This window comes from Tyto alba, unplaced genomic scaffold, assembly GCF_018691265.1.
Source record: "Tyto alba isolate M040663 unplaced genomic scaffold, T.alba_DEE_v4.0 Super-Scaffold_20000042, whole genome shotgun sequence".
Taxonomy (NCBI): domain Eukaryota; kingdom Metazoa; phylum Chordata; class Aves; order Strigiformes; family Tytonidae; genus Tyto; species Tyto alba.
The window spans coordinates 15159575-15425509 of NW_024881293.1; the positions used below are offsets into that span (position 1 = coordinate 15159575).

At 60.3% G+C, this 265935-nt stretch overlaps 19 protein-coding genes across 38 annotated transcripts; 7 read left to right on the forward strand and 12 right to left on the reverse strand.

Annotated features, from left to right (window-relative positions):
- Positions 1-15057: 15057 nt before the first annotated feature.
- NFIC (nuclear factor I C) lies at positions 15058-58530 on the forward strand. 4 transcript variants are annotated; one of them, XM_042795068.1, is made up of 11 exons: positions 15058-15430; positions 35930-36461; positions 48678-48749; positions 49296-49370; positions 49512-49635; positions 50016-50140; positions 51843-51971; positions 52102-52286; positions 54491-54650; positions 56277-56362; positions 58351-58530. In XM_042795068.1, the coding sequence occupies exons 1-11, from the start codon at positions 15428-15430 to the stop codon at positions 58366-58368; spliced, it is 1509 nt and encodes a 502-aa protein (XP_042651002.1). In that variant the 5' UTR covers positions 15058-15427; the 3' UTR covers positions 58369-58530. The 4 variants fall into 4 exon arrangements, with proteins under 4 accessions (XP_042651002.1, XP_042651004.1, XP_042651001.1 ...); XM_042795067.1 differs by lacking the exon at positions 15058-15430 and adding an exon at positions 17350-18106; XM_042795069.1 differs by lacking the exons at positions 15058-15430; positions 54491-54650 and adding an exon at positions 17350-18106.
- Positions 58531-64370: 5840 nt separating this feature from the next.
- On the reverse strand, positions 64371-69602 carry SMIM24 (small integral membrane protein 24). Of its 3 annotated transcripts, XM_042795079.1 has the most exons (5): positions 68593-69597; positions 66499-68454; positions 65940-66057; positions 65734-65772; positions 64371-65534 (listed from the first exon to the last, which is right to left on the reverse strand). In XM_042795079.1, exons 2-5 carry the CDS (start codon positions 66569-66571, stop codon positions 65456-65458), a joined length of 309 nt encoding a protein of 102 aa, XP_042651013.1. In that variant the 5' UTR covers positions 66572-68454; positions 68593-69597; the 3' UTR covers positions 64371-65455. The 3 variants fall into 3 exon arrangements, with proteins under 3 accessions (XP_042651013.1, XP_042651012.1, XP_032857942.2); XM_042795078.1 differs by having other exon boundaries at positions 65734-66057; positions 68593-69602; XM_033002051.2 differs by lacking the exons at positions 64371-65534; positions 65734-65772; positions 65940-66057 and having other exon boundaries at positions 68028-68454; positions 68593-69244.
- Positions 69603-71015: 1413 nt separating this feature from the next.
- Positions 71016-74667, reverse strand: DOHH (deoxyhypusine hydroxylase). Its single transcript, XM_042795085.1, has 5 exons — positions 74578-74667; positions 74036-74383; positions 73607-73683; positions 73148-73385; positions 71016-72169 (listed from the first exon to the last, which is right to left on the reverse strand). Exons 2-5 carry the CDS (start codon positions 74307-74309, stop codon positions 71853-71855), a joined length of 906 nt encoding a protein of 301 aa, XP_042651019.1. The 5' UTR covers positions 74310-74383; positions 74578-74667; the 3' UTR covers positions 71016-71852.
- Positions 74668-75526: 859 nt separating this feature from the next.
- Positions 75527-78821, reverse strand: LOC116965171 (protein ANTAGONIST OF LIKE HETEROCHROMATIN PROTEIN 1-like). 2 transcript variants are annotated; one of them, XM_042795075.1, is made up of 2 exons: positions 78270-78821; positions 75527-76904 (listed from the first exon to the last, which is right to left on the reverse strand). In XM_042795075.1, the coding sequence occupies exons 1-2, from the start codon at positions 78450-78452 to the stop codon at positions 75786-75788; spliced, it is 1302 nt and encodes a 433-aa protein (XP_042651009.1). In that variant the 5' UTR covers positions 78453-78821; the 3' UTR covers positions 75527-75785. The 2 variants fall into 2 exon arrangements, with proteins under 2 accessions (XP_042651009.1, XP_032863099.1); XM_033007208.2 differs by lacking the exon at positions 78270-78821 and adding an exon at positions 77046-77686.
- A 911-nt stretch (positions 78822-79732) lies between these two features.
- FZR1 (fizzy and cell division cycle 20 related 1) lies at positions 79733-99424 on the forward strand. Of its 2 annotated transcripts, none has more exons than XM_033007195.2 (14): positions 79733-79803; positions 88555-88697; positions 89774-89899; positions 90142-90205; positions 90622-90749; positions 91208-91290; positions 91710-91893; positions 92097-92162; positions 92642-92744; positions 93400-93584; positions 94449-94682; positions 94764-94868; positions 95713-95805; positions 96615-99424. In XM_033007195.2, exons 2-14 carry the CDS (start codon positions 88629-88631, stop codon positions 96654-96656), a joined length of 1482 nt encoding a protein of 493 aa, XP_032863086.1. In that variant the 5' UTR covers positions 79733-79803; positions 88555-88628; the 3' UTR covers positions 96657-99424. The 2 variants fall into 2 exon arrangements, with proteins under 2 accessions (XP_032863086.1, XP_032863085.1); XM_033007194.2 differs by having other exon boundaries at positions 79753-79803; positions 88552-88697.
- A 1382-nt stretch (positions 99425-100806) lies between these two features.
- On the reverse strand, positions 100807-106075 carry LOC122153670 (GRAM domain-containing protein 2A-like). The gene is made up of 12 exons (XM_042795082.1): positions 106051-106075; positions 103777-103905; positions 103521-103605; positions 103129-103302; positions 102931-103029; positions 102746-102817; positions 102572-102631; positions 102262-102325; positions 101879-101959; positions 101620-101701; positions 101256-101363; positions 100807-101175 (listed from the first exon to the last, which is right to left on the reverse strand). Exons 2-12 carry the CDS (start codon positions 103899-103901, stop codon positions 101160-101162), a joined length of 966 nt encoding a protein of 321 aa, XP_042651016.1. The 5' UTR covers positions 103902-103905; positions 106051-106075; the 3' UTR covers positions 100807-101159.
- A 786-nt stretch (positions 106076-106861) lies between these two features.
- MFSD12 (major facilitator superfamily domain containing 12) lies at positions 106862-122022 on the reverse strand. 3 transcript variants are annotated; one of them, XM_042795073.1, is made up of 10 exons: positions 117344-117642; positions 111685-111895; positions 110626-110749; positions 110181-110378; positions 109818-109910; positions 109625-109717; positions 108721-108891; positions 108343-108437; positions 107830-107960; positions 106862-107294 (listed from the first exon to the last, which is right to left on the reverse strand). In XM_042795073.1, the coding sequence occupies exons 1-10, from the start codon at positions 117597-117599 to the stop codon at positions 107209-107211; spliced, it is 1458 nt and encodes a 485-aa protein (XP_042651007.1). In that variant the 5' UTR covers positions 117600-117642; the 3' UTR covers positions 106862-107208. The 3 variants fall into 3 exon arrangements, with proteins under 3 accessions (XP_042651007.1, XP_042651008.1, XP_042651005.1); XM_042795074.1 differs by lacking the exons at positions 106862-107294; positions 117344-117642 and adding exons at positions 107301-107729; positions 120427-122022; XM_042795071.1 differs by lacking the exon at positions 106862-107294 and adding an exon at positions 107301-107729.
- On the forward strand, positions 119653-126022 carry HMG20B (high mobility group 20B). Of its 2 annotated transcripts, none has more exons than XM_042795083.1 (10): positions 119653-119702; positions 120166-120250; positions 122235-122340; positions 122617-122820; positions 123043-123163; positions 123259-123311; positions 123632-123707; positions 123983-124198; positions 124630-124762; positions 124920-126022. In XM_042795083.1, the coding sequence occupies exons 2-10, from the start codon at positions 120213-120215 to the stop codon at positions 124930-124932; spliced, it is 960 nt and encodes a 319-aa protein (XP_042651017.1). In that variant the 5' UTR covers positions 119653-119702; positions 120166-120212; the 3' UTR covers positions 124933-126022. The 2 variants fall into 2 exon arrangements, with proteins under 2 accessions (XP_042651017.1, XP_042651018.1); XM_042795084.1 differs by having other exon boundaries at positions 119680-119698; positions 120162-120250.
- A 110-nt stretch (positions 126023-126132) lies between these two features.
- Positions 126133-129167, forward strand: GIPC3 (GIPC PDZ domain containing family member 3). Its single transcript, XM_042795080.1, has 6 exons — positions 126133-126610; positions 127049-127234; positions 127565-127745; positions 128211-128323; positions 128580-128661; positions 128739-129167. The coding sequence occupies exons 1-6, from the start codon at positions 126353-126355 to the stop codon at positions 128888-128890; spliced, it is 972 nt and encodes a 323-aa protein (XP_042651014.1). The 5' UTR covers positions 126133-126352; the 3' UTR covers positions 128891-129167.
- A 4-nt stretch (positions 129168-129171) lies between these two features.
- Positions 129172-136499, reverse strand: TBXA2R (thromboxane A2 receptor). Of its 4 annotated transcripts, XM_042795076.1 has the most exons (4): positions 135804-135884; positions 134353-134537; positions 130157-131067; positions 129172-129698 (listed from the first exon to the last, which is right to left on the reverse strand). In XM_042795076.1, the coding sequence occupies exons 3-4, from the start codon at positions 130976-130978 to the stop codon at positions 129429-129431; spliced, it is 1092 nt and encodes a 363-aa protein (XP_042651010.1). In that variant the 5' UTR covers positions 130979-131067; positions 134353-134537; positions 135804-135884; the 3' UTR covers positions 129172-129428. The 4 variants fall into 4 exon arrangements, with proteins under 4 accessions (XP_042651010.1, XP_032863084.2, XP_032863083.2 ...); XM_033007193.2 differs by lacking the exons at positions 134353-134537; positions 135804-135884 and adding an exon at positions 136388-136499; XM_033007192.2 differs by lacking the exons at positions 134353-134537; positions 135804-135884 and adding an exon at positions 136279-136499.
- Positions 136500-139616: 3117 nt separating this feature from the next.
- CACTIN (cactin, spliceosome C complex subunit) lies at positions 139617-144956 on the reverse strand. Its single transcript, XM_032991297.2, has 10 exons — positions 144741-144956; positions 143832-144321; positions 143184-143279; positions 142555-142700; positions 142309-142471; positions 142060-142177; positions 141622-141814; positions 141173-141295; positions 140780-141048; positions 139617-140291 (listed from the first exon to the last, which is right to left on the reverse strand). The coding sequence occupies exons 1-10, from the start codon at positions 144908-144910 to the stop codon at positions 139801-139803; spliced, it is 2259 nt and encodes a 752-aa protein (XP_032847188.2). The 5' UTR covers positions 144911-144956; the 3' UTR covers positions 139617-139800.
- A 197-nt stretch (positions 144957-145153) lies between these two features.
- Positions 145154-195126, reverse strand: PIP5K1C (phosphatidylinositol-4-phosphate 5-kinase type 1 gamma). 4 transcript variants are annotated; one of them, XM_032991299.2, is made up of 20 exons: positions 194875-195126; positions 170706-170737; positions 168317-168403; positions 167884-168014; positions 167163-167280; positions 165068-165220; positions 162670-162969; positions 161952-162157; positions 160653-160736; positions 160071-160119; positions 158979-159063; positions 158474-158635; positions 158283-158312; positions 157339-157480; positions 157017-157049; positions 154476-154580; positions 154065-154197; positions 152238-152312; positions 149872-149955; positions 145154-149464 (listed from the first exon to the last, which is right to left on the reverse strand). In XM_032991299.2, the coding sequence occupies exons 1-20, from the start codon at positions 194972-194974 to the stop codon at positions 149462-149464; spliced, it is 2112 nt and encodes a 703-aa protein (XP_032847190.2). In that variant the 5' UTR covers positions 194975-195126; the 3' UTR covers positions 145154-149461. The 4 variants fall into 4 exon arrangements, with proteins under 4 accessions (XP_032847190.2, XP_032847192.2, XP_032847191.1 ...); XM_032991301.2 differs by lacking the exons at positions 152238-152312; positions 158283-158312 and having other exon boundaries at positions 157339-157477; XM_032991300.2 differs by lacking the exons at positions 149872-149955; positions 152238-152312; positions 194875-195126 and adding an exon at positions 176120-176477.
- Positions 195127-196091: 965 nt separating this feature from the next.
- Positions 196092-208638, forward strand: TJP3 (tight junction protein 3). Of its 3 annotated transcripts, none has more exons than XM_042794966.1 (21): positions 196093-196841; positions 197313-197412; positions 200872-201060; positions 201146-201270; positions 201476-201578; positions 201768-202221; positions 202530-202633; positions 203615-203777; positions 203867-203957; positions 204197-204261; positions 204434-204512; positions 204655-204811; positions 205201-205309; positions 205778-205997; positions 206324-206520; positions 206722-206817; positions 207126-207196; positions 207299-207610; positions 207714-207962; positions 208192-208235; positions 208333-208638. In XM_042794966.1, exons 1-21 carry the CDS (start codon positions 196624-196626, stop codon positions 208430-208432), a joined length of 3246 nt encoding a protein of 1081 aa, XP_042650900.1. In that variant the 5' UTR covers positions 196093-196623; the 3' UTR covers positions 208433-208638. The 3 variants fall into 3 exon arrangements, with proteins under 3 accessions (XP_042650902.1, XP_042650900.1, XP_042650901.1); XM_042794967.1 differs by having other exon boundaries at positions 196094-196841; positions 207738-207962; XM_042794968.1 differs by lacking the exons at positions 208192-208235; positions 208333-208638 and having other exon boundaries at positions 196092-196841; positions 207706-207898.
- Positions 208639-208848: 210 nt separating this feature from the next.
- APBA3 (amyloid beta precursor protein binding family A member 3) lies at positions 208849-215779 on the reverse strand. The gene is made up of 10 exons (XM_033002989.2): positions 214475-215779; positions 214013-214052; positions 213411-213556; positions 213179-213265; positions 212449-212607; positions 211934-212113; positions 211513-211725; positions 210859-210978; positions 209937-210077; positions 208849-209784 (listed from the first exon to the last, which is right to left on the reverse strand). The coding sequence occupies exons 1-10, from the start codon at positions 215603-215605 to the stop codon at positions 209713-209715; spliced, it is 2289 nt and encodes a 762-aa protein (XP_032858880.2). The 5' UTR covers positions 215606-215779; the 3' UTR covers positions 208849-209712.
- A 19-nt stretch (positions 215780-215798) lies between these two features.
- MRPL54 (mitochondrial ribosomal protein L54) lies at positions 215799-217064 on the forward strand. Its single transcript, XM_042794942.1, has 3 exons — positions 215799-215926; positions 216356-216512; positions 216811-217064. The coding sequence occupies exons 1-3, from the start codon at positions 215854-215856 to the stop codon at positions 216941-216943; spliced, it is 363 nt and encodes a 120-aa protein (XP_042650876.1). The 5' UTR covers positions 215799-215853; the 3' UTR covers positions 216944-217064.
- A 903-nt stretch (positions 217065-217967) lies between these two features.
- On the forward strand, positions 217968-225038 carry LOC116964191 (mucosa-associated lymphoid tissue lymphoma translocation protein 1-like). The gene is given in 18 exon segments (XM_042794274.1): positions 217968-218073; positions 218976-219138; positions 219346-219512; positions 219896-220026; positions 220130-220283; positions 220468-220691; positions 220693-220785; positions 220871-220967; positions 221141-221188; positions 221283-221318; positions 221600-221803; positions 221945-222122; positions 222418-222492; positions 222977-223104; positions 223174-223320; positions 223583-223740; positions 223840-223974; positions 224065-225038. Coding segments are annotated over 17 exon segments (2367 nt in total). The 5' UTR covers positions 217968-218073; positions 218976-219001; the 3' UTR covers positions 224320-225038.
- Positions 225039-226901: 1863 nt separating this feature from the next.
- Positions 226902-234582, reverse strand: RAX2 (retina and anterior neural fold homeobox 2). 2 transcript variants are annotated; one of them, XM_042794800.1, is made up of 4 exons: positions 234204-234580; positions 232734-232760; positions 229804-230054; positions 226902-227714 (listed from the first exon to the last, which is right to left on the reverse strand). In XM_042794800.1, exons 3-4 carry the CDS (start codon positions 230044-230046, stop codon positions 227271-227273), a joined length of 687 nt encoding a protein of 228 aa, XP_042650734.1. In that variant the 5' UTR covers positions 230047-230054; positions 232734-232760; positions 234204-234580; the 3' UTR covers positions 226902-227270. The 2 variants fall into 2 exon arrangements, with proteins under 2 accessions (XP_042650734.1, XP_042650735.1); XM_042794801.1 differs by lacking the exon at positions 232734-232760 and having other exon boundaries at positions 234204-234582.
- Positions 234583-238055: 3473 nt separating this feature from the next.
- LOC116963035 (complexin-3-like) lies at positions 238056-240597 on the reverse strand. The gene is made up of 3 exons (XM_042794802.1): positions 239674-240597; positions 238966-239053; positions 238056-238632 (listed from the first exon to the last, which is right to left on the reverse strand). The coding sequence occupies exons 1-3, from the start codon at positions 239826-239828 to the stop codon at positions 238408-238410; spliced, it is 468 nt and encodes a 155-aa protein (XP_042650736.1). The 5' UTR covers positions 239829-240597; the 3' UTR covers positions 238056-238407.
- A 99-nt stretch (positions 240598-240696) lies between these two features.
- MATK (megakaryocyte-associated tyrosine kinase) lies at positions 240697-250041 on the reverse strand. Its single transcript, XM_033003107.2, has 13 exons — positions 249854-250041; positions 245358-245414; positions 245027-245140; positions 244755-244870; positions 244200-244419; positions 243116-243209; positions 242950-243015; positions 242713-242812; positions 242537-242621; positions 242296-242369; positions 241991-242186; positions 241517-241603; positions 240697-241376 (listed from the first exon to the last, which is right to left on the reverse strand). The coding sequence occupies exons 2-13, from the start codon at positions 245364-245366 to the stop codon at positions 241194-241196; spliced, it is 1344 nt and encodes a 447-aa protein (XP_032858998.1). The 5' UTR covers positions 245367-245414; positions 249854-250041; the 3' UTR covers positions 240697-241193.
- Positions 250042-265935: the final 15894 nt, after the last annotated feature.

Below are 265935 nucleotides of genomic sequence, written 5' to 3' on the forward strand. Positions count from 1 at the left end.
GGGCCCCCACGTCCCCCTGGCATGGCAGTGGCACGCTGAGCCGTTGGGCTCCCACCCTGTCACCCTTCTCTCTCGAGGCTGACGCGGGGCGGGGGGGGGGGCTTGGGGAGCAGCTGAAGGGGTGCAGGGTGGGGGATGCTGGACCCCACCCCCCCTTCCCAGCGGCTGCCCCCTCCCCACAGCATCGCCTGCCCTCCCCCCCGCCATTACATAAAGGCACGATTACAGGAAATCAAGGGGCAAAATGTCTCACTCGAATTAATAACTGACTTCCTGCGGTTGCAGATTCACCTTCTGCGCTTGTTTATACCCCCGCCCCCCCGCCTGCTTCGGTTAATGCTCCCCGGCGCTGTTTGCCATTAACCAGCTCCAGCACCGCGGGGAGGGTGACGCTGGGGCCCGGTTACCCCAGTATAGCCCAGGCAGGGATGCGGTAGGAGCCCTGGCCCCATCCATCCTGCCCCAGCTCAGGCAGGAGTGGGGGACCTGGGGTCCTGTCCACTCTGCCACCGCCTGCCTGGCGCACTTGGCCATGGCACCCCAATCGGCTCCTGGGGGGGGGGACAGGGCTGGGGACACGGGGAGGGCTTCGAGCCAAGAGCAGTGGGGCATGGCCAAGGCTCCCTCCTGTCCTCACGCTGGGGACGTGATCCCTCCCCACCTCCCCGCACCCCGTCCGGATGGGGCCAGCCCAGTCCCTCCAGCCCAGCACAGTGACCTCCCCATCACCAGCGTCGCACCGTCCCCATCAGCAGCATGGCCCCCCCCCCCCCCCCCCCCCTCCCCGCAGCCTCCCAGTGCTCCCCGCGCTCCCGTTTTGTAAGTGGGAGCAGGGCCGGCTCGCCAGGAGCTGGGGCCGGGCGCCGGGGAGCCGGGGCCAAGCCATTGTGCTGCGCCGACGACTCGCGCGGGAGAGCTGGTGCTCCCGGATGAACCCGGCTGGCGCAGCCATTTCCTGGTGCGTTTCTTCTATATTCCGAAAAAAAAACCAAACAAAATAATTCTTAAACCAGTTAAGGTTGCTAAGAGACAACAATGTGCTTTACATGGTGCCTTATTGACAAAGCCCAGCTCTTAATAAGCTCAGAAATGAACGACAAGCGGCTTGGAAAGCCTACACTGCAGGGCCAGGAACGGAGCACGGCGGCTTCCGTCCTCCCCGCAAAATACCCTTAACTCTGCCCCTGGCCGCCCTGGGGAGAGGCCTTTCTCCCCAAGGCCAGCACTGGTACCCCGCTATCACCCCACCAGCCCCCCCGCCCCGGGGAGCTGCAGGCACCCGTGGGGTCCAGCCGTGCACCGCCGGCACCAACAGTGCTTTGGAGCCGCCTGCTTGGCACAGGTACAGCACCGAGCGCCGCCTCCGCGCCCGTCTGCCAAACACCCACCGGCCCGGGCGCAGCCGGAGACGCTGCCGGCATCCTCAGGAGGGGAACTGGAGCTGGCAGCGGTGCCGGCTGGCTCCGCGCTGCCCGTCCCCGGCGTGTTGGGTGCCGCGAGCCCAGCTACAGGAGATAAATCAGTCATCGGTGTAAAAGCAAAGCCGTTTCCGTGCGGGGCCAGACTTGGCGTCCGCGCCGTCGTCGGCAAAGCTGTGGCGGGGAGAAGGGTCAGACCGGGCTCTCTGGCGCGGGGCGCGAGGCGGGTGCTGAGCGCGCTGGGGCTTGGGCGAGGGCTCTGCCGGCGGCGTGTGCAGGCAGGAGCGGGCAGGGAGCGGGTGCCAGGCAGGGCGGGCAGCCAGCTGGCGTGGCGGGGCGGCCGCGGGGCCTGTGTGAGCGGCGGGCACCACCCCGAAGCCGGCCGGGGCGGGGGGGGGGAGGGATGGGGCAGGGGGGACAGGCCAAGGTCGTCCCCTCTGCCGCTCGCCCGCCTGTGCCACCCCCAGCCTGGCACTGTGGCGGGTGACCCCAGGGGGACCGCTCCTTCCCGGCCAGCGGCCTGGTTATCGGGGACCCCCGTGGGGACGGGGGCTGGCCGAGGTGAGGGGGGCGAGGCGTGGGCGGGAGGTGATGGAGGCAGTGAGGCTGGGATGCGGGGGCACAGCGCGAAGTTTCGGGGCGCGTTGGGCTGAGGCCGGGCACTCTCAGTGCTCCAGTGTCTGGCTCCACCGCCCCTCCTTTGCTGCAGCTCCCAGAGGAGCTCAGCACCCTCGTTTCTCCTCCGCCGGTGACGTGGGTGTTCCAGCCCCCGCAGTGGGGTGAACCAGGCCCCAAGCACCCCCATATCTCCCAGCTCCAGGCACCGGCTCGGTGCCCACAACGGTGTCAAACCCAGCCTCGGCCCCGGCAGGCTCCAGTCCCTGGGGAAAGGGGGTTCTGCGGTCTCCTGGCTGCTCCCGAAACAGTCCAGGAGGAAAAACCAGTGGAGGAGCACGTGTGTGAGGAAGAGGAGGACTGGGGGGTGGGGAGCACCCCGCTTACACAGGCCCCAGGCGCTGGGGCGCCCGTCAGCACCCGGAGCCTGGGAACGGCGATGCCTGAGTTGACTTTGGCTGGGGAGCGCGGCTCCTGCTCCCGCCTCGCCCTGCCAACGGCAGCTTCTCCCAGCACCAGCCCCCACGGCCTGGAGGGGGGCCAGCACCCCCCACTCCCCCCCCCCGTCAGCGCTGCCCCTCAGCATCCCTGGGCTCGGGGCAGGGGGGGTGACGGTGACGGTGGGAGGGGGGGATGCCACCCCACAGCATTTCAGGCCCGCCCAGAGCCCCCCCTCCCCCAGAGGGCTCGGGTACCACTTCTCCCAGTGCCGGGGGCAGGTGGGGGACGGGGCCGGATCCGCGCCTGCCTTGGCCACGTCCCCAGCTTTGCAGCTTAGCGCTCAAATCAGCTTGCGAGGTGCCGGCTGCTTAGCACCCAAATCCCTAGCCAGGGCTAAAAATAACACCCACACCCCCCCCCCCCCCCCAGGCTCGGCGGGTGGCAGCTGGCACCGCTCAGCACCACCTTGGCACCATCGCGGAGGGGCCCTGGAAATGCCACTGCCGGGGGGGTGGGGGGGGACACACGGGGACCGGGAGGCGGGAGCTGGCCCCATCACCCAGCTGGGTGTCCTCACCCGCCACGGGGTATCTCAAGGCTCGTGTCCCCAGGGAGAAGGGAGGCGGCAGAGGGGGGGACTTGGCCCATCAGTGCCACCAGTTCCTCCCACTGGCATGACTGGGAGCGGTGCCAGGCGCTGCCAGCCTCGCGAGCGGGGCTGGGAATTTTCACCCGCCGGCAGGATCTCTGCGGCAAACCCAGGAGAGCGTTTCAGGGGGGGGGTTCAATGTTCTTGTCCTCCCCCTGGGACACTGGTGCTGCTCTCACACCGTCCCTGACCACCCTCGTCCCTGGCACAGCCCCGGTGCCTGGCCCCACGGACCACACGCCCGTCCAGCTGTCCCTGCCTGTGATGAGTTTGTGCAGCCTCAGCCCCCCCGGGAAAGGTGTTTGGGGGGTACTGGCGCTGGGACCCCTTGGCCGTGGGGAGGAGCGGAGGGGTCACCGCTGCCGCGTCAGGGGCGGCACGCCGAACTCCGGAAGGCCCCGCCGATGTCCCCGCAGCCGCCGGGGCCATCGGCAAGAGCTGTCACCCGCCCTCACGGCGGGGCAGCACCGTCACACCTGGGGGGACGGGGACGACGTGTCCCCCGCCCCGCGTACGGCAGCGCCTGTGCCTGGCAGCTCCCGGCCGCCTCGGCCGCGCCGCGCCTGCCTGCAGCACGCTCAGAACATCGCCGGAGCCGTCACCGGTTTAAAAATAGCGTCTCAGCAGAGTGCAACCGCGTTCCCTAAAAGCCATGTGGTTCGAGTTAGAGGATTAATTGGAAATGCTTATTTTGATTTGCAAAGTGATTGGATTTTTCCAGGGCATTTTGAAAGGAAAAAAGTCTGAATTTAATTATCACTATTCCAAAAAGCACCATGGGACCGAGTGTTTGAGGCCGTCTCATGTTTGCTTCACACCCCTCTCCAAAATGCAGGCAGGCCGCGGGGGACGCGGCGGGGACGCGGTGGGGACGCGGCGGGGATGGCTCGCTGCGCCCCACGCCCGCTGCCAGCCAGTCCCCGGCGGCCGGCGGAGGGTGAGGGGCCGGGGCCGTGCGTCACACCCGCCAGTGCCCGTCCCGAGGGAGCAAACACCACCAGCACCCACCAGCCAGCCCACGACGAGCAGCACCGGGCACCCCGACACGGCTGGGGCAGGAGGAGAGCGCGGGGGGAACCACGTCAGTGCAGGCTGGGCACGGTTTTGGAAGGGTTTTCTTTCACCAAGTTGCTTTGTTTTTACCAAAATGGATTTTCAGCAGTAATTGCCTTTTTTTTTCTTTTTTCTTTTTTTTTTTTTTTTTTCAGGGAAAACATCATTTTCAATTACATTTCGCTGGGTTTCCATTGAAAAATGAAAAGCAAATGCTCTTGCATGCTGGCAAAACGTGGAAAAATGTCTAGGAATATTTTTGTCCAAATGAAAACAGTTTCAGTTCTTTTTCGAGATGGCTTTTTCCTGAAAAGAAACCACAGTTGCCTTCCCAGTTATTCTAGTCAGACTGGTTTCGAGACAGACTTCCCAGTTCAGAGGCTGGAGCTGGGTTTATGGTTCTACGGGGCAGGCGGAGCGGGGCTCCCCGCAGCCCCAACCCGGTGCCGCTGCGGCACCTTCCACCGCCACCAGAAAGATGGGGCAGGAGCTGGGTGAGCCCTGCCCAGCCCCGCACTGGGGTGCTGGCGGCTCTGGGGTGCACCAGGCCGGAGAGACCCAGCCCCATGGCCAGGGATGCTCCGTGCAGGGGGGCTGGGGCTGGCGGGACCCTCCCAGGGCTTTGGGGATGTGGCCCGAACCCCACATTTACGGCACAGCTGGGGGTCCGGGCGATGCACCGTGCCCCCCTAAGCCCTGCTCACATCTCAGGGTGGGACGTGGAGGCGGTGTGGGGGGTGCCCGGGGGCTCCTCCCTCAGCTTCCTCTCCTGCCGACCGGCTATTGGGGTGGGGAATTGTTGCCCCAGCCCCGCTTTTTGCCGTCGGTTCGATTTCCCCGGGCGTTTGTGCCCTTCACGCAGGAAAGGGCAGCCAGGGGCCGAGGGGAGGGAGCAGCCGGACCCGCTGGATCCAGGGCAGGGGCTGAGCCCGCGCGGAGGGCTGCGACGCGCGACGCAGCCTTGCGCGGTGCCTGACCGCAGCAAAGCACCCGCAGGGGCCTGCTCCCAGCCGAAGGAACCCTGACTTCAGGGTGCCTCCATCCTTCCAAAACACCCCTTCTTTGGAGGCTCTTTCTGCTTCCAAGACACTCCCCCCCCAGGCAGGTCTGGGCCTTGGAGCCAGGTCAGGATGGAGGGGGCACACGGATGCGGGACGGCCCCCGCGGCGAGGAGGCTGTGGCTGCAGGAGCCATCGGCTCTGCGGAGGAAGGGGAATACAAAAATCAGCGTTAAACATTATCACTGGGCTGAGATTTGGCTCGGCTTCCCGGCCCGTGACGCTGCCTTCCCCCTCCTTCCCGCTCCGGGCGTACGGCCAGGATGCCGGGGCAGGTGGGGAGCGCCAGCGTGGGCATGGCAGCGGGCGGCTGGGGGGCTCGTCTTGGTTCCGTGCTGCCCTTCCCTGCCTGCTCGCCCGGGCCGGGCACCTTCCCCGCTGCCCCGCTGCCTCCTGACCTCAGCGACGCTCCTGCAACGGCGCCTGCCCGCGCCGCACCCCCACATCCCCTGGGCAAAGCGTCGAGCCGGGAGCGGGGTGCGAGGCCCCGTGTTTCTGCGGCAGCAAACAGGAAGGGCACCTAAAAATATTGGTTTAAAACGACTGAGCGTCCAGCAGGAAAATCCTCTCCCTGGGCTTGGTCCGCTCCCGCTGCTGTTGATGGCGAAAAGGCAGCGTGGAGCCGTGCCTCAGTTTCCCCACTCGTAACGTGGCAGGAGGTGGTGATTACCCTGCGGCTCCGTGGGAATGGGACGGCAAGGACAGATCCTGCCTTCGGCCCCAGCAGGGAGCCCAGGGCAGGGACCACAGGGCCCCTGCTTAACCCCAAACCAGCTGGGGGATTGAGCTCAACCCCAAGGCAGCGCTTGGGGAGCGGCAGCCGAGAGGCTTCGGCCCTGCTCCTGCGAGAGGGAGCTGGGAGCTGCTGGGGAGGGAGCAGGAACGGCCCCGGCGCTGACAGCAGGCAGGAGGATGTTTGCTGGCACCGTCACGTGGCTCCCGCCACATATTTACACACCGGAGCAAGCCAGCCCCAGTGACAAACACGGTGCCACTTGGGTGAAAACAGCCCCTGCGAGGAGGTGCATCCACAGCCACTGTGGGAAGAGACCCAAGAAACAAAACAAAACAAAAAAAGGGAGAAAAGATGAGGGGGAAGCAAAAAAAAGGCAAAAAAAAAAAAAAAAAGAAAAAGAGGAAAAAAAAAAAACAAAACAAAACAAAAGAAAGCCAAGCAATTGCCTTAAAAAAATATTTTTTCCCCTCGCTTGCTGCAAAATGGGCTGGGAGAAATGCTGGGAGCCGAACGCCCTGCTTTCCGTGCTTCCTATTAAAAAAAAAAAAATAAAAAAAAAAAGCAACAACCAGCAGCCCAAAGCGGGGATACAAAGTCCACTTGTCACCCGGCGGTTGCACCCTCCCACCCTGCGGCGGCAGCTGGGTGCTCGCGCGGGGCTGCGGGCGCACAATAGCGGCTGTTGTTGCCGGGGCCGGGAGCTGGCTGGGATTCAGGGCCGGGCAGAGCATGTGCCGGCGGCCGAGGGCTGGCGTCACTGCTGGGAATTCTCCAGGCCCTGCTCTGAGCCCCCCATTTTGTGACAGAGGGGGGGGATCCGGCTGCTAAATCCCCCCTCCCTGGCACGGTGCGGGTTGGGGAAACTGAGGCACGGGGGTGCCTTCGCCTGGGCAAGGGGTTAAAGAGGACGGGCTTGTCCCGCCGCCGCCTGTGAAAACACCACCCCCAGCCCATCTTCCCGCAGTAATTTGGGGTTTACGAGCCGAGTCTAAGTCCAGGACTGTGAAACATCACCCCCCTGCCCCGCGCCCCTCGCCCAGGACTACCCCAGCAGAGAGTTACCCCCCACCCCAAGCCACCCCCAGCCCGCAGAGGGGTGCCCAGCCCCTGGCACCGTTCCTCGATGCCACGTGGCCGAACGGCACCCGCCGCCCCCCCTGGGGTGCTGCCGAAAGGCACCCCGAGGGCCCTTCCCCCGGGGCGATGCCCGCGCCCTGGGGTGGGGGGGGGGGTGTCACCAGGCCGGGCCGGCAGCACCCACGCGTCCCCCGGGTGCCACCGCACCTCCCGGCCAGGCTCTGGCAGGCAGCACAGCACCCCTCGGGTGCCACGCCGGCGCTGGGGACCCCCCTGCCCACCACCCCGGGGGGACGGCCGGGCCGGTGCTCTCCCATCCGCCGGTGCAGCTTGATGCCCTGTGCCAAACGTTTCGGGCAACCTGCCCCCCCTCCCGCCCGAGCCCCGGGGCCGGCGAGTGCAGCTGCAGGGGGGTGCTGCTGCCCCCGCGCCAGCGGCTCACACAACTGCCGCAACCACAAAAGCCATTTTTTTCCTCCCCGCTCGGCCGAGCTGCCCGGTCCCACTAATAAAAAAAATAATAAGGACATGGAAAATTCTATAATATCCCTTTCCAGCTTCTTGGATTTGGCTTTCGCTAATTCGAAGCAGACCCCGGAGGGGGGCGGGGGGAGTCAAATCAAACCAGAATCACGGCACGGAAAGCCAGTTTTCACAAAAAAACCCAAGCCAGCAACCCCAACATTTGAATGCAGCAGGGAAGAAAAAAAAAAAAAAAAGTTTAATGTGTGCTTAAAAACAAACGAGCAGTGGTATCATTTTTAATTAGGAGACTATTTTCAAAGCCCTTATTACTTACAGTACGCTCAGCATCCGAGTAATTTTCCTCTCTCGTAAAATCGTGGCAGGGGAAGGGGGAAAGCGAGCCCTTTGTGCGGCCGGAGAGCTTTGCGAGGCGAATATTCACGCCAATTTGTCTGCAGTAATTGGTTTAGCTATAGACGTAGGCTGGCAATTGATTATGTGAGTTGCTAAACTTTTCCCGGAGAAGGGACCCTTCGCCCCGATATCACTTTTGCATATGCCTCCAGCTCGCGTCGCTTCGGGACGCGTCCCTGTGCACCGGCGCAACTGGAAGCTCATGCTGGAAAACTAATATAATTCTCCGCCGTTCCCTTCAAACTTTCTTCTTGCAAATTCCAGCCCCGTTTTCTCCTCTGGCAAACAAAACCCTCAGAGAAACCATTTCCTACTGCGGCCAACGCCTGGCGCAAAGGGCTGCCGGAGGGGCCGGGGCCGGCGCTGGGCACCCGCTGCGGCACGGCGGGCGCGAGGGCCGTGCCAGGGCGAGCCCCCCCGCCTGGCCCCGGCGTCCCGCTGGAGCGACTGGGGCGATGGCGATTTTCCATCGCTGCCGCCGGGGCCGTTTCGCCCCCAGTATCGCTCCGGATCCCCCCCCCCCCCCCCCCGGACCCCGATATTCGGTGCAGCGAGAGGAGGGGGCCCAGGGCCCGGGCCGGCCTCCCCGCCGCGGCGAGGCGGAGGCGCCGGAGCCGGTGGCAGGAGCAGGTAGCTCGTTGCCTCCCCGCGCTTCTGTTTGCTTTGGCAACCGATTAAAATTCCCCTGTGATTCCTCCCCGCTCCCGCTCGGGCTCCAAAAACGCCACCGCCAGCCGCTTTCGTCCTCCCCAGGCAGCTCCCCCCCCCCCCCCCCCCCGGGGGGCAGGGGTGCCAGCCGGGGCGCAGAGCCCCGACGTGCTCACCGCACCCACCACCACTCACTTTCACTTTCCGCTCCCCAGAGCCGGGATGAGGCTTCCCTGCACCTTCACCATGTCCATCCCCCCCCCCCCCCCACTAATATTTGGGGTGATTTTTGTCCTCCCCGCTCCACTCGGGCGCTGCTCCCTTGGCACACGGGTGTTGGGGGCCCCCCCGCCCCCGGGCACGGCCGGGTGCAGCGCGCCAGTGCAGAGCCACACCACCGCGCCCAGGTGCTCCCGACGCCGAGCCCGGGCCCCGCTGCCGGGGCAGTGCGGTGGCTCGGGGGCCATGGCAGGAGCCCCCATCTGCCGGGTCCGTCTGCAGGGAGGGGAAAAAAAAAATAAACAAACCAAAGCTGGATGCAGTCGCGCTGAACAAAGAAACGGGGATGTATTTCTCCCCGTTCCTCCCGCTCCAGAAATTTCCCCAAATTCCCCGACACTTACATGACAAACCAGCCCAAGGAGAGTGGCCCGCACTTGATTTATTTCTTTTTGTGGGGGGGAAAAAAATAAAAAAAAAAAAAAAAAAAAATCAAGTGAGGAAATGTTTCTCAGTTGCATCTTAGGTTTGGTTGTTGGTTGGTTTATTTTAATGAGTGAAATTTTGGCATTTGCAAGAATTCCCCACACCTCCATCCACACGTGCCTGCAAAAACCCCGACGGGGCTTTGCTCTACCCAAGCCTGGGGGTCGGGGAGGGCAGCGGCACCGCGGCCCCACGGGTGGGTTTGAAGCTGTTTGGCAACAGCGAGGCCAGCACAGAGGGAAAAGGCAAAAAAAAAACTCTCTTTGATGTAAAGAAAGAAGTTTTAGGGTCAATTCAGGGGAGATTGGCCCCAGCGAGGTCGGGCCTCCCAGTGCAGAGTGGCACAGGAGCTGGGGAAAAGGCTGTAAAGGGGGTTTCTCACCGGCCACAGCTCTTTGAGGGCTGGTTTCCAAAAAATCAAGGGGTACGAAGTGATGTTTGAGCTGATGGAAAAAATATGGAGGGGGAAAAAAATGGGGATTCATATATTTTTTTTTTTTTACATCTAATCTTCATCCAAAAAACCCAAGAAAAGAGCCACAGCAAAAATCCTAAAACACCTTGAAATTCCTGCAGAATAATTCACAGAAATCTGCTAGCAATTTTTAAACTGAAATCTCCCCCCCCGCCCCAGCAGCAGCAGCAATTTCACCAGTTAAAAACCTGCTTTATAAAGAAAGAAAAAAGAAAAAAAAAAAAAAAAAGAATCTTTTTTCATTGCACATTTTGGCTTTGAATTGAGCCGGGCCAGACCTCTGCCTGTTTGGGACCCAGGCCAAGAGCCATATGCAGGAATAAAGTAAATAAATTCTGGTCAAAACCAGAATATTCTCCTTAAAAGTTACTTTAAAATCAAAGAAAGGCAGCAACAAAACTGTCCCAACATGGGTTATTTCCCTTTCTCTCCCTCTTCCCAGGGAGGGAGGCAGCTCGGCGGTGCCGGCAGTCCCAAGCGCTACACCCAGCAGAATGGGACCTTTGAAAAAACCCTGCAAAAAAATCCTAGAAATGAGCCCAAGAAAAAGGCTAATGAGGCTGGGGGGGGGATGTTTTCCCGTGGTGATGAGGGCGTTTACTCAGCCCTGCGCTGCTCCACGGGTACCTGCACCCCCTTGGCCGAGCCCGAAAGTTGGCACCGAGGCGTCTCAGCAGCACAAATCAACCACGAAATAAACGTTTAGAAATAAACCCCAGCTTTGGGGAGGGGGCAAGCGCGGCTGCCTCGGCTGCCGGGGCCATGCCGGGGGCTCAGGCGGTGGACGGCGGGTGCCCGTGGGGCTAGTACCGGCCAGGGGCTCTTGCCCACGGGCACGTGGCTGCGTGGGGGGCACGGGGGTGGCGGGGAACAGTCTCAGCCCATCGGCATGGGATTTCACCAGCTTCTTGCAGCAGCAGATTTCGGGGCGGGGGGGAAGCAAATTTCCACTTGTTCCCGGCACTGATTTTGTAGCTGAGTGGTCGGGAGCCTGCAAATGGGCTGGTGGATAAACCCGAGGACTGGAACAAAGGGCCTGATCCAGCTTCTCTGCGCCAAAATAGGAGCAACTCGGCCTCGACCCCCAGGGCTCGACACTTGTGAAAACCCATTAGGAGAAACAGAATTGGACCCCAAATCCCCTTGCTTTTTTTTTTTTTTTTTTTTTAAGTCAGCAGGGATGACCTGCACGGGAAAATTAAATTGGTTTTGGATTCCCCTCCTATCTCGGAACGCTGTTTACAGGCAGTCTGGAAACAAAACCAAAAAAAAAAAAAAAAAAAAAGATTATCGTATTTTTAGTGTTTTTCTGCCTGGGGTTTACACTAAGAATTGGTGTTGTGGCTGTGGGGAACTGGGGCTGGCCAAGATGAGTGGGGATGGGCCGGCAGTGGGGTCTGGTGGTGGCTCCCCAGCCCTGTGGCCAGCACAGCCCGCCTGCACCCCACTGCCCGCCTGCACCCCACAGCCCGCCTGCACCCCATTGCCTGCCTGCACCCCACTGCCCGCCTGCACCCCATTGCCTGCCTGCACCCCACAGCCCGCCTGCACCCCACAGCCCGCCTGCACCCCACAGCCTGCCTGCACCCCACTGCCCGCCTGCACCCCACAGCCCGCCTGCACCCCACAGCCTGCCTGCACCCCGCTGCCTGCACCCCACAGCCCACCTGCACCCCGCTGCCTGTACCCCACAGCCCGCCTGCACCCCACAGCCCGCCTGCACCCCACTGCCTGCCTGCACCCCACAGCCTGCACCCCACAGCCCACCTGCACCCCGCTGCCTGCACCCCACTGCCCGCCTGCACCCTACAGCCTGCCTGCACCCCACTGCCCGCCTGCACCCCACTGCCTGCTTGCACCCCACAGCCCGCCTGCACCCCACTGCCCGCCTGCACCCCACAGCCCGCCTGCACCCCATTGCCTGCCTGCACCCCGCTGCCTGCACCCCACAGCCCACCTGCACCCCACTGCCTGCCTGCACCCCACTGCCCGCCTGCACCCCACTGCCCGCCTGCACCCCACTGCCTGCCTGCACCCCGCTGCCTGCACCCCACAGCCCACCTGCACCCCACAGCCCGCCTGCACCCCACTGCCTGCCTGCACCCCACAGCCTGCCTGCACCCCACCTGCACCCCACTGCCTGCCTGCACCCCGCTGCCTGCCTGCACCCCACAGCCCGCCTGCACCCCACAGCCCGCCTGCACCCCCAGGGCTGAGGAAACCCCCACCTTTGGGGCTTGCCGGATCAGGGCCGTGGCCAGCCGGGATGCCTTTCGCTCTAGGGTACAGGTGCCACTTGCTGCACCAAGATTATTTCAGCCCCGGGTCACGGCTGTTACGGTTTGTGCAGGATCAGTCCCTGGGCCCCTTGCTGCGATGGGAGAAACAGGATTAATTTGGGGGGACATAGCGTGTGCCCACGGGCCGCTGGAAACCCACGGGGGTGTCTCAGAGACGAGGCTGGCAGCCCTTCCACCCTGGCCTTGAATCATCCAGGAAATACTTTCACAGCATTGCAAAAATAAATAAGGCAGAACCCCCTTCCCCACCGTCCCGCATCCCAGGCCTTTGCAGAAGTGAAAATAAAAACCCAGCCTTGCTTTTTCTTCCCCCACCCCCCCCCCCGGCCCCCTTTTTCCCCCCTGGCCGGCGCGGCGCTGGGCTCGGCAGCCTGGCACCGCCAGCCTGGCACTGCCGGGCAATCTCCCACGGCACCGGGATTGCAGCCGGTCCTCCGCGTCCTCCCCGAAGCGCGAGGAGCCGAGGAATCGCCGCGGCAGAATAAAGCGCTGGCAGGAGGGAGGGGAGCTGCCAAGGGGGCACCGACAACAGCTTTGGAAGCGGTTAAAAATTGGCAAATTCTTCCCTGGGTTTATTTTTGCGCCGTATCTCGCCCGGTGTCAGGCAGAAAATGAAAACTGTATTCTGCGAGCAAAGTTACCGCCGAGTTTACATTCCTCAAGGCTTATGGAGCTGGGACGAGGCGAGTGAACTGCTCATTTCAGCCAGGAGCCTTTTTTTCGGCTTTAAAACAGGGAAGTGGCTTTTTTTGGGGGGAAGCAGATGGCGATTAAAAAAAAAAAAAAAAAAAAAAAAGTTCTAGAGCTTGTAAATATAAAGAATTTTTTTTTTTTTGATAGAAAGCTGGAACAAAATTAGATCTCATTTCCATAAGGCCGATCGCCGTACTTCAGTGTCTGACAAACAACTTGAACGGCAGTAAAATATACCCTGTGAATGCACAAATTATGCCGTGTAACGTCCAGCATCGCGGTATGCGCACGGTGGGTTTAGCAGGCAAAGGGGATACAAGGATGGATAAAATAAACCCCTAGTGTATACAAAATCCCTGTTAAAATCGAGCTGATCCCTTGTAAAAATGATCAGGGCTCACTGAGTCCCCCCAAAAAAAAAATAAAAAAGAGGGAGAAAATTATGAAATAAAAACTAAGGGAATATCGGTGTAACTTGCTTTAATTTTATTTTAAAAAATACATAATAAATTATTTAGAGTATTATTTATCACGCTGAAATCATTTGAGTACAAGACAGACGGAGATTATGTTCCTGTTTGTTCAAGACTACAGAGCGTGCCTAAAAATACAGACGTACAGCGCACACTTCGCCCCTTAATAAACAGGAAAAAAAAAAAATCTAATTTTTGTCGCCTTCCTATAGAAAAATATGGTTATTTGAAAGGATTAAAAGCTTAAAGGATTACTCGATAACAAGGGTTAAAAATACAGGTCCAGACACAAAAGGGGTCGATAGAAATGAAGGGAAACGCTCTCCCCGAAGCACCCTCCTCCTCTCCGGGACCAAACCCAGCTCCCAGGTCGCTGCCAACTTTGCCAGTGTGACCGGGGAGCCAGGGGGGGCAAACCCCCAGCACCCCCCCCCCCCAGTGCTGGGGGTGCCGCGAAGGGGCCTGTGGCTTTAAGAGAGGCACCGGGGGGGCAGAGGGGGGAACCCGGGGGCGGGAAAGGGGTGCTGGGGGGGGGCACGGGGAGTGGGGGGCGGGGGGTGAGGGTGCTGAGGGGGCACAAGGGGAATAGGGGGGACAGGGATGGGGGGGGGCAGGGATGAAGGATGCTCTGGAGGGGCCCGGAACCCGTGGGGGAGGTGGGAGAGGGGGGGTGACCAGGGGACGCGGATGGGGGGTGTCCGTGGGGCGGGGATGGGGGTGTCTGCAGGCCGGGGACGGGGTTAGCGGGGGAACGTCCCCAGAATGGGGGGGGGGTGGGGTGGGGGGGTGCGCGTCCGTGGAGATGAGGGCGTGCGTGAGGTAGGGAGGGGGGGGGTCCGCGGGGCTCCGCGGCGCGGGCCCGGGGATGGGGGGGGAGAGGGGGGAGCGGGGGATGCCCGGGGGGCGGGGGCTGCACCCCGGGGCAGGGGCGGGCGGCCGGGCCCGGCGCTGCCCGCGGCTCCTCCCCGCTCTGCGGTAGCTCCGCACCGGGGCCGCGCCCCCCCCCTCCCTCCATCCATCCCCCCCCCCCCCCCCCTCCCTCCATCCCTCCCTCCCTCCATCCATCCATCCATCCATCCCTCCCTCCTCCTCCTCCTCCCCCCCCCCCCCCCGCGCCGGGCAGGGCCGGGGGGCGGCCCCGCGCCTCCCTCCGCAGCCAGCCGGGCCCGGGGGGGCCGCGCCGCAGCCCCCGCCACCCACCAGCACGATCCGGGGGCCGCCGTCGCGCTGCCGGGCGGGCGAGCGGGGCCGGAGCCTTCCGCCTCCTCCTCCTCCTCCTCCGCCTCCTCCGCCTCCTCCTCCCTCCCCGCCCCCGCACCGGGAGCGTCCCCTCCGCAGCGCCGCCGGTGCCCCGGGCGAGGGGAGGAGGCAGAGGAGGAGGAGGCGGAGGAGGAAGGAGGAGGAGGAGGAGGAGGCGGCGATGGGGCCGGGGCGCTGCGGGCTGCGAGGAGGAGCCGTGCCCGGCCGGAGTTGGGCTTCGCTGGGGGGGGGCGGGGGGCATGCCAGCTTTGCTTTTCCATAGGCGCAGCCCGGCCCTCCGCCGGCCCTCTCCCCGTTTTTTTTTAATTTTTTTAATTTAAAAAAAAAAAAAAAAAAAAAAAAGAGAGAGAGAGAAATTTGATTTTTTTTTTTTTTTTTTTCTCTCTCTCTCTCCCTTGCCTTCCAAAAATAACCATCGCCCCCCCTCTACCCCCAGTCCCCATCCCCCCCCCCCCGCCACCCCCGCGGCGCATGAGGCCGGGCTGGGCGCGGGCCCCGCCGCGCTCCCGCCGCTCCGCCGCCGCCGCCGCCGCCGACGCCTCCCGCCGCCGCCCCGGAACTCGCCGCCGGCGGCCGCGGGCCCGGCCCCTGTCCCGCGGCGCGGAGCCCGGCCCGGCCCGGCCCCCGCGGCGCTGAGGCCGGAGCATGGCCCCGGGCAGCGAGCCGGGGCCGGGGCGAGGGTGACCGCCCGCCGAGGACACTTTCCCGTTGCCGGTGGGGCGGGATTTTATTCTTCTTGGGGGGGTTTTTAATTTTTTCATTATTTGGGGGGCGGCGACGCTGCCTTTTTTTTTTTTTTTTTTTTTTTTTTTTTTTTTTTTTTTTCCTCCTCCTTCGGCTCGGTGGAAAACACACGTTTTAGAACAAAATACCAAAAAAAAAAAAACAACCACCCTGTTTGCTTTGCTTTTCGCAGCAACTTGGAAGCCCGTTAATTGCACTTGGCTATGGTAGGTCCCATGACACTTTCATTTTCTCTTCTACTTTCCTCTTCTCCCTCCCTCCCTCCCCCCCCCCCCGCCCTCCCCCACCCGTGTGCTTGTGTTTGCGTGTGCACCCACGAGCAAAAAGTTGGCTGCTGGGGAGGGGGGCGGCGGGGCCGGGGTGCTGCCGGCAGCGGAGTTTAATAGGGTGCCCGGGGTTGGGGGGGGGGGGGGGGCGCGGGGGCGGGAGGGGAGGGGGGTGCCGGGGTGGCGGAGGGAAGTTGCCGCCGTCTCTCCTCCCCCTGCCCACCCCTCCCCGCGGTATAAAGGGGGGCGGGGGGGGGGGGGGGCGGAGGCGGGAGCCGCCCGGCGGGGAGGTCGCGGCGCGGGGGGGGCCTCCGCAGCCCGCGGAGGGCTGGATGGAGCTGAAAATGGCCGCTAAAAAAAGGGGCGGAGAGGCTGCCAGCCGCACCGACTTGAACTTGGAAGTGACGCCCGGGAGGGTCGCGCTCCGGTCCGCGCTGCGCTGCGCGGGGCCGCCCTGCCCGCAGCCGGGGGGGGGGGGGGCAACGCAAAAAAAAAAAAAAAAAAAAAATTAAAAAAAAATCACCATCCTCGGTGTAAGCATAAAAACATTCCCCCGTCCCAGCCGTGCTGGGTTTTTCCTGCTGCGCCCTCCTGCAAGGCCACGGGGGGGGAAACGCGGCGCCGGGGCTCCCCCCCACCCACCCCCACCCCGAGTCCCCACTGGGGGGGCGAGCCGGGCCGGTGAAGTTTGCGTGGAACGGGGCTGGTACCGCCGCAGAGCCGCTGCATCCCGCGGGTGCGGGGATGCCGCTGGGGCTGGTTTTAATGCAGCGTGGGGGATAAACCCCAACCCAACCCCCCGGGTGGTGATGGTCCGGGGGGGGGGGGCCGGTAAAAGTTGAGAGTAAAAATCAGTTGTGCGGAGAGAGGGGCTGGCAGGGTGCCTTCCCTGGTAGAGCGGTGGAGAAAAGAGAAAAAAAAAAAAAAAAAGAGAAAAACAACAACAACAACAAAAAGCCTTTTTCTTCGTCGGGGAGAAGCTGGAGCCGCGGCCCCGCAGCCGGGAGCGGCCCCGCAGCGCCCGCCCGCCCCCGCCGGGCAGCGGTCCCTGCCTGCATTTCAGGTCACTGCAGGGAGCAATTAAAAAAAAAAAAAAAAAAAAAAAAGGCAAAAAAAAAAAACTAAAAAAAAAAAAATATGCGTGTCTGAAGGGAGGTGAGAGCGGGGCTAAATAAATCGCCAACCTCGGGAGGCTGCCGCCCGCCATCCTGCAGGGCTGAAACTCACTTTCACAATTAGGAGCCGGGGATTCCCTTTGTTTTTCTGTACGTGGCTCTCGCCCTCGCTCGCTCTCTAATTAGGTTTTATTAAAGCCTGCAGAATTGGTTGGTGGCGGTGGTGTTTCTGTAGTGAGAACTTGCGGTTTAGAGTTTGCCGGGCGCAGGGCTCCGCTTTTTTTCTTTCTCTCTTTGTGCGCTCGGGGCGGGGGGGACGCGGGGCTGCCCGTGGCTCCCCCCCCCCCCCCCCGCAGCACCGGGGAAGAGCGTTGAGATGCTGCCGGTCGTTAAAGAAGGGGAGGGGGGGAAGAGGGCGGAAAAATAAGCGTCTCTCCGCGGGCTGAGCGGGGATGCGGCGGGAGGGAGCGCGGGGCTGGCGGGGCGGCCCCCGCCCGTTACCGGGGCTGGGGAGTGGGGTGCGAGGGGCGTCCCCCCCCCCCCCCCCCCACGCCGGGACACCGTCTCTCGGGGCTGCTGCCCAGAAGTTGCACATGAATCTGCAGCGGTTTTTTTTTTTTTTTTTTTTTTCTTTTTCCTCTCCCCTCGCTGTATTGGCTCTGTTTATTCAAAAAAAAAAAAAACAAAAAAAAAAAAACAAAACACCACAAAACAACAAAAAAATGGGCGAGCTCGCCCGGCGCTGCCCGCGTTGCCCGGCCCGGGCTGCGCCGTCGGGGCACGGGGGGACTCGCCCCCCCCCGGGGGGGCCGTCCCGTCCCTCCCCCGCTCGCCCCTGCCCCGCAGCGCCTCGGCCCTGCGAGCCAAAGGGGGTTCCTACATCTTTAAATGGGATGTAATATTTTGGGATGGGCTTTTTTCATAACGTCACTTCATTCCTCGCTCCTTTTTTTTTTTTTTTTTCCTTTTTTTTTTTTTTTTTTTTTTTTTTCATTTTCTCATTCTTTCTTTTCACCCTCTCTCCGCTGCCCGTGTCTCGGATGGAGCCGCTTCCCCTCTAACTTCCCCGCTGCCCGCCGCCCCTGCCTTCAGGCTGGGTGCGGACCCCCCCGACCCCCCCCCCGACAAGAAGATGAGCCTTTTGCCTTTTTAAAACGCCCCCCCCCCCCCCCCAACAAATAACAACAACAAAAATTAAGCGCTTCATTTTCCAGGGGGTGAAATTTTGCTTTTTATTTTTCTTTTTTTTTTGGGAGGGTGGAAGTTGGACCCTTTTTATTTCCTCCTCGGCCCCCCCTCCCGCGGGGCCGCCCCCCCCTGCCCGGCCGCCCCCCCCCGGGCCCCGCAGAGCCGCTCCGGAGGAGAGAGAGAGAAAAAACGCCCGGACTGCTCCAGCCTCCGAAATGACTCAGTAACTTTTACGCCTCGAGTCTCAGCCCTGCAATTAGCCACTTTCCCAGCACGGCTCGGGATGTATTCGTCTCCTCTCTGCCTGACCCAGGTAACCGGCCCCCCCCGCGTCCCCCCAATTTGACCCCTTCGCCGCAACAGACTTTTACAGTTGCAGTGGAAAAAAAAAAAAAAAAAAAGGAAAAAAAAAAAAAAAAAAGGGAGAGAAAAATCAAACCCCCCCCCCCCTCGATAAAAATAATCATAACAGGGAAAGGGCGGGTTGGGGCCGGTGCAGGGCTGCTCTAAGGAGCCGCGTTTCCCTCTTGCTTCTTCCCCCCCCCCCCTCTTTTTTAGTTTTTTTTTTGGGTGTTTCTGGTGCTTTTGGGGGTTTTTCTGCCTCCGCTTTCACTTGGGGCGGGGGGGGGAAGGTTGCGTTGTGGTTTGGGTTTGGTTTTTTTTTTTTTTTCTGTGCCTGGAGGTGGGTGGTGCGGGGAAGCCACCGGCTTTGGGGCTGTGGGGGGACATGGTGGGGTGCGGGGGGTCCCTGGTTGGGTTCGGGGAGGCTGGGGGGGGTTTTGGCACTGCGGGTTTGGCCTCAACCGCGCCGCCTCTTGCGTAGCATGAAACTTTTTCCTTCCCCCCCCCCCCCCCCCAGCTTGGCTGCACATGGTGGGGTACAAGGAGGTGTGTGTGGGGGGGGGGCACAAGCTTTTACTTCAAAATCTTACGAGTTTGGGGCAATTTGCAACCGTCTGCACGATGCCGCGCTGGCGGGCAAGAGGGCGGCGGGGGTCGTGCCTGGCAGGATGTGGGGGGGCAGCCACCCCCGACCCCCCCGGTCTCCGGGCCGAGGGGCGGTGTAGGGGTGTCCGTGGGTAGGGGTGTCGAGGGGCAGCCCCGAGCTGTGCGCGTGGGGACGCCGGTGTCACTCCAGGCCACGCCGACGTGGCCCGATGGCACGCGGTGGGGTGGCCATGCCAAGGCCCGCGGTGCGGGCAAGGGGGCTGTCCCCAAAGTGTCCCCCCACCGCCGGTACAGCCGTGGGGGGGGGGGGAGACTTCGGGAGCCACCCCCCCCCCCGCCTCGCCCGTGCCATGACTTCTGCGGCTCTGCCTTTGCTCCGTCCTTATTGATCGCTGATATTTATTTAATTATTGAGCAGGAACCTTCCCCCCCCCCCCCAGCTCGTAACCTCTTCCCTGCTGGCAGCCGCTGCCTGCTCCAAATTCAGCCTCGTGCCGCACCCCGGCGAGGGCTCTGCTCTGCTTGGGGAGGGGGCTGCTGCTGGACCCCCAACCTGCCCGCGCCGGGGATTCTCCTGCCCAACCTCGGCCCTCGGCCGGAGCTGCGGGCAGGATCCGGCCCCACGGCAGCAGCTCGGCCTTGGCTGGCGCCAGGGGGCTCGGGGGGGTCCCCTGGCCGCACCGTGGCACCTGCGTGGTGCCGGAGGGGCAGCGCGGGGCCCGGCCTCCCCCGGCGGCTCTGCCAGGTGCCGAGCGGCGCGTGAGGCCGGTGGCGGTGCCGGCGCAGACACGGGCACTGACCCGGGCACGGGCAGGGGTGGGCAGCACGGGTGACCCTGGGGATGGGGCTGCCTCTCGCGCGGTTGGCTTGGCAAGGGTCACACCTCAATTTGTCTTTTTTTTTCTTTTCAATTCTCTTGTTCTTTTTTTTTTTTTTTCCTATTTTCTTACTCTTTTCTCATTCTTTTTTTTTTTTCTATTTTTTTTCTATTTTATTTCCCTTTTCCCTTTCCTTTTCTTTCCCTTTTCCCTTTCCTTTCTCCTTTCCCTTTTCCCTTTTCTTTCCTTTCCCTTTTCCCTTTCCTTTCCCTTTTCCCTTTTCTTTCCTTTCCTTTTTTCTTCTTCTCCTTTTCTTTTCTTTTCTTTTCTTTTCTTTTCTTTTCTTTTCTTTTCTTTTCTTTTCTTTTCTTTTCTTTCTTTTCTTTTCTTTTCTTTTCTTTTCTTTTCTTTTCTTTCTTTTCTTTTCTTTTCTTTTCTTTTCTTTTCTTTTCTTTTCTTTTCTTTTCTTTTCTTTTCTTTTCTTTTCTTTTCTTTCTTTTCTTTCTCTTTTCTTTTTATCTTTTTCTTTTTCTTTTTCTTTTTCTTTTTCTTTTTCTTTTTCTTTTTCTTTTTCTTTTTCTTTTTCTTTTTCTTTTTCTTTTCTTTTTCTTTTTCTTTTTTTTCTTTTTCTTTTTCTTTTTCTTTTTTTCTTTTTCTTCTTCTTTTTCTTTTCTTTCTTTTTCTTTTCTTTCTTTTTTCTTTTCTCCCCCTTTCCACCCCTCCTCTCCCACCCCAGCTCCATCCTTCCCGGGGGTCCCACCATCTCCCTACCATCCCAGCCTCCAGCTGACGCTGGGTTGGCCGAGCCTGTTGTTGCCAGCTAACAGCGCTGGTCTGATGTGGGAAGCCGTGCGGTCGCTGGCTGGCCGGCCCGGGGCTGGCAGAAGCTGTTCTGCTCACAGACCCGGGCTGTTCCCAGCGCTCGGCCCAGCCAGTGGGGGGGAGCTGGTTTTTCCTTCTGCGGATCCCAGCCTCCACCCTGCCGCCTTTGCGCGGGGAAGGCTCCGGTTTCCCCCCACTTGCCCCGGCGTAGCCTCAGCTCCCATCCAGCCCAGCTCGGATGGGATCAGACGTCGTCTGCACCTACCGGATCTGGCCCCCCGCCGCTCCCCCCGCCGCCAGCCCAGCCGTTCCCATCCCACCCGCGCAGTGGGGAGGCTCGCCTGGGCTCGGGAGCTGCGGATGGTGATGTGGATACATTGGAACGTGCGCGGGAGCCGCCCTGCCTCTGCCTTCGTGCATCTTCCCCCCCCGCTACCGCCACCACCAGCCCCTCGGGCCCCGCACGGCCACTCGGACCCCGGCTACCGCTCAGGCAGCCGCCCTGCCCGGCCGGAGCTGGTCCAAGCTGGGGCTTGGCAGCCCAGCGGCACCAAAATAGCCCTGGCAAAGGCATCGTCCATGACACGCTCCTGGCCAGGGCCTTGGCCGAGGTTCCTGTCAGGCGAGGAGGGTGACTTTGTGCCCTCCTCCGCTCCCTGTCCCTGCTTGGGGACTTCCCCCCGCTCCCCTGGCTCACCCCTGTCCCCCCTCGGGGACAGGCCGGGAAGTCAAGAGGGAACTGCCGGGATTAGCAGGGAAGCGGCACCGGCACCGCCGCCACGGACGAGGCCTCGCCCTGCCCGCGGGGAAGCGGGGGGGGGGGGGCTCTGGCTGCTGGGACTCCGAAATAACCCCAGCGCTAAAGCAACCACCCCTGGCCCTGCCCGTGTGTCCATCGGGAGCCGCTGCCGAGGAACTGGTGGTGTTTCCCGAGCCCCATCAGTTATCCCCAGCCCCCGCATCTGCAGTAGGGTTGGTGGGGAACGGGTTTGGGATGCTGCCGTAAAATCTGATGTACGGATTTTATGACCAGTGATTCTCCTGCAAACCTCTGGCTTGTCTCTGGCACCTGGCAGTCGCCCCGGCGCGCTCTGATACCCGTAGGTACCCGCAGGCTGGGAGCGAGGTGAGGTGGGAGCCGGCCTCAAAGGCAGCCAGAGCGGTGAGAGAGCCACGTGTCCCACCGGGGCGTTGCTGACACCGTCTCCCAGTCCCCAACAGCTCTGCTGGGGCCTGGGAGAGGGTCTCTGGCCAGACCTTGGCGGGACATCTGGCTCCCACCGCTTTGCTCAGATGCCTCCTTGGGGGCTGGGTTCGGTGCAGAGGTGATGCGCCCGCGTTGCCCGGCCGGCAGCCAGGCGTGAACCCCGGCGTGTGCCGCAGCCGATCCCGGGGGCACCGGCGAGCAGCCCGGCCCCGCTGGCCCGGCACGGAGCTCCGTACCGGCGAACCCCGTCAGCGCCCGGGGAAGCGGGCATGCCGCGGTGCCCGAGGGACGGAGCCGGGCTGCAGGAAGCATCGCGGCCACGTGGCCCCGTCGCAGCCGCGTCTCCCAGGTGCTGAGCGGGCATCTCGCCTCGCCCCGGCCGCTGCCGGTTGGTTCTGCACGTCACCCGGCTGCCACCGCGGGCTCGGGCACGCGGCCGTAGTGGGGAGCTGCCTGCCGGGCACGTTTCAGCGAGGCATCCTTTGGCAAGACTCCTTCCCAAAAGCGCCATGGCTTTTCGGCGAGGGAGGGGAGCGGTGGTGCTCGCCCCCTCCACCAGTAGCTCCAGCGAACTGGTTTCCAACCGGGAGCTCAGATCAGCTGCCAAAGGATGGGAGCAGCAAGCCGGGCACGGCGGGGGGAGAGAGGGAAGGTTGCAACACACTTTCAATTCTCCCATCTGCTGAGTATTGTTTGGGAAAAACAATGAGGCCGTTCTTTAAATGTAACCTTCGGGAGATCCTCGCTTTCCCCGCGAGGCGCCCGCCGCGCCGTGCCCGCCTGCCCCGGCCAGCCTTGCCCTGCCGCTTGCGCCGGCAGCGCTGCTGAGGACCCCGCTGCTTCTGCCCGATCTGATCTTAAATCCCGACCTGGGGAAAAAAATAGATGCTGTTTTAAGTGCGGTTTGTGAAGGCAGATCGGAGGGCTGGGAGGGGCGTGCGGGGTGGCGGGCAGGATGAGGCCTGCTGCGTGAGAGATGCCGTCGGGTGAGAGCCGAGCGGCTGGGTGGCCGGCGCTCGCGCTGCGCCACTCTCCACCGCATCACCTTGAACTCGGCTCGGGCCTCACACGGTAAATCAGCCGCCCTCCTCCAGCGCGCCGAGGCACCCGCCAATAATTCACCTTCCCGGGCAGCTCTGCCCCTGCCCGCGCTTCCCTCCATTCCGGGGCAGGGAGTGAACCCACCGCGTGCCCAGCGCTGCAAGCGTGCGCGCGCTTTTGCAGCTCGCTGAACAAAGCCCAGCTGCCAGGGCCCAGCTCGCTGCCCGGCTATCTTGAAGCGAGCGGGGGATAACTCCCTTTCGGTGCTTCTTTTATTCCGCCGAGCCCGGGCGGGCTGGGGTTGGATGCTGGGAGCCGTAGCCTGCGCCTGTTCCGACCCGGTGGTCTCTCCCCTCTTGCAGGGGTGGCTGCGGCATGACCGCTGCGGACGGGGCAGCGCCAGCGCCGGCGTGGCGAGGCTGGGTGGGCAGAGGAGCCGTGCTGGGGGCCAGCCGAGCCGGCTGCGCTCCCCTCGGCGAAGCACAGCGAAGAGTGTGAAAGGCGGCTCCCCCGGGAGCCCCAGGCAGCCCCCAGAGCAGAGCCGGGGAGCCCTGGGGGAAAACTGCCACGGTGGCAGCGAGAGATTCATCCTGGGCCGGGGCTGCACGTGGTGGGGAGAGCCTGGAGGTGGGTTTGGCACCCAGAAGGAAAGCGGGGGGGCAGGGTCCCTTGCCTTCGGGGGTGATGGAGGCAGGGCTCTCCGCGGCTGGCCGAGGATGGCCCTGAGGACAGGGACAGCTTGCCCTGCCTGCTTGCCAGTATTTCCTTGCCCGGTGCTGCCTGCGCCAGCCTTCCCCGTGCCTGGACCCTGGACGCTTCCCCGCAGCCCGAGGGTGCCCCTCGCCCACCCCTGACACCCCCGGTGTGGCTGCACCTGTCCTAGGGACAAGCCAAGCCCCGAGTGGCAGAGACGGGGACGGCGGCAGCGGTGGGGGAGCGTCCCCAGGGTCCCTTGCTGGAGGGGAAGAGGGAGGGCTGGGGGGGAGGTAAAATATCTCCCTGCGAGTCTGGCTCGCTGCCTGCCGCCCCCGGCCATGCTGTGGCTCTTCCTGCGCAAGGATGGCACCGAGCACCGCCGAGGGGGCCGAGCGCTCGCGGGAGGGGGCTGGGGGGGGGGGGGAACCATGCTTCCCCCCCCCCCTTCCCCAGTCCCTGCGCCCCAGCTGGGGGGTGCAGGGTGGGCTTCGGGGTGGCGGGGATGCGATGTGCTCCTCGGGGACCTGCAGGGCGGGGATTTCTCCTGCGGCACCTCGGGGTGTGCCGGGCAGGTCGGGGCAGGGTGGTGAAGGCGATGGGGGAGCGGCCAGGGCATCGATGGGTGCTCAGCCCTGCCGGGCCCACGCCACGGGGCAGCACCACTAGTGTCCCCACGGGTTGTCTGGGCGCTGCTGGTGGGGCTGAGCCCGAGAGGGGGCACAGCTCCACAGCGGGGCAGAGGCACCCAGTGCCAAACCCTCGTGGGTGTTGGGTACCGAAGCACCTTTGGAGGCTTTGGATGCACCAAATGGGCCCAGGCGCGAGCCTGACAGCTGGGCACCCTGAGAGGGTGTCACCCTCGGGGAGGGGACACGGACCCCCAGGATGTGCCAGTTGCAGGGTGGGGATGCACGGGGTCCCCACGGGCATCCTGGGGCCTGGCTCCCACCCGGGCGGGCGGCTGGGCTCGCCATCCGTCACGTCGGCCCTGGGCAGGCATCCCCCGTGGCCGCGCCACGCTGTGCCAGCTTGGCCGGGCCCCAACGCCCGGCGCTGGCCGCCAAAGCCCGGCGCTTCCCAAGTCCTGGAGAGGAGCTGGGAAAGGATCCCGCGGCCCAGGTGCGGCAGTGCTCACGCGCCGGGGGACCCGCAGGCCAGCCCCTGCCAAGGATTGATTTCTCGGTTAACTCGCCGCTGCTTTAAAAGCGCATTAATCCTCCCTTCCCCGGCCAGCAGCCAGCTCTAATCAGCATTTTGGGCAAAATCCCCAGGTCCAGGCTTCGGGCTGCCCGCCGCGGGCATCGCCCTCCCAGCCGCCATTCCAGGAGGGGCCACAGCACCCTTAGGCAGCTCTGCCTGGCATGGGAATGCCGGGATCCGGCCCTCCCGCTGCCCCCGCTTCCCCAGGAGTTTGTTCGGGTCCACGGTCAGGTGGATTTTTTTAAAAAACTGGGGGGTTTTATCTTGTTTTTTAGAAAGAAGGCTTTTGCTCTCCTTGCAAAGGGCCCCTGCATTCCCTTCGCGGGGAAACGGTATTTGACCGGCTGTTGTCCAAAAAAAACCCCCAACATGTTTCTGATCACGAAAAACCAAGAAATATTTTTGCTTTCAAAGGAAAGAAAAAAAAAAACCCAGAGAGAGAAATGTTGATTTTCCACCCAGACGTTTCCCCTTTCCCCGAACCAGCCCCGAAACGAGAGGCGCCACTGCTCCCTCCCCGCCCCGAATCGCCATCCTGGGGGCACGGTCCTGCTGGGGACATGGGGGATGCCACCCAGGGCGCGTGGGCACCGGCGACAAGGGTGGTGGCGGTGGCAAGCGCGTGCCCCGCTCTGCTCAGGCCCCCCCTTTGCCGGCTGCTCCCACCTTGCGGCAGGCACGGTGGGCTGCCGGGGAGGATGGAGAGCGCCGGTGACCTGCCAGCTCTCCCCGGGGAGCCACCCATCACGCTGTTTGCCGCAAAGCTCCCCGCTGCCTGCCCGCCGCGCCCCGGTGCAGCGGGCGACGAGGCTGCTTCATCCCACGGTCGCTTGGCGAGAGCTGGGATGGGCCAGATCCTGCACCCCCCCCTCCCGCCATCCTCTGGCTCCTGCCCGGCGATTGAGGAAAGCGAGACAGCGCGGGCTGTAATGTGACCCCCGCCACGCTGCGCTGCAAAATCTCCTTTAGTAACCTGTGCGCCAGGACAGGCGAGCGGCGCGGCGTGAATACCAATGAAGCGGCGCTGGCGAAAAGTGCAGAGTAAAGGGTTTTTGATGGAAATGGCATCGCCTGAGACCGGGAGCGAGCGCGAGCGCGTGCCCAGAGCCTGCGCCTGCTCGCCAGCTGATGCCGCGCGCGCGGGCGCGCCGGGGCACATGCGTGTGCGTGCACGTGTGGCCCGGGAGGTTGGGGGTCATGCGTGACGGTGGGGTGCCGGGGCCACGCTGCCCCAGCGAGGGCGGTGGGATGGGGGGGGGGGTGGTGGTCAGCGAGCGGAGGGGGCTGCAACGTGCTGGTGGAGGGGGCTGCAACGTGCTGGTGGAGGGGGCGCATGGCCGGGGCTGGGGGTGGGGGGCTGCCATGGGCAGCACCTCCCCGGGGGCCGAGGCACTTCCCGCGGCGCAGCAGGGCTCTGCCCGGCTGCAGGGAACCGCTCCTCTGCCCCAGCAAAGCGCTGCTGATCAAAGGCGCGGGCGGGGAGGGAGCGGGCCTGTGCGAGCAGCACCCCTGGCTGCGCGCCACCCCACCTTCCCGCTCCGCTCCCCCGGGAGTTTGTTAAACAAATTTCTCTAATTGCACAAGCCAAGGAGTTTGTTGGAGAAAAAAGCCGGGGAAATTCCCCTCCTCTGGGCCACCCCTTCCCCACTTCCCCCGGGGCAGCCGGCGGAGAGCAAGCGGGTCCCTCCCCGCGCCCCCCCCCCCCCCGCGGCTCTGCGGGAGGCTGCGACCCCACTGCCTGCGGGGCGCAGCTGCGGGGTGTCCTCAGGTCACCCCTGCGCACGTGGGGACGTCCCCCCCGCTCGACCTCCTCGGAGCCGGGTCACCCGTGTCCCCCTCTCATCCAGCCCCCGGGGTCGGACCCTGTCACCTAACACGGTGACACCCAGCGCCGCCGGCTGCCCTCGCCGGCTGGCGTTCTCCCTCGCTTGGCTGAGCCCCCCCCCCCCCCCCGTGGAAACGGCCTTTGCGAGCCGCCCACGGGCAGCCCCTGACACCAAATCCCATCGGATTAGCGAATGTATGGGATAAAAGCCCCGGCTTGGCGGCAGCTCTTTACCGGGTAGGGGCTGTGGCTGCAGCCCTGCCAAGAAGGGAGGATGCGCGGCCGGGCGCCTGCCCTGGCTCCCGCTGAGGTCATGGCTATAGATAGCCCGGGAGGGCGCAGGGCCGAGGGCAGGATCTGTGCACACCCTCGCCTGCTCCACCGGGAGCCCCGTGGACACCCACTGCCCCGTGGAGGGGGGGGGGGAGGCGCTGGTGGTGGGGGCCGGGTGGGCAGGGCCGGGCACCGGCCATCACCAGGTGACTGCGACCTGCAGGGACGCGCTGCTTTCGCTCGTGTTTCCCACCGGTTTTCCTTCCTCGGCTGCTCTCAAGGGAAAGCCAGGCTGGAGCATCCCCACCCCCAGGGTGCACCCATGGGTGCAAAACTGCTGGGTCGGGGAGCGCGGGGCCAGGGTTCGGCCCCCCCCCCCCCCCCCCCTCCAGCCACCTGGTCTGGGTGCCCAGGGTGCTCCCCCCAGCCCCCTGGGGCCCTGGAGTGCCGGGGTGTCTGGGGAAGGCATTGTTGATGAGGGCACTAAAAATAGAGTGGGACTGGGATCTTAATGGGACTTTGTGGGAAACCTGGAAACATTTTCTCATCCCTGTAAATGAGTCCAGATGCATTAGCGATGACTGCATCGCATCCTGAGGTACCGCCGGAGGGAACCGGGACGTGCTCACCAGCCTCCTCGCCTCGTGGTGGTGAACTGGTTGGTGCCGCTGTCCTGTGCGAGGACGGGGCCAGGAGCCGGCCAGAGCTCACCCAGTGCCACCGTGGTGAGGACCCTGCCCGCCCCACTGGCCCCCATCCCCGGGGGTTCTGTGCCTGGCACCCGTGGGTGCACAAGCGGGTGCTTGCGGCTCCACGTGCAGCAGGGAGCATGCAAGAGTGCGCGGGCTGGTAACGGCGCCGTGGCTCCCCCCCCCCTCCCCCCAAACCTTGGGGGTTTCTGAAGTCCCCCAGGGCGTGGGGCAGGCAGTGGAGGGGAGTTGAAGTGGCGTGGGGGTCCCCCCAGTCCCAGGGCCAGCGGTGCTGGCAGCACTGCACCCCCCTGGCACCCTGGTGCACCCCATTGTGGCATCGAGCTGGCAGGATCCAGCTTGGGGGGCGGGGGGGGGGGGGTTTCCTTCTGCTCTGCTGGCTGGGGTATTGGCTCCTGGAGCACCCAGCCCTGCTCAGGGACCTTGGACTCCCCTGGGGGATGGCTCAGGGCCAGCCTGGGCAAGTAGCCCAGGGCGGGTGGCTGCTGGACTCTGCATCACGAGGCAGGCTGGCACAGCCATCTCCACGGTATGGTGGTGTCACTTAGCGGTTACAGCGGCGGCCCAGGAGGCAGCGACAGTCCCACCCTGTGCCTCAGTTTACCTCCAGGTGGGGAACAGCACCCAGCATGGGAGAGGGGCGCTGGCCCCCTGCCCCAACCCTGGGTGCCGACTTGTCACACGGGGGGGGGGGGGACAAGGGTCCGGCCACAGCCACAGGCCTCCGCGCCGGGCACCGCCGGAGCCCAGTGTCCTGAAACAGAGTCCCTTTGTATGGGCTGGCCCCCGCTCCTGCCGCTTGGGAGGCGTCCAAAACCCTCCCGAAATAGGACCCGGCCGGGCTCAGCCTTTGAATCTCCCCAGGAAGGCTCTGCTAAGCTGCCGAAAGCAGATGAAACTTCCCCCCCCCTGTTAAAGCAATCTCATCCTTCAGCGCTCGGGGTGCAGGATCCAGCTACGCTCGGGGCAGTGCTGACCCTTTAGGGATGCCCTCACCTCCCTTTGCTCTCCCGGAGAGCCTGTCACCGCCCCGTGCCTCAGTTTCCCCATCCCTAGGTGGAGGGTCTTTGGCACGGTGTTCCCAACCCCTGGGGAGCCCGTGGGACGCGGGAGCAGAGGCCGAACTGCTGGCAGGTCTGTGGCGCAGCAAAGGTGACAGGGCTGCGGGGGGGGGGCCGTGAACTCTTCACCGCCTGGGCCCCGGGGGCGGCCGATCCTCCCACAAGGTCGCCGGCTCCTCGGCAAAAGGCCGGGGCTATTTTTAACCGGTGACTTGCTCCAGCCCATCAGGGATTGGATTTGCAGCAGGGTGAGCCCATCGCGGGGCTCCCCGTCATGCAGAGACACCCCCGGTACCATCCCCGCCCCCAGCGGGCACCCCCAGCAGGGAGTTGCGGACCCCTCTTTGCACCCCCCACCCCTTTAATGGTGCATGATGGGGAGGTGAATTAATCCCCCCTTGGAAAGACCAGGACGGAGCAGGCAGGGCTAAAAATATGTTGGGAGGGAAATAAACCCTCCTGCGTCAGGGGCTAAAGCTGGGCTCAGAGCCCCGGGCAGAGCCCGGAGGGGACTGGGGAGACCCTGCTGGGTCCCGGCTTCCTCCGTTCCGGGGGGGGGGGAGTGTTGCTGAGCCAGGGCTGCCGGCTGCCTGCCCTCCCCGGGGCGAGCGTGGTGCTGCCAGCCCCGTGGCGTCTCCTGCCTCAGTTTCCCTCTGTGCTCCTGGGGTTCCGAGCTGCCACCATCCCTGTGTCACGTCCCGGCAGGCTCCCAGGCTGGGACCCAGGGGTCTGGGGTGGGCAAACCGCTGGGTCTCGGGCACCGCTCCAGCCCTGCCACCCCCGTAGCCACGGTCCCCGCCATGTGCCAGGAGCGGGGCTGGGGGGAGCGGGCCACCCCCGGGGCCCCGCGTTGACGCAGGGCCGGGCGGAGGAGCTGGCAGCGCTGGGGCCTGTTGGCAAAGCTTTTTTTTTTTTCCAGTTCCATAAAACATTTCCCTTCCTTGGAGCCCCAGGGGGGTTTCAGCTGGGAAGCCACGTGGCCCCAGCGCTGCCGGCCACGGGATGCTTCCCGGGGCGGGGGGACGTCTCCTTGGCCGTGGGCCGGGTCCCCACCGCGCTCCCCCTCAGCCGCTTGCGGGGCTCTTCCCGGACCCCAGCAGCCGCCGTCGCATCCTGCCTCTCCTGCAGGCTGGCCTGGCGGGTGCCGTGCCTCAGTTTCCCAATCTTTGGAAAGGCAGCGCTGCACCCAGAGGGCAGGCGGGGTCACCCCAGGGAAGCAGCTGAGCCGTCGGCTCCTGCACCCTGAGGGGGCCAGGCAGAGACGGCACCTGGGGAAACTGAGGCACCTGGGGGACCTGCGGGAGCCTGCGGGAAGGCAGCGAGTGGCCCCGGGCGCTCCCACCGCCAGGTCTCCCTCCCCAGCTGCCTCCCGGCTCCTCCGCCCGCCGGTGCCGCTGGCCGTGCCGCTGCTGGGCACCGTCCCCGGCGCATCCCTACCCCTTCCCCGCACCCTGGGCACGCCGCTCCCCAGTTTGGGGTGTACCTAGCGAAAACAGGGACCAACAAGAGGGGAGGGTGCGGGCAGGCAGACCAGAGGCGGGGTGACGGGCACAGAGTCGGGGCATGTAGAAGCCCCCGCCTCCGGCTTCAGCCCACCCGGGCCACCCCCGGCTGCCAGCGGTGCCGCCTCCCCGGGGAGGGCTGTGCTGGCTGGCGCGGGCCCAGGCGGCGCTGGCACCTGAGCCCGGGGCTGCAAAGAGAGCTGCTTTTCTTCCTGCTGTTTTCCAAAGCAGCTGGCAGGTTCGCTGCCTGCTGCGGCCTCCCGTGACCCGCGGCGGCGGCCCCGGCGCGCTCCCCGTGCTCCCGCTCACAGCCGCACCGCCCGCGAGGGCGAGCGCCGGCATCGCCTTCCGCCCCGGCGTGTCGGTGCAGGCAGGTGGGCACCGGCCCGGCACGGGGTGCTCGCGGCACCCGCGGGGCTGCGGGGACCTGCCTGCTCCCAGATGGCTCCCAAATGGCTCGCAGGACCCAGCGGGGCGGTTTGGGGCAGCGCCGGGCACGGGGAGCCCGGGGCAGCTCGGTGAGGGGCGCGGGGCTAATGTGGTGAGCACAGGGTCCATCCGCTGCCTCCTGGTCTGATCCGGAGCGGGGCTGAGCATCAGGCAGTGGATGAAGGACGGGAGCCCCTTTCTGGCCTTGCATCCATCCTCGCCGACCCTCCCGACAGCGTGGCCGCAGCCGGAACGCGCTGTGGGTACGGTCCAGCCCATCTGCAGCCTTGAGCTGTGCACAGATGTGGGCTGGAGGATGCTGTTGGCTCTGGGAGGAAAAAAAAAAAAAAAAAAAAAAAAAGGGAAAAACCACTGGGGTCTGGAGAGAGGAGCTGTGGGGGGTTGCACCGTGTCCTGCCTTCACCTCCACCCGCGCCGGCGCTGCCCCGGGCACCGGGGCTCTGTGTAGCACAGGCTGCAGGAAGGGGTTTTGCAAGCGCGGCGCTGGGTCGTCCCCACCCTGGCTCAGCTGCCGGGAGCTGGAGGGGACGGTCACCGGGACGGCCTGTTCTGCCCCACGGGCAGCTCCGGCGCGGGGCCGGGTGCGCGCGGGCACAGCTCGTACCATCCCCGGATGCTCTCCCGGGAGCTTCGGCTGCCGCCGTGCCCCCTCCCGCTGCCCCCTGCGCGCCGTGCCTCGGTTTCCAACCCCCCCAGCGTGGCGGTGCCGCTCTCGAGTTGGGGAAACCTCGTTAGGACTTGCTGAGCCGGCCGGGAAGCCTGGCCGCGCCATGCGGGCGAGCAGCAAAAATTATGAATAAGCTCTTGTTAATAAATACTTTATGATGAATCCAAATAGATTTCCTCCTCTGGAGCAATTATTGTAAAATGGGCTCTAATATGGTGCAGGGCTGGCCCCGGGAAGGGCTGGGTGCTTTTCAGGGCCTAAGTGCCTCCTTCCATCCCCTCTAATGAGCACTTCCCAATCATTTGCATCTGTCTCGGCAACAGGTCTCATTACCAGGTTAACTTATTGCCGAGAGCCGCTTCAGCGAACAGTTAAGAAGCTGCTACCAGAGGCTTTGCTGGGGCTGCGTGAGAGCGTTTTGTCCGTGCTGAGGACACCTGCGGGCTCCAGCAAGGGGAAACTGAGGCTGGGGCGAGGAGCCGAGTCCCCGCTGTGCCCCTTTCGGGTACTGGGATTTCGGGATTTTCAGGATTACCTCAATCTCTCTAGCTGCGTCCCCCCCACCGCCACGCCAAGGCTTCCCGTGGCTCAGTGCCCAGTGCCAAACTTGCCAGCCCCTGCCCGGGCTCGCGCGGCCGCGGGGAGTGGGACCTGGCAGGAGCGGCGGCCGTGGGAGCCGGCAGCAGTTTGGAGGTGTGTGGCTGGCTGGCGGGGAGGCTGAGCGTCCTTTCATAAAATAAACTCTGTGTGGTCCCTGCAGGGCTGGGATGCGGCGAGGTCGCCCCGCATCGCCCGCTGCCGGCACTGGGGATGGCATCCTGCTCCTCCCTGGGGGCCGGGGCCGTGCCGGTGGGGAGCAGCACCAGCTGCTGAGGTTACTCCTGTCCCACTCCTCCTCCTTCTCCACTCCCCCCACCCCCCGCCCCCCGAAAACTGCTCGGGAATTTCCTGAGGACACGTATTATTTTCATCGGAAAATTCAGGCCGTTTCGCCGAGCCCAACCTGTTTGGACAAGGCGCTGGAATGGGGGACGCTCCGAGGCCTGGCCAGCCCATGCCACGGTGCCCGTGCCTGGTGCTGCACCCCTGTGTGGCACAGAGCATCCCCCGCTGTCCCCAGGGTGGAAGGCACTCCCCGCGCCCGAGCAGACGGCGCAGGGGACGGGCAGGAGCACCGGGAGAGGCAGCGCCTCGGCTGTGCCCCCCCCCGCCGCCAGCTCCCTGGCGCTGCTAAAACCCACGCTTGCCGGGGGGAGTTAATCCTGGCACAGCGTGCCAGGCTCCACGCAGAATATCGCTCCTTCCCCGCCCCACTCCATGGCGGGACTCGCACCGGGACAGAGCCGGGCTTGACCCATGCCTCGGTTTCCCCTCGCAGCACCTGGGGTGGAAAGCCAGCGCTCCACCAGTCCCTGGAAGCGGGGGGCGCGAGGGGGGGCCCTGTGCTGGGGCCGGCAGCACCCTGACGCAGGCATGCTCCTCCCCGGGTCGCGGGGCTTTACAAGCCCGGGCTGGATGAGGCCCAAGCACAGGCTCTGCTGCCAGATTCCCATCCGGAAATGCCCCGGGAGCAGCCTTGTCTGGGGTATTGCAGCACGTCTCTGCTTCCCAGCCCCATGAAGGAAAAACAGCAGGAGAAACACTTAACCAGCCCTTCGCTGGCGCTCGGAGCTGCCGGCTGGGGTAGCGAGGCCGGCAGGGATGGGGGCCGGGGACAGACGGGAGGCACATCCCTGCCTTTGCTTTCCGAAGCGGAGCTGGGTGTGAAGCTGGCCGGAGCCACGCCGGGGCGGTGGGCCCGGCTGAGGGGCTCACCAGCCGCACGGTGCCAGCAGCGCAGTGGGGCTGCGGGGCACAGGCACCCTCCCCGAGCCCTTCAGCTCGTCCCCTGGGCACCCAGCTGCAGCCGTCCCACCCCGACTGGCCGTCCCGGTGCCCCCCGGCTGCCCTCGCCTGGCCCCACTAAAGCGGCTTAACTCTGCGCGGCATCGGCGCCGGATAAGCTGAGCGGGAGGGAAAGTTGGCGAGGGGCTGATTGGCTTTCGGTGAAGCTCTCGTAATCCCCGGGTGTGTGTGTGGGGGGGGGGGCACGATGGCTTGGGGGGCACCGAGGGCTGTAGGGGCTTCTGCACACAGCGGGTTTGGGGAGGGGTCCCAGTCGTGGGTCCGGGTGGGATCTGAACACCCTCGGCACTGGGGGGGGGGGGGGGAGAGCAAAGCCCACAGCAAGCGGGCACTGAGCGTCCCCCTGGCCCACGCAGTGAGGGCGAGCAGCACCCAAGGGTGCTGCCTGTCCCAAAAGGGATAACCTGTTTCTTGCCTGACTGCCCTGCAGCAGTGCCCAGGGTGGCACTGCCCAGCAGGAGGGCACGGACAGGGACAATGGCGTGGTGTGTCCCGTCCCCCCCCCAGCCCCCCGCAAGCCCTGTGGCCAAGCTCTGCCGCCGGCTGCCTGGGGAGGGTGGCGGGGCCCCGGGGATGGCAGCAATTTGTAGGGCTCGTCTGAATAACCGGCCACCAAGGAAGATCAGCCGCCCACCGCCCCGGCCAAGTATTGTTTTTGGAACTTGCTGCTGCTTTTTTCGGCTCCTGTCTTACTTTTCTTTGACCTTCTTCCCTGATTTAAGACACATGCCCAGCCCTTGCCCAGCTGCACTGAATTAGCGGCTGCTGCTGGGGAGGGAACCAGACCCTGCGGCTGCATGGGGCCGCAGCCGCCCCGGGAGCAGCCACAGGGACAGGTCCCCCAGGCAGGGACGGGTTCCCCTGGCAGGACGAGTCCCCGGGGTCAGGATGGGTCCCTCAGCGGGGTTGGGTCCCCGCGGATGGGATGGGTTCCCCAGCAAAGGTGGGGTCCCCCTGTCCCTTGTGGAGAACGGGGGGACACCTGCGGGGTCACAGCTCTGGTGAAGCTGGGTCTGGATCAGGGGCTGTCAGCTCCTGGGGACCACAGGGGTGTGTGCCAGGGGTGACGGGTCTGTGCTGGCAAATAACTGGGTCTGTGCTTGGAGGCACTTTTAGGGGCTTAGTGGGGCTGGCTGGTGGTTATTGGGGTCTGTGCCAGGTTCAGGGGACGGTAGAGTCTGTGCCGAGATGTCTGTGCCAGGTCACAGTGGGATCTGTGCAGGGGACACTGGTCCAGGGGACACCAGGGGCTGTACGGGAGGACCTGTGCTGGATCTTAGCAGGGGTTGTGCTGGGGGAGCACGTTTGGGGTTTCGTAGGGGCTGGTTTGGGGTTCGTGGGGTCTGTGCTGGGGGAGCAGGTTCGGGGTTTCGTAGAGGCTGGTTTGGGGTTCGTGGGGTCTGTGCTGGGGGAGCAGGTTCGGGGTTTCGTAGAGGCTGGTTTGGGGTTCGTGGGGTCTGTGCTGGGGGAGCAGGTTCGGGGTTTCGTAGGGGCTGGTTTGGGGTTCGTGGGGTCTGTGCTGGGGGAGCAGGTTCGGGGTTTCATAGGGGCTGGTTTGGGGTTCGTGGGGTCTGTGCTGGGGGAGCAGGTTCGGGGTTTCATAGGGGCTGGTTTGGGGTTCGTGGGGTCTGTGCTGGACCTGGGGCCAAGCAGGACCTAGCGGGGTCCGTATGGGGCCGGTCCCTGCTCGAGCCTGGTTCAGGGGACACTGTTCCCTCCGAGCAGGGTCACTCTGGGACAGGTCTGATTCAGCCGGGAGTGGCATCGCTGCCCTGGGACGAGGGGGGCAGCCGCCGTCTCCGGAGCCGCTCGCCCCATCCCGCTGCCGGGGCTTTCCCGGCTCCTGCCCGCGGCCGCCTCGTGGGTCCCTCCCCGGTGCAGCGCCTGCCCTTGGCACCCTCCCCACCGGGAGGGTGACCCAAACCCGGGCACGACCCTGTGAACTGGGGCTGCGGCACGGTGGCAGCAGCTGCCACTAGCCACCCCGTGCCTGGCCCCGGCAGCCCGCGGTGGGACTCGAGCACCGAGCTGGGCTCCTTCCTCCTCCACATCGTCACCCGCCCTGAGGGACCCTGAGGGCCAAATCCTGCCCACGGGGACCAGCTTGTTGCCACCCTGGCCATGCACGGGGATGCTTGGCCCTCTCCCTGCACTTTTCCAAGCCATGCCACTCCCTGCTGGGACGGCTCCCGACACCTTTCCGTCCCACGGCAGGGTTGTGGCCACCCCCCAAGCCAGGAAACACTGATTTTCCAAACTGAGGGAAAAAAAAAAAAAAAAAAGGGATGTGGGAAGGAGGGGCCGTGGAGGGAGATGCGTTTTCCTTGTTTTCTTTTGGGGCTGGACTCGTCCAGCAGCGCTCGCCAAATGGAAAAAGGCAGTCAGAGCATGCCTTGTGCGCCGGGCCGGGCGCCAGCTGCTGGGCTGGCCGCAACTGGGGCAAACTGGGGGAGTTTCCCGCTGTCCGGAGGGAGTAGGGAGGTCCAAGGCACCCGCAGCCCATGCAGGAGCACCCGGGATGCTGGGGGTTTGGGGGAGCCCCCCCCCGTGGGTGCTGTGGTGTGGCAGTGCCTGGCACCGGCACGGCGGCTCCGGCGGGTGCGGTGTCAGGCGGGGTTTCTGCGGGGGTGGGGAGCAGCCCCTGGCACGCGTGGGTGCGAGGGGGAGAGGGTCCGGGAGCTGCCGAGGCGGCGTGACTTGCGCAAGTGACACCCCCGACTCTGGTGTGCCCTGGACACCCCCGGCAGGTTACTGGTCTGGGAGAATTGCAGCCGGTGAGGCTTATGGGGGGCGGCTGGGATGGGGGGGATCCCGGGGCATGGGGAGGGGTGCCGTGTCCCCAGTGGGCAACGTGCCTCTGGCGCAGCTCTTCCTCCTGGTCGTGGCAGGATGCCACCCGGAGGGGGTGTCCCCAGCAGGTCGCCGCGGGGTCCCCAGCCGTCACAGGTTGGTGGGGAGGGGGGGGGGGGGGGCTCGGCCAGGAGTGACCGCCTGTCCCTCTGCTCCCACAGGATGAGTTCCACCCCTTCATCGAGGCGCTGCTCCCCCACGTCCGGGCCTTCGCCTACACCTGGTTCAACCTGCAGGCCCGCAAGCGCAAGTACTTCAAGAAGCACGAGAAGAGGATGACGAAGGACGAGGAGAGGGCGGTGAAGGATGAGCTGCTGAGCGAGAAGCCGGAGGTGAAGCAGAAATGGGCCTCGCGCCTCCTGGCCAAGCTGCGCAAGGACATCCGGCCCGAGTGCCGCGAGGACTTCGTGCTCTCCATCACGGGCAAGAAGCCCTCGTGCTGCGTCCTCTCCAACCCCGACCAGAAGGGGAAGATGCGCCGCATCGACTGCCTGCGCCAGGCGGACAAGGTCTGGCGGCTGGACCTGGTCATGGTCATCCTCTTCAAAGGGATCCCGCTGGAGAGCACCGACGGCGAGCGCCTGGTCAAGTCGGGCCAGTGCACCAACCCCATCCTCTGCGTCCAGCCCCACCACATCAGCGTCTCCGTCAAGGAGCTCGACCTCTACCTGGCTTACTTCGTCCGCGAGAGAGGTGGGTGCTCGGCTGCCGGGGGGGCAGAGCCAGGGTGGGTCCCCACCAGAGCTGGTTCCTTCGGGGGGGGGGTTGTTCCAGCGTTCCCATCCCCACTGATGTCCGTTCCATCCCCGGCTCCAGCATGGGGACACCACTCAGGGACACGTTTCCCCTCGCAGATCCTGCAAAGAGGAGCCCGGTGTTCCCCTCTCTCCAAACTGGGTGCCCGGCCCCCTGCCCACGCAGCCCCTCTCCCCCAGCTGGGACAGATCCTGCCTGTCCCGGGAGGTGCGTGCCCGGGGGGAGAGGAGACGAGCGGTCCCTGAGGATGCTCCTGCCTCCGGGCATTCCCGGGGGGGGGGTGTCTTGGCGGGGGTTAACCCCACATCCCACGCCTGCCTGCCGTGACTGTGCCGGTGAGGAGCAGGTGGGCGGCGTGGGCAGGGAAGGGACAGCCTGTTCCCGGCGCGTCCGCCGAGGGCTGGAGCTGGGAGCGGTCCAGCAGTGCCAGTCTGCCGTGGGCTACAGTCCCAGCCCCTCACGGGGACAGGAGTGGCCGAGGCCGGCCGGGGAGGGGACAAACCCCAGCAGCTCCTTGTGGGGATGCTGCTCCCCTGCCCTTCGCCTGCCCGGGGGTCCCACAGACCCACTGGGAGAGCAAGGAGGGAGGGCCGGACCCACTCTCAAAGCCTCGATGAAAGGGGGAAACTGAGGCACAGCGGGCAGGGCAGATGGTGGTTTCCAGGCTCAGAGGATTAGGTCCCTAAGCTGTGGTCCTCACCACCGGCTCCTGCCACCTCCCTGCGTGTCAGGAAGGGGAAGCTCGTAGTAGCTTGGGATCTTATTTTATCCGGGCAGGTTTGCTGTCCCCATCTGGTGATGTGCTGGCACAGACACCCTCCTGGCAGCTGGGGTCCCCCCCCAGACCCCGACGTCCCCTGGCACCCTGAGACGGGTGAGGAGCCCAGGGAGATGCTGTGTGATCCCCGTGGGCCAAGGCAGGGCTTGGTTTCACCGGGCTGGTGCAGAGCCGGGGGGGGGGGCTGTGACGTGCAGCCCCGAGGGGTGGTCGAGGGGCTTGCAGCCCTCACCGTGGCCAGGCCAGCCTGCCTGGGCGTGCGGGGACCAGGACATCAGTAGCAACCCCCCTGCCCGTGCCCGCAGCATTGGGTGATGTCCCCTAGCTGTGCCCCCCAGCCCTGTGAGCCTGTCCCCATCAACACCACGGCGGGGGGAGTGTGGGGGTGGTGGCTGCTTGCCCAGCACTGGCCAGGGGCCCAGGCACAGATAGTGACACCACAGAGGGCACCGGCGCCGGCAATCCCAACAAAGCGGGTGCCAGCGCCACGAATCACGGTGGGTATGGGCAGCCGGAGGCTCCTCTGCCCCTGCTCGGCCAGCAGTGGGACATACTGGGTGTCACTGGGGAAACTGAGGCATGGTGGGCACGCAGCCCCCCCCTGCTCCCCAGGGAGACGCATGTCGTGGGGCAGGGTGCCGGCGGGGACTGCCAAGCCCTCGTGGCTTTGGGGAGAAGCAGGGCACAGCCTCCACCAGCAAATAGCCGGGGCCGGATCCTGCCCCCAGGGCCCAGGTGGGACCCCACGCGGGTGGGGGGGCACGGGCAGTCACGTTTTGGTGAGGGGGGGGGCGGGCATGCATGTGTGTGGTTGCACACACGTGTGCATCCAGGACCTGCCCGCCCGGCGGCTGCATCTCCCGGCGTGTGCACGTGCGTGGTGCCGGCGCCTTACACCAGTGCCCACGCGTGTGGGTCGCCCACCCAGGGGCAGGAGGGGGCCCGGCGGGGCCTGATGCTGCTGGTTCCCCGTGGTGCACTGGGAATGGGAACAGCGGGTGCTGAGCTGGGGATGGGAATGAATGGGAACGGGTTGGGGTGGGGGTGCCCTGTGCAGGATGGGGCGGCGAGTGCCGGGCAGGGTGCGGGGGTGTCGTGCTGGGCTGAGACGTGACCCTGCTGGCCTGAATCGGAACGGGGTGCTGGGCGTGACTGGGGTGCTGCATGCCGGGCTGGACTGGGGGGCACCCCGTGCTGGTTTGTGTGGAGGTACAATGTCAGGCTGGGCTGGGGGGGACACCACCGGGCTGGACTGGGAGCACCCCCATGCTGGCCCGGGAGCCTTATCGTGACCATGCTGACGGCAGGGAGCAGGACCCCCCCCCCCCGGCAGCAGTCACGGGGTCCCCTGCGCCTCTTGGCGTGCCACATTGGGGGGGTCCCTGTGCCGGCGGGTTCCCTGGCCACCACACAGCCGGTGGGTGTCCCCGGGGAGGTGGCTGCCCCTCTGCCACCACCCCCCCGCCCCCCCGCCAGCGACCTTGACCCCGGCGTCTGGGTCCCCAGCAGCCGCAGTCACCTGACTGTCTAATTGGGAACACAGTGGCTGTAAATACTCTCTGATAAGGCCTGGCAGCCTCTCACTTTCTCTGTTAAGGTCGCTCCGTGCCCTGGTTAAGGGGGACTGGGACAGGACAGCGGCACCGGCTGCGCCTGGGGTGGGACCCCCCCCCCCCCCCCCGGGGTGCTGCAGGGTGCTGGGCGCTGCGGGGCGGGCGTGGGGGGATGCTCAGCATTGCCTTGGCCTCGGCCCACAGCGGGCGCTTTCTGTGGGGCTGTGGCTGGAGAGGAGTTACCCAGCCCGCCCCGTCGGTGGGGAAACTGAGGCAGGGCGGGACGGTGGGGCCCTGCGCGGTGTGGCCAGGCCGGGCGATGGCACGGCTGGGGGTGTGCTGGGTGTCCCCACAGCCGCGCAGGCTCGCCGGCCTCCTCCCTGCCCAGCGTGCTGCCTGCTCCCTCCTGCCCGCTCCCACCCGCTCCCTCCGCACGCTTCCCCCCCCCCCCCTTGCACATCTCACCCCTCAGCCACCCCCCTGCTTCGGGGCTGGGGGGCGAGCAGAAGGATGCTGCGGGGGGGGGGGATCTTGCCTGCACGGAACCCCCCCTGGCCGGGCAGCTCCAGCTCCCTGCAGCCCCCCTGGCCCCCCGTTATCAGGCTGGAGCACGTGGGCTCTCGGCTCCCCCGCCTACGCCCGGCCCGTTTTGCTGGTGTCAGCACAATTTCCCAGCCACTGCTCTGGCAGTGCCGGGGAGGGGAGGTGGTGGAGGAGCCCCCCGGCCCTGATCTCCCTACTCAGGGTCAGGGGCAGCCTTGAGGGGGGGCTGGATTCCAACCCCTACCCCAGACCGATGCTGAGGGCCCGCTCTGCCTCTCAAATCTTTCTTGCCCCCCCATCCCTCTGCCTGGAACACCCGCCTGCTCTCTGTGCCCCCCCCGGGGTGCGCATGGGGAAACTGAGGCATGAGCGATGCTGGGCTGGGGGGAGGCCACATCCCAGCCCCTCTGGCCCCGGGGAGGGGGGCTGCCATGGGGTGCAGGGGAGCGCTGGGCACCTGGGTCCGCTCCCCAATGTTCGGCAGCGCAGCACCGGCCCCAGGAACCCCCTGCCCAGCACCCACAGCCCCGGGTACCCCCGTGGGCAGGGCGGACTGGTGTTCCGGTGCAGGATGGGTGCAGGGCTGGGTGCTGGATGTGAGCAGGGCTGGGTGCAGGGCTGGGCTGTGCACACCGCAGTGGGGGAGGGGATGGCGCTGCAGCCCAGAGCTGGGTGTGCAGCGGGGGGGGGGGGGGGGATGGGGGGGGGGGGTTGGTGGGGGGAGCTCGGAGGTCGCTGGTGAAAGTCAAAAGCATTGCAGTAAAATGGTAATCAATCTCCCCAGTCGATGGTGCCAGGACCTTCGAAGCATTACAGAGAGATTCCTCCCAGTAGCTCCTGACGGCAGCAGCCAGTCGGGGGGGGGGGCTACTGCCCCCCCTCCCTGCACCTTCACCTCGGTGCTCCCCACCTCTGTGGGCCCCCCGTCCCTGCACCCTCACCCTTGTGCCTCCATCCCTGCATCCCACATCCCTGGACCCCCATCCCGACACCCCCACCCCAGCAGCCCCTATCTCTGGACCCCCCCATCCTGGTACCCCCCCCATCCCTGGACCCCCCCTCCTCACGTCCCCATCCCTGCATCCCCATACTGGTACCCTCCCATCCCTGGACACTGTCCCCATCCCAGCCAGGCTCCAGGAGCCAGGGGGAGGCAGGGGAGCCCTTTGGGGTGCTGTGGGGCTGGGCAGGGACCCCACAGCCGATGTGCTGGGCAGGGCTGGGGAGTGTAGGGGCGGGGGGGGGGGGCGGGGGGCGAGGCTCTGCCCTGCAGTGAGCTTCCCCTGGCCGTGCCTGGCAGCTGAGCCCGGCTGTGCCCCCCCAGGGCCATGCAGGGTCAGAGCGGATGGGTGCCCAGGGCAAGCGGGCAGCGGGGCCCGGGGGTGGCATCCCCCCCCCCCCCCGGCACGCTGCCACGTGCAGCCGGCCACGCTGCTGCTGGCACACAGCACCCCGGGGCGGGGGGGGGGGGGCAGGCAGGGACCTCTGTGCCGTGCCAGCATCTGCGTCGCCCACCGCCTGGCAGCCCCTTATCTCCCCTCACCAGCCTCGCCGCTGGCTGCGGCGCGAGGCAGATGGCACCAATCTGCCAGGGAGCCCGTGCCAGGGCTCTCGTCCCGAGCGCGCTGGCCGGCCGTGCCAGGCCGGCCGTGCCAAACGTCTGCGCGGTCCCTCCAGATGGAGGAGCAGGCGTTTCCCCAGGCAGCGCCGCTCTGCCAGCCCCCGCGCAAATATTTATCGGCAGGGTTGCGAGGAGATTGATGGGGTGCACAATATTTGGGCTCTGCCATCCGCAGAGCCGGGCACCGGCGGGCAGGCAGGCCGGAGAACCGCCCCCCCCCCCCAGCACACAGATAAACACGTGCAAACCCTCCTCCCGCTCCGGGTATCTCTCCGCTCCCAACCCAGGAAAGCGGGGAGGCTGGCGTTGAGGGGAGCGGGACAGGCAGGGCCCAGGAGGAGAGATCCCCCGGGAACGGGCACGGGGGTACGAGACATCATGGAATCTACAGGGGCTGGTTTCCTGCCCCCAAGAGCTGTGTGCCGCAGGCGTGGGGTGGAAGGGGGCTCGCTGGGGTGCGGTACCCCAGCCATCCCTGTCCCCTGCGGTGTCACTGCCCGCGGGACCCGCTGTCCCTGTGCCCGGCCCGGCGGCGGCGGCCGGGGTGGTTTTGCCGTGCCTGAGCTCTCCGGATCGATGTGCCGGCGACCTTGGGGAGGTCAGGGCTTCCCCAGCTCTCCCGCAGTGCGCCGAGCCGGAGGCATGCCGGAGCCAGCCGGCTTCCCCGCAGTGCCCGGCTGGGTGGCAGGGGAGCAGCCCCAGCCCCGCCGCACCAGTGAAGCGAGTTGCCCCGTGCTCAGCCCCGCGGCCTTGGCCAGGCTGAGCGGTGTCTGCTGGGGACCTGGCACAGGGCGCCACGTCCTGTGGTGCCGGGCTGGGGGACAAGGGGCCGGAGCGGTTCCCGGCGCTGTTCGGCGCCCAATGAATAAAAGATGAGCGAGCTCCGTCTCGCGAGCACCTGCCGTCCCCCCCGCCTTCGCCACCCGCCGGCCCCCCTTGCTGGCAACCACTGTGCCCTCCCCGGGGCTGCAGTTGCCATCCTGGCCGGGCGCCCAGCTCCGTGCCGCGCTGGCAAGGGACAGCTGGGGCAGCAGATGCCCGCTGTGCTCCCTCCCGCCGGTGACAACGGGCATGGGGGGGGGGGGGGAACAGATGCCACCAAGCCCCCCCAGCGTGCCACTGTGCCCCCGAGCTGGGCTGGCACCACCAGCTGGGGGCCGGGGTCCCCTGGCACGCCGGCCTCCACGCTGGGGTCTCGGCAAGCTTGGGGGGGGGGGCTTGAGCCTGCCCCCCTCCAGCCCTGTGTGGCCTCTGAGCTTGGCCTCCGGGGTGGGAGATTCCCGCAGGGCACTGGGAGCGATGCCTGTGGGCAGTGTGGGGCTGGGGGGGGGCCGGGGGGGGGGCCGGGGGGGGCCATGGGACTCTGCAGAGGGGCTGGCTGAGCCGTGCCGTGGGCTGTGTGGTGCCGTGGGCTGTGCCGTGCCGTGGGCTGTGCCCGCTGTGGGCTGTGCGGTGCCGTGGGCTGTGCCATGCCGTGGGCTGTGCGGTGCCGTGGGCTGTGCGGTGCCGTGGGCTGTGCCCGCCGTGGGCTGTGCCCGCCGTGGGCTGTGCTGTGCCGTGGGCTGTGCTGGGCTGTGGGCTGTGCCCACCGTGGGCTGTGCCGTGCCGTGGGCTGTGCCGTGCCGTGGGCTGTGCCCGCTGTGGGCTGTGCGGTGCCGTGGGCTGTGCCCACCATGGGCTGTGCCGTGCCGTGGGCTGTGCTGTGCCGTGGGCTGTGCTGGGCTGTGGGCTGTGCCCACCGTGGGCTGTGCCGTGCCGTGGGCTGTGCCCTCCGTGGGCTGTGCCCACCGTGGGCTGTGCCGTGCTGTGGGCTGTGCGGTGCCGTGGGCTGTGCCCGCCGTGGGCTGTGCCCACCGTGGGCTGTGCGGTGCCGTGGGCTGTGCGGTGCCGTGGGTTGGGGGGCAGCGCGGCGTGGGCAGCCCCCAGCAGGACCAGGCCCCTGGGCAGGCCCGTGGGTCCGTCCTGGGCAGGCGGGGGCCGGGCCGGGGACCCTCTGGCTGCACCTGCAGAGCTGGGGTGTCCCCCCGCCTCCCCCATCTCCCTTCTCCTCCCTCCTGCCTTTTCTCCTGTCTTCCTCCTCCCTTCCTTCTGCTTTCCCTCCCTCCCTCCTCCCTGTTAGCTTTTCATCCTCTTCTTATTTTCATTTTCTTCTTTCTTTTGTTAGTTTCTTTCTCTTTTACTTTTTTCTTTTTCTTTTTTTTTCTTTTTCTTTTTTTTATTGTTTTTATTTTTTTCTTTTTCTTTTTCTCTTTTTATTTTTATTTCTTTTGCTTTTTGATTTTTTCTTTTATCTTTTTCCTTTTCTCTTTCCTTTTCCTTTTCCTTTTCCTTTTCCTTTTCCTTTTCCTTTTCCTTTTCCTTTTCCTTTTCCGTTTTCTTTTCCTTTTCCGTTTTCTTTTTTTCTTTTTCTTTTTCTTTTTCTTTTTCTTTTTCTTTTTCTTTTTCTTTTTCTTTTCTTTTTCTTTTTCTTTTTCTTTTTCTTTTTCTTTTTCTTTTTCTTTTTATTTTTATTTTTATTTTTATTTTTATTTTTATTTTTTTTTTTTTTCTTTTTCTTTTTCTCTTTTTCTTTTTCTTTTTCCTTTTCTTTTTCTTTTTCTTCTTTTCTTTCTTTCCCTTTCCCTCTCCCCTTCTCTCCGCTTTCATTTCTTCCTTCCTTTTTTCTTTCTTTCTCCCTCCCTTCCTCCCTTCCTTTCTCTCCTTTCTCCCATTCCCTCCCAGCAGCTGCACCCCAGGTGCCCCCCGGCCCCCCCCAGCCCAGGGCCCAGGGGCTGGGTGCCAGCACCCCGCCGGGGAGGAGGTCCCGGGGGGGCGGGGGGGCTCAGCCATCCCTTTGTCCATCCCACTCTTGCCCATCCCTTTGTTCGCTGCCATCTGTCCCCGCTCGCCTCCGCGGGCGCCGGCAGCCCTGGATGTGGCCCAGGCCTGGCAGGGCCGGGCGAGGGGGCGGCCGTGCTGCCCGCCTGGGGGGGTTCCCCCCGGCCGCCGCCATCTCTTCACGCCGGCCGGGGTCGGCCGAGGACAAACCCGCTCGCTCCCAGCGCGCCGGCGCTCGCTCGCAGGCGCCGGCCAACGTGCTCGCGCCTCCCCAGCCTCCGGCCCGGGCCAGCTGGCTGCAGCCGGTGAACGTGGCAGCGGGGCGCGTCCGTCCCCCCCCCGCCGCCTCAGGGGATGCCTCCGGCCAGGACCTCCCCGCGGTTTTTGCTCGGCTGGGGTAGGAGAAGCTGCTGCCCCCCACGGCATTGGCGGGCTGGCGGAGAGCGGGCTGAGACCCGGCAAACTCATCTCACCCCCGGTGGCACCGCAGCCCTCCGGGAGCGGCAGCGCGGGCTGAAGGGGGAGCGGGCCGCTGTAAAGAGCACGGCAGGGGGTCCAGTGCCCCCGGCGTGCCCGCCAGCCTGGCTGAGCCGGGATTTACCCGGCACACACGGTGCTTCGGGGGGGTATTACATAAAGGAGGTTACACAAGCGGGTCTGTTCCGGGTTTTATGTAAGGGCCACCCCAGCCCGCCCGGCAGTGGGACGGGCAATGCCGCTCGGACCAGTGGGGCCACTGTGGGGTGGGGGGGGCTGAGGGTTTGGCAAGGAGAAGCCCCCAAATCACACCTCCGCCCCTCACGGTCTCACCCACCCCAAGCCCTTGCAGTGGGGCTGCTGCTCCACAGCACTGGGGCTCCCTCGGGTCTCCAGGTGTCCCCCATGCCGACCAGGCTGTTCACTCTGGGCCCTAGTGATGCACGCTGCGGGGGAGAGCCAGCCGGAGGCACCAGGGGAGCTGGGTGGGTGCTGGGGCTGTGCCACCACTGGGAGCAGGGCAGGGGACAGTTCCCCAGGGGACTTAGCCCTGAGGTGGCCCCGGGGGAAACTGAGGCACAGGGGCAGGAACCTGCAGGCCGCAGCGCTGAGCCTTGTCCCATCTCCTGCCCTGCCGCTAGCAGAGCTGGGGGAGGAGGAGGAAAGCTGCTGCCCTCACCGGGGGGCCTGGGCCACACACGCCGGTGCCGGCGGCTCCACCAGCCCCCAGCGTCCTCCCGCCGCCGCGCCTGCGCCCCACGCTGCTGCCGGTAACACCGTGCCCTGTTACCGTCAGTGCTCAGGCACGGAGCCAGGGCTCTCCCGCAGCCGCGCCAGCCCCGAGGGGCACCCAGCCTACAGGGACACCCCCCCACACTACCACCACCCCCCCCCCCCAGCCTCCCACCTCCAAGGGCCAGCCCTGCTGCCCCGGGGTCGTTCCCACGCGCCGAGGCCACGGGCAGGGAGTCGCCGTGGGGCCAGGGGCACCCCGCCAGCCGGCGGGGCCGGGGGGGCCGGGGATCCGGGATTCAATGGGTGGCGTCGTTCCAGGCTGCCAGCGCGGCCGGGAGCCCAGGCAGCGCCCCCCCCCCCCCCCCCCCAACACCTCCCCGGGCACACACTTTGCTCTTTTTAAAAGCGATTCCATCGACCTGTTTGGGCACCGAGCGCTCTCCCCGCTCCGTGCCAGGGGGGACCCCGGCACTGAACCCTCTCCCCGCTCCGTGCCAGGGGGGACGCCGGCACTGAACCCTCTCCCCGCTCCGTGCCAGGGGGGACCCCGGCACTGAACCCTCTCCCCGCTCCGTGCCAGGGGGGACGCCGGCACTGAACCCTCTCCCCGCTCTGTGCCAGGGGGGACCCCGGCACTGAACCCTCTCCCCACTGGGGTCCCCCGCAATGTGGCAGCAGAGCCCCCCTCTCCTCCGTCCCCCATCCTGGCGTGGGGTGCAGAGGGTGCTGGATGCCCCCCCCCCCCCCATCAGCGAGCCCCCCAGGCTTCTTTCACCTTCCCGGTGCAGCTGAGCTGCCTTGTTGGGTGCCAGATTTGGTCTCCCCCCCCCCCCGGCCCCAAAACGTCCCTTGGGGGGCAGCGAGGCCGCGGCAGGAGCCGGGCGATCCCTTCGCCATTTTAGTGCGCGCCGGCCGGCCGCCGGCAGCCGTCACATGGCGGTGAGAGCAGAGTTTGGCCCGGCCGCGCCGCCGCGCCGGAGGAGGCAGCCAGAAATCTGCTGGCGAGCTCGCCCGGCCCAGCCGCGAGAATCCCCCGCAGCTGGGGGGGTACGGAGCCCATGGCCCCCGTCCCCACACCCGCACGCCTCCGTCAGCGGGGACACGAGGGGGCCGGGAGGGGACGGTTGCCAGCTGCCAAACCCCAGAGCTCGGGAAGGTCCCCGGTGCCCCTTGGGGTGCCATGGCTGGGACCGGGGTGCTTGGGTTGGGGGGAGGCGCCCCGGGGTGCCCCCCAGGGACAGGGGCGGGTGGGGTGGCCTTGCCAGGATGGTGCTGGCGGGGGTTGTGGGGGCGCAGGGACGCGGCGGGGCACCCCGGTGCACCCAGGGCGAGCGAACGACCCCGCGGGGTGAACAGGGGCCGGGCTGGGGGGGCTCGGGGGGGAGGGAGAAAAGGGCTGTGCCAGGCATCCTGGGGGAGCAAGGGTCCACACGGAGCATCTTGGGGGGGGGGGGGAAAGGCCCATGTGGGGCGTCTCGGGGTGAGCGGGGGCCATGCGGGGTCTCTCCGGGCGAGCAGCCCCGGGAGGTCCTGTGGGTCCAGCTGAGGGCTGGGAGGGCACGGCTTGGGGGGGCTTCCCGTCAGCTGAGCCCCCCCGGGAGCGGGCAGCGGGGAGCCATCCCTGGGGGCGAGCTGGGGGGGGGGGGGGAGCCGGGGACCCCCGAGGCAATGGCGGTGGGGGCTGTGGGGAGCCAGGCCGGGCTCGGGGTTGCAACCGCAAGACACCGCCCCGTGTGCCTTGGCCGGGCTCCACCGCTAACCGCTTCCAGAGCCACCGCGAGATTTGTTGTTCTAAGAGGCGAGGAGGGGCCGTGTCCGGCCGCGGGGTGCCCGCGGGCGCGCCGGGGGGGTCCCTGCCGCCCCTCGCCCCCTTCCCCGCCTCGCTTGTGCCCCGCTCGCGCCCACCGCCCGCTCCCACGCGGCTGGGCACGCGGCAGCTTTCAAAATGAAGGGGGGGGTGGAAATAGGGAAAAAAAAAAAAAAAAAAAAAAAAAAAAAAAGAGAGAAATGGAGAGAAAGCGGGGAATAAACCCCGGTGCCCATCGCCAGGGGAATTTCTGGTCCCTAAAATGGCTGCCTGGGGGCAGCCGGGCGGGCGGCGGCGGGATGCGGCGCTGGGGAGGGATGCCACGGGGCCGCCGGCGGGAAAGGGCGGCCAGGCCGGCGCGGGGAAAGCGTGGGGAGGAACGCCAGCGCGTGGGGAGGGAGACAAAATGGCTGCGGTTGGCGTCGAGTGGCCCGGGGGGTGGCGTGGGGGGGTGTCGGGGCGGCGCAGCCCCACTGCCCGCATGGCTCGGCCTGGCTGGCCAAAAATAACCGCCCCGGGAGCCGTGCGCGCGCGAGGGACCGGGGGGGAGGACACGGGGCGGGGGGGGGGGGGGGAATGGGGGAGAAAAGAAGGAAAGAAAGGGAAAAAGCCCCAAAGCCGCAGCAGGCGGGCTGGCAGCGGTGGCCGCTCTGTTTTGACGGTGTTGTTTGGATTGTCACAGCCCTTTCCCAGCATCAGCCAAAGCTGTGAAAGAGAGACGCCGAAGGCCGCGGGGTGGGAGGAGGAGGAGGATGGAGGGGCAGGAGGAAGGACGAGGAGAGGGGGGAAAACACACGGCAAAAAGTTTTTCAAGGGCTTCGGGAGCAGCAGCTGGGCGAGGGGCGTGCGGCCAAGAGGAGGGATGCTCCCGAGAGCGGGTGGGGCGCCGGGGAGGTGTGGGGAGCCGGGGGATGCGCCGGCCGTGCCGTGCCGTGCCGTGCCGTGCTGTGCCGTGCCATGCCGTGCCATGCCGTGCCGTGCCGTGCCGTGCCGTGCTGTGCCATGCCGTGCCGTGCCATGCCGTGCCGTGCCGTGCCGTGCCGTGCTGTGCCGTGCTGTGCCGTGCCATGCCGTGCCGTGCCGTGCTGTGCCGTGCCGTGCCGTGCCGTGCCATGCCGTGCCGTGCCGTGCCGTGCCATGCTGTGCCGTGCCGTGCCGTGCCGTGCCGTGCCGTGCTGTGCCGTGCTGTGCCAGGCCGTGCCGTGCCGTGCTGTGCCAGGCCGTGCCGTGCCGTGCCGGGGAGGGCCGGTGCTGCTGAGCTCAGCGTCTGAGCCGGGTTATTTTTAGCTCGGATGGAGCGGGGGCGGTGGGGGCTTCGGGGGGGGGGGGGGTGGGTCAGAGCAGGCGCTGCCTCGCAGCCCTGCTGCCCCCCCCCCGGGGGGAGCTCGGGGGCGGCAGGACGAGGCGCCGTGGGGCGGCAAGGGCGATGCCTGGGTGCGGTGACACTGCGCGGTGGGGCAGGGATGGGCCGCAGCAGCGGCTGGGGGGGGAGCGCGGCCAGGCGGCCGTCACCCTGCCTTGGGGCAGGTCAGGCACCACGGGGGGGGGGGGGGGTTGTTCCCCTCCTGCGCGGCAGCGTTGGGGCTGTCCCCGTCCCTGCCGCTGGCAGGGGCTCTCAGGGAGGGACATTTGGTGGCTCTTCCCCAGGATGTGCTGGCTCAGTTGTGGCCCTCCCGCGGCGGGAAGCCTCTGGCCAGACTGTGCCTCAGTTTCCCCCTGCCCGGCGGAGCGGTGAGGGAGGCTGCCGGGCCGTTAGCCGACAGGCGTCCCCGGCTTGTACCGGCGCGTGGTGGCTCACCCGGGTGTTTCTTCCCTCTTGCAGATGCAGAGCAGAGCAGCAGCCCCCGGACGGGCATCGGCTCAGACCAGGAGGACAGCAAACCCATCACGCTGGGTGAGCAGGGCAGGCAGGGCTCAGGGAAGGGCTCGAGGGACCCCAGAGCCCATCCCCAGGGTCCCTGCGGTGGAGGGAGCCCCCTCGACAGGCGGTTGTGCCCCCCTGCGCCGGCAGCTCCCACCAGCAGCCCCGGTGCCCCCCCCCCCTGCTCCAGCCCCAGTCAGCTGCTGCCTGGCACCTGCAGTGAGCTGGGCATGGCCTCAGCCTCATCCCACGGCCAGCAGAGCCCCACTGGGGCCGTGTCCCTCGGGGACAGCAGCTGCCACGGGGGTTCCACAGTGGGTTTGCAGCCCCCCTAACCCTGCCGCAGGGAAACTGAGGCACGGAGCAGCCCTGGGGTGCCCTCAGCAGAGGGGGACCGGTTGGGGTGGTCCCATGCTGGAGGAGGGGAGTGGAGCGAAGCCGGCCGAGGGGGGGGGGCAGGTGGCATTATGGGGGATGTGGGGATGTTGGGGCGCCCTCAAGCATTGCCACGGGACAGCGCGGGACAGGATGGGTGGTCCTGTCCTCCACTCCCAGCACTCCCTCCTCTCTCCCGTGCAGATTCAACAGACTTCCAGGAAAGCTTTGTCACCTCGGGGGTGTTCAGCGTCACCGAGCTCATCCAGGTGTCCCGAAGTGAGTGCCACCCCCACCGCCAGCTGCCCGGGGAACGGCAGCGTCCCAACAGCTCTGCCGCCCCGGCCGCGTGCTGGGGGTCCCCTCCCTGCCAGGCGGGGGCAATGCCGGGCCCCCCCTGACCCCCCTCTCTCCCTGCAGCACCGGTGGTGACGGGCACGGGGCCAAACTTCTCCCTGGGGGAGCTGCAGGGCCACCTGGCCTACGACCTGAACCCCTCCAGCACCGGCATGAGGAGGACGCTGCCCAGCACCTCCTCCAGCGGGTAGGTGATGCCGGGGTGATGCCGGGGTGATGCCGGGGTGATGCTGGGGCTGTGCCGGGGTGATGCTGGGGTGATGATGCTGGGGTGATGCCTGGGGTGATGCCTGGGGTGATGCTGGGGTGATGCCTGGGGCTGATGCCAGGGTGATGCTGGGGCTGTGCCAGGGTGATGCTGGGTGATGCTGGTGATGCTGGGGTGATGCTGGGGCTGTGCCAGGGTGATGCTGGGGATGATGCCGGGGTGATGCCGGGGTGATGCTGGGGTGATGCTGGGGCCAGCCAGAGCCCGGCCGTGGGCAGCTGGCCATCTCACCATGGGGAAAGCGGGGGACAGGCCGGATCCTGCTGTGGGCTGGTGCTGATCCCTTCTCTGCCCCCCAGGAGCAAACGGCACAAGTCGGGGTCCATGGAGGACGACATCGACACCAGCCCGGGGGGGGAGTACTACACCTCCTCCAACTCCCCCACCAGCAGCAGCCGCAACTGGACAGAAGACATGGAAGGGGGTAGGTGCCTCCATATAGGGGCCTCCCTATAGGTGCTCTCCTGCTGCTATAGGGCCCCCCGCCCCGCCAGCTCGCCCCTTCTCTACCAGCACCACTGTCAGACCTGCCCTGTGAAAGCCCAGGCGTTCTGTACGTGCCCTGGGGTTGCTGTAGGGCCCTCAGGTCAAAGCGTGAGCTGGCTGTAGGGGCTGTGGTGGTGCTGTAGGGCCCCCCACCAAGGCACAGGCTCTCCGTAGGTGCTATGGGGTTAGTACAGAGCCTGCCATTAAGTCACAGGCTTTATAGGTGCCGTGATGTTTCTATAGGAGTCCCCTGCTCGGGGCAAGGATCTGTAGATGCCATGGGGTTGGACAGGACGCCCTCTTTAAACACGGGCTCTCTGTAGGTGCCACAGTGTTGCTCTGGGGCTCCCTGATTTAGGCACAGGTTCTCCATAGGTGTCCAGGTGGTGCTGTAGCCACCCCCATTTAGGCACAGGCTCTTTGTGGGTGCTGCAGTGTTGCTACAGGGTACCCCCCCCCCCCCCATTTAGTCACAGGCTGTCTCTATAGGTGCTCTCTATAGGGCCAGCCCAGCACCCCAGCCCCACGCTGGCCTCTCCCAGCCCCACGGCAGCTGCTGGCACTACGGACAGCTTTCTTTCTTGCTTTGCGTTTTTTTTTTTCCCTTTCCTGTCTAGACAGCCCCAATTAGCTGTTCATTAAGAAAAGAGGGGGCTGGGCTAATTAAAGCGATGCTGCGGGGCTGGCACGGCGGCTCCCACGCCCCGGGGCGCCTTCACGAGGCTGCGGGCGAAGGAGCCGCTCCGCTTTCTCCCCCCCTTGGCTCTTATCCTGCCCCCCCCCACACCCCCAACCCAGGGCCGAATCCGCCCCGGCCCCCCAGCCCTGCCAGAGCCCGGGGGTGCCCAGCTGGGGGGCTGGAGGCACCGGATCCTGTCGGAAGGAGCCTTGAGGAGAGCAAGTCCTGCCCCCTGAACGGTGCCCCATGTGTGCCAGGGCCCGTGCCCCTCCCTGCCCCACCTCAGGCCCCGTGGAGGGGCAGGTGGGAGGGCAGGAGGGTCCCGGGGAGAGGCGCAGCCCCCTCCCCGAAGCATTGCCCGTGGGTGCGTGGGCAGGCATGGCGGGAGGGAGCCGTGCTAGGGCATCCCTGTCCCTGACTGGTGGCCTGACCCAGGGAAGGGATGGGGCAGAGGGGCTCAGCTGTGGTGGCGGGGGGGTTATGGCAATCCCGTACGGGATGTCCTGGGAAAATCCTCCTAACCTCCAGCTGAGAAGGGGCTAAACTCCTTACCTGGGCCAAACGGCCAGGGCTAAAGCCATGGTGGTGGGGGATTAATGTGCCCGTCACCCCCCCCCGCTTGGCCCTGCACCCCAGGGTGGCCCTCGGGTACCTGGGTGTCTGGTGCTGCAGGGGGATCCTGAACGCCGGGGCTGCAGGTCCCTGGAGGGGTCACCCCCTGAGCCAGCACCTTTCTGCCTCCCCGGGAGCTCCTTGTGCAGGCAGGATGTGGCCCTCAGCCCCAGGGCGCTAGGGGACCCACGCTCACAGCCACGCACCCTCCCCACACTCAGCCTGTCCCTAGGGTGCCCCTCACCCCAGGGACAAGAGTCCCCACCCTGGGCCGAGCTGGCAGCAGCCCCGGGACTTTGGGGTCCCGCAGTGGGTGCTGGGGTGTGACGCTGCGCCCCGCTTTCCCCAGGCATCTCTCCCACCGTGAAGAAGACAGAGATGGACAAGTCCCCCTTCAACAGCCCGTCACCCCAGGACTCCTCGCCCCGGCTGAGCAGCTTCACGCAGCACCACCGTCCCGTCATCGCGGTGCACAGCGGTGAGTGTCCTTGGCGGGGAAACCGAGGCACGGAGCGAGGCAGGCGAGCGGGTGGCGGGGCTGGGGCAGCGGCTACCATGCAGTGACACTGGTGGGTGTCCCCCCCCGCCCCCCCGGCTCTCCCCCACAGGTATCGCTCGAAGCCCGCACCCGTCGTCTGCGCTGCATTTCCCCACCACCTCCATCCTCCCCCAGACGGCCTCCACCTACTTCCCCCACACGGCCATTCGGTACCCGCCTCATCTCAACCCGCAGGACCCGCTGAAAGATCTCGTCTCGCTGGCCTGTGACCCGTCCAACCAGCAGCCCGGACCGGTAAGGATCCGGCCCCGTCCCTGCATCCCATCACCGACCTCGCCGTTGGGCGCCGGGGGCCGCTGCCGGAGGGGCGTCCCCTGGATCGTCTGCCGCCGCCACCGCCGCCGCATTTTGGGGGGGGGGGGGGGTGTGGGGGTGTGGGGGGAATCGGGGTGCAACGATGGCACCTGAGGGCCAGCCCCCGGCCTGGTAGGGTGTTCTTACCGCCGCGGTTGGGGCTGGGCGGCTCCGGCCGGTGCCTTGCGTTGGTTCGGGAGCGCCGCTGGGCCTGGCTGGTGTTGGGACCTCGTTTCTCTGGCGCTGGAGGTGCCGTCGCCTGGCTCAGCACGGGGTGCCACCTCGCAGGGGGGACGGGGTGATGGGTGCCGGGGCTGAGCCGTCAGCCGGGGCTGGGAGTGCCTGGTGGGAGGGGGGGTGTCCGGCAGGGGCTGTGTGACCGTCGCCAACGAGCCACCGTCTGCCACCGTGCCTGGGGGAGCGATGGGCTCTGCACAGCCCGTCCGCCTGCGCAGCCAGCTGGTGACCCGTCAGCCCCGCCACCGCGCCGTGTCCCCCCCAGCAGCACCCCCCCCGGGGGTGGCAGGGCCACACCGTGCTGCTGCGTGCCTTCCCTCACCCCAGCACCCCGCACCCCACCAGCACCCTGTGCGCCCCCACACACCCAGCATCCTGTACACCCAGCACCCCCTGCACGCAGCCACCCGTGCACCCCCCTACCCCACACACCCAGCACCCCGTGCACCCAGCCACCCGTGCACCCCCTACCCCACACACCCAGCACCCCGTGCACCCAGCCACCCGTGCACCCCATGCACCCAGCCACCCGTGCACCCCATACCCCACACACCCAGCACCCCGTGCACCCAGCCACCCGTGCACCCCATGCACCCAGACACCCGTGCACCCCCTACCCCACACACCCAGCACCCCATGCACCCAGACACCCGTGCACCCCTACCCCACACACCCAGCACCCCGTGCACCCAGCCACCCATGCACCCCATACCCCACACACCCAGCACCCCATGCACCCAGACACCCGTGCACCCCATACCCCACACACCCAGCACCCTGTGCACCCAGACACCCGTGCACCCCATGCACCCAGCCACCCATGCACCCCCTACCCCACACACCAGCACCCCATGCACCCAGACACCCGTGCACCTCCTACCCCACACACCCAGCACCCGTGCACCCAGCCACCCATGCACCCCCTACCCCACACACCCAGCACCCCATGCACCCTACACACCCAGCACCCCATGCACCCAGCCCCCCATTCACCCTACACACCCAGCACCCCGTGCACCCAGCCACCCGTGCACCCCATGCACCCAGCCACCCGTGCACCCCATACCCCACACACCCAGCACCCGTGCACCCAGACACCCGTGCACCCCCTACCCCACACACCCAGCACCCCGTGCACTGCCCCAGCCACCCATGCACCCCCTACCCCACACACCCAGCACCCCATGCACCCTACACACCCAGCACCCCATGCACCCAGCCCCCCATTCACCCTACACACCCAGTGCCCCATGCACCCAGCACCCCACACACCCACCCCCCCAGGCTCCCTTCGTGCCTGAAGCCAGGGGTCAGGGGTGGCTGCGTTCCTGCTCCCGTGTTCTCCTGTGCCCCTACTCTGCCCCCCGGATGCGGAGGGCCTCGGGGAGCCCCTCTGAGCTCTGCCCAGCACCCGCCTGCTGCCCCCCCCCCGATGAGGCCTGATGCCAGGGTGAGGGGCATGGCTGCTCTTCCCCCACCCGGCGGCTCGGTGCCGGGCTGGTGGAGGCCGGATTCAGAGCCGCCCCCCCGCCGCGCTGCGCACGGGGAGCTGGTACAGGACCCTTTGAAGGCCGGCGCCGCGCCGGGTGCCCCTTCCCCGCAGGTGGGCGCTTCAAAGGCCTCCCGCCGCCACGGAGAGGGGGGGCACAGCGCCCCAGCTCCGGCCTGCGCCGCTCCCCTGCCCCCAGCCCGCCTCGAAACCCCCCCCTGCACCGCCGTGATTTCCCTGTTGCCGGCGCCGACCGTTCAGGGCTGCTCTGAGACCCAACAAACTCGTGTCAGTGGCGAGGGATGCTCCGTGCCCGTGCCGGGCAGCACCGGGGGCTCACCGGGCCGGCTTTGCCGGTGCTGCGCGTGCTTCCTAATGGCTTGTGCTGTTTGTTTTTCTGTCTGTGTTATGTCCCCAGTTAAATGGAAGTGGTCAAGTGAAAGTGCCCAGCCACTACCTGCCCACGCAGATGCTGGCGCCGCCACCTCCCCCCGGCATGCCCCGCTTGGCCGTCTCTCCTGACACCAAATCCACCACGACAACTACCGAGGGAGGGACGACCTCACCGACATCACCCAGTAAGCACCCTGCGGCGCCCACCCCTCTCCCCGGCCCGGCCGGCCCCCTCTTCTTGCAGCCTCCCCTAAGGTCCCCCCCCATCTCGGTGCTGCTGGGGGGGTGTTGGCAGAGGTGGCCTCCCCGCAGCCGGGGAGAGGGCGGCAGCCGGCACACGATGAGTTTGCTGGGTCTCAGGCAGGTCGGAGCGGGCAGGGTTTGGGCAGGCGGCTGTTGTGTCCCCCGAGCCGGGGGGGGTCCCACGCTGGTCCCAGGGACCGGCCTGAACCCCGCGTCCCGCTGAGACGGCCAGGGGAGTGGAGCCGCAGCAGGGCTCCCCCAAGCCAATGCCCAAACCCCCCTCCCCGGCACAGGCAGGGCTTGCAGGGGAGGCTGACGCCTCTCCGTGCCTCAGTTTCCCCACCAGCCAGCGGTGGTGCTGCCGGAGCCGTGGGGACCAGCCGGCGTGGGTGTGGTGCTGGGGCTGGGGGCAGCGTGCCTGGCTGCGCTGCGCAGGGCTGCCGTCCTCTCACTGCCACAGGGGTCCCCGGCACTGGGGACCCCGGTCTGGTCAGGGGCCGTGAAGCGACGCGGGTGCAAAGAACTGCGTGTGGGCCCCCCCAGGGCCCTCGGTGGGAGGTGCCAGGGGACCTTCGTTAGCAGCAGTGGCTGACGAGCTCATCCCCCGCCCCGCTCCACCTCGGGAGGCTTTAGCGCCTTGTCCAGGAGGATTTTTGGTGAGGTGAGCCCCGGGGCCGCAGAGGGGGGACGCTGGTGTCCCCCCCAGGGTGGCATCGGGGTGCGTGCCGCAGTGTGGGACGCCGTGCCGTCACTGGAGCCTGTGAGGGGGTTGTCCTGGTCCCACTGTGCCCCTGGGACACCTCCCGGTACCCTGAGAGGCTGCCACAGCCCCACGGAGTCGAGCCCTGCCCGGGGGCGCCGTCCCCAGGGGGGGACAGGCCACTGCTGGGTGCTGCCAGCCGGCCGGCGGTTGTCGAGGTTGTGTGGCGTGAAGACATCAAAGCCCGGCCAGTCTGGACGGGAGAACTCGGCACGGCGTGGCCTGGCCGGTGACGGGGCCACGGAGAGAGACTGGGCAGTGCCAGTCCCGTCCCCCCCGGGCCCAGGAAGGATGCACGCAGGGGACACTGGCGCAGGGGCCAGCTGGCTCCAACCCGCTGGCAGCACCCTGCCTCCGACAGCGCTGAGCCGGGGAGCTCGGTGGGGCTGGGGGTCCCACTGCTGGACCCCCAGCTGCGGGGTGGAGGTGGCAGTGGGGGGACGTGGCCGAGTTGGAGCCGGTGGCTCCTGTCGCCCTCCCCCCCCCCCAGCAGCTCCGCTCAGGAAGCTGCAGCACCAGCACGGCAGGGGAGCACCCCCCCACACCCCACACACCCCCCCCCCCGTCTGCGCCAGCACCCCGGGGGTGCCTCGCCCCCCCCAGCCTCCCGGCACCACCTCGAGCACAGGATCTCTGGTCTCCACTCGCCTGCCGCCGGGGCACGGCCAGGGACGGTGCCCGACCGCCAGCTCCAGGTGCCTGGGACACATGTCCCGGCAGTGCCAGGGAGCGGGCCGGGCTTGGCCCCGGGGGGGACGATGGCGGTGCCACCAGCAGCCCCGTTAACGAGCTCTCGTTTGTTCCCCAGCCTACTCTGCACCAGGCACGCCCCCTGCGAACCGTTCCTTCGTGGGATTAGGACCAAGGGATCCTGGGAGTATCTATCAGGCACAGGTGAGAGCGGGGATGCTGCTGGGGGGACCCTCCTGCCCTCGCCCAGGGCACCACCGCTGTGGCACCGCCGTGGGCATCGCCACCGCGGGCGTGGCCGTCGAGGGTCTCGCCGTCGTGGGTATCGCTGCCACAGTGCTGCCGGCACGGGCGGTCCCCACACCACGGCATCACTGCCGTGGTACCGCTGCCGTGGCTGATGCCACGATGGGCGTCGCCGCCACGGCATCGCCGCCGTGGGCGTTGCCACCGCGGGCATCGCCGCCGTGGGTATTTGCTACCGGGAGCATCACCACGGCGGGCGCTGGCGCTGTGGCATCGCTGCCGCAGGCGGTGCCACCACGGGCAGTCGCTGCCGTGGGTATCACCACCACGGCATGGCTGTCCTGGCCTTGCGGCTGCGGGCGTCGCTGCCTTGACGTCGCCGCTGTGGCGTCACCGCCGTGGCAGCCCCACCGTGGACGTCACCACCCGCCTCCCTGTGCCGGGGCCTCGGGCGCTGCCGGTGGCTTGAGGGCCACCAAGGGTCCCCCAGGGCAGAGGAAGGTCACGCCTGGCACCCCACCCTCCTCTCACCAAGCTCTGGCTGTGCCCTGCCCGACACCACGGCCCAGCCGGGCTGCCCGGGTGCCCACAGCATCCCCAAAACGGGGGGCGCCGGGGCCGTGCGCCCCCTCTCCAGGTGGGCGTGGGCACCCTGCTCTTGCCCAACTGCGCCCGCCGGCACGTGGGACGTAGCGTGCGCCTTTCCAGGGGGCTTTTCTTTAGTCCTGGGTACTTTTTAACCAGTAGTTCGTGAGCTGGCACCAGCGCCGTGGACAATGCCGCAAGGCCGGTGCAGGGGTGCCAGCGCCTTGCCTCATTTGTGATATGAGTTGGTCGGCCTCAGCGGTCCCAGCAGGGGCAGCTGCCAGAGGCTGCAGCCCTGCCCGGCGGGTGACGCCGGTGCCAGGGCAGCGGGGTTGGTGTGTGGATGGCACCGTGCCGGGGGCACCCGGGGGTGCTGCTGGGGGCAGGTCCTCGGGGCACTGAGCCGTGCCGTGGGGCACCCAGAGGCGCTCTGCTTTGCCAGGGTGCAAGCACTGGGGGGCCATGAGCTGTGCTGTGGGGCACCCAAGGGTGCTGTGCTGTGCCAGGGTGTGAGCACTGAGGGACCGTGAGCTGGGACACCCAGGGGTGCTGTGCGGTGGCAGGGGGGTCCCAGCTCTGGACCGTAGCCCCGCGCCCTGCCTCAGTTTCCCATGTCCTGCGCGTGGGCAGAGCACAGTGGGGTGGGCACCCTGGAAAGGAGACATGGGGCAGTGCCAGCAGAGCCCCAGGGCAGCAGGGTGCCGGGGTCCCTGCGCCCCCCCAACCCCTCAGGGGTCACGGCTGCTTGTAGCCCCAGGAGCCCAGGGTCCCTGTCCCCGTGCGCCGGTGGCTGGTCACACTCTGGGAGCCCCCCCAGGGCTCAGGGATGCTCCGCACGGGGAAACTGAGGCAGGGGGAGATGAAGTGGTGTCTCATGTCCCTGGGAGGGGTAGCTGAGACCTGCTGCTCTCAGGTCATGTGTGGCAGGGCTGGGAAGGGTTAAGGGAAATGGCAGCCTCGAGCTGTCTCGTTGCCAACGGAAACCAGACATGAGGTAATCAGGGATGAACTTGAACTTGGGGCTGGGGGGGGGGGGGAGACAATAGGAGGGTGGCAGCGGGCCACCCCACGGGGTCCCCAGCCCTGCCACCCCCCTACCTGTCCCCAAGCGGGACCATTCCCGGGGGAGCGTCGCCTTCGCTGCGGAGGCGCGGAGGGACCGGCCACAAAGGGCAGCCCAGGAGCAGAGGGCTGACAAACTCAGTGCAGGAGTGGGGGGACGCCAGCCCTGTGGGGGGCAGCAGGGCGAGCTGAGCAGAGTGACGGCGTGGGGACAGCCGGGGGGGTGGGGGGGGTGGGGGGCACGGAGCAGCCCCATGGCACAGAGCGCTAACGCCAGCCTCTCTCTTCTCTCCCGGCAGTCCTGGTACCTGGGATAACCGCCGCCGTGCCGCCCCTTCGCCTCCCTTCTCCTCTGCTTTAGGCACCCCCAGAGGAACATCCCCGTCCCCAAGCACCAGGCCCAGCCTTGCGGTGACGACGGAGAGCGCGGACTCATGACGATGACGACGACGACAAGCAAAACCCACACCTGAAGGAAAGAGCGAGGGAAAGGAAGAAGGAAAAGGGTCAAACTTTTTTACAAAGGAAAAAAAAAAAAAAAAAAAATACAAACAAAACAACAACCCATCCCAGGACGACCTTCCCCCCTACCCCAGCGATGCGCCAGAAAACAAAGAAACAGAAAAAAAAAGAAAAAAAAACACTATTATTTGCCCCGTCAGCTGGCGCCGCGCCGAGACCTGACACAACTCGTGCCAGCGATGCCTCCCGAAGCAGCAGCGGGGCTGCGGCACCAGAGCCCTGCCGGCTGCTCGCTGGAGGGTCGGATATGCAAACGGCTCTTGACTCTCTCATTCTTGCCTCTCTGTGAGTAGAAAAGATCAACCCACCCCACCCCCCCCCCCGCCCCCGCCGCCCCTCCCGGCCCCACGCAGACTCTCAGGGGGCCCCGGGGCCGGGGGGGGTGGGGTGGGGGGGTGGGGTGGGGGGGCGGGGGGGCCGCCTCCTGCCGCCGGTTCCCGAGGGCTGCGGCCGCGCTCGCCGTCGGGGCGGTGTGATGCTCCGTGTCGTGGAAGAGGAGCCTTGGGGATGGGCGATGCCGCCACGCGGGGGAATGTGGTGACACGGTGGCACGGTGGCCCGCTCGGCTCGCCACGAGTGGGTGGCACGGGGTGGGGGGGGTGGGCTTGGGGCCACGGAGGGGACGGTTGTGGCGGCGGTGGCACCCCGATTGCTGCGGGGACACGGCGTGGGGACGCTCCCCCCGCCACCGTCGGGCCAGGGCACCGGTCGCCGTCTCTCTGCGATGCCTTCCTGACCCCCCCGGTGCGCACCGGCCCCAGCCCCACGCGTGTCCCTGCGTGTCCCTGCGTGTCCCTGCGCCGGGGAGCGGGGCGGGGGGGGGGGGGGGGGGAGGGGTGTCCGTGGGGCTGTGGTGTGGCGTGCGTCCGTGTGTCTGAGCTATGCATTCCTGTGGACAGGTACCAGGTGGATGGTGAGGAGAGGGTGCGCTCGTGTTGCACATTTTGTAGGAAATGCACTTTTAAGAGGGAATCGTCAAAAAAAAAAAAAAAAAAAAAAGAAAAAGAAGAAAAAAAAAAAAAACACAAAAAAGGAGGAGGAGGAAGAGGAGGAGGAAGAGGAGGAGGAGGAGGAGGAGGAAGAGGAGGAGACAGAGCCCTCGGCACTGGCTTGCCGGGACGGCTGGTTTGGGGTTTTGGTTGTTTTTTTTTTTTTTTTTTTTTTTTTTAAAAAAATACAAAAGGATGGAGAAAAGGAGCCCGAGTGAGGGCGAGGGCAGAGCCAGCCCCACGGAGCCCCTGGCCCCGCGTCAAGTGCCTCAACTGCAGCGGGGAGGGGTCCTGGGACCCCCGGGGGAGCCCCCGGCCGTCCCTGTCCCGCGCGATGGCAGCGTGGCCGGGAAGGGGACGCGGGGACGTGGCAGTGCCTTAGAGCAGAGGGACCTACGCGGCGGCCGAGGAGAGGAGGAGGAGGAGGAGGAGGAGGAGGAGGAGGAGGAAGATGACGAAGGCACCCGGCGTCGCCAGCGAGATGGTGGCGGCCACAGAAGAGCCTGGCCCCAGGCGTGTCCCCAGAGGGACCCCGGGCAGCCCACGGCCCAGGGGACACCCCACGGGGGATGACGGAGAGAAGCCACCGTGGGATGTCCGGCAGCAGGGGCTGTCACCGAGGTCACCGCTGCCACCCGCCTGGCCCCCTCCCCTGGCACCCCGAGCTGGCCCGTGGACCACCGGCCTCGCATCCCCCCCCCCCCCAGCGGCCCCCCCCCCGCTCCGCCACGCTTCCCACCCCCCCGGGACGGCACGGCGAGGCCGGATCCTGCCCGCCCGCAGCGCGGCACCGGGGAAAGGGCTGACGCAGGAAATCCCGGGAGACAAAAAAAATAATCAAAAAGGACAAGAAAAGGAGAAAACCCACAAAAAAAAAAAAAAAAAAAAAAAAGGAAAAAAAAAAACACACAACAAAAAAAGCGCTTGGCGGAGAGGGAAACCTGTTTTTTTTTAAAGATCTGAGAAAAGAAACACATGGAAAAAAAAAAAAAAAAAAGAAAAAAGACAAAAAAAAAGACAAATAAACTGCATGGTGCTTTAACAGGATCTGGTGACCTGGCTCAACCCAGCCGCGGATGGCTGATGCTGTGCATGGCAGACTGTATTAACCGGCTCTACCTTCCCCCTTCAGCAAAAGAGAAAAAAAAAAGAGGAAAAAAAAAAAAAAATTCTGTATAAAAGAAAAAAAAAGCCGTAAAAAAAAAAAAAACACCAGAAAAAAAAAAAATCCATGTTTTCCTAATTTGCACGAAATTTTATACCACATGATGTGCCTTGCCTTCGAAGACTAAGTATTACCGGACCCGATATCAGTGCGAGGGAGTCGCTGCATGCCCGGGGCTCCCGGGGGGCCGGGGGGGCCGGGGCGGCTGCCCCCCCCCCGCCTCCTGCATGGCTTCTTCTCGGCCGGAAAAAATCCCTTTTCTCTCTATTATTATTATTTTTTAACCAATTTTCCCCCTCGGAAACGTCTTCCAGTTGGTAATACTGATGCATCCTCTGCGCCAACACACCGGAATATGCAATAGCCGCTCGGCTGCACCGGCGAGGGGGGGTCCGGCCAGTGGGGTCCGGTGGGGGGGTCCGGCCACCCCTTCGCTTTCCCTCTCCTTTTTTCTTTCTTTTTTTTTTTTTTTTTCTTTTTTTTTTTTTTTTTTCTCCTTCCCTTTTAGGGTTTTAAAATTTTGTTTTCCTGCTTACAGCAACCAAAGGCAGCGAGGCGGGAGGTGGCAGGGACCCCCCCCCTCGGGTCAGAGTCCCCCCCCAGGCGTCCGGGTGCAGCAGGATGGATGAGGATGCGGTCGGGGTCCCCGTGGGGGGGGACCAGGGATGGAGACCCCCATGGCCGAGCCTTTACGAGGGGCCACAGCACCCCACCCGCCCCTCCTTGCGGGACGGACACCCCCCCACCCCCCCACCCCCTTTTTAATTGGTTTTCAATGGGACGCAGGGCCGGGAGAGCTGAGCCCAGCTGCTCTCGTGACAGGAATGGAACCGTGTGAATGTAGCTGTGCCCCCCCCCCCGCAGGGCTGGTGTCTGGGAGGGGTCAAAGCCCCCCCCCCCCCCCCCCTCCATCCTCATCGGCTTCTTCTCCGGGGGTCCGGCTGGTGCATCAGGGAACCGGCAAAGTCCCGGCAGGAGCTCCCCTCTCACCGTCACTTTGCCTGTTCCCTGCTGTGCCAACTGCCAAGTGGGGTTCTGACACCCCCCCAAAAAATCCAGAGTTTGCCTTAAAACCCAAACGTCCCGCCGGCCGGAGAGAGACGCCCCCCCCCCCCCCCCCCCCCCTCCCCGGTCCTCCTGAGGCTGAGGACTGACGCAGGTCGTGACACCGATGGGCGGGTGGCACCGCGCGTCACTGCTGCTTTGTAATGAAGAAACGTCGTCGTCAACATTTTTTTAAAGTTTTTTCTTTTTTTTTTTTTTTTTTCTGTGTCCAAAAGTATTAGTGGGGGATGGGGCGGGGGGGGGTGTCATGTCCCACGGGGGTCTCGCCCACCAGTGCGGTTTGTTGGGGGTCCCACAGGGCAGGGGAACATCCTTGGGAGACTCTTCGTTATGCAAGGTGCAGTATTGATTTCTGCAAGGACAATGCAATGCGGGGAGCGGGAGGTTAGTGTCCAGTTGGGGGAAAATTTAAAAAATAGAGCTAAAAAAAAAAAAAAAAGAGAGAAAATGGAAAAAAAAAAAATTAAAATAATTTAAAAAAAAAGGGTTTTAAGGCTAGAAAAGGATCAACTCAAAGCAAAAAAAAAAAAAAAAAAAAAAAATTTAAAAAAGCATTTCTCAGTGGTGACCAGAGTGACAGCCAGTGGAGGGCAGGAGGAGGGGGGGCACCCGGGGCAGCCCCCCCCAATCCAGCCCCCCTGGCGAGTTTGGGGTCTGGGGGGAGGTGAGGGGCGCTGGCGCCCCTCAGGCCTGGGCCCCCCCCCCGAGGAAGCCCCTGGAGCCCCCTGGCCCCATGAGGGCACTGGCTGGGGTACCCCCTGCCCCCCCACTTTTGCTGCCTTCACCCCCGGGGCCGGCAGCACGTCTGGCCGGGCTGTGGCCGCAGCCCCCCCAAAACCCGCCCTCGGCAAGAAAAGCACCTTAAAACATGTTAAAAAAAAGGCAAAAAATAATCAACTCGACGCCCCCCTCTCCCCCCCCCCCAGCCCCGAGGGCAGCAGCGGGGGGGGGTTGGGCCGCGGGTTTCCCCTGGGGGTCCGGGGAGCCCCCGCCGCCCTCCGTGTCTTTGCACTGCTCCCCCCAACACCCACCACCCTGGGGCCGCGTCCCCCCTGGCTCTGCCCAAAGGGAATATGCAAACCCCCCCCCAGACCCCTTCCTGGGGGGCACCGGCCGCGCGGGGACAGGGGGGACGACCACTAATTTTTATTCTTTTTTTATTTTTTTAATTGTTCTCCCTTTTTTGGTTTGTGGCTTTTGTTTTTTTGTTTTTTTTTTTTTTTTTTTCCAATCCCCCCGTGGCCTCTGGGCTCAGTGGCCACAGTTGGGGTGGGCGCAAAGTGGGGTAGGACCCCACCAGTGGGAATGCTCCGGGGGGGGCCCCCCCGACAGGATGGGGCCCTTTTGGGGGGGGGGGGGGGGGGTGTCCGCTCGACAATCACCACGCCCGGGGCTCCCGCGGGGTTATCATGCACTACAGTCTCTCCTAGAGGGTTTTTAGTCGGGCTCGTCAGCTTAAAAAAATTAATTAAAAATAGTCCTTGTGACCTATAAATAAAAAAAAAATTAACCTGTACATATATATATATCTCTCTCTCCACATATATATATATGGGGCTGCAGGGGCCGGAGGTGGGCACGGGTCCCTGCGGGCCGACACACAGTTAAGGTACTTTAAAGCGCAAAGGAATATATATATATATATAAACCCCTATATATATATATATGTCTTGTTTGTTGTTGTTTTGTTTGTTGGTTTTTTTTGTTTTTTTTTTTTTTGTTTTGTTTTTTTTTTTGTTTTTTTTTTGTACTATGAGTTTGGAATTGCTGCTTTCTGTCCCCCCGGGCTCCCGCCGCCGGCTGGGGCGGCAGCACCTGTGGGTGCCCCGCGCAGCGCCCGCAGGCAGGAGCGGAGGTGGAGACGGAGCTTGCGGGGGGGGGGGGGGGACGGGACGTGAGGGGAGGGGGGGGGGAAAGGGGGGAACCCCGCCCCCTGGGAAAAAGAGCGGCAAAAAGGAGAGAAACCGCCCCAAAAAGGCGTCGAGGCGGCAGCCGGCAGGACCACGACTCACACCCATACCAAAAATCCCGCCGCAGTGCCTCCGCGCCGCCGGCTGCCCTCACCCGCCTTTTCGGGGGGTCCCCCCGCCCCGCCCCGCCCCGCCCCGCCCCGCGGGGGGCTGGGGGGGTGCCCCCTCCTTCGCAGTTATATTTTACTAGTTAGCCGGATTCTCGCTTCTCGCTTGCCACAGCCGTTACACACCCGCCGAACGCACCAGGGCCGCGAGCCGGGGCCGGGCCCCCCCCCTCCTCCGGCTGGGCCCCCCCAAACCCCCCCCCCTGCCCCTGCATGACCCCCCCGAGCCCCCCGCTCGCCCCCCTGGTGCTTCACGATATTTGATTATACCATTGTACGCAGCCATTACCAATAGCCGCCGCTCCTGCCTACATACCAGTTACTGACCGTGACTATGGATTTTGGGGTTTTTTTTGGTTTTCTTTTTTTTTGTTTTGTTTCTTTTTTTTTTTATTTTGGTTTTTTTTTTTTTTTTGGTTGTTTCCCCCCCCCCTCCCCTATGCAAAAAAGAGAAAAAGAGACAAAAAAGAAGAAAAAAACAAAAAACTGACACACAAAAAAAGAGATAAAAAAGAGAAAAGGAAAAAAAAAAAAGACAAAAAAAAAAAATGTATAAAAATTAAACAAGCTATGCTTCAACTCCAGCCCGCCTCCGCCCTTCCTTCGCTGCCCCCGGGGGAAACTGAGGCATGGCGCCGTGCCTGGGGAGGAAAGGGGTGTCCCAGCTGGGGGGGGGCACTGGAGCAGAGCTGTGCTGGGCAGTGGGTGCCATCACCTCCGAGGGGGGACCCCCACCCATGGGTGCTCTGGGCCCAGATGAGGAGGGCGGCTGAGCCGGGAGCAGCGGCACCCTGGGGGGCACCCAGGGGGGCGGGGGGGCGGGGCCGGCGCAGGCACGGGGGGGGGGGGGGGGGGGGGGGACACGGACACGGGTGGGTGCAGCCATGGGCTCACGTGGGGACGTGGCGCTGGAGCAAGACCTTGGCTGCGTGACGTAGCCGCCTGATGCACATGACATCATCGTCCTCACCTGTGTGACATCAGCGGCCGGGACGTGGGGCAGGTCCGGGGGTGTTTGGGGGGGGGGGGCACCGGCCCTCGGTCGTGCCAAAGTCGCCGAGGCCTGGCAGCTTGTCGCATGTCAGGAACCCGCCGTCGCCCCCGCGGCACCCAGGGGTGCCCCCGCGGCACCCAGGGGTGCCCCCGCGCCCAGCACCCTCGCGGGGAGCGGGGCAGCGCCGCGGGCCCCATCCTGGGGGCACGGAGCCCCGCGGGGGCCACGGGACAGCCCCATCCCCGGCACGGTGACACCAGACGCTCGATGCTGGAGCAGGTTGGGGACCTTTAGTGGGGTACAGCTCCCCGCCCCCCCCCCCCACGGGTGGGACCCCCCCGACGGCCCACAGCTGGGGGGGGGGGGGGCGGGGAGGGGGGCGGGTCCAGCTCGTGTCGCCGCCCGCCGATCCACTCCAGCGGGCGGCCGATCCACGCCGGGTCTTGGCGGCAACCCGGGGCCGCGGCGGCACCTCCCGCCCCGCAAAACCCGGCGCGGACATCCGCCCCGCGGACGGGGTCGAGGGCGTGGTGCCCCAAGGGGGGGTCCCCGGGGCCGGGCCCCGCGGGGTCCGGGGAGGGGGGGCACCGCCTCAGAAGGACGTGGCCGTGCTCCGCTCCTCGTCGCTGTCCTCTGCGGCCGCCGGGGTGGCGCAGCCAGCGCGCTCCAGCCTGCCGGGAGGGAGGCGTCAAGCGGGGCGCGACCGCCCGCAGCAGGGCACCCCAGCCCGCGCCCCTGGGGTGTCACCGTCACCTTCGGCCACACCAAGGTCACACCAGGCCGTGCGTGGCACTGCCGGCATGTGGCTGTCCCCGGGGAGGGGGGGGGGGGGGGAACAGTGCCAGCCCGGCAGTATCTGGGCTGCGGTACCTGCCAGTCCCCTGGGTCTCCTGGATGTCACTCTGCTTCCTGCGAGGGGGGAGAGGGGCTGAGCGGTGCCTGGGGGGGGGCCCCTACCCCACCCTGCAGCACCTTGCTCCCAGCCCCCGGCACGGCCGGAGCCTGCAGCCCCCCCCGGGCTGGATCCCCTGCACCAAGGCGGGGGTGCAGGATGCATCCCCACCGCACCGGCCCACCTGCGCATCCTGATCTGCCAGAGCCGGTTGATGAGCAGGAGCACAAAGACGATGAAGAGGAAGATGACGACAGCCGTGAGGCCGATGAGCCAGGGCTGCAGCTGCTTGGAGCCAATGCCTGCACGGCGGGGGGAATGGGGATGGAAACGGGGATGGGGACGGCTTCAGGGGGACCCCATCTCACAGGGGACAGGACCCCGCAGCCTGTGGCACGAGGGTCCTGAGCGTGCTGAGCCCAGCACTGTGGGACACTGGGGACACCAGGAGACATCGGCAGGAGCTCATCACCACCCTGTCCCCACCATCCCTTGGGTGCCGAGGAAGCCCCCCCCTGCCACCGCCGACCTGCCCCTGGGAGAGCGCGGGGGTGTCTGGCACAGTGAGGAGCACTGGCGACAGCGGGCAGGTACCCCCAAATCTTTCTGTTCTGCCCCCAAAATGGTTGTTGCCGGGGCACCGGGACAGACTGGTCGTACGGGGAAGGTCTCCCAGAAGGTTCCACCCCCACCCTGGGCACCCCGGGGGCGCAGGGATACAGGGGGGCCATGGGGGCACCTACCAGCCTGTCCCCGGGCGGTGGCAGCAAGGACGAGCAGGACCAGGAGTGAGAGGGGCTGTGAGGCCCTCGGCATTTTCGGGCAGAAGCTGGCAGAGGGCTGGGGCACAGCAGGATCCGGCACCCCAAGGTGGGCTCCTCTCCCACACCACTCTGGGGCCGACTGCAGGCGCTGCTCTCTGCACCCGGGGCCAACGGGCAGCTTTTATTGGGCTCAGGAGGACAAGTGCCACCAAGCGCCATGGCAACGTGGCTCCTGTCGGGAGGTGGCACCTATCCCCCAGCACCCTGCAGCACCCAGCGCCTCGGGGCCCACAGCAGCAGCCCCGTGCCCAGGGCTGGCGTCCACCCCCAGGGTGGGTGAGTGGATGAGGGGAGGGATGGGTGGGTGGGTGGAGGGGGTGAGGGAGGGACACGGTGTTTGGATGGAAAAACAGGTGAGTGGGTGGGTGGGTGGATGGACGGATGGGTGGGTGGATGGAAGGACGGACAGATGGGTGGGTGTGTGGGTAGAGGGACAGACAGATGGGCAGATGTGCGGAGGAGTGCCCACCGTGCCTGCTGTCCCATCCCCACAGATATGGTCCCCACCCTGCCATGTCCTGGGAACCCCCGCGGCTCTCGCCCCAGCTCAGGGCCCCAGCTGCAATGGCTGGTGCCGGTGGGACCCCACCGCGTGCCCAGGGCGTGCGGGGGTGAAGAGCTAAATATTAACGGTTTGATCAGGGAGGCCTTGGCATGGCAAGCGGCTCCAGTCCACCTCACGGCCCCCACCCACTGGGGCACAGGGGAAACTGAGGCACGGGGTGGCCAGCAGCACCCCAGGGATGCACCTCAGGCTGCGGCAGGGCCACCCTGCCTGTGGCGATTCCCCAAGGGCTAAAGAAGGACCCTGGGGACACGGGGACAGGGTCCTCACCGGAGGGATTGGGGGGGGGGGTGTCCCTGGGTTTAAGGCAGGGGATGGGAGCCCATACGGCGCAGCGCCCGTCCCCAGTGCCCCCACTCAGAGCCCAAGTGGTGCTCATGGGTGTTTTGCCCCCCCCAAGACTGGCTTTGGGGGCACCTGTGGGTGCCTTTGAGCTCTGCCCCATTGGGAGGGGGCACAACCTGGCAGCGTCGAGGCACCAAGGGGGCCGGCGGGGGCAAACCCAGCCTCAGCGTACAGCTGTCCGTCCGTCTGTCCCTCCCCACGCATCTGGGCGTGTTTGCGCTGACGTGGACCTCCCCGTCGGCACGTGCAGCTGTGTTTCCATGTGCGTGTGTGTGCGCGCCCGCGGCCGTGCCCCCTGCGCCCACGCGTGTCTGTGCCCACACCCTCCCCCCGCCCCGTGCCAGGGGTTTACACCCCTGGGCACCCGCCTTTACACACCCACCTGTGCATCCGCACGTCTGTCCCACCCCACACGCCCGTGCCCGGGCCAGCCCAGCTCCACGGAGGGATGCTGCTGCCCCCAGGCCAAGCTCGGGGGGTCCCAGCCCTGCCACCCCCCTGTGTCCAGGCCTGTGGCTAAGGGGCGAGCGAGCGGGGCTGGGGCAGGCTGCTTTATTGGGGGGCAGCAACAGCAGCCCCGCGAGAAGCTCGTGGGGCCGTGCCGAGGACGGCGAAGCCGCGCGCAAGCACCGTGCAGCATCACCCCTGCACCCGAGGGAGGGGCCAGGGGTCGTGCTGCGACCCAACGGCCGGGCACGGCTGTGGGGTCCCATGGTGGCGGGGAGGGGGGGTCCCCTGGCCCTAGAAAAACCTCTTCTTGCGGGTGTCAGCGAAGGAGATGGAGCTGCGCGGGGCAGAGGTGAGCAGCCCCAGTGGGATGTCCATGCCAGGCAGGGCGCTGGCACCTTCGCCCTCCGGCGTCCCCTCTGCCAGCACCCCGTCCTCCTCCAGCCACTCCACCTCCGGCACGGTCCCCTCGGCCACCACCGCCTTCTCCTCTTCCAGCTTGGGCCCGAACGCCCAGTCTGTGGGGGCAGAGATGCAGCCATCAGCAGCACATCCCCGCCACAGCAAAGGCTCCGGGTTTGGGGGGACGCCCCTTGCTTCCCCCCCCAGCCCCGTAAGGAGCCCCAAAACTCAACCCCACTCTGGGCAGCACTCACCAGCGAAATCGTGCACCAGGTCCTTGATGAGGTGCCCCACGATGGCGTACGCCACCATCAGCACCAGGGTGGATGCCATCAGCAGGTAAAGGACGTAGCGGGGCAGGCGGATGCTGTCCAGGGCGGGGGGCTTGTAGTCCACGTACAGCACCCCGTCGTCCTCGGGGGGATACTGCAGCAAGTGCCGTGACCCCCATGCCTCCCCAGCGCCGGGGAGCGGGGTGCCCCCTGCCAGGGCCATCGCCGGCTCCCCCCGCACCCCAGCCCCGAGCCACCGAAGCCTCTGCCGAAGAGGGGGCCGCAGGGGAGAAGTGGCATCGGGGGCTGTGAGGGTCCTTGGTGCCGGCGGCTCACGGGGACAGCGGGGCCCCCATGCCCGGTGGCAGTGCCGCTCACCCTCCGTGCGGTGGGGAGCCGCTCGCCCGCTGCTGCCGAAGGACGGAGCATCCGCAGGAAGGAGCTTAACACCCGCTAATCTGGGGCACAGCCTGGGGGGCACAGCCTGGGGGGCACAGCCTGGGGGGCAATCAGTGGGCTCCAGTGTGGCTCACGGCCCCCAGAACCTGCCCCTCTGGCAGCACCCCGGGTAGCTCTGTCCCCTTGGGAGTGGGGGATCATCGGCAGCTGGAGAAGCCCCAAAGGCAAGGATGGGGAAGGGCGCCCCAAGGCCTCCCCCCCCTGCCCAAGCTTGGTTAAATCCCTCAGCAGGCCCCGGATCCCCGAGCAGATGGTGCGAAATCCCAGCAGCAGCGCCCTGCCCCAGAGGACACGGCGCCCTCTGAGGTGATGCGCAGAGGGGATAGGTGCTGTGGGCCCAGGCTGGGGGGGGGGGGGCTCCCACGGGGCCCCCCTTTGCTGAGCAGAGCCCAGTCGCAGTGAAGCAGCCCCCGGCGAGGGGCTGGCACCTTCCCAGAGCTCCGTGTCGGCGGCTGCGTGCGGCACCCTGGTGCCCAGTGTCGCTCCTGCGGTGAGGAGCAGCCTGCGGAGGGGTGCAGGCACCACCCGAAAGCGATGCGCTCCGCACTAGGAGGGTGGAGGGTTTGGCCCAGACCAGCAGCAGCCTTGGGAAAAAAAAAAAAAAACAACAACAAAAAAAACCCCAAACCAAACCAAACAAACAAACAAACAAACCAAAACAGAAAAAAAACCAAAAAACAAAAAACAAAAAACCAAAACACACCAAAACCCTTCCCAGGGTGGATTGGCCAGGGAGGGATGAAGGCGCCTGTGGGGGTTCAGTGCCAAGTCAGGGATCAACACTCAGGCTCTCCTCCACCCAGGTCACCCCTGGCCAGATCCTGGCCACAAAAATGCCAGTTTTGTTCCAATCTGGGATTAAAATGCTTTTGGGGAGCAGAGGCAAATGCTGGCGCAGAGAGACTTGCAAACAACCCTGCGTGGTCTGAGTCACCTGTGAAAATGCCAGAGAACGGCAGAGAGCGAGGGCTGGAGCAGCCGGGACGAGGAGCAGGGACAAACACCCCGGCAAACGCCGGGGAACCGCACCGGCAGCGTGCCGAAACCCACACACCAGTGAGGTCCCAGTGCGGAGCTGGCAGCTGCCCTCGGTCCTAAGGGCACGGCAGGGAAATGGCACGTCCCACCGCCCTGCCCCTTCCCCCCAGGGAATGGAGAGGAGTGCAGAGACACCCCAAAGCTCGGTGGGGCTGGCTGGGTCCTGCCCATCACCCCGGGGCTGCGGAGGGTGAGGGAAGCCGGGCCAGAAGCCCCATACTGGCTGCTGACTCTGAAACAGTGTGAAAACACCAGGTTTTTGTCTCCGGTGCTAGGGAACAGAGGTTCGGTAGCCCTCATCCTCCACACCACACGCAAGCGACCCCATCCACAGCACGCGAGTCTGACTTCCAGTAAGCGCGTACGAGTGACCGAAACCAATCACATCTCCAGTAAAACCCCCTTCTGTGGGGCCCTGAACCGCGCCAGGGCTCCCCGCGTCGGCCCCAGGCTCCAGAGCCCTGTGGATGCCGAGGCGGCCGCAGCAGCGGCTTCAGGGACTACAAGGGTCGAGGCCAGGAGCAACTCGCAGGGAGGCTTGGGCCAAGGGGAAAAGCCCCATCAGCAGGATGCTGGTCCCTGCGGTGCAGCAGGACCCCACCAGCCCCTCCGCTGGGCAGCGCTGGGGGGGCTGCTGGGGCACCCCATGGGCAATGCCTGCCCTCCGCCCCAGGCCTGCCAGGGTTGGGGGGAGGCAGGGGTTTAGCCCCTGCTGCCAGGGACCCCCCCCCACCCGGTGCTCTCTGCTCCCATTACAATCGGACTTGATCTTAAAGGTCTTTGCCAACCTAAGTGATTCTACGACTCTATGACGGCAGGCCAGGGGCTCCCCCCTGGGGGGCCTGACCCTGGGGTGCTGGGCGCATCCTGCAACCGGGCAAGGGCTAAATCACAGCTCACACAGGAGCTCTCCTTATCAGCTTTATTCCCTGCCAGCCCCTGTGCCCGCACTGGGATGCCCAGGGGGGTTCGGGTGCTGGGCGACGGCAGCAGACACCAGCCTCAGCCCTCCCAAGTCTGGTTAAACGCGGGGGAAAGTCTGGGCAGGCCCTGCCTCACCCTGTAAGCCCTAATGGCAGCGCCGTTCCCTGCAGAAAGAAAAAGCGCAGCCAAAGCTTCCAAACTTTGCCATGAAACAACCCCCATCCCAGGGCAAAGGCTGCCGCAAGCAAAGCCCTGGCCTGCCCCGACAGGAGAGGCCAAACCCACAGCAGCTCCTCCACCGCAGAGGCAAGGAGGGACCCGACTTGGCACCGGTACCGAGGGTGATTTCAAGGCATTGCGCCGCTACAACCTACGAGGGTGAGCGCCCAAAGCCAGCCCTGGCCCCCTAGCAAAGCTCAGGCAGGGAGAGGGGAGCTGTTTCACACCGAGCCGCCACTGCAGCACAAGCCCAGAGCAGCCCCAGGCCCCGCACAGCTGCCAACAGGCTCCGACACGCAGAGCTGAGCCCACCCGATGCAAGCCCCCGAGCCAGGCTGCGGGCAGACAGTGCTGATCCTGGCAGGGAAAAAGGGGCTGATCCAGGAAATGGGGGGGCGGTGGGGCAGGGGGGCAAGTAGCAGCTCAGCCTGGATTTGGAGGGAGAAGGTGGCTGTAATTGTGCCAGAGCAAACCCAGTTCCGCCTCCACCTCCGCTGCGGCAAGGCACAGATCCATGTCGACAGAGGCAGCCACGGAAGCGCAGCGGGGACGGGGGGGAGGCGGCGCACCCCCCCCCCCCCGTGTGCCCCCAGCCGGGGGGCTCAGGCGGAGGCCTGCAGCTTGCAGAGCCCATCAGCGTACTGGAACTGGGTGCTGTTCTCGTACTCGTACATGTCCAGCGCCACCTCGCAGCTCTCCCGCACCACCCGCTCCTCGTCGTGGGCGAAAGCGCGCAGGGTCTCCAGGCAGGAGGGTCGGGCGATGGAGCCCAGGGCCTCGGCGCACTCGTGGCGCACCATGGGGCTCTCGGCGCGGCTGTGCAGCGCAGCCGTCAGCTGCGGGACGCAGGCCTCATCCTGCATCTGGCCCAGCACGTACCCGATCTCGTGGCGGAAGAGCGCGCCGCCGGAGCGCAGTCCTGGGGGGAGGAGGCGAGAGTGAGCCGCCGCTGCCCCCCAGGCGCACTGGGGTGCTTGGTCAGGGCCCCCCCACCCAAAAGCTGAGGGACTCCACAGGGCAGGCTGGCCGGGGGGTTAGAGCTGCCAGTCGCCACCCCAGACCCGTGGGGGGTTTTTGGGGAAGGGGATAAAACACTTGACGGGGAGGGCTGTCCCACCCAGCTCCCTGAGCCCGCACAGCCAGGGCAGCCCCAGCACCGCCCGCCCACAAGCGTGCCCCAAAAGCACAGGGACACCCTCCCGTGAGGGCAGCACCCTCCCCCAGCCCAGAGAGGCTGTGCTGCCCACGGGCCCTGCCCCACCAGCGCAACGTGCCTGAGGCAGCCTGGCAGCACCGCCACAGCCTCGAGTCCTCCCACGCCGCAGGACTGAACAGCTGCAGCAGGAGCTCACAGATCCCTGCACGCCCTGTCTCACGGTGCAGACATGCCCTCAGCTCATCCCAGACGGCAGGAGAGCATCACCCACTTCCCTTGGGCTGGGGAGTGGGTCCCAACAGCTCCTGGGCTGTGGCTTGCCCCTTCCCCACTCAGGAGACATTCACTCCCCTCTCCAGAGCTATTCCCAAACCCCAGGACAAGGCTGGCAGCCTCTGACTTTCCAGGATGGGAGAGCAGAGCCCTGGGGCCAGGTCCCACCAGGAGACACCAGGTCCCAAGCCAACATTATAGACTGCCCTCTCCCACCCAGATCCACAGAGCAAGTGGGCCTGGAAGACGACAAGGGGGGCTGTGAAATACCAGAGAGCACAGAATGCTTTGTGATGTGGCTTTTGCAAGCAAGCAGGGGGACAGCAGCTCTAGAAACAAATGCGTGAAGAGCCTAAGAGAAGCCCTGCAGCTCTGGCAGCCCTGGATTCGGGAAGGACCAGTCCCAGATTCATCTGTACAGATTTACAGCAAGAGGAGACTGCAGGCAGGCTCACTCTGGGCCCTTACCATCCGCCAGCGCCAGCACGGCAGCCTGGCCCCCCAAGTTTCGGAGGGCAAACATGGCCCTGTAGCGGTCGAACAGCGTGCGGGACTCATCCAGGAGGGTTTCGCGGAGTTTGGCAACGTCCGTCTCCTCGGCGGGGGGAGCAGGATCCACGGAGAGGTAGGGGCTGTCACCCAGCTCCTGTTTATTCTCCTGCAGCCACTCCAGCCTCCTCACGGCCAGCTGACACGTCTCTGCCACCTGCAGGGATGGGGACAGAGCCCCAGCTGTGGGACAGCCCCGTACAGGGTGCCCAGAGCCTCCTGACAGCAGCTGGGCACCGCCACACAGCAGGATGCTGCTCACAGTGTCCCTGCTCACAGCCTGGGGCTGCCCAGGAGAGACCTGCTTCCCCCTCCTGGACCAGTAGCACTGCACCCCGGGGGAAATGACACACACACACCCCCCCCCGAGAGCCTCACCTCAACCACGGGATCCTCCGAGTAGCGTTTCAGGATATCCAGCACACTGGGATTCCCGATAGCACCCAGGGCTTCACCTGAAGGAAGGGCATGTCAGGATGTTATCAAGGTGTCTACCGGAGCAGGACCCTGCTGGGTCCTCCAGAAAAACCTCGCCTCACTCTGAGGTGGGGACACTGGCCTGACTCGGACCGATCCTAAATGAGACAGCCAGGCAAATAACCATGGCAGGAGCCAGCAGGAAGGGGAAAGCTTGGCCGACCAGTCCAGCCAGAGGATGTGGTGAGGTGGTTACACACCTCAGGGCTTTCCAAGCCACGACACCCAAGCTGGATCAGGCCACTGTGAGCTGTTCATTACGGGGGGAAGCACCCGCGAGTCCCACTTACAGGCTGGACCCTTCCCCTGCACCCACGGCCACCAACGTACCCGCCTCGTGCCTGACCATGGGCTCCTGGCCGGTGTCCTCCAGCACCCGGACGAGCACAGGGATGGCCGCTTCGTCCTGCATCTGGCCCAGGCAGTAGGCCAGCTCATGCTTCAGCAGCGCGGAGCCGTCCCCAAAGGCGCGGCTGATCCAGTCCACGGCCGCACGGCCCCCCAGGTTGCGCAGGGTGAAGAGGGCCCGGAATCGGGCGGGCAGGGGCCGGGCTGGATCCACCAGCGTCCGGCCGATGGCCTCCACCTCCTCCTCGGTCACCATGGCCGCGGCAGAGGCGGGGAGGGCAGGCCGCGGCCGCACACGGGCCGCTGGCGGGGCTCCCGCCGGTCACGCTCCTGCGTACAGGGAAAGGGGTCAGAGGGGCGCCAGGCGCAGCTCCCCCCCCACCGCCCGGCCCTTCTCGCCAGGGCAGGGAGGGCAGCGGCCGCGTGGGGGGGGGAGGGGGGGGACGGGCCCCGGGCCCGATCCCGTTAGACCGAGAACCGGGAGAGGAAGGGAAGGGCCCGATCCGCGCCGGCCCCGCACTCACCGCGCGGCGCCATGCTGCCCCGCCACGTGACCCCCGCGGGCACCTCCCACCGCGCACGCCCGGGTATGGGAGGGCGGGCTCGCCACGAGCCTGTGCATGTGTGTATGAGGGGGGGAAGTGCTGCTTCCCCCCCGCGCTGCTCCCGCCGAGTGGGAGCGGCCGGGGAAAGGTGGGGAGGAGGAGGAGGTGGCGCATGCGCAATGGCGGCGAAGCGCAGGGTCATGGCTCCCCCCCCCCCGCCCTCCCGCCATGTGCATCCCCGCGGGGGCCCCGCCGGCCGCCCCCCGTGCTCCCGCGGGGACCCCCAAGCCCCGCGGGGCAGGGTGGCACGAAGGGACGTGTCGGTGCCGCTCCCCCCCCACCCCCCCAGCGCTGGTGGAGGTGCCTTTGCGCTGGGGCAGCCCCCGCAGTGCGGGGATAAACCCCAGGCGCTCGATTTCTCAGACGATACGGGGAGGCGGGGGGGGGGTGGTGATGGGGAAACTGTGTGTGTGTCTGCTCACACTGCGGCTGGGCTGGCAGCAGGGATCGGAGGAGCTGGCGGAGCGCTGGCCGGTGGGACAGCGAGGGACCTCGCCACGGGCCCTCACCGCAAACCGCTCCGGAGAGAAGCGGGGAGGGACGCGGGGCTGCGGCAGCTCCGCTGCCCGAGCGGCCCCAGAGCCGGAGTTTGCAGATGCAGCTTCATTCCGGGTTGGGGCCAGCCCCCCGGCAAGCCGCTGCTCTGCCTCTTCCTTCCCTTCCCGAGTATGTTTACGCAGCAAGTTTCATACCTTCAAGGGGGTTTTGCTGTCTTATTTCAAGCCTCCTGCTAGTTTCGGCCTGACGGACAGGCCTCAGGATAGAGGCATGCTCCCAGGGAAGGGAGACGGAGGCAGCCCTCTCCCTCACCCAGCCCCGATCCCCGCTTTACTCATGCAGAACACAACACACCACCAGACCGCTCAAATCCTGGAAGAGACCAAGGGCACAAAATACATTCCACTGCCTGAAACCGCTGTGGCAAAACCAGCATGAGCACGACGCAGCCGCCCCCCTCCCCGCCCCCGGGAACGGCCAGTGCGGCCCCCCTCGCTCTGCCGGCAGCCTTCGGCAGAGGGTGCAGTCCTTTGCCGAACAGCCCCGCGCTGCTGGGCCAGCATTTGCCGCAGTCCACGGGCAGTCTGCAAAGCAAGGGTGCGTGGGGCTGCTTCTCCCCTCCGGCCCCGTCAGCCCTCCCCGCAGCTCTCGAAGTACTGGCACATCAGCTCGCGCACTTGCTCAGCCCGGCCGTCCTCCATGGCGGCGGGGGCAGGCTGGCAGGGCTTCGGCAGCTCGGTCGGCTCGGTGCCCTCCAGCCACTCCTCGTTGAAGGGGTTGTCGTGGGCTTCGCAGACATTATGCAGGATACAGCAGGCCAGGATGAGGGTGGGCAGCAGCTCCAGGCTGCAGTCGTCGCACTTCAGGAGGATCTGCCAGCGCGCCTTCAGGCGCAGGAAGGCGTTCTCGATCACGCTGTGCGCCCGTTTCAGGCGGTAGTTGAACTGCAGCTGCCGCTGGGTGAGGTTCTCATCCTCCTGGTAGGGCTTGAGGATCCAGTCTTGCAAGGGGTAGGTGGCATCGCCCAGCAGCACATACTTCTGCGCCTTCCCCATGAAATGCTTGGGAGGGTTGGGGCACAGCCGGCCCTCCTTGGCCAGCACCCACAGGCTGGAGCTCTCCAGGACCGCGCTGTTCTCCATGCTGCCGGGAAAGGCGGTGGAGACATCCCAGAACTGGCCCAGCCCGTCCACGGTGGCCTGCGTCAGGATGGAGTGCCAGCCCTGGCCGTTGTAGTAGTCAGCGCTGAGGCGCAGGGGCGGGTGGATGGGGATGTGAAGGCTGTCCAGGGCGCCAATGCAATGTGGGAAGCCCCAGCGGGTGCAGAAGATGCGCGCCATGTTCTCCAGCTCCTTCTCGTTGGGCAGCCGGAGGTAGAGGGGCTTCAGCAGCAAGACAACGGCATAGCTCACCTCCCGGACACACGTCTGCACCGTGGAGGGCCCCACACCGAAGAGCGGGCTGAGAGTCTGGTACTCCACGTTGGTGGCCAAGTGCCACAGGGCCACGGCCACCCTCTTCTCCAGGGGCAGGGTGGGGTGGAAGTGGGCACTGTGTGGAGCCAGACCAGGCCGCAGCTGGTTGCAGACATAGAAGAAGGTCTCCTTGGACATCCGAAACTTCTCCAGCCAGTCCTGCGGGCCAAACTCCTTCAGGACCACCCGCTCCCACCAGTCCGCGCTCCTGACGCTGGGCCAGGCGCGGGGGTAGAAGTAGCAGCTGGTTCTCCTCCGGCGAGCGATCAGGAGCTGCAGCATGGTGGGGAGACAAGGGGGGGTGTGAGACGGTGCTTCCCTGGTACCCACCCCACGCTTAGCTGGGACCCCCCCCTCTGAAGACCTTGCTCAAGTGACCTGCTCGAGGCAGGGAGGCCGCCCAGTACCACACACCTGGTGGCCCCAACTGGCACTACCACCAGGTCAGATTTTCCTGTTCCTGGGAAATCCCACTCAGGCTATAGTTGTGACCCTGGACAAGATGCCCAGGTGCCGCAGGCAAGGAACCTTCTGGAAAACTCCCCTTTCGGGTCGGCCACTTCTCTGTGATTTTTTTTTTTTTTTTTAACAAGCATTATTTGCTTTCCTGCAACCGAGTGAACTGCGGGCTTGGTCATGATTTGGAAGGGGGAGTGAGCACCCACGCTCCCAGCCCCTCCACAAGAATTGTTTTTCTGTTATTAAATTCTAAAAAACATCTTTGAGCTAAAAAGAATCATTTTTTCACCTTCCCTGGCAACTGCCCAGGGAAGAAGGTTCTCCGTTTCACCCCCAACAGCTTGTCCTTGCTGCTACGTGTCCCCAGGCCCTTCACATCCCCCATCCTTTGTCTCCCTCACTTTTGATGTCCCCCCCTCCTCCACGTCCCCATGTCCTCAGCACCCCCCGTCCTTTGTGTCCGGGTTCACATCTCGTGTCCTTCAAGTCTCCTGTCCTTCGTGTCCCACGTATCCCCCATCCTTTGTGACCTCTGTGTCTGCCACATGTCTTTTGTGTCCCACATCCTTCCTGTCCCTGTGGCTCCTGTCCCCCACCCTTTGTGTCCCTGCGACCTGCACCCCCCCCGTGACCTCTGTGTCCCCCCATCCTTCCCATCCCTGTACTCTGTGTCCCACGCATCCCTGTTTCCCATCCCCATGACCTGTGTACCCGCCATGCCCTCCGTGTCCCACATCCTTCCACATCCCACACGCCCTCCATCCTTTGTGTCCCCGTGACCTGCGTGTCCTCCCGTGTCCCTCGTGTCCCCCGACCCCCCCCCGTGTCCCTTGTGTCCCCCGACCCCCCCCCCGTGTCCCTCGTGTCCCCCGACCCCCCTCCCCGTGTCCCTCGTGTCCCCCGACCCCCCCCCGTGTCCCTCGTGTCCCCCGACACCCCCCCGTGTCCCTCGTGTCCCCCGACCCCCCCTCCCCGTGTCCCTCGTGTCCCCCGACCCCCCCCCGTGTCCCCCGACCCCCCCCCCCGTGTCCCCCGACCCCCCCCCCCGTGTCCCTCGTGTCCCCCGACCCCCTTTAGGTCGTGTCCCCAAGTCCCCTCCTTTACCTCCCCGCCTCCATCCCGTCACTCACCGATCGCGCCCCCCCCGCGTCCCCCGTCCCCCCCCCCCCCCCCGCTCACCGTCATGAGCCGTTTTTGCCGCTGGCTGTAGTAGTGCCGGAGCCAGGCGCGCCGCTGCGGCCCGTCCCAGGCCCCGGCCCCGGCCCCGCTCCCGGTCGCGGCCCCGGTCCCGGCCATGGCCCGCCGCCCGCCCGCCCGCCGCCGCGCCAGCGCGCACAGCAGCACCAGCAGCCGCTCCTGCATTTTCAAATCGGGAGCCGGGGCCGCCCTGGAAGCGATCGGCCGCGGGGTCACGGCGGCACCGGGGCGGGGCGGCACCGGCACCGGGGCGGGGCGGCACCGGCACCTCCCCCCGCGGAACGGCCGGGGCCGCCCTGGCGGGGCCCCCCCCCCCCCCCCCGGCACCGGGCGCGGGGCCCTCGGGGCTCGGCGGTTGCGGGAGGGAGCCCGGCACGCCGCCCGGCCTCGGCGACACGCACGCGTTTAACGGGCGGGGAGGGGCTCGGGAAGGCCGCGCCGGGCTCTGCTTTGGGGAAGAACTTGCACCCGGAAAAAAAAAAAAAAAACAAGAAACAATATAACCCCCACGAAAAAAAAACAAAAAAAAAAAAACAAAAAACAACCCACCCCCCCCAAAAAAAAAACACGAAAAAAAATAAATAAAACCCAACAACAAAAAAAACCCAAATAAAACAAATCAAACAAATAAATTAAAAAAAAAAAAAGCCACGAAAAAAGGAAACAGCAGACAAGCAGTGCCAGTCCCCGGCTGTGCCCCGGGTTTTCGACGTGCCCCGGGGGGGGGGACATCCCACAACCCGCGGTCCCGGGTGACGACAGGGAATTTGGGGTCCCCCCCCGGGAGGCTGCTGGGGCGCCCCACGTCCCGGCCCCAGGGCTCTCAAGAGGCCCCTCGGGTCAGCCACCAGCTGCTTCGCGCGGGCTGCAAGCACCGCTCAGGGCACCTCCAGGGGGGCAGTCGGTGACGGGGGACCGAGCTGCGCCGGTACCGGGGGAGCCGCGCCGGGCGGGCGGTGCAGGGCAGGCTGTCGGCGGGGCGCCGCCGGGGGGGTCCCCACAGCACCGCGGCCGGTGGAACCTCCCGCCCCCTCCGGCCCCGGCCAACCGCACCGAGCCCCGCCGGGGCCGGTACCGGCTGAGGCGGGAGGGGTTCGGCGCTCGGGCCCGCTCCTGGGCCGGTGCCGGTGCCGGTACCGGCTCGGGCTCCCGCCAGCGCCGCGGGCGGCGGGAAGGCGGGAAAGCGGCTCGCTCCCCCCCACCTCGGGGAGCCCCTCACCGCCATGACGTCAGCGTGCGGGGAGGTGACGTCAGGCTGCGCCCGTCGCCCCCGGGGGGGGGGGGGGCGGAGCCACGGCCGTTGCCACGGCGCCGCGCGCCGCCGCTTCCTGTATTGATTCGAACGGGAGGGGCGGGGCGCGCTTCCCGTCGTGCCGCGCGCGGGGGCGGTGCCGGCGGGCGGGGGCGGTGCCGCGGGGGCGGCCGCCATATTGCGGAGCGCTGGGGCCGGCGGAGAGTGACAGGAGGAGGCGGAGCGGGGCCGGGCCGGGCCGGGCCGGGCCGGGCGGGAGGGCAGGTAGGGCGGGCGGGCGGGCTGGGCACCGGGGCCGCAGGCCCGGGCCGGTGTCACGGCGGCGTGGGGCGGGCCGCAGCCGGCCCCTTGCCGTGGGGCTGGGGGCCGAGTGGGGCGGGCCCGGCCCGGAGCCCGGCCCGGCGGTGCTCTCCCTCCGCAGGCGCTGCCGGGGGGTCCTGGGCCGAGTTCAGGCCCCGGGGGGGGGGGGGGCGGTGGGCAGCGGCCTCCCGGCCTTTACGCCGGAGCCGGGGCTGGTCAGGGAGCGCTGCCCCCGGAATGGCTGCGCTTCTCGGGGCTGCCCTTCCTCCTTTTTTTTATTATTTTCACGGTGTTTTGTCAGACCTGACGGGATGGGAGCTAACCTCTCCGCAGGTCACTGGGAGTCATGGCGCTGCGCTGGGCTCTGTGCTGGGGACGGCCCTCGCCCAGGGCTGCGTGCGGGGCTCGGCCGGGCTTGTGCCTCCTGCCCGAGGAGCCGGCGAGCCTCACCGCTCTCGGGCACCGGGCGCGCTTGGTAACGGGCACCGTTAACCCCCGAGGGGGTTGTGTGGCCTGGGTCGAGCCAGAACGGCTGAAAGCTCTTGCCGTAGGCCCTTTAATTTGGTCGGTGGACCCTGGCCTGCTTTGGAAAGGCGGGACGAGAGCCAGAGGCTAGCTCAGCTGCTGCGACTTCGCCAGTTCTTGGTTTCTTGATCAAATTGATAACATGAACAGTAGCAGAGATTTCTGTGGTGTGAACTCTGCTGCTAAAGAGAACTACCAAGCAGAAACTTTTTTGAGAAGTCGCTTGTTGACGCACAGCACAAGCTGGTGGCGTGCCGTTGTCCATCCGGTGGCTTTTGGGGGTCTGAGGAAGCCAAATAGCACTGTGCCTTTCGTTAGGGCTTTTTCAATGTGTTGTTGACATTTTGCCAGTGGACGTAGTATGCGTGTTCAACAAGTTACAGGCTTGAGGTCTTAAAGTTTCAAGCTGAGCATCCACGCATGGTGAGAGGAGAGGCGTTCTGCTGGAGGGGTCGTTAAAGCACAGTGAGCTCTGTTAGGTCATGTTGGAATCGTCTGTCAAAGGTGTCGTAGGCTCGATTGTGTGGATGACTTTCCTTCCTTGGTTTGTAGCTCTTTTGAAGGTGCTATGCTCATTTTCTTGTGAAGTGCTGATTCTTACTGAGTTAGTGCATTTAATGATACTAGCCTAGTATTTTGTCCCAAAGGCTCTTCACAGAGCAACTCCCCTGCTGGCAACAACATCTCATATTAAAGACTGATTTTTATTTTCCTATTATTATTATTAATACAGAAGCTGAATTTTCAGGGGCTGTTGACTGAAGCTGCTGCATTTTCTAGATTCTGTGACTTGCATTTGTGGGTTGACCAGGAGCACTATTTAAGCACCTTCCGTAGCTTAAATGTTATGATGGAGCAGACTTTTGAATTGCCTGGTCTTTATGGTAAAACTCCATGGACAAGACTGCTGGTGAATTTTTAGTCTTGGCTTTCAGTGCACTGACTTCTGATAAAGTAGACCTTTTATCTAGAGCTGGTGCTCTTAGATGTTTGTCTTCTGTTTTGAGTTGTAAGATAAAATGTTACAAAATGCATACAGTAGCCTTTCTCTTGTGCTTCCCTCTATTCCTGTCAGTCCTTTTTCAGTTTAGAATGCTTAACATGGAAAAACTCCACCCTTTAAAGACCTCATATCCCTAAGGTCCAAGTACTTCACCCATCCCCGCTTCCTTCTTACTAAACACTTCGTGGTACGCAGAATAAATAAATGAGTAAATATCTTCTAAGTAATCACCAAATTAATATCATTATATGCTGGTTGATGAGCAGCCAAAAGCAGAACCTTCATTTTTCCTGTCTGTCCAGTGACTTTTCCAAAATGTTTGTTTATGTGGGGAAAACTTCCATCAGGTGACAATGGAAACAAAAGTGCTGTTGCTGCAAAGGTCCCTCGGCTTCCTTGGCCAGCTGCCTCTGCAGAGGCCAGCAGCTGCCAGTAGCTCAGCCCTCATGTCTGAGGGGAGATGTGGTGGTGAGGTAATACGGCGAAAGCTGCGCGAGTTTTTGGTTGCTCCCTCTGCCTCTTGAGTCAAGAAGGGTAGCAGCGTCCAGGCGTATCAGTTTGGCACAGGTTACATCATGGACTGAGGTAAAATCTCAAAGCAGAATGTGGAGAGGTTGATGCGTATCCCCTCTCTGTCAAGTAGTAACTGGAGGAAATTGTACCCCACTCCTTCCCTAGCATATGTATTCTCCTCTAGCACCTTCAGAAAGGGACAGTGTTTTGCACCCACTCTAGCCCAGCACAAAGGCACAGCCAGCAGGAACCAGTTTCATTCCATCCACAGGAGCAGCGGAGCAAATGGGAGTAGCAGAACTTGTTCAGCACTTGGTATTTCTCAAGAAAGCCTTCAGAGCTTTCATCAAGCTTTTGTAACAGCCAGGAGGGAAGAGGGGTTCAGATGCTGTTTAACCCAGGTACCTTTGCTAATTCTTGCATCTCAAACTGGAAAGTGTTTTGTCTGCTGCCTCTTATTTGTTTTTCTTTCATAATAGATGAACCTCTTTTGAGACTTTGTTAATTAGATGCAGAGATTGCCTTTTGACCCACAGGTAAGAGGTGACACAGAGGTGACCCCTCACTGAGCATACACTATGTTTTAAGGCTCGGTGTATTTCCCAGTGTATGGCTTCCTGCACTGCTGAAGACTTTGAACTTTATTCTGGATTCCCTGGGAGCAGGCGTGGCCCTCTTATTTATGGAGCAGCATGGTGAAAAGATGAAATAATCACTACCTGCAGGCAATAAAAAGGGTTTTAATGGTGATGATTTTCTGAGAAATCCCCTGCTGAGTACATGATTGTCATGTCTGCTTAGATAAACCCTGTGCTCCTAACAGACTACTGTACACTGCAGTGAGATGTGTATTGAATGAAAACGTCATCTGTGAAGGTAATCTAACAAACCTACAATTCTCTTAACTTATTAAAAGCTGGCTGAAGCAAACTTGGAAACCCCTCAGCCAGGGGCCTGGCTGCTCCGTGGGTACGACAGTGGAGGGGGCTGCTGATTCTGACAGTCTGCTCTCTCTAACTGACCATCACACTTGTATTTGAGTCTTGAGTTGAACCGCTGAAAATGTACTTGTCTTTTGAGTACAGTGCAGCAGGATTGACTCTGTCAGCTTCCTGTCTTTTCTTTCAGCTGTGGAGAGAAGAGGATTTAGGAAAAACATCTGTGCTGATGGTAGTATCTGAGCATCATCCATGTAAAAGAAGCAGCAATAGCAGTGCTCTTGGTAGACCTCATGGAGTGTTCCCCTCAGATGAGGGCTTACATCTAAGAGTGACTATTTTGTGTGTGAAAATTGTGGTGAAAAACTTCTTTTTTGTCCTGGTGTAATGAGAAGATTTATTAGTAGTGGGAGGTGTTTATTTTTAGTAAAGGCTCTTCCAAAGACGGAGATTTTGCTATTTCCTGAAGGTGTTACAACCCTGAGTTTCTGGTGGGGCATGAAAGTCCATGCCACATCAGAGCTCTTTGTCGTGAATACTTCATCCTTGGCTCACGCAGGCTTCCTGCAGCACTCAGTGACCCGAGTGTCCTAAATTAGCACTGTTGCCCTGTGGTTTGCTGGTCAGAGTTCCTCTGTCATCTTGGTAGGACTGTACATTGCTTTGGAAAGGTAGACACACGGCCTTCAATTATCTTCAGAGGCTGACTGGGAGGGCTGTGGGAAGTCTTGTAGCTTGTCTGTGAGCGCAGGTGGAGGTGCAGTCCGTTGCAGAAAGTCAAACATTTGACACCTCCAATCTGAATTAGAGGTTGGGCCCTTGCCTGTGAGGAAGGGGTTGTATTTCCTGATGCTGGAGGTGAAAGGAGGCACAGGTAGCTGTGGGTACCACTTGTCTCCGAAGCTCAGTATGGAACTGCAGCATCTTGAGCTTCTAGACTCGTTACGAACTGGGAGGCTGAGTGCAAACAGGAGATGAAAACAACGTCTTGGCTGTGGCTTTGAGCCACTTCACCTTTTAAATCAAACTTGAATTCAGTTTGTGTATATTGCTGGTCACCTAAAAGTTGGAATTTTTTTAATAGGGGCCTTCTAGAGCCGATGGTAATGAGTGTACAAAGGGCTTTGAGGAGGTGCTTGTTTGCAGAATGCTGTGGAAAGGCAGAAATAACATTTCTGAATTTTTGCAAGACCTTCAGTGCAGAGCATAACATATATGTGACTACTCTTAAGTACACTGATTCATTGTGATGGTTCTTGCAGTAATACAGCATGAATCTTAGTGTATGGGTGGAGTATTGCATCTCTCTGCAGCCTTCAAGAGTGAGACTTAAGGATGGAGGTCTTGTCTGTCACCATAACACTGAAGTCATTTTGTCATTGCTGTTAGGGTGGTCCCTGGGCAACACCTATCTGTGAACAGTCATCTTTGAGTGCAAGGCAACAGAGTTTTTATTTTGTTTTGGAATAAATCTTTACCAGCTTCCATTCTATTTCATTTACTTCTGTAAATGGTTAATTTTATAAATGTTTTTACGCTAATACCTTAGTAAATCGCTGGATAAGAAATTGCATACTTGTAGCTTTAAAAAGGTAAAACTCACACAAGGCTCTAGCATGCTTTCAAAAACAGCAGTAGTACAAAAAGCTAGTTACTTGAAAGGATTGGTTATTTAGCATAACCATGTAAACTCTGGGTTGAATGTGGATGAGCTCTACTTCAGGGTTGCCAAGTGCAGAGTATCTCGTTCCTTATCAAGGTCTGCTTTAGCACTGTGAAGCTGGCTTTAGTGTTCTGGATGCATTTGTAATAGGTTTGACTACTGCATAGAAAAAATGCTATGGTTTAGCTTTTTTTTTTTTTTTTTTTCCTTCTTTCCCTTCCCTTACAGCTTGTTCAAAAGTCTGGGAAATAGGAGAATCCATAACTAGAAATAGTCTTGCAGTACTCGAGGTTGAGGTGGAGGTGCTGCTTACTAAACCAGCAGAAAACATCAGCCCTTTGGGGCAGAGTTAGTTTTCTGTTATCTCAGTGAGCCAAATGTGTGCACTGCACAGTCAGGCAAGGGCTGGAATTGGCACAAAGGAGGTGCACAGCTCCTTAGCTGGTGTGGCTAGATGGACTGCCATTTCTGTTGCCAGCTGAGATCTTTTAACTTGTTGATTTACAAGTGTGTTGCCTAGTAATGGGCTTTAGATAAATCATTGGAAAATGAAAACTTTGGCTTTGGGGAAGCAGGACATCTGCATTTGATTTCAAATCCTGCTGCTCATGATTTAGAGGAATAAGTACTTGTTTACACCATCCTCTTCCCTCTTGGTAAATGAAGGGGTTCTTCCTGAGAGCTTGTAAATATTCAGCACCTGAATAATGACATGTTTTTACCTCAAAACCTGTGCCATTAAATACAGGCCCAAAGAGAGGGTGGCATCTCTGGTTTTGAGTAGGTTCTTGCTAACTAAATTTTTCAGGCTTCAAATGCTTCAAAAATAAAGCATCAACATAACATTAATTGTATTTGAATTAGCACTACATCATTTACCCCCTTTGGCCCTGTCTAAATTTGGAAATATATTTAGTTTTTACATTTAAAAACTCTCCTAGCTTTGGTATTCTCAGAGTCTCTCACTTTCATCAGCACCTGTCACGTTTAACACTTACCCACCCAATTACCTTCCAGTTTTAAGAAGGGCACAAATGATTTCTGGAACAAAAAAAAAAAAGTCAGGGATTGTCCAGCTCTTTCTCTGCTCAGGTAGGCTGTGTTTTGAATTGACAATGCCAACACAGCCTACATTTGTTACCCCAACTTCAGTGCTTGCTGAAAAATCCGGATAGGTATAGGCTGCCTCTCAAATGACAGAGGAACAATTTTGCAAAGTAACTGCATTAATTTCCCTACCGACCCTGGTATTCTGCATGCTGGCTTATTAAAAACAGATCCATACCAAGAAAAAACATTTAAGTATTTGAATACATTAAGGCTGGGTCAATAAAAAGAACAAAACACACTTGTTCAGCACCATAATTGTGCTTAGAAGTACTGTTCTGAAAGTAATGTGAACTGTGATAAAATCCAGCCAATTCAAAGATAAGCCATAAGGCACATGAAGAAAATAGAGTAAATCAAAATATAAATTCTGCCTTAGGAGACAAAAAAATTCCACCAAATGCCAGCTTTCTTCTCCAAGCATAAACTACATCATTAGTAACAAAATAGTATCCAGAAAGATTGTCACACGTGGAGCTCCTCCAGATCTTTTATTTTTTTCAACTAAAAGACAACTTACAGTCCACGTACTCCCAGTCCTTAAGGCAAAGCCTTTATTACTTTCTGCAGGGGAAATGGAAAACCCACCCACTTCCCCCAGACAAATTGAGTTAGCAAGAGCCTACCCAAACCAGAGATGCCACCCTCTCTTTGGGCCTGTATTTAATGGCACAGGTTCTGAGGTAAAAACATGTCATTATTCAGGTGCTGAATATTTACTGCAATGTTCTGCCTGTGCAGTGTCTCCTGTTGTTCACTCTCTGTATGATGTATTTCTGATTAGAAGTTGTAGTCAAAATTTGTACAGATGGAATCTCAAACGAAAAGCTCTAAAAGCAAATGTTTCATATACAGAACTAAAAATGTCACATTGCTGTGTAACTCGATCTAGATCTCACAAATACTGTGTTGAGCCATTTTGGGAGGATGCTTCAAATGTGTGGTGTTGCCTAGCTGATCTCACATTCCTCGTATGGGTTCTGCAAGCTGATCTCCTCTTATTCGTGATGTTTTTTAAAAAAGGGAGAGGGGGAGGCACTTTGAAATGCTTGATTTGAGAGGTCCTCTCAACCTCAAAGGTAGATTTGGAAGATCATGGGTAGGTAAGGATAAGGGTAAGTAAATTACAAAAAGAGGGAGAGTGTTTGACATGGGATGCACAAACTTTTGGTTTTTTACCTCCTTCATTAATAACATCACGGACTTTTCTAACTTTTCACTCACAGTAATACGATCTCTGACTCTTCATTTGGTAGAGGCTGATTACTGTTAAATTTGGTAGCGTTCTCCAGTTTTGCCTCTGAAAGAACATATGGGAGAAATGTATTAAATTAAAAAAGAAAAAAGTTTGGGGGAGGAGGTGGCAGAGGTAAGCAGGTGTATTCAGGAACAGCTTGGCACTAGCTATTTCAAGGATGCTCCTGTAAAAGTGTTGGCATGCTTAATGGCAAGGAATAAAAGGCCTCTGCATTTCAGCATTTGTAAGAAGTCTGCGCTCCAGGACTAACAAACAGCTTAGATAAAAGGAAAGTACCTCTGCTAGCTAATAGAGGACTGCAGTCCAGAGTTTGTGTGCTTTATCTCAATCTCAAGATAATTTCATAGAATACTGTAACGCTTAATCGTATTTTGCTGGCTTACAGCGTGTGCTGCTGTACCCCTCTCAGCTTGGTAACTTGCCTGCAGTTTTTAATGGTAAACCCTGGGTAGGTTTTCTGTTCTTGGAGGTAAACCTGTTCACAGCAAGCCCTACCTGCTGGGGGAGGAAGCTGAAGGCAGTTCAGGGCAGGCCCGGAGCGTGGCAGTGTAGCTTGTTCCTTCCTGGGCAGCCTTCTCCCAGCACAGCTGTTTGTGTGCAGTTGCCTCCTGGATTTTGCTAAAAGTTTGTATCTTGAGGCAACTCCATTTGTGTAGCCGGGACTCTGGCCAGATGCTGTGAATGTTTATACGATAACAGCGAATTAAAATCCCTTTACATTCTGCAGAGCTTCCAGATGCCTGTGTACTGTGGCGGGGTGGGGGTTGTGTGTTCGATTCCGCCTTTCACTTTGGAGATGTTTATCTTGGGTTGAAAGACCAAATTGACACGTCTCTCCTGGTGTTGGCATTTTTGTGTCAACGTGATCTGAGGACAAAGCATGAGGTGCGTGTGAGTTGGGGAGATTGGGCACTAGCTGTGCTGGTCTGTGCCCTTCAGAGCTTGGAGAAGGGCTGTGACTACTATCTCGCAGAATGCTAGCTAATTTTTTTTTTGTATTGATGCATGTTGTAATTTAGCTGAATCTAGGCTGTGAAGCAGCCCTATCCTAAAACATACACTTGAAAAATGCTTAACGTTGCTTATAGACTGTGTAGCCATAAGTGAGCGAGCTTTATGCTAGCCAGGATGAATATCTGGGACACCGTGGGCATCAGACACTGAATGGTAACGCAGGGGGCTACCTAGTCCATAGCTGCCTGTGCTCCTGCAGTGCGTGGCACCACGTCTGCAATACTTCCAGCACGGCCCAAAGAGAATCCCTGTGAGCTTCAGCATAGTGCTGTGTGCTGCTGTCATGCCTCTGGCCTGAGGTAGGGGTCTGGCTTTGGTGGGATAGGCTGTAGGTGTCTGCTTTTTCCATGCCTGAGTACTGAAAGCTTGCTAAGCTGTGCTGCTGCTGTTCATGTGAACAGGCAGGTTTTCCGTATTGCAGTCTCTGCTCTAGTTGTGGTGGTTGCCTGCTGAGGTCCCATCAGACACAAAATGCTGGTTGTCTGCTTGTGTGAATCGGCAACCAAGGGCAATAATACAGAAAAATGCTTTCATGAGCAGCCCTGTGCTGTGTCACACAAGTTTGATACCAGTGCTCTGGATAGGAAAAGTGATCTCAAGTTTAAAGAACAGGCTTAGGAGATTCTGGGGAAACTTCTTCTATACGAAGGGGTGTCATATTCTAGTGTTTTTCTTCCCCTGTCTGTTGCAGCAGACTAATTACTGATTGGACTTCATGAACACAAATTCCTGAGCCTGGTGAACTCCCCAGCGCCTCTGCTTTCCACCATGGACCAGGATTATGAGAGACGTCTCTTACGCCAAATCAACATACAGAATGAAAACACAATGCCTTGTGTAAGTACAAATGGGCTATGCTAAATGGTCTTAGTCTAAGTTGTTGTCTGTCTCGCCTGTTACTGTTTTTACCTGAGCTTTTGAAAGATACGGGACCTTTTTGAAGCAAGCCTTAGTTTTTTGTTGGGCTGTGAGCAGGTGTGAGTTCCTGACCTGTTCTAGAAATAACCAAATAAGTTGACTTCAACAAAGCTGCTGAATGTATAAACTCAGTTCGAGTTGCAAAAAGGAGTTAAGGTATTTTTAGGTAGTTCAGTAATGCCTCGTTACTAAATATTCTCAGTAAGTCCACATGGAACATAAAAAAGTTGGGGGCTAACAAACAAACAAACCAACTGTAGGGCTTGACAAGATAGAGCAAGTCTGGTGGAGGCCACCAAGGTCGTCACGGGGGTGGAGCAGGAAGACGCTGAGAGCTGTGTTGCTCAGCCTGGAGAAGATGAGGCTCAGCAGGGATGAAATTGTTGCTTTTAACTACGTGGTGGGTGGTTTTGGAGAAAACGGATTCAGACTGTCTTCAGAGGTACACAGTGGAAGGATTAGAGGCAATGGATGAAAGCTGCAACAGGTGGAATTGCAGCTAGGTATTAGGAGAAAACGTTCATGGGGGGGTGTCCAAACACCTCAACAAGGAGCTTGTGGGGTCCTGGTCCTTGGAGATGCTGAAAAGTCAACTGGACGAGGCTGTGACCTTCAGCGTAACTTTGAAGTTAGCCCTGTTTTGAGCTGGGGTCCTTTCCAACATAAATTACTCTATGAAAAAGAACGTGACAGCAGTTGAGGAATCTGCTGCTCGCCCTGCAGGCAGTCTAACCCACTCCAGCCTTCCACGTGTTTGCCTTGACAATGTCAGCTCGAGAAGGAGCGGTGAGAAAGAGGCTGTTTAATTGCTTCTTATGACAAGTTCCCGTGACAGTTGGACTCTGACATGCTTACTAGTTCTGTTAAGGGGAGAAACTAATGCTTGGCTCTTCTACTTGGGCATACTCAGCTTTGACAAGACCTCACTGATGCTCTTCAGACCCCTGCGGTGATCAACACTTGTTCTTGTGTGCGTCTTTTATTCTTTAATTCAGGTAGCAGAGATGAGAAGAACCCTGACGCCTTCCAACTCTCCAATGTCTTCTCCTAGTAAGCATGGTGATAGATTCATTCCCTCAAGAGCTGGGGCCAACTGGAGCATCAACTTCCACAGAATAAATGTAAGTTTTACTTCCCTCTCCTACAGCTCAGTCTTGGAACTGAGGAGATGGTGCATTTTGTTTTGGCTGGCGTAATTGCTCTGCTTATCTTCTGCACCATGGTCTTCTGCTACCCCCAAAGTGTGTATCTGAATGTATGCCTTCAAACAGGCTGCTCCTGTGGTCCAGGAGACATCTTTCTTTGTTATTTTACCATATATCATGAGGTTTCTGTGTGTTGATAGCATGTTTATCCTTTTCAGGAAAATGAAAAATCACCAAGTCAAAACAGAAAAGCAAAGGATGCTACATCAGACAACGGCAAAGGTGAGACCACCTTTCTATGACTTGCGCCACGCCTGTGGCTTTTATTTCAAACTGTTTCTGAGTTTGGGAATCAAGGGAACACTGGCGCTTTCGTGCTTATGCAAAAACTCATGCTGGTGTTTTAGGAAATGTTCACATCGTGAGAGTTGAATACCAGGTCACCTCGGTAGGCTTCTGACGAGTGTCTGGGAAACAAGAGTCTAGCTGTAAACCTTGATTTATGGTGCCATGGAAGCACTTTGCTGATGGAGAGTAAGGAGGGGAAGCTTGCGGCTGATCTTGATTCCAAACTGGGGCCCCAGGCTTCTTAAGAGGCCCTGTGAATGTACAAGTCAGGCAGATGTGATTCTGCCACTCCCTGCAGAGCTCTTTGCTGCTTCAGAGTTCCCTGCCTAAGCGCTCGTTTGGGTTCCCAGATGGCCTTGCTTACTCTGCCTTGCTGAAGAACGAACTCTTAGGAGCAGGGATCGAGAAGGTGCAAGACCCGCAGACAGAGGACAGGAGGCTGCAGCCGTCCACCCCAGAGAAGAAGTCTCTCTTCACTGTAAGTCAGTTACTTTGCATTAAAGCAAATGGAGGTTGTGCGTGTGCGTCACAGGAGCAAAGCACACAGTTCTGCCAAGCTGCTGCTGCAAGTGAGTTAGTGTTGTAGCTCGATTAACGGTTGATAACAGAATTTGGTGGCCTGTAAAGAGAACATCTTTACAGTATCTGCAGCAAGCTACATACTTCCTATTTCTGTACTGGCAGGGAAGCTGAGTTGGAAGCAAGCTTTTTTGGATGGTGTGGTAAATGACCAAATCAAGCTGTTGGACTTCAGTGGAGATGAGGGTTTTTTTGTATGGTTCGGGAGCACCTGGGAAAGGGAGCAGCTGAAAAGTCTGGAAAATCTGCCTGTGGGTGTTGGAGTTAGCTAGACATTGGGCAGCAGTGCTTGTTGCGAGTGATCCCCTTGGTCTTGTGCGTGCTGGGCTTCTTATTAGATGTGTTTTCTTTATGCAGTATTCTCTCAGCACAAAACGCTCCAGTCCAGATGATGGCAATGAGGTCTCACCGTATTCCCTGTCTCCTGTCAGCAACAAAAGGTAATACTGATTCTCCATACACTGGGAAATGGGAAGGGCTGGGACAGAAGATTCAGTGAGGCTCTGCAGGGCTTCTTTCTAAGGCACCCAAAATTATGTGAATTGGTTTGGGAAATCTGGGGAGATAAACAGCAGGGACAGTCAAGTTCTAAGATTTTTCTGCAGGTGTCCAACCTACCTAGATACTTAATATGTCTTTGCCAACTTTCAGTAGTCAGTTTACCTTTTTGCTCCCTAGCTCCTTTATAGAAGTGGAACATAATTCCTTCCAGTCTTACCTGCTGGAAAGAATTTTGCAACCTCTTTGTGCATTTCTATAGAAATGCAGGTGTGCTTTAATGACTGGCTACATCTGTGCCTACCATCTGCTGTGATGTGTAAGATCCTGTAGTTGGTTTTATATCTGTCTTTGTAAACAGTCAGAAGCTGCTAAGATCACCTCGAAAACCAACTCGGAAAATCTCAAAGATTCCTTTCAAAGTGCTGGATGCCCCAGAGCTGCAGGATGACTTCTACCTGAACTTGGTGGACTGGTCTTCTCTTAATGTCCTCAGCGTTGGCCTTGGGACTTGTGTTTACCTATGGAGTGCTTGTACTAGCCAGGTAAATGAGCATCAGTGTCTGGAGAGTGAGGTACCTGTTACTGTTGGTCTTTTCCAGCCGTAGCATCTTTCAGAGCTGTGGCACATGCTGTGTGAGGGATTCAGCACTTGTAGTGCTCTGTCCCAAACTAGGTACTAGTTTGTGAGACAACTAACAGTGCAGTATGACAAGTGTTTCTTACTCCATTCTGTCCTACTTTCAAGGTAACTCGACTGTGTGATCTCTCTGTGGAAGGAGATTCTGTAACATCTGTGGGCTGGTCAGAACGGGTCAGTATAACATTGTCAACAGTGACAGCTGAAATGCTTGTAGCTTAGACACTTACTGTAGCTGTATAGCTCCTCCTCCCAGGCTTTAACTTCTTGGGTTATAATCCCGTATTTCCCCAAACTCCCTGTATGCATCACAAATCAAATGTGTTTTCCTGTCTGCATTATTTCTCTACTAAATGAGAGGGGATAGAGAGGAAAAACCTCTTGTATCTTGAGGTTCTTGAGGCATTTGCTAAGAGGTGTGGGAGGGAGAAAGCCAGTTTGCTTCTCCTGTTCTTGACAATAAAATGTTATGGTAAATATATTTCAGCCAGCCTGCTTGGCCCTTTTGGTAGGAAAAAGATGGAAAGCATCTAGAGTTCTTCCATCTTACATCTCGTGGAATTTATCTCGAGTCTTTTCCTCAGCTTCTAGCTTTTGTTTTAAGTCTGTCTTTACTTACTGGCTTTACTGATGGTGGTTTTCTGTTTGTCTAGGGGAACTTGGTAGCCGTTGGCACTCACAAGGGCTTTGTACAAATCTGGGATGCAGCTGCAGGAAAAAAGCTCTCTATGCTAGAGGGGCACACAGCCAGAGTTGGTAAGGAGGTGGGAGGCAGAGGTTTCACGTGTTTCTTCATGATTGAACTTTTTTCTTGTGAGGGATCTACTTGAAATAGCAGAACTCAAAGTATCAGAATTTATATTCGTAACTCAAAGTATCAGTCTTCAAAACATGATCATATAGTAATTGTGGTGTTCTGATCTTGGGTGTGGTGGTGTTAGAGTGTTGCAGCAGGTGTTTCCTCCATGTCTGAGGCACTTTAGGTTTGGTTACAACATCTTTTTTCACTGCCACTGGCTTCCGGATTCAGCCCTGCAGGCAGGCTGCTTTACACTGAGATTTCCAGTTCCCTTATTCTGTAGGGACTATTTTTTTTTTTTTTTTTTTTTTTTTTTTGCTCACTGCCGTTGTGAATCTGAACACTGGGGTGAGATTTGGGAAGACCAGGTGTCGTGCGAGTTTCATTTCTGTGCTTTACTGCACTGTGAAATGGGTCGGTGGTACCTTCAGTAAGTTTATGCAGGTTAATCTTTTTGTATGCTATTCTAGGACTTCAGGCAGAGGATATAGGGGAGGTCCATCAGCACTGATATTTTTTTTTGTGAACCTTGGCAACTGTGGTGGCTGTGTTCTGCCTGCCCGCTCCCCTGGGACTCCCACAATGTACTCTCAAGCTCTGCCTGCGTTACAGGTGCCTTGGCGTGGAACGCGGACCAGCTGTCTTCTGGGAGTCGAGACAGGATGATCCTGCAGCGGGACATCCGCACCCCACCCCTGCAGTCCGAGCGGCGGCTCCAGGGCCACAGGCAGGAGGTCTGTGGGCTCAAATGGTCTACAGACCACCAGCTCCTGGCCTCTGGAGGAAATGATAATAAGGTACAGTCCTTCCAAGGAGTCACGTGAGGCTCGATGTCTCTAGGTCTTCAAGAAATGTCAGACCTCCCTTCTTTAACAATATTCCGCCTCTCTGAAAGGGGCTTTTGTTTCAGTTGTTGGACTGTGTCCAAACATAAATCATGCTAAGCTACTACTCCGTCTCCTCTGTAATAAAATTAAAAAGGCAAATTTGATTTTGCTTCTGTATTTGGCTAATTAAATCTATAGCTTGACTCAGGGGCTTGAGTTCACCAAAGCTACTGCCAAGCTGAACTTCCTGACTTTTGTTTAGGGTAGCATGTAGTCAAGTTTGTTGCAATACTGTTTATGTATGCAGAAGGAAACTGAGTTTCGAGCTATAGAAGTTCTAATACCTATAATTCCGGCTTGTAGTTCACTGAGCACCATATGGGAGAAGCATCTGTTACGGAGAAGCAGTGCTTAGAGCCCTCTGGAGCGGGTTGCTAGGTAGTGAGTTCGCCCAGTGCCTGTGACAGCCTGGCTGTACCGAGTTCTTCCTGCTCAGAATAACTTCTGAGGAACTTGAGCGTGTTTCTGAATGTGCTCTGGAATAACGCAGCCATAAAGACAAAAGCAGGGTTTGAGTTCCCGCTCGGCGCCTCTGTGTCTCTGGCTCCGTAAGCTAAACTTAAGGGCTGTTGGCAGGATGGCCCCTCAGCTGCGGGGTGGCACCGGCTTCAGGGCCGCACGTGCAGAGTGGAGACGCGTCTGCTTGGGCGGAGCTGCGGGAAATCATCTTGTTGCCCACCTACCCTCATCAGTCCCCGCGCGACCCCGTGGCCCGTGGGTGTTGTGCACGTGTGACTGCCGAGCCGGTCTGATCAGCTCTCTCCTCTCCACCAGCTCCTTGTCTGGAATCACTCTAGCCTGAGTCCCGTCCAACAATACACAGAGCATCTTGCCGCAGTAAAGGCAATCGCCTGGTCTCCGCACCAGCACGGGCTCCTCGCCTCCGGTGGCGGCACAGCTGACCGCTGCATACGCTTCTGGAACACGCTCACGGGGCAGCCGCTGCAGTGCATCGACACCGGGTCGCAAGTGTGCAACCTGGCCTGGTCGAAGCACGCCAACGAGCTAGTAAGTTCCTCCCTGCGCAGTCCTGCTGCCGAGCTGGCTTGTGCTAGGAAGCACCGTGCATATTTCCCTCTCCCCTTTCAGGTGAGCACCCACGGATACTCGCAGAACCAGATCCTTGTCTGGAAATACCCCTCGTTAACTCAAGTAGCAAAGCTAACGGGGCACTCGTACCGAGTCTTATACCTGGTAAGTGACGGCCGCGCCTCTGAAAACTCACGGAGCTGCCTGTCTGCCTGCGCGGGTACGGAGACAGGACCCAGAGCTGCAGTGCCAGTGGCACCGTAAGCTGCCTGTAGTTTAGGTGGAGATACAGATGCTGCCCTGCAAGCAACGAAAAACGCTCGGTATCTGGTTTCCCTGCCTGCAAGGGATACTTTGATTTGCTGCTATGGAAATCTGAGGCTTTATTAATGAATAGCAAAGCCTGCCAAAACTCTTCTGAGGAAGCGCAAGCATCTCTTCTTGTTCCCTTAAGACTCGCACGCTTTTTCACTGGTGACTGCCAGGAGGGGAGGAATTTGATGCTTCCAGTCCTCCTAATTTGTCATTGAAATGCTTGGTGTGGTTAATCCACATTGATCTTGTACCTGCTTTACTATTACGTGGGGCTTTCGGTGGATTCGTATCAGATTAAGAAATATGCTGATACTGCTTTGCGAGGTAGATTCCAACGTAAGTAACTGACAGAGCTGGCAAATGCCAGTCATGTCACACTTCCTGCCTTAACACATACTGATAATCTGGGGAGGAATAGCCTCAATTACTAATGGCTTGGATTTCTTAATGCAAGAATTCCTTTTATGATAATTCCCCCCATGTGTTCCATAGCTGCCTAAGAAAGATGCAAGTGCTTGAGTTGGCACCTACCGAGGCTGAACAGGGCACATGAAAGCAGAGGTGGTTGTCTGGTTTCTCACCACCAGCCAAGTAGGAAGGAGAGTTAAATCTCTCTCATGCATTCCAGTGAAGATTTGTTTTCAACCTCAAAAATGTAACAGCTGCTAAAGGTTGCTCTCTCTCTTGGCCTTAGGCGATGTCCCCAGATGGGGAGGCCATAGTTACAGGAGCTGGAGATGAAACCTTGCGCTTCTGGAACGTCTTCAGTAAAACTCGCTCGACAAAGGTAAGGATGTGGGGTGTGGATGGCTGCAGCTGCGTCCTGCAGGAGGCTCGGCCTTTGCGGGTGAACTCAGTCCAGGCTTGCACTGTTCCCTGCCTTGCCTCTAACCTCTTCACCATCTCCTGCAGATCGAGGGCTGGGTGCAGCGAAGGGTTAACCTTCGCCGAGATATAAAGAGATCTGTAGTCATCGGGGGAAATAAAAGGGTGCCCAAGGTAGTGTGACAGAACATCTTCCTCCTGGCTGCTGCAGGGCTGCTGACCACAGCAGCGTTTCAGGGAGCTCCCCCAAAGTCCCTCATCTTCCCCGCTCACGTGCTGCCGTGAACTGATGCTGTCCCCAGAGTTGATCATTCCCCTAGCTCCTCGGGAAACTGCTCAAAATGGTGGCTTGGATGGAGGGGGGATCGTGGATGCTGCCGCTGACAACTTCTGTCACTCTGAGAGCTTTTCTGGGTGTCTGGCAGAGGCAGAGGAGGGCAGCAGAGATCTTGACGAATGAGCTGGGGGGAGCTGGCGTGGCTCACTGCCGGGTGTGTCCCCCCCCAGGTTTCTGACAGCTCTGGGGTACAGCTTCCTGCAAAGCTGTGGGAATGGCAAGCTTGCCTGCCATGCTCCTTGTTATCAGTTGGGAAAAAACCACGGGGATATTTATGGTATTGGACTTTGAATGGTGAGGTCGGGTCAATCCCTGAGCTAGAGATACCTCAGCAGATTAGCAGTTGTTTTAATAAAAACAAAACAAAACAACATGGAGTAACGCTGTAGCAAAACTGTGGAATATTTAGCACCTGCTTTGTCTTTTCTTGTCAGGAGTCTGTATCCGTTCTCAACCTTTTCACCAGGATACGATAAACCCCATATACTGCAACCCAGGAGACTACAGCCTGACATACCAGGATAAAACCACTACCTTGGTGTGCATGGAACCCCAAACGCTCAGCCAGAAGGGAGGGAGTGCCAGTGGGGCTGGAGGATGGACCCAACGGGTGCTGATTAAATACGTGCTTGTGACCCACGCTGGGCAGCATCTGGGGTGGGGTTGGGGAGGGGAGGGAACTGCCAAAGGTTTACGGATTCATCCTCCATCAAGGGAAACGGGTACAAGAGAAATCTTAAACCAGCATCCTTCAAGCCTCGTGTTGTATACTGGAGCGAACGTGTGACACGGCCAGTTGAGACCAGGCCCAGGCCCTCCCAGCTGCTGTGTCGTCCCCTCCCGGGAGAGATGAGAGTATCCTTGCCTCTGTGGGAAGGGGTTTAATGTGCTGCTCTGGGTCCCTCTGTCCTGGGACGGACGGATGGCTCAGGTGGGAGCCAGCCAGCCAAGATCAACACCACTGGGGCAAGGGGCTGGACTTCTGGCTGGGCGTTAGCCTCTCTGGTTATCTAAGGGCATTGGTTATAGCCTGGTATCCCCAGTACAGGAAGAAACTGGAGAACTGCTTATTTTTCTTCCCCCCCTCCCCCCCCTTTTTCTTTTTTCTTCTTTATTTTTTCCCCATTTTTTCTTTTTTTGGTACTATAGTACTTGATACAATCATTCCCATAAGACAGCTTGATTTTTGGCAAGGTTGACAGCTGCCCTCAAACAAATACATTTTTGGGCTCTAAACTTTGGAGGAGACTTGAAGAGGCTCCACCTCAGAGGGAGCACATTCAGAAAGTTCTGAAATTGCTATTGCATGTTCTGGGCTGATCCTTTTAGTTAACAGAGAGGAAAAACAATGGCTTAAAAAAAAAAAAAAAAAAAAAAAAGAAAGAAAAAAATCAACCAACAACCACCATGCATGTGGAGCTTCCCACAGTGCCATTTGTGGCAGGCTGGTTGCTCTGGAGTCTTCCTGAGGACAAAAGCAGTTGAGATGTGTTTGAGAAACAAAACAACTCCTGTGGATCTGTTTTTGGAGAGAGCATGGCCTCTTCTGGCTGGAAGGGGGGAAACACCGCGTCTGGGTGAGAGGGGGGGGTTCTTTTTCTAAAGCAAGGAAGAAGTGTTGCTTTGTTTTTTATCTCCAAGTCAAAGTCAGGGACCTGTTGTTGGGATGTTTTGTTTTGTTGTTTTTTTTTTGGTTGGTTGGTTTTTGGTGCTTGATTTTTTTGTTGTTGTTGTTCGGGGTTTTTTTTTAAATTGTATGGGAAGAGAGTGCCTGCTTGTGTGTTTGGAGCCTGTGTGATGAGTGCTATGGGATGTGACGCAAAGCACTTGTGTGTATGTGTTGCTTTTAATTTAAAGAGAAGCTGTGGTGCTTGCAGCAGCCTGTTCCTGTCTTACTTTGTACACGTGCCAATGCTCTCCCTGCCGTGCACCCGGCTCCTGCCTGCCTCGGGCCCTCTCCAGCGCACTGGGATGTGTGTGCCCTTTCCCATTCTCATTTGGATTTTCCTGGCTGTGTATATAGACCTTGACCTGTTCTTTGTAGAGTGCATAGGCAATTACTTTTCTCTCTCCTTTTTTCTTTTCTTTTTTTTTTTTTTCCCCCTCCTTCTTTCCCTGAAACCAGACGGTAGGGGTGGTGGGATAGGATTGTCTTCCCCCGGTGCCACCGGTGTCCTTAGGGCGAGCGTCTGGGGTGCAGGGAGGGCTGGTCGGGAGAAGGGCAGCGAGGTGCCGTCCTGTTCACGACAGCCTTGACCACGAGTGCCGTTACACCGGGGCCTGGCTCGGGCTCTTGGCTCTACCTCTGCGTGTGGCGGGGGGGCCTGGAGGCATGGTGCCGGGGGCTCGCCGCTCGTTAGCGGGCTGGCAGCACGGCGTCTCCAGGGCCCAGACTGGCTGCTGCATCGCTGTCTCACGGCTCTGCCTGACTCCCAAAACGTCATTTCTGAAACACGGTTTCAACACGACGACTCCGTTGCAGGGGTTGCTGCAGGGGCCCGGGGCGGTGGGCTGCGCTGCGCCTGCCGCTCCGAGCTCCCCGCTCCCCCAGGGTCCGTCTGCACCCCGGCGTGCCCCGCGTGGGGACAGCCCCCTCCTTGCTTAGACCCCCAAATCGTGCTCCTCCCTCGCGAGGGACTTTCACAAACCGCAGCTCTCGCCCTTCTCACTTTGGAGCCGCCTTGGGAGCGGGTTGGCTCATTGCGGTTCCTCCTCGCCCTTGGCAGGGAGGGCCAGGGATTTCCACGCCGTGGCTGGTCGGCCGCTGAGCGCATTGGCTAACGAGCGTGGCGAGAACGAGCGGTTCCAATCGCCGGAGCTGTTAAAGCATGGTTTAACAGACTCCTTCCCCCCGCCCCGCTCGCAGGTGCCAAGGCAGGAGTGCCGTTCCCAGAAGTGCTCTCGGCAGGGCCCGGGCTGCGGCAGCGTGTGCGGGGGGGTGCGCGCCTGCGCCTGCGCCGGCTGGAGCGCGCTGCGGCCTGACCGACGGGGAAAAGCGCAGCTAAGGCAGGCTTGAGGTGTCGGTATGTGACCCGCGAGCGCCCAGCCGTGCGGGTGGGGTGGGCGAAGGGTCCTCCCCGAGTTTGTGTGACTGTCTGCGACCTTGTGGCATTGTTATATATATATATATATATATAAGGCATCGTTGGGTGGAAAGAAAAAAAAAAAAAAAAAAATATACAGAGAGCGTTGTAACTTTTCCATGTAAAGCAGTCTAACTGGCATTAAACAAGTTGTGAATTTACGGCTCTTGGTGGTTCCACTTCGATTTTTCCACGGGGAGGGGAGGGGTGCAGCAAGTCCCGGAGCCGCTGCGCGGGGCCCCCGCACCACCTGCCCCGGCTCGGCCGTTTCTCCGCGCAGCTCTTGCGTGCGCTTTATTGCCCCCGCCTGCCCGCTCGCCTTTGCTTTCCTGCTGCTGGAAAAGCAGGGCGGTGCAGCCCCGGCCCTCCCCGCCCTGCCCCTGCTCCCCTCTGCGGGGCAGGCAGGGATCAAAGGTGCCCCTGCCCGGGCAGAGCCCCGCCCTCGCAGCGGGGGGGGCAGTTGCTGGGTGCTCTGGTTGTGGCGGTTTGCTCGGGGCAGGGCACACGCACACGGGCCGTGGGTCCTGCAGAGCACACTTGCAGTGGAGGAGGGGGGAGGAGAACCCCCTGCAACCCCCCCTGGCACCCGGAGCCCTGGGGACAGGGGGGACAGGGCTGTCCTGACCTCGCTGGCTTGGTCCCGCCGGCTCCAGCTGATCCCACTGCCTTTGACACCCCACAAGTGGTGTTTGGCCCTGTGCCCCCCCCCCCCGAAACGTGTCCCCTGAGGTGCTGCTGGGGGGGAGCAGGAAGCCCCGATGGCTCCTTCCCATCCCCAGTGACCAGTATAGAACGGGGGGGGGGGCCCTCACCTCCAGCGGTGGGCTGGTGCTGACTGGGGGGGCAGGATCCCCTGCCTCTGCCTGGGGGGGGCTGGGCTGGGGGGGGGATGGCACAGGGCCCTGGCTGGAGAAAAGAGTGAGGCGAGGTGCTGTCGGTGCCTCAGTTTCCCCATGTTTGGGGGGGGTAAGCCCCCCGGGCCCCTCAAGGGGATCAGGATGGGGTTGAGTTCAAGGGCTTTTTAGGCCGGGAGGACCCTGGTCCCGGGTGCAGGTCCTGCTGTGCCCCCTCCCCAGTTTACACCAGCACCTGCAGGCGGTGGCCTGGAGGGACCCTGCACCCACTGCAGGAGAGACCTGTCACTGGGCAGGAGTGTGGTAAGGGGGGGTGGGTCTGGCTGCAGGGCCCTGGATCCCCCAGCTGGGCCCATTCTCCCCCCCCCCTTCCCCTCTGCTTCCCAGTTGTCACCTGCAGCCCCAGCCCCTGGATGCTGGGGGGCAGCTCGGGGTCCGTCCCCATCCTTCCTGCTGCCCACCCCAGTGGAGGCATCAGCACCCGGACCCTCCTCCACCCACTGGTCCTGCTGGCCCGGCCCGTTCCTGTGGAGCCGGGGGTGGGGTGGGTGCTGAGCGGGGGGGCTGGTTGGTGCTCATCCTGCGCTGCTGTGTGCTGACCACCCCAGCCCCCCCCCCAGATCCTGCCTGGGGAGGAGCTCACAGCCTCCTCTTCCACTTGTCCCAAGGAATGAAGCAGCCACACGTCCTCAGGGAAGGGGCAGCGTGGGGCTGCCCCAGTCCAGAGTGTCCCCAAAGCGGGGGGGGGTCACATCTTTATTCATAAAATAGTCTGTCCCTGCTCTGCCTGGCCCCAGCCAGCCCCTCGGTGCTTCTCTTTGTCCCCTGGGAGCTGTCAGCGTCCCTCCCGCTGTGGCTCAGAGTGGGGGGGTGTGAGGGGAGCAAGATGAAGTCCCACAGCCTGTGTGGGCCCCCCAGGCAGTTTAGGGGGGCTGGAAGACACTCGGTGATGGAGTCCCCAGCAGTTCCCCAAGAGGCAGGGGAAGGGCTCCGAGCAGCCCCACAGCCCGTCCCCCCGGCTGGGGCGGGGTCCCTGCTGTCCTCATGTCTTCTTGTACCTGGGGGGGGGAGAGGCGGGCTGAGGGGTTCCCCGCAGCGCTGGGGGCGGTGGGGTGCACCCCCCCCCCCCCCCACTCACTGGTGCGGCAGGTTGAGGTCTGGCCAAGCCCCCACGGACGCCAGCTGCTGCTCCAGCTCCACGATGCGCAGACCGATGTACCCCGAGGACAGCAGCAGGGCCACCATCCTGGGGGACAGGCCAGCGTCAGGCACGGGGGGCACAGCGGGGCAGGAGCAGCGCTGCGGCCAGGCTCCCATCCCCTCGCCCTGGGCTCCGGGCGGCTGGGCCAGTGCGGGCGCCCAAGGCGGCGGTGGGGCGGGGGGGAACCCAGGGTTGCCAGTGCCACACCGGCGAGCCTGCCTGTACTGGGGTGCGGTGGAGCTGGGGACAGGGGAGGGTGTCCCAAAGCTCTGAGACGCGTGAGCGGGTCCCAGGGACTCACAGCAGCAGGTAGATGAGGATGATGGTGTCGAGGGGGCTCAACTGCGTGGTGGTCTGGGCCCATAGCGCGGCGTGGGGTCCCCCTGCCAGGACGAGGCCGTGTCAGTGCCAGGGCTGCCAAGAGCCTCAGCCTGGTCACCACCGTCAGCTCTGCCGGGTGCTGGGGGACAGCCCTGGGGTCAAGCCCCAGCAGCATCCCCCTCCCCGGGGCCCCCCGACCCACCCGAGCCCGCGTGGCTTTGCCAAGGGCACCCGCTCACCGCTGCTCAGAGCCGGCACCGCTGCCTCTTCATCCTCCTCCTCCTCCTCCTCCACGTACCTTGGTGTCAGGCTTGGCCCATCTGCAGCAGGAGATGTTCAATAAGTGCCCCAGGACCAGGGAGGGGACTGGGGGGCTCCTGGGGACCCAGTGGGGCACCCTGGGCCACAGGAAGCTGACCCTGTGCTCCCCGGTGCTGTGGGAGATGCTGTTTAGGTGCCCACGGGCTGTGCGGTCCCTCCTGGGCCATGCGTGGCTGGGGACGGGGGGGCAGAGCCCCGGGCTGTCAGTGGGGCACAAACACGGCTGAAGACACACACAGTTGCACAAGCAGGGTCGTGAGTGTGCGAGGGGGGGGGCGTGGGCTGCGGGACGGCCACTCACCCGGCAGCTCCTGGAGGCTGTCGGGGTCCGGGGTGCTCTGCTCCAGGTCCGACTGGCTTGAGGTCTGAAAGAGGACAAGCCCTGGTCACGGTGCATGTCCCCGAAGCACCTGCCCCGTGGCCATGGGGACATGGGTGGGACCCGATGGGACTTTTGCCAGCCCCGACGAGGGAGCCCTGAGGGTCCTGGCATCTGTGCTGCCATGGGCTGGGGCTTTTCGACCCCACGTTTCCCCCTGAAAGCCTTCCCAAGGGGACGGGGCCTTGTTTCCTCTGCCAAAACCCTCCTGCTGACCAACTCCCGGCCTTACCAGAGGCTTCCTAAGGATTTCCTCATTGCTCAGAGAGGCCGGAGGGCTCCAGCTGTTGTCCTGGACAAGGAGAGATGAAGCAGGGGGGTGGGGGGTACCAGCCACTCCCGTGGCCCTGCAATGGGTGGGCCAGAGCTTCCCCATGCCCGGCCCCTGGTCCGGTGCTGCACGAACCTGCAGGTGTTTGCAGACTGACTTCAGGAGCTGGTACGTGGCCTCCCGCCGGCGAAGCGACACGAAGAGGAACTGCCGGGGACCAGGAAAAGCGTTTGTGGCAGAGCTGCTCCCTCGGTCATGGCCCAGAGCCCACCGGCTGCAGGGACCAGGCCACCCCGCATCGTCCCCGTCCCCGCTCTCACCTTCTCCCCCTCGGCCGTGCGGATGCTGAGCGCGTTGGGCACCAGGAGCGCTGTGTTGGTCTTCTTGAGGGCCAAGATGGAGACGATGGGGACCACTGCCTGTGCCAGGGGGGGGCCAGACAGTGTCACCGCGTGCCTGGCTGCTGCCCGTGCCCCCCCCGCCAGAGCCACTGGCCCCGCACCCACCCCCCAGCCCACCTTGATGTCCTTGAGCAGGAGGCTGGAGTGGAAGCAGATGTGGCGGGAGGAGATGTAGAGGCGGCCGTGGTAAGGCACCTCTCTCTGCCAAGCGCAGGAGAAGCAGGCCAGCAGCGCTTCCCGCTCGGCGAGCTCCCCGAAGGCTTTGCGGTAACCGGCGACGCGCTTGCTCAGCTGCGGGGGAGGCCGGGATGTGGGGCCGGCACGGCGCGGTGCTCGGGGGCAGAGCCCTGGCACCACGGGCACCTCGCAGCCTCCTGCTCCGTCACCACCTCTGCCGCGAAACCAGGACGGGCCCTCCCTCGGCGCCGGCCCCGCAGCGAGCATCCCGCCGGGACCGCAGCGCTGGGGCTGGGGTCCCCGCTCCGGGGCCTCGGCGCCCCACGACTCACCGACGGGGGTGGGTGGCCCTGCGTGCCCGTGGCCGCCGCAGCTGGGTCTGTCTCCTCGCAGAAGGAAGGGTCGCAGGTTTTGGATCTGGCGAGAGGCGGCGGTGAGCACCCCCCCCTTGCCCCCCGGCTGTGCGCACACGTGGGCGTCACGCCGTGGCACCCAGGTGAGAGCACCCGGGGCGCCCGGCTGGGCCAGGCTGGTGGGAGGTGAGGGCTGGGGTGCGGGGACACGTCCCCGGTGAGGTGCAGCACCCACCTGGCGAGCACGGGGTGACCCAGCCGGGTGCCCGCGCTGCCCCTCTCCTCCAGGCTCTGCCACCGCTTCTCCAGCACCCCCCTCCTGCTCCTCCTCAGCTTCCCCGGCATGAAGGCGTCAGACATGCAGCTGGGGGAGAGGGGGGCAGGTTAGGGGGGGATGGTCCCCACGCTGCCGGGCCCTGCAGCACAGCAGCTCCCACGGTGGTGTTACCAGCCAGTCCCTCCCCTGGGGGGGACATGGGGACAGGGCTCGGTCCCTGCTGGGACCTCCCGGTCCCACGAGCACTCCTCCCGCCCCGAGGCGGCTGTGAACCCCCCCAGCTGCCACTGCCGTGGGGCTCCCCTCGTCTGGCTGCTCAGCAGCTCCCCCAGTGCTCCCCCATCGGCTCTCGGGGCTCTGCGGGGTGCACAACACCCCCCCCCCCCCGGCACGGCACCTCCGCCGGGAGAGGCAGCGGGCTGAAGGCATCATGGCTCGGAGAGACCCCTGCCTGCCCCCCCGTGACTCAGTTTCCCCAGCAGCTCAGCCCTGCCCGGCCCCGGGGAGAGCCCAGCAGCCCGCGGGCAGCAGCGGGGCCACGGTTCATCCCTGCGGGCTGCCCTGCAGCCCTGGGGGGAGCGGCACAATTCCCACCCCACCAGCCGGCTCCAGCAAAAGCTGCACCCGCGTCTTCGCAGCCTCCCCGTCCCACGGGCCCCAATCCCCGCGCCAGGAGCCCCCCCCCCCCCCCCCCCCCCCCCCCCCCAGACCCCGTCCCACCAACCTGCGCCCAGGAGGGACGGCGGGTACCAGGGCTGCCGGGCTGGCCCCACTCCCCGCTGGCAGGCGGGGGCCGGGGGGTGACAGCCCGGGGTGTGTGTGTGTGTGTCCCCCCCCCGGTGCTCGGAGCGAGGGTGCTGGGCTGACCCCGGTGGGGACGGGAACGCGGTTCCGCCGCCGGACCCACACGCGGGCAGCAGAGCCCCCTCGCCGGGGAGGCCCCTGCCCACCCCACGCCGTGCCCCGGTGGTGGGCACAGCCGAGCCCTCCTGCCCCGTCTGGCCTGCGCCTCCTCGTGTCCCACTCGTGTCCCACTCACGCTCCCTTCCAGTGCCGTCCCCGTCTGCAGCTGCCTCCTCCTCCTCCTCCTCCTCCTCCCCTGGGCGAGGAAGGGCTGGCAGGCGGGGCCGGGACCGGCCGCAGCAGGTTTGCAGGGAGGTGTCGGGGCAAACACCAGCCTGGGGCTGGCTGGGGGGGGGGGGGGAGCCCGCGGCACCTGGGGGGGCTGCAAAGGGGTGAACGGGCATCACAGCCACGGGGCCGGGGGGCTTCGGCTCGGGGTGTCCCCCGGGGGTCCCAAGCGCTGCCAGGGTGTCGCTGGCACCAGCCCGGGGAGCCCTGGGGGGTGGAAAGGGGTCCTAAAAATCCTCACCCCGCTGCTGCCGGCCTGCCCACCGGGGGGGGGTGTGTGTGTGGGGGGTGTCCCTGGCCACGGGCCTTTGCACCCTCTGGAGCAGCGGTGCAGGACCCCGACCAGGGAGGGGGTCAAGCCCCCCCCCGGTGTGGCTGTGGCGGGCAGAGCTGCCTGCCCGGGGTCTCCTGCCGGTGCCGCCCTGAGCTGGGGCCGTGGAGCACCCGAACAAGCACCCGGTGGGTGAAACGTCCTCTGTAGGCACCCTTGGGGGTGGGTGTGTGCGGGGGGGGGGGTGTGTGTGTTCAGCTGCCCCCCAAAACAAGCTGCCAATGCACCCCCCTCCCCGGCAGAGCTGACAGCAGCACGCCCCGCAGTTCTACGGGCGCCCCACAGCATCGCCCACCCGGTGCCCATCTCCCACCTCCGGCCCTGCAACCTCTGCCCCGTCCCCCCCCCAGGGCGAGTTTGGCCACCAGCCCCCTCCCCGGGGCAGGGGGGGGGGGGGTGTCTGTGCTGTGGGACGGAATGCGGCCCCCCCGAGAGCCCCCGGGCGTGGGTGCTGAGAAAAGTGGGGAGGGGGCGAGACCAGGCTGGGGGGGCTGAGCAGGGCCGAGGGTGCGGTGGGCTGGCAGGGGGGACGCCGAGGCACCCCCGGTGGGGTGTGGGCCCCCCCCCCCCCCGGCTCAGCCCCCGCTCCCTGCACCGGGACCGATCAAGCTTTCCCCGCAGCCCCCGCTGGCTTCGGGAACAGCCATAAACCCCCTGCGCGGCGTGGGGTGCTCCGGGCCCCCCCGCGCTCCGGGCACGCACCGGGTGTCACCCCTTGTCCGCGCCCCTCCCCGTCACACCCACACCCCCCCACCCCAAAAATCACTCACCCGAGGGGCTCCGCCACAGCCCCCCGTCCTCCCGCCCCCACCGCAGCCCACCCGCGCGCGTCACGCACACGCGTGGGCAAGCCCACACGCCCGCAACCCCCGGGGCGAGTAGGGCAGGGCCCCCCCCCCCCCCCAGCCGTCCCCGGGTGACGCGGGGCGACCCACGGCCACGCCGCAGTCACCCGTGGTGTGACTCACACCCCCCACCCCCCCCCACCCCCGGCTGCCGGCCGGGCGGGTCCCCCTTCCCCCCCCCCCCCCCCCCCGGTGTCCGGCAGCGCGGCGGGTGCCGCATCCCCCCGGCCCGCGGGGCGGGGGCTGCACCGCTGTGAGCCCCGCCCCGCCCCGCCCCGCCCCCTCCCGCGCTCCCGGTTCCGCCCCAGCGGCGGCGGGGAAGGCGCGCCCAGCGCCGCCGGTACCGGGAGGCGGCGCCCCGGCCCCGCCCCGCGACGGCAAGAGGAGCCCTCCCATTGGCTGTCTCCGCCCCGGGAGGCGGGGCACCCTCCCCGGAACCAATCATTAGGCTCCAGCGCGGCTGCGCGGCAGCCATTTTGCTTGCGGGCGCACCCGCCATCGTTGTTGAGGGCGGCCATCTTGTAGCCGCCTGTCCCTCCGGTTCCGCTGCTCCCCCCCCCCCCCCCCCCCCCCCCGCTCCGGGGCGCAGTGAAGAAAGGGGGGAGCACTGTGGGGTCAAAGCCCCCAAATCCCCTGTGCACGCCCTGAACCCCCGACCCTGCTCCTGCCTCCCTCCGGCACGGCGGGTCCTGCCCGAGAGGGGAGGGATCCAGGGAAGACACCAGGGGCGTTGATCTATGGTTAGAGGTGCTTTGTTGCATCGTTTTGTTTTGTTTTTGTTTTTCCTTTTTCTCCTCCTTTAAAAAGTGCCGTTTGTACATACTGACCTTACAAAAGCAAGTTAAAACCGAGGGCCGGGCGCCCGTCCCCCCCGCGCCGGGGCCCGGCCCAGGGCCCTGTAGTGTTCACACCGGTGCAAGCGCAGGGCGCGGGGGGGGGCACCGGTCCGGTGCAAGGCGACGGGGAGGCAGGGCCGGGGGGGGGCCGACCCCCCCGCCGCCCCGGCACCGGGGGTCCCTCCCGGCCCGGCTCAGCAGCGCGGGCACGGCGGTGGCCGAGGGGCGCGGGGGGGCCCCCCCCGGCTCAGTTGACGGTGCCGCTCCGGCTCCTTCGCTCCGTCCCGCCGCGGGGGGTCCCGGCTCCGCTCGGCCCCCGCAGGCAGACAGCATCTGCAGGGGTGGGGGGCAAGGGGCAGGTTAGGGGCCAGCGCCGGGCTCCCCAGCCGCCGGCCCAAGGCTCCCGTAGCTGGCACGGCCCCAGGGCGGCGCGGGGAGGGGTCTGCCCTCTCCCCCCCCCAACCCCGCAGCACGACACAGCGCCCGGCAGAGGGGCAGCGGCTGAGCGGGGGGCAAGGGGCACCCCGCGTCCCCAGCAGGCAGAGCGGCTCCCCGCGCCCACCCCTCGGTGGCCCCGGGGGCCAAATCCTGCCCTCCAGGAGGGCGCGGCAAGCAGGGTGCAGGAGCAGCAGCAGCAGGACGGCGGCCCTGCCCCGCGCGCCTACCATGAGGGTCCCCCCCGAGGGCAGCGCCGCGAGCATCCCCACAGCCAGCCCTGCCGTGCCACCTCCCGCCGGGACGGGGCTCCCGCCGCCTCCCCGCAGCCATCTGGAAAGACACTTTCACCTCAGCCCAGGCTGGCACAGGACGGGGGGCTCCCGGTGGCCCCCCAGCCCCACCCCGGTGGCCCCCCCCCAGCCCCACTCACGGTAGCGGATACGGATGGGCCAGACCATGATGCAGCACAGCGAGGCGATGGCAGCGATGGCGATGCCTCCGGTGACCAACACCATCACCCAGTGGTAGAAACTGACGCAAGCAGGGCAGCAGAGCTCCGTCCTGCAGGGAGAGGGCAGGGACGCGGCTTGGGGGCCCGGAGCAGAGCCTATAGCCCAGTGCTGCCCGCGCACCCCGGGGCTGCTCACAGCGGGTCCCATGCCCTTGGTGTCAGGACTGGTTCACACCGGGACAAGAAGGAAAGGTCTGGGGCAAGGAGAGAGGGCAGCACCGCGGACGCTGAGACCCCCCAGCCCCTTCGTGCATCCCAGAGATGCAGCCCTCATCTAGGGAAAGACGAGAAGCTGAGGAAGGATTTAAGACAAATCAGAGCCGGCTTCCGCTCGTGTCTCTCGCCTCAAACCAGGGATATTCGCTGCCTTGCTCCCAGGTGATGTGGCGGGAGCTGCCACGGAGAGGGTTCCCACCCCTCAGGGATGCTTACGGGCACGGGTGCAGGTTCTGGATCGCCATCACAGCCAGGCCGTTGGCCATCTTGTCCGTGAAGCTCATGGCACCATAGACGAACGCGCCGCTGTGCTGGGAGGGGAGAGGGAACCTCGTGGGCTGCTGCGCTGAGGCCAGCCTCGCCGTGCAGCCTGGCGAGCGCCGGCAGCGAGAGCCTTGTGCCCTCTCATGGGCAGAGCCCACATTACAGTGGAGCCCCGGCACGAGGGACAGGGCTGCCCACACTCCCCCCAGGAGAGCCCCCTCGCAGGGGTCTCCGTCCACCCTGATCCCACACCAGTGACCACCGCAGCCCACGGGCTCTGAGCCCCGCTGGGATACCCCAGCCCACCCTGGCCGGGAGGAGCAGACGTACCGTGTTGGTGCCGATGAGGTCTGCTGTCATGGAGAGGGAGGTGACCAGGATAATGGCAGTGCCAGCCCCAAGCAGCACAGCCGCCCCGTAGATCTCCGCTCCCATCTGCCTGGCCAGGATCACCCAGGAGGCAAAGGCCAAGATCACCAGGATGCCCACGAAGTAGGTCAGCTGCTCCAGGCCAGCGTGGGGACGGGCAGAGGGAGAAGGGAGAGCTCAGACCCCAGCTCGGCTGACACCCAGCAAGGCAGGGGCGAGTGGGGAGGGAAGGGGGGCCAGCCGCTGCCTGGGACCCGCTGGGGACAGCCCTGGCTCTCTCCCGGATGGTTTTAAACAAGGATCTCCCCCAGACAGCAAGGGCTTCGCAGTGGTCCAGGCTGTTTTACAGCATTGGCCACAGCCCGAGAGCTGAGCCCGCAGCACAGGGGGGCCCCAGGGCACAGGGACACCCAACTGGCGGGAGGGGTGGGGGCTTACTGGGGAACAGGGCTTGCTGCAGTGTGGAGGGGAATGCGCTGGAGGGGCAGCCCCTTCCCGCCGGCACTGCAGACCCGCCTGCCCAGGGTGGCTCAGCCACACTCTGCCTCTGCCTCTCGTGGGCACCACGGGGCTCTCCCAGCCTGGTCAGGGCTGCACGGGACAGGCTGACTCTGGCCCAACATCACTTTTCCCAGGCTCAGGGATGGGCAGGGTAGCCCCGCACCCCCTCACTGCCCACAACCCGCCGTGTTCCAGTGGGACCCACACTGCAACGGGGGGGCATTTGCAGAGGATGCCTGAGGGGTCCCTGCTCTCCAGCCAGGCTCAGGTGTGCCAAGTGCTCTGCTTGCTTGTGCAGGCAGGATCTGGCCCCTGGACTTCTCCTTGGGGCTAACTCAAACCTCACCAGGCCCCCAGGACTCACATTTCGACCTATCCACTTATTCACAGGCTTCATCAGGAAGGAGGAAAGGAAGCCACTGATGTACATTGCCAGGGGGATGGTAGCAATGTATTTCTGCAATAAATGGGGACAAGGAGAAGATGAGCTCCAGGCCATCAGCACAGGACCCCTGCCCACACAACCGTGACACGTGGGCAGGGACCTCTGCACCCACCTTGGGCAGCAGCAGCGAGTTGGTGAGGTACATGGTGATGTAGGTCTGGGACAGGTTAACGATGAGCCGGGTAGACATGTACAACACTGCGACCTGTGAAGGGACAGAGACAGGGCAGCACCGCTCCACCCGTGCAGACTGGAGGTGGGGAAGGCTGGTACCTTCCACGCCCAACCCTGCCACGGCACAGAAGCCCACCGGGAAGGGGACGGCCCCCCTGACAGGGTAGAGAGGTGCCCAGCACAGCCCATCTCTCCTTCCTCACCCGCACCAGGGGCACGTCCCACTGCCAGAGGATGCCCTCAGCACCCAGGCAGGGCAGCAGCCCAGGGCCGGCAGCGCCAGCGCTGCCCGCAGCCATACCTGGTAGAAGGCAGGCTCCAGCAGCCAGTCTTTCCACATCAGCAGTGGCTGCGGGGGGCTCGCGGGCTCCTTCTGCAGCAGGGGCGTGCTCTCCTCCAGCTGGGGCAACGAGCTCGGCGCGTATGGCTTCTCTTTGGTGCCCAGGTGGAAGATGAAGGAGAACACGACCCCCAGCCCCACCACAATGAGGGACAGGTTCTGCAGGAGGTAGAGGGTGTAAGCTTAGCAGGGGGGGGCCATTTGCCTGCTCGTCGTCCACCCCCCAGCAGTCTGGTGGATAAAGAGGGCTTCCCAAAAACCCAGGGAGAGCTCAGTGTGACCCCTGCCCAGCGCAGTGGGTGAGGTTTCTGGGCACTGCTATTTCACTCCCTCCGGTACCCCCCTCAACTGAGCTGTGTCCCACCCAGGGAAGAAATGACCACGGGGATTGAGCCCTGACACTTACCCGAAATATAGGGACATCCTGGATGCCCAGGTGCTCTGTGCGGTCAGGCTGGTCCACCTGGAAGTTCAGCAGGATCCAGGCCAGGCCATACACAGTGATATTGGCCATGACGGTGAAGGCATACCTTAAGGGGAAATAGCACCTTACGGCGATGCAGAGGGACGAGCACAGCTCCAGGCACAGCGGGGACGCCCCGACACAAGGCTGCCCCCCAGGCCAGGCATGCTGCAGCCAGCTTCGCACCCCAGTGTCACTGCTGAGGTGGCCCCTCCAAGAGCACACAGCATCTGGACAGGCGTTAGCCTTACTGGTGCACCTCTCAGCCTGCCCACCCTAAGCCTCGGGGCACGGCTGGGAAGAAACCAAGATCCCTCTGGGTCAGCCTGAACACCCTCCAGTCCCAGCTCACCTCTGCCCCGAGGATGCCCCCAGCTGCCAGACCCCTTGGCCCCAGGGTTACCCCAGCACTGCCCCACATCCTCCCTGCCCCGCTGCGCTGCAGTCCCCGCTCGCCTGCCAGAAGGGGAACTTCCCTCCACCGAGGCAGATAACCGAGCCCTGCTCCATCTGATAAACACTCTTTCCCACAGCCTGAGATCAGCAGCACTGAGCTGGGCTCTGCGCACAGAGCTGCAGGCGCTGCCCAGCCCAGCCCTGGACATCCCTACCTACGGGACAGCCCACGCAGCGCCCGGACCGGACCGGGGGCATCCAGGGAGGGGTCTACTCCTCCCCAGTGAGCATCACCCTCCAGTCCCAAAGGAGAAGTGCCCCCAGCTCAGGGAAGTGTCCCATGGGCTGTGTCACCAACATCCCCGGCGCCAAGACATTCCCTCCTGGCACCAAAGGTTTGGGCTGCCAACTCAGAGCAGTGTCACTTGGACACATCCCGCGGGACACCCACGCGGCCCAGTCCCCGTCCTGCCGTACCGAGGGCTCAAGCGTGCCGTGCCAGGCCCGTGGCACCCAGGGGACCTCTCGTCACACAAGCGATGGGACCCGGTGCCGGCGGGGCGGCTCCCCCAGGTTCAGGGGACACCCGGGTCTGGCCGTGCTCACCTGAAAGCTGTGAGCTCCACCTTCTCATGGTCACTGGTCACCAACTCAGGGATGAGAGACAAGTGGGAGATCTGTGTGGCTGCCCAGCCGAACTGGAAGATGACGATGAAGGGGAGGTAGTAGATGAAGGCTGCCCACTGCGGCGTGTTCTCCTTGCAACCCAGGCAGGGGTTGAAGATGAAGGGGAAGGACACGAGGACGCAGGTGGTACCTGGGAAGAGAGCGGAGCCCAGTGGCCCCAGGCAGCTCAGACACAGACAGACAGACACAGCCGGCCCTCTGCTAGGACAGGTCGTACCCCGCAGGGCTGGGAAGGGAGGTGGGCTCCTTCCCCCAGCCAGATGAGACACATGGAGCACCCCCCCCCCCCGCCCTGTCCTGCACGGAGCGACGTCCTTCCCCCTTGCACCCAGCAGCGAGGCAGACAGACAGACACTTGCCAGCAGGCCTTTCCTTAGTCAAGTTCTCCCCACAAAGTGCAGCACCATCTCACACCCACTCTGTCCCCCTCAGAACGCCCAAGGACAGACCCTCACGCCCTCATGACACGCAGCCACCAGAGGCTTCTCTCCCCCTCGCCAGGGCGCAGATAACCAGCCCCAAGGACTCGTGGTGCCCTGCCACCTGCCCGAGGCTGATAAGGCACCCCAAGGGCCGGGGGGGCTCTGGGCTGTCCCGCGGGCACAAGGCCAGCTCGTCTGCCCCTTTGTCTCTTCTGCCGTGAGGCTAGCAGAGGGAGCCACGCTCCCTCCATGCCTGCAGAAGTCACCGGCAGAGCGATGGCCAGGGATACTCCCGGTACAATGCCGGGGGACAGGAGCAGATCTGCCCCCCCCGAGCCAGGCTCTGAGCCGTGGGAAGGTCCCAGCTGAGTCAGGGACAGCAGAGCCAGGCTCCTCCCTTTGCCGCAGCGTGACGGCGTGGGGACGCCTGCGTGGAGCAGGCAGGGACAGGCTGGCTTCGCCCTCCCCTTTCACAAGGTTATGGAGCAAATCTGCCGAGATGCTCCACTGCTCCCGATGCCGACGGGGAGTCAGCCGCGTGCCCCGTCCTGCGTGTCCCCCAGCTTCACTGGCTGCTGCCAGTGAGCCACAGGAACCCGTTCCTACAGCTGAGGGGAACCTGCAGCTGCTTTGCCAGGTCCCCAGGGTCCCCTCTCCAGGATCCTCCTCACCAGAAATGTCTGCTCCTCTCACCCGCAAACGACAATTCCTCCTCCTCCTCATCGCTTCCACGTGGCACAGCAACCCCAGCTGCCACAGGGCCAGGGCAAAGCAGCTGTCCTCGTGCCGAGGGCAGGCAGCGACAATCCCAGCCCAGCTCAGACCCACCCTGAGCAAGGACCCCGGCAGGGTGCTGGGTGCTGCCTGCACCCTCACAGCCAGCTCTGGTGCTCCAGGGGCTCCCTGAAGGACAGGGGACTCGAGCACACGGCGGTGTCTCTGCCCCAGACAAGCCACTGTAAGAGCCCAGGAAGGTTCAAACCAGAGCAGACCTCCTTTGTTCCCTGTTACAGGGCTGTCGGCCTCAACCGAGCCCCGTCCGGAGAATCGGGGAGGCTCTGCCCCCCCCCCCAGTCCTGGGGCCCCACAGGGTCAGGCTCTGCATCCCCAGGGGAAGCGCTGGGGCAGGAGCTGCGGGCCCCAGGCTGCTGTTGCCTCCACAAGCCATCGCCACCATCACCCACGAGGGAGACTCCGGTCACTCCCTCCTCCTCACGGCCCCCAGGGAACAAGATGTGCCCATCACCGGGGCCACCCCCACCAGCCGCCCCCGCGCAGCCCAGCTCCTCGGGCGCGGGGCTGCGAGCCGCATCCCAGCACTGCCACATCCCCGGGTGTGCTCAAGTGAGCACGGCTTCACTACGAGCCAGGGGGGGTCCTGGGGATCCCCCCGCTCTCCCAAGTGGGGCTTTGGGGTCGCCTCGAGACCACCCTGCCCACCGCCACGGCATCCCCAAAGCAGGCAGCAAAGGTCCAGGCTCTCAGGGGCAGGATCACAGGTCACGGGAACGCCAGGCTGCACAGCACAGGCGCCTCGGGCAGGGAATTTGGGACAGCGCTGCCAGACGGGCGCAGTCAGGCAGCAAAAGAGCCGCTCATCCTTTCCAGCCCATTGTGGCAGGAAGCTGCCCCTCAAAAAAAGCCGGCGAGCAGGCATGCCGGCGTGAGCCACACGGGACCGCCGGCACTGACAGCCCAGCGCCGTGGTGGGGAGATGCCACCGATAGCAACTCGTGGTATCTCCACTCCCCCCACGCCGAGGCTGCGGTTTCCTCTGATCTGAGCATGGGTTGCCACCAGACGAGCCGCCTCGGTCCCACACGAAGCCTCTTGCCACAGCGTGACCAGGCGAGACGCGAGCGGTACCGGCACGGCCGGTTTCAGCGGGTTTGCCGGCCCCGCTCAGTCGCACCACGGTCAGCCGGGGTAGGCGGTGGGGTAGCCCCCACCTCCTAGGAATAACTCATGCCCTGGCCAGGGAAACGCAGCCTCCACCCGCGCTGCTGAAGCAGGCAGGGTGCTGTGCTCCCCGCAGCGGGGAGTGGGGCCGGCTGGGGCAGCTGCAGCCCCTGTGCAAGACGGGATTCAGGACTTCCCCTTCGGTGCACGCTAGGCAGCACCCAGCTGCAGCAGTCCTGCCCGGGGAGCGGGGGGGAAGCACAGCCCCGGCCACTTCCCTAAATCTAGGGTGCAGATCTAGCTGACGCCACGGTGAGGGGTGAAGCTGCCCCCCCCCCCCCCCCCGACCTCGCCGAGCAAAACTCCGGGGAGACCAGCCACCTTATCAGACTATCGTTCCGTTGCGCGAAGTGGTTGGCCAAGATAAATTTGGGATCAAGATAAGAGCACCCACACTACAACCGTCCTCCCTCCGTGCGGGTCCACTCTGGGCGAGCCAGCACTTGGCTGTTACTGTGCCGTTACCCAGAGGAACCATCGAGGGTCTTTATCTCCACCTGTCAATGGATGTTTCCTCATGCTAACTGCCCCATTCCCCACCGCCAGCTCACCAGGGATGGGCCGGGCTCCCGTGCTGCTTGCTGCACCACGGGCTTTTCTCCAGGTCGCACTATCCCCTCGGAGAGGGACCCCGACACAGGAGTCCCCACCAGCCCCTGGACTTCACTGTAATTTCTGACCTCGGGGCACGATGTGGGAAGAGTGCCTGTTAATAACTCACACCCAGCTGGTGCCTCCTCTGCATCCCCACGGGGCCCTTACTCACCCGGCGCCCGCTGCCTTCCCCTGCTGCAGGGGGGAAGCGCTGCCTGCAGACGCAGCACGTGGGGTGCCCAGAGACGGCCACGGTCAAGGACCTCGCACCCCGGAGTCACCCACGGGGACAACTGAGAGCTGCCTGGCTACGGGCAAGTCCCCAGTAAACCCCCAAGCCCCTGGGAAAGCCCAGATTTTACTGTTGGACTCATTTTCACCGTAGCATTGACTGGCTAAGCACAGAGCACTCACCCCACGCAGTGGGGGACAAGCTGCAGCCCCCCCTCGCCACCATGCGGGTATGGCCCGAGGGACAGCGGGGAGCCCTGGGCTGTGAGCGCCCAGGCAGCACCCGCTGCCGTGGCACAGGCCACCAGGATGGGGACAGTGCCCAGGCAGGACGGGGACACTGTGGTGCCCCTTCCCCATCCAGGTTCAGCCACCCATGCCTGGGAGGTCCTGGAGCCCCCCACTGCCCCCTACACGTGGGGCACCCCAGTCCCCACCTCGCTGCCATGGGGGAGGCTGCCGCTCCATATGGGACACCCCAGAAAGACACCTCCCGGTCCAACCCCCTCCTCGCAGGGCACGCTGGGCGCGTCTCCCCCCACCCAGGGCACTGTCACCTCAGCCCCGATACTGCCGAGGGCTGGTTCACCCTCCATAAAGGGCACCCAGGAACCCCCCCCCCAGGGTGGCCCCCGCTCCCATGGACGGTGCTGCTCCCTTCCACCCTAGGGCGCCCAATTCTTCTCACCCCTGGGGCTGCCCCTCTTCATCTGAGAGGGGACCCAGTCTTCAGCTCACTGCCACGGGGGCTGTTCCCCCCTCCAGGTTGGGGGGCTCCAGGAAGGCTTCCCCGGGGCTGACCCCCACCCCAGAAAGGCTCCCTCAGGGCCACCCATCTTCAGGGAGGCTTCCCTCCATGCAGGGCACCCCGGTTCCACCCCCATCCAGGGCATTCCCAAAGCTGACCCCCCACCCCAGAAAGGCACCCCCAGGGCTGACCCCCCTCACTCAAAGCACTTCAGAAAGGCACCCCTCTCCACTCAGGGCATCCCAGAAAGGCACCGTTGGTCCCGTCCCCCCTCCCAGGGCACTCCAGAAAGGCTCCCCTGGGGCTACCATCTCCACCCAGGGCACCCTGGATAGGCACTCTGGGTTCCCTCACGCAGGTCACCCCAGAATGGCACCCCCGGGTCTGACACCACCCCCTCACTCAGAGCACCCCAGAAAGGCACCCCCGGGTCTGACACCCCCCTCCTCACTCAGAGCACCCCAGAAAGGCACCCCCGGGTCTGACACCCCCCTCCTCACTCAGAGCACCCCAGAAAGGCACCCCCGGGTCTGACACCCCCCTCCTCAGTCAGAGCACCCCAGAAAGGCACCCCTCTCCACTTCAGGACTCCCCAGAAAAGCACCCTTGGCCCCATCCCCAGGACTCACCCTGCACCCCAGAAATGCTCCCCCGGGGCCATCCCTCTCTACTCAGAGCATCCCAGAATGGCACCCCCGGGTCTGACACCCCCCTCCTCACTCAGAGCACCCCAGAAAGGCACCCCCGGGTCTGACACACACTCCCCCTCACTCGGAGCACCCCAGAAAGGCACCCCCGGGTCTGACACACCCCCCCCTCCTCACTCAGTGCACCCCAGAAAGGCACCCCCGGGTCTGACACACACTCCCCCTCACTCGGAGCACCCCAGAAAGGCACCCCCGGGTCTGACACACCCCCCCCTCCTCACTCAGTGCACCCCAGAAAGGCACCCCCGGGTCTGACACCCCCCTCCTCACTCGGAGCACCCCAGAAAGGCACCCCCGGGTCTGACACCCCCCTCCTCACTCGGAGCACCCCAGAAAGGCACCCCCGGGTCTGACACCCCCTCCTCACTCAGAGCACCCCAGAAAGGCACCCCCGGGTCTGACACACACCTCCTCCTCACTCAGAGCACCCCAGAAAGGCACCCCTCTCCACTTCAGGACTCCCCAGAAAAGCACCGTTGGCTCCATCCCCAGGACTCACCCTGCACCCCAGAAACGCTCCCCGGGGGCCATCCCTCTCCACTCAGAGCACCCCAGAAAGGCACCCCCGGGTCTGACACACACCCCCCCTCACTCAGAACACCCCAGAAAGGCACCCCCGGGTCTGACACCCCCTCCTCACTCAGAGCACCCCAGAAAGGCACCCCCGGGTCTGACACACACCCCCTCCTCACTCAGAGCACCCCAGAAAGGCACCCCTCTCCACTTCAGGACTCCCCAGAAAAGCACCCTTGGCCCCATCCCCAGGACTCACCCTGCACCCCAGAAACGCTCCCCCGGGGCCATCCCTCTCCACTCAGAGCATCCCAGAAAGGCACCCCCAGCGCTGACAACACCCCCCCCCCCCCAAACCCAGAGCACCCCAGCCCTGACCCCCCCCCGGGCACCCCAGCACCCACCGGCGAGGTGCCAGGATTTCCTCCGCCCGTAGCGGCCGCAGCCGGCGGAGCGGTCGGCCTCGTAGCCCAGGAGCGGGGTGCAGAGCCCGTCGGCCGCCTGCCCGGCCAGCAGCAGGCCACCGGCCAGGCGGTGCCCGTAGCCCAGCACGGCGTGCAGGTAGAGCAGCAGGTACGTGAACCACAGCGAAGCGCACAGGTCGTTCAGGAAATGCCCGGCCGCGAAGCTCAACCGCGCCCGCAGCGGCAGCTCCGCCATGCCGCCGGGCCGGGGCCGGGACGGGACTGGAACGGGACGGGGCCGGGGCGGGGCGGGGCGGGGCGGGGCCGCTGCCCGGCCCCGCCATCCCGGTGCTCGACCCCCCCCCCCCCCCCCCGCCTCGGCCGGCTCTGCCCGCCCCCCCCCCCGGGCCTCCGCCTCCCGCGCCGCGGGGGGATGCTCCGAGCGGAGCCCGGGGGGGGGGGGCCCGAGCCCCGGGGGGTGCGGAGGTCAGAGCACGGGGGGGTCGCTGGGGGGTCTTGGTGGTGGGCACTGGAAACAGTGTGTGGGGGGGAGGGGTACTGGGGTCACTGGGACGCGGGGGGTGAGCGGTGGGGTCAGGGCGACCCCCCCTTTGAGGGGGCATTGGGGTCACTGGGACGCGGGGGTGAATGCTGGGGTCAATGCGACCCCCCCTTTGAGGGGGCACTGGGGTCCCTGGGACATGGGGATGCCTGGTGGGGTCAATGCGACCCCCCTTTGAGGGGGCATTGGGGTCACTGGGACGCGGGGGTGAATGCTGGGGTCAATGCGACCCCCCCTTTGAGGGGTCCCTGGGGTCCCTGGGACATGGGGATGCCTGGTGGGGTCAATGCGACCCCCCTTTGAGGGGGCACTGGGGTCCCTGGGACATGGGGATGCCTGGTGGGGTCAATGCGACCCCCCTTTGAGGGGGCACTGGGGTCCCTGGGACATGGGGATGCCTGGTGGGGTCAATGCAACCCCCCTTTGAGGGGTCCCTGGGGTCCCTGGGACATGGGGATGCCTGGTGGGGTCAATGCGACCCCCCTTTGAGGGGGCACTGGGGTCCCTGGGACATGGGGATGCCTGGTGGGGTCAATGCGACCCCCCCTTGAGGGGTCCCTGGGGTCCCTGGGACATGGGGATGCCTGGTGGGGTCAATGCGACCCCCCTTTGAGGGGTCCCTGGGGTCCCTGGGACATGGGGATGCCTGGTGGGGTCAATGCGACCCCCCTTTGAGGGGGCACTGGGGTCCCTGGGACATGGGGATGCCTGGTGGGGTCAATGCGACCCCCCTTCGAGGGGGCACTGGGGTCACTGGGATGCTGGGATCCCTCTTGGCATCTTGGGGGTCCCCCACGTGGGTGCATACTAGGGTTACCGGGAGCAGCGTGGGGGTACTAGGATGGCTGGGACCTCTCCTTGTGTATGTAATGGGGTGATTAGGGCCGTTATGGGCAGTTCTGGGGTCCCTGGGAACAGCAGAGGGGAGTACTGGGGTCACTGGGCTGTGGGGTAACCACCTCTTGGGTGGATAACGGGGGGTTGTCGGTAGCGGCGTGGGGCTGCTGGAGTGACCGGGACCACCTCCTGAGCCGGCACTGGGTTACAGCGAGTGGCAGGAGCAGTACTGTGGTCACGGGGATCCCCGCTTGAGGGGTGTCCTGGGGTCCCGGGGCCTCTGAGGTGACTGCTGGCATTACGGGAACCCCCAGCTGGGCGCGCGCTGCAGTCGGTGGGAGCCACGTGGAGGCGCTGGAGCGACAGAGCTTCCTCCTGGGTGGGCACGGGGGTCCGTGCGCTCAGCACGGGCAGTACTGCGACCACCGGGAGGGCCCAGGGCCATTGAGACCCCGGGGGTGGGCGCTGGGGCCACGGGGGGCGACGGGGAGGCGTAACTGGAGCTGCTGGACGAGCCCTGCGGTGCGCACTGGGAGGGCAGTGAGGCCACGGGGACGGGGGGGGCGCCGCGAGCGGCGGGGACGCGGCGGGGACACACCGGGGGGCGCCGGGCCCCCACCCCGCGCACGTCACGGCCCCTTTAAGGCGCCGCCCTCCCCACGCCACTTCCCCGTCCCCACGCCGGCTGCCGATTGGCGGGCAGCCTGCCGCGCGCGCCGAAGTCAACGTTCGCGCACGCGTCGCTCCGGCTGGCCCTTCCCCTTCGCCTCCTCGCCCCGCCCCCTCCCCGCCGCTTACCTCTGACGTCAGCCCTCCCAGCCAATCCGCGTTAGGCTGCGCGCTCCGCGGCGCGGCGCGAGCGGCCAATCGGAAGCGCCGAGGTGGGCTTCTCGTTTGCATAATAATAGAGGGGGCGTGGCTAGGTGAGGAAGAGCGTTGGAGGGGCGCCGGCGGCGCCAGGAAAGTTGGGGGGTCGGGGGGGGGATCCCGGGGGGCGGGGGGCGGTGATGGGGCGGCTGAGGATCGCGGGGGGGTGTGGGGGGGTAGGTACGGGGGTGAGCCTGTTGGGGGGGGTGGGTACGGGGGTGAGCCTGTTGGGGGGGGTAGGTACGGGGGTGAGCCTGTTGGGGGGGGTAGGTACGGGGGTGAGCCTGTTGGGGGGCAGCGATGGGATGGGGGGGGGGGGGGTTCAGTGGGGGGAGTGGGGCTCTATGGGGGAGGGGCGGGGTGGGCTCCCGTGGGAGTGGAGAAGGCAAAGGGGGGACTGGCTGGGGAGGAGACGCCGTTTTTGGGGGGGGCGGGGGGGGGGGTGCGATGTCCCCACGGGGAGGGCCCCTCCGAGGGGGTCTGGGGGGGCCGCGGGGCTGCCCTCCGGGGGGCCCCCCTGCCGGGCGCGGGTGCCAGCTCTGGCTCTGTCCCCCAGGGGTGCTGACCCGAGCGGCGCCGCTGAGCCCCCCCCCCCCCGCGCCCATGGCCCACAGCGCCAAGCAGCCGCCCGCCGCGATGCTGTAAGTGCCGCCGCGTCCCGTGGGCTGCGCCCCGTCACCCGCGTGGGGCCTTAGTCCCCTGCGGAACCGCGGTCGGTCTTGCCTGGGGGGGGGTGTGTGTGTGTGTGTGTGTGTCTGCCGCGTGTTTTGGGGACCCCCCACCCCCCCCACCGGGGGCTGCGCCGCTCTCCCCTTACCTTCCCGCTTCGTTAGCTTGTGCTTCCGCCGAGCTGGGCTAATTAGCGCAGGGCAAAGGGAGACCTGAGGTAGAAGCAGCATCTTGTGAGATTAAGAGCAGCCAGGTCTTCGTGCGCACGGGGTACCCGGGCGCTGTCCCCAGCTGGTGTCACCCGCCGTCCCCCCCCCCCAGCAGCGGGGCGAGAGCCCCGGGGGGCGCCCCCGAGGCCGAGGGAGGTGGATGCCAGAGCGAACTGGCCGAGAGAGGCTCCGAGAAGAGGAGAAATCTTGCCTGAAATAACTTTACTTTTTTAAAGCGTCCTTAGGCACGCGAGGAATCCGGCTGGCAGGGCGGGGGGGCAGAGACCCAGCGCCTGGTGGTGGAGGGTGTCCGCGCGTTCCCAGCCGCGGCGGCTGAGCGTGATGATAGTGTACAGGCACCACCAGGAATATTTCTGCCAGAGCTGTCCGAGAAAGCCTGCGCAGAGCCTCAGGGATGCTTTCTTTCCCCCCAGAAGATGGAAGGAGAAATGGTCTCTCGCCTTCCCGTAGGCTTTTATGTTCAGCCTGGGGGTTCAGGGCAGCTGACTGGGCTCGGATCCCCACGGGAAGAGCCTGTGCTGGGCACCCACTCCATTCCCTAGGAGCAGCGCAGATACGGGCCGTGTCCCTGGGGGCTCACAGAACGGGCTCCCATCAAATTAATCACAGCGGTGACTCGTACGGGTACGAGAGACTGATCGGGGTAGGCTGGGGTCTCTGAGGGGCTTCACACCAGGTGTGCGATGTGACCAACAGGCGAGAGAAACTCTGAGGCGCGTCCGAAGCGCGTGGGGACCAGTCTGGCTTCTGGCACACAGAGACATTTCCTTTCTGTGCTGGGGTTTGTGCTTGGCCCCGTGCTAGTTACTGTGTCTTGTGACTCGGGTGAAACCCGAGCGAGCCCCCCCGACTTGGGGAGCCCGACCACGCTCTGCCTCAGGCACACGCGCTGACGGAGCAGTTGCTGCATCGGGGACCAGGGGGTGTGAGTGGGACCGGGGCTTGGCTGCGGGACGGAGCCGGCTGGAGAAGGGGCTGAGGAGGCTTGGGGACCCCCAGCGCGATGCTGCGGTGGGGCTGGGTGTGCTCGGCTGGGGCAGGGAGGCTCTGCCGACCCGAGTGCTGGACCCGTGTCCTTCGCTGAAGGCAGATGCTGGACTGTAAAGAGGGGGCAGCAAATGGGAGAGTGGGAGTCGGGGCTGCCGGCCCTGCCGTAGAGCCGCTCGGCACATCTCGGTGGCAGCGCAGGCGGCAGGAACCTGATGGAGAGGTTGTGGCTGGAGCGGGTCGAGCCAGCGCCGGCACCCTGCCCTCGCCCAACGCCTCGAGGGTTCTCCTTATTCCTGGCAGCACTTGTCCGCGGGTGGGGGTGATGCTTCCAGGCGGTGCCGGGATCCAAAGCCCTGCGACTCCTCCTCCCTTGCAGAGGAGGATCAGCTGGTTCGTGCTGCTTGGGACTCTCTGCCGAGGTGTGCGCCCCAGCCCTGGGGGCACGCAGGGATGTATGGTCACTGTTACCCGCCCCCAAAGGCGGCGCTGGTGGCTCCTGGCCTCCTTCCAAATGTCACTGAAAGATCCCGGGGTCATCTCTGGAACCTGGGGCAGCTTCTGCGGGCTTCTCCTCATGGGAGCAGGGGCTCCAGGGCTGGGAGCAGGTGGCGGGGGCTGTTTGGGTGGGCAGGAGCTGGGAGGGTCTGGCAAGCGTGAGGCTGCACTTCCGAGGGATGTGTCGCCATCGGTCCCGGCAGTTTCCCAGCCCTCTCTGACAGGTGCTCTCTGGCTGCAGGCATGCCACGGGCAAAGCTCAGCATGGAAACTTCCTGGTGGCCATCAAGCAGGAGAAGGGGGAGTCGGCGCGGACGAGTGGCGAGAAGCCGCACGGTGAGGAGGAGGTGAGCTCTGGTGCCCGCATCCCTCCCCGCACGGTCCCTGCAAGCGGGGTCTGTGTTACCCAGCCTGGGGATTGTCCCTCCGCTCACCCTTCGGCAGCCCAGGCGCCGCTGGGCAAGCCTTCGGCTGTGGCCATGGCACAGGGAAAGGCCCAGACCTTTCTTTGAGGGGCGGGAGGCACAGGTGGCCTTGCAGGCTGCTCCTGTGTCCTGCCGGTGCGATGGCATTGTGCTCTCTGATCCATGACGGGCTGTCCCTTCCCCTTCGCTGGGTGCCAGCCGGTGAAGAAGAGGGGCTGGCCTAAGGGCAAGAAGAGGAAGAAGATCCTTCCCAACGGCCCCAAAGCCCCTGTGACGGGCTACGTGCGTTTCCTGAACGAGCGACGCGAGCAGATCCGCACGCAGCATCCAGACCTGCCCTTCCCGGAGATCACCAAGATGCTGGGGGCTGAGTGGAGCAAGCTGCAGCTTTCGGAGAAGCAGGTACCAGCCTCCAGGAGAGAACCCCCCAGGGCTGGGCAGCACCCTCCAGAGCCTGCACCCCAAACCCCTTTGCTTGCTGCCTGGCTGCAGCTCCACAAAGGGAGCTTGTCCCAGTACTGGTGGGCTGGAGAGCAGGAGCTGAGCCTTGAGTGGTGGGGAGGGGACAGCAGCCCCCCAGGGAGCCTGAGGCTGGGCCAGGCTGAGGAACCTCTGTGACCGTAGCGGTACCTGGATGAAGCGGAGCGGGAGAAGCAGCAGTACATGAAGGAGCTGCGGGAATACCAGCAGTCGGAGGCCTACAAGATGTGCACGGAGAAGATCCAGGAGAAAAAGATCAAAAAAGGTGTGTTGTGGGAGCAATGGCTTCCAGCAGTGCTGCCAGAACCTCTCGAGGGATGCTGGGCTGGCTCCTAGGGGTAACACCTTCCTCACTTCCAGAGGACGCGGGCTCTGCGGCAGTGAACACCCTGCTGAACGGGCACCCGCACAAGGTAAGGCCCCGGCAGGTCTGTGCCTGTGTGGGGAAACTGAGGCCCGTGGCACTGCTGGGTTTGGCCCACGGGAACCAGGCTGGCTGCAGGTTTGGGTAGGAGGAGACCTGGGGGTTGTGCTCCAAGCCGCCAGCTTCCTGTTGAAGCGGAGCCTGGGGTGGCAGGAGGCAGAGTGTAGCCTTCCTCTGCCCGTCCTCCCTGCCTGCCCAGGCAGGGCCACCGCTTGCCCCGTCTCGGTGCCTCCTTCCTGCCCAGCCCCAAGGAGACGGGGTCCCCCTTTGAGCTCGGCTCCGGCTGAGCTTTCCCCTTCCGTCCCCCAGGCTGGCGAGTGCAGCGACACCTTCTCCACCTTCGACGTGCCCATCTTCACGGAGGAGTTCCTGGACCAAAACAAAGGTGAGGGGCTGGGCTGTAGAGCAGGGGCTGCCGGTGCTGCGGCACCTTGCCTGGGGGAGAGCTGCAGCAAGCAACGCTGCTGCTGGAGCAGCCTGCAGCCTGCGCGGCAGGACCACGGCTGGGATCGTGGAATTGGGGGTGAGGCCTGACCTGGTGAGGTTGGCCAGAGGGACTGGAGCCTGGGGGTTGGTGACAGACTCGTAGCTGGGGATGGGATTGCCTTTGGGATGAGAGTCGGAGAGGCCAGCCCTGCTGACATCGCCGGGTCCTGGCAGCCCGGGAGGCCGAGCTGCGGCGCCTGCGGAAGATGAACACGGAGTTTGAGGAGCAGAACGCCATCCTGCAGAAGCACACGGAGAGCATGAACTGTGCCAAGGAGAAGCTGGAGCAGGAGCTGGCCCAGGAGGAGAGGCAGACCCTGGCCTTGCAGCAGCAGCTCCAGTCTGTGCGGCAGGCCCTCACTGCCAGCTTCGCCTCCCTCCCCATCCCCGGTGAGTTCGGGGCAGCTGTGGGGACCCGCCTGCTGCTGGGACCTGGTGGTCACACCCAGGGGCGTCGGTGGGGCTCTGCAAGTGGCGACCGGGGGGTGGTGGGGGGGTGGATGCTCCTCTGCTGATGGGGCGGGATCCAGGAGCACTTTGGGGGGGCTCTGCGGGGAGCCCGGGGGTGTGGCAGCCAGTTGGCTCCCCTATACCGGGGTAGGGCGGGCTGGGAACTCTCCTCCCAAGCTGTAGTCGCAAGCTGCACGTGCAAGGAAGAGATCGGCCCAAATCCTTTTGTTCCGGGGCTTGTGTCGGTGCAGGCTCTCTGCTGCTGCTGGAGGTAGCACCTCGTGCTCAGGGTCTCTTCCCCAGACACCAGCACGATGGGTAGGACTGGATGGGGACGTGCTAGCCCTGCTAACTGGGCTGCCGCCTCACAGGCACTGGGGAAACCCCCACACTGAGCACTCTGGACTTCTACATGGCCAAACTGCACAGCGCCATTGAGAGCAACCCCCTGCAGCATGAGAAACTGGTGGTGCGCATCAAGGAGATCCTGTCCCGGATAGCCAGGTGAGCTGGGCAGGGCCCTGGTGAGCACTGGGACCGCCGGGTCAGCCCGGGGCAGGGTGGGTGATGGGAGCCAAGAGGGGCTTGGAGCTGCTTCAGGCAGCTGGGGGAGAGAGAAGCCGACCCCCTGTAATTCAGCGTCGCTTTCCTCCCTCTTCAGCGAACACTTGTGAAGAGGACCGGTCCCTCCCGCAGCCCGGGGCTGGCCGGACCACGGCGCTGTCCCTTGGAGCTCACGCAAGGGACAGTCTCTGCTGGTGGTCCGGCTGCTTCCCCCTCCACCCCACGCGCCTCGCTGGAGAAGTGAGCTGGGCCCCCCCCAGCCCCGGTGCGGCTGGGCCCCGTGGCTGCAACTGTCTCTGAGGACCTTGAGCTTTTGGGGACCAAATGGTGGCAGGGCTGAGCCCCCAGCAGGCGCAGTGCTGGGTGAGGTGGGTGGCGTGAGCATCCCCCCCGCTCTCCTGTGAGCTCCCCAGCTCCTGCAGCTCTGCCTTGCTAAACCAAAGGCTGTCCAGGAGGGATTACTGGCCTGGAGTGAAGCGGCCTCTTCCAGGGTGATGTGGGGGCTGCTGTTAACTGGGCTGTGATGGCAGGGGGGCAACTGGGAGCCCCTGGGGCTCAGTGCTGCCTCCTGGTCCCTAGATCCCCCCGGGGAGCCTCTTGGTCCCCTGTCCTGCAGCGGGTGAGGTGGCAGGCTTCCTTCCACCCACCTCTTGGTTTATTTAATCTTCCTGCTTCCCCTTGTTGCTCCCCGATGGGTGCCTCTAGCCCTCTGCCTATGTCACCCTGCCTGTCACCTCTCCTTCCCCCATACCTCTGGGACCAGGCAGTGTGAAGGTTAAAAAAAAAAAAAAAAAATCTTCATGCTGGAGGTGGAGCCGGGCCTGACCCCTTCTTCCCCAGGGCAGGGGGCCTGGGGGGCAGTGCACGGGTGTTCAGCTCCTGCCTCCCTGCCCGAGCCCGTCCTGCGTCGTGGGACCACCGTGCCAGCAGCCGTGTCCTGGCTGGGCTGCGCCGTGCTGGGGGCAGCCGTCCCCGGGGCTGCCTGTCACTAATCTCAGACTGTGTAATTAGAGAGTGTCTTATTTTCTTACTAGCACTATGTTGATCTGGCCCCGGGTTTTAACCCAGGGCTGGTGTGTGACCGCTCGTCTCTCGCCTGTGAGGTCCGTGCTCTGTAGATGAGGCTCCTGGTTGCCATCTCCTGGTGGCCGCTTGGCTTGGGATGGAGATGGGAGCAAATAAATGTGGGAGAAACAACCAGCCTGGATTCTGTGTGCTCATCCTCAGAGGCAGCTTTGGAGCTGCTCCCAGCCCTCCTCCCAGGGGTTTGGGGCGTGCAGCAAGGGTGACAGCCCTGAGCTCATCCCTGCGGCCCCAAGCCCTGGCTGGGGAGGGTGCAAGGGAGCCGGCTCTGTCGCAGCTGCTCTCCCACCTCCTCCAGCCTGGCTGGGGCCCTTCCTACGTGGCAGAGCTCACCCGATCCCAGGCGGGTTACCTGCGCTGCTGGATCGGGTTCCCAGGCCCGGGGATCACCTTACGGCCGAGCCGGGAGCCAGCACCCATCTATAATTCAGCAGTGGTGGCAGCGGGATGCGGCGGGCGGGCAGGCGCGGCAGGCAGGCCCAGGAGGGCAGCCCTATGGAGAACGGCATGGGGCAGGAGCCGGGGACCCCTGAGCCGCCCGCTGCCGAGGGCACCCCGGCCCCCCGGCCCCCCCGTGCCCGCCCCAGGCTGGTGTTTCACGCGCAGCTGGCCCACGGTAGCCCCACGGGGCGCATCGAGGGCTTCACCAACGTCAAGGAGCTCTACGCCAAAATTGCTGAGGTCTTCGGCATCTCGCCCACCGAGGTGAGGGGGCTGTGGCTGCCAGGGGGAGGGGAGGGGGCTTTGCACCCAAAATGTGGGTGGGGGGGAACGCCAACCCCATGGCACAGTCTGTGGCCAGCCCTCCGGCAGGCTTCCAGCTGCTTGCAAATGCAGCCCCTAAAATGACCCGGGAAAGCATTTTAATCCCTGGGCAGTGGTAGGGTGGCTCTGTGCCTCAGTTTCCCCCCCGGCCCAGGGGCAGGGGGTCGGGCCTGCCTGTTCCATGGCTGATGCCAGCTGCTGCGCAGCCCGGAGCGGCGGGGAGGGCTCAGAGGGCCGGGGAGGGCTGGGTGTCCCCAGCCCCCTCTGCTCCAGCAGTGCCCAGCTCTGCCCTTGGCTGGCTCCTGCCCGGGCACCCCTGGTGCCCCCGCACGTGGCCGGGGGGTCCCTGGCCCTTGATGACGGGGTCCTCCGGGGCAGATCCTCTTCTGCACGCTCAACACGCACAAAGTAGACATGCAGAAGCTGCTGGGGGGACAGATTGGCCTGGAGGACTTCATCTTCGCCCACGTCCGAGGCGAGACGAAGGAGGTGGAGGTGACCAAGACAGAGGACGCGCTCGGCCTCACCATCACAGACAACGGGGCTGGCTACGCTTTCATCAAGGTGACACCACCACCCCCCCCGTGGGGCTGGGCTGGGGCTGGGGCAGCCGTGGGGGCTGGGGCCCCGTGGGGTCACATCCCCTGATGGCAACCTACCCCTGGGACTGTGCTCCTTTACTCCCCCCCCCCCCCCCGCCTCATCAGTCTTCCCCTGAATCCACCCTGGTCCTGGGGGTCTCCCCCACTGTGGTGCAGTTTGGGGGGGCACCCCCCCCCCCCCCCCGGGACATGGGACCGTGGAGGTGCGTCTGTGCGGGGCGGGGTGGGGGCTACATCTGTCTGCCCTTCCTGGGGTGCCACCTGGTCGTGTGCCCCCTCCCGTGGTCCCCAGAGAATCAAGGAGGGGAGCATCATCAACCGCATCCAGACGGTGTGCGTGGGCGACAGCATCGAGGCCATCAACGACCAGACCATCGTGGGCTGCCGGCACTACGAGGTGGCTCGGATGCTGCGGGAGCTGCCGCGGGCTCAGCCCTTCACCCTCCGCCTCGTGCAGCCCAAAAAGGCCTTTGGTGAGGGGGGGGAGGGGGGGGGGCTCTTGCCCTGGGACTGGGGAGACTCCTGGGAGGAGCACGGGAAGGTCGATCCCCCGTGGCCCCTCCTGCCCTGCAGCCCCCTCCCCAGGGCCTGGGTGCCCCCCCGGGGTCCGCCACCCATCCTGTGTGTACCCTGCGGCCCCGAGGCAGGGGGTGTCCCTGTGGGCATCCCCCTTGAGGGGGGGGGGGGGATCCCAATACCTGCTTGTGCCCCCCGTGGGTATCCCCACTCCTCTGTGTGCACTATCCTGAGCGCCCTGTAACCGTGCCCATCCCCACCCTGCACCCGTGGGTGTCCTTTGTGCCCATGAGCATCCCCTGCAGTTCACCCCCCCACCCCACCCGTCCCGGTGTGGCTGGGACATGCGTGGGCTGGGTGATGGCTGGGGCAGGCAGTGCCAGACCCTGCCTGTGCCCTCACCCCCCCGCCCCGGGGTGCAGACATGATCGGGCAGAGGACGCGGAGCAGCAAGTCCCCGGTCGAGGGCAGAGTGACCAGCGGCAAGGAAACCCTGCGGCTGCGGACACAGGGCCCGGCCACGCTGGAGGAGGGGGTAAGGTGCACCCAGAGACAGCCCCCCACACCCCACACCCCCCCCCCCCCGAGCCCATGGACGCTCACACCGTGCCTGGGGTGGGGATGAGCACCCCCATGCCCCTGCGTAAACCCTGCACCTCTATCAGGCGCATTGCTGGGTACCCACACATGCAGCACCCCCGGGCATGGCTCTGTGGGAGTTGGGGGGGGGGGGGGGGTCCCTGGGGGTCCCTCACTCCCTGGCACCCACCTCCTGGGCCCCTTGCCCCCAGCCCAGCCCCTTTGAGGAAGAAGCCGCTCGCCGGGTGGACGATCTGCTGGAGAGCTACATGGGCATCCGCGACAGCGAGCTGGGTGAGCGGGCGGGGGGGGCAGGGGGTGCCCACCCCAGACCCCTTCCCCCCGCTGACCCTGCCTCTCCTCCTGCCCAGCCTCGACGATGGTGGAGGCGGCGAAGGAGAGCCCTGGCGTGGCCCAGCTTGCCCGCGGCTTGGACACGGTGCTGGGAGAGTTCGCCTTCCCCCCGGAGTTCGTGGCCGAGGTGTGGGCAGCCGTCTGCCACCCCAAAGGGGGGCAGGAGTAGCTGGGGGGGGGTGGGTGGTGTGACAGCACCCCTCACCCATGTCCCCTCACCTCACCCCTCCCCATGTCCCCACCCCACCTGGGGCTGGCGGTGCCGGTGGAGGGTCCCCATCCTGCACCCTCCTGAGCCGCACTCAGGTGTGTCCCCGGGCTTTGGGGGGGAGGGGGAGGGTGGCAGGGCACCCAGTGCCCCCCCCTCCCCCGAGGACCCCTCTCACCCACCCCCGAAATGCGGCGGGAAGGGGCCACGGCTCATTAAAGCAGAGGCTGAAGGACAAGGGCTGTTGTTCGTGCCAGCAATGGGGCTGGGCGTCCCCCGCCATCCCCCCAGGTGTTCACCCCCGGCGGGCACGGAGAGCTGCACAAGCTGTTTTATTGGGGGGGGGGGTGGGGGGGTGGGTTGCTCGGATGGGGACAGGGGAGCCCCTAGGAGCAAGTGATGGGGACAGTTAATTAACCACGGGGCGGGGTGGGACGGGGAGTGTGTGGGATGGGGGGATGGCCTGTCCCCCCACCTTGGTGCCCGTCCCTGGGGGCCGCTACTGCAGGACGGAGTCGGAGGTGAGCTTGCGGCGCAGGGAGGGGTTGAGGACGGGGTAGAGGGAGAGGATGGAGGGCCGGGGGCGCAGGCTGGGGTAGATGCGCTGCAGCACGGCCCGGCGGAAGAGGATGTAGACCCAGGGGTCCAGGATCTGGTTCCAGGTGACCATGCGGATGTAGATGAGCAGCATCTTCTGCGTCTCTGTGGGCAGCGTCTGGATCCGGCCGTTGGCTGGGAGCTGCTGCAGGACGGTCTGGACGATGAAGATCTGGGAGGGGGGCGAAGGGACAAGGTGTCAGTGTGTGTGTGTGTGGGGGGTCCATGCAGAGGCCCTGAGCTGCCCAGGGGTGGGGGGGGATGATGGGGGTCCAGGCTGGGTGTTGAGCCGGCTGAAGAGGGGTCCCAGGCTGGTTTGGGGCAGCCACTACCTGGGAGCACTCACTCTGCCTGCGAGCGGTGCTGAGCCCCAGAGCCCAAGGTCCAGGGTGCAGAGCGGGGGCGGGGGCACACCAAGACCCAGGGGCCTCACCAGGACAGACCCCTCCCCACCCGGGGCCTCCCCAGCAGGGACACGGTGCGGGGAACACCGAGACCTGGGGCCTCACCAGGAGGAGCATGGGGGGGGGGGACCCCAAGACCCATGAGGGACACCGGGGCTGAGGGGAACACTGAGACCCGGGGGCCTCACCAGGAGCGGGGGGCACGCGCCAAGAGCCAGGTCCTCACCAGGAGGGGCATCCAGCAGATGGTGGCGATGATCATGATGCCCACGAGCTGCACCATCATCTCCACCTCGCTGTCCCGGCGCCGCTGCACCGACTCCCGGTCGTGGTAGACGCGGCAGAGCGTCACCACGCTGACTGTGTTGAAGATGAAGGAGAGCAGGACGGAGAAGATACCCAGCAGGGCGAAGAGCAGGCAGAAGATGACATCCCCGGTGTCGGGCAGGAGGGTGAGGAAGCACCAGGAGCCAGGGTACTGCAGCGTGTACCGCCCCAGCCCCAGCACCGGCAGCAGCCCCAGCAGGCAGGAGAAGCCCCACACCATCCCCACGATGGACCAGGCGCGGCGCTTGGAGATGCTGGTTGAGCGGGAGAAGGGGTGGTTGATGCCAAAGAACCTCTCGCCGGCCATGGTGGCCCCCAGCAGCAGCGGGCACTGCCCGAAGAAGACCATGGAGAAGCCGAGGAAGTTGCAGAGGTGGCAGCTGGGGTCCACCTTGGCCCAGGTGAACTTGATGAAGTGGTAAGGGATGATGACCGAGGCCGTCACCAGCAGCCCCGTGAAGTCCGTGACCACCAGCCCGCAGAGGAAGACGAGGAAGGAGGAGCGTGCCTGGCTGGAGAGCTTGCGAGAGGAGCTGAGCAGGACGCAGAGGGCGAAGAGGTTGGAGCAGAGGCCGATGAGGCCAAAGGCGGTGGAGAACCAGGGCGAGGTGATGCTGTTCTGCACACTGCTGCGACCATCGCTGGCGTTGAACACCCCGAAGCACACGTCTGACCGGCCGGCTGCGCTGCCATTGGGGGGGTCCATCTCTCCCCACCCCATCCCCCTCTTTCTGGCAGCTTCAGGCCCCCTCCAGACTCAGCTCCATGGCCCGTGCCCCCCGCCGGTGCCGGCACCGATCCTGCTGTGCCCTGCAGGGACAAGGAGGGGGGTTTAGGGCCAAGCCCACCCATCGCCCTCCCTGAGCCCGCAAATGTGGGACCCCTCCATGGGCTGTGGAGGGGGGACACGGTGCCAGGACCACCGCCTGTGCCTGGGTGGCACCGCTCCAGGTGCAGCAGCAGCAGCAGCGCGTGGGGAGGGCCCCAGCCCCACAGCTGGATGGGATTAACCGTCCCCGGCCGCGAGCCACGTGGGGCTGTTGCCACGAGGCTGTAATCTGGCACGGTGGGTGTCTGAGGAAGCGTGGCACTGGTAGTTTGGCTCTGACAGCACTGGCTCCCTCCTATCCCAGGGGGGACATGGCCAGACACCCCGAGGGACATCTGCCCCCGCTGTTTGGGGGGGGGGGGGGGGGGGGGTGGCTCTGAAGGATGGGGCAAGCTGCACCAGGGCCTGAGCCTGACAACCCCCACCCCCATTATTCCTGCACCTTCCCATCCACACCCCCAGCTCAACGGGGGGCGGCCTTGCTCCTGCAGTGTGGTGGGGAAACTGAGGCACAGGATGGGACAGCCCCCCCCCCCCCCCCCGGCGCCAGCGCTGCGGCCAACCCGCAGCAGCATGACACGCAGCCAGCTGGCACGTGCGACATCCCTGTTCCCCAACACCCCCCCCCCCCCAGCCCTCCCGCAGCCCCACTGCAGCTCGAGTCAAGGGTTTGTGACCGGGATGTTGGGCCGGTGGCTGTGGCAGGGTGCACGAGGACGGCTGCGGTCACGGGCAGCCCGGTCAGCGCCGCGCTGGCTCGCTGGGCAGTGACCGGGAGCCGGGGAGTGTCCGGCATCCAGGAAGCCCCAGGGCTGCTGCCTCCACCACTAATTAGTCCAGGCGGCAAACAGGGTGATGCGGGACGGGGCAGAGGCATGGCAACACTGGGACCAGATTCCCGCCCCCCAGGGACCAGACCCCTCCTCGTCTCCTGGGGCCCGTTTCCCCTGGCTTTGGATGTCCTTGCTGCCCCATCTGCCCTGTCCCCACACACTGGCTGACACTCTCCCTGGCCCGGTGGTCCCCGTGGGATGCCCAGATGTATCCCAACCCGCTGTGGGGGTCCCAGAACCCCTGTGCAAGGTGCCACTGCCACCTGCCCCCTGTCCCCAAGTCAAACCTCAAGCCAGCCCTGACTGGCACCAGCCCCAGCACCCGGTCCTGCACCCGGCCCTGTTCTGCATCCCCGTGTGGCGGCCGAGCCCTGTGCCCTGTCTCGCAGCCTGGCACCCCACACTTACCACCCCCTTCCCGGCCCCCAGCGTGAGGGCAGCCACGGGGCTGGGCGCTGCCGTGCACACCCAAGGCACGCGCGGATCCCGCAGCCTGGCCCGGGGCTGGGCTGGGGCCAGGCATTGCAACATCCTCCTCCTGGGGGGGCCACAGCCAGGCAGGCTGCAGGGCTGAGGGTGCTGGCACCCATCTGCCGTGGCAGCACCCCTGCCCTTGCCCCCGTCACTGGCTGCTCTGCCAGCCCGGTGCCCACTGGGGAGCGGGGAAGGGGCCAGGGGGGTGGGGGGGGCACATCCCCGTCCTGTCCTGGTGCAGGCGGCTGGCAGAGCGAGGTGGTGATTCACTGCCGCAGCGCGAGGACAGCCCCAGCTTTTTCCATGAGACAAGAGCAAAAACTTGCTGCTATTTGTTTTCTTCAGTCCCTGAGGGACGGCAGCGGCGGCCCCAGAGGCGTCAGTCCCCTTGAGACACGCGGTCAGGCCTTGGTGTGATGGTTCCAGGTCCCCTAGAAACCACCAGCCTTTCCCGTGTCCCCCGGGGCTCCTGTCCCTGGGAAGCAGCAGATTCCGCCCCCACCCCACGGTGATGCCACGTGGGTGCCAAGGCTCAGACGTCCCACTCCGTCTGTCCCTTGCCATGTGCCTGCTCACGTTCTCGGGGCGCTGTCCCCAAGCGTGTGTGTTCGTCCCCTGTCCCAGCGTGTTCCCTGCCCTTGCTCTGGTGTGGCTGGGGATCAGGAGCCCATGGGCTGATGCCCCCATCACCCGGGGACTCACAGCCGTGGGATGCTCTTGGCAGGATCTGACCCCTCTCCCCACAGTGTCCGGGTGGGGAATCTCCCCGCAGGGGCAAGGGGAGGAGGCACGGGCATGGCCGGGCAAGGATGTACCAGCCCCGGCAGCCCCACGCTGCACACCCCAAACCCCACCATCACCCACGGTCCCTCCCTGTCCTCCCCTCCCCTCCTGCCCCGGCACAATCAGGACCCCAACCCTCACCCGCCGCCGGCTGCCAGCAGGACTGGGGACACTGGGGGCTCTGCCCCAGGACTGGCCACAGTGCTGGGGCAGGCTCAGGGGCTGAGCAGCCGGGTGCTGCCCTGCGCAGCGCTGCCTCAGCCTGGGACCACGCAGCACTTAGAGGGAATCAAATATTAAAGAGGGGCCACTTAGTGCCAGCACAGCTGGGAGCGAGGCGAACCCCGCCTGTGCCAGAGCAAAGCAGAGGCACTTATGGGAAGGGGTTCATGTGGGGGCCAGGGGCTCCTCACTCACCATCTCCCCCCCCCATCGTGGGTGGCCACTGCAGGAGGATGCGTGGGGGGACAGCAGGTCCTGCAGAGGAGAAACCCCGAGCCCAGTGCCTTCCCCCATTGACCCCCACGCCTGGGTTTGGGGTTCCTGATCAGGCAAACCCCTCTCCCAGGGAGATTCCCCCAGGTTTGGCAGTGAGTAAAGGCAAAGGGTGCTGGGGCAAAATCCTGGCGGAGAGGAGCCGTCTCTGAAATGGGCTGCTGGAGGCAGAGAGGCGCTGGCAGCAGCGGCGGGGGCCCGTGAGGGAGCTAATGGGGTTCCTGGCGCTGCGCAAGTCTGTGGGTCGGCGTTACGCCGCAGAGGCACCGCAGGCTGCCCTGCCTCCGCCGGGCGCCGCTTCCTGCCCTGGCCACATCCGAGGTTAGCGAGGGAAAGGCAAGAGGCTAATGGGGGGAGCATGGGAGGCTGCTCCTTATCAGCGCAGCTCCTGTCCCGGCCCGTTGCTTCCCCGAGCTTCCTCAGGCCAGGCTGGGCGTGGGGCTGGCAGGATCAGGCTGGATGGGGCTGGGGAGGGCGGTTTGCTGGGCAGCAGGGCACCACACGCCTGCAACAGGACCCCAAAGCAGGCAGCAGCGACTCTCCTCACACCCCACAGGTCCCCCCGGCCTGGGCTCTGCCACCCGGGACGGGGTGCTCTGCCGCAGGGTGTTTGCATTTGTCCCTCGTGTCCAGTCCCTTCTCCCTGCCTGATGCACCTCTCCAGGGACAGCTCCATCCCACCTTGTCCTGGAAGGACGAGGGCTTTCTCTGCAGTGTCACTTCTGCCTCTCCTGCCTGATGTCCGTTGTGCGGGTGGTCCCACGGGATGCTGCCGGGCACAGCCGTCCCTGCCGGGGATGGACGTGGTCCCACTGCCATCTGCCCCCCCCCCCGGCTGGGGCAGCAGGTCAGCTCAAGGTCATCAGCTGTGATGGGAAAGGCAACAGCCACGCCATGGGGACAGGGACCTGGCGGGGCTCCAGCATCCCTCCCTGGATCCACAAACATCAAAGGGACCTGCTGCCGGGCCGGGGGGGTGGGGGGGGGGGGGCTGGGCTGGCCTGGAGCGAGGACATCCCTGGGACACCCAGGACAAGGGACCTTCATGGGAAGCGCTGACGCACCTGCCGGGGATGGTGGCTGCCCTCGCCTGTCCCTGCTGTGGCCCATGGCAGATGTCCCCAACCCGCTCACCCTCTGGGCTGGCTGGGGGACAATCAGCACCGTTCCTGTCCCACCTCGTCCCAACCTGTCCCCAGGGCCTCTGGGGCCTGGTCGGGGGTGGTGGCTGGGGGGGGGATCGCCCTGGGCACCCTTGGAGGCAAGAACCCGAAGCGGGGGCAGCAGCCAGGGCCCCCCCCGCGCCTCGGCTGCCCCCGGCCACAGCATCGCGGCACCTCGAGGGTTTCCAAGCTGCTGCTGGGCCGCTCAAAACAGCCCCTTCCCCGGCCCTTCCCCGGCCCTTCCCCGGCCCTTCCCCGGCCCTTTCCCGGTCTTTTCCCGGCCCTTCCCAGCGGCTCCGGGGAGCCGGCGGCAAACTTCGCCGGGCGGGCAGCGGGCGGGGGCTGCGCCGGGAAATCCCCGCGGAGGGGCAAGATCCGCCCCGGGCGAGGGGGGAGCACGGAAAGCAAATCCCGGCGGCGAGGAGGGGGAGCCTGGGACGTGCCAGCCCCGAACACCCGACACCCAGTCCCGGGGGCCGGCAGCCGCGGGGGGGTGCGGAGCGGGAGCACCACGTCCCCGTCCGCCCCGCACCGGGGGGGGGGGGTCACTGCTGCTTCTCCCCCCCCCACCCCCCCGAAACGCACCAGCGCTTCGCGGTTCTGTGCAAACCGGGCGGCTGAGCCAGCCCTTATCGCCGCGGCCCAGCCCTGCCGCCCCGCGCTCTGTCCGTCCGTCCCGGCCCCGCGCTCTGTCCGTCCGGCCCGGCCCTGCAGTTTGTCCGTCCGCCCGTCCCAGCCCCGCGCTCTGTCCGTCCATCCCAGCCCCTCCATCCGCCCACCTCAGTCTTTCTCTCCGTCCACCCCAGCGCCGCGGTTTGTCTGTCCGTCCATACATCCCCCTCCGTCCGTCCGTCCGTCCATCCCTCCCTCCCCGCCCTGTGGACTCTTTGTCCTCCTCAGCGCCCCCCCCGGCCCCTCCATCAGCGCCTCCCTCCCCCCAACCCCCTCCCCCGCCGACCCGGGCCCTACCTCGCTGCCAGCGGGACCCCACCCGGCGCGGCTCAGCCCGGCCCGGCTCGGCTCGGCTCAGCTCAGCCCGGCTCGGCTCAGCCCGGCCCGGCTCAGCTCAGCTCAGCTCAGCTCAGCCCGGCCCGGCTCAGCCCGGCCCCGCGGGAGGGCGCGGGGGAAGGGCCGGGCTCTCAGCACCCCCCGGCCCCGCCCCGCGCCCCCCGGAACAGGGTCCGGCTGCGGCCCCGCGCCCATCCCCTCCCTCGCTGGGGACGGGGCTCCCCGGTGGGGTGCGCGCCCCGACACCCCCCCCCCCCCCCAGGGCCCACCCTTCCCGCCTGGGTCCGTCCGCACCGGGCTGCGCCCCCAAACCCCCGGCAGCATCCCCCGGCGCTGAGCTCCCCGTGCCGGTACCCAGAGCCCCGCCGGCCCCGGGGCGGCCTCGAAGGCGCCAGCGCCCACGGGTGGGACGAGGGGCCGCGGCCCCCGGGCTCACCTGTCCCCGCTGGGCTCCGAGAACGGGCTGGCGGAGACACCCCGACCCCGCGCTGTCCCGGCTATCTTTAGCGGGGCCGGGCTCTTATCCGGGTTACTCATTTGTTTACCCGAGCCGGATTCCTGCGTCTGGAGGGGGGGGGGGGGGGGGTCAGTCCTGTCGTGCCGCCGCCGCCGTCCCAGTGGGACCCGCGTGGGCACGGCTCTGTCGGGCTGGCACCACAGCGGAACCTCCTCCTCCAGCCTGGGAGGGGGATGTCCCCCCCCCGCCCCCGCAGCGGGCCCTGAGGAAGGAGAGTGGGGGGTGAGTGGGTGCCCCCCAGCAGCGTCCCCCGGGGTCCCCCACAGCCCTGGGGATGCGGCTGGGTGCAGCGCGGGGGTTTTCACACGTGGGGGTTTTCCCAGCCCAACTGCTCTGAGCACGGTGGGTCACGGCGCTGCCCGAAGCCCCGGGCAGCCAGGCTGGCTGGGGTGGCACGGCCCCACGCACCGTCCTGCTGAGGTGTGAGGAGGGGACATGAGGGGCACTGCTGCTCTTTGTGCTCTGCTGGGGGGGCCAGAGCCCATCCCTGGCACCGGCGGCTCCACCCGCCTCCGAAGCACTGGGAGTGTTTGCACCCACAGGTGACGGGGGGGGCACCCAGCGCACCCAGCATCCCTCCCAGGCGGGCGAGGCTGGGGCGTGCAGATGGCCGGGTGATGCTCGGAGTCCTGAGCAGGAGCTTTTCCTACCACCACCTTGGCCCTGCCGGGCTGCAGACCCCGTCCCTTGCTCCCTCAGTGCAGAGCAAAGACTGTCCCGTCAGACGCCCAGGAGGAAGGTGACAGCTGGAGCTGAAACGCGGCGGGGCCTGGCCGGGGGGGTGTGCCGGGAGCAGGGCTGGCCCCACCGCGAGCAGAACAGCTCAGCAGCCGGCTGCCATGCCCGGGGGCTGCTCGGGTGTGCCGACCCTCCCGCCGTCCTGGCACAGGCTGCAGCTGCACTCACAGAGGATGGGGGCACGGCGGGGGCTGAAGGCAGCTCCACATCAACCCGGCACCCCCCAGTATGAACCCAGCACCCCCCCAGCACCCCCCGGTATGAACCCAGCACCCCCCAGTATGAACCCGGCACCCCCCCGGTATGAACCCAGCACCCCCCAGCACCCCCCGGTATGAACCCAGCACCCCCCGATATGAATCCAGCACCCCCGGTATGAACCCAGCACCACCCCCGGTATGAACCCGGCACCCCCCAGTATGAACCCAGCACCCCCCGGTATGAACCCAGCACCCCCCAGCACCCCCCGGTATGAACCCGGCACCCCCTGGTATGAACCCAGCACCCCCCAGCACCCCCCGGTATGAACCCAGCACCCCCCGGTATGAACCCAGCACCCCCCAGCACCCCCCGGTATGAACCCAGCACCCCCCGGTATGAACCTGGCCGAGCCGCTGCCGCTGTCTGCGGGAGCGGAGAAGAGCTGGGCCACTCAAACCCAGCCCAGGGCTGCACCGTGGCAAACCACAAGGCCGAGGAACGTAACTGGCTCCCCCCGAGACACAGGGGAGATGTGAAGAGCACCAAGAGCAGCCAAGGCTGGGGAAACCCCCCTCTGGGCTCCAGCTGGATCCAGCCCCTGGGCCGGCAGCGGCGGGTGCCTGGGTGCAGCGGCAGGTTCAGGCTCCCCCGCCCGGTGAGCGGCTCTGTCCGGGGCCCAAAGCCAGGGCTGCGGGGAAAGGGCCGCGCCTGGGAGGGGACAGGACCCTGCCCGGGCTGGGGACACAGCGGGGCGTTTCTGGGGAGTCCTCCCACTTGTGTATGTGCCCAGGAGGGAGAGGGTCTTTGGGCAGGGGGCTCTGCCAAGCAGTTAAGCAGGGAGGTGATTCAACCACTGGGTTTGAGGTTTGTTTTGGTTTTGTTTTTTTTTTTTTTTAACCCGTTTCCTCCCAAACCATGCCTGGCGGGGCCTTCACAGGCTTCCTGTGCTGCGCCCAAGCCCCGAAACCCCCCTGCGCCGAGCAGCTGCTCAACAGCTTTAAATAACCCGCAGGAAGGGGATGCCGGGGGCCGTGTCCTGCCAGCCGCTGGCCCGGGGGTGTCCGGCAGGACGGGGAGGGGGGCACCCACTGCGGGGCCAGGATGGTCAGGGTCTCCTCCCTCCCCCACACACGTGGGTGGCTGTGGCAGCCGTGGGAGCCTCCCGAGCACGAGCTCCCACGGTGTTTGCGGGGCTGGATCCGGCCAGCGGTGCTGAGGACAGAGGGAGGGGGCAACTCTCCCGAGTTATGGGGAACCGATTGCCATGGGGCAGCCCCCAAGGCCGGGGAGCCCCCATACAGCCGGGCTGGGCGACCTGGGCAGCCCCCGCCAAGCCCCTCCGCTGCGCGGCTGTACCCGGGGACAGGATGCAGCAGGGCCCGCAGGGAGGAAACAACCTTGCTGCAATAGTTCAGGGCCAGGACAGAGGTTTCCCAGGGGCTGCGCCACCGGGCATTACTCACGCACCGACATCCTCTCCTGCCCTGCTCCAGCCCAGAGCGGCGGCAGCCCGACAGCTCAGGATCTGGTGGGGCCACGTGGGGCGATGCCAGCGTGGGGCCGTGCCCCACGGCCATCACCCAAGGGGACGGATGCCAGTCCGTCAGCCCTGAAACACCCCCCAAGGGGCCCGAAAGCCGCTAAGCATTGCTCGAGGCCCTTTTGGGGACCCCCACCTCAGCAATACGGGTCCGGGGAACATGGCTGTCCCTGGCCCAGGGCAGCAAGTGTCACTCAGGCACTTCGTGGGAGGGACTGCAGGACATGGAAACCGGATTTTCCCCTGTAAGGAGTTATCCCATCTCGCACCCCTCTCCTCCTCCTGAGGCAGACGCCCTGCAGCCATTGAACCCTTTCAGCCTGCGGCCAGGGTTGAGGGAGGTGATGATGCTCCCAGGCCGAGGAAGCCAGATCCCAGGGGAAAACGTGCCAGAAATGGGGCCGGTCAGGAGGGGAGTGGGCCCAGGAAGGTCTGTGGCAGCAGGAGCAGCGGGGCAAGGCTGTGCTGGTGGAGCAAAGGGCACTGAGGCTCCAGCTGGGGAGCGTCTGGGCTGGACAGCTCTGGCACCAGCGATGGGAACATGTGGTGCTGGGAAGGGGCTGGCGTGGGCAAGGGGAGCACACAGGACTGACAGCATGGGGGGGGATGAGGTGACAGACCCCAGAGGCATGGGGCTGAGGACGCCCGGCCGAGCACCACCCCACCCAGCCCCCAGAGGAGCTCCCAGTGCTGGCCCAGCGAGGTACTGGCTGGTGACGACATGCAGGAGCCGCATGGTACTGAGCAGCTTGGGGTGCCCATGCCCAGGATCCCACTGTTTAAACAACCCCTATTTATTTGTACCAAAGTCTCAGGGTCCGTCAGGATAAAAGCAAGGACAGGGAAAATCCTCAGGAATAGGCCCCACGCTGGGCCAGGTCTTGGGGACGTCCATGGGGCAGTGCCTGGGACAGGGGCCGAGCCCCCCCCAGCCCACCTCACGCCCGGGGTTGAGCAGCCCCTCATCTGCGGTAACGGTAACGCTTGAAGTGGAACCAGAGCTGGAAGATCCCGTTGGCGAACTGGCAGCGGAAGCCGTGGCGGTGGGAATACTCCCACTCACGGTTGACGATCTTGAAGGCGATGTCCTCGTAGGGCGGCCCGGCGTGGAAGCGCAGGATGGCAAAGTCCTTGTTGTCCTGGCAGGCCTCCAGGAAGTACTCGGGCGTGGAGCGCTTGTCGATGAGGTCGGGGTAGAAGATGTTGAACTTGTAGCCCTGCACAATCTTGGGGGGTGGGTTGTCGAAGTCGTAGTGGGTCTGGTTGTACTTGTTCCACTCGAAGCCCGTGTGCACCCGGTTGAAGAAGCGGGGCTTGCGGGGCCGGTACTTGTCCGCCCAGAGATAGGCCTTGCCCGTGAGGGGCATTTCCACGCTGAACTGCGCCTCGTCCGCGCCCATGCCCTCCTTGGCCTTACGGAAGAAGATGTCGTCGGCGCTCTCGGTGGCGTCACCTGCAGGGAGGAGAGGTGCTGGCGTCCAGCCCTGCAGCGCCAGCCAGGCCCGGGGCTGTGGGGCCTCTGCCCCCGAGCACGCTGAGGGGAGGGGAGCAGCGCATGGCGGGCGGGGGATGCGGAGCTGGACACAGAGATGTGCATGCTGCCCTGCAGACCCTGGTGGGCAGCGGGCCGAGCCGTTCTGGAAAACTCATCCAAAACACTCTTCCCACTTGTCCGTGGCCCAAACAGCCGGCTGGTGTGGCTGGAAGTGGGGAAGGACCCAGCGATCCGAGCTCCGTCTCCCTGCTCTCCCCTGGGCCACAGCGTCCTTCGCTGCCTGGGGGCATCCCTGCCCCAGCCCAGCTCTGGCTGCCTGCTCCGGATCCAGCTCTTGCTCCCCCTTCCTCCCTCCAGCCCCGCGCTGCAAAGCACACGCACAGCCTCCGTGCCAGGAGGCAAGCCGCGAGGCCGGCGGGCGCAGGGCCGGCCCGGGGGGCTCCTACCTGTCACCTGGAGCTGCTGACGCAGAAGCAGCAGCCGATGCGTATCCTCCTCGGCCTCCAGCACATGGGCATCGAAGGGCAGCTCGTTGGTGCCCAGCAGCCGGGGGCTGTACTTCCCCGCATCGTAGTCATCCAGGCTTTGCTGGATCAGGTCCTCCTCCATCAGCACGGCTTCTCCCTCTGCCTCTCCTTTGGCCTCTGTGTCTTGCTCGGCCTCCGGCTCCAAGGACGGCCCTGGCTGCACCACGATGCTTTCCTCTGGATCCAGCCTGCAAGGAAGAGAGAAGAGAGAACTGGGACGGGGCTGGTGCCCTCGTTCTCTGCTCAGCTGAGGCCTGTCTGTGGAAGGATGGGGGAACAAGGCTGCCTTCTCTCCCCCGGGTGGCTGCGTACCTGTCGCTGGGGGAGGCCGGCTCCCGCTTGATGATGGGGAAGAGCGGTTCGCTCTCCACACCCTGTTCCTGCTTCAGTTTGTACAGCTTCTGGCGCAGCACATCCTGGTGCCGCTCCCGCAGTCTGCCAAGAGAAGACGAGCTGTCAGGTCTCACCCAGCAGAAGCACCTCATGCCCACACTGCCCAGAGCTGTGACACCCACCACGCCACGTAGAAATCTGCTGGATTCTGTATGGTTTTGGACTGAATAACCCTCCAGTTCAGTTCCCTCTTGGATACCTCACTGTAAACATCACTGCTGGAGACAGGACCGAGTGTCCAGCCCTCCTCCCCTCTTGGGGAAAGGTAGAAAACCCCTCCACCCCTGACTTTGGGTTTGTGCCTCCCCAACTCTGCTCACAGCGGGGTCTGAGCTACCTCTTTCCACAGGCCTGGTCCCTGCTCTCACCTGGCCCGAGCCATGTAAGCCTTCAGCTGCTGCAGCAGGCTCTCCCAGTACCCAATGTCAAGGTTGGGTCCTCCTGCCCGGATCTTGCTCTCAATGCCCTGGTACAGCACTTGCAGCTGGTTGTACGTCTTCCCCTTGAACACAGACTGCACGTCTGAGCTGACAGAGGCGTTGACGCCGTCCCGACGCTCCCCTGAACAGACAGACAAGGGCGGCCAGTCAGTCTCCAAGCACTCGGCCTGCCTTCACCCAGGCCCTCCCGGGCTGCACCCGGCAGTGAAAGGCTAGCAGGGGATGGCTGCCAGATCCACAGCCTCCGTCCAGCAGATCCCAGAGAACCCCTCTGAGCCTGAGCATGTGTGTCAGATCCTACAGCCCGCTTTGCTCACTCCTCACGCTCCCCTTGACACCCACACCAGCCTCTGCCCTCCTGCTTACCTGGTCCCCCTTTCCCAGAGGCCTCCAGTTTGCGGAGCTTGGCTATCTCATCCTCTGTGATGATGGTCATGTCCCTCCAGAAGTCCACGTTCTTCCCTTGCTCCAGCTCCATGTAAACCTGCAGGCAGGAGACAAGCAGGACATCAGGCACCTGCTCTGCACCACGGGCAGGGAAGCAGAGCTGAGGGGGGGAAGCCACAGGCTGCTGCCCCTCACCCAGCCCTGGCACAGAGACAGCAGAGCTAGCACCTGGATGTCCTCCACCAGATCCTCCATGTCGGAGACAGTCAGGCCGTTCAGGAAGGTGTAGGGCTCGTGCATCTCCACAGCCAGGTCGTCATCCTCCGCGCTGATGTACTTGGCCAGAAGGTCAATAGGTTTCGCCCTCCCGTCCCGAATCCGGATCTTTGACCTGGGTGAGAGCAGAGGGACAGTGAGCAGTGCCTGCCAGCCCCTGCTCCCGGCAGGCCCGTCCCTGTGAACTCGCACCCCTACCGCAGCTTGGCCTGCTGCAGGTGGAAGTTGTCCTCCTGCTCCTCCCAGGTTTTGAAGTGCTCTGCCTCCTTCTCCCGCTGCAGCATCTCCAGCTCCTGCTCACGCATTGCCTTCTCCCGCTCCCGCTCCAGGCGCAGCTGCTTCACCTGCCCGGGGTGGAGGGAGACGTGAGGCTGCTGCAGATGGGGCACCTAGGCAGGACACCCGTTCGAGGACAGAGCTGTATCCCTGCTCCCTGAGCTGCCTCGGCTCCTGCAATCAGCCCAAGACTCGAGGGGAGCCAGGAGCCATGTGGAAGAAGAGCCTGTGTGCGCCACTGGGGCTGGGCTGCTTGCTGCTCGCTGCCAGCCCTTTGGAGGACAGGGAACACAGGCGCAACTGAATGTCTCGGTGCCCTGACCTGCCACTTATCCTCCTCAGCACCTCCCGAGCTGGACTCAATGCCAAGACAAGAGCCTTTTCCACCTGGAATAGCAGAAGTCAGTATAACGTGGCCCCCAGATCCTACAGCCTATGGGCATCCCCAGTGAGAAGAACAAAGGGACTCCTAGGTGAGAGACTGGGAGAACTGGGCTGTCCACAGGGTCGGACAGGTCTGACAGTGGGAGGGAGGGGACCTCTGACCCCACCTTCTGCAGCTCCAAGCGGTTGTCCTCCTGGATTCGCTTGTTCCTCTCCTTCAGGTCCTTCTCATCCAGGTGGCTGATCCCTTTCTTTTCCAGTGCCTGAAATAGAGGCCAAGGGAAACCATGAAACCCAGTGACCTCTACAGCCCCTCACCAGCCAGCATATACCACCACATCCACCTGCTGCTCCAGAGAGTTCTGATCCTGTCCAAGGTCCCCAAATCACTCAAATCCTACTCCTGAAGCACCTCAGCAAAACCCAGGCTTAGCCCAGGGATGCCACCTGTCCTGGCGAGCACTAACACACCAGCAGACACTGCCCAGCACTCAGCTTGTAGCTTCCAGCAGGTCTGGGTCCCTCTCCTGCACCCTGACCTACCTCCTCATCCCACACCCCTGGCTACAGACCTTGGTCTTCAGGAGAAAGGGGGCAAATCCCCACTGAGCTCTTCAGAAACACCCAGCTCCTGCCCCAGATGAGCACTTTGCTTTCACGTGGCTTCTTTTAGTATTACAGAGGCTCCCACCTCAAGCAAAGGTCCCCCCGCCGTGCCCCACTGCTCCTCTGGCCTGTTCCGTGGCCGCTACAGGGGCACAATCTCCTTCGACCAGCCTCCTGCAACATGCGGGCGTGGAGGAGAGAGGGCTCACCTTGCTCCAGATGAAGGTGCCCAACAGGTTGTTGTCCCCAAAGGGATTGTCAGTGTTGGTGTAACCCATGTACTCCTCTCCCCACCCCATCTTCTCCCGCTTCTTCCTCTCCTTGGCCTCCTTCTTGGCCAGCCGGCGAGCCCGTTTCTCCTCAGGAGTCTCCAAGGCTTTCATGAGCGCAGCCTGCTTCTTCTTCTCCTCCTTCAGCCTCAAGCGCTCCTGGAGGCTCAGCTGCTGTCCCGTCTCCTCCCTGCCTCGGGAGCGCGGCAAGGAGGCAGAGCTGACAGAGGACACGGAGGACTTGGAGCCATCTCTCTTCCTCCGCCGCTCTCTGCTCCGGGCTCTCCTCTTGTCTCGCTCGCGCTCCGAGCTCGAGTCGGAGGAGCGACCCCGAGACCTTGAGCGGCGTTTCTTCTGGCTTTTATGGTGCTGGTCCCTGCTTTTGCTCTTCTTCTTCTTCCATTTCTGTCTGTCATCGCCAGAGTCGGAGCTGGAGGGGGGGAAGTTGTGTTTCAGCTGGGAGGTGGCTCCTGGCTGCGTGTTGGGCAACGGCCACTCGGGAGCGGAGAACGCAGCTCCCTGCGAGACCCGGGCCGAGCCGCAGCCCGAGCCACCGGCTGAGCTCAAACGCGCTTTTCCGGCGGTGCCTGCTCTCCGGTACCACCCCCGTGTCCCCAGCGAACCCCCAAACGGAGCTTTGGGTCACGGACAACACTTTTCAAAGCACGCATCGGCCCGGGCCCCGGCCCCGGCCCGCAACCGCCCCGCCGGCATCTTCACCCCAGCCGGGCACCGGGGGCGGGGGGAGCCGCCTGGTTTGGCCACACCGGGGCCGGTCGCCCCCCTCCCCCCCGGCACACCGAGGCCCGGCTTCCCGCTCCCCTAAGACCAGGCCCGGTCCCTGCTCACGCCGAGCTCGGCTCCCGCCGCCGCCGCTCTCCGCTCTGGCTGCGCCGCCGCCGACGCTTCTCCCGGCTGCTGGAGCGCTCCCGGTCCCTCTCCCTCTCCCTCTCCCGGTCCCTCTCCCGGTCCCGGTCCCGGTCCCGCCGCCGGGCCGGGCTGCGCGACCCCGCGCCCATGGGCACCGGCTGCGGCTCCGCCTCGGGGTCCTCGGCAGCGCCGGGGCCGCCCGCCGCGTTCGCCTGCCCGCCCGCCCTCCCCGCGACCGGCGGCGCCGGGGCAGCCCCGCGGCGAGGCCCCGGCGGGAGGCGGTGCCGCTAGGCCCTCCCCCCCCCCGTCCCTTTTTAGTCCCGTTTTACCCCCAAAAAGGGCGGTCGGGCCCGGCCGCGAGCGCAGGAGAGAGGAGGCAGAGCCGGCTGGAGTGAGCACAGCACAGACTACAGTATGCTTTATCACAGAGCCGAGGACAGATAGCATCCATTTACAGTTCTCTGGAAAAAAAAGGTCTCCCCGAAGAGGGAGGGGGAAAGAAAAAAAACCTCAAACCAAGAAAGATAAAAAAAGCGCTCATGACTTAACCCCCCCCCCCCCAAAAAAAAATAAGAGAAACATGACAACACCCACGGGTTGGCATCACCCCCGCCCCCCCCCCTACTTACATACATTCGTTACACGGTGCACGCACAGAGCGGACACGGAAAATGAGTGGGAATATGAACATCCAATAGAACAAACCCGGGTCTAATGTAGACATCAACAGAAAGAAAAATCAGACACCATCCGGTACGCCTGAGGCACGGCCTCTGCCTTGTCCCTCTGGGAAGGGGCCGGAGCGAGGTGGGGGCCGGGCCGCGCGCGGGGAGCCCCGCGACCACCCCACGGGACGGAGCCGCTGTGCCCACGCCGGCCCCGGCTTCGCTAGAAAACTCCCCGAAGCACGATTTCGGCACGTGTGGCCGGGCCGCTGGCGGCAGAGGTGACGGCAGCCAAGAGCCGGATGCTTGGTTCGCCCCGCGCCCCCGCTCTGCATCAGCCTGCCAAGGGGCTGAGCTGGTACCCGAGCCTGACGGCAGGCACAGGGAGAGATTCTGGTTTTCTCTTGCCAAACCCATCCCGGGCAGGCAGCAGCCACCTGCAGTTTGGCAAAAGCCTGAGCCGAAAGCTCACCAGCAGCCTCGGCACCAGGCACTGTTCAGGGCACGTCCCGCAGAGCCGAGAGTCCCAGCTGGGATGATGGGGACGGAGAGTGGTGGCAAACAGAGCTACGCGGGACCCCGCTGTCTCACAGGGCTGCTCTGCTCCAATCTCAAAGTAAAAAAAAAAAAAACGTGGTGCCTCCTTTTAATGATGGAGAGAGCAGAGGGGTTACAGCAGGGACAGCACCTGCCAGCAAGCTGCTAGGTCACTACAGAAAGCCCTGACAGAGAAAGTACAGGCAACTTCTGTTCCCAATGAGCTGGAAGGAGAGCTAGAGGGACATTCAGACCAAGGATGGGTGTCGGTTCTCTTCCCCCAAAAAGGGCCAATGCTTCTTCCTGTGGGCAAGACCTAGTCCTGCCCTCCTCTGCCCCTGTGCGTCCTGCAAAGGCAGCACTGACAGCGCCTGGGAAACGCTCCAGCGCTCCCCACCGCTCTCGTGCTGCAGCACGGTGCAGAGGCGGACGAAGAGCGAGCTTTAAACTCCGAGGTCCTTTGAGCCTCTGTGGCAAGTGGAAGCTGAGCAGTTCTCCAGCACCGAGCGAACTGGACAGCAGGTGACACGCAGCAGGAGCATGCACAAGCCTGGAAAAGGGCAGTTTCTGTTTCAGATCAACATCTCCCCAAAGGAAGGTTCCTCCTGTCCCCTCACAGGGACAAAGTTGCTCTAAGCCCTTTGTGTGTCCTCTCACAGGACCAACCCTCCGTGTCCAGACCTGCTTGCTCCAAAAGGTTCAGTGTTACAGAACTGCACAAGGATTGTCTCAAAAAGCCCAAAAGCTTGAGGAAAGATGATGCTTGGAATGAACATGCTGCAAAAGGTCTGGGTTTTCCCACATCTCTTGGGACCAAGCACAAATCCAGCTTGCAGTGTTCATTCACTGAGATACTCCACGAAGGCAAGGCTCAGATGTTTCCTGCACAGAGCTTAAGCGGCCTTAGAGACCCCTGAAACGAGGGGAAGGAATGAAGTCTCCATCAGTGATGCCTAAACCATCTTAAACAAGATGACTGATTCCAGTTGGCTGGAAAATCCCAACAGGAAAACCCACCAGCCCATGAACAAGGTGGTACCAGCACAGGTAGCCTGAGCCTAACCTCCCACGTTCCTCCCCAGGGCTACACTCCTCCAGCGCAGCACCCAAGAGCAACATCTGAAGATGCAGAAGGGACGTGGCTCCCTCTGGCCTCTCTATGCATGGTATCATGCTTCTGGAGGAAAAAAAAAAAAAGAAAAAAAAAGTGAAAGTGAATTTTTAGCATTTTGAAGCCTCTTGCTTTCAGCCCAGAGGCAGGTTAGTCTGTAGGTATTGCACTCCTCCCGTCTCCCCTCCGCCAACTACTGAGCCCCCTACGGCATTGCCAACAGCCCCCAGAGCCCGGGTGGGACTGGCCCGAGGAGCTGGGGGTGGCGCAGAGCCCCTTCCCAGCCCACTGCAGGGGCTGTCCTGGAGCAATGCTCACTAGCTGGGTGAAGGAGCTGTCAAGTAGTAACTGAAAGGGGAGAATTTCTTGAAAGACTTTTGATAGATTATTTGGTAAATACATGAATATATCTAATGGCAGCAGCTTGCAAGATCCTCAGCCTACGCTCTTGAGAGAAGCACACCTTACAGCCTTCAGCATCTGTAGGCAAGGCAAGGTGGAAGTCTGGGCCCCATACTTCGAGGCAAGAAAATGTCAATTCATGAAGATTCTCACCAAGTTCAGCACCTAGCAGAGTGGAAGAGCTTCCCACCAGCCCAGTTACCTTCTGGGACCAGAATTAACCCATCCCGAGTGCTGCTGTGAAGACAGACCGGGGAGACTGAGCCCCAAGAGTCCTGCTTCCCTGCTCCTCCTACAAGGAATTCCAAGGACAGTCTGAAGATTGCAATGAGAATGAAGAGATTATGACCCTCTTTCTCAAGTGAGGCTTGTAAAGAACATGAATAAGACCTGGCTCCCTCTTATCTAAAGGATTTCCTTTCTTCTCTCTGGGAGATAAGGGTGGGATTGCTAGAGTTCAAGACAGTGCTATGGTGTATATCCTGCTGACAGATGGATGAGCCTCCTCCGAACACCACCCAGTGACACCAAATCACCTCACCTAAAGCCGGCAGCCCTCGAAAAGCAAACTATCTCAGATAGCCAAAGCAGCCATTTCCAACAGCAGATGTTACCACCGGCAACACCCCCATCACGGAGCTTTTTGTCCAACAGAGTCCATGAACACAACACCGCCTGGCACGAGCAGGTGGCAGAGCCAGGCTTCTGTGTCTGCCTCCAGAGTGTGTGTACGTGCGTGTGCCTCCCCGCCTGCCCCGAGGCACACGTGGACCCAGTGTTCGTGACCCCCCAGTACGGGACAGTCGGATACACCCACGAGCATGCGAGGTGCTGAGGGGCTGCAGGGGGATGCGGTGTCCTGACAAGCCCCACCTGGGGCCGGCGGACCAGGGAACTCGCACTCCAGCGCGGCTGGTCCCTGGAGGTGCGCAGTTCTCATCTGTCCATGCCTGTGTGTCTGGAGCGGGCGGCGGTGCAGCAGCCGGCAGGACGAAGCGTGGACTCCAAGCACAGAGGGATGGGGTGACGCAGCGGTGCAGCACGCGGTGAAGGCAGAACCCCTCGCCACGTCCGGAGGAGAGCCACGGTGGCCACGTCACTGTCGCCAGGAATCGTTCGCTTCCCCCGCACAGTGTTACACATCAAGAGAAGTCACTAGCGATTTCTGCATCCAAGGAAATTGGCATGGCTACTTTGGACTACGGTAACATGGGAGCAATTCTACTCAATGGCCTTTAATACATTGCATTTACATAGCACCTTTCATCCCAGGGTTTAAGTGCTTTAACGGAAGTGGGTACTATACACCCATTAGCACAGGGGAAACCGAGGCACAGAGTGGTTAAGTGACTTGCTTTAGGTCACTCAGCAAAACCGTGGCAGAGTCTGGACAGCCTTAAACCTCCTGACTCCATCAGTTGGTTAGACCACGCTGCTGCCCCAAATGAAGCCACTCCGGTCCCTGCCCTCCCCAGCAACGTGCTCCTACCAATTCTCCAGTGAGGTCTCACACTCCTTTCTGATGCACAAATATATGACAACAAAAAAAAAAAAAAAAAGTGCAGTAAACTAAATGTTTAAAAAAGCACATTTGTGCTGTCTCTGTGCAAAGATAAAAGAAATAAATACATGATTAAAAAATTAAAAAGGTTCACAGTATCACACATGGATAGGTAGCTACGATAGTGCACGTCTGGAAAACACTGTGTTACTACCCAGGATTCTTTACACCCAGCTGGGTGTCTCCGTTGGGAGCTGCGGGTGAGTGGGTGGTTTCTTTGCTGCCCACATCTGGGATAAGTAGAAATACACGGTTATAGTTTTGCTCCATTCTGAAATGCAGTGCCCGGGATCCTGCAGTGCAGCAATACTGGTGTCAGCAAGCTCTTCCCCATCCCACTGGAACGGCTGCATCAACGAAAAGGAAACACATCGACCTGCAGAGGGAATCGCTGCTCTCTGGGGCTTCTGTGTCTGCATAGAGATTACTGCAAGAGGCAGAGAACAGAGAGTCATCACCCCAGCATCCACCCCGCATCCAGTTAGGTCTGAGCCCAGCCAACTCCCCAGAATCAAAACAAGCAAGAAGAGAGAAGGCTGTTTCGCATCCTCCAGTAACAACACCACGACTGGAGAACTTCAGCTCCCAGAAGTTTCACGGCACCAAACAATTTGGAACAAGCCACAACCCTTGCTGAGCAGAATGGGTCTCTGCCAGTGCAGGAGATCTCACCTGCTGCCACAGAGCTGATCCGAGATGCAGCAGGGCTCTGCCGCAGCCATGCAAGAGCCCCATGCTGCACAGAGGCTCCCTCTGCAAGCTGACCTTGCAGAGGGAGCACAAGCTCCGACCTCGACCCACCAGGCACCCGGCACACGTTTCTTGTTCACTTACTGTATCGCTCTCCTCATCGGAGACAGAGTGGAGCTGAGCGCTATAGTGGAGCGGGGAGTAAACCCAACTCCTCTCGTCTGTCGGCTGCCAGAGTGGCCAGAGACGGCGGGGAGAATGCAAGGAGAGCAGCAGCAGAGCAGGGAGCAAAGGAGAGAAGAGGAGAAAATAAAAGGAGAAAATAAAAAGAGTAGGAAACAATACAGTAAGAACAGCTGTCCACCTGGAGGGAGAGAACTGAGCTCGCTGCCAGCTCTCAGCAGAGGAGCCTTCCTCTTCCTCAGTACACAACTGCTCCCTACCAGCTGGGACATGGGACAGCCCACCAGCAGCTGACCTTGGACCCTGCTCCAGCTGCAGCAGGGATGGCACCACCTCTCCTCTTGCAGGAACAGATTTTCAGAGCTTTTGAGATGCCAGGGAAACCTCAGCTCCCCGCCATAGCATCACACCAGCTCCAGAGAAAAGGAGGTACGTGCGAAGTGACTTACCTAAGGGCAGTGACAGAACTCCCTGCTCCTGCTACCCACTCCCAGCTCTCAGCTTCCCGCTTCCTGAGCCCCGTGCATGCTACAGGCTGGCATCCCTGCTGTCCAGGAGGGCTTTTACAGTGAACCCTGGTCTGGTTTGCTGTGCCTTCCACCCCTTCCCTGCAGGCCAAGCGAGGCAGCAGATGGGTGGGGTAGACCATGGTGGATGGTGGCCACAGAGACAAACAGTTATCACTGAGAGTCTTGGAGACAGCAGGGTGATGGGAACAAGTACGACAAAGGAGGCAAAACACAACTGGATCTTGGAAAGAATGAGGGGGAAGGGGACGTGTGTCGAGGGAGCCCGTTATCACAGCAGTGGGCATCAGTGTGACAAAACACGCTTCTGAATCTACAGGCAGATTCAAGGGCTGGTCTCTGCTTCCAGTGTTCCCAGGGGGGACCCACTTCCTCTGCAAACAGGCTCTTTTGGCTCCAGAGGTGCTTCCAGGGAGAGGAAACTGCCCCCTTTGTCTCAGTCTGGGGTTTGGCAAAGGAGGAGAAATGGAACTGGCTACTTAGAAGAAGCCTGGGGGGGGGTTCCCAGCCTGGGAACCAAGTGTAACAGTCTATGATGTACAAGAAACTACAAGAAGCCAGAGGAGCTTTGAAGCACTGGGCTCCGCATGCTGAACCCCATCAATAACTGCAGCTACATTAGCAGACACCGCTGGGAGGAAGGAGGGAAGAGAAACCCTTGCCTGGAGCTTCTTACAGGGCTCTGCTAGACATGCAGGAAAGCTCAGCACTGCGTAAAGCCTGCCCCACATCCTGTTTTTCATCCATCCTGACTGAACCACATGCTCCAGCCTGCCTCTTTCAGAGCCTTTTAGGATCTCAGATGCATGCAGGGAGCTGTAAACCCAGCGGGGAGATAAAGCAGCATCTGGAACTTGGTATTAACCCTCCTGGTGCTGGTGCAGCCAAAGACAGCCGAAGGAGCAGGAGGAGCTGCTGGGAGCTGTTGCCCGTTTGCCCACGTAGGTGCAGCACCTCCCTCGTGCCATCAGCCAAGGCCACAAGCACATTACTGCCCGTGCTTCCCCACGCACCCTGCCTGGTGCCCTCTCCACTGCTCGCCTGCCTGGTACCAGAGGCAGGAGCTGGGAGGACCACGCTGTACAAATCCTTGTGCCGAGGCTCTTGACAGCATTGCCATTACCCTCTGTGGACATCAGCTCTCCCAAAGCCTGAGGAGGGACATACTAAAACCCAGTGCAGTCTTGAGCTCTGGATTCATCCTCTAAATGCTCATCTGCCTCCCTGCAGCTTTTGGAAAAGAAAATCCTCACCGCTCACAGAAAACCTGCAGTGAGGAGGGAGCACACCAGTGAGGCTGAGAAGGACTAGACAGCAGAGATCATTCCTAACCCAGCAGTAACTCCTAACTCACTTGGCTTTATGAGCTGCTTACCTTCCCAGCCACAAGCCTAAAAAGTTATATTTGCAACTGGGTTTTTAGCAGCTTCAAAACATCTTAATGGTCTCTTTGGAAATCTGTCTGGCTCCCTGGGCCCAGGGAGCCGAGCCTAACACTACCTACAAAGCTTCAGGTGCCTCCCTGGCCAGGTCTGGTGCTTGTAAGTTTGTCCATAATGCTGCAGCCCATCCCAGGGGCTGTGTCGCCAGCCTGCAGAAAAGCACAGCAGAGCACGCGTTTCTGCAAGATCCTACAGGGACATCCACTCGTGTGGATTTGGTATGCTTCCCTAGTTTCTGCTGGGCTGGTTTCTAATGGCCACACAATACAGAGTCACAGCATCCAAGGGAAATGGAGTGCTGGCCCCAGTGTTTCAGAGCTGGAGCTCTGCTCCCCTACATGCTAGCATGTTCACTTACAATCCCAGAGGAAAGCGAGGTGGTTCGGAGTCTGCGTGGACCGGGAGAGTAAATCCAGTACCTCCCATCTGTGAACTGGATGGCCCCGGGGCAAGTGAAGTGAGAAAGGAAACAGAGGAAAAAAGGATGATGTGAAAAAGAGGATGGAAGAGAAAGCAAAACACAAGGGGTTGGGCAACTCCAGGCCTTAACGGATCAGCAGGCAGGAAAGCCGTGCGTGGGAAGAGCGGTGCCCATGCCCTGCCACAATCTCTGCACTTTCATTGCCCTGTGGGTGAACAGGAGGATAAAGTGCTCTCCTTCCAGGAGCAGACTTCCAAAGATCAGATCATGGTCCCCTGGGACTTGACAAATCATCCTCTGCACACAGCACTGCTTCACCGACCATTGCCCCTGGAGCACTAGTGCAGCTGTGGCCCTGCTGCACTCTGGTGCAGCCTCACTTGAGCTCCAACTCAAGTGGTTTCCCAAGGAGAATGCCCGTGGGAGCCCAAATCAGCTTCTCCCTTCATCCCAGCAGTGACAAACACTCCACAGCACACGACACACGTTTAATGCAAAACTCAAGGACTTAGACACAGTATGAAATGCTGACGAGCAGCCAGTCACGCTGTGAGTACGTACTGTACACAGATGGTTTCCTCCAGATAGAGAGATGCCCCTCAAGTTGGGGGAGTCCATATGCCCGGGGACAGGGAGGAAGAGGAGCTGACCCTTGCTAAAAGACACTTGCCAGTGGAGCAGGCAGTAACTGCAGGCAGCTTGCACACAGCTGCCATCCACAGGCAAAGAAAGAGCAGCCAGTGTTAAAGGGAGCTGTTTGCGTTTTGAACAGCATGCATAAAAACCCAAACAGACAAGCTTTTAAAATGGAGCTGATTCCTTCCACAGATCCCACGAGCCTTGGAATGACTCGGCAATGAGTGAGCAGCTCTGCAGCAGAGTCACACAAGCACAGGGAAAGGCAAATGTTGCCATTTTTAGGTTAGCCTGCAGGAGCTTATCACAAAGGCTCAGCTCATCTCCACCGTCATGTAACAGACAGCAACAAGCCAGAGCAGAGAGGAGCTAGGCACCTCTTTTCATCAGGTTCTAGTGCCCAGGCATGGGGGAGAGCTCTCACGGGTCAGACCCTCAGCTCTGCTCTGGGAATCCACGGGGCACAGACAGGCACGTGTTGCTAAAAACTCTCCTCCGGTCTGCAGAAGCTGCTCAGACATTGCAAGAGCTGACTGAGGAACACAGCACCAGGCTCCACAGCACTCTGCTGCCAACCAGCAACCACCTCACTTACTCCCTGTCTCAGCACTAGATTTCCACTGCATCACCTAACGCATCTGCCTGCAGGGAAAGGAAAAGCCAAAGTTCACCAGGGCCTGAGGTCAGCCCCACTGCAGCCACCTCCTTCTGGCTCTAGGCCACTGCAGCACACTTGTGTTCAGGAAAGCAGGCGGGCTCTCAGGCCGAGGAAGGAACCTCTCAGTTGCACCTACGTTCACCTTGGCTTGACCCAGGAGTCAACACGCTGCCCTCAACGAGCCTTTCAGTGCTTGTGCTTTGAAGCAGAGCAGCACACCTATGGCTACATCCACAGCAGCAGTGCCACCCATTTGAGCCCCACTAGATGCTGTTTTGAGTTGTCCCAGGGTTAATCCAGTTCCCTGCATTCAAAAACGCTTCCAGCATTAAGAGCTCAAGGTGCTCAACATGAAGATAACGTGGGGCAGACGCCGCCCTGCACCCCGCTGCCTGAAATAGAGACTGTTACAGCCTCGTCCAACCCTTCCCATCACACCGCTAAGGGGCCATGCAGAAAAGTTGCCTTACAAAGTATATGTCTGTGACTGGCACGTCATCTTCATCCGAGGCCTGGCTGGCTGGTTCTGAGGCCTGGCTGGCTGTCTCCACCTCTATTGTAGCTGTGGACGTTACAATGGCACAGGCTGAAGAAGCCGCCTCTCTGGAAAGGGAAGAAATGGCAGAGTCTAGTCACTGCAGTCGGAACAGGAGCAAGCAAGACTTTATGATTTATTACAGAGGAGCTCAAGATGCTCCACTGTCACAGCCAGAAAGATCAGGTCAGAGGTAGCTGCCCCCAGTTTCACTGAACTGTCAGGGGAAGGACCTCTCTCCAGGGAAGCTGGTGTCCTACAAAGCCAGCCTTTAGCACAAGCTGCCACAGACCAAGTAACACTGGGTAGGGCTCTGCTAAGCTGCCCAACACTCCGAAACACTCACTCTTTGTCACCTTCTTCAGGAGCTACGATCTCAACATCACACTTGGGCTCCAGCTCCACACTGATCTGCTGAAGCTCCTCCTCAACCCGCACCTCCTCGTGTGACCTGGAAACCGAAGAGACAGGCTCAGAGGCTCAGTTGGGCAGTAGTTATGCACAGTCCTCAATTTTCAGTCAGCCTGCACCAGTCCTGAGTCAGCCCAGCCCCTCTCGCAGGAGCAAGCTGCACTGGTCAGCCCTGGCCTGTGGCTGCCGGCTGCCAGCCACTCGCGGCACCGAGCTCCCGGCACAGAGCAAGCTGTTGACTTCGGCTCAGAGGGAACCATCAGACCTCCCAGGGTTGAGGATGTGGATAAGCAAAACTCCCAGGCAAGGGTCAATCCTGTCAGATTGCAGCGCTCGACACTAACAAGGGGGGAAAAGAGGACAAGAGGAAAGGGATTAATTAGCCAATGCTGCAAAAAAGACGGGCACTGTCAAATGGAGTACGGGATGAAAGAGAATTGGCCTCTGGGGAAAACCTGCGTGCAGAGTCTGCCCGGCATTATCTATCAACTGCACAAGGGCCAAAGCCTCCAACCTCTTCTGAGACTCCCGGAGCACCAAAGCTGCTCACGCAGTCCAGGGTTAACACCAGATTCATCTGCACGCCGAGGAGCAGTTTGTGACAGTCTTCAATTTAATATCTCATGCTATTACAGTAACTGCCCGGGGTGGTGGGGCTGGCTCCGCAGTCCTCGTGGGAAGGAGGAGCGGGTGCTGGCCAAGCCGAGGGCTGAGTCTCGGGGAAGGGCCGAGCTCCGGGCTGACGGGCAGCACCGTCCTGCTCTGGGCTGGCCTGGCTGGGAGCCCGAGCCAGCGGGCGGCACTCCTGCCCAGCTTGGAGCCGGGAACTTGCTCCTCACCGGGGTGGATCTCAGAAACCCGGAGGGAATTCCCCAGCGGATCAGAATAATCAGGGGTGTGACATGTTCTTGAGCAAATTGGGTAAGGTCTTTTTCATTTCAGCTCAGGAATGTAAACTCACACTTTAATAACTTTGTTCTTGTGCTGGCTTTCACCGGGGGATCACAGAGTGCTCTACAAATACACAGGTCCCTGCTCCCCGAGAAAGGGGGGTGCTGAGACACCAGCACCAGAAATGGAGAAACTTGGCAAAAAATAGCAAAGACGACCATGTTTGCATGGGGTGATTGTAGCTGTGGCAAATCTGTGACAGGCACATCTACTTTTGACCAAGATGCTAAGCTCCCGGGACGGCCGAGGGACAGCCACTTCAATTCACCTGACCTGCTGCTGGACGAGTGGTCACACCCCACAGCAGCTCCCTCCGTTAGGTACCAAGGGAGCCCGGAGTAACTCGGGTGAAGTCACTGCATTTTGTCTAACAAGTCCCACCACTGATGCACGAGTTTAAGTCTTCAATTTTCAGCCATTTCAGACACTGGATTTTGCAGAAGGTGAGGTGCTTTTCAGCTCCCTTACACTTCAACAGCTGCTGCAAACCAATGGCAAGCAGGTCCTCATCCTCCAGTGACAGGAATTTACCAAGATTCAGTGACATGCAGCATCCAGAGGTATTTTCATTAAGAAATACCACAGAAAGGGATTTTTTTCACAGTATATGTGGTCTGAAGCTCAGCAAATCACTAAAAGCTTGGAGCGAAGGGAGAAATCTGTAAAATGGTGCAAACTCTCATCTTCTGAAGTCCTTGCCTCGCTCTGAAACACCAGGCACTGACTGCAGGGAGCGAGGGTGTCAGCCTGTGCAGCAGCTCCCCTGGCTGTGCCATATCCCAAGACTGAGTCTCTGACATGCACTTCAAAGTCTGCACCTCCAGCACTTACAAGATGTCCTGGAAAGCTAGGGCAGAGTCAGCAGCAAACGCAGGGTCCTCATGTGGATCCTGCTGACATAGGCAACGGGGTCATTTTTACCGGTGCAAAAATATGCAAGATAATTATATGATATGAGCCTCTAAATCCAGACAGCCCTATACAGTAGGGGATTTTTGTCCTGCCTTGCCCTTGGCTCTGAGCCACCTATCACCACAGGAGGGAAAAAAAAAAACCCTCCAAGCATCCGAGTTTCTGAAAACATTGGCAGCTACTTCTCTGGGGACCAGGGGTGCTCAGTGCCTCACAAAGTCAAAGCCCTTTCCCACACTGACACCCACTGCACGCAGGCGGCAGGCAGATACACAGAGGAGGAATGTTGCTGCTGTTCAGGCTCGCTTACCCAGAGGGGGACATAAACAACCTTCCTTGATTCTGGTGCTGACTGGGTGAATAAATCTGGCCAACTCAGTTGTCCCCTTTCCCATCCGGTAACAAAGGTAATATTTAAGATTCCTTACAAAGCACCGAGAGATGTGCTTATAAGAAAAATTCTGTGTAAGAAGTGGTGATCATTTGACTACAGGAAGAAGTTCGTCCTCCAGAGGATGCTACCAAAATCTTGGGGCAGCCCTCAGAGAGCTTTGCATAGGGACAAACGTGAGGTCTCTGTGCAGCAGCAGAAGAGATGCAACACTTCTCTCACCTGCCATCCTGCCCTGAGGAGTGTGTGCGCCTCCTGCAGAAAGAAACCAGAAGAGTCTGAGGAGCGATTTAAGACAAATACCCTACACTGCTCCCAAATCTAACTCCCCACCCCATGAGGGAGATGTTCTACTTAACAGCTGACACTTCTTCCAGCAATAATTAATCCCATCAAAGCTATGTCTGCTTGCTCCCAGGAGAGATTTAATTAAAATCGGTCATTAGCATTCCAGAGCAGAAGGCAGCCCGCTGAGATCTGCAGCACGAAGAGGAATGGCAGCCACTTGGTTCCAGTGGGAGCAGGGGACAAGGGCTGCCCTCACCTGTACCGGGGCTGCTCAGAGGTCTCCGAAGGGGATCGCTCAGGAACGGAGAGAGATGTTGAAGACAGTGTTGTGGCTATGGAGGCCGTGGTAGCTTCTTCGAAGGAAGGAGGTGTGCAGGGTAGCAGGTCTGGCCTGCCTGCTGGCCCAGAGCGGAGGGCAGGAGAAATGCAGGAAGAACAAGATGAGTAGGTCGAACACCAACACCTTACCCACACCAGCCCTGCGGGAGGCTGTTCCACCATCAACCCCCACACCCCTCACTGGAACCGGCCACTTAAAACCACAAACAGGCAAGACGTTTAGCTGTGTCCATGAATGCAACAGCTTCTCCCGAGGCATCCTCTAGAGAGAGCCAGGAAGCACCATTTCCAGCATGACAGACAGACACACACTACAGGCAGTGTAATGCCAACGAAGACGTTTCACTGGGAACCAAAGCTGGATTAAAGGCTTGGGTCACCCGAGATAAATATCCAAGTGAATCCGAGAGATGAACCGAGTGCTCACTGCTTTGCACAGGTAGAAATCTAACACCTATGCACTCGAGGAGCCTGTCCTTCACCACGCATCTGTAAATCCAGCCCAGATGGAAGTGATGAAAAAGCAGCACAGAACCAGGACATTTGTCTTTTTTTTTCAATATCAAGCTCTTGCTCTTTATAACTGTCCAAACACTGTCATTAGAGTCCTGCAGTTCCCACTTCTGCCTCTCCTCCCCCCACTTTTTTTAAAGGGTGGAAAATTCAACTTTCTGATTACTTTTGGGCTACGACTGTTGGTGCCAGTTGGCAGCGGCTGCCTTGCAGCAGTGACGCAAGCAACCATTTTTACTGCAGAATCATACAGTGCTGCAAAGAAGGGATTCAATCTTCTTCAATGCAGAGGCATTGCTTCTCCAATCAACTAACTGCTGGTGCTGTGACAAAGCAATATACTCTTACCTTCTTCCCTGTCCTGGTTAAGTTTAGCACCTGCAAAGCACAGGAAGACATGCAATGAAGAGCTACACATCAAGGAAGACATGCGGTTGGTGCACAGTGGGGAACTTGACGAGAACAGGGGAGGGTCTTGTGGAACTGCTAGAAGAGAGAGTGTAATCACACAGCCCTCAGCCGCCAGACGAGACCATTACCTTCATCATCAAGTGTGGGGTAACTCCTGGCCGCACGAAGATCATACTGTGTTTCATCCTTTTCAGAAGGAAGCTGGCTAGCGGAAAACGCAGCTGTCGGACCAGCCGTCTTGACAGCTAGCAAGGCACTGCGCCCTTTCTTGGAGGGAGATGACTTCAGAGCTGGATGAGAAGAGTGAAAGAGAAGGTGAAATTACCACCACCAACTACTGTCGAACCAAAGGCACTGCTCCCTTCGTGGGGAGAGGCCTCTGACTGCTCACACACACACACGAGCTCTGCAAGCGCCATCTCCAAAGGGCTGAGCCGGCGGGGAGAGCTCCTGGGTGGGAGCCTGAGCAGACCAACCTGAGGGCTTTGTGGTTCCCCAGCTTTGCTCTAGATTACAGTGGAAAAGCCTGCTCAGATCCCAGCCCAGAAACTCTCCGTGTGGACTGAAGCAGCAGGACTGAGATGAGGCCTGCCCCATATCCCAAGGGCAAAAGCTCTCGGACCAGGTACTTACAGGAATTCTTTCGAAACACTGTGTTGGTCATGAATTTGAAGAATCTCTCTGCATAAAAGCTGGGTCTATGTACTGACACTGTGTCCTACAAAGGCAAGAAGCAATTGTTTAATTATAAAATAACCCTCAAGGCAGAATTTCTATAATAACCAATACAGATTTTTTTATTCCAACATTTAGCACTGATAGAGACTTAAAATGGAAAGGCTTAACTGACATGATCTGATTAATGCTATAAATAAGCCTGAAGCATTGCCTTTGATTTGATTGCATTTGATTATATTCTTGCTATAATTTTATAATGGATTTGGGTGATTTTATTCCATTGTAGACTTTCTGCATTTTTCAAATATTGGCCTGATTACATACATGAAATTTCTCCTGGCTTTGCTGGATGACATTCAAAGCACACCTGGATACCTTTGCATACAGCAGAGACAACAAAATTCAGCTAAAGCTCTCCATACATTTCAAATGTTTTGAACTTTTTGTTTAAAATAGTACAACTGAAGCTGTCTCTGCTTATGATGTTTGACTGTGCTATCATGACTGTATCTATACATTTCCTTTGCATTATTAGTTAAGGGAAGCTAGAATACGCAATGCTGAAAAATAGTTTCCACATCCAAAGTTGCTTTTTTGTAAACATGCACCTGCCTAATGCAGGAGACAAGACAGCAGGGAAACACTGAAAGGGGTTTATTAAAAGACAGGGTACTGATGTGGAAACAACCACCGAAGAGAGCAAACCAGGGCTCCTTGACACATACATGAATGTACACACTTTGTGTGTACAGCTCCTGGTATCAGGGGGAGGAGGAATATGACAGATGGAAGCAGAGGAGGAAAGCTGGTAACACGGCAGCTAAACATGGGAGGAGGTGGAGTGAGCAAGGGAACCTGATTGGGAACCAGCGGCAACACGCTGCTGTAGCGGCCTAAGAGGCAAGAACTATTCCTTTCATCACCTTCAGCTGTGCCAGTTCAGGCACTATAAATAGCAAGGTAATCAGTACCAACTAGCATAAATGAAGCCAAGGCAGGTAATCCTGCTGAGGCCTGGACAATTCCTGCCTCTGTACAGGCACTCACCCCATCATGGACAAGGGCCTTCCAGGTATGTTCTAGCTTCTTGATGAACCTAATTCCAGGTGGGAAGTGGAGAAAAAAAAAGAGAGAGACCAATTCAGGCACGTACTCTGTATCTAAGCCACCTTTCATACCCCACACAGGAGAGATCACTGAGCTGCTAAGGATTCCTCCTCCTCCATCCGGAGCGTAGCCTTCCTCCAGGCAAGAGGGGTCAGCTGAGCACACCAGCACCTCTGCAGTCTGGTCAGGACTGCCTGGGAACCCTACAGGGACGGAGGAGCTGGGCTGGAAGAGGGGCAGAAATCACCTGCCAACCTCGGAGATATGCAACCCATCCTAGGCACAGAGACAGGAAGCTTCTTCGTGAGCAACTCACTGAATCTTAGAAAAATGGCTCTGTGTCACCAGCTGTTCTAGTGACAGGATAAAAACCCACAGCCCCCGACGTGCATCAGCAGACAGCTTTAGGCAGCCTGCCTACTCATTACCAAATTCTTCAAGAGAGGAAAATCTTCCTGCTTTCATTCAGTATTAAAATAGATCTTAACACACGTGAAGGACAGACAACTGCAAGTTACCTACCTGTATGACTGAAGGATATCTATTATTCCTACATGTAGCAGGAGACGCTCTCCTTTGCCGTTCACTGCTGGGATTCCTCCCATCCTGCAGGTAAAACAAAACCTCAGCGAATGCAGCCTCAAAGAGAGCAGCTGTAATACCCCCAAGACCTGCGGCAGGGTGGACAGCAGCACTGAAAAGAGGGCTCTGATGTGGCGGTCAGACACAACACAAAACCTGCAAAGTCGCTTTGTGCACAGCCATGGGAAGTCACCTACTGACCCAGGCCATCTCACACAAGGTGCCCCGGGGGTTACTGCCTGTCTGGATCACCAAACACCAGCTATCAGGACAGGACCCCTGTCGCATGCCAACAGCTCTCCCTGGGCCAGAAAACACCACATCATGTTTTCTATAGGACACTTCATTCTGGGGATCAGATTATTTATCACGTCAGTGTGAGCTGTCTGCCTATCAGGGATGAGGGTATTTAATTATTGATGCCTTTAAGGATGAGGGTATTTCCAGTCACATCCACACTAGTATCAGTCCTGCCAAGGGTGCAGCAACCACTAGCACCAGGACACAACAAAAGCATGCAGGTATCAGGCAGGCCACTGCAATTAATGATGCTACTTGAAAGAATGGAAACACCAAAGTATTATCCTGGCTCCACCGTGACTGATCCTTCATCAAAACCGGAGCAGCTGGTTTCAGACAGCAAACAACTAACTCCACCATCTGTTAGTGAGCTTGGTCCACAGAGCCAGAGTGAGAGTCACAAGAGCCACCTGCAGCCCAAGAGCCAGACTGGGCACAGCACAGGACAGGTTTGGGCAACCTCTCCCCAGCCCACAGCTCTACCAGTCACTCCAGCACTCGGCTAGGTTGCTGTTTGCTAGCCACACCGGGGTGGCCTCAGGGTACTGTCAGGGATTCCAAAGATGGAGTGATGGAGAACAAACACCAACCTCCTGGGGACAGGCTGACCCCTGCTTCCACTCCAGTACTTGGATGCTGAGCTAGAACTGAGCTAGCTTCTCCTCCCCAGAGCACAGGTGGATGTTTAGAGGCTGTTAAAGGAGCTGACAACCTACAGACTGGCCTACAAAGCAAGATCACTGAGGCTGGAGTCCTACAGAAGTATTTCCCACCCCAGCTTCCCCCTTTCACAGCACACTGCTCTACTGGCCCCAGCACCGCAATCCCCAGGAGAGATGCTCACCCTAAACCAGCCATATGAGCCTCAGTGGGGATTTATTACTCCAGTCTCCACCGCCCCCCGCCCCAGCAGCTCAAGCAAACCAGGTTTTCACCTACGTGTCATCTGTGTCTATGGACTCCCCCCGGGCAGCCCCACCCTGGATGGACTCCATGGCTGTGGAGTAAAGTGCCTTCTGCCCCACAGGACGCTTCTCATCCGACGTGCTGTGGGCTCCCTCAGACTGCCGCTCCCGTTCTTGCTGGTCTATGTTATGAACCCCCAGCAGGAGGCTGTAGTCCATGATTTTAAAACTTTCCAACACCTACAGGTTAGCATTGAGTTTAAGAACAAAGACATAGCATCAGGCTAGCAGCTCAAATACAGCACAGATCCCAAAGCATAGAACAGCCTGTCCACATTCCCACTAACTCCATCAGAGCTTGAATGTTTCTGAACCAGCAGTCATCTCTGGACTTAACCGTGTGGCTTGGCCATCCCACAGTCAACCCAAAGGGCTGAAGGCTTGCAAATAACATAGCTGCACCATGTATCTGCTGCACACTGTATAGGAAAAATGTATTTAGTCCCAATATGCCAGCTACAAGTGGAGCAGGCTGCCACGATTTGACACACCAGGCAAAGGAACTCGGCCTTTGCGCTCAGGGGCTGTCACGAGATCCAACTCCACTGCTCTGCTTTCAGGGAAAAGGACAGTAGAATGGATTTATCCTGCTTTGGGGTTACCAGATCAGCACTCTCAATCATTTGCTCCTCCTCATGCTCAAGAGCCACAGAACTTCGTTAACCTCCTCCCCAGGCTGGCCTCCTCCTTACCAGACAGTCTCGTTGCAACGTTTTCACCAATGCACTGAAGGTGTCTGCATCCAACATCAGGCCCTCGGGCATGTCTTGTATGAAGTCTAGATCCTTATACGTAGGGCTGGACTTTTCTTTTTCCTTCTTTGATGCCCGGCGTTTATAGGTTGAGCCTTTCAGGTCAAATTTCAGGTGCATTTTCACCACGCGAGGCAGAATGTTGTTCATCACAACCACACGGATGTTTTTGCCCCCTGATTGCACACAGTACAGTCCATAAAACTTCGGCAGCAGTGTCCGTGGGTTCTGGTTCAGATTCTGCAGTGGGGTTGGAAAAAAGTATGGGGAAAGGTCATTTTGGCAGAAGAGTCCTGTTGTGTTCAACACAAAGCAGGCAAACAGATCTTGAAGCAGTCAGACCTGTGATCCTTCACCTGGAAATTTTCTGAACTTCACATGAAAGCTTACTGTACACATTTGACAAACTCTTGAATTTCAGTGGCTTTAGGACCTGGAAATACGACTATGCCTTGAATACAGGCAATGAGATGTTCAGCAGTCTCTGGGCAAATAACCAAGTCCGGAAATTCCCCACTTTCCCCATCAACAGCAGCTAAAAAAGGGAAACCAAATTGGAAGAGAAATAAACACAATAAGTGGGAACTTCAGGTTTAAAAATAACAGCTATCTTCATCTCTTCAGAAGTGTCAGAACTCAAGAGCCGTTCTCTGGCCTAGAATAAACCAGGGACAGGGTACTTTTGTTTTGTTTAAAAAAAAAAAAAAAAAAAACATATATTTTTTCCTCTTTTTGCAGAGTTGCTTTATAAAACACAGTTGGCCAGAGAGCACGGATATCCTGCTCTGCTATCATGTCCTTTTTTCAGACAGCGGTATTATTAGGAATGACATGACAGGCATGATTTGCTTGTTCAGCTTTGGGAAAGTTTGGGAAGGAAACAGAATATCTCTGCATGCTATGAGAGAAAGGACAGACCTGACAGATTCTGACAGATGGCAGAAGCACAACTGTATTAAAATTTCATGTACCTCCTCACCTCACCTAAGTGAGCGCCCTCTGAGCGCGCTGTTCAACTCGGTGCAAGCTAAAAGCACAAGAGAGGCAGGCAAGACTAAATGCAAACAGCACCTGCCCAGCTTTAACTCAGGATGAAACCACTCTGCTGCTTTTACACTGGGTGGTTTCCCAGGAACAGAGAGATCATGTGTTAGCACCACAGCAACCCACTGACGCTGGGATGCTGCAAGGAGCACGTAAACTGGGCACCAGGCAGGTAAGTTCAGTTTAAGTCGATGCACTGATTGCTAGCCAGGACAACTGCAGAATTCAGAACAGTGCGACTCCATTCCCAATCAAAACCCTCCACCTGATTTACTACATATATTGAGTAACAGGCAACACTTTCCAATAAAGTTCATCCTGTCCAGGAACTTGACTGTCACTTGCAAAAGGAAGTAACTGGCTGTCAGGTATACACAGATACCCAAGACCCCGTCTCACTTTGGCAAATTTTCCCCAGTTAATACTGAGCAAGGCAAGTACTTTCATCAAAGCAGCATATGATCACATAAATCAAATCCACTGCAACATGCACACAGATGGGGCAGCATTAACATCGCTTGCCATCACCTTCTCCTCAGCACCTGCACAGCAAACAAAACCGTGGGTGGTTCTAACTGAACTCCAGTGCCCTCACCTATAGAGCTGGACCCTTCACCACAGTTATGCAGGGAGACAGCTCCTCATTTACACACAAAACCATCACGTTTGGTTCTGATTTACTGCTTGTCACCACATGAAAGTCCTCTGGGTCTCAATATATTGCCTTGCTAGCCTTGAAATCTAGGCAACAACTACCTGTAGCAGATTGGATGTGCAAAGCTGGCTTGTACTGAGGGAGCCTTCAGCTTGGTACTGCAGCCAGTGGGAGCCAGGACAACCAGCAACTGTTTTCAGAGTAATTCTGTTGAACAGCAGATATGGGAGATATCCAGGGACAGCAGTGGTTTCCCCACAAAGCCAAGGTGGTTGTGTTCTTGCAATCAACAGCCATCCTCCACAGACAGGCTGAGGCAGATGCATGGTGCCAAGAGAGGAGGAATGAACTAGTGCTGGGAAAAGGACACCCAGAATCTGGGAAGCCATTTTCAGGCCAGAACGTGCCTACAAGCCATAGCACAATTATCTGCCTCGAGTTTACCCATGGAGTTTGCAAATAATTGGCAAGATTTGTGCTTCTGGGACTGGCTTCATCACACACTGTTAACACTGTCACTGGCACAGGGCAAGCAGGCCACAAGAAACCCAGGTGGAAGACATGCCCTGTGTGATGCTTTGGACAGAAAAGCTGCCACAACAAACCCCAGTTGGGTCCAAGGTGCTGGGTGATACACACCATGTAGTAGCCAGGAAGGAGCTTCTGTAGGAATTCAGCTTCCTTGTGCATCACAGTTTTTATGATAAATTCATCATCGCTGGTGACATAGAAGAGGGAGCCGCTGGCACCAGGGTTCGACAGCTCTATCAGAGGCTCATTACACAATGAATACTAGGAAGGAAAAGAAAAAGATGTTTTTAGCCCCCACTCATTGCACATTGAGTTCTACGCCCTTGAGGGCTTTCCCCAGCATGCTGTCTCCCTGTGAGATTACGGGGTTGCAAAGCCTAAGTGATAGCTATTTTCGTACCAGGTTAGGTCTAAGTAGCAAAGCTGATGGACAATTTATAGTTAGAGACCAAGATTACAGTTCAGGGCGTCCCAACTTCTCAGAATCAAGCTAATCATCTGCTTTCAGTAACATCCAGGCTCCATAATGACTTCTTATCTTTTCCCATTGTGCATGTATGTGTGTATCACATTTAGGCTTCTTTCAGCACATTACTGCAAGTGCAGATGGAAAGAGAGGATTTTAAGAGACTTGACAGTCTGCTCAGGGTACCACGTATCACCATGCTGGAGGGAACACAATGCACTGGCTGGTCTCAGCAGCCTCCTCTGACCTTGTGCTGCCCTGCTACAGAGGATATTTACAGCCACATCTCACCCCCTCAATCCTGCCAGAAACACATGAAAAGTATTAGCCTGGGTGTTCAAACAAGAGGGATCAGTGCTGTGTAAGCACAGCAAGGGGTACTGCCTCGGGAATTGAACCGGGAGGACATTCCTAGACATCAGTATGTAAACAGCCGGTCCTCAAATGAGGACACGCTTAGCAGCAGGAAAAAAGGGAAGAAAGCACAAGCATGCACGTGCACTTTGCAGCCAGGTACCAACCCCAAGGCAACTGCGTAGGTCGAGCGGGTTCAGGACAGTATCACGTCAGAGCGGGCACAGCAAGAGGTAAGATGGGGAGAGGGAGGCAAGGTGTGTAAAGGGACATCATCAGAGCAATAAATTAAATGCTCATCATTACATACTGAAAACAGCTTTCAGCCCCGCACAGATTAATGATCCAAGACTTGATCAAGTTAATTATCTGATGCATAATTAAAGACATTTGCTGCTGTAGCAGGCAAGAGAGAATCAGGGGAAGCAGAAGCAACAAATCAGAGCTGTGACCTTTGCAACTGAGGCAGGCTCTCTGCCTCACCCTAGTTCTGAACCACTCACCAAATTGGCCAGCATTATCTTGGATGGCACAGAGGGGGACCACTGTTATTGTCAGACTGTGCAATGGCACAGATTTGTTTCTACTTGAGGTGTTCAGCTACAGTTACCCCTGTCTACAGCTGAAGTCAGAAAAAAAGGGCTATTAAAAAAAGGGGGAGGGCATGCGCTTATTTGGATGTGCTGGTCCCTTCCCCAGTCCAACAAATGTCCTTTTCCGAAGAGCAGGATGTCACATACATGCAAGGGACCAAATTCAACCTCCGTGTACTCCAAGCCCCAGCACTTTGTACTACTAGGTGTTTTGAAACCAGCCTTTCCAGCTCTGAGGAGGTTTCTGAGCACAAGAACAAGATGTATTTTATTCTGTCTTTGTAAGATGATTAAAATAACTACACTCGCATAGCTCTCGAGTGAGTACACAAGGAAAAATTCCCATCTTTGTCCTCAGAGCCCCAGGGGACATTACAGATTTGCACCCAACAGAACACAACTCCCTTTGCTTGTAAACACAGTAAGTTATTGTCACCACAAGCAACAGGGAGGGAACCCCACTGCACAGGTTACACGGCAGACACTGTATGCAAATTATTTCCTCTCCCTCCAGTGTAAGCTTGCAGCTACCTCTTAGTAAAATAAGATTTGGGCTGAGTGGCGCTGGTCTTGCTGGGACTGTCACCAAGTCTCCTCCAAAACTGAACAGAGTCCCTAAATCCACAGCCTGTTCCCACTCCTTGCTGGGATCGTAACAATTCCTCAAGTCTCTTCTGTCCCTTTTAGGCAAGAATTGCTGACAGCCTTGATTTAGGGGCAAATCTCTTGTGTTCCTCTCGATTGTCTCAAATAAAGGAGGAAAAAGAGAAATCCCAAAATATATCCATACCAAATAATCGTCTGGACGAATGCCAAAGAGTTCTCGGAAGTACCGAAAAGCCACTGGTGCATAGGTCTTGAACCTGAAGTCGGCGTAATGGTGAGCCGGGGTGAGATTACTTCCTTCGCTGCACAGAACAGAACATTAGCAGGGCCTCTATTACCATTCACCAGATACGTACAGTCACATCAAGGCTCCCGTACATTTAAGATTAATTGACGCTTGCAAAAAGGCATCTTAGGAACAACAACAAAATATATTTCTTCTGTGTTAGGACAACAGGAAAATAGGTTTAAAATTATCTGCCAGAATCTATTTCCAGAGCGTGCAAGGAACAGCCACTTGCCAAGCAGAATATATTTATGCAGAGCATATAGCTTTTATGAGCTTTGTTTATTCAGAGTCACAGAGCTCCCAGAATTACTTTCTTCCACCTCAAACGTGGTATATTTTGTGGAAGAAATTCTAGATGGACAGGTAGAAAGAACAGCACGTAGGAGGCTAAAAAACTCAAGCATATAGTACTGCATCTTACATTGTACTTCCTTGCAAGTCAGTGTACTGCAGAATCTAACACTTCCCACTGTTACGTTTGCATGCAGCGGATGCATATTTAAAACATTCAGAGCATCCAACTCTGATCTAAAGACAGATGGAAGCTCTCTTGCAAAATCAGTGAGGGGAAAAGAAGTAACTCATCCATTCGTTTTGTTTCCCCTGTCTCCTTTACCTTGGGAAAAAAATGCTCTCCACCACATAGAAGTCCTGCATGAGGACATCCCTCTCTGGCTTGGAGCTCAGATTGCCGACAGTGTATCCGATCCCCAGCTGGATGGCCCCCTTAAGAGTGGATGATGTGGTCTGGCAGAAAGAAGAAAGCAGTCAGTGAGCATTTCACAGCAGATTATCACAGCAACATCCCCTGTACTACAACACAGCCATACCTATGAGTTCTGAGGGCTCATCTCAGGCACTACATACTGCTGAACAAGTTCAACCAGCTGCCAAAGAGATGGATCAGGGCGTCCAGGTTCGCCATTTGCGAGACTGTGCACTACAAGGGTGCTGCATAAAATCTAAATCAGGTTGGTAGCTATTTTCCACCAACTTCTCAGCCTGTCACCTACATATAAGCTGCCACTCCCCGCTCCCCAAAACCAAACCTTTTTGTAGGTGGTTTCACCAGAAGCATCAACACCTCGATGACCTATCTTCTTTCCTTGCCCAGGCTGTCCTGGTAGCGATGGTCCCTGCAATGAAAGAGCACAGCTAAAGCCCAGAACAGGAGCTGACCTGGCTGACAAGAACAAGCAGAGCAGCACAGTACAACCACATGATCACAGCTGTACAGGACAGAGGGATTGCTCTCTATTGCTGGAGAAAAATCTGCAGAGTACAAACAAGTGTAATTGGCATTGGCGAGCTTTAAACAAGTCTGTTTGAATCCACCCCTCAAGACAAGCGTTAGCATACCCAGCCACTCCATCTGATACCCTCAGCCCTGACTGGGCAGAGCCCTCAGCAACAATCTGCTTGCTTCCCAGCTGCAAAGATTCCCCCAGTGCCCGGCTGGTTTCTCACTGATTTAAAATAGTGATGTATTAAAGCAAACAGTGAGACAAGTTTATTCTTAAAAATCCCACGCCCTCAGGTGCCATGCCAATACCGCGCGCTTCACTGGAGCAATGAGAGACAGATAACAGGGACAACACAACCCCACTCGTGTGTTCACGTGGAGATAATCCATTTAAGCGAGATCTCATTTGTTTACAATTGAAAGGATGAGCCTGCATGCGGTGAACTGCAGTAACAGAGCTTTCTGCAGTTTTGCAAAGAGTTTACAGAAACACTATAGGACTGCCAGCACTTCAGCATGAGAACAAACCTACTCCTACCCCATTCTCCTCCTCTTCTACCTCCGAGCCTGCCTGGGCCTTTTTTTGCCAAGCCAGGTGGGAGCAGACCGTGGCCGCACCCTTTAACAAGCCAAGGGAAACACGTTTTGTGAAGTTCAGTACAGCCCCTTGTGGAACCCCAGGCATAGGGCCTCTGTACCCTGCCACAGGGCAACATCTCGCCTACGCCCCAGCTCTCCTGCCACCTCAGTGGATTGCGGAGCCCAGCAGACAGCTAAAACTACCGGAGAGCCACCAGCAGCATTTAGGGGTTTGTTACACTGAAGAACAGCCAGGCTTTGAATGTCCCTTTAAACAGCACGCAGAAAGATCCAGGGTCATTTCTCAAGAGACATCATTATATCACTCACTCTCTCAAGTGCTGCCCAGACCCATCTCCCAGAACCGATGTCTACAGCAGACAATGTATAATTTTGTTCAGACTACAGAAGTTCTTTGTGTTTTAGCTTTTAATCAAGAGCTTGCAGCTATTTCTGGTCAAACCACTTTGTACGTCTCGTATTAAGAGACAGTCTGATTTCTCCTTGAAAAAATTTATTTTCTACTCTGTTTTAAACATTTAGCACAACCAGGCGTGCTCTGGAGTACTCCTCCAAGCAGTTGTGATTAGCAGTACAGCTTATCCTTTCCTGGCAGCTTCTGACCAACAAGCTAGATAAAACACACAAGCTCAAGCTCTGTTGTCCTGCCTCACACCACATGGCTCATCATCATCATCTTCTCAAAGAAATTAACAGACACAGGTATTGGTTAAGAGATTGCCATCATATGAAATGCAGTAACAAAAGGCTCTTCCACAGTCTCTTGCTCTACCTGTGACTGTGTTTCCAGGACAAGAAAAAGTGGGGTTATTTGTGCATTGAACAAAGCACTCAACTTTCACAGAAGTTGAGCTTCATACCATGCTTGTTTCAGGGGAAGCAAAAAAAGAATCAAGTATCACATTCCTGGCAGTTTTCTGGGAAAATTTTGCTATTCGTGTATACAAATGCTCATCATCCCAGGTGAGCAATGTAAAGGGGTACGTCAGAAAATTAGATCAAACAAGAGTGTTTTGAATATTATGCCCTAAACCAAGAGTGTGGGCTTCAGGGAACAGCTTTCAGGCACAGATCCTCCTACTAGATTCCCCGTTGCCAACTGTGAAGAGTTTTGCCCCAGAAGGTAACAGTGACCTGGATTATATGTGGGAGAAGATCAGTCCCTCAAGATGTTCCCCCATTTTATGGCATCACAAATTACAGCCTCCTTGACCTGCTCCCAGGAGCAAGTGAGACCCAACACAGAGCCCTGGAGGTGTCTAATACACAGATTCTCCATTTATCACCTTCAGGTTCTGGTGTGGAAGAGGTGCCCTCAAATCACTTACAGACATCATGGATCATGCAGCTAAAATTGGCAACGCGGTGGGCACAGCCCCTTCACATCCCCTCTGTGGTTGTGGTGATGCCAACATGGGCACTCCAGAGACGTGCCACCAATGTTCTTTCAGAAAACAGGTATCAAATTTTCAGTAATCTTAAATGTATTTTGAAATCCAGCTTTGCTCAAAAAAGTCAGGCAGACATGTTTTCTGGAGCTGTGTGTTCTCATTTCTCAGCACGGGATTTTTCAAGGCCAGCTTTACATATCTCACCTCAGTGATGGCTGCCTTCTTTGGTGCTAGACCTGAGGAGAAAAGGAAAAAGCATCAGTAAAAGTAGGGACATCAGGGGGAAAAAAACCAAAACAAAACAAAACACTGAGAAAACAGCCTAATGCTTTGCTCTTTCAAGCAGGTTGGAAAGACTTTAGAGCAGCTGGTTTTGCTCAGTTTTCAGTTTCACTAGTGCAGGCTGAAGTTACAGGGGTCACCCAAACAATTTCATATGCAGAAGCACAAAGATGTGCTATTTTTCCTAGAGGCTTCAGTAGAGAGAGTTCTTGTAAATCCCTGCTGCACCGTAAGCAATAGTCCACACTGCACTGCAGAGCCGGTTATATAGAGAAGCCCAGAGACACACTTAAGCTGCTTTCCAGCCACTGAGAAGGCACTTGACAAACTGTATTGATAATTGAATCTATTTATAGAATCCGATGTCCAAATGTATCACAAAAATGGATGCATTTCTCTTTACCACTGCCTTTGGGAGAAGCCACCATTACTCTGCTACAGTGAACGGTGAGAAATTCAGATTTTGCCTAAAGCTTTTAGATACATAATCACAGTTAGAAACATGGGCCCAAACCCTCCTCTAACACGAGGACATCTTTCCAATTCCTAGCACGAGCCCAAGTTTGCAAGGAGCTCCTTAATTTTAGGCAACAGTGAGAAGAGGCTGGGGTGCCACCGGCCCTGTGAGGTGTTTGCTGACCTGCAGCGAGCCTCACGAGTGGGACCACGAGCTCCAGCCCAGCAGGCTCCGGAGGGCCCCCACGAGCAGGGATCGAGAACTGCTTGAGCAGAGCTCCCCACCCCACCTGCCAAGGCAGATCCCCAGCCTCCCCGACCACCTCTGCATGCAGAGCCCAGGTACGAAGAGGGAAGACTGCTTTCACAGAACGCAAACCCAAGCCACAGATTCAAGGCCACCTGTCTCCAGGTACGAGTCTGCCACTCCCTGCTCCCGTCTGAAGCATTCCTACAAGCACACATTGTGAAACAACCCACAATCCTTTAAAAACGGCTTAATTTCACAAGAGACCACCCAGCAGAGCTTGAGAGTTTGGCTGTGAAGAAGAAAGGCTCTTTCAACCCTCCAACTTTTCCCCCACTTGAGGGCAATGGGTGGATCACACAACTGCCTGCCAGCATGCAAGTCCTCCGAGTGGAGGGATGCCTACCTGCACTCAGGCTGGGGGGGGGGCTGAGGTAGGAACAGTTTAATAATGGCAATAAAACGAGAACAATGATGATGATAGAAAAAAAAGAAATATATAAACAGGCAATGCACAACGTAATTGCTCCCCACCCGCTAACCAATCCCCAGCCCGTTCCCGGCCAGCGACCCCGAGATACCGAGATCCCGCAATCGCAATCCCAGAAGTGAGAGAGAGAGTGAGCCCCTTCCCGACCCCCCCTCCTCTACACAGTGAGCATGACGTGCCATGATATGGAATATTTCAGTGGCCAGTTCGGGTCAGGTGCTGTGGCCGTGCTCCCCCCCTGCTCCCTGTGCCCTTGCGCACGGGCAGGACACGGGGAGTCGGAGAGTCCTTGGAGTCTCGGCAGCAGCTGGAAACATCAGTGTGCTGTCAGCATTCTTCCCATACCAAACCCAAAGCTAAATCCAAAACACAGCACCCATCTAGTCCCTGAAAAGGAATAACTCTATTCCAGCCCAAACCAGGACACTAAGACAACACAATTTTATGATCGTTCAACAAAAAGCCCCGCAACTACCAGTGAAGCAGGAGATACGGTGCCAAGCGAGCATCAGGCTGACAGACTTTCAGGGCACAAGCTGGAGTAGCAACTCAAGACCACGGAGGAACAAGGGGGTAAATGCTGCTCCAGGCTGAGCACTGGAAATCGCTGGGAAGACAATGCGGCCAAGAGAGCCCCAGGCCAGGGAGACTTCCTTCTCCCTGCCATGGCCACAACTGCTCCCCTACTGCACTAATCTCTTTTCTGCACTTTGTCACAATTCCAGAGCAGGAGATTATTTTTAATTTTGTGATAATTACCACAAGTCACTTTCATTCACAACTTTTAAGTGTCTGCTGCTGTACGCGCACCAAATGCGGGATCACCACCAACTGCCTGTGTGAAGGAAAGGCACCAGGAGAGGAACTGAGGATCCCCAGAAGAAAGGATGCTTCAGGTGGACAAGTGCATCACCAGCAAAACCTCCCTACCCATCCCGAGGAAAAAAAAAAAAAAAAAAAAAAAAATCAGCTTTATAAATTCAACTTGTCTAGGCAGAAAATAAAAAACCCTTCCACTGGCTACTCAGTGCATTGCACTCGGCTGTGCTCATCTCAAACTAGCTGACAGATGGCCTTGCAAAAACTGATTTAACTCCAGCTTCGGGGGTTATACAGCCATGAGAGACAGCACTCAGGTTTGCAGGGAACAGGAGCTCTGCTGCAGGAAGTTTCAAGACTTAACAAGCTAATTGAAATTATTCTTACCTGATTTGGTGCAGCTTAGTGAGGCTGTATTCAGAAATGTGACAAGTCGCTCTGGAAGGGGAACCCTGGGATGAAACCCCAACTTTCTGCCCTGCCTCTAGCTCATGCCTGGGTTTTGTAGTGCGTTTCACGCACGCTTGATCTGCTGCCTTCAGTTCCTCTCCTCACCTGCTCATGGCTTTGAGTGGACCCTGTCGCAACACATGAGCGCCTCTGGAGCCTTGGAAATTAATGCTTTGGTTGCAGCATTCAGCAATTCTCATCTCTAACTTAACATCTATTTTTTTCATATGCCTCTATTCACAGCCACAACTGCCTTGTCCATCCCTGCCACAATGTTGTCACCCCGCAGGACAGGGATTAATTTACTCCTGGAAATCCTCTGCACGTTTACTGTCCAACACGTAAAAGGATTCTCGAGTTTTAGCTCTACCATGCCAGAGAAGCACAAACCTACACGAGATGAGATAACCCACTCCTCCTCTTATACAATATATTGCAACAAATAAGTGTTCGGTCCTTTTCAGGCCCCTCACCCTCCATACACATACGCTTGATCGCTCGCTCCCAGTGAGCAAAGCGTAACATAGGCTGCCAGGAGGGCTCCTGCTCACAGAGCAAACCCTTGTCACTAGGTTCATCATCCGGCCTTATTGGTGCATCTGAACTCACAAAATGGTGCAGGGTTGGGGTTGGAGCAGCTCCCTTTGCTCCTCCAGGCCACAGCCTCCCTAGATGCTGTCAGCAGAAAAATGTAAGGGATGTCAGAAGTTAAGGAGTTAAAAAAAATTACCAGATCTTTGGGCTTAAAAGCAAATTTCATGAAAACCAGGAAATATTGCCATTGCTGTCCACAACACTGAATGAGTTTAAGTTAAAAATGTAGGCTTCAAGTTTCTTTTACATGCAGAGAGTAAATTTTAAAAACTAATCAAAGAAAAAAAAGAAGTCATTCTGATCTCTCAAAACCAGCTAAGTTGACTAGCAAAACCGCTTCAATATAAATCCAGAAAGAGCCATGAGAGGCTTCTATCCACTGAAAAGGAATTTCTTAAAGTTTACAAGCATCCAGCAGAAGCCTCTTTTAAGTTCTAAAAAAGAAGTCTTCTTTATAAGACAGATGTATACATGGACACATATATATTTATAAGTATTTGATGCTTTATGACACTCTAGAGAAGTCAAAGCAAATCTGGACTCCTTTCTTGGGTCAGAGATGGTGCTGCATCTTTAATAAAAGGTTCACTATAATAAAGTGTTTATGAGGAGATATACAATGTGACTGCAACTAAAAATACATTAGAATATAACACCACCTAAGCTCTTCAACTGGAGGCTGTACCAGTGTGACCCCTCCAAAAATGCAACACCCTAGAGGCTTGCAATCTGCCCCTCACTCTTAATAGGGGCAGTAGCAATTGCAATCAAACATGCCTAGCTTTCAAAGTACAGTTCTCCAAAAGTGCTGGACCAGCAGTTTACGTTTGTTGTTGCTGGATTTTTTTAATTTGTTCTTTGTTTTTAAACTACTGAGCTGACAGCAGCCTTTGCAAAACTGACATTTAATACTAACCCAGTGTAATCTGCTAGAAAGCTGTGAAATTCTGACAAGTCACACACACCCCCAAGATCTGGATCTAATTTTACACTTATTCAATCGAAAACAAGACAACATGACACACCTGAGCAACCCATTTAGATGAGAAGGTGAGGACTGCAACCAGGATGCTATGATTTATTGATCAGTCAGACCACTCTAAATGCAGCCCTGTCTGGTCAATGTATTATGTACAAAAGCATTAAGAAACAGAGTGCTAGGACACAAGCTGTTGAAGTTAAAGGCTATACACATGTAGCAGACGTGTTGCAGTCAAAATACAGAGAGAAAGTCTGGACATGAAATGCATCCATCAAGAGAGACAGCTGTTACTTCCTGTAAGGGACTGCTGATAAAAAGAAATTAAAATTAAGGGGGGGTGGGAGAAAGCAGTTCAGTGAAGATTCCAGAAAACACATCTCAGCTGAGAAGCAGCATCTGAGCTAGCACAGGCAGCCAGCCAGGGCTTCCCGACGAGCCGGCAGAAGCACCAGGCCATATCAAAAGGGAAAGGCAGAAAGCACCTCTGAATTTCTTCTGGCACTCAAAACGTGCAACTTCAGCGCCCAGCAAGCAGCACGCGGGAGCAGGTAGCCCAGGACAGTCCTTAGAGGGGAGGAGATACAACAGGGAACAGAAGCTGGACTCTCAGCAACCTCCTCGAGATGGCAGCTATTTACAGCCTGCCCTTCCCAGGCATCCAGGATGACCTACTTCTGATCATTCAACGTATTTTCTTCTCATAGAACACAATTGGATTAGGATGACAAACATCAAGTAAGCCACAATAGTAAATAAAAAGTTTGGGGCTTTTTCCCCCCTTAAATGCAGCATCTCTTGGCAGAAAGAGTTGTAGCTGACTGCTCTGAGCCTGGGTAACTGCTTCTGCCACTGGAGAACTTGTGGAAATAATACAGAAATAAAGCAATGTGAGATAAATTCTGCTTGTTACATAAAATCTACATATAGCCTTGATACCAAATTGTATCCATTTTTTCCCTGGAGCACTTGCTGACTGAATGAATTTTTGGGATCATCTACACAAAACTGGTGCTGGTTGAACCCAGCCTGAACTCTCTCCCTCCACTGTTCAGCTCCGTCCAGCTCAGCGCTCGGGCAAGACTTGCTCCATCCCTGCGGGAAAGCACAGCAAGAGGCAGGAGAGACCCTGCGCCACTGCACCTGCAGCACATACAGCTCCACATTCCTCAGGACAGTTTAGTCAACATCCAAAGTCCAGCAGCTATTTGCAGGCAGGTAGAAATACTGACAGCACCAGGCAATATTCAAAGTGGACTACCAGGAGCAGCCAAAAGATAAGTAATCCCATGTAATCTCACCTTGACTACGCTGCTCTCCTCCCTGTCCTCCGCTCCCGCTCACCACCCACACCAGCTCCATGCCTCCTTCTGCTGTTTCAAGCACGCAGGAACCACCTCCACTTTGTGGAGGGAAGATTACATTTGCAAACCACGATCTGCTGCACCTACTCTGTGGGCTGCACTCTCTTCCCATGCCCTTTGTCTTGTTTATTTGAGCATAAACTCGTTAAGGAAAGGAACAGCATGACTCGTACAAATTAAGGGAAAGAGCTTAATGTACCGTCTAGGTAGGAGGGGGCCTCGGGGCACTGCTGTGATACCTACCTGACAGCAGAGACAGAGCTGGGACAGAGCTGCTCCCTCCTTTCCACCCTGGGCGGCTTCTGCCCCCAAGCCCCCCCGTTAACCTGACGCGGGTGGGCAGCAGGAAGCCCCTGAGCCAGCAGTGAGCCCCGCACCTGGTCCCACCCCAGCCACCTCTTCCAGGTTTCTGCTGGAGGGTTTTGAACCACAAACCAGAGAAGCACTCTCCAGGCCGCTCAAAGCAAATCATCCAGCTTGTGGAACATCACCACTGCAAGGGACCGCCACAAAGGGATGATTCTGCAGTAAAGGCACCTACCAGCTTTTTTTTTTTTTTTTTTTTTTTTTTTCCCCTTCATTTTTATGCAGAAACTTTCTGCCTCAGAAATAAATCTGTTTATTCCAGTTCAGAAGACAGGGCAGAAGCTGAAGATGCAGGCGGGGAGTTAACACACATTCCTCCCTCAGCTGCAGGTGTGGGACCGCATCCTGGGCGCAGCCCTCTTCGCGGAGCCATACTGCTGAGCCAGGACATACCACGCTAAAACGTTTCCTTGACAACTCACCAGAAAAGTGCTTACAGCACTGAAGCCCAATTACAGTGAGGAACGAGTAGGACAAGACCAGGGAAATGAAATTTAAAAAGAACTGATTTGTTTTCTTGTCTTGGATCAGCTGCATGCAGAAAAAAAGGACAATTTCAGAGCGCCTAGCCCGCACCGTGTGACACAGCCGACAAAAAAGGAAAACAAAAATCTCATCAAGAGGAGCACACAATAGCTGACACCCAGGAGCGGAAAAGGCTGCAGCCGTTCAGCTCCACGTTCAGCTCTGTAATTATGCAATCCAATGGGATGTTCAGGCAAACATCTGCTAGATGGGAAAGGTACAGTCTTATCTGAACACAGTGTTCCTGCTCCCTTCCATGCCGGCGGTCACAGGAGGACTGCAGAGTGGAACAACACACGCGCCCCGGCATGTCCAGAGGGGCCGAGTCCTTCCCCCAGCCCATGTGGGCAGTGGAGGCAGAAAGGCAAGATGCTCCCAAGGTCAGACACCCCGACAGCGGCGGTAGGGATGCCAGCCTCTTCCTAGCCTCTGGCTTCTCTCTATTACAACCTTCAAGTCCAAATCTGCCTACCAGAATTCACAGCAAAGCTTGATTAGGATTAATTAGAGACAGCAAACATCACATCAGGAAGCTTAACCTCTGCAGGACAGAGCCAGCTCTCTGCGCCTGTGACGACACCCAGGAACAGTGGCACCACATTAAAACCATGATGCCAATTTAGAGCAAGGCCATAAAAGACTGAAGGACTTTGAAGTCACATTCTTCACAATCATCCAGAAGAGCTACAGCAACATGCAGTTGCTCACTTACCTTTGCTCGGGGTGGGATAAGCTCTGCATCCCCTACTCACGGGTACCAGCCCACCGACACAGCTCACTGGAGCATCTCCTGGCTGCTGGGAGAGCTGTACTTCAGCAGGGAGAAGACAGAGAACCTCCTGTTCCCTTTCTAGCTGAGTTGCAAAAATCTCGGGGACCAGAATGTAGTGCACGACCCCGGTCAGCCCGTTGTGTGTGTTCAGATGGAGTTTTCAGCTGCCACAAGGTCCAGGAGAGCCATTTCCAAACCCCAGGTCAGAGAAGCACAAGACAGCTTTTCAAAGGCTCGGTCCAGAATTCACTTCCCTCCTTTGTTTTCCGAGCATTGCTATCTCCCTGCCCACAGGCTCCTGCCTAAAAGCAGGATTCAGCACTTTTAATGTGTCCAGTGTCCCACCTCTGTGCAGGGAAAGGAGCTGCATCCTCCATTATGCCATCTTCCAAGTGCCACTAAAAGAGGGAGAAGTGTGAGCTGACTAATCTGAGGTTACACACCGCTTGCCAGAGCAGTTATTCTGCCCCAAATAAAGAAGATTTGTAGTGTGGCATGGCTTGGTGCTTCAGCTGCATGAGGCTTAGCATCAGACCTCAGCACCTCCCAGCCAGGTAGGGATTAGTGCTGCTGGAGGCTCCTCTCCACCATCTGACATTTGCAACTCGCTGTCTCTGCCAGGCTGCTACCCGGCACCGGACAAGGAATCGGTGTCTGGAGAAAGGATAACTTCGCTGTAGACAATCCCAAAACTTCTTAAGCTGATAAACAGCACCGGATATTGTTACTGAGAGGGCAAAACCGCTTTAACAAGAGAGCAGGACGATGCCTTTGCACAACATCAGCTTGGTTCCCTTTACCATATTGCTTCTCTGGGTATCCCTCCAAAGGATCTCAGCCTGTCTTGGGAGAGCACTAGCAAGTCAAAGCAATAATTCAAGTTGCTTGTAGGAGCAGCATGGCAGACACAAAGAGTGCTGGACTGCAAACTATACGAGACAGTGACAAACTATCCCCCCCTATTTCATCTCAGTCATTTCTCACAGAGGGTTCTGCAGCTAAAAGAAGTCAGCACCTCCGATCCAGGAGGGAAGGGTCAGATTGTTTTTTGCTTCCGCCATTTAAAAGAATCTTCCTATAGATGTTACTTGACAGAGAGCTTACTCTCTTTGCTCATTCACCATCAAGGATTATTCCCAGACTAAATTATATTAAAATAGAAGAATGCAACTCAAGAAAGATAGCCACCTTCCCAAATTTTCCATTTTCTGGCCTTCTAAAAGATGTGTTGAAGTCCAGTTACCACAGTCACAGCAGGTCAAGAAATATACTTGAAGTTTCATAATAACCACCTACCACAATACCAGGATATACAGAAGTTACCACTGTGAGCACAGCTTTAAAACTGTGGGAGCTCAGCATCCCAACCAACAGCATCTCCAAAGGAAAACCAGTTGTTTTGTCTGCAGACCACCCTTCAAAAGTCATCCTGAAGATGCACCCGGATTTTTAATGAGTGGAGTATTTCCTGATTTACTCCGTAGCCAAAGCTCCTTGGCTAAATCCTCTAAGATTTAATTCCATTCTTGCTAATGTCGCTTGACAGAGATTTTCCAAGGGTGCTCAAACACTGAAGACTGGAAAGGGGATTTCAGAATGGGGTCGCATAAAACATGCGTCATTGGATATAAAGTCCTTTAGCTAGGCTGCTCACATCAGGTTGAGTAAACTCTCCTTCAGAAAACACTTCCAGGTCACCACAGGTGCTGCTGACAACACTGCAATGTGCACAAGTACACAGAGATTTGCATCATAACGCTGAGAACAAGGTCTGGGTGGGAGAGGAGGTGGGGGACATCTGTAACTTCCATCCATTTCAAAAACAGATGTCGAGGCAAAAGCATCAGGTTGAATTTGTGGACCTGTTTTTAGAGGATGGGTTTGTGATACAGCCCCTCAAAGAGCATGCCCTCTATGAAATTCAGGCAGCTTTCAAGTTGAGCAGGTCCCACTGAAAAAATGCAGTTAAAAAGACATGCTAGGCAAAGTAGACTGGGGATACAACTTTGTTCGAGAGATCTACTTCTAAATAAACCTAACCTTTTGCAGCCGTAACAACTAGATGTTCAAGCTCTCCAGGCTGCATGCACATCTCATCCGAGCTTATTAGGCACCAAGCTATCAGAGATTTCTTGGCCTCATTCAAAATTAACTAGCCCAACTCACAAGTGGCAGAAGGCCAGGTCTGGCTGGTGTTTTGCTGCTTCCCATCAGTGCCCTCTACCCTTGTCACAGCACCCTGCCACCCACACCCTCGTCCTGCACAGGCAACAGATTACATGCAGCCCAGCCAAACCCTGTGGCAAGCCACAGCCAGCTCTTTTGGAGCAAACCCTGCTTAATCCATCCCAGCTACTGCAAATACTTTCTACCAGATAGCTCCTATCCCTCCCTGGACGTGGCAACAATTCCTCTCTCCCCAGATTGAGGGGGCTGGTACCCAGGAAGGGTCCCAAGCCTCCATCTCTCCTCCGTCAGGGCTCTGTGAGCAAACGCCCCCCGCAGCAGCAGCTCTGGACAGACCACATGCATTGTGAGACCCAAGGAGGACCTCTAGGGCAGAAGCTACTGCCACAAGGCATGGGGGGGCCGTAGATTAAGAATATATTTAAATTATTGTTCACCACAATGCTCTTTTCCCACCAACCTTGTTAAGTCCATTTCTGCTCTCTGCAACTAGAGTGTTTCAGTCGGGTGCTCCTGCTCTGTTCTAACAAAGGCACCTGAACAGATGGAACAAAACAAGCCACAGCAGAACAAGCTCAAAAAATGAAGTGTGCTGCCAAAAATCATAACTCAAAGTTTTAGCAAGTAGTCTCTTCTCTCCCTGAGATCCTGGCTGAAGCATGGCAGCTAATGACTCAGTTATCAACCAAAAATAAGTTACCTAAAAAATAATGAAATTTTTAAGAGCACTTCTAGAGCTCTTAGTTGGCAATACAAACAGGTGAGACAGACGTAGATGGCAGGAAGAGATGACCTGATGCCTGTGCTGGACTACAAGCACGTTTCACTTGCATTACACTGACAATCATGGACAGCCTCCTCCAATGCAGGTCACCACAAGCAGAAGGACAGGCTCCTTCTGGCACAGACCTGCAGCTTGCTCAAAAGCTGGGTCAGTAAAGCAGCTTCTCCAGCCCAGCCTGGAGGATTTTCACTTGGAGGCTGAGCCAGGCATTCATTACTTCTATTTAACCAAGTGCAGCTATGTCCATTTATTTACTCATTTGGGAACAACCTCTGATCCAGACTCTGTACAGGTATGTGTCCAAACTAAAGATGAAAAAGAACAAAGAGCAAAATCCAAAAGAGCACTGAGGCTCCCGAAGTGCTGCGCAGGCAGAACTGAAGCCCTGATTACCCCCAAACTCCCAAAGGCACCCTGGGTGCTGAGGCCACTTCAGATTTCTGGCACTGTTTCGCCAGAGGCTGCCGCACACGTTCATACCCAGTTCAGCCACAAGCCCTTGGCAAGCAGCACCACCGTTTGGGGTTCAGAAGAACGGAGACCACGGTCAGTGCCAAGCTGTGCACCAGGCAAGTGTTGCACTTACCCTTTGTATCCTGCCCTTACACCACTTGCACGGGATATAGGAGTGGTCAAGGTCCTTCTGAAGTCATTTTGTGGTTTCTAGGATGTGTTTGATAGCAGACTGTTATTAGGTGAAAGAAAACAAGTTACCATGGAGTGAACCACAGCCAGTTGGGTCAGCTCTTCCAGCTTTCCAGAGCCCCCAGCTCTTGGTCTGTAGGTTTTGAAGCAGCCCTGCTTCAGCGAGAATGTGGAGAAAGGCATTCATTAAACACAGAAAGCTACAACTGAAGAACATCAGGCTGCAAAGACAAGTGACCATTTTGGGAAGAGCCCACATAGCTCATACACATGCATTGATGTAAAACTCTGTAAGCTCGAGGTACAACTGAGAACAACTTCTGGTCTCACAGGTCCCAAACAGAGTCCTGAACCATGAACAACTTAACTCCTGAGCCCTTCTCAGGGCTTTATTTAACATCTGCTCCTGATAGAAGGGAAAACTGGGGATGCCTTATGAAGAACAGGCAAAGAATAAAGTAATTCAAGACAGCAGCACCAAGTGAGCTTCAGTCTAGCATTTCTGAACCACACAGCAGAATCTCACAGGATCTTTAATATTGTTTGCTAAGACTTCAATAAAACCAGAAATTAAGTAGTTCCCCTGAACACTAAAAGGCTGGATCAGCCAAACACACACTGCCACTGACTTGTGAAGGACCAGGGGGGTCACCACAATCTGCTCCTGCATTTGGAGAGAAACAGAAACCACGGCCAGGCATGCAAACATCATGTGTTCTCTCTGAAAAGCATCTCCAGGAGAACAACCCAGCCTCTCGCTCAGGTTTTCCCTCTCCACTCTGCTGGTAGCTGCCAGCTCTCTGTTCTATGACGGTGACACGCATTGCGGGGTGGGAGGAAGCGAGACACAAGTGTGTGGTAATGCTGGCCAACAGCTACGTAACAGCTCTCAATGGGGAATAAAATCCATGGGAAGTCCTAAGGCTTAAACTCTACATTTCCTGGCTCCCAACCCAGTAATCTCCTTCCAGGCCAGATGGCTCAAGCCTATAGATCCATACCCACCGAGCAGCAGAGCTGCTCCGGCCTCGCCAGTGAGGTCAGAGAGACTTTAACAGCTGAGTTATTTTTACAAAGCACAGCAAAATGGACATTAGAAGGCTTAGAGCAGTTAGGTGCCGATGGCTTTTCATGGGAAGAAAATAGGGCAGGTCTGATGAAGCAGAACCATCCCGCAGATACTGCAACACCTTTCAAGGATGGACCTGACTGAGCCCTGAAGTTCTGGATGGGGCAGTACTTCTTGGTTTCCTCCTCACCAAAATGGGTGCAGCAGTTTTTCCAGAACTTAAAGGCCAGCCGTAAGGCAAAAGATGTTTGGAAACAATCATCCTGGCACGTCAAAACAACCAGAAGCAGGAGCTCTAATAGAAAACATTAAACAACAGGCAACACTTGCCACTTCTGCCTGTAATATATTCCTTTTCCATTTAGATGAGCAGCTGTCATTCAGGCACATCTTATCCCTCCTTCCTGCAGGCCTTGGATTAAGTGGTTCTTTACCCTGCCTTACCCTTACAGATTAAGTTGTTTTTCACCTGACCTCATAGGAAAACTTGCATTTAAATTTAATTTCTTCAGATACTGTAAAAACCCACCTTGTTCCTCGAGGTTACCGTTTGCTCTTCATGCTTGCTGGTCACCCTCCAGCCTTCTTGCGCTCATAATTTTCAGTTTAGAAAAAAAATTAAAAATAAAACCAATATTTGTGTTTTAAAATCTGGGAGTTAGGGAAGTCACAGCATCTCTCAGATTGCTTATAAACCTTAAATCTCAATACCTCATGAAAGCTCATGCATCGCCATCCTACCAATACAAAACCAGAGCTTCCACTTATTAAATGAAGTTCCTCCTGAATCACCACTTTCTTCAGAGCTGACTGAGTCCTGACAAGCAGTCCAATACCAGCATTTAATCTTGGGAGCATCTTCAATTTAATATCAGCCTATATTGGCCACCTCTGCATAAGGGATATGATGGGCAACCCGATTTATTATACCAAAGTGAAACAGATAAGGTAATTGCTGTCTTTAACTGAAACATAACTGTCTTGTCTGACAACATGCAGTTTTTTTGCTTTATTTTCAAGACAGACCCATGTTTATCAGGACTTCAAGGCTCTCTGCAAGGGAGCTGCAGTGAAGACTGCAATTATACAGAGGAAATGCAAAAGGCTGATCCGTGAAAGAAGCCGCAGAAGCAATTAGCAGTTTCAGGATATTCGCTCCTTCAGTTTCTCATTTTCTGGCATTACCAGCCCAGAAGCCTCTTTCTCAACAGAGCGTCCTAGATAGTTAATCCACCAGTGATTCCTACTTCATACCAAAACGAAAACAAACATCCAACCCTCAGACCAAGGTGGAGAACAACTGTGTCACCCTTTCTCTTCCATCAAAATTAATTTAAGCCTGAAGAGATGCTGGTTTGAGAGGAAGTATCCTGGGATTAAAAAAACCCAAAATAGTATGTATATCAAGAGCTACAAAATGCGGCACAAAATGCATCCCCTAGAAAAACTGAATTATCTTGTAACATAAATTAACATTACAGGAAAAAAAAAAAAAGTAGTAAATTAAGCAAAGGCAATTGTTAGCCTTCCAGATTTCAGTTCTGATCACTGAACAAACAGTCCTTACCAACACAAAAATTATCCCATAACATGTGCTATTTAAACCCACAAATAATCACCACCTGTTAGGCCAAACTTAAAAACTTTGCCTTATTTCTGGATTCCACCTAGGCATGTGTTTGCCCTGTAACTGAGGAGCATGTCATTTAACACTGACAAGTACAGCTTCAAGACAGTATAATTTCCCCCCGTCTTTGTTCCAGCTTTAGAGTTAGGGTCTATTTTACATCTCTATTGTTTGCATTTCTGCCAGCAAATTCTACGCCGTTTTGTACGCTGCCCCTGTCAACATGCACACAGACAGATGGCGAGAGCAGCACCAAATACATACAGAAAGGAAAACTGTCATTTTAAAGACGGCACCCATTTAAAAGCAACATTTAGAGAAGACAAGCGGTTTCAGGTATTACATCTGCCCTCTCAGCAGCACGTAGGACTTCTGATCACATTACTCCTTCCTCTTGGCGTGGGGATGCACATGCTGCAGAACCACCTGCATGGACAGAAACTGTGAAATCAAGAAATCAGAGAACCAAGTTTCACATCAGCATCTAAATGGAGTGACTGACTGCATGAAGTGCCATCAGGCACACATTCAGGGAAGGAGCACTCAACCAGATGATGATTTTAGCCAGCTGCCTCCCTCTGAAAAATGTAGTAATGGACAATTTTGCCTTGAAAAATCCACAAAATTTGGTCCATCAGATGCGCAAAGAGGCTATATAAAGAAAACTACTGCAGCATCTTTGTCGTCAGCTACTGTATCCTGCCCACACAGGGCCTTTGGCAATATTTTGGTTGTGCTACTGCCTGGGTCACAGAAAGCACCGAACATGACAAGCAAGCATTAAGTCACTGGCAAATTTTCCCTGTCTTTTTACAGCAGTTAGAAAAGCACCATCACTTCTGCCTTGTGTTAGAGTCTTCCCTCTCCACACATTAACGAGCATGGTAAATGCCACCAGCGGCACAAAGCCAGTGTGAACTTCAGTTCTCAACGCTTCTAGGAATCCTGCAGGAAGAAACCAGGCCACCCAACTAGTGGCAATGGGAGACTCCAGCTAATCACCTTCATATTACTTTGTAAATGGAACCTTGCATTTCTAGGCCTTATGCCAAGCCTGGAGGTTTTTCTTCAGTCCCTCAGGTCTTCAGGACCTCGAGTAAAATCAATGGGCATCAGAGGTGACACTCAGCCGAAGTCGGGCTGCCAGAAGCTGACCCACTTCAGACAAAATGGTAATGAAACTGAAAAGGCTCCAAGAGCAGACAACCAGCTGTGCCTCATCTCAGCTGTTGTAACCCCCAAGATCTTATTGACTGTGTGGACACTGCAAGTGAGTGGTACATACTGCTGGTGGTGCTTCCATCGCTGACGTACACACGGACGACATCAGATGTTTTGAGGTACAGCAGCCTGCTGTGAGCCTTGCAGAACTTGAGATGCATCTTGAGCTTTGGGAAGATTTCATAAAATCTCTCAAAACTTGCCAATTACATAAAAATATTTCTCAAGTGCTCCAAAACCTTTGCGAACTGCATTGACGCACCAACCAAAATTGCTCCCAACTCTCAAGTTGCTCAGACCGGTGCCAAGTGGCCTTAATTACCTGAGCTCATACAGCCCTGAATGAAAAATGAAAATCCATACACAGGCCTTCTGAACCAAACTCTAATTACTGGAGGGCTGAAAGGACTAGGATTAGAAACATGTTTATACAGGTATTCACGCAATAACTGAAGCAGTACTGTAACTGCACCGCTGCCCGATTTCAAGTGGAAAAAAAACCAAGTATATATCCAAGAGCTCAGGAGGATGCTGTTAATTGCCCTTTGAACAGAATCAGTTCCACCCACAAATCAGGAATTCCACCCTAAAAAAATAACTGGGAACGCTCTGAAGCCATTCATTTCATGCACAGAAACACTATTCTGCTCTACTGTTAGAGAGAATTTTTTTTTTTTTGATAGGTAATAAACTAATAGAAAAGCCTGCAAAGATCACAAAATGTTCCAAAGGTAGAAAGCAGCAAAGCGAAGGTTGTCCCACCTCACTGTCACCCCGCAGTGCACGTGGCTGGGACCATCTCCCATCCCACAGGAAGGGAAGATGGAGAGCATATTAAGATGACCTACATCACTCCATCTTTAAATATAAGGCAGCATCTCTTTTATTCTACCTACCCCACTCCTCCCTATCCTTCCTGACCCAAATGGGGTTGAGCAAGACACCCTCTGCTCTGGTGGCACATGTGCAGGTAGAGTGCATCCAGCCTTAACCAGGGAGGCAGAAAGTTTGTGCATCAAACCTGAACTTACAAGATACGGACTTTGCAAATGATGCTCTTTTAATGGAAATTATGTGCATTTTTCACATCAGTCCTCAACTCCAACAGGTTGTGCTTCGCTGGTCCCAGTGGCCACCTCAGCCACTGGAGATATGGGCCTTAATTTACTTGGGCTGACAGAACATAAAGCAGCAACTGAGAATGGCAAACTCCAAGGGGAAGAAAGTATAACCAGCAATTTAAACATCTTGCCAGACAGCAAATGAAAGGGGAAAATAATCTTGACTAATTCTACTCTTGCAGAATCGTAACATGGTCACCAGCATAGTCTAACACATCCTGATCTGTCCAGAGTTTGAGTTACATTAAGGACAGGCTTCTAACACCAGCCTTGCCAAACAACTGTGTGAACTCAGTTACCCAGTCTCAAAAGCAGCAGATCTCTTTGCCTCCTACGGAAAAAACATGGAACAGCTGGGGAATTACTCTGAATTACTAGATTCAGTGAAAGAGTAGGGACCTGACTGGCTCCCAGCCCAGCACTCCTCTTCCTCTGCTGATGAGCTGCCTTTCCTCTGGGAGCTCAGTGCTGGTTGAGGTCAGAGCACTCCCAGATCTTCTGGAGAAGTTAGGAGGTATCTACGGTGGTACAGGAACACAGAGAATTTGAATCTGAAGAGTCAGTAGTTTGACAGAGCCTCATCAGAGAAAGCATTGCCAAGTTTTAATGAAGACTTATTAACTACTCTGGCTACAAGGACCCTGAAAGCAGAGAAGTGATTCTGCAGGAGCCACCAAGCTCCACGTGAGAGCGTCACTCAGCAACAGCTACCGCAGGCACCAACGGGACCACTGCAAATCCAGAACGCAGAAGCAGTGAAGTCTTAACAGTGGCAGCTGGAGCACAAGACAGAAGCTGAATTAAACATCATTCCCCTGCACGGCTGGGAGAGATTTAATGTTATGCAGTAAAATGAAAAGCAGTGTTTGAGCTGCTTGGGAGTTTGACCGATACCAAGCTCCCCACCAGCCCACCTCACTAACGGTACTGTCCCAACAGCACGCTGCCACGTTTTAATAACTGCAGACAAAGCAAAGCTGCCTTCTTATCATCCGCTAATTCCTCTGAGTTCGGGAGATTGAGCTGTTTCACACAGAACAAAGACATGAACTTGCTGCATGTGGTGTTCCCATGCTCAGCTAACCTCCAGGCCCTTTCAGAAGCAGCAGCACATGCCCAGGTCGGACTTGTGACAAACCCTGGGCCATAACCTGGTTTCCTTTGCCAGATCAATGAACACCTTGTGCAGCAGAAGCAGCTACAGGTGTGCCACCGGAACATGGGCCCTTCCCTTCCAAACACTACTGGCACAACAGGCTGGTCTGCAATGGTGTAGACACCAGAGAATCAAAAAGCCAGTTTGTAACTTCTCTTTTCTCCTGGGAAGTCTTTCCCACCCTCTCCAATAGTAATTTTCAGCAAAGAGAACATGCAGATTCTGCTAATTACAGAGGAGATGAGGACTGTGCCCCTTTGATGAGTCTGCAAAGCATTTTACACTCCTCACACTGAATGCGAACCGTACAGGCAGTGATTGGACATTGTGAGGTTTGCTTTCTGCAGCTCCAGATCTAATGGCTGCAAAGCAGTGCAATTATCCAGAGGGACAGCTCTTCCAACAGTTATTTGCCAGAGATTCAACTGTACAGAATATGCGATCTCCATGCTATATAGTAATGCTGCTATTCTTCAAATATCAATTATTTCAGCCTGTTTCTCTGTTACAGTAACTATTTAAGAGAACCCTTCACATTACACACTGACTTTCTAGCTGTATGTATTTGTATTTTTTAAACAGAATTCAGGAAGAGTGGTGGTTTCGCTGTATTCAAAGAAAGCTGGAAGAGAAGCAAAGGTGCTAAGTCGTACAGTGAAAGACTTGCAGCCTCTCCCCAGAGCTGTGAGGTGATGAAACAAGTCATAGTTAGTAGTGACCAGCGACATCGGACAGCTTGTGAACACCAGAGCAACAGAACACGTTGAAGCCACCAGATTTCCTCACTGCCACAGCACATACTCTGACTCAGCCTGGGTCATTCACCGCAAGCCAGTGTACAAACCCACACGTAAGCTGGGGAAGCCACAAGAACACGTGATGGAAGACGATGACACTTAATTAGGGGTTGACAGCATTTTCTGTTTAAATATGTGGGTGAGAAGAGACGAAGTGACAGAAAAGCTGGTCCGATCACTTTTAGCTTTTTAATCACAGAAAACGTTTCCCAGAAAGTCCCAAGGTTAACTCAGCTACTGGTAACATTAAAAAACGCAAGCAAACAAGCGCCAGGCCACTTCGGAACAGAGTATTTCTGAGATGTACCTAAAGGAGGAAAAGCCCCGGCATTACCTTATTACCACTGGCTCCTGTGGGGCTACCTGGAGAGGCCAGGCTCCCCTTGCAGGGACTGGGTCTGCGGGTTACGCGGAGAGGAGGTGGTGAGCCCGGGAAAGCAGCAGATGCTTTTCCTTTTGGCACGCAGCTCCCCGGGCGGGTAGGCGAGCAACGCCGGGCTGCTCTGCTAAGGTCAGTGCCAGTAAGGATCAAAACAAAACTCACTTCACACCCGCTATCAGTTTGGGTTTTTTACATGACCCTCTTTCTTGTGCTTTTGCTGTTTCATTTCAGCATTAAACGGCCTTTCGTTTCCAGTCCCTTGCAGTGCCTTCATTTACCTGTCTGCTGTGCTCCTGTCATGTCACTGCCGTGAGTGCATTCATGCAGCTGAACGGACGGGCAGCCCTGTGCAGGCAGCACACGTTTCCATTATAACATCCTTCCCGTTAGAGGAAAACACAAGTGGGTACACTTGCTTGTTGGATGAACATAGCACAGTGCATCATCAGTAGGCAGCAAATGCAGAGAGAGTGCTTGTGCCAGAAATTCTGCTTTGCCAAAGACTTATAGAAAATTACAATAATTTGCTCCTTTGAGTTTCTGCACCAGCCACAGATGGATTCAGAAATGACAAAACACCACACGGAGGTATTGCCCTGCTAGTAGCTACTTACTGGGAACCCACACCAAACAACTAGTGCTTTGCACCTGCATAATGCTTTAAAAATAGTTTCTGCCTAGCCCCATGGACAGGATCACAGATGTCCTGTCTGATGTGACTAAGAAATTCTGTTCTTGGGCACATTCACAAGTCAACCCAGCTTGCAGGCCTAGAAAGCAACAGCTTGGGAGATAGCTGAGGGAGAGTGACACCGTCAACTGCGTTATTAAACAAAATTAAATTTAAAGAGGACGATCGGAAATTTTGGTTAGAGATCTGGAAAGACTTAATGGGAAACAAAAAACCCCATCTAGGCCACCTTCTACTGTTCTGCTGCTGTTTTTTTATGAGTTCAGTCAACCTTCTCCCTACACATGTCTTCAAGAAAAGGAGGTGCCAAGGCCTCCACTTTAAACTTTCCAGAGTCTAGAGAGCATGACTTAAAACCAGCAGGCTGCTCTGATACCTGCTGCTCCTGCCAGCAGCTCCCCCAGCACGGGAGATCAGGGATGGCACATCCTTGGGATCAGACCATCCGGGGAGGTCAGGACTTCTTTGGCTCCTGCTTTCCTGCAGCCAAGCTATGAGAGGGAGCATCTCGGGCGAGCAACATGACCAGTAGCTCTGTCCCTGCGCTGCCGGTGGGAGCAGAGCGTGTGAACCAGCCTGCTGAAGGTCACTCCTGCCTAAACACAGCCAAACCCTCCTTGCACTGGGAATTAGCAAACATTTCCCCCTCCAGCTCTGCTTCCGACATTCCCCAGTGCAGTGCAAAAGACGTGATGTTTTCTGACTTGCGAGTCGCAAGTTAATTATACCCACATAACGCCCGCAGTTCTCGTATGCACAGATGGGAACTGATCTTGTGCCGGTAAGGTCCCAGAGAACACGTGGGTACCGCATCCATGTCGGGCGTGAGGCACCTGCCAGGCATCTATAGATTAATCCTGGTCTACAGGAACCTGCTTGGCAGCCCAAAAAGATGGATGGGAATAATCAAATGTGACCGAGATATAAGCAGCACGCAATGAGAAGGGCTCTCCGAGCCTTTGTCAGGGTAGCGCACAGCTATGGCAGACCTATTTCTGGACTCAATTGGTTGTGACTGAAAGACGTGTTCATGAAGAAAGTGAGCACTGGAATTCCTGCTGCTGCTTTTCAGGCTGCAGCCACCTTATATGGGAAAATCATATTTAATAAGATTGTGCATCTGGCAAGGGCCCATAACGGTCATGTCAGTGAATCACTTCAATAATCGTTTTTGCACTGCTCATACTAAATCCACTCAGGTCATTCCCTGAGGAGCCCTTCTGGAGAGGCCCAGCGACCTTCCCAAGTGGGACACAGCGGCAGCAGATTTGCCAGCAACGGATCCAGCAGCAGTGTAACAGGCTATTATATACAGGTCAAAGCCAAATGCTAGTTAATGAAAATTAGATTAATCATTCTTCGTCCTGGGTTCCTGGGGATTCATTCTCCAGCCTGTCCTGACACCGATACAGACGGGCTCAGCATCCTTCAGGGCAGTGCCCAGACCTCCTGGCCGTACACATATCGCCCTTTGCAGCTCCCGGGCCCCATAATCCCAGCTTCCCTATTTGTTTCTAGCCAATTCATATCTTAAAGGACAATTAATTTGCCAGAGCAGCCTGAATTCTATTTTCATTGCCTTCCTCCTTCCCTGCAGCTGCGCTGTGACTTATTGACTGTGAAGTAACTGCAGGGTCTTTAAAAGTTCAAGGCGCAGGGTGTTTTTCTGTCTGTTTTTGCCTAGCTGACTCCCTCTGTAATCATCTTCGCTAGCACCATTTCACGGGAAAGAGGCATGTGACATCCAGCTAAGCTGTGAACCATAATCATGCTGTGGATGATGTTTACATTTGATTTTTCCTCAAGCTGATAAACTCTCTCCAATTTCCCTCTCCATCACGTTGGTATGGATTGAACTGCTTGTGTCCCACAGGGTGGAATTCTTCTCTTATCTCTAATCTGCTCACTCAAAAAATTGCTTCCAGCAACCCTTCAAAAGTCACTTCAAAGTTATCATTGCAAAGAGGGAAGGGCTGCAATACCGTTCTTTGTCTGTCGCAATCAACACGCTCCCAGTGCTTTTTGCAGACAGCCTTACAGGTGCTGCCAGCATCCAGCACGCTCAGCACCACTGGCTGGGGCCAGGGATCTCCACTTTGCTATCTCCAGCTCTGGGTACAGTAAGACAACTGTTGAACAAGAGCATAAATACTTGTTAAATCATTTCAACTCCCTAGAGCAGAGGAATTCAACCCTGAAAAAGATGGAGGCTTCTGCCCAGGCTCTAAGCCATAAATGATGAGCAGACTGCAACCCATGTAGCAGAGGTGAAAAATGGAAATAAATGGGACATCAACTTTGCTTCCCCATCAGGCCAAGAATTTACACCTTTGCATGGAGATGGTGGAAACCAGCTTTGCAATCAATTTTATACCAACAGCTCTCCAATAACTTGAGCCCCCTTGGGTAAAAGGAGGTTTCCAAACAGAGGTCCCCGGGCTGCACCCAGGTAGAAGGATGGTAATGTGTCCTCTGCTCACCCAACCATTTCTGGAGTCGGGGCACTCCAGCCAGAATGATGCGGTGCTCACCTGTCACCTCACACGCACACGGTGTCTCTGCACACTGCCTATGCTCCTGCCAAAAGCTCTGCTATCTGCACCAAAACCAGCGAGCAGTCCTTTACACTCCCTGCAGCCCCTGCCCAGGGCAAGGGGAGGAGGCACAGTAGCCATCAAGCCATTTACACCCATCAGATTTTGAAACTCCCTTTTCAACAACAATGGTTACAAAACTTCTAAAAACCTCAAAGCAAGGTTCTCAGAAGGGATGAATTGAACCTGTGTGTTCACACATGAGCCCAGCTGCTGGCACTAAATGAGGTTTTATCTCTCAAAGCTATTATGAGACTACCAAAAGCTCCCTTCAGAAGACTCTCCATGCCTTAAGTGAACCTACTATCAAGGTTTCCCTGAGGTTCAGCCCCTCTTCTCCAATCAGTTTTACTCCTGTACCAGACTAACCAGCTCCCCTCTTGACATTTACTGAGCACCTGGAAAAGGTCTTTGCTGATCCAACCCATGGTCTAGATTAATCCTGCCACGTTTGTTTAGTAACAGCACAGCACACAGCCATCCTCACTCTCTGGCAAAGAGCTGGGGAGCAGATTTCAGCTACACAGGTAACCCTTCACCAACAGCACAAGCACTAAGGTGAGCAGCATGAAGCATCTATATAGGTGGGTCACGAGCACTTCGCCACCTCCACTGCTGCTCCAAATAGTAGCGAAGGCATCGGTGCTGCGCATGCGAAATTGAGTTTGTTGCCATCAGTTTTGAAAGAGTCAACAAACCAGGACAGTGTTCAGCACAAGCCCCCTCTGCTCCTGGGCACATCGGTCTGACATACAGTATTCGCACCTGCTGCAACAAGGACCAGAGAGCACAGTGATGTGTTCCGTCGGCCAGCAGTCCTGACCCAAGACCTGCGGCGCAGCCCACCCGACGTGTGGGCATAGCTGTGCCTCTGCGCACAGCCCCAGGGCCACCTCTGATCCCCCCAGGTTTTGTTCTCTTCCAGAAAATACTCATTAGCTGTTGTGCACACTGTCCCCAGCCCTCCCGGGAGCTCCAGTTGCAAGTGAGGCTGAGTGACAATTTGGACGCTACCCAAGTGAGGAGTAAGCAACTTGACTCGAAAAAATCAAAGCATTGGTGAGATTACTGGCTCTGTTTCATCTTTTTTACTATCAGCATAAGGTAAGACAGCATACAGGTTGGTAAATTCAGATTTACTTGTGAAGGGATGAAAAACAACTGGTTAAAGCCCTCTTGAGCAACAGTCTCCACTAACACCTTGTCTTGCCCTGAACAACAACAATCTACCCTCCCAAAAAAACAGGAGGGTGACAGAGAGATCAGAAGAATAAAATCTGTATTAATTGTTCGTCAGCAAGAGGTTCTCTTTTGCTCCCTCAGCATCACAAGCTGGAAGTCCACCAGCCACACCACACCGTGCTGGGAGAATACTCCTGAAAAAGAGGTCTGAGCAGTGGATGGGGAGCGCCTTGGGCGGCCTCAGGAAAGGCAAGCTGCATGCAGCCAGCCCCTCCATTTTCCTGGCAGCACCGAGGAACAGAAGCAGGAAGGCCAGGGGCAGCTTGCCACTTGCCTAAATCTCAGCACCTTACCCAAAAGCACACATTACATCCAGCCCCTTCGACACAGCAGATGACATCCATGAAATAATCACCGCTTCCGCTGTAATTTGTTGGTTTTGTAGAAGATCTAACGATCCTCATTTAAAGGCCTGAAGACAAGGAGATAGCTGTCATAACACAACCAGAACCCATCTAACCTCGCAGCAGGCTCTGAATAAGCTTCAGGCTCAGACAGGTACTCCAGAGCTTTGTGTCAGGCCCACAAAAGAACATGTCAACCCAACAACAGAACGGGGCTGTACGCCCACGCGCAAAGCTAGCAATTTTGAGGTTGTTAACGAGCTATAAATTATTAGGCAGCGAAGGTGGAGACAGGTGCGCTCGCACAGCCCCACATATCCGATCCCGCCGACCGAGGAACCCGGAATCTTTTGTTAATGCTGCCACCGGTGTCGCCGGGCTCGGGCCCGCTCCCTCCCCTCACGAACAGCCCTCCCCGTCTCGGCAGCGCCGCCGCCTTCCCGCCGCCGAGGGGACCCTGCGGGAGGCAGCGCCGGGAGCCGCAGCAACTCCCCGGAGCGAGGCACCGAGCGCACAGCCCCGGCGGCCCCGCCGGGGGAGGGAGAACGCCGGCGGCCCGGCCCCGGAGAGGAGCCGGCGGGTGTCGCGGCGCGGGGTCCCCCCTTCGCCAGCCGGACAAGCGGTGGCTGCTGCGCCGCCGGGGTGACCCCGCTCCCGGGGGTGCCGCGGCGCCCGCCACGGCCCCGCACGTTGCTCCGGTGGCTGCGCCCCCCCCCCCGCAGCAAGCCCCGGGCCGGGACCCCCCGGGGCGGGCGGGGGACCCGCCAGTGCCCGGGGCCGAGCGGCGGCCGCGGGGGGGGCGGAACCATTCCGGGCCCCTGGGGGGGGGGTGTGGGGAGAAGCGGCAGTTGGACGGGGCCACGCGGTGCCCCGGGGATGGCACACTCCGGGGGGGGGGGGGGGTGGGGGTGGCTGGACTGAACCACTCCGAGAGCCCTTCCCCGGGGGATACACGGCACAAGGCGGGGGGACCGGCCGGGAGGTACCACTGAGACACCGCCACCCCCTCCCGGGGGTGTGCAGCTGGGCTAAACCACTCTGGGCCCGAGGAGGGACGGGAGACGGGGGCGCACACTCCGGTGGGCCCTGCCGGGGACGGCGACAGGCGGGGGAACGGGCCGGGGGACGCGGCCGGGGGTGCTGGCCGCCCGGTGCTCGCAGCGCGTTACCTCCTGCCGCATCCAGTCCCCCCACGCCGGCCTCCGGGGTGATGGCACCGGCACCCGCCACGGCCGAGCCTTCTGCCTCCTCGGGCACCTCTAGCTCCATGGCCGCCGCGAAGGCCGCCGGCAGGGCGGGAGTAGCCCGAGCGCAGGCCCCGGCCCGCCGCCGCCGCCGCCACCCCGCTCCTCCCGGCTCCGGCCGCCGCCGCTGAGGAGCCTGGGAGCAGCGGGGACCATAGAGTGCGGGAGGCGCCGCGGCTAGACACGCCCCAGCGCTGCAGGGCGGAAGGGGCCGCAGCCAGCACCGGAAGTAGAGCTGCCGCCCTTTCAACGGAATTAATCGCGACGTGGGGGCTGGCTGTCGCGATAGCGCGTGGGCTGTGGGACCGGCACCGCGCCCGGCCGGAAGGCGCAGGGAGAGGGACGGGGCATCGCGCACCATAGAGCGGAGAAGGGAAAGGCCACTCCCGTCCTCTCTGGCCGGCGGGAGGCACCACAGAGCCGCGGCGCTGGCGCGCGGCGGGGGCGGGCGGGAGGAGGCTGTCTGCTGGTCGCCATGGCAGCGGGGGCGGGGCTACGGCGGCGAAGGGCGGGGCCGGCCCGGGGCCCCTCTGCGGGCGGGTGGGGGGGGCCGGCACCGCGGTACCCCGACAGTCCGGCACCTCGCACCCCGACAGCCCGACACCGCAGCCCCCCAACACCGCGGTACCCCGGCACCCCGACTCCGTGGCACCCCGGCACCCCGGCACTGCGGCACCCCGGCACCCCGGCACCGGCACCCCGGGCCCCACCGCCCCCGGCGCCGCCCTGTGCCAGCCCTCGGTGCGGGGGAGACCTCCCCCGCTCTGGCCCCCGCGAGACCGGGGCCCTCCCGGTGCTGAGCGCCGCCTCCTCGCCCTCCCCCTCGACCCGTGGCACCGGCCCGGCCCGGGTCAGTCCCGGGGTGCGGGTCAGTCCCGGGGTGCGGATCGGTCCCGGGGTGCGGATCGGTCCCGGGGTGCGGGTCAGCCCCGGGGTGCGGGTCAGCCCCGGGGTGCGCGTCAGTCCCGGGGTGCGGGTCAGTCCCGGGGTGCGCGTCAGTCCCGGGGTGCGGGTCAGTCCCGGGGTGCGGGTCAGCCCCGGGGTGCGCGTCAGTCCCGGGGTGCGGGTCAGCCCCGGGGTGCGCGTCAGTCCCGGGGTGCGGGTCAGTCCCGGGGTGCGGGTCAGTCCCGGGGTGCGCGTCAGCCCCGGGGTGCGGGTCAGTCCCGGGGTGCGCGTCAGCCCCGGGGTGCGGGTCAGCCCCGGGGTGCGCGTCAGCCCCGGGGTGCGGATCGGTCCCGGGGTGCGGGTCGGTCCCGGGGTGCGGGTCAGTCCCGGGGTGCGCGTCAGCCCCGGGGTGCGGGTCAGCCCCGGGGTGCGGATCAGCCCTGGCCGGCCCCGCCGGTTCTCCCGGGCTGGACCCTTCATGCCCAGCGTGCTTCGGTCCCCGGCCCCGGGGGACGAACGTGTCACGGAACCAGCTCGGCATTAACGCCCAGCCCTCGGCGCAGCCGGCGGCCCTGATGAGGCTGCTGGGCGGCGTGGCCGTCCCCCTGCCCGAGGTGCTCCCGGCCGCGTCCCTGCGCGGGTGGGCGGCCGGTGGCCCCGGGGCGGCCGGGGAGCGGCGGCCGCCTGGACCGGAGCTGCTCCATCTTCCCCCCGGAGCTGGCGGGGGGCTGCAGCGAGAAGGAGCTACTTGATGCCGATGTGAGGAGCGGCGGGGAGAGCGGCCGCACCATGCCTCCAGCTCCGGGGTGGTGGCTGGTGACCGGGGGGTTCAGGAGAAACTGGTCCCCCTGCGACGCCCTGCCACAGGGCTGTGACCTCCTGCAGCATCGGTACCGAGCCCGGCTGGAAGCAGCAGCCTGGACGGAGAGCCAGGGCGTGAAGCTGATTTCTGTCACTGCAGGAAAGCGACCCCGTGGAGAGGGGAATGACGGGGGGCTGCTCCCCAGGTGGGGGGCAGAGGAGAGGGGAAGGGGAGGGAAGGAGAGGGGATGGCAGCCATCAACAGGGGCACCTTTTCCTCCACACCCTGCCCAGGACCTGAAGCCCCAGGCTGGCCACCATCCCCGTCCCCTCTTGGGGCGCTGGGTGAAGACATTTGGTGCCCCCAGGGACTCCCGAGCAGGGCTGCTGGGAGGGTTTAGGGGTCCAGGGTGGTGCGAGTTGGCACAGAGCCCCCTGACCTCCTTGGAGAGGGCAAGGCTGGGGCGGGGGGGGGGGGGGGGGAGCGGGAGAGGGTGGAGGACCCCTGTCCCCAGGCACTGCCACAAACAGCATCCTGTGAGCCAGGGCTGGGTGGGGGCCGAATGGACGTGGCTGAACCCCCAGCACCATGGAGGACAACAGGGACAGCCCCTGTGCCTCCACCTGTGCCCAGGAAGCTGCTCCAGGACCCCCTTCTTCCTCCCTCCCTCCTGCAGGCAGCGTCTGGCCCACAAAGGGTTACACAAGGCAATCTGGAGTGACACCACTGCCACCAGCCCCAGAGCTCAGCTCCTTCCTGGTCGGATCGGAGGCTTGGTGAGTGCCTAACCCTGTCCCCCGGGATCTGCTGCTGGCCCTGCTTCCCAGCTGGGGATGGGCACCCACCCGTGCTTTCACCTGGGGAACTGGCCATGCTTTGTCCCATTCTGGGTGGCTGCGGGACCCAGTGACCCTCCTGGAGTCCTGCCCCAATGGCAGAGAGAGACCCCGGGGAGGGGGGGGGGGGATCCTGGGACCCTGCCGTCACAGATCTGTTCCCCCAGGGCTGGAGAATGTGCCCCCATCCTATTGATTTACACCCTGGGTGGGTCAGACTTTCCAGAGACTTTTCCTGGAGCAGGGGGTCAGGATCAGCCCATCGCGATGTGGGTGGGGCGGGGTTAGAGGAGCTTCTGGGGGGATCTGGGACCCCAGTCCTGCACGGCCAGGACCAGACAAGAGACGGGCAGTTTTGCAGCACTGGCTGAGACCAGGAACCCCACTGGTCCTGCGAAAGCTTCGGGGTCCCAGATTGAGGACCCCCATCAGTGGGGGAGTTGGGAAACAGGTTATGGGTGGTGGGGCTGGCCATGGGGCAAGGCTGGGGTGGGCAGGGTACATCACTTTTGGATAAATAACCTCCCCACCCCTTGCTGTCCCCACGGTGGGCATTGCCGGTGGTGTCACGCGGGGCCAGGCACAGCCCTGAATCAGGGACCTTGTAATGGGACGAGCCGCCTTGATGCAGCCCGGGCTTCATTTGGCATTGAAAAACCTGGGAGATGCCGGGCATGGTGTGTGCGTGGGGCAGAGTGGGGCGTGTGGGGCTCCCCGTGCTGCCAGCACGAGGTGCCGGGCACGTTGGGCTGGGCCGCGGTCAGCTCTGCCCAGATACTGCCTCTCCCGGCGGGGCCATTTCGGGTGCGGGCTGGTTGGTTTCTGTCGGAAACCGGCCAAGCCGGCTCCTCCGGCTGCCAGCCTCGGCCTTGGCCTTGGCCGGGCCCTACACCAGGTCTCTGAGGGGAGAAGGGGGACGGGACGGGGGTTCAGCGGGGGTCAGGATGGGGGTCCAGCAGCGTCACCTGTGCTGGTGAGACGGGAGCTGCTGCCGGCCCCATGCTCTGTCCCCCACCCCTCCGTCCTGAAGAGCCATGGGTGGCAGCAGGACGCAGGTGTGCATCTGGTTTGTGGTGTCCCGGTGATGGGAGCTGACAGGGGACGGCGAGAGGCTGTGTTGGGTGGTAGCGAGGTCGGCTCCGGCACAGCAGATGAGCTGTCGCCCCGGGGAGGGGAATGCTCTGGCTGCCCCACAATTGGGGTCCGTAAGGACCTGTGGCTCACACCGTGTCACCCGCAGGCACCCAGGGAGCCCATAAGCTCTGACCAGCTGACACTGGTGACATGGCTGAGATGGGACCCCCCCGTTCAGCGCACTGATCCGGCAGGAGACCACCCCCCCACCCTGCTGGGGTCTCCTGGTTATTACCAGCCTTACAAGTACTGGGAAAGGACAGCGGGTGCCAGCACACCAGGGTCCTGCTCAGCCCCGGCCACCCACACGTCGAGCGCCGGCGGGGGCCGGGTGGGCGCTTGGGCTGGTTTCGGCAGCTCGTGATGCAGAGTGGAAACCTGGACTCTGCCCTCCGCACTCACCGGCTTGCAGCCTGGCTGGCTGGGGCTATTTCTGAGCCATGGGTGAATGATTACACCGTCCCTCCCCGGGGCCGCCATGGACTGGGTCTCATTTTGGGGGGCCTGGCCACGGAAAGCCCCCGTGCTGGCGTAGAGCCACCATGCTTGCCCCAGGGCTGTTTGCCCACCACTGACCCCAGCTTCCCCGTGGGACCCCGGCTCCGCGTCGCTTCGGGCGTTGCCCGCGGGGTGTCAGCGCTTGTTTCTGATGGCCACGGGGAGATCTCCCCGTCGGCTGCTGGCCAGTCCTCAGTGGCGGCACAAGGGTGCCTGATGCCAGACCCGGCAGTGCCGGCGTGTCCACAGCCTGTTGTGCCAGGGCCACGCCGTTCCCGTGCCCGCGCCCGGGCTGTGCCGTGCCGGTGCTGTGCTGTGCCAGTGCTGTGCCGTGCCGGTGCTGTACTGTGCCAGTGCTGTGCCGTGCTGGTGCTGTACTGTGCCAGTGCTGTGCCGGTGTTGTGCTGTGCCGGTGCTGTGCTGTGCCTGTGCCCGTGCCCGGGCTGTGCCGTGCCCATGCCCGTGCCGGTGCTGTGCCGTGCCGGTGCTGTGCTGTGCCAGTGCTGTGCCGTGCTGGTGCTGTACTGTGCCAGTGCTGTGCCGGTGTTGTGCTGTGCCGGTGCTGTGCTGTGCCTGTGCCCGTGCCTGGGCTGTGCCGTGCCCATGCCCGTGCCGGTGCTGTGCTGTGCCGGTGCTGTGCCATGCCGGTGCTGTGCCGTGCCGGTGCTGTGCCGTGCCCATGCCCGTGCCCAGGCTGTGCCGTGCCCATGCCCGTGCCCGGGCTGTGCCGTGCCCAGGCTGTGCCACAGGTGAGACCAGGACAGGCGCTGGCAGCCCCGCAGGGCCTGGGGCCAGAGCGGGATGCGCCATCCCGGGGCAGCCTGGCTGGTGGGGGGCAAGTGTCCCACCTCCCCCCGGCTCTGGGCTCTGGGCTGGCGTGGGCAGGCGGTGGGTGGGGGTCTGTCCTCCCCGGTCCCGGCGCCGGTCAGGGCGGGGAGGATCTGGTAGTGGTGGTGGCATCACGCCGGGCTGTTGGCTTTCCTGCTCCAGCACCCTGGAGAATCACCTGGTGGTCTCACTGGGGTTTCCTTGGCACGTGCAGTGGCACGAATAAACTTGGTCCCTTTGAGTCCCTCCTGCTTCACCTGGCTCCTTCCCGTCCCACCCGCTGGGAGGTTGTGGGACACTCTGAGCCCGTGTCCCCCACCCCATGCAGGGACCCCGTTCACGCCGGTTCCTCTGGGGAGCCAGGAGCTGGTGGAGGGGATCTTGGGGTCCATGCCGGGGGTTTCAGCCTGGATGGGGCCTCACCCTGTCAGTCAGGCTTGTCTGTCCTAGGTGGAAAACACTGGATTTGGGGAAAACCCAGGGAAACCAAAGGGTGAAGCCGGAGCACTGGTGCTCCTGAAGTGGTTGACAGAGCTGCTGGCTCTGCTGTCACACCGAGCCCAGAGCAGGAGGGCAGGGGGGCACTGAGGCACCGTCTGAAGCAGCACCCTGGGGTCTGCCAGCTCCTGGGAAGAGAGAGGGAACTGGGACCATGAGGATGACGTGGTGCCAGCTGTGGAGATGGGTCCTGACCTGCTTGCCCTGCGCAAAACCTCCCCTTCTGTGCACACACGTGTGAGGGGACCGAGCTGGACCTCCCGAGGGGGTGATCTCACGCTGCACTGAGGCAGCTCTGGAGTTCGGAGCCGGCTCCCACATGGGGTTAGCGGGGATGTGACACAGCTGGTGGGTGCCCAGGCGCCCCGGGGAGCTCTGTCCCCTGCACCCGCACGATCCCTGGTGTCTGTGGCTCAGCACTGCTTCTGCTCTTCGTTGTAGCCTGAAGTGGGATTGGGGAAGGGGTCAGTGGCTGCACAGAGGAGCCGGAGCCAGTCCGTGCCCCCAGCCACCAGCCAGGGGCTGCCGCGCCGGCCGGCTGCCACGGCCGCCCTCCCTCGCTTGCGCTGGCGGGTGGCCACCATGGAGGAGATGCTGATCTGGGAGCAGCACACGGTGACACTGAGCAAGGTGAGCGCAGCCCAGGGTGGCTGCAGGAGGGGACGGGGTCCGGGGGGCCAGCTCCACCTGACCCCTTTCCGCCTGTCCCCACCAGGACCCTCAACGGGGCTTTGGCTTCGCTGTCGCCGGAGGCCGGGACCGTCCCAACAGGGCGACCGGAGACACGGCGCTGGTCGTGGCGGATGTGGTGTCTGGGGGACCGGCGGTGGGCCGCCTGCAGTGAGTGTGCGGGGACGTGGGGACGCGGAGGGGGTGCTTGCTGCCAGTGGGGACAGGGAGGGCAGCGAGTCGCTTCTGCAGGGACAGGGCCGGCACCGCTGCCACCCCGGTCCCTCCGGGGCAACGAGCGCCCTTCCCGCCCTGCCAGCTCCCGCAGCTGGGGGCTGCACCGGGGGCAGGGCCACGGCTGTGTTTTCCGTCCCAGGAGGAAGGATCACATCGTGATGGTGAATGGCCTTTCCATGGAGAACGCCTCGTCCTCCTTTGCCATCCAGACACTCAAAACCTGCGGCAAGATCGCCAACATTGTGAGTGTGCCCCGTGGCGAGATGGGGGCTGGTGTCATGCACGGGACCGCCCCGTGCTGGTCCCCGTCCAAGCTCCCCTGTCCCACACACCCCCGAGCTCCTGCTTAGGGCTTGGAAATTGCTGTAGAAACATCTCCTGGCAGAGACAACTGCAGCCACCATCCTCTTGTTCTCACTTTCCACCTGCAGACACTAAAAAGACCAAAGAAGGTCCACCTCCCTGTGAGCAAGAGCAGCCCCGGGTCCCCCACTGCGCCCCAGCGCTACGACTCGGATGAGGACCACAGGTCACACGGTGGGGATCCGGCCTTGCACCGGTCCCGGGATGACCTTGACCACAGCCAGGGCTACGACGGGGACTCATCCAGCGAGAGAAGCTCCGGCCACCACCGGGATGACCACCGCCACCACAAGGCAGCATCCCGGAGCTGGAGGCGAAGCCAGGACAGCAGCCACTGGAGGCAGAGCCCGGGCAGTGGCTCAGATCGGAGGGGCCACAGCCGGCACCGCTCTGCCAACAGCTTCAGCCATGAAGGGGACACCAACGGGCTGGTCCTGGTGTCGGGCTTCAAGCGGCTGCCGCGCCGGGATGTGCTGATGAAGCCCATCACATCAGTCCTGGTGAAGCAGAAGCAAAATGAAGGTGAGGTCCTCCCGCCCTCTCTGTCCCTGGGTCTCGTCGCTCGGCTTGTGGCCATGCGTCCCCCTGGGGAGGAGGCAGGGACAGGGTTGGTGCCAGGCTCTGGCATGCGGCGAGGGGGACAGCGTATGCCGTGCTGGGTGCACCAAACCCGCCTGGCCTCAGCCTGAGCTTGCAGAGCTCAGCTTTGGGGCTTGCTAGTGCCCCAAAAGGAGACGAGGTAGGCTTGTGGGGATGGTGGTGAGGGGGGACCTCGAGGGGGTCCTGCATCTGCCTGGCTCTGGCACTGTCATAGTCTCTCTCTGGTGCAGAGTATGGCCTGAAGCTGGGAAGTCAGCTCTTCATCAAGCACATAGTGGAGAGCGGGCTGGCAGCGAAGGGCAGCTCCTTGCAGGAGGGAGACCTCATCCTGAAGGTACGGGGCACACAGCGCTCGCTGGGGATCTCGTCTCCTGCCTCTTCGGGTGGCTCGTCCCTGGCTAGTGTCACCACCCGCAGAGGATGGCAGCTTGGCTGGAGGCAGCTCCGGCTGGTGCCCGCGCCCTGCCCTGCTCCCCAGCCATCACCAGGGGCCCCGCGTGGGCTCTCAGGGACCAGCTCCCCGCGATGCCGGGGCTGGCTGGCTGAGGCAGCCCCGCGCTGTTCATCCAGGGATGGTTGCTTGTCCCGCTGCCACAGTGGGATCACATCTGCCCCACTGTCCCCACAGCGGGATCACATCTGCCCCACTGTCCCCACAGCGGGATCACATCTGCCCCACTGTCCCCACAGCACGTGGTGTGCTGCTGCGTGTGCGCGTCCCCTCTGGGGGAGCTCAGGTGTTCAGGGTACGTCAGGTGAAACAGTCTGGGGAAGAGGAAATCAAGGGAGGGAGGTTTTTCACACGTGGGCCAGGCAGAGCCGTGGCCGCTGGGAAGCGGGGCCAAAGCGACTCCGGGGCAAAGAGGAGGGATTTCATCCCAGCAATGTGGTGGGAAAAGCTGTTGCACCTTGGGGAGATCATAGACCCACGGTTTGCTTTGGGCCTGACTCCCCAGCCCAGTCCAGTGTGTGGAGGGACAGCGCTGGGCCAAGGTCAAAGCAAAACTGAGCTTTGGGTATCTGAGCAGGTCTCTGCAGCTCCGGCCTCTGTGCAGGGCCCCCTGGCAGCTAACGGTGTCGGTTAATTAGCCTCAATAATTTGTTTCCTCTCTGCAGGATGAGGTCCTGCTGGGAAGCAGCCAGGAACTGGGATGTGGCCCAGGATAGGTGAAGCTGCGGGAGCTGGGGCTGGGCTGCAGGGGCTGGGAAGGGACGGGGGAAGCAGCAGTTGGAGCATCCCGTTGGATCGGGGCTTTCCTGGTGGTGACTTTCCTGGGAGTGAGTGCCCTGAGGGCCCCCGCTCTGCCCCCTCCAGATCAACGGGGTGGCCAGTGAGGACATGTCCCTGGCTGACACCCAGCAGCTCATCGAGCGGGCGGAGGGGACCCTGACTCTGCTCATCCTCCGGGATCACCGGCAGTTCCTGGTCAACATCCCCGACATAGAAGACAGCCAGAGTGACAGCTCCCGGATGGATGGTGAGGGAACACGGTGACGGGGCCAGGGGCCAAATACGCAGCACAGGGACTGGATGGTCACTGATGTGCCTTCCCTCCTGTTGCTGCAGATATCTCCGACATCGACACTGAACTGTCCCACCCGCCATCCCCTGAGACCTCCCTGCAACCTCCAGCTGCTGCCAGGATGGATTCACCACCGTAAGCCCCGCTCCGGGCCCATGAGCCCCTCTTTCCCCCATCGGATGCCCCTGTGTTCTCTGCCTAGCTGGAGGGGCTGGTTCTCCTCCAGCTCAGAGCTAGTTCACCCTGGAGGTGGGACTGCTGTTTGGTCCTCAGCTTGCTCCGCTGTCCCCACTGCCCACTTGGCACTGCCTGCCCGTGCTCATCCAGCTCCTGCCGCCAAGACCTGCCTAAATTCTGCCCCAACTTTGTTCCAGGGAGAGGAGGCGATCGAACAGGGACCCTCCAGCCAACACAGTCACTGACAGTGCTCAGGGCCCTGGTGAGTGACCTCAGATCGGGCTGGGGGAGCTCGGGGCACTGAGTGGGTCCTGGGCCCCTGCACGTCTCCCCTGTCCGAACCCCGTGGTTCTCCCTGGTTCTCCCTATTCCTTGGCTGCCCCAGCAGCGGCGCAGCCACGGCCGCCTCATGGACCAGTTCTCCCTCCCTGCAGACCTGCTGGAAGCTGTGGAGGGGGATGGCTGCCACGGCCCCCGCGCCGGCCCCGCTGCCCGGGCTGCCCACAAGGACGGGTGCGTCTGCGAGAGGCGGTGGGGAATGGCTGGGCCGGACGGGGAGCTGCTCCTGTGCAGGGTTGGGGTCCCGGGGCTGGTGACCCCCTGTGCTGTCCCCAGCATGTCGCTGCCAGGCTGACAGCGGCTTCTCCTGTGGCAGGCACGTCTCCAACTCCAGGGTCGTGCGTTTCGTGAAGGGCAAGAGCGTTGGGCTACGGCTGGCTGGCGGGAACGATGTGGGCATCTTCGTGTCGAGCGTGCAGGAAGGGGGCCCAGCCGACAGCCAGGGTGTCCAGGAAGGGGACCAGATCCTGCAGGTACCCAGGGCTGGGAATGGCTCTGAATGCTGCTGCACCCAGACTTGGGTCTGATACCTCCCCAGGGTTTGGATTTCTCTTCCTGGGCATCGTTTTGGGTCAGTGCTGGTGCCCGTGGCCCGTACCCATTGGGCTGGCGCTGTGGGCACTGTCCAAGGGGACAGTCCTGTCTCCAGCACCATGCTAACACACAGTGGGGTCTGGGCATCACCTCAGCTGGCCCAGAGGCCGTCCCCGGGGATACTAGGGCTTGTGGCAGACACTTGGGTGACAGGGACCAGTTCCCTCTCCCCACCCTGCCCTGGGCAGTGCTGTCCGTGGGGTCCCTGCTGGTACCCACGCCCTCCATCTCACTGGCGGGGCCGTGCCTCAGTGCTCTTCCTTGGCAGGTGAATGACACCAGTTTCCAGAACCTGACCCGCGAGGAGGCTGTGGAGTATCTCATGAGCCTGCCGCTGGGGGAGGACATCACACTGTGGACCCAGAACAATCAGGACAGTGAGTGATGACCAGATTCATCCTGGGCTTGTGCCTCTCCATCCTCTGTCTCTTCTGAGCAAGCATTAGAGCTGCTGGACTTTCCATGGCCCTTTCTGTCCTCACAGGGTGATCCTTTTTCCCCACACCCCACTCCTCCTCCTCCTCCAGAGAGGTGATGGGAGGGGACCAGACCATCCCTGCCCCATTTGTGCCTCAGCATCCTGGAGCGCTGGGGCTTTCGGGCACCATGGCTCAGCCTGGAGAGCCCAGGGTGTGCTGGGGGGGTCAGGTCCTGCTGTCCCCAGCATGCCTGGGAGAACCATGGGAGGAAGAGGTGTCCCCAACACCCTCCTTATCAGCAAAGACTACCGTGGAGGCTCCTGGCCAGCCTAGATCCTTCCCAGATCCCTCCAAGCATGTTCCTTTCCAGCATCTTCCTCCTCAGCCCCCTCTTCCCCTGATGGTCCCTCTCACCATGGGCTCCAGTTTACAGGAAGATGATCTCGTCCAACATGGGTGACTCATTCTATATCCGGACACACTTTGACTTTGAGAAGGACACACCTTCAGGGCTCAGCTTCATCCGTGGGGACGTCTTCCACGTGCTGGACACCATGTACCGGGGCAGACTGGGGAGCTGGCTGGCTGTGCGCATGGGCAGGGACCTGCAGGAGCAGGACAAGGGCATCATCCCCAACCAGAAGAGGTAGGGATGAAGCCAGGAATGGCCCCAAGATGAGCTGAACCAGGGGATGGCTCCCCAGTGAGACGGGGATGTGAAATGGTGGGCCCAGTAAGAGGCAGGGCAAGGGCTGGTGGAGCAGCAGCGGGAACCATGAGCTTCCCGGGGGTGGTGGGACAGTCGATGCTCTGGTTGTCCAAGGTCCCAGAGGGAAGCGGCTGCCACAGCCCCATCTGGCCCTGCCACTGCGTGGGGACACTGGCTTCTCCTGCCCCACTTCTCGGAGCCCGGGGAGACAAAGCCAAGTGTAAATCTGGAGGCTCCAGGTCCCGAGCCCTTTCCCTTCCCAGGGCTGAGCAGATCGCCAGCCTGGAGTCGGTGCTGAAAGCCACATCTGGTGCCAACCCCTCTGGGGCACGGGCTGAGTTTTGGAAGCTGCGGGGCCTGCGAGGGGCCAAGAAGATGCTGCGGAAGAGCCGGGAGGACCTGTGTGCCCTCACCAAGCAGGGCCGCTACCCGCCCTACGAGAGGGTGGTCCTGAAGGCAGGTAGGCACCAGGGCTGTGTCCACATTGCCCAGACCCACCGGGGGACATCGGCCCCGGGCGCTAGTGGGCTCGGCTCTCCTGGGGGGAGCGGGGTGAGTCCCAGGGCTACGGGCACCTTGAGGAGCCGGGCTGTGTGCCTGGGTGCTGTGAGATCTGCCCTCACCCCCGGCCTCCCCGAGCTGATCTGTCTTCTCCCCACAGCCAACTTCAAGCGGCCAGTGGTGATCCTGGGCCCCATCGCAGACATTGCCATGCAGAAGCTGAGCACGGAGCTGCCCGAGCTGTTCGAGATTGCCCGTAAGTTTCCCCCACGCTGGGGGGAAATTGTATCCAGCAGCCAGACCCTCAGTGTCCAGGATGTCTGGGAGCCCTTTACCTCCAGCTCTGTCCCCATCCTGCCTCATTATCCCCTCCCCATTACACCCCAACACCTTCCTGGACTCATTCACCCTCTCTCCGTGCACCACGATACCAGCCCGGCCCCAGGCACGCCCCCCCCCCTCTTGAAGGACGCAGCCCTGGGGCCAGGCACAGCCAGACCCAGCCTGGGGCTGCTGGAGATGCCACATCTCCCTTAACTCCTCTCACATCTCTGTGCCCTGCAGCGAGCGTGCCCCGAGACGGGGCATCATCCAAGGTCATCAAGTTGGACGCTGTGCAGCAGATCGCAGAAAAGGTGAGAGACATTTCCCGTGTCCTTGGAGCCGGCGGGGGGGGGGGGGAGCCCACGGCCTCTGTCCCTGTCCCCGGCAGGGCTGATGGCTGTGTCCTGCCCCAGGACAAGCACGCCCTGTTGGACATCACGCCCTCGGCTGTGGAGCGTCTCAACTACGTGCAGTACTACCCCATGGTGGTGTTCTGTGAGCCCGAGAGCCGGCAGGGCATCAAGGCCATGCGCCAGTGGCTGGCGCCCGACTCCAGGAAGAGCTCCCGGCGCCTCTACACCCAGGCCAGCAAGATGAAGAAGTATTGCAGCCACCTCTTCACCGCCACCGTCAGCCTCAGTGGCAGCAGCAACGCTTGGTACGAAGCGCTCAAGGACATCATCAGGGCGCAGCAGAGCCAGCCTGTCTGGACAGCAGTGGAGCAGGTACGGGGCACGGGATCCCCGCGGCATGGCTCAGCCTGCTGGGGCTGCAGCCGGGCAGGGGCTGGGGACATGCAACCCGTTCCCCCCCCACTCGGGGTCGCAGGCCTCTGTTACCCCCACCCCGCAGGCAGAGGTGGCACTGGAGGACAGTCTGGACCTGCTGAACCCGCCGAGTGCGGCGGCCTCGGGCTACCTGAGCTGTGACAGCCAAGCCAACAGTGACTACGACGACACGGATGGCGAGGCGGGTGCCTACACCGACGCTGAGGCCGAGGAGGTCTGTGACCAGCCTGGGCTGGCTCGCTCCTCCGAGCCAGCACCAGCGTCCTTAAGCCACGTCCCGAGCCAGCAGGTACGTGTCTGCATGCCAGCGTGAGGAGCTGGGGGGGCAGTCAGGGCGGCGCAGCGCCCGGATTCCTCGCCCCTGGGGCACAGGCACAGCGTCACTTCCAGCTGCTGCAGGTCCAGCTGCGCATCCGTGCCCCGCTCTGGTCCCCCAGGGGAGAACACAGCCCAGCCCCAGGCTGGGGCACCAGTCCCGCCCCTGCCTCTGACCCCCCCACCCCTCTGGTCTTTCACAGGTGCCCGAGCAGCAGTGGCGGGGCCAGCACTACGACAGCATCAGGTACCCCGGGCAGGGGGGCCAGCCTGGGGGCGGGCAGCGGAGCTGTTGGTGCCAGCCCTGCCTGGCAGAGCCGTCACCACTGCTTCTCATCCCCCAGGGAATACGAGCACGCCGCTGTAAGGAAGAGGTTCACACGGGCCAGGGACGACTCAGACCAGGACGAAGGCTACGAGTGGGGCCCGGCTACCGACGTGTAGCGGCACCACTGGCCTCAATCCCCCTTGGGCCAGCCTGGCCGCAGCCCCCCCGCCCCGGGGCCACGTTCTGATCCAGGTAGTGCCAAGCACCAGCACCTGGCCAGGCTGGATGGGGCCCCAGCCTGCTGTACCCCTCACCACCTCCTGCCTTCTTCCCCCTTTTGGCCCCAGCCTCTGCTGCTGGAATAAAAGGGACGTTTTGAGCAGGACGGGCTGTTCTGTGCGTGCCCTGTAGCAGCACGGAGGGGAAAGCCCTGGAGCAAGGTGGCCTTGCTGGGACCCAGGCACCGCTGCGGCTGGATGCCCTGCCTGCCCGGAGAGGCAGTGCCATGGGAATCCAGCCGGGGCTGTGCCAAGGGCTGGCGGCGCAGTGGGCTCAGGGGGCAGCCCAGCCAGGGCTCCCGAAACACAGCCTCCCACGTTCCCCCAAACTTTTATTCTTACATCAACCAAGCACACAGGCACAGTCAAGTCACTGCCGCGGCCACAGAGGCCCAAAGACCCACACGTGAAAAGACACAGCACCGGGGGCTGGTCCGTAAGGCTCATGACCCCAGGCTCCCTGGGGCGTGGGACTGGGCCAGAGGACAGCCCCGAGGGCCACGACCCCATGGCCTGGGGGGCTGGGGCCGGGCTGCGCCTGCAGAGCAGTTAAAGGCAGCACCAGGGAAAAGCAGAGGTAGTTTCCCAGCTCAGTGCAACAAGTCTATCGGGGAGTTCATCTGCACCCCCGACAGGCCCTGGCAAAGCCAGGGAGGAGGAGCAGGCGCCAAGGGTGCTGCTGCCCTTAAGGCTGAGTCTGGGAGCTACTGGCTCTCCCTCAGGGGTGCCAGCTGCACCCCAACACCGGTGTGCAGGGTCAGTGCTGCCAGGGTGAGCCCTGGAGCTGTGCTGCCAGCACCATCCCCACCAGGGGAAAGGCACCTTTGGTGAGTGTAAAAGTCCTGTCTGTGGTTACTGGATGGGGCGACCCTTCACGCAGGGTCCCCTCTCCTGCCAGCACCAGGACAAGGCAAAGGGACCCTGTGAAGCAGCAGGACAGGCACTGTGAGGCAGGGAGGGGTGAATGGAAGGGGGGGAGGAGGTGTCCAAACCCCCACCACAGGCACTGACACTGCTCAAGCCGGCTATCAGGCCCCCAGAGTCTCCCCCAGCGTCCTGAGTAAGAGCAAAGAGGTGCAGGATTAGGCCGTGCTGGGAACCAGAGGGTCCTGGGGCAGAAGGCAGAGCCTGTCATGCCCTCGCAGCCCCGGGCTCGCTCTGGCCTGGCCCCCAGCAGCTCAGAGGAAGATAGGCTGCTCCTGCCCGGTCAGTAAGCGGTAGGTGGAGGCCGGCATGGTCTTGATGTGGACCTAGGCAGGAACACACAGATCAGCGGGGAGAAGCCAAACCCCGGGCTGGAGGGTGCTGGTGCAAAGCCCCGAGCCCAGCCCGCTCCGCGTGCGGCCGCGGCTGTGCCACGGCGTGGGGGCCCTGGCCAGCACCCAGCCCGGGCCCGGCTCACCTCGCTGACCGCCTGCGTGAGCATCTGGATGATCTTCTCGTGGGGTGTTGCCACCACGCTCTGCCCGTTGATCTCAATGATGCGGTGCCCCACGCGGATGCCGCCTCTCTCTGCAATGCCCCCACGCATCAGGCTGCAGATCTGGGGGGCAGAGAGCGCTGCTAAGAGCAGAGCTGGGCCCACAGCCCGGGGTGGTGCGCAACCACCCCCCCAACACTCGCATCCACGCAGGCTCTGGGGAAGAGCTCTGGACTTGGGTGCTGTCTCCCCCAGCCCATGCATCGAGGGCAGGGATGCCGCTTTGCACTGCTGCCACCGGAGCGATGTGCTGAGCTGTAGGACAAGGGCAGGCCACAGGCTTTTGTTCCCCTGGCTGACGGAGAGCTCAGCTCCCCCCATCTCCCCATCAGCCGCTCGGGCTCCCCGCAAGTCCGGGCTGCAGAGCCAGAGCTTTTCCCCAGGTCAGCAGCTCCTGTGTGGCTGTGGGGTAACCGTGTCCGCAGTACTACTGGGAGCACCAGTCAGCGTGCGATGCAGCCATGCCACCCCCTCCGCCGCCCACCCAACCCACCGACTCCCACTGCTCCTGGAGATGCGCCTCTGCCTTCCCAGCAAGCCACCCCGGAGCCCAGAGCAGGGAGTGGCTGCGCCATGGGGGGACAGTGACAATGTCACTAAGGTCACACCAAGAAAGGCAGGAAGAAACCAGCACCCTGAAAGCGAATGGCTGAAGGGCAGAGCCACCCGGCAGTGCTGCCGGAGAGCTGCGAAGAGCCCTGGGAAACTGCAGCGCTGGCGGGCACAGGGAGCGCTGGGGCTGTGCTCATCCACCCAGGCACAGCCAGAACCCTGTGTCCCTCGGGCAGCTGAAGCCCTCGGCTGACCCCGGCCTGGCTCCACGCCCATCCCCGGGGGCACTCACCACACCGTTCTCAACACAGAAGCCCAGCTGGTACTTGGAGTCGGGGCGTCGGATGACAGCCGTGGTGACAGGAGGACAGTGCACAATGTTCAGCGTCACCTCTGTCTGGTGCTTCAGCTCCTGGAAGATGGGACGGGGCTTTGTCAGACTTTGGAGAGTGATTCAGTGTGGTGGAGAGGGGCGACACCGCCATGTTGCACAGGGGAGGGCTGAGAGTTAGCAACCTATTTTCAGTGGGGAAACTGAGGCACACACGGGATACTGCCATGCTCAAATTGAGGGAGAAGAACTTAAAAATCCAGTGCAAGGCGTCCCGCTCTGCCCCTGAGGCCACACTGTCCTTGCTTTCAGCTCCCTCCTGCCCCAGAGAATAGAAGATGCGAGAGGTTCCCTCCAGGACAAGTGCCTGCCTCCTCACCCACCCTCCTCCTCGGGCAGGGCCCTGCCCGCACCCTGCCGCAGCAAGTTCAGTCCCCAGCTTCATCTCTGCCTTGTCCCATCCCTCCCTCCCAAGCACTCAGAGCGTGGACTGTCACAGCTCACTGGACGGGTATGGCCCCCCAAGCCAGGAGCATCGGGGGGGACCTCGGCATGACAGACACTCCGGTGGCGCTCAGGCTGGATCCTGTCACCCCCCAGGCAGCCCCGGCTCACCCGGATGATGCTCTGGCAGGTGCTGAGGGGCAGCCCCACCAGGCTCGTCCCGTTGACAGACATGAGGCGGTCCCCGATGCTCAGCTCGCCCGACCTCTCCGCGGGGCCCCCGTGCATAAGGTTGGCGATGACCACGGTGGGCAGGATGGAGCCCCAGCCCGACTCCACGATGGCAATGCCCAGGATCTCCCCCTTCTGCTTCCGGATGCAGACCTGGGCGGGGGCACAGATGAGTTACAGTCACCAGAGTCACAGGGAAGATGTACCAGCCCCAGCACAGCTGCCCTGAGCTCACAGCCGGCTGGGATGGGGCCCAGTTTTGTAGCGAGCACCTCAGCTGCTCAGGAAGCCGTGGAGGGGATGACACAGAGGTGCCAGGGGGTACTCCACACTGTCCCCGCCCCTCCAAAGCAGCTCTTACATCTTTGCAGTTCTCCTGCCGGGAGAAGTGGGTCAGCTCTGTATTGTATTGCTCCTGGTCCTCAAGGGCACGGCTATACTGGCGAGGGCTCAGCTCGCTCGGGTCAATGCTGTTGGCCTCCAAGAAGCGCTGGTAGGCCACGCCGAACGCCTGCCCGATGGCCTGAGCGATGATCTGAGCCTGGGGAAGGAAAGGGCTTGTTCGTGCCCGTGGCTCAGGGCCAACAGTCTCATGCCCAAAACGGAGCCAAGAGCTGCCAGCACCCTGCAAAGCCCAGCACAGGCACCGTGCCCTGGGAGCTCCAGGGCACCCTGGCTCCTTCCCTGCCTGCCCGGGCCCCTTTACGGTGACAGTCCTCCCCCGTTTTCTTGCGGGGGTGCTCCAGGTGGGCTCCGTCCCCCTTTACGTGCTCACGGGGAGCTCCTAGCACGGAGCCCAGAGCGCCCGGTCATTACAGCGGGATGGAGCCCAGGACCCCAGCGCCACCCTCCCAAGGGACTTGCGTGTCGCCTCACGTCAGCCGAGTGGAAGACGTGGCAGATCATTTTGTAGAGCCTCTTTTCCTCCGCCACCTCTGACCGTCGAGGCAGCTTGCGGCGCGCCATGAGCACCACGAGGGAGCCGATGTCGGCGATGTAGGAGATGGTCTGGAGGGAGTGATCCATCATGGCCTCCTGGCAAAGGGGACACGGAGACCTTCAGCCCTTCCTGGCCCCACAGAGCCTGTGAGCAGCCTGCGAGCCAGCCAGGCACCGCCACAGGCAGGAAGGGTTTGGGTTCAGATGCCCCTGTGCCAGGATGCAGCTCAAGTGCCTGGCACACGCTGCGCAGGAACCACATCTATGCTAAAAGACACAAACAGCTCCCTCGATCAAGGACTCAGCCGTGTCTCTGGGTGATGCTGGGGGACAAAACAGCCATTTCCTCTTACTATAAAGTAGAAAGCAATCCTGAGGCAAAGAGCCACAGAAATTTCAAGCCTGGGTTCCCTGGAGCTTGGTCTGGGAACCCAGCAGCTCCTGCGAGGTGCAGCTTGCACAAGGAGCCTTGTGCAGCCATGCAGAGAGCCGAGGGCCATGACGCACCTGTGCGGGATGGCTGCAGTGACACGTCTCCCCCCAGACACGTGTCCTCACCCGTAGGCCACCCTTGGGCTCCACCCCCCTGGTGTGGGTGCAAAGCAGAGATCCCAAGGCCAGACGGGAAGGTTTCAGCAGCCCCAAAGTGCTCCTGTTCCCTCCTCACCTGCGTGTCAGCCGTGAGCACCTTGATCCTCTGCGTGGAGACAAACAGATCCACCTCCGTCATGGGCTGGGACTCCCCCTCCGGTGCCTGCAGAACGAAGTGACCAGGAGAGGTCACTGCTGCTGCCAGGACTCCTCTGGGTCCCTGCCCCACAGCCGGGAGATCCCGAGTGCTGCGCCATGCCCAGGAGGGGCCAGGCTGGTGGCAGTCATGCCCCCCTACCCTCCTGCACCTTGATCCTGTCCACCGCCTCCTGGGCCTGTGCCATGCGGACGCTGGTTGGGGGGTTCCTCTCCGAGACCAGCTGTGTGGAGCCCAGGTACTTTGCCCCAAAAATCACACCATCCAGCAGATCCTCTGGGTCGCAAGGGCCTGGAACTGAGGCCATTGGGAGTGACTAAGCAGGGGCTGGCCCCCCCACCTCTGAAAACTGAGGGTACCAGCTCCTACCGCCTGTTACTTGTGTTCCTACTTGTGGCAAAGCAGCTCAGCACTTGGGAGATGAGCTCCTGGCATCAGTGTGGGGCCAACTCTGACCCCAGGGCTGCTTCCCCCTCCCTCAGGCACACCTCGCCATCCCACTTTCTCCCTTCCCAAGCCTGAGCTTCCCCCCTCTCTGACCCCTGAAGCACCCCCATTTGCTCAGCGAAGGGCACGCTGGAATGGAATGAGCCACCCAGAGTCTGCAGCCATGTTCCCACCCTGTGTGGGTGCAGAGCCGGGTGCTCCCTCCCTGTCTGGGACCACTGGCCACCCCACATTCGGGGTCAGAGAAGGAGGTGGTGGGTCAGGACTCCTGGGTGCTTTTGCTGCTCAAGCACAGAACCAACTCACCCTCTTTGAAGGCCAGGCAGGAGGATGGGAGTTCTCTGTTCTGCAAAGCAACAAGAAAGAGGTGAGGCTCTGGCTGGGATCTCAGGGATTCAGCCTGCTTGCCCCACGGCCAGGCCAGGCTGTCCTGGTGAGCCAGAACAGTGAGGGGCACAGTGTTCTGAGGCAGGGGGAGTGCAGGGTCCTGGGGCTGGGGGGGCTGTTTCAATCCAGCAGCCTCTTCCCCAGGGCACGCACGGATCAGACAACCCTCCAAGCATCCCCCTGCATTCAAGGCAGCAGGAGCCAAAGCCAGTACTGAGGGTCTCGTCTGGGCACCCCAGCAGCACGAGGCCCTGTAAAACCAGCGGAAAAGGCATCCCTGGCTGCCCTCAGCCCCCACCCAAAACCTCACGAGGGAGCAGAGTCAAGGGGCACGTCCTGGCTTGCTGCCGCACCGCCGCAGCCCGTGCGCGATGCACTCACGGTCACACCGCCCCGGGCTGGCTGCTCTGCCTCTGGGGCTGGAGCGGGAGGCAGGGCCACCCAGGCTGGCTCCGGGGAACCGTCCCGATTGCCCTCACAGGCGGAGTCGACCTCGCAGAGCCCCTCTCCATAATACCAGCTGCCAGAAGGCCCGGCCTTCAAGCTCTCCAGCCTCCCCAGCCCTTCAGGCTCCTCCACAGCAGCCAGTTCCTCCCGAGCCTGCAGCATCTCCAGGTTTCTTCCAGCCAGGACATCGGAGCGGGCTAGGGGTGTCTCAGCACTGGCTTCAGGCAGCCCCCCCTCATAGCACAGGAGGCTCAGCAAGTCCTCCCGGTCGGCCTCAGCAAAGAGCAGGCCGTGGCAGGGCCGGGAGCAGGCTGAGTGCTGGGCACAGCAGGGCTGTGTCTGCAGGCCTTGGCCCATGGCCACATGCAGCGGGCAGGGCCGGCACTTGCCCTGACACTCCCCGAAGCTCTGCCGGGCCTGCTCGCTTGCCAGAGGGGCTGTGCCAGCGCTGGAGGAGGGTGGGGGGTCCCGTGCTGAGGCGGGCGAGCGGTCGCCGCGGCTGGGGTCAAGGGTCTCGAGCTGGGCCAGAAGGCCCTGGAGCTCCGAGGGGTCGTCCTCTGCATCCTCGGCCCATTTAGCCCCGCCGGGGTGGGCGCCAGCCTCAGGGGCCTCGTCCAGCTCCATGCCCGTCGGGTCACCGCTGCCTGGGGCTGGGGGGTGTCCCGCATCCCGAGGGGTGCTCCCGGCACTGGGTTGCCAGTCGGTGGAGCCCTGCAGCCCCGCAGTCACCGTCTCCTCTTCCATCTCTCTTCCCAAGTCCCGGCAAAGCTCGGTTTGCCCGTCCACACCCGCTCTGAGGTCCGAGGCTGAAGCAGGCCCCGGGCCGGGCCCCGGAGCCCTCTGCGGACCCCCGGAGGCGGGCGGGTCCTGCCCGGAGCCGCAGCCAGGGAGCGGGGCGATGAAGGGGGGCCCCTCCAGCCGCCCGTCACCCCCACGGAGCTCAGGGGCGCCAGGCCGCTCCGCGGGCCCTTCCTCCGTGTCCATGGCCGGCAGCTCCGGGGCCTCGTCGCCGCTGAGCTGAGGGGCGGCGGGCGCAGCCGCCTGGAAATCCATGCTGCTCTCCATGGGGCGGGGCGGGGCGGGGCGGGGCGGGGCCTGGCCGACCCGCAGCACCGGGCCGGGGGGGCCCGGGCCAGCCCTGCCGGTGCCGGCTCTCCCCTCTGGCGCCCGGGCCGAGGCCGCGCGGACTCACCCACCGCCGGTCCCGGGAACCGACCGGAACGGCGGGGACGTGCCGGTGCTGCCGCCGCGCATGCGCGGGCCGGCCCGGCCCCGCCCCGCCGCTTTCCCAGCGTGCCCCGCGGCGCCCCGCCATGGCCGCGCCGCTGCTGAGGGTGATGCGGGCGGTGTTGCCTGGCCCGGCCCGCGGCTACGCCAAGAAGGCGGGTGAGCTCCGGTCCCCGGCCCCTGCCCCTGTGTCCCCCCCCCCCCGTGTGTCCCTCCCCCCGTGTGTGTCCCTCCCCCCGTGTGTGTCCCTCCCCCCGTGTGTGTCCCCCCCGCCGTGTGTCCCCCCCCCCGTGTGTCCGTCCCCCGTGTGTCCGTGTCCCCCCCCCCGTGTGTCCCCCCCCGTGTGTCCCCCCCCCGTGTGTCCCCCGTGCCCCGGCCCTGCGGCCCCCGGCCCTGCGGCCCCCGGCCCTGTCCCCGTGCTCTGCCCCAGCTCCCCTCCGCACGGCCCGTGCCCCTCGTCCCTCGCCCCCGGCCCCCGCCGTGGCCCTTGTTTCCATCCCTTGCTCTGGCAGAGCCCCCGCCCTTCTCCCTGCCCCCAGCTGTCTCCCTGCCGCACCCGCCGGCTTGACCCTACCCGCGTCCCCACAGCTGTGAAGTCCAAGGGCAAGAACGTGCCGAAGGAGGTGCTGAAGGAGCCGGAGGTGTGCACCGACCCCACCATGCTCGCTACCTACGCCATGGGGGTTAATTACTTCAAGGAAGGCCCGGAGGTGGCCCTGAAGCCTGACTCCGAGTACCCTGATTGGTAGGTGGTGCCCAGCTCCCCTCGCTGTGCGCAGCAGGGGGCCTGTCCTGGGGGGCCTGTCCCTGCAGCAGTGCCGTCCTAGAGGCACAGATGAGTGTAGGAGAGACGGGGAACTGTCCTGGGAGGAGAACGCTGCTGCTCTGCAGCCCTGAGACCTGCCCCGAGGGCCAGGGAAGGAGAGCAGGCTGCACTGTGGATGTGATGGGTGAGGGATCCGCGCGTCCTGGTCACACACTTCCATTGCCTTGTCCTGTTGCCCTCCCTGCCACAGCCTCACACCCTCTGTGTTCACCCCCAGGCTCTTTAAGGTCCACCTCGGGCCCCCCAAGAAGCTGGAGGAGATGGACCCCAACTCGATTGAGTATTGGAGGCGCCTGCGGAAGTACAACACATGGCACCGCAACAGGCTGAAGAAGGGCAAGAAACTGTAGGTGCTGCAGAGCTTTGGGGTGCAGGGGCTGCCCTGAGTGCCAGCGTGGGTGGCACTGGGTCCAGCTCCTGCTTTTGGTCTCTTCTTGCTGTAAATGAGTAATAAATCTTTGGTGAGTCTGATACCTGTTACAGAGACTGTGGCAAACCTAGGCCCTTGGCAAGCTTGGTATGGATCCCTCCTTGTGCTGACAGCTTGGTGAGGAACTGAGGCAACACAAGCCACAAATTCTTGGTGTATGTGCTAAAACAGAAGCTCAATTTTTCACTCGTAGAGGGAGCCTACACCACCAGATGGGTCCTGCTCACAGCTCTGTCATGGTCTGTACTGCAATGGCTGGAGCTTAAGGGACCCGCAGGTAGGTGCATAGTGAGTTTGGGGTGGGGAATGATGCCCCTGGCATCACTGTGTCCCCTGGGGGTGGGGCTTTGGGGGCTGAGCATCCTGTGCTCTGGGGGGTGGGAGGATGGGGACTGGGTGCTGTGGCAGCAGGTGAGGTGAGGAGGGACGTGGAGGCCCCTCGCAGTGCCACCACCGCGCTGCGCCTTTGCTTCCTCCTCTGGCAGCTGGGGAGCAGCAGCTGCTGGGACACTGGGGTCCTGGCTTGGCTGGGCTGTGCGATGAAGACCGGGTCTTGCTGCCCTGTCCGTGCGTGTCCTCGGCTGGCTCTGGCTTGGCAGAGCTCAGAAACTTGCCCTGGGTCTCAGTCCTGCCTGTGCCGGCTGAGGAGTGCCCCCGTCACCTTGGTTCATCTCCATCCTGGGCTTGCTGCCCTGCAGCTCCTGCCTGGCCTTGGGTTGGGTTATGGGGACAAAGCAGCTGCCCACAAGGTCCTCCCACAGCGAGGAAGGGGCAGTGGAGCCACGGCCCAGCCCAGCAGCATCCCCAGTGCCCCCCACACCCCGCAGCAGGGATCGGGGGTCTGTGCCCAGGGAGGGGGTGTGGCAGCCGGGTTGGCAGCTGCAGCACCTGCGCACCACGGCACAGGAAGCGGCAGAGGAAAGCAGAAGTGCCGTGCTGCGGCGCGGGGAGGGGCTGGGGGAGACTGCGGGTTGAATCCTCATTTCCTCTGCATGGGGCTCAGTGCGCGCCCTCGGAGCTGACGGGGCTCAGGCCAGGCTGTATCCAGCGGTGAGTGCCCTGTCCCTGCCGTGCCCATCCTCCAGCCTGCCCTCCCCTTGCCCACCCCACAGCGCGTTCAGCCCCCCAAGTCCAGCAGTAGGTGAGCAGAGGGGGCACCTGAGCTGCTACTCTCTTGTCTTGGAGCCCCCCTGCTCGGGCGAGTGTCACCCAGCTGCCATGGCCGGCTTGGTTCGGGGGACAAGTGCCCATCTGCGGTGGGGAGGGACCTGAGGGGACGGGGAGGGAGCCCGTCCCTGGGTGCTCTCCCAGTCCAGGGTGATTCATGCCACGCTCCCCTTGCTGCTGAAGCCTTTGCCAGGGTGAAGGGGAGCTGAGGCGGGTCCCAGCCCCAGGACCCCCATGTACCCTCCCCTAACCCCTGCTGTGGGCTCCTCATGGTGGCCTCGCAGGGCTCATGCTGGTTCCAGAGCCACCCCCAGAGTCGTGGCGAGGGGACTGCTGCTGTCCCACAGCCAGAAGGAGAGGGGTCCCTGGGCGCAGCCCTCTCTGAAGGATCCTGTTCTCTGTGTCCCCTGACGGGATGGGGAAGGTGACAGGGACATCCCTTCTCTCCAATTCCTTGGACCCTGTCCTGGGGCTGGGCTAACAGGGCCCATGCCCCTTGCCCAAGGCCAGGAAGTGAGCAGGGTCCCCAGTGCCACTGTCACGGCTCTTGTCCTCCGGGCATGGAGTGGGAACTTGTGGCATTCCTGGCTGGCTGCTGGCAGCTAGTTCCCAGTGCCAGAACTCTCCTGGGCTCCTGCGGGGAGGTGACCTGATGCTGGGGTGCTGGTGCTCTCCCTCGCCAGCCGCCCTGCACCTGGCCAGAGCAGTGCCTGATGGTGTCCGGAGGGGCACAAGTGCCTGTCACCCGCCATCCGCTGATGGCTCGTCCCCCTCCGTGTCCCCAGGCAGGTGGTGGCAGGGCTGGGACAGGATGGGGGACTGGAGCATGCCCATCGGCTCGCTGGGTGAGGAGGTGGTGGCCCGGCTCTGCGAGCTCCTGGATAACGCCAGCCGGGGCTGGCGCAAGCTGGCCGAGGTGGCTGGGGTGGAGAAACGCTTCAAGTGCAGGTAGAGGTGTGGGTTTGTCCCCAGCTGGGTGACAAAATGCATGTGGGCACGGCCCTGCTGCAGGCTGAGCTAGAGGCGTGCGGGTCCCCGGCCACCCCACTGTGGCCACAGCCTGGGCTGGGGGACCTGCCGAGTACCCTGGCAGGGGTCCCTGTCCTCCCTGGGAGGGAGGTGACTGCGGCACTGAGTGCCATGGGCACCTTGCAGCGCGGAGGAGCTGGAGACGTGCTCGCTGAAAGTGCTGGAGCCCCGCGGCAGCCCCACGCAATGCCTCCTGCAGCTCCTGGCCGAGCGTGACTGCACCCTCAAGTACCTGCTGGGCTGCCTGGAGAGGATGGGGCACACGCAGGCCTGCCAGGTCCTCAGCACCGCCGGTACGGACAGGCAGTGGGTCCCGTGGGGGCTGGAGAGGGGCACCGGGGGACAGGGGCTCAGCAGAAGGAAAGCAGGGGGAGCAGCTCTTTCTGCTGGTGGTCTTGCCCTGGGGAGTGGGGTCCTGGACGGGAGATGGGATGGGCTTGGGATGGGGTGGGGTGGAACAAAGTGGAGTGGGATAGATGGAACGGGATGAGATGGGGTGGGGTGAGTGGGATGGCACTGATTGTGACAAGGTAGGATGAAGTGGTTGGGAGAGGGCAGAGGGGTGGGACGGGATTGGAGTGGACAGGTTGTTGTGGGTGGGAGTGGGACAGGACAGGATGTGGTGGTGCGGGGTGGGGGTCTCAGCCAGCCCAAGCTGGTCTCTCCTCTCCTGCAGTCCAGGACATGATCCGCATCACGGTGCAGCCAGAGTCGCAGGTGGTGACAGAGGGGACGCGGGTGTCCCTGGCCTGCTGGGCCACCGGCCCACCCGGGCTCGCGTACCAGTGGTTCTGCGGGAAGCGGGAGGTGAGAGGCTCGTCGTGCCACGTTGAGCAGAGCCCCCGGACCCTGCCCATGGCGAGGGCACCCAGACAAGGGGGAGGAAGCCCCTGATCCCCTGGATTCATAGGTGCCCGGAGCCACAGCCCCAGAGCTGGTGATCGACACGGCCACCTCGCCGGGCCAGCCCGAGTGGTACATCTGCCGGGTGAACTGCGGGGCCACCTTCACCTTCTCCAGGTGGGCCCACGTCCAGGTGGAGAGGAGCAGCAGCCCCAGCTCAGGTGGGCCCCGAGAGCTGCGTCCCCAGGCTGGCACCCGCCGGGCACCTCTCACCCCGGGTAGCTCCCGTAGGGCATCACTCGCCCCACTGGCACTGGGGCAGCTCCTGCAGGGCATCGCTTGCCATGTTGTGCTCCGGCTCAGCCGCCAGGGTCTCTGGGCTTGCTGGGGTGACGGTGCCCACAGAGGGACCAAGTGCCCTGTGTCTTCCTCATGCCACCCGTGGGTGCCAGGGCCTGTGGGTGAGGGACCTGGGACCCAAGAGCAGCTTCACAGAGGCCTGCTGTGGCTGGGTGCTGAATTTGCTGCCCCGTCCCCTCCCCAGCCAGCGGTTACTGCCCGACCATGGCGGGCCTGCAGATCCTGCGGCAGCCACGGCCGTGCCGTCTGGCCGAGGGGGACACGCTGGAGCTGGAGTGCAGAGCCATTGGCAACCCCCCGCCCCAGTACCAGTGGTTCAGGAACCGGCGCCCCGTGGAGGGTGCGCAGGCACCCCGGCTCCAGGTATGGTGGGACCCGCGGCACGGCGCGGCACGGCGCGGCACGGCGCGGCACGGCACCCCGGCTGCCCACTCCGTCCCACTGGCAGGTAAAGCTGGTGACAACAGCCGAGCGGGGCAGCTACTCCTGCCGCGTGTTCAACCTCTTCCATGAGCTGTGGAGCCAGGAAGTGGATGTGGAGATTGGTGAGGGCCCCCGACAAACCTCTGCGGCCCCCCCACCTCTTTTGGGGTGTCGTGGCTCTGCTCTGCCCTGCCATAAAGCCCTCCCGCAGCTGTCCCATGGTTTTGGGGGGCTCCAGCCCATGGCAGGAGATGCTGCTGTGCCCGGGGCTCCCTGACACCTCCCTCTGCCACAGGCCCACGGCTCTTCACCTCTGGAGGCTCCTGGCAGGAGGGGGATGGAGGTAGGTGGGGGCCGAGCAGGCAGGTCCCTGCCGCTCCGTCTGCTGCGCTCCCCAGGCACTGTGGGGCCGTGGCACAGCGTTTCTTTCTTTCCAGGCTCCCCGGAGCAAGGCAGTCCCGGCCAGCTGTATGGTAAGAGCCTGCCCAGGAGGGGTTGGTGGCCCTGTGGGGCTGCGACTGTCCCCAGTGTCACTGCTGCCACCCAACGAGGCTCCGCTCGGCCAGAGGTGCTCTGGGTGCGGCAGGCTGGGGGGAGCAGACCAGCGAGGCAGGGATGCCACAGGGCACCCCAGTACCTGGGGACAGCGACACTGGTCACACGTGGGTGTCCCCTCTGCGGGCTGAAGGTAGCAGGGACAGCAGGAGCATCCCCACTCCAGCCCCATCATCACCTCCCTCTCCTGTCCTGGCAGCCACCGACAAAGTGGCCCTGCTGATCGGCAACATGCACTACCGGCACCACAAGCAGCTGAAGGCACCCATGGTGGATGTGCACGCCCTCAGTGCCCTCCTCTGCCAGCTCGACTTCAAGGTGGTCTCGCTGCTGGACCTGTGCAAAGCCGAGATGCAGATGGCTGTCAACGAGTTCCTCCTCCTCCTCGACAAGGGCGTCTACGGTACGGTGGCACCTGCTGGGGTGGCTCCAGCCAGGAGGGAACCGGGAGGTTTTGGGCTGGCGGGGTTTCGGGGGGCAGCCGGGCAAGAAGTGGGCACCGGCTGGCCGAGGTCTGTCACCCACTCTCTCCCCCTCCTAGCAGGTTTGCTCTACTATGCCGGGCACGGCTATGAAAATTTTGGCAACAGCTTCATGGTGCCCATCGACGCACCCAGCTCCTACACCTCGGCGCACTGCCTGTGTGTGCAGCGGGTGCTACAGAGCATGCAGCAGCGCCGCACCGGCCTCAACATCTTCCTGCTCGACATGTGCCGCAAGAGGTGACTCAGCCCTGGCCACCAGCCCGGGGACGAGCTGCCACGCTGGGAGGTCCCAGCACAGGGGGACCCGTGGGTGCTGGTTCCTGGGGCAGTGGAGCGGGGCATCCCTGGGGTCCCATCCAAACCTGTTGGATTTGTCTGGATGCCCCAAAGCGTCACTGCCCCAGCTGAGCCAGCAAACGCCACGACGGGTGGGCAGAGCGGCACGGGGCAGCTTCTAGGGTCTGGGGTGCCTCGGGGAGAGTTTGGGGGGAGTGGAACGTCCCAGCTCTGCCCAGCAACACTTCTCTTGCAGGAACCTCAACGACGACATCATCCCACAAGTCGGAGCACTGCAGGTCACGGCCAACATCGTCTTCGGCTACGCCACGTGGGTCCCCTCCCCACCACGCCCCAGCGCGGGCAGCAGGGCTGAGCCTCCATCTCTGGCTCAGAGCCGGGCTGGGGCTCAGCCCCCCACCATGGCTCAGCCCTGTTTGCACCCACGTCTTTCCCCCCTCCCTATTGGCAGTGTCACTCCGTCTGGTTGATGCTGGAGGTGGTGGGTGAGCAGCAGCCCCCAGTTCCTCACTGGGCAGGGAGGTGCCCGTGATGCTGCTGCTCGGCTTTGGGCAGCCACCCAAGGGGATTAAGCCCCAAAGCTCCTCTAGAGCGCAGGGATTTGGGCTCAAAGGCACCCAGGATCCACTGCCGCCCCCGCCTCTGCCCAGCATGGTGGTTGGATGGGTTGATGGGCGTGGGTAGAGCCGTGGGCGCCTGGATCTGGATCCCCCAGGATGTCACCCTGGTGGAGGCCGGTTCCCAGGGGAGTGGCCGAGCCCATGAGGGAGCTGGCCACTGCCCCATCCCCTCAGGTGTGCGGATGCCGAAGCCTACGAGCTGAGCCAGGGCGAGCTCTCCAACGGCATCTTCGTCACCTTCCTCAAGCGCTGGCTGCTGGAGGACGAGAAGATCACAGTGCTGCTGGACAAGGTGGCCGAGGGTGAGTGGGGAGCAGCGGGGCACAGCAACCCCCACGGCAGCCCCCGCTGACCCCGCGTGCTCCCTGCAGACATGGGCACGCTGGAGATCACGCGGGGCCGGCAGGCACTGGAGCTCCGCAGCAACCTCTCAGAGAGACGAGCTCTGACGGACCCCATCCGCCCCCCGGGCCGGGACGAGTCCTCTGCCAGGAACCTGCAGTGGGCCAAGGCTCACGGTGAGTCACGACCACCGTGTCCGGAGCTGGCACCCAGGGTGGAGACAGCACTGAGTCCCAGGGAGAGGTCTATGGCACCTGCCGGCTGTCTCCCACCCCGGGGGGAGACAAACTGCTGGCACAGAGCTGCCAGCCCGGTGGCAGGAGCATCATGTTGGTGTCCCCACTCTGGGGTGACCCCAGCAGTCACCTCACCTGTGGGTGCAGCTCCAGCCCCAAGCGCCTGCAGGTGCCAGCCCTGCACCTCCTGTGCCCTCCCCAGTCCTGCCGGAGAGCCGACACCTCCACTTCGACTGTGGCGTCACCGTCCAGCTGGGCTTTGCCGCCGAATTCTCCAACATCATGATCATCTACACGCGCGTGGTGGCCGCCCCCGAGGACATCGCCAAGTGCGAGGCCAAGCTCACCGACATACCCGAGGTGGGAGCGGGTCGCTGAAGCCTGTGCTGGGGCGATGCTGGGGAGCGGGGTGGGGGGGGACCTGTGGTGGTTTCCATGCCTGGATGTTGTCCGTGGCAGGAGCTGGATGTAGACCTCAAGTGCACCAACAAGGAGAGCCCGGAGGAGGTGGGCAGCCCTCTGGCACCCGCCTGGAGCCTCAGCTGCCCCTCCTGCTGCCTCTACAGCCGGCTCTGCGGCTTGCAGAAACTGCGGGTAAGAGCTGTACCGGGCGGGGGCTGGAGGTGCAGCGCGGCCGTGGGCGCAGCACCGGGACGGGTGCCCACGCTGCCGGTGCCCCCACAGCAGGAGCTGGTGTTCACCGTCTGCCTGCAGTACCGCTACCGCGGCATGGATGACTTCGTGGAGGAGAGGCGGACGGTGAGCGTGGGGAAGCCGCTCATCGCCAAGCTCAACCTGCGGCTGGTGGCCTCCCCCTCGCTGCCCGGCAGCCCCCTCTCTGCCTCTCCCCCCGGGAGCTGGAGGGCGGCGGGGAGCTCCTGGGTCAACACCCCCGAGGAGAACCTGAGCCCTGAGGTCCCCGGCTCCCACGCTCTGTAGAGGGGACAGCATGCCCCCCCCCTCGCCACTGCAGTTTCCTGGGGCCACGTCTGTCCCGCTGGGGGCTGGAGGGGACAGACATGACACGCGCAGGGGCCGGGGGCGGGCGGGGGGTGAGCCCGATCCTGGCCTGTGCCAGGGGGTGCGGGGCTCGCTGCATGGCCCGGCTGGGACCCCGGGGGGTACATGCGGCGGCAGCCCCCCGTCCCCTGGCATGGCAGTGCCACCCCCGCATCCCAGGCCCCCGTGCCAGGACACCCCCGGCAGCCCGGGGGGGTAGAGGGCCCAGACCCCATGGCTCAGCTGGCGCGAGGCGTCGCGCCGGGACAGGGCTGGGTTCATTCAGGCCTAGGAGAAATAGAGAGAAATAAGCAGATTAGGGGGCAAATGCCACAGGAGGGGATTAGAGGAGGTGGGAGCAGGGGAGCTCCTGCTCTGCCACAAAGGGCTGGGAGAAGACCGCAGTGTCCCCAGCACTCCCAGTAGCACCCAATCCTCCCAGCACAGCCCCAGATGCAGGACAGTGCTGGGCCCATCCGGGCAGCGAGCAGGACAGGATTGGGATCTAGGGGGGAAAAAATGCTTTTTTGCTTGGATTTTTCCCCCGACGTGGCTCCACGTGCCGCTGTCCACAAACGACGCAGGGTGTGCTCCGCTGCACCTCAACAGGGGGAAAGGACCAATAAAGAGGGAAGGGCATGAAGCTCGGTTCTCCTACAGCTTTTCTGCATTTAAATGGCGCTTTTTTTTTCCGGCCAGAAGCATCGGCTGTTTCTGCATGAAGTGCAGCACAGCACCGGGGTGCTCACGGGGGGGGGGGGGAAGGTGCCCCGACAGACATTCCCCACCACGCTGCCTCGGGGCGCACCGGTGCCACCCCATGCAAATTAGCTAATTCCAATAATTTGCATAACCCCCCCCCAAACCCCAGGCACCCGGGGAGCTGCCTCCTCATCCCGGGGGCTCTCCACACCCCCGCTTTGGGGTGGTGGGTGCATGATGCGAGGCGGGTGGGGAGCACCCTCGCCCCAATTAGGCTCCGATCAGACCGGCTGGAGGGTGCCGAGCCCCCCGCGCTCTGCGCCCGCCGGCTTCTGTTGGCGCTGGGGGGGCTGGGGGGTGCCCCCGGCTGGCGCCAGCCTCGGCAATTATGTCGTGTGAAAAGCGCAGCCCCCACTGAGCGCGTCCCTTCCCCCGGAGCAAACCCCATTACTTCCGCGGCCGTTGCTTCATTATATCCCTGCCGGAGCCCGGCTCTGCCGGACCGCTTCACCTCGGGCCCCGGCCCCATTAGTCGGGCGGGGGGAGCCAGGGGAGCATCGATTATGCGTTTAATGGCTTGTTAGAGGTTTAATTGTCACTAACGAAGCAGATGAGCAGCAGCAGCCGGGGGATGGGGGCCAAGGAGAAGGGTCTCGCTGGGGTCAGTGCCTCGCCGGCCCGGTGGCATTCCGGCCGGTCCCGCCTGCCCCCGGGGGTGTGGGGACATCAGAGCCCGGCCCCAGGCCAGCTGGGTTGGGGTGAGACCCCCCGGGTTGGGGGAGCTGCGGCCAGCGGTGCTGACACTGGGCAGGGATGGGGCTGCCCCAGCAAAGCCCTGTTTGCGGCCGTCGTCAGGTCCAAAAGCGGGAAGGTTTTCTGGGGGAACACCTCATTTTTGCGGGGGGAGGATCAGCTCTCACCTTGCTTCCTCAGAGACCTCAGGACGCCCCAGGGACCGGGGTCACCCACTCGCCCAGGGCTGAGCCCCCGTCCCTTTGTCCCAGAGGTGCTTCGGCCCCTCGAAGCCGCTGCGGGCTCAGCCGTCCCTGCCCGGGCCGTGCTGGCTCTCGCTGCCACAGCCAGGGTGCCGGTGCCGCTGGCGGGACCCCGAGCCCGGGCAGGCTGGGGACCCCCGAGGACGTGGTGCCTCGCCACCACCACCCGGCAGGAACCTCTGGCAAGGTGTAAACCAGGCTTTGGCACACCCTGCTGTGCCCCGCCGCAGGGACCCCAGCTCCCTCAGCCAGCCCCCTCCTCTTACTAGCCCAGGCTGAGGGCTGCGAGGGTCCCACTGCTGACCCCCCTTCCCCTCAGCGCAGTCACGGCAGCTTTGCGCAGTCAGCGTGGGGCCGGGCAGACCCCCATTAGGGCAGATGCCCCTCGAGGAGCTGCTGAGGACGCAGTGCGGCACCGAGCTGGTCCCAGTCCGCGGCCAGGGCTGGATCAGGTCGCCTGTGCCCAGATCTGGCCCCAGCCCCACGCCAGACAGCCCTGGGGAGCGAGGCAGGACGGTGCGCGGGGATGATGCTCCCCCATCTCCCCACAAAGCTCCTTCCCAGCAGAGGCTCTGCAGCCCCAGCCTGTTAACAAGCAACGCTACTAATGAGCGGCACGGCGGGCAGGGCCCCGGCAGCGCCCGACTCCAGCATGCGGCAGCCGTTCAGCTTATCTCTTTACTCACAATACAATCACCTTCTTGGTGACGGCGCATCTACTGGCACAACCAGTGTTGTGCCTCAATGTGGCTAAAAAAAATCCCCCCAAGTACTCCCTACAAAACTAGAGCTTTTCTGTTCGGTTTTGTTTAAATCTGCAGCATTAAAAAAAAAAAAAAAAAAAGGGGGAGGGGGTGTGGGGAAAGGAGGTGTCCAGCCAGGGTGGTGGGTGGCCTGGTGGCACGGTGGGACGCCCCCAGGCCTCGGCCAGATCCACAGCTCGGGCCGGTGCCTCAGCAAGGCAGAGGGGCTGTGGGTGGCTGCTGGGGTGCTCTGCTGTGGCGGGGTCCCGCCAGCACCCCGGCTTGCTCCCCTGCCACTGACGGTGCTGGCCCATCGCGGGGAAGATGCAGCCCGGCATCCCTGCCCAGGGCCAGCTGAGCATCCCACCGTCACCCCCCTCGCCTGCCCCAGGGCCGAGCCAACGCCGGGGGGCAGGAGCTGGGGGGCGGCGCGGCCGGAGGGGAGCATTCATCAAATGGGCTGCCAGGTCTTGTCAATGGTCTGAATGTGCTCCTTGGCTTTCATGCGGAGCGAGGCGATGCTGGAGCTCCTCTGGTCCACCTCCTCCAGCGGATACTTGTCCACAAAGGTGGTGCCGCACTGGTAGGGCGCGGGCGCCATGGGCTGCACGCCCTGCGCCATCGGCGGGGGACTGTTGAGGAAGGAGTGCCCGCCGTAGGGGGGCTGCAAGGCCTGGGGGGGTCCCATGAAGCCGGGGATGCTGTGGACCGTAGTGGCGCTGGAGATGGGGGACGTCAGCCATGGGTCGAGCGGGAGGGAGTTGCTCATGGGCCCCACGTTGGGGGCCATGGGGGGCCGGTTGAAGGAAAGCACGGGGGTGTCATGGAGTTTCATGGAGCTGGCCTCCATCTTCTCCTGTCGCCTCCACTTGGCTCGTCGGTTCTGGAACCAGACCTGTGGGGAGAGAGCCAGGCTGAGCCCCACCACGCCCAGCTGGTCCCTCGCGGCCTGTCCCATGTGCCGTGCCCCATGCGGGGTGCCCCACTGTGCCGTGCCCCATGCGGGGTGCTGCGTTGTGCCGTGGCCCATGCAGGGTGCCCCACTGTGCCGTGCCCCATGCGGGGTGCTGCGTTGTGCCATGCCCCATGCGGGGTGCCCCACTGTGCCATGCCCCATGCGGGGTGCCCCGCTGTGCCGTGCCCTATGCGGGGTGCTGCGTTGTGCTGTGGCCCATGCAGGGTGCCCCACACCGAGCGTTCCAGGTGGGGTGTCCTGTATGGGGTGTTCTACCCTGCGGGGGGTGCCCCTGTGCGTTGGGTCCCATGGGGGGTGCCCCGCAGGGCTCCAGCAATCCCCAGCACACTGCGCGCCTCTGTCAAACCTCTTTCACAAACCTCAGAGACTGAGGGCCTCTCCGAGGCGTGCAAAGAGAGAGGCGACCCCGCACAGCCCCTCTCCTCACTGCTCCACAGGACTGTGCACCCTGGCCCTGCAAACATCCACACAGTCCTCAGCATAAAGTTATCTGGCCTTCAAAAGCCCCTCGGTAGAAGATTTTAGAAACCAAACTGCCATGGTTGCGCCAAAGCCCAGGCGAAGGACCGGCGAGCCAAGGCTGGCAGTGACATCTTGGCCCGTGGGAGCTGCTCATTAGGGCGCTGGCCCCCGTGGCCCCAGAGCCCCCAGCAGCACTGGGCACCGCCCGTCTGCTGTGAGGTGCAAAAGGGGTGTAAAGATGAACATCCAGGCTGCAAAGGAGACGTCTCCCATGGACTGGTCACAGTTGGTGGTGGATACTGGGCTACACCGTTCCAAACTTTGTGCCCAAAGAGCAACGAAGCTGCTGAGGGGTCTGGAGCACAAGTCTCCTGAGGAGCAGCTGGGTGAACGGGAGCTGCTTAGTCTGGAGAAAAGGAGGCTCAGGGGAGGCCTTATTGCTCTCTGCAACTACCTGAAAGGAGGTTGTAGGGAGGTGGGTGTTGGTCTCTTTTCTCAAGCAATGGGACGAGAGGAAATGGCCTCAAGTTGCGCCAGGGGAGGTTTAGGTTGGAGATTAGGGAAAATTTCTTCACAGAAAGGGCTGTCAAAGCATTGGAACAGGCTGCCCAGGGAACTGGAGTCACCCTCCCCGGAGGTATTTAAAAGACGTGTAGATGCAGCACTTAAGGACGTGGGTTAGTGGGGGACTTGGCAGTGTTGGGTTAATGGTTGGACCTGATGATCTTAAAGGTCTTCCTCAACCTAAATGATTCTATGATTCTGTGAAACTGGTTGCTGCTCGGAGAGCTTGGCAGAGGTGTCCCTATGGTCTGGACCCCCCCTGAAAAAGGCTGCGTTGTCTTGGACTGGGGCTGAGGCCTGGGAAACTCAGTTCATTTGTAAGGGGATTACTGCTTTGCTTTGCAGTGGGTTTGTCACTTCTTCAGCTCCCTGACTGTTTCCCTCTCCCCACTCTTGCCCCACCGATCCCAGGGGTGGTGAGGAGCAGACCAGTGGGACCCCAGGCTCTTCCCCGGGCTGTACCTTCCCCCTGCAGAGCCCTTTCCTGCAGCCCCTGGAGTGAAACCTCCCCAGCCCTGCCACCCCCCTGCAGCTGCCTCGCTCCAGCAAGCCTAAAACCCCCAAATCTGTGAGGATCTTGTGCTTTCCCAGCCCTGAAGTCCTGGAAGTGGTCGCAAGCTGCTCAGGTTTGGCTGCTTTCCCATGGGATCAGCTGGAGGGCTGGGAGCAGCCACCACCAGCGGGAAAAAAGTCTCTAAAAACCGTCTTCCTGCCCAAACAGTGACCCTGGGGCATGGACTGAGCTGGGACGTTGTGCAGGGAACAAGGCTCAGCCATTAAATCCCTCCTCTGGTTTTGGCAGGAGCAGCCAGCTCTGCGGAAATGCCCCTTCTGCCTCGGGCAATGGGGAAACTGAGGCACGGAGCGAGGCGGCAGCGGAGGAGCTGGGAGCAGAGCAAAGGTCTCCAGCGCTGGGATGGCCCCTCTGCCACTCTCCAGGGGACGGGTTTGGGGTGCTGGGGCCACCAGCAGTCCTCCCTACCTGCACGCGGACCTCTGGCAGGTTCACCTTCACGGCCAGCTCCTCGCGGCTGTACACGTCCGGGTAGTGGGACTTCTCGAAGGCGCGCTCCAGCTCGTGCAGCTGGTACGTGGTGAAGGTGGTGCGGTTCCTCCGGTGCTTCTTCTTGGGCTGCTCCTCCTCAGCGGCCGCCGGTGAGGCGCCCTCGCCGTCCCCCGGCTTCCGCAGCTCACCCAGGTCCCCCTCACTCTTGTTCAGGAACATGGTGGCACCTGCGAGGGGACCACGGGGGTGAGCTGAGGCACGGGGAGATCTGCCCCCCCCCCGCCACCCCAGCCTGGGGACGGACGGACAAATGGACCAACGGATGGGGGGCTGGGGCGGCCCCAGGAACAGGCCATGCGAAGGCGTTACCCCGGGGCCGAGGTGTGCCAGGGGTCCTGGGGACGGGCACCCCGGCCACCCTGCGCAGCACCTGCCGGGCTCCACTGCCAGCTGCAGTCAGGCCAGCGCACCCACCCAAAGCCAAAATTAACCTTCACCTAAAGTGGAGGATTTTAGGGAAGTGCCACCGCTGAGGGCCGACCTGTCCCCTCCTTTGCCCTGGCATGGAGGGGACCAAGCCCGGGCTGGCGCCCTCCCTCCTGCCCAGCTCCTCCTCGCCTCCAGCCCCTCTCCCCACGGGCTTCGAGCCGTGTGGAGGACCCGGTGTCGGTCCCCAAGAACCGCCAGAGCCACCCGGCACTGTCCCCTGGCTAATAGCCCTTTTTCTGCACGCCTATAAGCGTTTTCAACTCTTGCAATGTTTCATCTTTAAGCTTTTTATCCAGGGCCTGAAATCTTCCTGCAGTATTTGCTGGGGATTAAGGGTCCCTTTCTACCGTGAGGATGTCGGCAAACACAGAAATGGGGCAGAAAGCTGTAATCCTGGGGCACTTCCACCAAGGGCAAGGAACTGCGTGGCCCAGACCCACGCGCCCGCATTCTGCTGATGCCCAAATGGGTGTGGGGAGGGAAAGGGACCTGCAATTAATGCTGGGAGGGAATAAATGGCTTGCAGGGGGTGGGTGTCGGGTGCTGCTCCGGCTGTGCACGTGTGTGGGGGGGGTGTGCACAGTGTGCACCGTGAGTGCCTGTGTGTGCAGCGGGTAGCGTGGGTGCAAGCAGCGTGTCTGCAGCCGGTGCGTGCCTGAGCTAGCGCGGGGATGTGCACGGGGTGCAGCCCGCCCGCGTGGGCAGGCATGGGGTGCTCAGGTGTGGGGCGCTCAGGAGCGCGCAGGGGTACCCACATCAGGGTGGGCGTGCAGGGTGTGGGATGGAACGTGTGAAGGGAGGTGTGTGTGTGTGTGTGTGTGTGTGCAGGGCGGTTTGTGCTGCATGCCCACCACGTGCACTGCGTGCAGTGCGCAGTGCCCAGGGTGCAGTGTCCACAGGCTGCAAGCAGCGCCTGCCCCTGCAGCGTGCAGGGCACCGCGTACGTGCGCAGCGCGTGCTGTGCGTGTGCAAGGAGGGCAGGGCGTGCAACGCGTGCGGGGCGTGCGCAGCCTGCGACCACGCGCTGTAGCTGTGGGCATGCAGTGCGAGCAGTGTGGGCACGCAGGGTCGGCGCGGTGCACGTGGCACCTGTGTGTGTGTGTGTGTGTGCACATGGCACCTGTGTGTGTGTGCACATGGGACCTCTGCGTGTGTGTGTGTGTGCACATGGTACCTGTGTGTGTGTGTGTGTGTGCACATGGCACCTGTGTGTGTGTGTGCACATGGCACCTGTGTGTGTGTGTGTGCGTGTGTGTGCATGTGTGTGTGTGTGCACATGGCACCTGTGTGTGTGTGTGCGTGTGTGCACATGGCACCTGTGTGTGTAAGTGTGCATGTGTGCATGTGTGTGTGTGCACATGGCACCTGTGTGTGTGCATGTGTGTGTGTGTGCATGTGCATGTGTGTGCGCGTGTGTGCGTGTGCATGTGTGTGTGTGCACATGGCACCTCTGTGTGTGTGTGTGCACATGGCACCTGTGCGTGTGTGCGTGTGCACATGGCACCTGTGTGTGTGCATGTGTGTGTGTGTGCATGTGCACGTGTGTGCGTGTGTGTGTGTGCATGTGTGTGTGTGCGTGTGTGCACATGGCACCTCCGTGTGTGTGTGTGTGCACATGGCACCTGTGTGTGTGTGTGCACATGGCACCTGTGTGTGTGCGTGTGTGCGTGTGCACATGGCACCTGTGTGTGTGCATGTGTGTGCGTGTGTGCGCGTGTGTGCATGTGCATGTGTGTGTGTGTGTGTGCGTGCAGCGGGGGCACATGCGCAGTGTGCAGCACGCTCCGGGCCGTGCAGCGCACCCTGTGCCTGCAGGCGTGCAGCATATGCAGTGTCGAGGCGTACAGCATGTGCAGCTCCCCCCCCCCCCCGTGTGTGTCCCCTGTGTGTCAGTGCTGTGCCCGGCGCCTCTGCAGCGTGCTCGGAGCACACACTGGGTGTGCACAGCGTGTGCAGGGCTGCGGGCGCAGCACAGCGTGTGCAGAGCAGGCAGTGCCCGCCCGGGCTGTGCGTGCAGTCTGTGCAGCGCGCGGCGCTCGCAGCGTGGCATGCACATGCAGTGCTGGGCATGCAGTGTGCGCCCCGTGTCCGTGTGCGTGGTTCGGGGGGACGCCGGCGCCCCAAGACACCCTGTGGCCCCTCGCAGGCTGTGCTATAGCTGGGGGGGGTCTGGCCGGCTCCGGGTCTGGCCCTGCTGCTGCAGGGGGGCTGCAGTCTTTAGGGTGCCCCGGGGGGGGAACGCACAAGTCGGGGCAGGGGTGCTGGGTGCTGCGCCCCAGGGTGCCCCAAGGCAGTGGTGAGTGGGTGCTGGGGGGAGCAGGGGCCCCGGTGTCACCGCGGTGTCACTGCGGCATGTCCTGGGGTGGGGGACCCGGGGAGGGGACGGGGTCCCCCTCTGCCGTCCCGCTCTCACTCACCCACTTCTCATTTGCGCGGCTCCGCACCTGCAAGGAGAGGGGAGAGGGGGTGAGCACCCAGAGCCCCCAGAGCCCCCGCCTGGGGCACGGACCCCCCCAGGGGACTCAACACCCCATCAGGGCCCCGTGGCTGCGCTGCCCAGTCACATCTGCGGCCCCACGGGGCAACGGGAGGGAGGTGGGGTGGGGGGGTGGGGGGGGTCTGGGGGAAGCTGGGACAATGGGAATGGGCGAGATGGGCCGGGGGGGGGTACAGGTGAGACAGGCCACAGGGTGGGGCTGGGGACCAGGTGGGGTAAATGGGAGGAGAGGAGGGTTGGGACAATGAGGGGGGGACAGGGACGAGGGGCAGTGACGGAGGTCAAAGCCGGGGCTGGGGGCAGCCCCCACGATCCCCCCACCCTGACCCATCCGAAAGCAAAGGAAGCTAAAATCCCTCGGGAAGCAGAGCAAAAAACCCTGGCGTGGGAGCAGAGCAAACCCTGGCGTGGGAGCAGAAATGAAGCAAAGCAAAATAACCCAGCAGGACCCGCCCAGCGGCAGGGCGGCAGCGCTGGGCGCTGCGGGACGGGCCCCGGGGTGGGGGGCCAGGGCCTCCCGCACCCCCTCACCCCACTCTGCTTTGGCCTGGCTGGGCTCGTGGATGTCACTGGGTGTAGAAGAGGGGCCCCCAGCGGGACCGGCCCCGGGAGCCCTGAGCCTTCATGCCAGTGTTTCAGGAATCCTGCCTAGGAACGGGCAGCGCTGAGAGGGTGCGGTGGGGAGAGCCACCCCCCCCCGGTCCTGTCGGACATTCTCCTGTGGCCGCCGTCATCCCGGAGGGAATTTTGGGGTATAAGTCCATAAGCTTTAAAGCTGTGCTGGGAACCGCAAGGACCCAAAGCCTCAGGAGGGTTTTTCCCCCCACCCCCAGCCTACTCAACACCCTGACCCGTGGTTTTGCTGAAGGGGCTGCCAGCCTGGGGGAGGGGGTCCCTATTGTTAAAGACACCCAAAAAGGCAACAGCAACAGCACTGAACCCTGGTTGAAGTGGGTTAAAAAAAAAAAAAAAAAAAGAAGGATCGCCTCCCTGGTGCCAGAAAGCAGCAGAGCATCAGTGAGGACAAGCGGCCTCCCCAGCAGTCGGGGACGCGACCGCTGGGGACAGCCCCAGCTTTCACTGGGTCCCATTTTTTTGCCTTTGGGAGCCTGTGGGGTGCCAGGATGTGGCCCCCCAGGCTCAGGCCCCCCGGGACGGGCTGTCTGCAGCGGCCGGCACAGGCAGTGGGGAGCGTGGGTGGCTCCTGCCCTCCGGCCCCAGGTGTGAATCGGTGCGAGTGGTGCTGACAGGCCCCCAGCACCCTCTCCCGCGGCCCCAGGGAAGGGTGCCAGCCCCAGCCCTGGTCCCCTGCACGTGCTGGGGACACCCGCTCCCTTTTTCAGCACCTTCCCCCGGCGCTTCCACCCGAATCGGAATAAAACGGTGTTACCTGCTGGGCCCAACTTGGCTTTTCCAGGAGTATTTAACTTTGCTGGTCCCTCCTGGGAACCAAACAAGCGGCTCAACCTCACCAATCTCGCAGCTTTGGCAGCCAAAGTTGCCTCTAGTCTTCTTATTTGTCACAGAACCGCCGCGCTAAGGCTCAGGAGAATCTTTATTTAGTGTTGCAGATGTCACCAAGGCACCGCAGATTGGAAATGAGTCCAAAGGATTAGGACGAGGTTATTAATTGGAGGCCTTCCCCTTTAAGAATGATTGACAGTTACTTTCTGGACAAGTAATTGCTCTAAATGTCCCCCCCAGCACGGGTCCGGGGGGGCGGCACCGGACAAAGCCCCGAACTGCCTTCCCCACTCAGATTGTCTCCCCACAAAGGCGTCCTGCTGGAGTTTGCCTTGTAATCCCCTCATTACGGGCGAGGAAAAAGAATTAGAAACAGGGGGAGCGGAGAAGAAAGGCCGGGGCGGTGGGGGGGAAGGGGGGAGGATTTCCTTCGGCTGCAGAGGCTCTGCCGCAGGGATGGGGTCCGGGGCAGGCACCCCGAGCCGCGGTGGGACGGGGGTGCCGCGGTGGTGGGTGTCGTCCCCCCCCGGATGGGGATGGCGAGCCGGGGGGGCGGCCCTGGTGACAGCGTGGGTGGCTGCTTGCAGTGCCCGGGGGGTGTGAGAGGCAGCGGTGGGCACCGGCTGTGGGGACGGGGTGTGGGGTCTGGGGACCCGCCGTGGGGTCTGGGTGTGAGGCTGCGTGTAGGGACCAGCTGTAGGGCCCAGGCACCCTGAACAGCCCTGGGGACAGGTTGGGACACCAGGCGTGGGGACGGGGGGCAGGGACCAGAGAGGGGGACCAAGAGTGAGGCCCCGCCGTGGGGACCGTCCCCGGGGGCTGCCCAAGGGCCGTGGGGGTGCGGGGCAGAGCCAGCAGCCAGGCTGGGGGGGCAGAGACACCGTCCCTCTCCTTCTGCCACCACGGGAGCCCCAGCCCAGGGGACAACCGAAACATCGCGGCGGGGATCCTGGGGTGCTCTGGGTGGTCACTGCTGCCCGGACGCCCCTGTCCCACCGGGCAGATTTCGCCCTTTTCTTTCTCGGCTCACTTTTGCTTTCTCCCCAAAACCTCTTCCTGCCACCTGCAGACGTCGCTGCCCCTGGCCACCGTCTCGGCTTCCTCCCACTCCCTTCCTCCCCTCCCCACAGTTCCTCTTTCAGATGGCAAATGTCACTGTGGGGTTTTTTCGGACCCACCGCCCCCCCAGCCTCCCGTGCTGGGTGGCTGCTGGCCCCACTGGGGACGGTGCCCTCCCCACCGGGGCTGCTGCTGGCGGGACCCCGCAGCCACCTCTGCAGCCCAGTCTGGGCCCTGTGGCCACCCCGGGATCCCTCCCAGCAGGGCTGGGCAGCTCTGCCTGCCCTGTCTGACGCTGCTCTGGGGACAGCGTGGCACTGTCACCGGGGGACGGCAAGCTGCCACCCCTGGGGACAGCAGGACCCCACACCAGGTATGGTGTGACACAGCCCCGGAGCCCCTGGGGACGGGGTGACCCTCCTGTGCCATATAGCACTGCCGGGGTCCCCCCTGCTGCAGGGGTGCGCTGAGGGGTGCTGCCTGCGAGGGGGTTTGGGGACACCCCTGATCACAGGGACGACACGCGGGGCCAGGAATGCAAACACACACCTGGACCTGCTGCTCCCTCTCGCCCGGGGCCGGTGCTCGTGCCCACAGCAGCCACCACGGTGGGCGCAGAAGCCGGGTCCCCTGCTCCGGTGGCCCTCAGCAACTTCCCCCCGGGGTGCCCCCCCAGCCCCGGAGGCCCCTGGGGTGCCAGGGCTGGTTTGGGGAGCAGGGGGGCTCCCCGGTTGCCAGGCCTCGGTGCTGCCCGCCGGGCAGTGTGTGCAGCTCTGGCCCCACCAACTGCCTTAAGGTGTTGGCTCGCACGCGGGGGGGGGCCAGCAGGCTTATTTGCCAAATGATTATAATTGCCTTTTAGGAGCAGATAGCAAATTGATTTGCTTCCTCGTCCAAGGCCCGTAATCGCTTCATCACTTTAAAATATTAATGCTATACTTCTTTGCTAGTTTCCCAATTACCCTAATTGAAGGCAAATTGGTTAAGAAGGTGCAATGCAGAGTATCAGGGGGTTTAGTTCACTCAAATGACAGTTTTAAACCTCCCTAATCCTATTAGCCAGCAAAGCTGCTAACGCTTAGAGACGCTGCGTCAGCTTACCGGGGCGGTGGGGCCGGAGGCGGGGGTCGGGGTGGGGGGTGGCCGGGGGCCACCGGCCTCACGTGACCAGCTCGACCAGGGATTTATCACTTTTTTAGTTCATTAAGAGGCCTCGGGCAGGCGGGGAGGCTGCAGGGGTGACCCAACAGGGTGCTGAGCGGGAGGCAGGTGGCAGCCTGGGGAGGGCGGGGGGGCGGGACGATTAGTCGAGGAGACTTGGTGGAGGGTCCTGACCCAAATCCCGGCCGGCTCTGGCAGCCCCCGTGCAGCCCCACTGGGAGCTGGGCTGCCCCTCGCGGGGGGGGGCCCTGGGGCAGAGCGGGGCTGGAGGTGCCTCGGGTGACAAGGCACGGTGGGGACCTCGGTGCCACCATCCCAGCGGCTGCTCCTGGGGAGGGTGGGCATGCGGGGTGGGAACAGGGTTGTGCTGGGTGCTGGGGCTGCTGCCACCCCGTCGGACACCCGGCTTGGGGAGCCGGTGGGGTCATGGGCAGCCCCATCCCACGCAACACAGGTGGATTCTTTTTGTGCCTGAAGGGGAGATCGTGCGAGTTCTGAAGAAAGGCTGGTGAGCGGGGATGGCAGCGGTGGCGGGGGCGGTGGGGGCAGCGGGGACAGCAGGCACGGCGGGGCCACCAAACACAAAGGAGGCTCCCAGGTGTCGAGCCCTGCCGTGCACGCCACACGCTCCCGGGGATGCTCCAGAACTCACCAGCCCCTTGACGGGTACCTGGAGGGGTGGGTGCTCGCGGGGGGAACCGAGCCCCTCATGCATCCAGGGACCCCCTTGCTGGAGCTCCTGCAGCTCTGAGTGCTTCAGCCAGTGGGGGCTGAGACCTGCGGCTCTTGTGACAGTGATGAGCTCCATGGCACGACCCCCACCCCACCTGTGCTGGATTCGGCCGCCCCCGCCCAGCACCGCCACCGGAGCTGTGGGCAGCCTGGGGCAGGGCCGTCCCCACGGGCCTTTCCGGAGCAGATGGCCCCGGCGTGGGGAGGACGGAGGCGGCTCAGCGCGTCCTTTCTTTCATGCAAACACAGCGTGACTCCCCCAGCGGCTCCTGCTGCAGAGGGGAGGTGCTGCTGGGGCCAGCGCTGGTGGTACATTTTGCAAGAGTTCAGCTAGCTTAGTCCTCGGGGACAGGCGACTCAGGCAGATTAGACCTCACTAAAATAGGCAGGTATTAGTGATCTCAGCAGCCCCCAGCTGACCAGCATGGTGGCATTTAAGCCGGTGCCGCTGCCGAGCGCCTGGGAGCAGGGAGCAAGTCTCCGGAGGGGCAAGAGGCAGTGGGGCACCCCAGCCCTGCCCAAAGGGACACCCTCATTGCCTGTGCTGGCAAGGGGATGCTCAGGGGTGCCCCCCCATCAGTGCTGCCCCTAAGGGGTATCCCAGCGGTAGGGCACCAGGTCCTGCTGGCTGCTGCGCACCCCTGGGGTGCAGCCGTGCCTGGGGGATGCTGCAGAACAGGGGAACAGATCCAGCGGCTGAACGTGATGGCTGGGTGCTGGCGTGGGGGCAGTGGGGGCAGCTCTGCGGCAGCAGTGTCATTGTGTCCTGCCCCCGCCCAGGACAGGGTTCGTGCGGCTGAGGGGTGCAGCAGGAAGACCAGGCTGGTGCTGGCAAACACCACGTTTATTGAGCCAAACAGCGCGCAAGGCCCCGGGGCTGGTTCCTGGGGGTGACAGAGCGTCAGGGACCGCTGCCCCCCCTGTCCGGGGGGTCCCCACTGCGGGCACCGCAGGGGAGGGCTTGGCCAGCACCCAGGCATCTTGCATCCCCGCACCCGCCCAGCGCACCCTGGAAAAGCAACAGGGTTTGGGGGAGGAAAACCCACCCCCGGTGCATGCGTTGGGACCCCCAAATCCAGGTAATGGCACCTGTAACACCCGCGTCCCACTGCTCGGGGGGGGCCGGGGCTGAGCCCCAGTGCTGCTGGTGTCACCTGCCAGCGGGGCGGGCAGCGGGGCTACATCAGGGCGCACTTCTTCACCTCCTCCACGCTGCCCAGCGCACGGTCCCGCAGCGCTGGCAGATCCACCTCCCGCAGCTTCGTGAGGAAGGCAAAGGCCCTGGTGCTGCCATCCTCCTCCTCCTCATCTTCCTCCTCCTCGGTGCGCACCATGGCGGCCAGGTCCTGCGGCAGCTCCACCGATCCCCCAGCCACATGCAGCTGAGCGTCGTCCCGCTCGTCCTGCACACGGGTGGGAGACGGCGCCGAGGCTGTGGGCAGACTTCGGCACCCGCCAGCCATGGGGTGGGGAACGGGGGGAGAACAGGTCCCTCGGGGCCAGGCGGGTGCTGCGGGGGCACTGGGGAGCGCTGGGGGGGGCGCTGGGCTGTCCGGTTCCAGATTCGGACGAGCTGGGTGGACACTGGGGCGGCGGATGGTGCAGGTGGAGACAGTGGCCATTTGCTGCCCTCTTCAGGAATCATCTCCCGTCCCAGGGGAGGCCTGGCAGCCGCCTGGCCTGGGGCTGTCCCAGAGGGTGGGGGGGCTTGGGGGGAAGACCCCCGAGGTGCTTACCTGGGCCAGGTGGTACTTGTCCCGCAGGTGCATCCGTAAAGTGGCCCGTTCTGCCTTCCGCTGTGCAAAGGCCTTGTCCCGCTCGATCCTGCAGCAGCAGGCGCCGCACCGTCACCCCCCGCCTCGCCCGCCAGAACACCCCCAGCTCCCCCCCCGGGCATCTCCCCGGTCCTCTGGCAAGGTCACGCCAGCCCTGGGCTGGGGCGGGCGGAGAAGGGGATGCAGAGGGCTGCAGGAGGGTGGCAAGGGTGATCTGGGGTCAGGGGCCACATCCTGCCCCTCCAGCACCAGCACCCAGAAGAGATGCTCAGCGAAGGTGCCTCTTGGAGGCACTTGCTCCTCCCGCAGTCTCAGCTCTCAGGTGCTGGGCCACTGAGGCCCCTCAGCACCCAGATCCAGGGAGGTGGGACCTTAACGCCACCCCAGGTTGGCCCCTGTCATCCCTTGGCTCCGTGGGTGCTGGGCTGGCACCAGACATCCGCTGCTCAGGGGCACTGACACCCCGGGGGTGCCCCTTGTCCCAGCCCGGTGCCAGCACCCACAGGGAGCTCCTGTGCTGCAGGGAGAGGTGCTGAGGCACCCACTCTGCTCCTGTCCCTTGCCCCGGCTGCCTCCCTGTCCCGCCCTGGGGACAGCCCACGGCGGGTGGGACCCTGGTCCCAGAGCATGGGGGGCCCCAGTGAGCCCCCAGCCCCGGCAGAGCCTTACTTCTCCTCCAGCAGCTGCCGCTGGTACTCCTCAAACTCCTCGCGGGACATGCCGTTGGGCAGCGTGGCCGCCTTGCCATCCTTGGGGGGCCCCTTGGTTGGCTCCTCCTCACCCCCCTGAAAGCTCTTCAGGGCGTTCGTGAAGAAGGAGGCCATGGGTGGGCGTCCGTGGCAGCCTGGGTCCCACGGTGCCCGGTGCCACCGGGTCCCTGCCCAGGGCCAGCGCCTGCAAGGTCAGCAGGACCGGCTGCCCCAGGGGCGCCGCGGATCAGCGCCGGATTAAGGCATTAGGAGGCGAAGCCACAACCACCGGCGCGGAAAGACCTTCCAGTGCTGCTTGCTGCACCCAAGGGTGCTTGGGGGGGGACAGCGGCGTGGGGGAACGGTGGGGTGCTGCCCCATCAGGGTGATGGGGAGATGGAAGGAGTCACCGAGCCCAGCGCTTCCCGGACCGGGCTGGAAAACCTCCCCATTTGCACCGGCCCCGACGGAGGGCAGCAACCGCAAGGCTGGATCGTGTTGGGGGGAGCCCTGTGCCGTGGGCACCCAGAGCCACCCACGCTGGCACGGGGGGGGGCTGGAGGGGCGAGAAGTCAGCGCAGAGGAAACACGAGAGGATTAGCTGAAAAAACCCGATCGAGGGTCAAAGGACTGGAAGGAAGACAGGGCGGCGGGCGGGCGCATACACACGAGCACACACGTGTGCGCGCGTGGCCCTGTGCCCCCATTAATCCCGGCTCCACTGAGATGTCGAGATTGCTTGGGAGCCGGTGGGGCTGGGGGGCTCCCCGCTGCCGGAGGACTTGCCCCGCTCCCGTAATTTATATGCAAGCAATTCCCATACAGACTCTGATTAAAAGAATAATCCCCAGCTGTGCAAAGCCCCGAGGGGAGAGGGGCCAGGCTGCATGTGGGGGGCTCTGGGGGCTGGAGCTCCTAGTCCCCCCCCAGGCCTTTTTCTGTGCTTTGCCAGGCCCCAAGTGAGGGATAGGCCTAATTTGAGCCCAGAGGTTTAAAGAAGCTGTTGAATTAATTTCTTTGGTTTTAATCAAAAAGCCCAAATCTGTGGGGTTTAGCTGGCTGCACCCGGTGTCTCCACGCGGGGCCAGGTGGCTGGAGCCGGGCTGTGAGGGTTGGGATTTCATCCTCCAGCAAGTGGAGGTGTCCCATCCTGTCCCCTGTCACCGGGAGGGGCAGCTCAAAGGGGCCCCACATGCAGCACCCCCCATCTGTGGGGCACGGCCCCCCGCCTTGGGGCTGCTCTCCCTACCCCAGCGGGTCAGGGGAGACTGACCCCATAGGAGCATTCTGTGGGCTGTGTGGTGGGAAGAAGGACCCGTGCCAGGATGGAGGGAGGCTGTTGCCTCCTCTTTGGGAGGCCTGGGGGAGGAGAGGACCCCCCCTCCAGTTGCTGCCCCATCTCCAGCAGGAGAGAGCGGTGCGTGGTCCACGCTGCCGGCCGGCCACCACTTGCCATGCTGTTCCCAACCCCAGCCACGGGTCCCGGGAGCGGGACAGGGGTTAAACATCCCTCAGGTGCTTCAGCTCCTTCTGCAGCTTCTCCACGAGTTTCTTGAAGGATGGTCGCTTGCTTGGCTCCAGCTCCCAGCAACTCTTCATCAGGGTGTAGACAGAGGGCGGGCAGCCCTCGGGGGGGTCCATGCGGTACCCCTGCTCCAGCAGCTCCGTCACCTCCTTCAGGCTCTGGTAGGATGGAGAAGCCAGCTGGGACCCTCCTTCCCCGCCCCGCCAAGGGCTCGCCCTGGCCAGGAGACAGTGGGACGTCCCTGTCCCATCAGTGTGAGCAGGATGCGACCTGCAGCACCCCCCGGCACGGCACTCACCAGCTTGGGGTAGGGTGCTCGTCCGAAGGAGAAGGTTTCCCACAGGAGGATCCCGTAGCTCCACACGTCTGACTTGGAGGAGAATTTCTGCAGGGACAGGAGGAGGTGAGGCTGAAGCTGGCCGGGGGCCATGCTGGGCCCCCATCCCTCCCTGAGGGCAAGAAAGGAGACAGCATCTGCCCCCCACGCCACCCAGCTCCCCACGCTGTGGACCCCCTCCCTTCCCAGCACCCCCATGGCCCTGGGTCCGTCCTGCCACACCGCGCCGGAGCTGCCCCAGTTCCCGCTACACACCGGGGCGAGGGCGGGTCGGGACAGAGCCCGAATTTCGGGAGATGCAGGGCTGAATGTGCCAGAAGCCACCGTGGGGCAGGGATGGGTCAGCGGGAGGGGGGACGAGCAGGGGAGAGCCAAGGGGATGAGCTGCTTTGGGAGAAGCCCCCCGTCCACCCCTCCTTCCCCCCCACCGCTCACGTTGTGTTTCAGGGCCTCCGGAGCTGTCCACTTCACAGGCAGCAAAGTGGCGTCCGCACCCTTGGGATTGACTCGGGCCAAGCCGAAATCGCTCACTTTGGCCACATTCTCCCCAGAGATGAGGATGTTGCGGGCAGCCAGGTCCCTGTGCACCAGCTTCTTGGACTCCAGGTAGTCCATGCCCTGAGCCACGTCCCTGCCGTGGCCAAGCAAGGCAGAGCGCAGTGTCACCGCACGCCCGCCGGCGCTGCCCGGGGGGGCACAGAGCACCCGTCCCCAGCCCAGAGGGGGGGAGGTGGACTTACAGAGCGAAGAGGAGGAGCTGCCGGGCCGGGACAAGTGCCCGGCCCCGCGTGCGCAAGAAGTTCACCAGGTTGCCCTGACAGAGGAGGAGAAACGCGTAAGGACCGACGAGACAGGGCTGCCCGGAGACCTTGCCGCCCATGGGGGCTGCAGCACCTGGCATCCATCCAGTTTGGCCTTCAAATGGGGATTCTGTCCCCAAATGTGAGTTGCGATGGGTCCTGCGGGCCGAGATGCTCTCACCTTGCTCATGAACTCCATGACAATGTAGAGGCCGTTGTGCAGGATCACACCAAGCAAACACACCAGGTTTTTGTGCCGAACCTTCCTGAAATGCAGGGAATGTGGGTCAGGGGGGTTCCCGCTCACCCCCAGGCCATGGGACAGGGTTGGGCCATGTCCCCCCCCGGGGCACTCACGTCATGGCAGCCGTTTCAGCAAGGAAGGCCTGGGCAGTCACATCACACTTGATGTTCTTCACGGCCACCTTCTGCCCCATATACTCACCCTGCAAGACGTCTGGGAGAGGACGTGGGGGGTCAGGCTCAGCCCCACACCTGACCCCCCGCACTCCAGGTGGTGGAGAGGGGACATCAAGGGGTGCCATTTGGGGAAGCCTCTGGCCGGGGAAACTCCAACCCCGTCTTCTCACCTACCTCCAAACTCTCCTTGCCCGATGCGGTCTCCCAGCGCGAGGTGCTGCAGGTTCAGCAGCCAGCCAGCTGGGCACAGGCACAAGGGCAGGTTAGCAGGGACGGCCAGTGGGACCGTGCTGCCTCGTCCCCAAAACCCGGACTGAAACCCGCTCCTGCCATCCCCTACCTTTGGCCAACTCCTCCTCGGCCGACTTCATCCCAGTTTTCGGTTTGGGCTTCACCAGCTTGGTGCAGATGGCTCCCTGCTCCTTCATGTAGTGCTGCCAAGGGATGAGCAGACAGAGGTAAGGTGGTGGTGCCACCTCTTACCCCAAAACCCGGGGCAGGGAGCTGGGAAATGGCTGCAGGGTGCTCCACGGGACCCCACTACTGTCGCCACCCTCGAGGGCTCCGGGGCCCCTGTAGCTCAGGCAGCACAAAATGCCGTGTTTCCCTCAGCGCCGCCATTGACAGCCCCCATCTCAGGCCTGCTGCCCTCCGGGCACAGCCAGGGAAGCATCGTCACGGACCACAGGCACTGTGGGGTGCTGCCAGTGAGCCAGAGGGCAGGCGGTGGGGTTGAAGCTCCGGCAGACACTGCAGCAGCCAAGGGTGGTTTGCAGAGGCAACGGGGAGGAAGTGGTGGGACGGCCCTTGGGGTTATTGAGCGGGGCCAGGGCAGCTGGAAGGGGGAAGGACCCACCTGAAAGCAGAAGTTATATCTAAATGAGGAAAACATATGAGAGTGCAACCCTCCAGATAGGAGATGGGCAGCAGCTGTGAGACAGGGTGGAGATGGAACTTGCGGAAGAGCTCACTGAAAGGGCAAGAGCCTGGGAGCCCTGCAGTGTCAGCGGGCGAGAGCAGGGCTTGGAGCGGAGAGAAACATGGCAAAACACCTCAAAGCCTCGGCGGGGCTCAGAATTTATCCAGGGTCCATAAGTAGCAGAGGCTGCCGGGATATTCATTTTCCAAAATGCCCTAGGCCCTGCTGCTGTGTGAAGCACCGAATGAACAGGGATGGGGGGAAGCTGCTGCCCTCACAGCTGGTTGACGGCAGAGGGTGTCCCTGGGGCATCCCAGATCTGTCCGTTGCACCCCAAACTGAGTGGGAGCCACGAGCCTTCGGCAGGGATGGAGAATTACACCAGGTAGCGAAAACCACAGGAGAAAGGGGTGGGGATGTGCCACTGCTCCGTGTGACCCCCTGAGGTTCTTGCCCCCCGTCCAGCACTCCCAGGGCTCACTGCCCAGGGAGGGGGGGGTCTCACCTCGATCATGTCGATGAGGTTGGAGAAGTACTGCTGGCTGTCGATGCTGAGCGTGTTCTCCTCGTGCACCACGCGGTAGTGGATCACCTCCTTGCCGAAGCTCACGCACAGCACATAGTCACCAGGGTGTCGGACAGACTCACGTACCAGAAACAGCCCGTCCTCGGGCGGCTGCAGCTCCTGCACTGCCTCAACGCCCGAGATCTTCCCATGGAACCAGCTAGGGAGAGGGGCGTTGGGGAGAGAGGCCGTGCCAGCGGGCTTCCCCCAGCGCCAGCAGTGATACGGGGGGAGCAGAGCCCCCGCCAAAGCTACATGGAGCCCACCCTTGGAGGTCCATCCAGGCTGGGTGGGCACAACCGAGGGTCTCTAGCGCCAGGTGCTGGCCCCAGCAAATCCCTCCATCGCCAGGGCACGGCCACGGGCCACTCTGCCTCCAGGTGCCCACCCTGAACCCGGCTGGGGGGGGAGCACACTGGGCTCAGCCGCTGTCAGAGCTCCCAGGGGCTCACGGGGGCGGCTGCCCCCGCCCAGCCCCCTCCCCGCTGTACTCACGGCATGAGGCTGAGCTTGGGGTCGGCGCGGATGGCGCCACGCTCCCGCAGTGCGCTGGCCGCCAGCAGCCCCTCCTGCCCCGTCTCGTTGTGCCTGGCGCGGTACCAGCCCTTGCCCTGGGGGCGAGGGGGTCTCAGAGCAAGGGAAGGCAGGGGGGGTCCCAACCGGGCGGGCAGGGGACTGGCTCCAGCCGCTCAGCTGGTGGCGCTGGGGTCCCGTCCCCTCCACGCCCGCCCAGGGCAGCGTGTCCCCCGAGCACGCGTCGGGCTCACCTCCACGGCCTCGATGATGGTGACCACGTCGCCCTTGCAGAAGGCCAGCTCCTGGGCCTTGGGCTTGGTGTGGTCGTGCTTGGTGACGCACTGCGTCCCGGCGGGCCAGTGCTTCTGCAATGGGAGAGGGCAGCATCAGCGGGGAGAGCCAGCGCCGCCTCCCCACCGCCCCCCAGCCATCAGGGCCAGGCCCAGGGACCACCCGAAGCCCTGGCTGGGGACAAGGGCCACTGGGCAGGAGCCCTCCTCCACCCCGCCGTGGCCCTGGGGGGACACGTCACCCCGATGTCAGCAGGGGAAGTGCCGGCTACCCTGCGGCAGCCCCGCTCACCCCAGACATGGTCGGCCGTCAGCGCATCAGGGGCTCCCTGTCCTCTCCTGCTGCCGCCTGCAGACAAGAAGCAGAAGGGGACTGTGGAGCGATGGGGCTGAGCTGCCGCCCCCCAGGCCAAAAAGGCTTAGAGCAAGCTGCAAGCCCGAGCTGCGTGAGCCGTACCGCGGGGACACCCCTGTCCCAGACGCGGGTGGGAGCGGGTCTCTGCGGGACCCTGCCCCTCTCCCTGCCTGGAAGCGCAGAGGCGTGCTGCGCTGCTCGCCGGCACCGCTGGCACGGCCGAGGGGAGTGCGGTTTTACCAGGAACTTGGTTTTTCACCTCCTGTTTCAGCAGCTCCGAGGCACCGGAGCCACAAGAGGCACCAGCCGTGGGGCCCCGCTGCCGTGGGCCGTGGCAGGGTGACGCAGGGGCTGCAGCCGCGGGAGAGACGCTGGCGGGCAGGGTCGGGCCGAGGAGGGATCTCCACGTCCACTGCCTGGGGGGTGATCACACAAGGCCCCCGCGCTCCCCGTAAAATATTTCTCCCCGATGTCCGAGCTAAATCCACTCTCTTGCAGTTTAAAACCACTGCCCTTTGTCCTGTCACTATAAGCCTTGGTAAAAAGTCTTTCTCTTGTAAGCCCCGTTTCTATATTGAGAGGTCACACTAAATCCTCCCCAGAGCCTTCTCTTCCCCAGGCCGAACAGCCCCAACTCCCGCAGCCTGTCTGCACAGGAGGGGTATCCAGCCCTCAGACCACCTCCACGGCCTCTTCAGGACCCGTTCCGACGGGTCCACACCTTCCTTGTACTGGGGAGCCCAGGGCGGACGCAGCGCTCCCGGTGGAGCCCCACCAGGGCGGAGTGGAGGGGCAGAGCCCCCTCCCTTCGCCCGCTGGCCACGCGGCTTGCGGTGCAGCCGGGGGGGTGGCTGGCTCTCCGGGTTGCCAGCACGGGTTGCTGACTCGCCCCGTTTGTCACCCACCGGTCTCTCCCAGTCCTCCTCCGCAGGGCTGCGCTCAGCCCCTTCACCCCCCCGCCGGTACGGGCGCCGGGGATCGCTCCGGCACGGGCGCAGGACCTTGCACTTGACCACTCGTCCCTCTCGAGGGCGTCCCCTCCCGCAAGTGAACCAGCGGCACCACTCAGCTTGGTCTCACCTGCAGCCCTGCCGAGGGCCCGCTCCACCTCACCGTAGGCGCCACTGGTGAAGGTATTAAACAGCACTGGTCCCACTGCGGGCCCTTGAGGGACCCCATGTGTTACCGCTTTCCACTTGGACATCGAGCCATTGACCGTAACTCTTCGGATGTGGCCATCCAGGAAACTCTTTATCATCCAACAGTCCATGCTCAGATCCATACCTCTCCGATTCAGAGGTAAGAATGTTGGGGAGGATCACATCAAAGGCGTTACAGAAGTGCAGGTAGATGACGTCTGTAGAGCTCCCCTGGCCCCTGGTGCAGTCACCCCACCACGGAAGGCGGCCAGATCAGTCGGGCACAGTTTGGTGAAACAGTGCTGGCTGTCCCAAGCCACCTCCCGCTCTTCCATGAGTTTTGACATACCTTCCAGGAGGATCTGCCTCATGTTCACACTGGGCAGTGAGGTGAGGCCGACTCATCGGTAGACCCCACGGCCCTCCTTTTTTAAAATGGGTGTGATGTTTCCCTTTTTCCAGTCCCTGTGGACTCTGCCTGGCTGCCACAGCTTTTCAAACGTGATGGGGAATGGCTTGGCAACCACAGCAGCCAGTTCCCTCAGGACCCTGGGCTGCGTCTTGTTGGATCCTGTAGACTTATGTATGTTCAGGTTCTGCGGGTGGTCTTGAACATGATCTTCTCCTAGAACAGGAGGGACTTTGTTCCCCCAATCCCTGCCTTGAGGTTCAGAGCCTTGAGAGACTTGGGAAGAGAGATTACCATTGAAAACTGAGGCAAAAACCCCTCTGTTGAGTACCCCAGCCTCCTCCATGTTGGTTGTCCCATCTTATTTAAGGGGGATACACATTTCCTTTAATTTTCCTTTCCTAGTCAGTGTACCTGCAGAGGCCCTTCTCATTATTCTTTGCATCCCTTGCCAAATTCCACTCCAAGTATGCCTGAGTTTTCCTGATCCCATCCCTACACACACAGGTAGCATCCCTCTATTCTTCCTAGGATGCACATCCCTGGTTCCACTGCCTGGGCATTTCCTTCTTACACTTTGGTGTGACCAAGAGGTTTTTACTGAGCCGTGCTGGTCTCCTGAATTGCTTGCCTGATTTTTCTAAAATGCTGGAGTTGAGAGCCCTTGTGTTTTAAGAAAAATGTCCTTAAAGAGCTACCAGCTCTGTTCAGCTCCTTTACCCCTGAAGGCAGTTTCTCTGAGGGTTCCATCCACTCATTCCTTGAACAACTGAAATGGTGGATGGTGGGACTCAGTGGGCACATCCTCTCCTGCTGCCGTAGCAGCACAGGGGTCGGAGGGGGGACAGCCCACCCGCTGGGCCATTGACACTAAGCCTGTGTCCTCAGTGGCCCTTCTTGGGCTGCCACGCACCCCCATGCCATGGCTTCATCCCCAAACCCACCATACTCTTAAAAGCCCAGTCACAGCTTCTGTAAGTTTTGTCCTGATTTCAGCACCCTTCCTCCAGATCTATTTTGCAGTCAAAATTTCTCTCTGCCACTGCACAGCAGACGCTTTCTTTCCCTTCCTAAAGGAAGGTGGGATTTCTCAGTGCTCGCAACTCACACTCTTCAGCTTTGCCAAAGATGCCACCCAGTGAGACTCACGTCCTGTGCAGGTGAAGCTGCTTTGTGCCCATCTTGCTCCTTTGTACCAGACATAGACAGAGTGAAACTGTCTGAGCAGTTCAGCGCTCCTCTCTGCTTCCAAGACCTCAAAACAACCAGAGAAGCAGAGCTTCCAGAGAGGAGAAACGTCCGAGGAGGGGCAGAGGTGATTTCATTCACGCACTGGTTTTCTGGGTGCTCAGTGAGCATGAGAGCCTGGGCAGGGCAGGGCACGGCTGGGACCCCGCGCTGACTGCGCCACTCTCGGGAAACCCCACTGTTGGCCTCTTGGAAACTTCCAGCCAGAGCAGGATGATGTCTCCCCGGCTCTGCTGGGCTGGGAGAAGTGTGGGGGCTCATTCAGCTCCTTGGAGCAGAGATGACAGTCTTTGCTCTATTCCTCTTTTGGAGGGTGAGTCACAGTCACTCCTCCGCATCACTGGTGCTAAACCCCAGACTGGCTCCATGGCAGCAAGGACCAGAGGACTTATTGTGCCAGTCCCTATCCAGAACAGCAACAAAAAAGGGACAGTCACAGCTGCTGCAAGGTTAACATCAGCAGGCGTTTTTATCTGTTCCAGTAGCCATCGCTAACCAGCACAGGCACCCTCTCGCCCCGCAGCTCATCTGTGCCACACGTATTATCTCGGAGGACTCGGAGATGCAGAGGCAGCCGCCCCGTGCCTGCTGCCCCGCAGGCGCAGCCGGAGCCTGGTGTGACTGGATGCAGCTCCGCTGACTTCCCGAGCGGGTGAGGCCCCCGCGGGCGCAGCGCTTACGGACAGGGTCCACTCCATCCCCCTCCCTGTGGTAAACCTGCTAGGAGGAGAGGCGTGGGGCTGAGCCAGGAAAGGTGGCAGCAGTTCTGCTAGTTGGTTCCTCATTTTCTGCTGCTCCAGGGCAGTAATTTCAGGTGAAAGGCAGCAACTTTGCTCAGTTCTGCCCCTGTGCGCAGACAACAGCTGGTGCTTGGAATCCTCCACTCTGAACACCCAAGGGCCCAGCTTCGCTCCTGCCCGGCTGGCACGAGGGCTCGGGGTGCCAGACACGCACCCGCCGCTGGCGGGGCCTGGGGACCCGCCAGTGCCTCCACCCAGCCACCAGCAGCAGTGAATCACCTTCCTCCTGGTGACACTCACATGTCTTGTCCTAAAGCAGCTGCTTGTTCTTGGAGACTTATGGCCCATGCGGTTCCATCACCGGCGTGAACGTTCCCACAAGCAGCGTGCGTGGGCAGAAAGTCTGGGAGGAGATATTTGCCCCTTTTGTTTTGGAACTGTTCCACACTTTTTAAGAATCGGTTAACCTGAGTATTTGCGATGGGGATGACAAGTACAGAAACACGGTGGGGTTTGGTGGAGCCATCTCAACCCTGAAGTGGAGAGCTCAGGCTTGTTCCCAGTGCAGTTGCCCCAGCTGAGGACCCAACGGCACGGCGGCGGAAGAGGGGACACACACATTTGAACCTCTGCACTGGAATCGGAGCGGGATGCGTTGTGCACACCCCTTTGAAACACAAACTGGAGAACTTTTTTACAAACACCTGGCTGCACTAAGGGTCACTGGGACAAATGGCAAGCGTGGCTCTCGCTGAAAAACAGGTGACACCTGGCCATTTTCCCACTGACCACAATGCTCTTAACACTAGAACGCTATGTCCATCCCTCTCCACTGACAGGGCAGACACGCCAACACGTCACCTGCTCTCAGCAACTCTAACAGACCCTCGCACTTACCTCCCAGCAACATCCATGCAGGGCCTCGGGGGCAACGGTGGCTCGGGGCAGCTCACAGCTAAGTCTGGACTCAGATTCCTGAATTCCTGGAGAATAAATTCTCTTTCATATGGAGCAGCAAAGCTTCATTTTCAAGGGCATGCTCCCAGAAAGAGCTACTGCGTTATTTCCTGATTTCTCTTCTGGTAAGGGCTGCGGGCGCAGCGTCTCAGAGGTCCTAGTGCCTGCCGCCCGCCCGCCCAGTCAAACATTAATCAGAGATGACTCATTATTTGACAACACTTAAAACAACTTTTACCCTTTGAGGGCACAAGTACACACCCTTGCCAGAAATTAACTGGAGATCATCAGATCCTGTATCCTGCAGCTCTGTGCAGAAAATTAACGATCCGCCGTGCACATAGAGAGATTTGCTGTTACCACCCCGACCGCCACGATCAGAGCAGCTACCCGGGGAGCGGGTGCCCGTGCTGGCAGCAGCTCTCCAGGGAGACTGAGACTCAGAGAGGATGTGGGGGGACCAGGGATCCAGAAAGCTAATCCCGTCTCAGCACCAACTTCTGCGAGACCTCGGGGAGGTTGATCCAAGAGCAAGGCCAGGCCGCGCGGCTCTGCAGGGGGTGAAAGCACAGGCGCATCGCAGGCTGAAACCGGCAATTGCACAGCAACCTCTAAGTGAACACCACCGTCAAATGGCAGCGGCTTATCTGTATCCTCCAGCACCCACAACTGGTGGGGAGGGAATAATCGCCTCCGCTCATCATCCCAGCCAGAAAACTGGAGACCAGTTTTGCACTAATGTTCAACATTTCCAATATTCTGAGAAAAATGGTGAAAAATAAGAAAATGCAGTTTCAAGCAACTATAATACTTCATTCCGGGGTCCTGGGGGTTTTTGTGTGTACTTTTTTGTTTTTAATAAACCGGTGTTTAAGCCTTCAAAAAATACTGGCAATTCAAGGGCAAAGGCAGTGTAAAAGAAACCTGTTCCAAACTAGCCAGTAGCTTCAGCTCCTGGTTCTATTTTTCCATCCACAAACAACTTCCCCAAGCCGTCTGAGCCAGTCTGATAGGCTTCTTGTGACATGTTTCCCCAGGAGCACTCCTTGCATTATCCTCTGGATTTGTAAGGATGGATCCTTAGACACGAGGTCTGTTCAAGCTTGAGAATAAGCACAAGAGTACATCCCTACAGCCCCTGTGCCACACTCCTGGGGCTCAGCGTGAGATCGCCTGGGGTCTGTGCAGTACTCTCTCTGAGACAAATGGATGTTTCGTACTTTTGGGTTTTGCCACATCCGGCCATTGTTACAGATGTGAGCACAGCCCAGAGAACTCAGCCTCACACACTGGGAACAACTTGCTCAGAATTAACGACTGGGCTTTCTTCATCCTGCTGTATGGCCAGCAACAAGACTCCCACTTGCTTCTGCTGGAGCTGGTCTCCCCCTTTACATGTCTGGGTATCTAGCACCCAGGCAGTGCCTCAATCTTTACTACACTGATCCTCAAAACCGTCTTCCTCCCTCCTCTGGTGCAGCAAAGTGGATATTTGCACTGCACAGCCCAGGTCAGTGTGGTACAGCTGAATCACCAGAATGCCCAGGTTCCTCCAAAAGAGCCTACAGTGAGCCGAAACATCGAGATTTTGTAGCACTTCTGAAGTCACTGGGTAAACATGCAATCCTATGTGAAATGTTTTTCTCACACTAGGCTGAGGCTTTAACCACTTGTCAGTCTTCCTCCTGCCATCCTTCCTCTGGGTCAGGGAGAGCCAGGCTCACAGTCACAAGTGCGACGTCCTACAGAGCTGCTGAGCAGTGCCATTCCTGGTAAGACGAGAGAGGAAAGTTACCCGAAGAAACAGAGGTTGGAGCAGAAAAACGAACGAACGGGCAGCAATATTCGTTAGGAACAGCAGCACATTTTGTACATAAAAACCAGCTCCTTTCTTCTCAGCACAGATTTGGGCATTAGCAGTCCACAGCCTGTGGACCCTCTTTGCTGACTCTGCTCCCTTTGGTCCACAGTGACAATATAGTTGGATTTACCAGAAATGTCCCTTCTCAGCCCGAGGAATCTGCCCTGCATTTCAAGCCTTTAAAAAGGGAATCAGAAACTGGCAATGCGTCACAAAAGCAGACAACTCATTCCTTCCTTCCCTCCACAGCGACTTGGGGGGGGATTCTTTTTACATTGCTTTTTAGCATCTGGAGTCAAACATCCAGGTCTCTTCTGGCTCCAAAGGAAAAACGGGCACTTTCAGGCTGCAGCTCAGCTGAGCCTGTTTCAAACACTGTCCCTGAGTAAGCCAGGATGGTCAGGGGGCTGCTCACAAGGGCAGCACAAGGTATCTAACTTGGTGCTTGACATCCCATCTCCAGCATTTAAAGAGAACATCACTGAGGTTAAACATCCCCTTTTCATAGTAAAGACTTTTATTTCAAGCCAACACCACAGTTGGGTCATTTGGGTAGAGGATTATCTGAAAGGGTATTTCACCCTAGATGACGGCTGGAGCCTTAGATGATGCCTTGCTGATGCTCCAAGCAGCTGTACCTGGCTGCAGGTTCAGAGGCTGCCACGCACCCCCCCCAGGCACGCTGCGCTCCCAGGAGCCAGCCTGATGCCTCCAAGAGGCCCCCCCGCTGTCCCCAGCACCCCAAAGAGCCGCGTGAGCTGCAGAGATGTTCTCACTAACTCCTTGTGGGGCAAATAGCAGCAGAAGGCAGATCGGGCGTCCCCAGGGGCTGGGTGGAGGGCGCAGTGCTGCAGCTGGCCCCCTCAGGCCATCACCCCCAAACCCTGCTGCTGGGCAGCCGTCCCACCTGGCCACAGCGGCCCCCGCCGCAGAGCCTCTGCGTTTCGTGGGGGTGACGTGCAGCACTTGCGGGCGTGTTCCACATCTGGGTTCTTAGTCTTTACAGCACCTGTGTCTCCTACCCGGAACGGGGACCGCTACCTCAGTTGAACTCTTCCCTGTTTGGCATCATAACCTGGCTCGCAGCTCTGGCAGCACTCGGGGCAGTGTCTAATTCCTAACGAGGGAAGCTTTGGGGAGTGGATGTACCCTTCCATCCTCTTTTGATCTCACCAAGGTAAAAGGCTTCTCCGCCTTTCTGATTTGCCTGGAACAGATGAGGATAACTGTATGGCAGGAGGAAGATCCCAATCGGGGCTTCGGCGTGAGGTTACGGTGACAGTAAACGTCCAGAAGAACGGCAGCAGCTCCAGCGGAGCCAGCTAGCTGTGAGCACCTTTTTTGTTCAGAACACACTGCACTGTACTAAATACAACAACGCATCTATTTAAACATCTATGGGAGCACTGAAATGCATCGCTCTTCAAATATATGTTTTTGTATAGCTTATAACACTAAGCCCAGAAATATCTAAACAGAACCTGCTTTACACCCCCCAAAAAAAAGTAGTCAAAGAAGAAACAGCTTTATATGGCAATAAACAATGCAGAAATGATGTTTCTCGGTAAGTCCTAAAAAACCTGCTGTTTAAAATACTCCAAAAAGCCCGAAGGAATGTGAAAAGTGATTTGAAACTGAGGTTTAAATGAAGAACGTACGCGTGCAGCTGAAGCCGGTGGCGCTCGGCTAGCTAACCGACACCAGCACACGGACCAGCCGGCGCCTTCGAGCTGGCTTTCCGCGCTGTGCCCTCCCGGCAGGTGCCGCCGAGCTCGCTGGGGCCGCGTTACAGCCTGTCCTGCGCTCGGGTGACTTTGCCAAAGCCCCCAGAGTGGCCCTACGCAGGCAGCTCCGGCTCCCTGCGGAGCCCCGCAAGTGCGAGACCCCCCTCCCGCGGGGGGGGGGACCCCAACCTGCCCCCTCCGTGCAGGCGAGAAACCGCCTCCAGTTTGAGGGTAGAAATCTAAAGCAATAAAGAAAATGTATGAACAATACACACAATGCCAGAGGGCAGCAGGTTTTTTGTTGTGGTTTTTTTTGGTTGTTTTTTTTTTTTTTTTTCTTTAATAGCATCTGACTGTCTGCCCGTTTTACTGCGGGAAGAGTTTCTTCTAGTGCAAGGGAATGGGAGGGGAAGGAGACACAACAGAAGGAAAGGAACTGTTGCTCACAGGCATCTTCACTCTTACACAATGGTGCAATTTCTGTAGTGATTATAATACAATTTAAAACTACCTACGGGACACTCTTTCAAGGGAAAGTTATTAAAAAGACAAAATATCAGACTAAACCAGGACCTATTTTTATATAAAAATTGGAACCATGTGAACATTATTCTATACACGAAGTATCATGATTAGGCAGCAGCTTCTTTTCTGTCATTTTTCCACCTCCTTCATCCTCTGCTCTTCTAGCTGTCTCTCTTCTTTTTTTACTGCATGTATTAAATGTATTTTCTGGAGATGGCAAGGGGCCCATTCCAAGTCTGCTGTTTTGTTATTGGGTTTTTTTGTTGTTGTTTTGTTTATTTTTCCCGAAAGCCAGCATTTTTAAAACGTGGTAGGAGAAAGAGGAGATAAAATGGTAACAACCTGACTGAAATTAAGGCAGTTTTATGAAGCAAATACACAGAAATCTGCAGTTCTTCCCACACACACTATGGAAGCTGGCATTTAAAGTTATTTAGAAGATCATCATCACCACTACACCACTTTAGCAATTAAGCCTATATTGCAAGCACTCACCTGAAGCTAAGGTAGCCAGCTACTTTGAAGATAAGAAATTGAGAATTTTGTGTCCAAGCTGAAGACTTCTTAATCAAAATTCTGCACTGAGACACAGAGATTTCAGGCGAGACTGGCTACAGCAATTTTAATTTAGTCTCATACTAGACTCTCATCATATTTAACATGAGTAACTGTAGGATTTTAATGTTTTCTTCTTCGATATTGGTCATGAATGTCAATGCTTTCATTGCAAAGAAACGGCATGATCAGTCAAACTTTAAGTATCAATGAAAATGAAATAATTATATGTAAATGATCCTTCCTACTGCATACCAAACTAAGAACAACTATGCAAACAGAATGGAAGAAGGCTTGAGTCATGCACTGTGCAATTTTATGTGCTACAATAAGTTCAATGATCTTCCACAGAGGCAATAAAAACGTGACTGAGGACTCAATAGCAGACAGATACATTTAAAGCAAGCAGCATTATATTTAAAGACAAGTGGACTCCCATTTGAAATAGTCATTCACTTTGATTAATCCCCTTATTGAAAAGTTAGCAATGTCAACACAATTTCTGGTATTACTAATGACAGAAATACAATAATAAATAAAATGCAGACGATATCGTTCACTAGTTTAAAGGAGTTAATCGGAGTGGGGATCTCCAGTATACCACTGCCAGAACATCTCCTAGTGTCCTCTTTAGCTGTTAACCGCTGCTCTTTTCTGCTTGTGCGTGGGCTGTGACATCATCTCACAGTCTCCAAAGCATCCAACTTACCCTTCTAACAGTGATCTTCCAGCCCAAGTCCATCTGACAATGCAAGAGATGAGAAAGTAAACACAGCAAGAAAATATATTGCAGTCAGGTTTTTAACAGCAAAAATCACCAGACAAATAATTAAAAATAAAGTTTAAAAACTGTTTAAATAGTTCTGGAATTTTGCTGTACCTCAAATAAGAAGCTTTAGATTCTCTGGAATTAGCAGGCAGTTACAGCATTTGAGACTTCCCTTAAAAGCTTTTCTATAAATAACAACTGCAAGCGTTCAGAAAAGCAGCATAAGCTTTGTAAAAGCCAAGTGCGAGTGCCTCGGGGGCCTGAGATAGATCTCTGACAAATTCAGGGATTCAGTCTTTCCTTACAAATCAGAAGGTAGGCAGGTCTCCTTCCTGGAGAGCGTGCTGCTGTCAGTATTATTTTAACAGAGGAGTCAAAATGTCGCGTTTAACACACTTCCACAACAAAACAACCAAGAGGCAGCGGAACCGAGGAACAGCATTGCCAGGAGGAGCTGCGGTGCCCAGGCTGGCGGGAGGCTGCGGGGCGATGCTGTGACACCCCCCTCTCAGCACTGCTCCTCACACGACACCGGCAAGAGCATGCTGCCTGCCACGGCCAGGACCTAACGGGCTCCGAGTCCCGCTTAAAGTCTTTTCTACGAAAAGTCCCATTGCCCAGGGAGAGGATAAAAGCGGCCTGCTCAAAGTGAAAAGCAAGCAAACACGCTTCCTCTTTAAGCAAACCCTGCTGCTTCTCTAGAGGTCTGACCGTCCTTGGGCAGCGAAGGCGGATGGCTTTTCCTGCATCACTTCCAACACGAGACACAACACATGCAGTTCAGGACAACTACCCATGACAGTAACAATTGTTCTGCATTTAGGAATTTCTCACCAGAATGTACTTCAACAAGATGCATGTATTTATTCCTTATTAAAATGTTGCCAAACCACTGAGTAATGTACAACAGCTGTTTTAAAAGCTCACAACAACATTACTACGCTATTTCAGACGGGAGGGAAACGTAACATCCATTTAAGTTGCAGAGGGCTCTAGAAAGACACGACTGAAAAGCCTACAGAGAAATTTAATTAGAACAGGATTCATTCACACACAGCGACAAGACAGTATTTGTCACCATAACGGATATGACTTAATTTTAAAAGTCATAAGAAATAGCAGCCATCTTATAGCAAAGAATTTCTTGTAGCAGCTTTTTGAGTTCAGAGTGCACACGAGTACGTTCCCTTGAAGATCATCACCACTTCCTGCAGTCCCCACCTACTCCCTGGTATTCAGTCAATCCTCTGTACGTGTCATCACGCGCTTTTTGCAGGCATAAGTAATTCTTATTTTAAATCTGCTCTTGCTTATAGTGAGAATTGGAAGAAGAAAAACTGATCTCACTAGGAACGCTATACCTTAAGATTTAATTTAGATTTCAAATTTTAATGTACAATTCCATAATTAAAAGCAAAGTAACATATTCATGAAATAATAACAATGGAAACAATCTAAAGGTTTCATCATCTGGAACAGCACTGAAAACAGTATTTACCCACAGAAAAAAAGCCCGACTAATACAAAACCTTGTGTGCAAGCCCATAAATGTATATTTGAAAAATTAGAGTACCGTAATTATGGACAAAATAAAACAGTATGGAATAAGTTCAACAGCTAGGTCAAGTATTGTTGAAAAAAACAGTGTTGCAAATATGTTAAAAGTCATGATAAGTGTGTCTGAAATCAAAAGCTTCACACAGCAATTTATCTTGCGAGGAAAGATATAAACCTCTTCTACATGGTCATGTAAACCAGGCTGCACATCCAGCAGCCCTTTAGGCATATTTCAGAGAGAGTTGCAGCTCTGCTTCTGGTTTCATCACCTTGCTTGTTCCCTCTATTTTTGTTAGTCTGTGAATGAAGAAAATTGGATTAGTAGCCCAATTCTTTACTATTTAGGACGATATTCTTAATATCATTTAAATTAAAAATCCTTCATACTATTGTCAGTTTTTTATCTCCATAAAAATCTTCCCCAATTTGTTCTGTTCCTTGTCATAATAGCAATTACTACAGCAGCTGACAGTAGTGGATTAAATGTATTACGGAGATGTGGACTTCTAATGCAACACAGAACCAATGCCCATGCTAAAAGCTTTGCTTTGTTAAGCAACAGCTTCCATTTGAGTACCTGCCTCACACTCAGACTGCCTAAACCTCCAAACAGGTAACGTTGAAAAGTCACTCTTTGCAAAGATAGGATCTCTCCAATGACAGGGAAGTTCCTCCAATGATAAGAAGTCTCTCAAAGGAAAAGGCAATTTGAGACTCTCCTACAATCTTTGTGCTCTGCAAAAACCAAATTTAACTGTAATTACTTCTTTGATGATGGGTATCAACTACAAAATTGTAGTTAGGCCTGAAAGATTTTAAGCTTTTTATCATGAGCTGACATAAACATCTGTATGATGCTACGTACCAGGCACTGGTGCCTTCAATATTCCAGTACATTTCTGAACAGGTTACAGCTCACACCACATCCTCCTCTTCACCCTCAGCATCCCTCCTCTGTGAGCAGCTCTCAGAAGTCAGCTACTTCTAAACCTCTATTGATACAAGAGTTTCTAGGCTCAAACTACAAAGAACAGTGCAGAACAACTCCAGATGCACAGCTGATCTCACAGACAAAACAGACCTGTCTCAGCTTCTTTAAGAGTGAGGAGTAACTACTGGCACCCTGCTGTAAATACTCTGGTATAAAATTGGACATTAAAAAAAGAACTCCAGTAAAGACAACCCTGAATGACCACACACTAATATCTTAGAAGTACATAATCTTCTAAAAAGGTCAAATGAAAAACTTGACGATTTTCGTGCTCAGTCATAACTTAGACAAGACAAAGTACTATGTCCAAAGATAACTGAATACTTGGAGCAAAAGGTTTTTAGAGGCATTGGCTTGAACAGTCAAAACCAAGTTAAATTGTGAAATAGTTTCCAGGAATATTTCAGTAAATACATTTGAGACTTGATTCCGCTATGCTTAGGTTGTCAGGTTTTTCTGAAGTGACAGTAATTTCCCTATTAATTGCAACATCACTTCAACATGAGTTTAGAGTAAAATGTTCTAGAAAACTTTTTTTTTTTTAAATAGATAGCTTTCTCATCATAGATTTCAATTGTAGGAGAGGGACATTTGGCAAATGTGCAACACACTCATATTCAGATCACACCTGGTAATCCCAAGAGCTCGTTCACTGCAGTGATCTGACTTAAAGCATATATTTCTCTCACAATTTTTCTTTCAGAAATGTTTCTGAAAGGTCCTGTACTTTCTGTACACACTTCTAGAACATGAGCAAACTCTCAGGTTCGTAACTCTACAAACCCATCCCACCTTCTGATGGCTCCCCGGATATGTGTCACACATGCACCTGCTCCTGTGCAAGAGACACCACAGAGCTCACATTGAAGCTGGTTTTGAATCCCGTGGGGCTCCTGTTTCCTTGGTTTCCTGTCTTCTGAACAACGTCTTTCTTTTTGTGCTTTTGTCATTCTAAGTGCTCTTGGTAAGTCTGCAATCAAACAGGGCAACATATTCATTTCCTTATCAATGACAGTACTGTTTGTCTACTAAAACACTATATGTCCTCTGAAAATAAATTGAAAATTTCTTGAAACACTCAGATTAAAACCAAAAAAACTCCCTTTGGAGTCCCATTCAAACCTGCAATGTATAAAAAGCTTGCAAGCACTAACAGTTTGATGAATTTCTCCTTTACTGCCCTGCACTACTGTAAGTACTCACACACAACCTATTCATTTTAGGCTTCTTAAGTGATCAGTCCAGTCTTGGCTGGAAGACTTACATATGGCCAAACATATCTACGTGATTAGCTTTTTATTGACTGTAGAGCATACCTAATGCAGCTGGTTTAGATACAGGGGACAATATTGTAGGCATATGCACTTGGTTGGATGCATGTCACCTCACAAAATATGAAAAGCTATGGAACATTTGCCCCAGCCTGTTGGTCATTTAAGTTTTCAGTAAGGCACTGACTAAAAACTGTAACTAATGTCAACAGAAGCTCAAAGAGGCCAGGCAGTTACAGGCATATCACATGCTTGCTTCTGAAAAAATCTGTAGGAGTTTTAGATGTGGTAACTCCATGGTTGTTAAGTGTACTCTTGTAAGACAGCTCTCTGCAAACATCACTAAGTAACAGATCTCCCTCGTCCTCCACCATAAAAAAGCAAGCTGTCATTCAGGTAGCAAACTGAGAAAGTAACGCTGGTAAGGGGGAAAATCCCCGCTCAAGTTTTGTTCCTCACAGTGGAATTCACAGGTGGGCGGGTTCCACATTCTTCGGTGGGGGCAGCTGGTCCCCTCATTCCAGGCATTAATGGACATACCCATAACCAGTTGCAGGACAGAAGGCGTCCCAGAAGATGTATGCAAACTTTCATATAAATTAAGTTAGGAAAGAGATGCTTAGCACATCAATAAAAATTTCTTCTTAAACCAGAAGGAGGTTATCTAACAAAAATCATAAGAATTCAGGTAAAGAAATATAAAGCTATGTAAATGAGAAGTTTGAAACAGCGCATATTAATTCCAGTAGGCAGAGAAAACTGCATTTATCATCAAAATATTTACATTTTATCTGGAGAAGAAAGTTTTTCTCATTACTAAAATAAATAACAGAAGGAAAAAAAAAAGGGTTGACAAAACATGAGTCAGTTTTTAGCACTTCTTGCTTCCTCAACAAGACAAAGTTATCCAGCAATTTTAATTACAAATACACTGCTCACTATCCTGTATTTTTTAAATACATACGCACGTCCAGAAGCTCGAGGAACATATTTTTAGAGTCTCTCAAACAATGTACCTATCTGAACCTTACCCCTCACCCACCCCACCCCCCCCAAAAAAAAAATCAGCGATGGAATAATCTACATAATCTACATCACCCATTAAAATGGTGAAATACTAATTCTGTAACAGTTTCATTTTAGATTTCTCAAATTCAGTGCTACAGAAATATCACTTTTTCTAGCATAATTTCAAGAATTAAGAATAGTTATAATCCACAGTTCATATCATCACAGACTCTCAAAAAATAGATATGGAAAAATATTGCTTATGTATTCAAGTTACTTCAAATCCTGTTGGAAGTCATGATTATGAAGTATAGTGTTATGTTTTCTGGTTACAAAGGCACAAAAGAAGTGAAAACCATTTCCCCCATTTCTTATTTCCAGCGTTTCAGAACATGCATTAAATACAACCTATTTATGACAACTGAATGCCCGATATGAAGCAGGTATTTGAGCAAGAAGGTACAATTCACAACAGTAATTTCATTCTGAATAAACTATCATCTTTCTCCTACTAGAGAGAAAGGCTTCTCCAGAAAGGGATTCTGAGTAGGAAGCCCATCTCCTTCCATGACTACAGAAAGTAGTGGCCTTAGGTTTTTTAAGTGTCTTATTTGAGAACTACCTACCTGTACTGCAAGAACTTTAAAACACAACACACGCCTGCACACGGCAGGGAGGCTGGATTCCAGCAGCGCTTGCTTGGTGGGCAGCACGCTGCAGCTGAGCGGGCAGGCGCTGGCTAGTGGTACTGCTTGCTCTCACACTTGAATGCAGATGTTTGTTGTTCATAACTGTAATGATCCTGTACACAGAATTCCAACAGAAACCCAAAAAGATTAATAAAACAGACTGTAGTAAAACATAGTTGGTTTTAATTGACTGACATGGCAGGCAGCAGACAATTCACATGTTTAACTTCTTGCTGTCTGCCTCCAATAGTGGATAATGAGATTGCTTATAGAAAAATACCTAAGGACATCTTTGTGGTCTTGGCAGGGAATGACTTGGGAGCAGGAAGGGGGCTAACTGGGCTCAGTCTAGGAGCGCTCAGCTGGAGGTGCAGGAATCACTGACAACGACTCTGGACACAGAGGCAGCTTTAATTCATGCCCATAAGAGGCCCATGCCAATTCTAAATGCTGCTCAGTTTGATTTACCCCCAAATTAGGGTATGTTGCAAATTTCTAAAGCAAGATACAAGACTTTATTAAAACAAAAAAATCCAACGTTCTTGCTAGTATGACAGATACCAATCAAAATAGATATTCTTTTAATGGATTAAAAAAAAAAAAAAAAAGTAAGATTTGTTTATTTTGACTCTCTAAAAACACCTGCATCTGGAACATTACTGAATAAGAAACACGCCTTACCATTCAAAATAAGCAGATAACATGCTAGAGTTTAGAAGCATTTCACTGAAATTCTTTAGAAAGTCAAAGCTGATTCATTAACGGCAAAACCCAGAGATACTTATTAAGGACTGAAAAACATTGTATTGGGGAAAAAGTACATCCCTCAAGAAACGGGGGTCTTGGATCAGCACAACATGCAACAACTTCCTCAGCTGTTACCCTGGCAGCCGCCTAGGAGCTGCAGGCTTCGCACCAGCGGCAGATCAGACCAAACGACCCAGCACCCTGAACGGCTGTGGGCCACCAGCACAGAACAAACAAGTCATGGAGAAAATCTGTCTATTCTCGGTGATCCGAAAGCAGGAGGTATCTCCGAAACGTAACTCATCCTGGCGATTGCTTTCTATTGCCTACAGAGGGAGTCTAGGCCAATTTACACAGAAGGCAGAGACAACGTCAGCAAAGTGAAGCCTGCACAGGGAAGGAAACCATGCAATAGTGATAGAGCACCTGTGTGAAGTGTATCAAAAAGATACTATCTGGCAATAAGCCCATTCAGGTCTGTCCAGCATTACCTGCTGTCCGGCAGCATCCAGTCTCCAGCGGGGCCTATAAGCAGACGTTGAGGGACGAGGCAGTACAGAATACTCCCTCGCAAGTCCCTCTGCTTCAATTGTCAGCCCCCAAAATATCCCAAGTCTGACATAATTTGTCCTTTGGTAACACTTAAAACATCTCTCAAAAACTTGCTCAGCCTCCTTTTTCCCCCTTTTCACTTTCTGCAGTCACAGGATCCTTGAGCAGGACTCCCCCGGATCTACTGCCCGTGGCAAGAATCGCCACCTCCTTTGGTTTGCTTTGAGCTAGCTCCTCATAGCTTCACCTGCCAATTGAGCTCCTGCAGTACCGGAGGAGACCGTGAACAGTCAGTTCCTATCCAGCTGCTTCACGCCACTTCAGATTCTGTAAGCATCTAGTATCTGCCTTAAACCACCTCTCCCAGGCTGAAGAGTTCCAGCCCACTCAGTCATTCTTGCTATGGCAGCTATGCTCCGCTTCTGAACATCTCTGTCATCAGCCTCTGTCCCCTCCCAAGTCCTACCATATCCTCTCCAAGACAAGAGGAACAGAGAATTGCATGCCATCGGCATCCTAAGCACAGGAAACCCACTGTCATTATAGAAAACAGCAGCATAATGTTTTCTGTCCTCTATTTTTGTTCTTAATGTCTAAGATTTGAAGAGCTACTGCTCAGCGCTACTGTAAAATCCAAAATTTTGCTCTTCAGTAGTGATAGCCAGCACAGCTCCTTTTATTGTGGAAAAGCTAGGACAGTTTTCCCTCAGGTTTCACTTTTGTACATTAACTATTCAGACGTGCATAAAGTCTTCCTATAATTCCTCATGCTTTGCCCTACATAACATTAGATTATATTGCCTCACTGCTCATCGTTTCTTTCAGGCAATGAATATACTGACTCGCATGTCACTCTGCAAAGTTTAGAAACACACTATGTGATTCCTGCTATGCTATATTGCCAGCATAATCTGCTATAATCTGGCAGAAAACATAACCACCCATGAAAGAAGAATTTCAACATACAATCAACCAGAAAAAAACCCAAATCTCTTCATTTCCAACTGATTAATTCAAAATTTCACTGCAGTTCTGATATTAATGTATAGAGCCAATTGCGCACTGGATCCCAGCACCTCCTACAGCCAGGAAATTAAGATTGAATTATTATCATACTTATTACAGAACTGTGATACAGGTATTCTGAGGAATGAAAATAGTGTTTTCCTAATGGTCCATGAAAACTATGGGAGTTGCCCAGTCTTCAGCATCAGAAGGGACTTCTCCCTGTATGAACCATGCAGTTTATTCCAAGAGCTGATCTGGTGGCGCCCGTAATTCTCACCCTCATCTATACTACAGCAGGCATATCCAGCATTTCAAACAACTAAAAGCTGTCACATTTCTAGCTTAAAAAGCTTACTGACAATTTTGGTTTGGAGTAAGAATAAAAAAGGCAGTTATGTTTAGATCATCAGGTCTACAGACTTGCTGTCACTGGTATTAAACACCAACCAGCAAAAGAGTTGCCACTGTGGGCAAGGAGGGTTTATAATGAGAAACTTGTTTATTGTGGGAGGCGGATAACAGTCCTGTCCTCCCTCTGTCCTCTGCAGAACAGCTCATCACTTCTGTTACCATGGAGCATCTAGAAAGGATTATCGGTATTTTCTGCTCAAGCATGAGCGTGTCTACATTTGACTCTAGCATCTCAGCAGCTCTCAGGACTCCTGCCTCCTTCTAACATCCTATCTGGCACTTGGCAGTCATTTAATAATGGCCACTACAAATACATCCTTTGGGTTAGGCCAAATGCCTAAACTGTATTTTCCTTTCATTTTCCTTCTTGTTATAACTCCACCTTGTCATCTTCACGACAAAAGATGAACAAGGACATAAATAAGTATATCAAATGCTAATGACAGAATGGGTTGAAGATGTTACTGCACAGTTTGTATTGATGGTCAGTCTAGGAAGTTTTCTACATTCCCAAAGCTTCACAAGTTGACATTTTTCAAATCTACTCCTTTATCAGAGCTACCAGTCTGCACTGGGTGCAGATAAACCTCACTTTTTCAGTAGGAGAGTAAACCATTGATATATCCATATAGAGTAAAAGGTGCTGATGAATCCATTCATCCAAAGCAGAAGTATACCTATACAAATAAATAATCAAAAAGCTCCCACAGGCTCCATTGTCTGCTGAAGTGTTCTCAGTACATAGATTAAAAAAATAAATCAAAGCAACTCCCTAGTTAAGCAAACTCCCCCCCAGCCTACTAGTTCAAAGTGACAAGTCTGAACAAAATAATAAAATATCTGGTTTGGTTTTTCCTCCCCCCTTTTTGGAAAGCATTAGCAATGTATGTCTATAATAAATCACATGAGATATAAAGACAATGACTCACTTCATTATCTTTAAAGCATGAGAACAGACTACTCTATTGAGACAAAAGTCCCTAGGAAATGCTGATATCAGCTGCACTTTGCTCTCTGGTAGCAGTCCCAGCAAGCAAGGAACAATAAAACAATTCTGACAAACTACCACAGAAACAGTACTGCAGAGATTATATGATTTTAGTCTGAACTTATGTGTTACCCACACTCATTTTACAGTTACAAAAAAGGTTCCTTTAAGGAACAGGTCTGCAAATTCAACCCAAAGTCTCAAAAATAAATACGGTACAGAGTCAAGGAACAAATGTGCCAGCAAAACAACTTCCAATGGCCAAAGAAAAGTAACCTCTTGGGATGTAGTAATAATTTTTGTTGATAAATCACGGTGGTTAGTTCAATATGTTCCAAAACTGACACTTCTACTATGAGTAGTAAAAACCTGCAAAATCTTCATAACTTGATAGTATGCCAAAACAGGAAATTCCTGATTCACCTAGAGTCCTTACTGCCTACAAACTACTTCCCTTTTTTCCTGATGCAGCCTGAGTAGTTACGGTGGACAGGTCTGTTTTATCTGCTCTATTGGTCAGACTAATAGCCACAGGTGACTGGAACCATTTTCTCCTAAAATGATCAAAAATCCTGACTCTAATCTGGGAAATAAACATAGTTAATGAAGGCTCAGAAACAAAACCATAATTCTGTATGCACACATGCCATGTAGCCAGTACCTGAGATGTTGTGCTCTGTCAGGAGTCCCAGAGAAATACTTGCCAGAGCCTAGACTAAAAGCTTGGATTTATTGTTCTTGATGCACTGCCTATTACTTCGAGTTGCCTGAGGAAGAATATTCAGTGGTAAAATTTAAGTTTGGTTAAATAGTTGTATGGTAGAGGAAGCTCCAGGATTGGGTTTTCTTTTCATTATCTCATCACCTCAAAATCCACATTTGAATGCCTAAATCAACTGTGTAGGCATGAAGAAAACTGAAGGTAGTGCCGACTGAGTCTTTTCAATTAAAGATCAGACATACAGATCATTCAGAATCTTGATAATTACCGTCTTGATTGTGCAATTAGCATAAGCAAATACCATCAATATAGGCTGCTAACGAAAACCTCCTCAGGTATTAATCCATGTCCCCTCTGGTGTTAGGACAGGCCGGGGAATAAGTTCCTACTGCCGACAGGCATGAGCACAGCCCTGCCCCAGCGACGTCTGACAGCGTCCAGAGGCGACCGTTCAGCTGGCCCGGCAGCCTGCGCGGTGGGAGATGCCCACATGGGAGTTAGCTCTGCTACAGCTCTACAGCTCGCTCCACTGATGGGGTATGATTAAACTGCAGATGGTCAACGGCTTTAAAAAAAAAAAAAAAAAAAAAAGCAATAGGTAAGAAAAAGCTTTATTTAACAGACCCAGCTTCCGTGCATAGCATT

What these genes read in the sequence shown, in the direction of transcription:
- NFIC (XM_042795067.1), top strand. Translation starts at nt 18,077, where the DNA reads ATGTATTCGTCTCCTCTCTGCCTGACCCAG. An exon ending in CTCCTCTCTGCCTGACCCAG is followed by an intron (nt 18,107 to 35,929) that starts GTAACCGGCCCC and finishes CTGCTCCCACAG; the next exon opens with GATGAGTTCCACCCCTTCAT. An exon ending in GACCTCACCGACATCACCCA is followed by an intron (nt 54,651 to 56,276) that starts GTAAGCACCCTG and finishes TTTGTTCCCCAG; the next exon opens with CCTACTCTGCACCAGGCACG.
- SMIM24 (XM_042795078.1), bottom strand. Translation starts at nt 66,571, where the DNA reads ATGCCGAGGGCCTCACAGCCCCTCTCACTCCTGGTCCTGCTCGTCCTT. An exon ending in CACCGCCCGGGGACAGGCTG is followed by an intron (nt 66,058 to 66,498) that starts GTAGGTGCCCCC and finishes CCCGCCGTGCAG; the next exon opens with GCATTGGCTCCAAGCAGCTG. An exon ending in GAGACCCAGGGGACTGGCAG is followed by an intron (nt 65,535 to 65,733) that starts GTACCGCAGCCC and finishes CCCTCCCGGCAG; the next exon opens with GCTGGAGCGCGCTGGCTGCG.
- DOHH (XM_042795085.1), bottom strand. Translation starts at nt 74,309, where the DNA reads ATGGTGACCGAGGAGGAGGTGGAGGCCATCGGCCGGACGCTGGTGGAT. An exon ending in CGGAGGATCCCGTGGTTGAG is followed by an intron (nt 73,386 to 73,606) that starts GTGAGGCTCTCG and finishes CCATCCCTGCAG; the next exon opens with GTGGCAGAGACGTGTCAGCT. An exon ending in CGTGCTGGCGCTGGCGGATG is followed by an intron (nt 72,170 to 73,147) that starts GTAAGGGCCCAG and finishes TCCTCCCCCCAG; the next exon opens with GACTGCGCTCCGGCGGCGCG.
- LOC116965171 (XM_042795075.1), bottom strand. Translation starts at nt 78,452, where the DNA reads ATGCAGGAGCGGCTGCTGGTGCTGCTGTGCGCGCTGGCGCGGCGGCGG. An exon ending in GGCAAAAACGGCTCATGACG is followed by an intron (nt 76,905 to 78,269) that starts GTGAGCGGGGGG and finishes ACCATGCTGCAG; the next exon opens with CTCCTGATCGCTCGCCGGAG.
- FZR1 (XM_033007195.2), top strand. Translation starts at nt 88,629, where the DNA reads ATGGACCAGGATTATGAGAGACGTCTCTTACGCCAAATCAACATACAG. An exon ending in TACATCAGACAACGGCAAAG is followed by an intron (nt 90,206 to 90,621) that starts GTGAGACCACCT and finishes TTGGGTTCCCAG; the next exon opens with ATGGCCTTGCTTACTCTGCC. An exon ending in GGAGTGCTTGTACTAGCCAG is followed by an intron (nt 91,894 to 92,096) that starts GTAAATGAGCAT and finishes CCTACTTTCAAG; the next exon opens with GTAACTCGACTGTGTGATCT.
- LOC122153670 (XM_042795082.1), bottom strand. Translation starts at nt 103,901, where the DNA reads ATGTCTGACGCCTTCATGCCGGGGAAGCTGAGGAGGAGCAGGAGGGGG. An exon ending in AGGGCCACCCACCCCCGTCG is followed by an intron (nt 103,303 to 103,520) that starts GTGAGTCGTGGG and finishes CCTCCCCCGCAG; the next exon opens with CTGAGCAAGCGCGTCGCCGG. An exon ending in GCACGGCCGAGGGGGAGAAG is followed by an intron (nt 102,818 to 102,930) that starts GTGAGAGCGGGG and finishes GGTCCCCGGCAG; the next exon opens with TTCCTCTTCGTGTCGCTTCG.
- MFSD12 (XM_042795071.1), bottom strand. Translation starts at nt 117,599, where the DNA reads ATGGCGGAGCTGCCGCTGCGGGCGCGGTTGAGCTTCGCGGCCGGGCAT. An exon ending in TGGAGCCTGCCTTCTACCAG is followed by an intron (nt 109,911 to 110,180) that starts GTATGGCTGCGG and finishes GTCCCTTCACAG; the next exon opens with GTCGCAGTGTTGTACATGTC. An exon ending in CAGAACCTGCACCCGTGCCC is followed by an intron (nt 107,961 to 108,342) that starts GTAAGCATCCCT and finishes CTCTCCCTGCAG; the next exon opens with GACGGAGCTCTGCTGCCCTG.
- HMG20B (XM_042795083.1), top strand. Translation starts at nt 120,213, where the DNA reads ATGGCCCACAGCGCCAAGCAGCCGCCCGCCGCGATGCT. An exon ending in TGCAGCTTTCGGAGAAGCAG is followed by an intron (nt 122,821 to 123,042) that starts GTACCAGCCTCC and finishes CTGTGACCGTAG; the next exon opens with CGGTACCTGGATGAAGCGGA. An exon ending in GTTCCTGGACCAAAACAAAG is followed by an intron (nt 123,708 to 123,982) that starts GTGAGGGGCTGG and finishes GGGTCCTGGCAG; the next exon opens with CCCGGGAGGCCGAGCTGCGG.
- GIPC3 (XM_042795080.1), top strand. Translation starts at nt 126,353, where the DNA reads ATGCGGCGGGCGGGCAGGCGCGGCAGGCAGGCCCAGGAGGGCAGCCCT. An exon ending in TCGGCATCTCGCCCACCGAG is followed by an intron (nt 126,611 to 127,048) that starts GTGAGGGGGCTG and finishes CCTCCGGGGCAG; the next exon opens with ATCCTCTTCTGCACGCTCAA. An exon ending in CTGGCTACGCTTTCATCAAG is followed by an intron (nt 127,235 to 127,564) that starts GTGACACCACCA and finishes CGTGGTCCCCAG; the next exon opens with AGAATCAAGGAGGGGAGCAT.
- TBXA2R (XM_033007193.2), bottom strand. Translation starts at nt 130,978, where the DNA reads ATGGGGTGGGGAGAGATGGACCCCCCCAATGGCAGCGCAGCCGGCCGG. An exon ending in TCTGCTGGATGCCCCTCCTG is followed by an intron (nt 129,699 to 130,156) that starts GTGAGGACCTGG and finishes CCCCCCTCCCAG; the next exon opens with ATCTTCATCGTCCAGACCGT.
- CACTIN (XM_032991297.2), bottom strand. Translation starts at nt 144,910, where the DNA reads ATGGGCGCGGGGTCGCGCAGCCCGGCCCGGCGGCGGGACCGGGACCGG. An exon ending in GCTTACATGGCTCGGGCCAG is followed by an intron (nt 141,296 to 141,621) that starts GTGAGAGCAGGG and finishes TTCTCTTGGCAG; the next exon opens with ACTGCGGGAGCGGCACCAGG. An exon ending in CCGGCCTCCCCCAGCGACAG is followed by an intron (nt 141,049 to 141,172) that starts GTACGCAGCCAC and finishes TCTTCCTTGCAG; the next exon opens with GCTGGATCCAGAGGAAAGCA.
- PIP5K1C (XM_032991299.2), bottom strand. Translation starts at nt 194,974, where the DNA reads ATGGAGCTAGAGGTGCCCGAGGAGGCAGAAGGCTCGGCCGTGGCGGGT. An exon ending in AGGCCCTTGTCCATGATGGG is followed by an intron (nt 159,064 to 160,070) that starts GTGAGTGCCTGT and finishes TTGCCTTTGTAG; the next exon opens with GACACAGTGTCAGTACATAG. An exon ending in CCCCACACTTGATGATGAAG is followed by an intron (nt 158,313 to 158,473) that starts GTAATGGTCTCG and finishes TGTGCTTTGCAG; the next exon opens with GTGCTAAACTTAACCAGGAC.
- TJP3 (XM_042794966.1), top strand. Translation starts at nt 196,624, where the DNA reads ATGCCTCCAGCTCCGGGGTGGTGGCTGGTGACCGGGGGGTTCAGGAGA. An exon ending in GAAGCAGAAGCAAAATGAAG is followed by an intron (nt 202,222 to 202,529) that starts GTGAGGTCCTCC and finishes TCTCTGGTGCAG; the next exon opens with AGTATGGCCTGAAGCTGGGA. An exon ending in CGAGCTGTTCGAGATTGCCC is followed by an intron (nt 206,818 to 207,125) that starts GTAAGTTTCCCC and finishes TGTGCCCTGCAG; the next exon opens with CGAGCGTGCCCCGAGACGGG.
- APBA3 (XM_033002989.2), bottom strand. Translation starts at nt 215,605, where the DNA reads ATGGAGAGCAGCATGGATTTCCAGGCGGCTGCGCCCGCCGCCCCTCAG. An exon ending in CAGCCCGGGGCGGTGTGACC is followed by an intron (nt 214,053 to 214,474) that starts GTGAGTGCATCG and finishes GTTGCTTTGCAG; the next exon opens with AACAGAGAACTCCCATCCTC. An exon ending in TCACGCAGGCGGTCAGCGAG is followed by an intron (nt 209,785 to 209,936) that starts GTGAGCCGGGCC and finishes GTTCCTGCCTAG; the next exon opens with GTCCACATCAAGACCATGCC.
- MRPL54 (XM_042794942.1), top strand. Translation starts at nt 215,854, where the DNA reads ATGGCCGCGCCGCTGCTGAGGGTGATGCGGGCGGTGTTGCCTGGCCCG. An exon ending in CGGCTACGCCAAGAAGGCGG is followed by an intron (nt 215,927 to 216,355) that starts GTGAGCTCCGGT and finishes GCGTCCCCACAG; the next exon opens with CTGTGAAGTCCAAGGGCAAG. An exon ending in GACTCCGAGTACCCTGATTG is followed by an intron (nt 216,513 to 216,810) that starts GTAGGTGGTGCC and finishes GTTCACCCCCAG; the next exon opens with GCTCTTTAAGGTCCACCTCG.
- RAX2 (XM_042794801.1), bottom strand. Translation starts at nt 230,046, where the DNA reads ATGTTCCTGAACAAGAGTGAGGGGGACCTGGGTGAGCTGCGGAAGCCG. An exon ending in TGCCAGAGGTCCGCGTGCAG is followed by an intron (nt 227,715 to 229,803) that starts GTAGGGAGGACT and finishes CTCTCCCCACAG; the next exon opens with GTCTGGTTCCAGAACCGACG.
- LOC116963035 (XM_042794802.1), bottom strand. Translation starts at nt 239,828, where the DNA reads ATGGCCTCCTTCTTCACGAACGCCCTGAAGAGCTTTCAGGGGGGTGAG. An exon ending in CGGCAGCTGCTGGAGGAGAA is followed by an intron (nt 239,054 to 239,673) that starts GTAAGGCTCTGC and finishes CTGCTGCTGCAG; the next exon opens with GATCGAGCGGGACAAGGCCT. An exon ending in ACAAGTACCACCTGGCCCAG is followed by an intron (nt 238,633 to 238,965) that starts GTAAGCACCTCG and finishes ACCCGTGTGCAG; the next exon opens with GACGAGCGGGACGACGCTCA.
- MATK (XM_033003107.2), bottom strand. An exon ending in CCCAAGCTCAGCCTCATGCC is followed by an intron (nt 244,420 to 244,754) that starts GTGAGTACAGCG and finishes CCCTCTCCCTAG; the next exon opens with CTGGTTCCATGGGAAGATCT. An exon ending in ACCTCATCGACATGATCGAG is followed by an intron (nt 243,210 to 244,199) that starts GTGAGACCCCCC and finishes ATCCCTTGGCAG; the next exon opens with CACTACATGAAGGAGCAGGG.